The sequence below is a fragment of the Carassius auratus genome, chromosome 35, assembly GCF_003368295.1.
Source record: "Carassius auratus strain Wakin chromosome 35, ASM336829v1, whole genome shotgun sequence".
NCBI lineage: Eukaryota > Metazoa > Chordata > Actinopteri > Cypriniformes > Cyprinidae > Carassius > Carassius auratus.
In genome coordinates, this window is record NC_039277.1 from 6,707,600 (window position 1) to 6,955,484 (window position 247,885).

At 37.7% G+C, this 247,885-nt stretch overlaps 8 protein-coding genes and 1 long non-coding RNA gene across 19 annotated transcripts; 6 read left to right on the forward strand and 3 right to left on the reverse strand.

Moving 5' to 3' along the window:
- The first annotated feature begins 22,783 nt into the window (after positions 1 to 22,783).
- Positions 22,784 to 93,371, forward strand: nlgn2b (neuroligin 2b). 2 transcript variants are annotated; one of them, XM_026219567.1, is made up of 10 exons: positions 22,784 to 23,551; positions 25,201 to 25,361; positions 46,429 to 47,144; positions 61,418 to 61,471; positions 71,130 to 71,279; positions 83,664 to 83,849; positions 88,664 to 88,929; positions 89,042 to 89,195; positions 89,341 to 89,707; positions 89,805 to 93,371. In XM_026219567.1, the coding sequence occupies exons 3-10, from the start codon at positions 46,658 to 46,660 to the stop codon at positions 90,724 to 90,726; spliced, it is 2,586 nt and encodes an 861-aa protein (XP_026075352.1). In that variant the 5' UTR covers positions 22,784 to 23,551; positions 25,201 to 25,361; positions 46,429 to 46,657; the 3' UTR covers positions 90,727 to 93,371. The 2 variants fall into 2 exon arrangements, with proteins under 2 accessions (XP_026075352.1, XP_026075351.1); XM_026219566.1 differs by lacking the exon at positions 25,201 to 25,361 and having other exon boundaries at positions 22,784 to 23,277; positions 23,396 to 23,551.
- Positions 93,372 to 99,539: 6,168 nt separating this feature from the next.
- LOC113054816 (endonuclease domain-containing 1 protein-like) lies at positions 99,540 to 100,883 on the reverse strand. The gene is made up of 2 exons (XM_026220618.1): positions 100,541 to 100,883; positions 99,540 to 100,328 (listed from the first exon to the last, which is right to left on the reverse strand). Exons 1-2 carry the CDS (start codon positions 100,844 to 100,846, stop codon positions 99,720 to 99,722), a joined length of 915 nt encoding a protein of 304 aa, XP_026076403.1. The 5' UTR covers positions 100,847 to 100,883; the 3' UTR covers positions 99,540 to 99,719.
- A 2,597-nt stretch (positions 100,884 to 103,480) lies between these two features.
- LOC113054817 (endonuclease domain-containing 1 protein-like) lies at positions 103,481 to 105,036 on the reverse strand. Its single transcript, XM_026220620.1, has 2 exons — positions 104,730 to 105,036; positions 103,481 to 104,299 (listed from the first exon to the last, which is right to left on the reverse strand). Exons 1-2 carry the CDS (start codon positions 105,009 to 105,011, stop codon positions 103,700 to 103,702), a joined length of 882 nt encoding a protein of 293 aa, XP_026076405.1. The 5' UTR covers positions 105,012 to 105,036; the 3' UTR covers positions 103,481 to 103,699.
- Positions 105,037 to 105,751: 715 nt separating this feature from the next.
- LOC113054202 (GRB10-interacting GYF protein 1-like) lies at positions 105,752 to 126,287 on the forward strand. 6 transcript variants are annotated; one of them, XM_026219569.1, is made up of 26 exons: positions 105,752 to 106,019; positions 106,116 to 106,211; positions 112,479 to 112,960; positions 113,065 to 113,129; positions 115,129 to 115,258; positions 115,416 to 115,511; positions 116,014 to 116,128; positions 116,516 to 116,618; positions 116,781 to 117,273; positions 117,376 to 117,481; positions 118,668 to 118,826; positions 118,933 to 119,060; positions 119,144 to 119,378; positions 119,466 to 119,632; positions 119,991 to 120,082; positions 120,165 to 120,265; positions 120,352 to 120,425; positions 120,988 to 121,122; positions 121,209 to 121,412; positions 121,529 to 121,710; positions 121,798 to 121,955; positions 122,050 to 122,213; positions 122,304 to 122,348; positions 122,480 to 122,591; positions 122,933 to 125,425; positions 125,507 to 126,287. In XM_026219569.1, the coding sequence occupies exons 4-25, from the start codon at positions 113,095 to 113,097 to the stop codon at positions 122,980 to 122,982; spliced, it is 3,084 nt and encodes a 1,027-aa protein (XP_026075354.1). In that variant the 5' UTR covers positions 105,752 to 106,019; positions 106,116 to 106,211; positions 112,479 to 112,960; positions 113,065 to 113,094; the 3' UTR covers positions 122,983 to 125,425; positions 125,507 to 126,287. The 6 variants fall into 6 exon arrangements, with proteins under 6 accessions (XP_026075354.1, XP_026075356.1, XP_026075353.1 ...); XM_026219571.1 differs by lacking the exon at positions 106,116 to 106,211 and having other exon boundaries at positions 116,781 to 116,974; positions 117,056 to 117,273; XM_026219568.1 differs by lacking the exon at positions 106,116 to 106,211.
- Positions 126,288 to 127,140: 853 nt separating this feature from the next.
- efnb3a (ephrin-B3a) lies at positions 127,141 to 159,986 on the forward strand. Of its 2 annotated transcripts, none has more exons than XM_026219574.1 (6): positions 127,141 to 127,328; positions 127,998 to 128,175; positions 140,389 to 140,684; positions 155,858 to 155,950; positions 156,153 to 156,215; positions 157,204 to 159,986. In XM_026219574.1, the coding sequence occupies exons 1-6, from the start codon at positions 127,241 to 127,243 to the stop codon at positions 157,632 to 157,634; spliced, it is 1,149 nt and encodes a 382-aa protein (XP_026075359.1). In that variant the 5' UTR covers positions 127,141 to 127,240; the 3' UTR covers positions 157,635 to 159,986. The 2 variants fall into 2 exon arrangements, with proteins under 2 accessions (XP_026075359.1, XP_026075360.1); XM_026219575.1 differs by having other exon boundaries at positions 127,194 to 127,328; positions 128,020 to 128,175.
- Positions 159,987 to 196,789: 36,803 nt separating this feature from the next.
- LOC113054818 (uncharacterized) lies at positions 196,790 to 200,086 on the forward strand. The gene is made up of 3 exons (XR_003277442.1): positions 196,790 to 196,905; positions 198,974 to 199,151; positions 199,913 to 200,086. It is a non-coding gene; the product is annotated as an uncharacterized LOC113054818 (long non-coding RNA).
- A 6,370-nt stretch (positions 200,087 to 206,456) lies between these two features.
- Positions 206,457 to 228,692, forward strand: LOC113054205 (lysine-specific demethylase 6B-like). 4 transcript variants are annotated; one of them, XM_026219576.1, is made up of 21 exons: positions 206,457 to 206,637; positions 216,574 to 216,656; positions 216,775 to 216,898; positions 216,996 to 217,076; positions 217,465 to 217,660; positions 217,764 to 217,976; positions 218,170 to 218,298; positions 218,982 to 219,311; positions 219,596 to 222,060; positions 222,247 to 222,373; positions 222,577 to 222,682; positions 222,998 to 223,203; positions 223,521 to 223,627; positions 223,755 to 223,823; positions 223,939 to 224,087; positions 224,880 to 224,994; positions 225,089 to 225,276; positions 225,378 to 225,519; positions 225,606 to 225,732; positions 225,848 to 226,018; positions 226,928 to 228,692. In XM_026219576.1, the coding sequence occupies exons 3-21, from the start codon at positions 216,780 to 216,782 to the stop codon at positions 226,949 to 226,951; spliced, it is 5,064 nt and encodes a 1,687-aa protein (XP_026075361.1). In that variant the 5' UTR covers positions 206,457 to 206,637; positions 216,574 to 216,656; positions 216,775 to 216,779; the 3' UTR covers positions 226,952 to 228,692. The 4 variants fall into 4 exon arrangements, 1 of the variants encoding a protein (XP_026075361.1); XR_003277357.1 differs by lacking the exons at positions 206,457 to 206,637; positions 223,939 to 224,087; positions 224,880 to 224,994; ... (3 more) ...; positions 225,848 to 226,018; positions 226,928 to 228,692 and adding an exon at positions 210,847 to 211,090 and having other exon boundaries at positions 222,998 to 223,627; positions 223,755 to 223,774; XR_003277359.1 differs by lacking the exons at positions 206,457 to 206,637; positions 223,939 to 224,087; positions 224,880 to 224,994; ... (3 more) ...; positions 225,848 to 226,018; positions 226,928 to 228,692 and adding an exon at positions 210,847 to 211,086 and having other exon boundaries at positions 222,998 to 223,627; positions 223,755 to 223,774.
- Positions 228,693 to 229,987: 1,295 nt separating this feature from the next.
- On the forward strand, positions 229,988 to 234,612 carry LOC113054206 (transmembrane protein 88-like). The gene is made up of 3 exons (XM_026219577.1): positions 229,988 to 230,327; positions 232,131 to 232,540; positions 233,522 to 234,612. The coding sequence occupies exons 2-3, from the start codon at positions 232,160 to 232,162 to the stop codon at positions 233,801 to 233,803; spliced, it is 663 nt and encodes a 220-aa protein (XP_026075362.1). The 5' UTR covers positions 229,988 to 230,327; positions 232,131 to 232,159; the 3' UTR covers positions 233,804 to 234,612.
- A 5,464-nt stretch (positions 234,613 to 240,076) lies between these two features.
- pcolcea (procollagen C-endopeptidase enhancer a) lies at positions 240,077 to 247,204 on the reverse strand. Its single transcript, XM_026219578.1, has 9 exons — positions 247,050 to 247,204; positions 244,189 to 244,297; positions 243,841 to 244,099; positions 243,520 to 243,644; positions 242,561 to 242,697; positions 242,098 to 242,438; positions 241,923 to 242,003; positions 240,618 to 240,788; positions 240,077 to 240,500 (listed from the first exon to the last, which is right to left on the reverse strand). The coding sequence occupies exons 1-9, from the start codon at positions 247,160 to 247,162 to the stop codon at positions 240,370 to 240,372; spliced, it is 1,467 nt and encodes a 488-aa protein (XP_026075363.1). The 5' UTR covers positions 247,163 to 247,204; the 3' UTR covers positions 240,077 to 240,369.
- Between the last annotated feature and the right edge of the window lie 681 nt (positions 247,205 to 247,885).

Here is a 247,885-nt window from a genome sequence, read left to right on the forward strand (position 1 = left end):
CCTGTTTTGGGGCCCAATAACTGCCAATTGCAGCCCTAACTGAATCTAATCCATGTCCATGTTTTTTAATAGTTACTGTCATTTTGTATTTGTGCCGTTATTGATTGAAGGCAACTTTCAGACAATAACTGCAGGGAACAACTAGTAAATGTAGTAAATGTCTGGTATTCTAAGTGGATGAAATTTAAAAGAATAAAGTAAAAAGAAAAATAGTTATAAAAGATCTCAGCCCTTTGCCTTCTTTAGCGTGTATGATGTCTCTGTTATCAGGGTGAATCTATAGAGAGGAGTCTTTTAGCCCCTTCAAACAGCCTCAGCAAAATACTGATGGAGATAGAAGAGAGGAAGAGCCAGTTAAGTCCCGTGGGTGGAGATGTGTGTGTGTGTGTTTTGAATGTCAGTGTTTGTTTGGTGAGAGCGAAATGGGGAGAAGATGGTGTGATAACACAGTGCCGTGTTGTAACTCAACACTTCTGTGATGTTTAGTTTCTAAGGTACCCAAATGCAGCACATCTGAGGCAGACAGACAGATCAAGAGATACCATACAGCTCTGAGACAAAACAGAGAGCAAGAAACAAAGTGAAATGTGAGATAGAAATGTTATGTCTCTCAAACTGCTAGCTCATGGGCCACTTTTAGACAGTGAGAGGTTCATATGGCCTGAAGTCACTACAAAATCTAAATCAGTTAGCAAACTACGATGAATCAGTCCTCAGAGAGAAAATTATTTGTGTTATGAACAAATCAGATCTCTTAGACTATATTCCATGTGTCATACTGGTTTGGCTCAACAATGCTTGGATTAAAAGGAAAGAATATGTGAAAAATTTGCACTTTATTCACTTTAATATCTTATAAATTAAGTGTTTAATTTGTATGCTCATTCTATTTATTTATTTGTGCGGTTTACACAATGTTTCAGTTTTTCAGGTTTGTAGGTGTCCAGGTACAGAACCTGATTAATCAAATGTAAATGTATTCAGACACCTTCAACATTTATCACATTATCACAGTTTACTGGCTATAGTTTAGAAAATGCTAAAAAAAAAAAAAAAAAAAAAAAAAAAAACCTTACAAGAATTTAAACTGTCAGAATAAATTAATCTTGACATTTTTGGAAAATTTTGATAAAAAGGTATAAAATAAATTATAATCAACCAAAAATTCAGACAACTGTTAGTATGACAATATTTACTCAACTATATAATTTTCCCAGGTAATTTGAGCTTGCAATGCTTGACTTAAAAAGTATAGAGTTTTAGAGACCTTTAGTCATCACAACAAATCACAATTGTAACCGCAAGTGAAAGTTTTGCAGCATCTCCCTCGTAATGTTGTCCCATAATTCAGCATCAGTATTGAAGTGTCTTTGTAAAATATCTGTATACTTTGTCATCAGAGAGCATCAGATGACAAAACAGACACTTGCTATATTGGCCATTATGACACAGCTGTTACTTTTATGATTATTGCTCATGTGTAGAATTGGTTCAATCAAATGCCCGATAAATCAGTTTTCTTCCTCAGCAGAAAGCTTTAGGTCATTTTTCTACTCTAACTTTTCAGTTTGCTCAGAATCTGCTATGATGGTTACATGGTTGTTTAAATGATAATATAACGACTAAAAAAGAAAACCAGTGTACATTTCTGTGATTGGGATTTAAAATACATGGGTGGATATTTCTTTGTGACACATTGCACTAGATGTCTAAATAAAAACAAACAAAGCAAGCTGTTCTGTTGCTTCACATATGACCCAGACAGTCTCTTTCTGACTGGTGGTTCTTGGCCAGAGTAAGTGGCAAGGTGAACCTATTCGCTTAATTGATTCTAGCAAACAAAAACATTCATTCTTTGTAGTGTCTGTCACTTGTAAATCTCTACAGATTGATTGCACATTGTGCCATCAGCATTCATTTAAGTGATTTCTTAGCACTTTAATAAGCCATAACGAGTCACTGGTATTGATGGGTACATATTTGGTAACCAGGTTCTCCTTGAAATCCTTGTGTTCTGGTAATGCATGACACTAGCAATGCCATGGTCACGGTTTAGATTCTCAGGGAACACTTGTATTGATCAAATGTATACCTTGAATGCACTATAAGTCACTTTGGCTAAAAACCTCTGCCAAATGCTTGAATGTACATTAAGTTAAATCTAGACAGGCAGTTATAGAAATGTGTTTCTTAGTTCCCCCTCCCACTAGAACACTTAGCTAGGGATAAAAAAAAAGGTGAGAGAACATTAACATTAACATTTAAAAGCATTAACAACATGCACACTCAAGCATGACACAAGCTGGATTGAAGAGGGTGAAAGTGGTGGGAAAGCCAGACTATTGCGAGTCTGGTCAGCATTACTGAGGGAGATTCATCTTCACAATAGCGCAACGTGTCAGATCATTCGTGGGAGTGCGGATGTAATTTGTTGCGATTGTGCAGCGCCTTAGCTGTAATATGGGTTTAGACGAGAAGTTCACATCTGTCTAATCGAGTACAAGCATGACTAAATGCCACTTGTAAACACCGCCATGGTGCTAAGCTATTAATAGATTTAAAACTATCCGACGTTTGCTGAATGTCAACTACTTCAAATTTATGCTTTTTTTTTTTGTTGTTTAATTAAAACATTTAAAGGGCATTATGTAAAGGCAGCCTGGCATGATGCAAATCCATTTTTCAGAAGCAAATGATGTCATAGTTATACAAGGGCTATACAGAAAGACAGACAGCTGTAATGAAAACAGTAATGGACAAAGCATTATGATAGAGAGAGACAAATAGTGTGAAAATTACTCTGTACAAAACTGTGACAGAAATTAAAGCCTTTATTGTTACACTCTCATCATTATGTTTGAATAACGATTCATCTTTTAAGTTCTGATGCTGGAAAGTGAAGGGTTTTGAAATCTTAATGGGTTTGGAAAACTATCTGCATTTGTGTGTAGTTTTTTATCACTTATAAATGCTTGTTTAATTGTCTTATTGGATATTATTGTTTGCACATACAGTGTTGTGCAATATTTTCTTCTTCTTCTTCTTTTTATATTCTTACTGATTTTGCATGACATTCTTTTTTTATCTAGGGAATAAAGTCATAATGTCTTGTGTCATAAAGTTTCAGTAATTTCTCACTCTCTCTCTGCTGGAGTGTCTTTTAGCCTCAAGGTTAGCTGATAGAAGTAGCTGGTTCCTTGGACACTGAATTCTTTGTTTTGTGTGTGCTATAAAGTGGTTTTATTTCAAGTATTATGTGCTCTGGAGCATCTCTGAAAGCACTTTAGGGTGGCTTTTATATTTCTTGTAATAAAGTAGCTTTGCATCATCACTCTGTTTGACTTAAATACATCAGAAATACAACTTTTTCCCCACAAGAAGAGATGGGAAGTTAAAATAAGAGCCAAAATTGGGGAAAGGACTTGTATGCCCAGTGATGTGTATACACAGATAGCTCAGCCCTGAATCCCTAGAGAAAGGTTAGACAACCTGATATTCATTTATTCTCTCCGGCATTCGTTTATTGGCTCTCTTTCTTTGATTCTGCAGTCTCTCTCTCAATCTCCATTTCTGTCTATCTATCTCACAGCTTTTTTTTTTTACTCTGACTCAGGCATGAATGATTCAAAATGACTGGGCAAATTCACCTGACATCTCAATTATAACTTATGTTTTTCCTTTGATGTCTTTTCTCCTTATCCACTTCTCTTTCTTTCTCTGCCGATGTTTCTTCTGGGGTTATTCAGTCATCAATGTTCCCTGACCCCATAATATCATTACAAGCTACCTCAGTGGTCTGTGAGTCAGTACATGATGAGCAGTGCTTCACTTTCTCATCTATTTAATTTCTGACAGCTTCAGCGTCTGGTCTCTTCTCCCCAATCGTCCCACGCATCTCTGGACGCCCACACCAGCACTCTGCAGACACTTGATGCCTGAAAACAAAAGTTTGACAATAATGTGAAACTTCAATGCTTTTAAATATTTTATTATACACTCCTTTTTTATTTTAAGGTTCTTGAGGTTAGACAAAAGGAAAAAAAGTCAGTTACTGGTAATTAGCATTTGTGCTGTGTAAGAGTTTTGCATAAGACAGTTGCTACAGTGCCTGAGAAAATGTCGTATTAATGGTTCTGTGGAAGCTTCTCTGAAAATGAAAAACCATTACAAGCTGCTAATGCAACACAGCTATTTAAGGAAGCGATATAATTTCAATATAAAAAAATATATCTTACAGATTATGTAAATTACCTTCAGAGGAGTTTTATCTGGCACAAAAACAATGAGAATCTCAGTGTACTCAAAATGATGACACAGTTGTAAAAGCTGTATTTAATTGCAAAAACGATGCATATTGTAAATGTAACCCAAGAACTGTGGTACTTCTTTTTGTTTCTTTATTTTTAGCTGCAATTTTGTTTGTAGCACCTACTTGGAGTTTTAATTTGAGATATATGTTTTTAAATCAGTTTCTCCTTATGCTTCTTTTATGATATTGTAGATCCAAGATGCAGCAAATGCAAGATGTCAAAATTGGAAATTTGAGTGATGGATAATATCATTTAACAAATATTGGTTGATGGTAGCATCACTTTCATTTACATTTCCAACCCTGTACTGTATTTTTAAAGTTGCAAATAAAACAGAGAACTGGACTACTGCACTTTTGACAAGTAAATATTTATGTCTTTCTACAAAATGTCATGTTTTAATAAAATCTGTGGTAACACTTTACTTAAAGCCTTTATGTATAGTGCATTATAAGAGTATAATGCATTATACATTTTCATAATGGGAATTGCAATACATTATATCTTGTTGTAAGAAATTATAACCAAGTTTAAGATTCATAGTGTAACAATGAGTGTTAGAATGAACTGTTATTAACTTGTTAATTTACAGTTATTAATGATATTGTACAATGCATTGTAAGGTGCATTACAAGGACTACCTAATGCATTAAAACTACTTTTATAATGCATTGTACATAAAGGCTTTAAGTAAAGTGTTACCAAATCTGTTACTTGTGATTTATTTATTATATTTATTTTAAATGTTCAGTTGTCATATTAATGGCTACATTTGTGAGCATATCATGGACAAAACAGTAAACCACCAGGTTTAAATTGGTTCAAACTAAACCCAATGACTTGCATGCAGAGACTAACAGATGCTGCCCAGCATCAGATGGTGCCTGGATTATGAGTCTCTCAAGTGTTGTCATGCACAATTTACCTTTGATCCTGGATCCAGAGGTGAAATTGATTCCAAACAGACTAACAGACAGTTTGCAGTCATTGTGTGAGAGTGAGTGCTGATTTAAGCTGTCTATTAAACTGTTTGGAGAAAGCCCTGCATTTCAAAAACAATATCCCTCCCATCGCCTTGTTAGCAGGAGTATTACATAACCTGCCATAAACGTAATGTGAATAGAGTGTCCAAGGGAGTCACAAAACAGGAACAGCGAGTATCCTGCAAGGTCGCCATGACAGTACAGAGCCGGTGCGGAAACAGCTGCCAAGACCCTGGAATTTAATACTGCCTTTTACTCTGCAAGCGTAAAAGGCTATTAAATGATTTAGAGTTTGAGAAATTCATCTTATGTTGCACAACATTTGACAGCTGCCTCATCTTTTTGTCTTGCGAGCTCATATTTCCATTTTAGGAGTCAATTTCATCAAACACTTACTTGCAACTTGTATGGCAATCAGGGTATTATACATAATAAGGTCCAGAGCTTATGATTGTTACACAACAAATTACTGTATATGTGGCGAAAGAAATATGCCAATTGTCTGTCAAAAGATCACTCAGGATTACAGAACAAGGGCAGAATGTCCATTTTCAACTGGAGTTGCTCTTTAAGGCAAGATGCTTTCCTTAATTGTGCTCCTTGCCCTTCATGTGTTGTGCCTGATATCTGATCACCTCTCCCATCCATTAGTAAACACCCAGCCCCCTCTGCCACACTCTATTAAAGAAAAAAACACCCTCATACATACCAGGAAAGCTATTACCGAATAGATGTACCAGCAGGGCCTGTGAATATAGATTCTAATACAAGATATTCCGATTCGATTTAAAAAATGCAAATAAGCCGCCAGATGCTTAGAGCTCCACAAGAATGCGTGGGTGAGAGATAGCTGCCACGTTGCAGTTACAGAGAGAGAGAGAGAGAGAGAGAGAGAGCTTTTCTCAAGGGCTTTTACAGGATGATTCTCCATCCTCTTCCTGTCTCAGTCACTTCCTGTTACCTGCGTATGAAGCCCTTACAGACATGACGAGGTGATTCAGGCTGTCAACCCGGCCACACTCTCCTGTCTCATCTGCTTACAACCAGCCAAGTGTGTATAAATCATTACATCACTTAAAATCTCAAGCCAGACATGGACATGTGCTGAGGACACAATTCTGTCTATGTCCTCAGAGCCCCCTCCCATTTGGCCTATGTGTGTATGAGACATGTCAGACTTTCATATTTTTGGTTAATGAATATTTGAAACCTTTGAGCCAGCTTCAGTTTGGATCCAGCCTTTGCGAAGATTTCAGGAGACACCAACAATAGCAAATACTTCAGATGACGGCAGCTCTATAAAGATCTATATTACTGCCATATAGATATTTATTACCTTGACAGACTGATCTCTAGCTGATAACAGAATAATCCTCAGTTGTAATGTTGATACAAACATTTTCTGTAAGCTGCTTTGAAACAATATGTGTTGTGAAAAGCCCTACAAATAAACTTGAACTGATTTTTTAAATAATAGTTTATATAATATTGCATTGCTGTTATTTGCAAGACATGGAATATGGTGCATTATGCATTATGGTGTTCTCTGCAACTTTCTCATCCAACTTTCTACTTTGTAAGTACAGCAGAAGAAGACAGAATATTCTTCAAAATTTATCTTTTAGTGAGTAAGTGATAGTAGATTTTGGCTGAAATGTACATTTTGTACAATGCTTGCTTGGGTAGGAATAATGCTTCCAAGTTCCATGGGATTTTGGAAATACTTTAAAGATTAATTTTGGTTTAAGAAGAGATTTTCTGCCATTCAAATCCAGAATACTTGTTGCATTTTGTATTTTTTAATTTCCACATTCAGCTACTTTTGCAGTTGTTGGGGAAATATTTTCCACTTCCTTCCAAATAATCTCACACAGCGTACTTTAAAGCCTATATAAAAGCTCTGCTGCCCACATTTGTCTGCACCCAGTTGCACAGCTATTTAAGTTGGCAAATGGCAAATGGACTCTCCAAGGGGAACACATCATGCCAAACTCAGTGTTTAGAGCCACAGAGGAGAGACCACTGAAGTGATGGGAAATAGATTTTATGTCTTCTGCCTCTGATGGAATTGGGAATTCTTCGTCTTATGCTTTAAAGCATTAAAGGGATAGTTCACCCAAAAATGAAAATAACCAAATTATTTACTCACCCTCAAGCGATTCAAGGTGTATGTGACTTTCTTTTTTCAGACGAATACAATCTTATATTATTATTATTTAAAAAAATGGCAGGGAATGGGGGTTGAGATTTTGAAGCCCCAAAAAAGTGCATCCATCCATTAAAAAAGTGTTCCAGGGGGTAAATAAAGGCTTTCTAAAGCTGAGTAATATCCATATTTAAAACGTAACATTTAAAACATTTCATAGAGCGTAATATAGCTTCCACTGCGTGTTGTACACATATTCACAAAAGAGTGGTGTTCAGCGGATGATGTAGGATGTAGGTGAGAATATGTCAGTGTCGCGAGAACCAAGTTTTGTTTATAGCAAAGAAAAAACAGTTTTCTATTAACTTATATTGAAATACTCTATATTTTTCTTTACAAATCATGATCGTTGTTTTGTTTTGCTCTCACCTCTGCGCTTCTGCGTTCATCACTTCTCACCAGAGCTTATGCTATGCTTCTACACCTAAATCTTACATCATCCGCTGGAGCACCACTCTCGTGAACGTGCGTACAACAGCTAGCAGAAGCTAGAGATTATGCTTTATAAACACTGCCATTAAACTTGCAAGAGCCGGGACGTTTTTTAATATAACTCCAGTTGTATTCTCTGAAAGTCAAAAACACCTAGGATGGCTTGAGGGTGAGTAAATCATGGGGTAGTTTTCATTTTTAGGTGAATTATCCCTTTTAGGGAAAGTAAAAAAAAGAGAAAAGATGGTTGAGGGACAAGTGGCATCTTAAAGAGAGCAAGTGGAAGAATGGAAAAAAGAAAGAGAGAGGAATTTCCTGACGAATCATAATCCAGTTTTCATCCGATGATGCAGAAGCAATTTCACTTCAAAGCTTTAGAGGGCTGGCCAATTACTGCATATCCCTAAGTATCCTTTGGATGTGAGAGAAATATATAATTTAAGACATTTTAATTAACATCTCTCATCTGCTTATAACGAAGGCAAGGAGAATAAATGCCAGGCACTTCTGGCCAGCTTTAAGACACAGTATATCTCATCTCATACGCACAAGTGCTCCTTCATATTTTAGGCAAATTACAGAGTGTCTGATGTCTCTGAATTCAAGCTAAAACTTTTCAGGAAAACGATTATAAGGCCTAAATGATGAATGTTGTAAAACAGAAAACCAGATGGAAAGAAAGCAGGGATTGTTGTAACAACACTGGTTTGTCTAAATATGAATTTAAAAAAAAAAAAAGAGGAGAGAAAGAGAGGGGCAAATTAGGGTGTATAGAAAACAAGAAAAAAGTGAAAGATGGATTGTTTAGAAGCAAAAGGGGGAACACTGGCTGGCTCGGTGAAAAACACCTTGATAAACAGGCTGTGAACACCCCCACCCCCCAGCAAGGTGTCCTCCTAACTCCAGCTGAGAGAACCTGAGTCATACTTACACACCGCTGCAGAAGGTGCACAGAGATAAAACTGCACAGCATAGGGTTTTGCCTTGCTGTAGAAAACCCACTACATTTTTTCGATTTAAATTAGTTTTTTTTTTTTTTTTTACATTTTTCTCAGTTCGTTGTGTAACAGACCAAAGACTGAATGGAGACTGGTTGAGTGAAATGTTCGAGGAAAGAGCTTTGCTGGAGGACTGGTGCTTTTATTTAGAGCATTAGGCTGGGCATCTGGGCATCATATACTGGGTCACAGTAAACATGCACCTGTTTTTGCTGCACCAAAGAGGCAAAAATAAATTTTAAAGGTGCATATTTTAAAAGAAAAATCTGTACAAGCTACAGTGCAAATTGTTATTGATTTATAGTGGAATTATCAATGTGTTTATATAATTCTCTTGAGTGGATCAAATTAGTTTTTACATTTACTGAAACAGTGTGAAAGCCTACACTGTTGTGGAAGGTTGTTTTCTTCATACAATGGAAGTCAAAAGTGGCCAGTGTTGTTTTGGACCCTATTGACTTTCAATGTGTGAAAACAGTTGAAGCGTCCATCAAAGTATCACCTCCATTGAATTATAAGGTTCTATCTTGCAAAACGTTAATTGAAGCAATAGTTTTCAAGAAACAGAGTTTACTTATAATTTGTTTTAAAACATAAAATTAGTGTTTACACAATGTGTCTATTGAAAGGTAAATGTTATGTTTTCTATGACATTTCATATTTTAGGATGAATAACTTATTTCTGTTAAGCAAAGAGGTTAAGCATAATAGGCATTGCTCAATATTTTGTCCAGTGCAGATGTTGATTTTAGGTAGGAATATGGTGGGTAATTAAACACATTATAGCAGGAACCGTTTAAGTAGCTACGGTAATACATCTGACCAGGACTTTATACCACATAGCGTGGGACAGGTAAAATGGCTTTCTCTATAGAGATCAGTATGGCCGAGATAACATGCTTACATTTATTGTTGTGATTAAGACCCCATCAATTAAATAGCTGACTTTTTGATGTTCAAGTCTTAATATTGTAACATTTAAGACATTTTAAGACATTAAAATGCAAGAAAACACACAACAATTTTAAAACCACATTTTGATTACTATTCAATGTAAGTTGCACCTGATCGCTCATCTTGTTTGCATTCGAAGTGCTGATTGGCTCACAGATAGAACCAAGTTAGAGTTCGACTTTGTAGATATAACCTTTTTGTTTTGTACATAAAGAGTCCTTAAATGTATTTTAAAAATTTCAAGGTGACGATATAGTGTTTTGAAAAAGAAAGAACTAAATAACAGGATTGGAACAACATGAGGGTGTGTAGATGTTGACAGAATGTTTGACAGAATTTTTGTAGGAACTATTCCAGTCTGATTGTTTAGAAATGTAATTAAACACCTCACTTCAACAAGCTGCATGATTTGAGATACCATTTATTGGAGTTATGCACCAAGTTTAATATTACAAACCCCTAACCTTAAGTGTGAGCAATAGTATTGGTACTTTTCCTTTGGATAAATATTTTGCCTTAAGTGAAAGTGAAAAATGACATGACATTCAGCCAAGTATGGTGACCCATATTCAGAATTTATGCTCTGCATTTAACCCATTCGAAGTGCACACACACAGAGCAGTGAGCACACACCCGGAGCAGTGGGCAGCCATTTATGCTGCGGCGCCCGGGGAGCAGTTGGGGGTTCAATGCCTTGCTCAAGGACACCTAAGTCGTTGTATTGAAGGTGGAGAGAGAACTGTACATGCACTCCCCCCACCCACAATTCCTGCCGGCCCAGGACTCGAACTCACAACCTTTCGATTGGGAGTCCAACTCTCTAACCATTAGGCCACGACTTCCCTAGAAATCTTGGCCAGTATGGGGACTTAGCAGTTTATAGAAAGTGACAGAGAAACTTATCTTGCATTACATCTGTACATCTTGAGAGAAACTCACATATATTAAGTGAGCGTCTGAGGGACTATATGTTTTGACTGTTTATTCCATCCTGTCTCTGAGGATTGATGGCCGTTCTGAATCCTCTTTGGACATTTTTATCACTCTGCTCCAAATATGTGGGGGCCATTTTAACCATGAGGTATGGTGTGACTGTAACGAGAGAGAGAGCTGGAAGCAATTCCTCACACTGGAGACTAGGAGCACCAAAGACGGCACAGTGGTTGCAGTGAGCAACGTTTTTGAGTTGTTAATTCTTGTTAAGTTGAATTTATTTAGCTTTTAAACTAGGGAAATCTAAAGCTATAAAAAAATAATTATTGTAACAAAGTAGTTTGTAAGTAGCATTAAAACAAACTGACTTAAATTGAAGCAGTATTATATGCTACACTGATGTGTAGTGGTGTCTTGGGACTATGGTGACACATGTTTTGACAGCATGGTAACTGAAACATTGGCTGGTTACATAACCAGGACAGGCTGGTGGATCTGTGATGTCACTGGGGACCACTCCCATCACATTCCAGGAAACCCTGTGTATTTAATCTGATAATCCTCAGAAGATTGGTGCCATGTGTGGGTGTGTGTGGGTGTGTGTGTGTGTGTGTGTGGGATTGGAGCCTGTTTGTCATAGCCAACTTGTCAACATATTTTCTATATCCTGGCAGTTCTCTCATCTTTTTAATGTTAAATCTTCCTCAGCTGGCTGTATTAATCCACTCATGGATCATCACTTAATAAACACTTGGCCCACACCTATTTTTCTTATTTAGCATTTTCAAATATTTCCATTGTATTCTGTCCACTCAAAAATGTAAGTTGTCATAACTTAGTCACCCTCATACCATTCAAAAACTGTATGACTTTATTATTCCATGGAACATAAAAGAAAAGACGTTTTGAAGAATGTTGGCATCCAAACAGCAGACTTCTATTATATTTTTGTTAGGGCTGTCAAATTTGATCGCAATTAATCACAGCCAAAATAAAAGTTTGTGCTTACATGATATGTGTGTGTGTACTGTGTATATTTATATGTAAATACACACACATGTATATTTTAAAGAAATATTTACATGTATATAAATATGAAGAGGGATTCTCAATGACTGAGTTCACATGCACAAGAATATTTAGATTAGATTAGATCAGATCGAAATTAGTCACATTTAACTATGCACATGTCATGCACATTGTGTAAAAACAACTAAAAGAATGACCTAATACATGATACGTTTCCATAAGAGAATAGCAGTAAAAAAAAAAAAAAAAAAAATATATGATAGCAGAGGGAGTGTTAGGGGCGATGGAAGAATGGAATACGGGAGGTGCTGAATGGTGAGCATTTCGCCCTCAGGTGGAGTGAGCAGGGCCTGGTTTGTGCTGATTGTGTGAAATAGCATACCACATCCACAATATATTCGAGAGAGAGAGGGAGGGAGGGAAGGTATGGGATGCAAAAGCCAGTCCAGACCAGATCAAAGCTTCCAGAGCCAGCAGGACCAGAGCGCAGACACACAGTCTCAGCCATGTCCTTAAGGAGAGCAACTCCATCCCCCATCTCTCTCACACACTCTCTCACTCTCCACTTCCTTACACTCCCTTCTCACAGCCTCACTCCTGATAGTTTTACTCAAAGCGTGACTATCTGCCACAAACAGAGCTTCCAATGGATTAGGACAGAGAGAGACCGAATAAGAGAGAAAGTAAATGTGGGGTACATGTGCAGGGCCTAGGAAATGCAGCATGCTACTACTGCCCTCTGGTGACTCTTGTTACAGCATCACAGCTGAATAACACCTGCATAAATCAATGAGATGGACAACTCAATGCGTCTTTCACTTGATTTAGATGATTCTTTTTTAATGATTCATCAGTAACTCCATAATCATTGGGACTCTTGGAGCAGACAGATTCTCTGATGGGTTCTGAATCGGTTGATTTGGCAGGTGTGACAGGCATCTGGTGTATTATCGAAGGAGATGGCACTGATGTGTGGTAATTTGAAAGTCTGTGATTTCTCAAGTGAGTTCCTACAGCGTTCGTATTCCCTCACTTTATGCTGCTGCCACTGAGGTGGGAGAGAATGACAAGCCTCTGGGACACCAATCACGAAATGAGGGGAAATGGCGGCACTGCAAGCTGGAATTGGTGTAAATCTGGAAGTGTGTGTTACCAACTGTCATAACAAAGTTGCACCTGAATGTAAAGGAGATTTGCTGAAAGGAGTTTTCTCTAATCAAAACAAAGGTGTTATTTAATTGGTGAATGAAATTATGTTGTGAAACTGCGATACATTTCACATTCAGTCTCTCCTGACCAGAGCCTGAGGCTCCTAATTAAAAACTTTCTAAAAAGACATTCTGTCTCCTGACAGCCCATTAGAAAGAGTCTGCTGTCTGTCACATGCACTCCCTAACTTCACAACAAATGAACTCCCAGTGTTTTCCCAGTAAACCCTCATAAATTAAGACAGCTGTTTTAGTGTGCTTGTCAGTAACTAAAATTATTGTTTCATTAATAGACTGCAGTATCCTCGTTTTCCTGTAATGTTTTGAGTGTGGTTCTTTGTTTAAATCTGATGTTAATCACTTTGCTTGACCCCAGAAGTTCATTTAATCTGTCACATACTATGACATGCAGTTAAGGGGTATTTGAGAGCATTATGAGCATTAGTTATTTCTAACCATACAAAAACATGGCATCATCCATTTAGGTCAAATAATTCAAACATACTAAGGAAAATGAATATAATGTAAATTATCAAAGGTTAGAGTACAGATTTACAATAAGGGAATTTACTTTAATACTTTTTTGTTTTATATTTCAGGAGTACCCATTAAAGGTGACACCGTAAGCTGTCTGTCCTCTCAGTCCTCCACATGACTGAGCTGTATTAGATCTTTGTCTGCACTACATCTCCTTTGCTCACCAAAATGAGGATGTTCAGTGAGGATTCATTCATGGATTCAGCCTTTGGAAAAGTTAAGGCATACTGTCATATCAACAGAAACAACCTGCAACACTACTCACTGTCAGGCTTCCCCATACATTACTGCATTGCAGGTAACACTGTATCAGAGTTGTTTAGATTTATTGTCACATTAAGACATTGCTGATAACACCAAAGTATCAAAATTCTATTATATTAACATGTTTACATTATCTATATTTGTTAAAAAAAAAAAAAAAAAAAATGTATATATATATATATATATATATATATATATATATATATATATATATATATATATATATATATATATATATATATACGTGTCATGCTATTTAAAGGAGTATAATCCAAAAACAGTCTTTTAATTATAAATCCACAAGGAATACACACAGGAGAATTGCAGGAGCAAACTTATCACATACAATGCTAAAGAAAAAGTAGCCAGCAGCGACTGAACCCTTTCAGTAGGTATTTTTATCAATTTTGAAAAATAATAATAATAATAATAATGTAAAGTACTATTTTGAGGAATTTACTGATTATAGGTAAATTCAGCAGTCCACATCATCCACAGAAATGACTCACCGTTCATCCAGAAATCATTTGTATCACGCAGAGCAGAGGTTGTGTTCTGTTCTGTCTCATCTGTAATCTTTCTGACTAAACCAATAAAAATTATTTGAATTTAAAGCATGCATGCATGTAGTTATATATTACATTATCCCTTAATTAGTCAAGTTTATTTTAAAAGGATTTGCTTATTTGATAACCATCTACACTTGACCCACTCGTTTTCTTTTTAATTATAATGAAAAGAAAAACTTTACCCTATAACACTAGCTTCATCTCTTTTCTACCTAAAACTTAAGCTAATATCTTGCCTTCCTCACGCTTATCTCTCAATGTCACCTGATTTTTTTTGGAAATTGAGAAATTATTCAGTTTATATTCGTAGTACAAAAATCATATACGTTGCATAATCAAGCACATCAGTCAAAATGAGTACAATATATGAATACAGTGTATGAATTGGGAGAAACTGGGGCTTAGCTAGAGTCACTTCTTGGATATGACATGAAAATACATGAGAATACTCACCCTCAAAGTGTTGACGTAACTCCAAACTTCTCCTTCTTACTGTTTAAAAAGCGGGTGTAGAATATCAACAATGTCTTCCCAGTTAACACCAACAGCAAAAACAACTTCTGGCATTGCACCGGATGTAACTGAGCTGGCTGAGGCAAAAGGAGGAAGGATTATGTATAAAGCCCAATGGCATTACCGGACTAAGCCGAGGTTTTAATTTTAGGTAATCTGAATGAGACAGTTATTATTGTATTGATCAGAACTTTTCATATTATACTACTATAACAGAATCTTTTCAGAATCTTTATATTTTTTGAGTTGTGAATAAAATTTTAGAGCTGATGAGTTAAGTGCCAATTCCAGCAGCATGTTGTAGCTGGTCAAGAGCAACTTGTTGTTAAAGAGTGTTTCCGTGCCATTACATTGTATTTTTGCCATTTCATTGTTTATGGCATTGATAGCCTTTTCATAACCAGTTTGTGTGATCAAGGCATCTTCAGGGATGTCTAGAGGGATATCTTCTTATTCAGAATCAGAACTTCCATACCATTAAAAGGACCATCTAGAAAGAAAAGAGAAAATCTAAACCCTACTGGGTTTCTCAGCTTAGATTTAAATCCTTTAACAAGATCTTATCTGATTACGTTCTTGGTTATGGAAAGTGTTTGATCATGCATGTGTGTATATGTGTGTGTGTGTGTGTGTGTATGTGTATGCATTAGGATTCATAATGCATTCATGTTTTGATTCTGGGATGAGTGTGCAGCGTACATGATTAATTTTTATGATGGGAAACAAGACAAGACCTGATTTTTATGATGGGAAACAAAACAAGACCTGATAATATAGTTTATAAAGTCAGCACCATGTTTTTTGTGCCAATGCATGACCTAGTCGTCCGGTTATGGGAAAATAAGAAAGAAATAAAATACGGAATAGGAAATGAGGTCCTCCTTTTTCTCCCCTTTGAGAAGAAAGCCCCACCATTCGCAGGAAAAGATCCTGAGAGGCTTACAACCATCAATCAAGTGATATTGAGAGAAGAAAAGGAATTAGACACACAGAGAGGGAAATGACGACTGACGACTGTAGAGAGGAAAAAAAGGTGTGTATGTGTGTGGGAGGGAAATATCTAAGTGGAGCTCTCGACCTGCAAAACAGCACCACCATGCTGAACAAATGCTGCGGAGTTTAAAGGAATAGTTATTTCTATATGCATTCACATTCCTAATAGTGGGACCCTATTTGATAAACTTTCTAATGTGGAACAGCACAAAATAAGTTATTTAGCAGATTGTTCATGCTGCTCTTTTTCATACCATGAAACTTTAAATAAAATGCATAAATCGTACGGACATTTTCAAGCAGCTTTAATGTAGAGTTTTACAGCCCCTGGACACCATCCACGTTCACTTTATGGAAAATTGCAGGGTTGAACAACATGATGGTGAGTAGCAATAATAATAATGTTATTTTTCAGTGTTCTTTTCATTTAAATGTATACAGCGCTTGTTTGTTGTTTGACTCACTCTCCTCTAATAAACCACATAGCTTTGGAGAACACACACAAACCCCCACTGTGACCCCTACGGTGTGATGTGGAGCAAGACCTTCAATTGGTTTAAAAAAAATTATTACTTTTGTTATTATGCTAGTATTTTTTGCCATTTTTCTGCTCCTCTTAAGTCTGTTTGACCTTTTTTTTTCTTGGGTATGAAATCATAAACTCTTTGAACATATAAGATGACAATGCTTTTCTCTTTTCTGTCACCCTATCTGGTGTCACCTTCAATCTCATAAAGAGCTCTGGGTTCATAATTGGAATTCTCGAGGGCTTTAGATGATGTGTGCATGTATGATAAGCAGTCATTGACAGATAGATAAACCGTGAAGAAATACAGGATCTCTGTCTTTGTTTGTATCTTGTGTAAACAAGCAGTAGGCCTGTCTATGGTGGTTTAAGCAGCTAACGGATGCTTGTGTGGGTGTAGAATTGATTCTAAATGGTAAAACCATTTGGTATGACAATGGTGTCTGTTTTATGATAATGATGAGTAATCCTAAATCAATTAAACTATGTTCTACCCTCTGGCCATAAGATTATTTAAAGACAAGTGATAAACTGGCAAACAAGAAGAGAGGAGTTTTGCATCAGCCTGGGGTTTATTTTGCATTAAAGACCAGCCGTCAACATTATTTTGCTTCTTGCTTCATGCTGAATAAATAAAGACATGGACATTACTAAGAAAAAGTAGTCCTTAAATGTCGCAAACAATTAGCCTAGGAATAAAGCAAATGCTTGTTACAGTATTAATTCACAGTAGATATATATTGTACTTTTTGAATGCATGCGTTTGATAATATACTTAACTACTATGTAGCTTAGCTACTCTTTTAAATGTTCTCTCCTTTTGCTCTTCTATTCTTGTATCTTGACAGTTTGTTGTTTTTCAGATGTTTTAATTTCATTGCTTTAACTTGGACTCCTGGGGCCAGTTGCCTAAACTTAGCCTCTACGTTAAGACAGTGTCTTAAGAACCAATTTGACCAGCAGTTAATCAAGGAGTAATCAGTCTAACATTTTGGATCCAGCTTAGACTAATCTACGTTTTTATGTAACCAAATGTAAAAAATGTTGACCAGTTTAAAGAACAAATTTAGATAACTAACTTTTAAGACTTTTCTAAACCTTATATGCAACTAGTCCCTGAGCATCTATCAAAGGTTTTAAGGTGCCTTTTGGCTTTTAATAAGTTAATGTTCCATTTTTCTTTCCATTTTAGTAGTCATAGCAACCCCTTTGAGTCACAAGATGGCGTCATTGAGTTATTCTACTCTTTCACATGCAGTAATGTGAAAGAGGGACATGAAAGATGTGATAATAGTTGATCCATTCTGTACACATTGTTTATATTAATAATTTATAACTCACAGTTTTTTATTATTATTATTATTATTATTATTACTTATGTTCTACATAACAAATAAAGTCATAACATCATTCAATTTTAAACTAAACTAAAAGTTCATGTTTTAGTGAACTATCCCAACAACAATAATAAAAGTGACTATTTATCTGACTCTGATGTTGGTCATAATGTTTTTCTTTTCTATTCAAAGGGTTAGTTCGCCCAATTTGCAAAATGATGTCATTAATAACTTACCCTTATGTTGTTTCAAACCCGTAAGACCTCGATTTAGTCAGAGAGCTCTCAGTCCCTCCATTGAAGCTGTGTGTACGGTATACTGTCCATGTCAAGGTAAGTAAAACATCATCAAAGTAGTCCATGTGACATCAGAGGGTCAGTTAGAATTTTTTGAAGCATCGAAAATACATTTTGGTTCAAAAATAGCAAAAACTATGACTTTATTCAGCATTGTCTTCTCTTCCGTGTCTGTTGTGAGAGAGTTCAAAAAAAGCAGTTTGTGATATCTGGTTTGCGAACGAATCATTCGATGTTTTGAAACAGTTCACCAAATCGAACTGAATCGTTTTAAACTGTTCGCGTCTCCAATACGCATTAATCCACAAATGACTCAAGCTGTTAACTTTTTTAATGTGGCTGACCTCTGAGTTCAAACAAAACAATATCCTGGAGTAATTCATGTACTCAAACAGTACACTGACTGAACTGATGTGAATAGAGAACTGAAGATATCCCAGTTTTCCAAACAAAACTGCCTTGTTTATGAACTGTCTTACAACAGACACAGAAGAGAAGACAATGCTGAATAAAGTCGTAGTTTTTGCTATTTTTGAACCAAAATGTATTTTCGATGCTTCAAAAAATTCTAACTAACCCCCTGATGTCACATGGACTACTTTGATGAGTTTTTCTTACCTTTCTGGACATGTACAGTATAATGTACACATAGTTTCAATGGAGGGACTGAGAGCTCTCGGACTAAATCTAAAATATCTTAAACTGTGTTCCGAAGATAAATGGAGGTCTTACTGGTTGGGAACGACATGAGGGTGAGTTATTAATGACATAGTTTTAATTTTTGGGTGAACTATCCCTTTAAGACTTGAGCCCATCTATTACACTAATTTACACTGATGTGGTGGTCTGGACAATAAAAATCACATTTTCTTCTTCTTCTTTTTAAGAGTATATAGTTAGATTCCTGACAATTGTATTGACTAGCAACACGTCAGTAAAATATGATGATATATTAACAAGAGGGCCATACATTTACGTTTTAGTTTTGTTGCCCAAAACTCTGTGTGGACTAGCTGGTGATAGTCTATTTCATATAAATATATATATATATATTTTAATATTCTATCAGTTGTGTGTATTGGAACTATTTTTTATGTGGGGGCGGGGGATAAAATGAACAGATTATAATTTGTTGATCTGGGTATTTATCATACAGTTCCACACCAGAGGCTATATATCGATGAAAAATATTTTTTTCTGTGTGTGTTTGCGTGTTTGTGTGTCATGTTGGATCTCACAAAGGACATAATAATGCAAGTATAATTTATGAAGAATAAATTATATTTCCCCTCTAGGCTATGGTAAAGTGGATTTTGACTCCAGTTGTTGTTCTGTCATTTCACTACACTGGCAAAAAAAATTTTTGTATAATTATTATTATTATTATTATTATTATTATTATTATTATCATTCATTCTAACTATATAGCCTATATCTAAATGGTATTACATTATTATGGTATACCAAAATATTTTGTGATACCAACTTAACTAAATTTCCCTCACACACCTGGCATTTGATCGAGATCTTACCATTAATTAACAATTAGCAACAGTGCCTCTGTCACGTCACAGTGAGCTCATGATGCAAGATGAAGAGAGGACACTTTGACGCTTGTTCTGACGTCATGTCGAGAGGCGCATTCAGGTGGTACATGTGACATCATGTTCTAATCAAGTTGATTAATTAATTAGAGCTGGATGAGAGTACTGAAAGCAGCAGCACTGAATGTAAATTCCGTACATACAAAGCGTCAGTATGTGAAAACGTGAATATAAGGGACGCTACAGCCACCGGAGGTAGTGCTAAGAATTGCAATCAATCTGCAGTAGCTGTTAAATGTGTGTGCCTGTGGCAAGCCTTGTTAACATTTATTCCTTAACACTAACTATCTTATTTCGTTAATAGTAATTATTGTCTAATTACTAGTAGAATACTTTTGAGTAATATAATGTTTAATGTTTGATGATCACATTATTTTACATATGCACCTGTTTACATACGTGATTGCTTTTTCTGCTTCTTCACTGTGTTTTGATCCAGATGTTCATACTCTTTCTGAAGATTTGTAAAAGCGCCTCCTACTGTATAACAGCGAAAACACGTAAAGCCAAAAAAAAAAAATCCATTAATGTCAGCAAAAGAGTCAATTTTACCACTAATGACCTTTACTATATTTTACCAAAAACTGAATACCCAAGACCTGTCCCTCATAAAGTTTTTAACTGGGAAAAATGCAATTCTCAATATGAGTGCTGTATAAAAAGAGCAAGGCCCGGTTCCCCAAAATGTTGTTATCGCTAAGTAGTTCTTAACCTATTCCTTAACCTCTCTCTTAACCTTATGGCACGATTCCCGACACGTTCGTATGCTAAGTTTATCTTCTTTAAGTCATCCTTTCGTAAGGTTGGTCCAGACCATTCGTAAGCTCTCTCTTAGCGTTTTTTGAGCTCAAGACGCTACTGTACAGCAGTCTTTAGAAATCAGCGCAGCGAAGTACAAGTCAAACTATGGTATGTTGACAATGTTGTGGCTCAACAATGATTTTATGTTATTTTTTAAGACTCATAATAAATTATGTTCTCAATGGATACAGGCCTGTTTATGAAGTTGACTTTATGTGGTATCAGAACTAATATGGTGGTAATAAGCCTAGGCTTTTTCGTAATATAATTAAAGCAAATTGACAATAAATTTTTTGATAATTAAAATCTGACAAACAATTTGGCTCTAAATGGCTAAGATCTATAAATGGGTAAGCATGGTGGTGTCCGACCAAGTATGGCAGCGATCCAACGTGTCATTGTATTGAATCAAAGACGGAGCCGGACGTGGAGCCGTTTAGTCCATATAAAATTTTTTATTCGGCAAAACTTAAGCCCTTTTGACATTTTTCCTGACGTGGCTACATTAAAAAAAATGCGCCTCCCAAGACAGCTCATTATGGAGCTGCTGGACCTTCTCAGACCTGCGCTTGCCAGGCAAACGCGGCGGAATTTTGCTTTAAGCCCTGAAGCCCAGCGCTACTTTTTTCTTTCTTTTTTTTTTTTTTTTTTTTTTTTGCTACAGAGAGATTCATTGAGGTCGTGGGAGAGGGCTACGGCCTAATCAAGACCTCTGTGTAGATGTGCGTCCACACTGTCACCAACGCCCTTCTGCGCCATGCCGGGGATTGCATCCTGGTGGATAGCACATATCCCTATCGCCAATCCATCAGTGATTGATCAGGCGTACATATCGTGAAAGGGATACGCGGCCATAAACGTGCAGGTTATAGTGGACCATAGGGGTGTGATATCTGACCTCATGGGAAGGTCCAGCAAAAATTCAACTTCCTCTGACGAGAGGCTTGGTGCCCTTTTTTACGTTGCTTCCCCAGCATATTTTGTATCTAACTCTCTCTCTCTCTCTCTGTTCATTGTAGATAGGTTGGTTTTTATTAAAAACATAAACCAATTGCAATCAATACCGCATTAAACATAAGTGACTGCAGCTGCTTGCCAATCAATTCTGATTGTATAGTACCTTGCCATTAATATAAAAGTGTATTATATAATTTTTATAAGTCGTTAAACCCATGTCAAGAAGCGGCACAAGTGGCACAACGGTATAAGGAGGGTGGATGATTAGCGAGGGATACCCAGTTCGTCTAACTGTCACAACATATCGTGTGAACATATTACTGACCATTTGATAATTAAATTTATAGTCTATATTCTACTGATAACTTAAAATATGTTAAAATAAATGTTACTATAATAATTTGAGGAATATTTCATTTGCATAGAACGTGTTGTCTTTCTTAACACTGTATTGCACCATCGCGTGAAGTGGAAAATCGATTCATGAGCAATCGATGCCAACTAATTCAGCACCCTCACTTTGGACAGCGCTCTTGTAACGTCGGACGTAAGAGGCAGCGTGCTAAGAAGCTTCCTAAGGGACACTTCGGGGAACACACTTAGGAACATAAACAACTTTGGTAAGATATATCTTTCGAGGTCTTCTTAGCATGCTAAGAGTGAGCGTTATTGGGAAACCGGGCCCAAATCTTTAATCTGTAAAGTCAACGTGTCACTGCAGCTGCCATTAGAAGTCCCAGTTGCTATAAAAACAGTCAGCGTTCTGAGTCGTGTGCTAAGGACTGCACATGCCAACTGGCTGGTCTAGCCTGAAAAAAATAAAATAAAATGAAATAAAATAAAATAAAATAAAAACTTTTTTTCACTATTTGAGCTAAACAAAAAAACACCATATCACAGTTGGTGTCTGATTTCATTGCCGTTTCCAAATATGAACAGTTTTGAAGAATTAGAGCAGATGTGACCTGGCTAGCTTTTACATTCAATGCAAGAAGAATTTTTTTCTAGTAATAGTTTCCATTTATAATGCTCCTTAATGGGTAGCAGATAAATAAGCGGAATAAGTAGGCTACCAGTGAATGACAAAATGTATATAAGTGAGAACTGATATTTGAACCATATATAATGACAGGAATTTGGATTTTTTTAAAAAGGGTATTGGCTACTTTTTATTGTTGGGATGGTGTCTGGTACTATCCAAAAGTTACTAGTGAAACTGAAAAATGTATAAGACTTATAATTACTTGGAAACTATTGCAGTTTAGTTTTGAAAAATAAATGTGTAAACGACTTGCCATTGCGCGTTCGTGTATGTGTGTGTGAGAGAGAGAGGGAGGGAGAGAGAAAGAGAGAGAGAGAGGCGGACATCGGGATTCTGGACCCCTGAATCTTGACAGCTGTGCGTGAAGTGCGGAATGGATATCTGAGAGGCATGCACATCTTCATTGTTCACGAGTGGGAATTATAATTATTATTATCGCTATTTTTAGATAGCGGTGAGAGAAACGGAGAAGAATCTTAATTGTTTTAACACTTGTGCACAGAAGAAGAGAACTCGTTTATGAGTGGGACAGACTGATAGCAGATGAGAAGTCGTGCCACCGGATGGTTTTTATTATTTTGTGTTTTATGATGCACGAACGGACTCGGAAATGGGTCGCCATGACGACAGAGCGAGTTAGCCGCTAATGCGTTATACGCATTTGTTTCTGTTATTGTTTTATTTTATCATTCCCCTGCCTCCTTTATAGTGATAAAATGTGTTGTAACCTCGCCGCCAGAAGACACGGGTGTTGTCAGCTAAAAAGAAAGAGGAGGTGTTAAGAGGTGTTAATTTCCCTTTCTTTTGTCCATTTCTTAATTTCCATATCATCTTTCCTTTTTATGTCTTCTTTCTTATTTCCGTTTTTCTTTTATTGTTTTGGGGATGCCGACTGATGCGAAGAAGGTAAATTGATGTGCAAGAGCCTGCGACACATTCATGACGAATTACCTCTGAAAAAAATAAATACCGACGGCATAAACACCGGCTTCACCACTGAAGTACGAATAATCACCGGGAAAGAACCGGAGACGCATCGACTTCAACCCTTTCATCGCGGTAAGCGGGTTTCTGATGTCTGTTATTATAATAAAGACATGTATATTCGTACGACGTGCGCGAGTAGGCTAATAACTGTATTGTCTCTGTATCGGTTTGGCGCACCGTTCACGAATGAGATGTCTAATTAGAAGTGCTCAACGTGCGCTTTGGTCAGGCAATATACCGACTGCCATGACCCGTTGATGTAAAAATAGAGGTTTTACGGTTGACACACTTGGTTAATATCCTCATATGCTACTATTTTATTCTGGCATATCTCGTTTGCCTCAAAGAAAAACGACTCGTTCATCAAATCTAGATCAAATGATCTCGACGCGACGTTGTCGCGTGGCCTTTCCCGGCCATTTGCGCTTCTAATTGCATCCATCTCCCGTCACTCTGTCAACGTGAGGACTGATTTATTTTTGCACTGGATAGAAAATGGTAATGCGCCCTGAATGACGGCAAACATCCGCAACCCACGGGCTTCCCATCGCCTGTTAAATGTTTAATGGCATTTACGTAAGTGTGAGATGGGATGAGCACATACAACCCAACTGCACACCCATGACGCCCATGCACACATAGGTATCAAGGTTTATAGGAAGCCGTGGATCTCACAGAGGGGCACATTTATATGCTGTGGTTGTTGGCCAGTGCTCTTTCAATGGCAGAATTCAGCACAGACAAGGAGTCCTCTGTTCTGTTGAAGGCTGATGTGCCCGTTCCCAACCTAAGTGCTGGTTGATCGCTCTAATGTCTGATATGACCTGATGTTGATCATTTAGTGCTACTAAATCTGTCCTTGTAAGATGTAGCAGAGGTGAGGTACCTCAACATGCTGCTCAAAGCTTTCCATTCTTCACTGGAGTTCTGCTGCAGTCCCTCACGGATTAAGGAAAAACTAGTAGTTGATTTCAGAGCATGTGTCTGTGTGGAGCATTTGGCCTTTAGCCTTCATGTGTGCTACTCTGCACATCCATCATACTGTCTTATATGATATAAAAATGCAAAAAAAAAAAACAAAAGAAGAAAAGAAAACCGCCTTGGCGACCTACTCAAAAGAGGACAAAAATCTATAAAATGATATTTGTATCAAGTATTTGTATGAATCAAATCTTTAGAGTTTGTTTTTCTGCCATTTGTGGAATTCAAAATGCTGTTGATTTGACAGATAAAAATAAGCGATGAAATATTGTTTTGGATCGTTTAGGCCTAGAAAAAGAAAGGGATGTTAATAAGGATTGAAAGAAACGGAAAGAAAAAAGTTTTAAAGCGCTTCCTACCAGGAGACAGACGTAAGTGATGATTTAGGTTCAAAATAACTAATTCTATAGTTCAATGGAGTAGTTGTTATAAAATGTTACATTTCATTTGGTGGCCATTGTGTTTAATGGAATACAAAGAAAAGGCCAATAAGTCACAACAAAACACTTTTTAAAGACTAATGGAGCTCCTGTTATAATTATGTCATAAAATACCAATAATCATAATTTGTTAGAAAACTTTGCTTTAACAAATTTTTTGCTTGGTCTTGCATTGTTTGATCTATGGCAACACTAAAAGTGCACCATCAACCTTCTAAACACTCATTCATCTTTCTGCTGTGTTCAACTGAATGCTCACATCAAACTTGATTTTTAATGAGTCTTACAATATGTTGATAGATGGATGAAGCACAGCCGGAATGCCCTGAAGTCAGGAAAAATGGCCTTCGTTATTATAAGCGGAACAACACAGAGTGCTGTATACCATGGGCTGGAGTGTTTATGATGTCAGAGGGATGGAGAATTGCTTGTGACTAAGGTTGGCCCAGGCCTCAGAACAGGTAAATAATGAAGAAAAGTGCAGTGGTAGCTTGATGTAACCCCCTTCATGTGGCCCTCTGTGCAGCCTGTGGTTTGTGTGTGTACGCCGTCTTGGGAAGCACTCACATGGACTGCAGCCTTATTAAACTTTAAAATTCTCTGTGCACTGGGCAAAACTGAAAGAGATGGGTTTTAGACTTGTCCCCTTTAAAATAGAGTTTGTGAATAAATCAGAAACATCCATATGTTTGTTGTTACTGTCTGGGGCATGATGGACAGCTGTAATTTTGAGAACAGAAGAGACGGTTTGATTCAGAGTACTTTACTCATTCACTTATGCAAAAGAGGGATGATTATATTAATAATTCATCATGACAGTAACAGTAACTTTCTTTCAGTCCAAGGAATACTCAAGGTCAGAGCATCTCTTTTTTTCTTCTTTTTTTTTTCATTGACACATGCACATTATTTGTCAGATACTTTTCTGTGTCCATGCAGAATTTATTGGAAAGCTTTCATCTCCCACAAAATCCCGACCTCTGTCTAGTCTTGTAAGCGCAATGTCAGTGAGGCTGCAAAATGCTGCTTTTTATTCAACATTATTATCTCTTTGTCCTAGGATGCAGCATTTGAGCATACAATTGTCCAGATAAGCATATCCGAATGTTTATGCCTTGCAAAAGCGAGCATTATAAACCATCACTCTCTTTGAAGTGTCACGCCACCCTTCTTTTACATCTTTCAAAGTGGCCGTGAACCGTGAGTTGGTATCAGTTGATTTTCTGCCACAAAATGTTTAATCGCTGTACATGCTTTCTGAACTCCACTTTGTTGTAGTACAGTTGTGGCGGTTGCATTTTGTGGCCTGATGTGCTCAGACATCTGTGTGCCATTATCTCTGTCCAGCATGTGCAGCATGATCCACTCACTGTAGACAGTATCGCCACAAGCAACGAATCATCGGCTGAACCTGACATCCTCTTCCCGTCTGGATCTATATTTCATCCTCAATATATGGTGCCCATGTCCCAACAGAGTCCTGCCGCTGTCCTGAGCTGTGAATGCACTAATAAAGCAGTAATTTCCCCTTGTACCTTTACCTGGAGGTGTGTACCTGCACCTAGCTCCTTTCAGAAGAGTGCTGAGTCAAGTTTTCTACTTGTCCTATGTGACGGATGCAGAGACATTTTGTTAGAGAAGTTCTAGACTGACTTTACAGCTCTCAAATAATTCCTGTCCTTCAGAAGTCTGGAATCCACAGATAGACTCATCTGTGGTCTATCTTGGATACCAATGAAAAGGCCGGAGTGTCCACTCATCTTGAGTTTTGCTCAGGTCTGAAAGAACCTGTAATCTGCCAGGAAGATATTTTTAAGGATGGTGCTGAGCTTTAAAGTTGCATAGAACATGGGGCTCCCTCGCTCTTTAGTGTGCAGCCTGAATCTGAAAGAAACTGTGAGGGAAATGAACAAAAAGGACAGGAGTAAATGGAGAAAGACACAAGTGAAGTCAGTGGATCACCCTGTGGATTTCAAGGAGTTACTTTTTTCTCTCTCTCTTTGGTGGGAAACTGGATTCATGTCGCTTGGAAAAAAGATCCTACTGCCCTTCTGAAAACTGAATTTAATTATATATTTTTTTTGGAAATCCAAATCAAAGCTGGGGCTACATTGCAGCTTTAGAGGATGATGGAGGTTCATTAGTCCTGGAAAAACAAGAAAACAAACATGCCAGTGACAGGAAACTGACGAATGGACAATCCTTTTCCTTCCAGTATTCCTTGATTTAGTCCAAATTCGCTCTGTTAAGATCTCAGGAAAGCTTCTGTGCACTTTAAGAGTGCAGCCTTCCTTCATTATCTTACCCTAATGGCATAAATCCAGCATTACGAATTAATTACAGAATGTAAAATGTGTCGTATTTCAGGCACAGTAAGTTGCCCTGAAGGTGAGCGTCTGGCTTTGTTGCAGTGTTTTTAAAGTGGAAAATGCACCAAAAATTAGGTTGAATAGTTGGAGTTTGTCAAGGATGTATGTTTGATAACTCATCAGGCGGTACAAGTAGACTCGAGAACGGTGACAATCTCAAACTGATATTGACATTCTGTAGGTCCATTTCAAGCCAATTATGGATGAGGTGATGATTGTAAAATTGCATATTGATCTGGGGTTTTAGTGTGGACCTCCTGCCCTTGAGTGTTGAACATAGTCGAGTGCTGCCCGGTATAATCACATCAGGAAACCTCCCCAAGATTCTTCCTCACGCTTCCTCTCTTCATTCTGAATGTTGATTGTCTCAGTCTCTCTGCAAAACAATCCATCCCCCTTCACCCAGTGTCTTCAACAGATGAAAGTTCCTAGACCTTGTCCAACAGGCTTTGAGAGATTGAAGAGATTTTTGATGGTTGGGACCTACAAGGAAGGCAAACTCTTATATGGACACAAATATGGAAATAAGATCCTCCATTTATAGGTTCAAGACTCTTTTTTGCATTAATACTTCCATGAAAAACCTTTAAAAATCCAAGGAACCTTTACATTGTACAGACAATTCTTTATAGTGGAAAAAAAGTTCTTATATTATTAAAATGTTCTTCACATTAATAAAATGGTTCTTTTAAGAAATGGTTCCTTTAAGAACCCTTGTTTTTTGAGAGTGTAGATTCTATGACATGTTAGGGAGGTAATGGATGCCAAAATGTAAAAAATTGGCTTTTTTAAGAGTCCCCTTGTCTTCCATATTTCACTATTAAAGATAATACTACATGCAGCTGTCGCCTCGCAGTGAGGATTAAAAGCTTGTAAAAAATTAAGTCCAGTATTCGTTCAATAGTTTTGTAATGTGTTTTGTGTTGCTGGCAATATGTTGGTAAACAACTCTTGCACATTTCAATTTATCCTACAGATGGAATGAATGCAAGCTGCTCTGGCAACAATTTTTTTTTTTTTTTTTTTTGGAGAAAGCAACATTAATGACAGGTGCATTGGATGATGTGCGAAAATATAATAGAATTTCATTTCCAGACAAACTTGAACAACTAATTCTGATCATGTGTTTTATCATGCAGCTTGCGTTAATGTCTCCTGTGTTAATGTTAAAATGAAGAATAGCGGCATTATGAATCGGAATTAATAATGAATACTAACTATTGATTGTCTTGCTGGTTGAGTCATTCATACTCAGAATGCATCTAGTGCTCATCAACAACTCATACATTGATATTCAAGTCTAGCAGAGGTTTTTCAAAAAGCTTTTTCTTTTTTTTATATGTTAAAAATGCAGTGCAATATTATTTATGCATTCTCTAAGATTATATTATACAATAAAATGATTAGTTTAAACTGATTAGAGAAATGTAATCTACAAGAGAGCTCTCGAACACGCTCTGTTGTTGATGCTGAGTAATTTGAAATTTAACTGCATTACTTCTAGTTTGACCTTTAAGTCGGGCTGTAGAACTAATGGCTCCATAAATTTGTATTCAGTAAAGTGTTAATGTGCCTTGTAGGATTTGGTTTTATTTTTAACAGGCCACTGAAATTCCATCATTCAGTCATGTGCAAGAATCATTAAAATGACCACTGCATAATGTGAGAAAGGTTAAGTGACAAGAGAGAAGAATTGCTACACATGCAGCAGTGTTTTACGTCTCATGCCAGTGCATCTAAATGTTGCGGAAATTATTCGCTGTATACAAGTAAAGCAGAATGTTTGATGGCAGAAACAAGAAAAAAAAAAAAAAAACATTCCGTAACTGCTCTCAAAGCTGGCCAGCCTGGCCAGTAGATGTTTCAGCACCTCTTCCTCGTGGACAGCGACAGATTTAGAGCGGGCATGTTTATGGGCCAGTTCCAGAAATTAAATGACGCTGCCTAGTTTCTCTTGCTGCCAAAGTTGTGTTTGATTGCTGAACAACAAGGAAGTCATCACTTAGAGGACAGCATTATAGTTTTTTTCTGTTCACCTTTGAAGTTCATGAATTGCCTTAGCTTAAAATGTGAAATATTTATTGGCGTAAAAATTGTTGTTTTTGGCTCTTTGTTTTGATAATGAAGAATAAGTCTAGACAGACTCTTGGCTTTTCAATACTTAATATAAGTATTATGTCTCTTTTTTTTCATAACATGACCAGAATTCGCTTTTTACCAAAGTAGGTTTTTTTCCCCCATCCTTCTTCACAGTCTCTCACAAATTATTTTTAAAAGGAAATGACAGAATAGCTGAAGTCCCAAAAGGCTGATAGGATATCACCATGTTAGAAGAGGGATCACCCATGTACTTCAATCAGTCTCATAGCTACTGATATTAAACCAGGCGTACAGCATGCCTGACTGACAGCCCTGTCTCTGAGGGAAACAAATCGGGCTGGGCCAGCCTTCCGACCCCAATCAATATGCCAGGCCAGCTGGGACCAGTGCCACCAATCACTCTGTCTGGAGAGGGACAGAGACAGACAGGACCCCCGAGAACTTTACTCGTGCTGTTTTTAGCAGTAACTGTGTTGAAAGACAACATGGCTGAGAAAATGTCCAAACATCCCCTAAGGACAGGAGTGTGATGATAAAGGCGGAAAGGTACACCGCTACAGTTAACTGAGTGATGCTCAAGTACAGTGAGGTGAATTTCTCTTTGCTTTTTAAATAAAGCTCTATTGTACAGCCATGAACTAAAAGCCTAGCGCAACAGAAAAGACATGTTCTATATTGCATGTCAGATTTTTTCCTCCTTAAGCTTAAAAACCCAATGTTACTGTTAAAGTGTTCATCTCTCTGCCTCTGGCCTGCTACTTGTAGTGAGCGGTGATTTATAAAGCCATGGAGAGGCCAACGTCCCCCCTCCAGTGTGGAGCGTCAATGCGTAATTACTTTGGAAGATGGATGTGGCCCATCCAGGCTGTCCTGGACCCTGAGTTAAATCACAACCCCCCCACCCCCCACCCCTTCTTCAGGGTTCACATACACTCATAGGAATGGCTGACATCTCAACAATGAGTGTGGCTCTGTTTCACCTGTTCCTATTGGTTCTCTCTCATACATTTTCTCCTCATGCGCCTTACATCCATCTAACAAGCCCAGATGCCAGAGATCGGGTTCATTTCCCCTCTGAGGGTGAAAGTGAGAGGCAGAGAGAATCGAAAGAAATGAGAAGTAGGTGCATAAGAGTCTGTGGAACTGATGCGTATAATTTTGGACAAATTTAGCATTTCCCAGTTGACTGCGACAATCGCAGATACGCAAACAGTCAATTAGTGATTCTAAAGTACAAATTCTCTTACCAGAAAGTAATCTACAGTATATATGTGTGAGTGTGTGTATTCATATACTGTAAGATACTTCAGAGAATATTGTGCAATTGCTGTGATAGCATGGTATTAATTTATTTACTACATTCATATTTCATGGATTTTATAAAGTACTATATGACTAGCATTTTTTTATGCAAAGTTCCCCCAAATGATGTTGTTTCTTTTGCAGGGGAACCCTTCCAAAAATATAATGGCAGACAAATATTTATTAAACCAAACCAATCCCAACCCAAACTAAAATAAATGTGTTAAATATGACTGCTTTAAACTTTTCACATATCTTTTTGAAATATATATACAACAGTTCTGTCTGGCCCTCAAATCGTATTGGCTGATAAAAAAAAAGTGTTAAATGAGAGTGATAACAGAACTCTAACCATTTCACCATTTGTATCACTCCGCTTTCTGTATTTCACAGCGAGTGTCATGGTGAATGGCCAAATCCACTATAATTTTTTAAATAATACTGTTTTTGTGTCACAGATTGTACTTGTACAGTTTTTAGGCACATATGTACTTATTTTCACTTCAAATATGTGGTTTGTTAATAAAGATTGTTTTTGGAGATGTGAGCTCCTCATGAACCCATCCAAAGAGACATCTCTGATGTCTCAATAGTGGTTAAACATGAGATATAATTTGTTGTGGTTAAACGTAAAGGGCAGTCTTTGGTCTCATTAATCTATTATGTGTTCTAGGACATAGTTTTGGCTGAGGGCAACTTCTGAGTAACTTCAATGATGTAAATCAGAGCGCTGCCTTTGTTTTTGTTTTTGACTGAATTGGCCAGCATCTTTAATGATGGCTGTTGTTGTTGTTTATTAAATGTTATTCAATAAATACTATTTTATATAAATAATAGTAGTGTTTAGTATTGGGAAACAGTGTGTTTGTTTGTGATGGTGTTTTTAGTTATAATGTTCCATCATCAGTTGGCGACAAGACACAATGTTTTTCTTCCAGTCAGCTGTACAGACTTTTATATTGAAAGAGACTAAAACAGGGATTTTTTACTTTCAACAGCACCTTGTAAGATGTAACCAACAAATGCTCTTAGCAGCGCTGTCATCGGAAAATCACCCTTAACAGATGAAAGGAAAGTACGACAAAGACATGTCAGTGCACATTCAAACTAATGTTTTATTGTGAATATGAGATTGAGCTAAAGAATGAATGCTGCATCAGATGCAGGTGATCATGCTCGCTCAGTCCATCTCTCTCATAATACTCTAATGCACTTTTAATACAGTACGTTTTTAATGAAGCAACGCAATGTTCCTTCATTATTAGTTCTAAAGTGATGTTTTTGAATTAGTAGCGGAGCTCAGCTGTTTTTTCCCCTTGTCTTGGCCACTTGAGAGTGCATGCGCGTGACAGAAAGTTAGTGCACAAGACTGACAAAGGTCTTAAAAACGTCAAAGCGCAGTATCGCTCCGGAGTGGTATTTGAGGCTTAGTGTATATACCGTCATGCATCATGTTCTGAAAATAAATAGCAAAGTATTGAAAATAAAAATAAAGCTCAGTAAACACTCGCATTTTTACAACGCTATAAGTGTGTCCTGTCAGGTAATGAAAAGTTGTACACACACTTGAGGTATTCATGTTCACTTGAACACTTGGACCAAATACAGGAAATATGTCATATAATTAGTCAACTGGTCAAGTGCAAAGACCGCTGCTGTGTCCAAATACCCACACTTGCTGTCTTGGCCATTTGAGAGCATGTGTGCAACAGGAAGTAAGTATGCAAGACTATCCCAGGTCTTAAAAACGCCAAAGCGCAGTGCCCTTAACGCACACTAAATCCACAGTCGAATATCGCTCTTGAGTGGAATCCTGAGTGGTACAAGACTAAGTGTATCCCATCATACATCATGTTCTGGAAATAAACCATGAGACTTTTTGCCGAGATCTCGCGAGAGGTCACAAAAAATCTGTCCAATATGCTTGTTCGAGATGCATTGGCCCTGCGCAGACCGATCGGCATTGAGCAAGAGCAGACGACTCTTTGTATGTTATATCTTGATTTCATACGCCGAGATTGCGGGTGCTTCTCAATATCCCTCCTCGTTTCCTTGTTCCTCTATCCTCCATTCTCCATCCTACTCAACTGAGCTCAGCCATCTTGAAGGACATCTCAGTTCTCTGATTTCATTTCCGTTGTTGTTTGTTATGTTTTTACACACTTGTGTATACTGTTTTATAAACGCATTATCACACAAGTAGATGTGAGACATGGTTGTATATCAGCACGCTATGATTACCTATGGCACTCAGCCTGCGAACCACAGCCGTGCCAATAGACAGCCATATCTCACGTCTACTTGTGATACATAATATATCATGTATGTTTAAAACGCCAATTTAAATATATGTATTTGATTAAATATAATTTAGTTTCTCCTTTATTTAAAGTATATACTTAAAAACAATTAAATATATAAGCATATATTATTAGTATTACTAAATATTACTTATTTTAATACCATCTGGGATTAACAATTTTTTTTAACATAACTGTTTATTATTCTATTCCCACTAGGGCTATCAATTGAAAAACAAATATCATTAATGCTTATTTCAGAAAAAAAAAAAAAAGAATAATCAAATGTTAATGTTTTACACTCTAAAATAATTATCTAATAATTATAATTTTTGGGAGGTCCCAAAAACCCTTATGAAAGGTCTCCAACAAATAAATAATAAAATAAAATAAAAATGATAATAATTAGTGTTGCATTTTTATGATTTGGCATATGTTTCTATCCACAACTTTTACATTTTATCAGAATCTGTGTACCTGAGAATCAAACCCAGCACCTTTGGCCTGACAGCACTATGTTCTACGAGTTTAGCTTCAGAAACATCATACAAAAACACCATGGAACATATTGGTACACATACAGTACACCTCTTTAACTGCACCATACTCTTCCATTTTTAAACCTGCATATAAGCACTGTAATAATTTATACGGAAGCGTGCACAGATGCATGCATGTGCCACTGGGGAAATGGTCTTTTTAGCCAAAGCTCTGTCTTCTTCCTCCCTCTGAGCTCCTCAGTTAGGGCCAGTTAGCTTGGCTAGTGCTGAAGATTTAATCCCTCCCTCAGAATGCTGTGGGTACCTCTAAACAGAAGAGAGTGGCCTCAGGAGACTGCAGCCTGGCTCTCCTCTCCTGTCTCACTCGCTTTCATGTGTGGGTTAACTTGCTGAGGTGGGAGGATCGGTGAGGGGTGCTGGCGAGGGCTGGAGCTGCTTTTTAAGCCATGGATATGTGTGGGGTCTGCTGGGGAATTTGGCATGACTGTCTGCATATAGTTTGGCAGGTTTAGACTGTTCGGGGGCCGGATTTAATGATGCCAGAGAGAGAATTCGATGCAAAAGACAGAATAAGTAGAAAATCTGTGTTTCTTGGTGCATAGACAGCCAACTCTGATGCAACCAGCATCCACCAAAAGTAAATAAATAAATACTTTACTTGAAGCCTGAATGTATAATGTGGGATAAATCTAATACCTATGGACCTTATTCAAGGTAGACACCATTTAATCATATGAAAATTAAAATAAAGCTAAGCAAGGATAGATATACAGAATTTTCAGTTGGTTGTGTTGTTGTCACCACAAAAGGTAAAAATACTTTTTTAAAACTATGAAATAACTTCAGAAACCATGAGTTATGAAAAGTAGTATGAAAGTATGAAAAGTGACCTTAAGACAACTTGTCAACAAAGCTATATATAGTTCATAGCTTCGCTTTCACTCATTATGAAATAAAAAGAAATTAAACATTGCCTTCATACTTTCTATAGGCCTATTCACACCAAGGTCATTTATATATATATATAGCTGTACAAAACAGCTAATTTTGCTGCTTGATATTGCAAATTGGTGTGCCTAGTTTGTAGTTTTACATGTCGTTATTGTATACATTATTTGACTACAGTGGATAATGAACTGGACGTCTTGCCTATATGCTTACTTCTGCATTTAAGAATAAAGCAGATAATTCATAAATTATAGATTTAATATTATAAGTAAATATAATAAATACAATATATAAATCATAAACTATATACAAATAATTGTATAATTTATAATATAATATAGCTTTTATTTTATTGTATTTTATTGTTGCAAAATATCTAATATATTATATGTAAATAATTGTATAAGTTATTATATAAAACATATAATATAGCTTTTATTTTATTGTATTTAATTGTTACAACATTACCTGAAAACCACGAAAGCAGATCCAATCTCTCTCTCTCCGTCTCTCTCTCTCACACACACACACACACACACACACACACACACACACACACACACCTACACAAACACTCACACACAACCCACACAACAAAACTGGACAGTTTGTCCTCATGTGGTGTGTTAAAAGGTGGGATTGAAACAAATTGGTGTAAAAGGACTTAATAAACTAAAATGCAGTGCTGTGAATAAGCCGTGAGTCACGGCAGTCAGCTGTAGGGTAGGCGTTACAGACCAGACTCTAATGGAAAACCTACAGTTTATTAACTTAACGTCCTCACTGAACTCTTTTAGCACATTATGGAAAACTTAGGTGACATTAAATTAGGAAATTAACAAATGAACTAGTAGATATTTATCCGTGTGTTTTCCTCTAAATAAAAGGATTCTGGTTTCCATGGTGGTGTATTGATTGTCTGACCAAACAGAGGTTGATACGCGCGTGTGTGTGTGTGTTTATCTTTTTGTTTTTCACACCTATCTGTCTTCCTGCTGGGTCATGTCCTGAGTCTCCTTCAGTCATTCATCAATAGCTTCTCCTCCTGCTTCGTTAAAGCCTTCTTTAATGACTTTTATTTGATTATTCATGAGTTTGTTTAGTTCATTGTTTTTTATCATGCTGTGACCTGGGGGGTGCATTTTGGGAAATAAAACCAGAGAGATTTTGCATAGAATGGAAAACTAGCATACTGATAAAATCACAGTATACTCAAAATATTGTATTTAGAGTAGTTATATTCATATTATTATATATACTGTTCACACAATGTACAATCATTTTTTCAAAAATAGTGTAACAACCCCAAACCTTGTGAAATAACACTTAGTTATTAGACTATTGTTCATGTTTTTACCAAAATAGTGTAATAAGATTATATATACTAAATTATATTAAGCATTGCCTATACTCTGCAGTATTATGTAGTTATATACTGCAGAAATAGTATGAGCAGTATGGGAGTATGCAGTTTTGAACACAGCCTTATCCATCTTTGTTTATCTTCTTTGTGGCTCTCTTGTTATTTGGGGTGTAGGGAAACAGTTTAGTGTTATCACAGTTAAGCTGGACTCAGCTAGACCTTTATAAATAGCTCGGTCTCGCATGCACAAAAATACTCGCACGCATAGTTTTTAGCAGGGTGAACAGAGGGAATTGTGGGATAAAGCTCTGAATTTGCAGAATAGCAGTGTCTCAGAGTAATTATGGGGTCACCCTGAAATTAACACAGAAACATGAACTCCCATTCTAAAATGATTGTTCTCACGGACAGCTTAACTTCCAGCTCCAGTGGTGCTGTCAAGAACAGATCGGCTAAGAATAGATTTAGCCGCAAATCATTCCAGAATTCCCTCAGTCTGGGTATTACAGTTTGGAGTGGATTAACTAAGAATAGATTAATAAAGAATATCGTTTAAAAAAGTCGAATTACCCCATAGTAGATATTACTGTAAGCCAGCGTCTGGGAAGCTACTTTGAAACTAGCTTGCCAAGCTGCATGCTGCTCATAATATAAAGGAGTTAAACTACAGTCAAACTGCCTCTTTGGAAAAAGGAGATACACTACAATACAAGCTGCTAATAAACAGTAGCTAACTACTGGCCAATATATTTTTAAGCATGTAACTTATCATTTCTAACTAAATCAGAGCCATATTGAGGGGTTTTGAATAAATAAAAATTATAATTGAGTTGGAAAAAAAATGATGTATTGCAGCATTTAGCTAAGTATTCTGCTTCAATAAAATCAATGACTTTTTAAAGGATTTTTTTATTTATTTATTTTTACATGTTGTCCAGAATGGGAGAGGGCATTTATAAGGGCATGCTTGTTTATTGCTTCAGCTCACTTGGCAGTAAAGCTGAAGTAAAGCCGCAAGACAATCTACTGTGAAAACTTAGGCTACAGTAGATGGGGAACCGATTATTGCACCCCCCCCCCCCCCATAATATTTTGTCAGAAGTTGAAGAGATATGTGGAGAAATTCCTTGAGTTCTCCAACTAGGTGAGCTGGCACAACGCTGCTCTTTTTGCATATTTTTTAGTTGGGGTTGGGCGATGAAATGATTCGTTACGATCACCCCACGCTATTTCCCCCGATCGAGCTGGTTGACATCTTTTATTCAAACAGTTCCAATTTCCAAGTCTAAGAAGTTAAGGAGCATTTAAATTCTTCTCATTTAGTCCCCATCTGAAACACGTGTCTCACCAGCTTACCCATGACAGGAACTCCCACATACCTCACCAATGGCTCCGACCACCTGTCCAACCCAAGGTACCCCCAAGTTCTCCGAAGCTGCTCCCTGGTCCTCAGCCCAGAGCCTCTGGCTGCTCTGAAGTCAAGCCCGCTGGCTGTTCTCAGTCAAGGCTGCTGGCCGCTGCACTCTCAAGCCTGCCGGCCGCTCTGAAGTCAAGCCCACTGACTATTCCACTGTCAAGTCAACTATCTGCTTGAATAACATTTTGTACCTTTTTTCATACGGTTGCCCACTTTCAAACCAAAAAGCTTTCTGTTGGTCATTGCAGATTCAAATTAAAATCCTATCACCAACTTGAACAGTTTGTGAAATCAGTTTGGGGAACTTTTTCACCCTCCTGTGAAACTCCTGTGGATTCTCATTGAAATTTGCCGAACAGCGGTAAATGCGGCCACACTTTTTTGTTGACAGCTGAGCTACTGCTAAGTCAGCAGCAGTGATACTTTTAAGGCTAATTCAGACTTTACCAACACTGGCATTGGTTTGTGATTATTTGGGTGATGTTCAGTTGCCGTTTGTCAGGTCGTGATCTGAAAAGTGACACACTGTCATTTGGTGATTTGTCGGCATCTGCCCGTGCGGGGTGAATTAACCTTTAGTTAACTTCTCGCCAATATTGCTGTTAGCAGTGTCATTTGTATGTGCATTCAGTTTACTTGAGATCTGTGCTGGATTATGTTTGGACATATGTTTTTCTCAACACATGAGTTATTTTTACCATGTTGACATGACAGCTAACGTTGCACAAATAACCCCAAGTGTCTTCTAGTGTGTTCTATGCTTAGTTAACCGCCGACATACCCTGGTGGGCCGGCTGAGTCTGACAGCCTGGCCAGAAGTCATGTCTACAGCGCCAGTGGGGGGATGTCAGGGTCTCGTGGTGGCCCATTTGTTCAAATGCCACCGTTCCGATGTGCCTTTTCACACTTGGCTCTGACCATTCGTCTGGCTGAACGTACCCCCGCGTCTGTCCAGAGGGCCGTTCCTCCATCAAACAACCCTCCTCTCTGCTGTGACAGCAGGACAGAAGGTGCTGTGGGCACTCGCTGCTGACACAAAGTTAGACAAGGCTGTGGGCACCGTGTGCACAGATGGACCTGGCCAAGCTCAGCGCCGTTCACGCTGAGATTCCCAGCACAGATGAGTTAATGCCAGATATCACATTCATGCTAGAGGAATGGCTCATTATTAAAAAAAAAATGTTCCGGAACAATCCATATGTGTTTGAGATCGCATGCATGGTCATTGCTGCACTTAAGGGCATTTAGACCCCCGCTTCGCCAGACGGGAGCAGGCCGCGTTATTGGCTACTAATATACAGGCCATGAGAGCCTCATGTCTTTATTAGAAACTTCATCTCAGTCCTTTAGTACTCTTGCTCAAGGCATCTCATTATTCACTTTGAATGACTGTGATGTTTACCTCAGTGTTCGAGGTGGGTGATGTATTCGGGGTGAAAAATAGGCTCTAACAGTAGTGACAATAACTGTGAAATTAAGTGTTAATCATATTATAATAACCCAGCAATGGTTGACATCCAACATATATGGTATTTGCATCTTAACACTGGTTGTCACCAATCATTAACGGGAAGAAAGAAGATGATGCAGTTTGTAGCTACTGTGCTTTTGTACAATTAAACTCATATTTTTAATGTGATTTATTGGCCCAAAAAGAGAAAACACTAACTAGTTTTCCTTCAAATTCCTTTAAATATCACACTATTATTGTTATCATGAATTGTTTTCTTTTTGTATTGAAATTCTGTTATCAGCTCTTGTTAGAAACATGATTTAACATTTGATAAAAACTGTTGACAGTCAAAGTTGACATGAAATACTATTAGGAAGTTGATGTTTTAGTCATTGTTTCTCATTTGTGAAATGATTATGGATGTTCACAATAATTCTAAGATTATTATAACGAAGTATTCTTAATTGGCTGTCACACATTGCAGGACCATTTAAATTGAACTTGTGAGAGCAAAAAAGATTGATATAAATGACACGTTATAAGTCAGCTACCTGTAATTTATTCAAAGAAAACTTTTTTTTATTATTTAACTTCTTGTAAACCACAGCTTGGAGAGTTCAAGGTATGCCTTGACTGCTGGCTCAAATGAAAATAATAATTTCTTTCAACCATTTCATGGAAATGAACCAGACTTCACAATGATACCCCGCTTTCTGTTCTAATAAGCGACCCTGAACTGAAAGATATTTAATAATTCCCATTCACTTGTTTAGTTTATGATGAATGTATTTGATAAGATGTACCGACTGACTGATTTATGACATAATCGTTAATGGAGCCTTGCACTATTAAGGAATCTACATCTAGCTAAAAATCACTTTCCAAATTCACTCCATGTCACTAATTAGCACTTGACTGTCCCCCTGCAGTTGTCAGAATCGTGCTGTTCCCTCCAGGGTATTGTTTGGTTTAGGTGGTGCCAGATCCTCGGCAGGAGATTGTAGATGATGTACAGCCGCAGCTGATGGCTCAGAGCAGGTGGTCACACCTGGAGGTGATAGGAACCACCTTAGACTGATGCAGAAGTTTGAAGACATTACAGGATCATGTAGTGAGTCAGTGCTAAATTGTGAAGACTGAGACAGCGGTTGTTATCTGTTTTTGGATGACCTAGTAGAACTCGGAGTAGTTTTGATTGTACAGCTGGTAAATGGATCATGTTTAGAAAAGGGACTGAAAAGATAAAAGGCGGTTTAAATTGGGAATGTTTATTATATTATAGAAAGCACATAATGTAAATAGTTTTTGACATTTTATGAAGAAACCATGAGTAGTGCCTGGCTGAGGTAAAGTGATCTAATTTATTTGCCAGTGGTGAATGTTTTTATGTTGAATGGTGAAGTTATGTCTATTTTTTATTTTAGATTTGTTGACTCAGTAATTCATTTAGACTTGTTGCTTTAAAAAATTTAAAGATGTTGCTAGTGATTGTTTAATTTATTGTATTTATTTTTATTAATTAATGTAAATTTTATTAATTCATTGACTATTGTAAAAGCACATTTTTACATCACTATTTATCATAAACTATAGGCCAAATGATTGCAACCATTCAGTTGGAATTCATAGTTTGAAAAAAAAAAAGCATCTGTATATTTCATAGAATTAATTCAGATGTATCCACTGGTAATTGAGATTTATCTCCTTGACTTGTTATTATGCTATTAATAAAGTAAATTGTAAAAAAAACATACATATGTAAAATATGTGATTTAGTATTTCACTTTAATGACATCTTAAAAAAAAATAAATAATAATAATAATATTAGTGTCAGAGACGGTCGGATCCATATGCAGTAGTTTATTAAAGAGAATGTTCAGACAGGCAGAAGCATGGCAGAGGCAGGTAACAGCATAAGGTATGTCAAGGGATATCCAGAATCAATAACAATAACAAGCAGAGGTCGGGGCAGGCAGCAGAGGATCACAGTCGGTATTAACAATCCAAAGTCAAACACTGAAGGAAGGAACAAACAGTAGGAAAACGCTCGGAAAAGCCAGACAGAACTAAACAAGACTTTGCACTTACTGAGAGTCCAAACACAGTTTATATAGGGGAGTGGTAATAGGGAACACCTGGTGCTTACTAAGCACAGGATTATGGGAAATGGAGTTGGGAATGGAAATATAAAAAAAAAAAAAAAAAAAAAAAGTAAAAAAAAAAAAAAAAAATATATATATATATATATATATATATATATATATATATATATATATATATATATATTCTTAATGGAAATCATCCCACATCTTACATTTATAGTAATGTTAGCCTCAGCAAGGAGAAGTTTCATGCTGAAGTTTAATACCTGGCAAACAGCACTAAAAGAGCATTATGATGTCATGAGAGAAGAATTATTTTGGAGAGAGATGGATGAATCTTTATATCTAATTTCCTTGGATTAGTGACTTTGCCCTTCGAGCCAGTTCAGGGTCACTTTCATATCGACTGAGCAAATGCTAAAATTCTGCTTGCAATTCAAATCATCTGTACGTGCCCTCGCAGGTTTTTATCGAACTCACCTCAAGAGTTGCATTAATCTCCTGAATCTGCTGAACTAAAATGGATCTGAGCCCAAACCCTCTGCTGAACGCATCAAGCATGAGGACTCGAGCAGAACGGGAAGCGTTTGTCAGAGTCACTTACCATAGTGGACGGATAATGAGTGATGTGTTACTGAAGCACACAAACACACATTCCTCTTGATTAGGGTCCCTCTGCATGCCGTTTTAGCAGTTAGTGCTTTATTGGCAGGTCCAGTAGAACTACATTCCCTCCAAACACACAGAAAATTCCTAGCAGGCATCCGTCAACGAGAAGCAGAAGAGGGGCGTACGTTGTTTTACTCACAGACTTACTGCTGCCCCTGAGGGCCTAACCTAGCCCACACGCAGCTAATCTACAAGGGCTTCGCGTGGGCTTCTTACACTTCAGCTAGGCCATTTTACACTCACAAACACACATTCACAAGAAATTGTATGTGAGTGATTTATGAACTGGCCATATCCAGTTTTATCAATAAAGCTTTACCTCAGAGAAACAGTGTTTGTGTGACTGTGTATTCTGGGTGACCGAATGCATGTGGCCCCCACAGTATTAAGAAGTTCCCTGGTGTCCTAACTGGAAATGAAATATGTGCGTGTCCTCACCAATTGATTGAATATTTTAGTTTATGGCTCAACTGCAGGCTTCTCATTTGGAGAATTTTGCTCTGAATATCATTTGCAGTAATCGAAAAAATATTTAGCACCACTCTTTGACTGGATCATTGTCATGATAAGGGATAACCGGAAATATAATATAATATAATATAATATAATATAATATAATATAATATAATATAATATAATATAATATAATATAATATAATATAATATAATATAATATAATATAATATAATATAATATAATATAATATAATATAATATAATATAATATAGACACTATGTGGAGTCAATTGTATTTTTATTATTTATTTTATTGTATGCGTTATTTCATTTTATTTATATATATATATATTTTATTGTATTAAAAATTCCAGTAAAACTATAATATCTCCAGTAATAAGTTAACTTTTTTTAAAGTTAAAAATTTCCTTTTAGTAAATAAAAGCTGCATGATAAAAGTATACCAGCAGCAATAATAAAAGAATTATATTTTTTTTAAGTATATCAAAACGTCACACTGCTGTCACTTTCTGATGTGTCATGTCAATTGACCGTTTGCACAATTTGACATGCCATTTAATATCTGTAGGGCGCATTTTGTCCTGTCAGAGATCTTGATCACATGACTGGGAGACATTTTCCCTAGCTTACTGAGTATATAATAACAAGGACCTGATCTTGATGAGCTCGGAAACCTTTTACCTGGGGAGCTGAGAGAGCATGCTGTCTTTTCTTGCTGTCTTCAAATGCTCTTGATTTATTACCACACGCTGGCTGTGATGTAACAGCACCTCAGCAGGTTATACGCATGTTTCTGTGGCTGTGTATTTGAAGGTGGGGGGGGGGGGGTCAAATAAAAACTACATATTTATGCAGTTCAATTGCAGCCCCACCAGGCGAGGGTGAATCTTTGGCCTTAATTGTGTCTCATAAATATTGATATGTAAAGATATTCACAAATCTACGCACAAGCAAAAACAAGATTGTCATAATGCTACAAGTTCCTCACATGTACATTTCAAAGGTGATCTCTTCTGGTGTTTGGTTAGGTTTCTTGTGCAGTGAAGTATCAAAATATCATAATTTTGTGTGTTTCACAGAAGAAATACAGGTCATAATGGATAGTGTTGACATTTGGGTGAGTAAATGATGACAGAATTTTCATTCTTGTTTGACTAGCTCTTTAACCAAAGGTTGTTCTAGGGGAACTGGATTGGAAGTCTCTCATTTTCAGAGAGTTTTGAGTTGATATTAGTGACAGCAGATGTTTATATTGCAAAAAAAGATGAACAGAATGTAATTATATGAATGTAATTAATGAGTGATGATTAACAATAGGAGTGGACTGGAGACAGTGAATCGCCTAATGAAACAGTTGGATGCTACACTCAACAGCTAAGAACCAACAGTACAGCAACTTGGTGGCATCTTAATAATTGTACATTTCTTGGAGTCGGTTAAGTGACTATAACAGTACATACTGCTTACATAAATGCATGTACTTCTTACTGAAGTGTTATTCAGCGACTTTGGGGTTGTTGATAATGTCAGATGTCTGCAGTTATCCACAACTTTCTTGAAGTAGAGCTTAAAACAACATGTCTCAAGTGTCTCTGGTCCTAAATCTGTAGGTATTAGATGCTATTACTCTATTTTGTCATTGAACATGTTTAATCTTACCTTTAGTGCAGGAAAATTTGGTTTTGAGCTCTGGGTTTTGACACATGAAGTCTGGTGTTGTGTCAAGTCCAGTGTTTCACTCATCTTCCTCTTCCTTCACCTTTTCCTTAGTCAGATTCTCATGCAGTTGGTATTTTTCCACTCCAAGTGTTTTGTGTCCAGGTTTGGTGCTTTTTGGATGATTAGCTGTGCTTTGGTTGCCATGGAGATGCCGAGTTCTTGAAGACCAGCATACGCTGGATGGTTCTTTCTTGGCTCTTGACTCTTGATTTCTTTGTAGAATCTTCCAGCACCTGCGAGGATGCTGCCCAGATGTTTCTGTAAGATTGGTTCTGTTTTGCCTGTGCAAACATACATGTTTTTCCTCAGCTGTTCGGATTGGCTGTGTGTTCTTTGCGGCTGTGCACACATTTACTTTAGCATACATTTACTTCTCTATAAAGTCTCCAGGCTTTGATCAGCAGAATGGAGCAGTTTGCTCAGGGCCTGTTAGGAGACGTTTACTTCATTCTCGATTTTGTCTATGTAGATCCTGGGACAACGGTTGTCACTTTAAAGCAGTTCTACAGCCCTCATAGTGTACAAATTACACTCACAACTCCCACACACATTGGCATTCTGCTGTTGAGAAGTCAGCCTACATCTTTTCAAAGTTTTTTTGACTTGTGTCTGTTGGCAGTCAAACATTGACTTAAACTCCATCTGACAGTCTTTTTGAAAAACTTGCAGCTATCTGAATTTTTGCAGAATTCAGAAACCACTTGGGTTGTGCTTAAACCATTTATGATATTTACCTGGTAAAATAGCACTGTTTAAGATGTTTAATACTCTTTTTACCATATTTAAAAGCATACCATATATTTTCCCCTGCAGCGCTTCTACATGGGCCTTTTACTTTTTAACGAACCTAAATGCGTAAACATATCTTATGCTTCGCCTGCTATCTCACTGCAGTCACATACTGCATGTAGTTTGTATCATATTGTGGTTTTAGATACTCTTTATAACATCTTTGTTATTGTTAACTGAATCTAAAATGTTTCAAATTCATATTTATTAATTTGTTAAAGGGATATTTTACCCAAAAAAATAATATTCTGTCATTAATTACTCACCCTAATGTCGTCCAGAACACAAATTAAGATATTTTAGATGAAATCCAAGAGCTTTCTGACCCTGCATAGACAGCAAGGGATCTACCACCTTGATAGGCCCAGAAAGGTAGTAAGGACAGCGTTAAAATTGTCCATGTAACATCAGACTTTATACAACAATTCTTCTCTTTCTTGTCAGCGTCCACCGCCATTCATGAGAGAACCATGATGCAAGCATGTGGTGCTGCTTATATAGAACACGCATGTGCTGTGCCTTGTTTACGAGCAGAGGAATGCACACATATGCATCATGATACTCTCGTGAATGGCAACAGAGACTGACAAGGAAGATAATTGTTGAATAAAGTCTGAATGACAGTAAGTAATTTATTAGAGAATTAAAATTTTTGGGTGAACTTTCCCTTTAATATAAAAGTGAAGTGACATACAGCCAAGTATGGTGACCCATACTCAGAATTTGTGCTCTGCATTTAACCCATCCAGAGTGCACACACACAGCAGTGAAAACACATCCAGAGCAGTTGGCAGCCATTTATGCTGCTGCACGGGGTTCAGTGCCTTGCTGAAGGTCTCCTAAGTCGTGGTCTTGCCGGCCCAAGACTCAAACCCTCTACCCTAGGGTTAAGAGTAAAACTCTCTAACCACTAGGCCACTACTTCCCACAATATAAATATTAGATGGAAAACAAAACCTTACAAACTTGAATGAAAATCAAAAATATTTCCAAGGCAGCTGTCTGAAATAAGCAAGCTGAAGTACTAAATGACTAAAACTGAAATAAAAATAAATTGAAGCTACATAGCTTTAATTGCTAAATGCTTGGTATTGGATGACTCTAGTGTGCACATATTTCATGCACGGATACATGCAATCCACTGTAGATTAGTCATTCTGGAAGCTGTTTCCAGGACCAATTGTGTATGACATCATCGTTCTTGAATCACTGATTCCTGTTACCCTGTATGACTCCAGAATTAAGTGTCTTATTATGGAACGATTTTAAATTGGTCTGTCTCTGTATACCCAGTCCCAATTCATAATGTCTTTTTGTGCCAAAATGGCTGTAAACGCTTGCCCTCACATTCCTTATAGATCATTATGTCGTGTGGTTAATTCCCAGCTGTAGATGTATGTCTTTAGCTTAGCAGAGGGTGGGGGGAGGTGATTGTGTCATAGACTGTCAGCGGCAGACAGTTATTACGCCCAATGCCCCCATCTACTCTTGCGAGATTGAAACTAGCACGGTTAAGTCAAGTGGAACGGAGGGGAGGCAGGAACCAAGAATCTACAGCATCGGCATGTCGAGGGGGGGACTTAAAATGAACACACTTGGTGCTGTCATCTCCTCCGAGGGAGTCAATTAAGCCGCACACTCAGTATTTCACAACCCCCAGTACCCAAGCATGAATGTGTGTCGCTGTGGCGCACCTCTTGATGATGTGACAACACACACTGGAGAGAACGACCCATGGTCCAGATACGCATCTGTAATTATGCGCCTTAGAGTATTTTTCAAAAGAGATCTTTCAACAAAGATATTAAACACACTTTAAGAGAAATATTATATACAGTGGAACAAATGATATTTAATAATATTCATGCTTCACATGTTTATAGTTGATATGATTTTTAAACCTCAGGCAATTCTGTAATTACCTTTTATTGTGTTCGATAGAGTTGGTATGCATGTTTTACTGTCAGCAGTTAATGATATCTGTCTTTCTGCCTCTCTCTCTCTCTCTCTCTCTCTGTAGGGAACTAATGAGCAAATCACAATAGAAGCGCATGGTGCACTAACATCAGGATGAAGTTCTTCGCTGCACAGTGTCAGCAGGCCTCTTCTGTGCTCCACTGAGGATACGCACACCCTTGCTTCCGCAAAGCACTTAACGTCGGCATCACTGGGGTGCCCTGAAACTCTTTGTTCTTGCCTATTTCATATCTGTCACCCATCTCTGGGGCACCACTCACCCCAGCTGAAGCATGTCATCAGTGGGCATGGAACGATCCCGGCGGGAGGCCGCTCGCTCCTGCAGGCGCCGCATATCTGATACTTGCCTGGTGTGGCTTTTGGGCTTGGCACTGCGCTTGGCGCTGTCTTCCTGCCAGCGGGCAGACCTCACCGCCGCCAAGCACCCTATGGTCACCACAGGCTATGGGAAGCTTCGGGGTGTACGCAAGGAGCTGAACAATGAGATTCTGGGTCCGGTCGAGCAGTACTTGGGCGTCCCTTATGCCACCCCGCCAGTAGGCGAGAGGCGCTTCCAGCCCCCGGAGGCACCAGGCTCCTGGCAGGAGATCCGTAACGCTACCCAGTTCGCACCAGTGTGCCCGCAGAACATCCACGGGGTGCTGCCAGAGATCATGCTTCCCGTATGGTTCACCGACAACCTGGATGCTGCTGCGGCTTATGTACAAAACCAGAGCGAGGACTGCCTTTACCTCAACGTCTATGTTCCCACAGAGGACGGTAAGTTTCGCAAGCCCACATTTATGTTTCATTCATGTTCATTCTCACTTTAAACATATCTTTACCCACTCAAAAGACATAGCAAGTTCATCCTCCTCAACCCAGTTCTGTTGATTGGGGGACTAATCACCTGCATTCATCTTGAGGGATTCTGTCTTTTTCCAGACCTTACTGTAGTAATGTGGGGTACAGAGATATTATGGATCATAAAACGAAAAGATTCAAACTAATTTACAGCCATCACACTTCCAAATAAGACAGTTGCTTCATAACCCATTCCCACGGATAACCTTGGGATCTTTCTCTTTTTGCTCTCCTATAAAAGAAGCTAATCTGGCAAAACTGCAGTTGCCAGATCTAAAGAGAGCAAGAACTCCTGTGCGCTCAAGACATATTTAACATGCCCCAGTCAGTGATTGTTACTGAAACTGCATGGGCAACAATCTGAGCATGTGCTAAAGTCTCTGATAAATGGGTCTCACTGCAGTTTGTAAATGGTTTGTGCAGATACTGCTGGGTAATGTCTCACTGTGCCAACTCTCAAAATGGGTTGTCACAGTCATGGGAGTGTGGCAGGGAATGTGTGTTTGTTTGAGAGATGAAAGCTCTTCAATGATGAAACCAAATGCACAAGAGGCATTCTAATGCTAATAGCACTTTTGCGTTTTAGCAACTCTGTGTACTCTATGAGTGTGTTGATGTGCCTGTCCATTAAAGTGAGTCAGTAAATCAGACTTCCTTAATTTGTAGATATGCATTCACTAAGTGCTGTAGATTGCAGTTGGATGATGCATCCGTTGCAAGAGCGATTCTAGGAATTCGGTCTTCAAGCAGCTCAAAAGATGTGGCTCAGAGAAATACTTTTTTTTTAATCTTGCTCTAGCTTTTTTTAAATAAAATAGGTTGACATGTTACACTTTGTTTTGATAGTCCACTTTAGACATTCTTTCTATTTTATTCTATTCTAAAAAAAAACACATAGCTATGTGTTCTGTGTTAGGCTAACTGAGACTTGTCATGGCACTTGTATACTGTCGTTGTCCTCTCGTTGGTCTGATTGCTTCTGTTGTTCTCATTTGTAAGTGGCTTTGGATAAATTGCTGTTAAATGATTAAATGTAAATGTAAGTAACTTTGCTACTACATGTGAACTAACTCTCATAAGAGCATTAGACGACTTTTAGGTTAGGGTTAGTCTTAGGCTTAACAGAATAAGTGGTTAATAGACAAATATATTGATATGTAGTTTCAAAGTTACTTTTCATGGACCATCAAAATAAAGTATTAGCAGATATTAAACAGACAGTCTACTGATACTCTGATGACTAATACATGTAGTTGATACATAGTTGCAAAGTTACTTAGAAAAAGTATAGAATTTCTAAAGTGGACTATCAAAAGTAAATCTAAATCAAGACCACGACAAGCTCATTTGCATTTTTTTTTTCACCTGGACAGAGAGCATATAGAATAAAAATGGAACATGTCATTATTGTTCAATTCTCAGCATAATTGAGTGCTACATTATACTCATTTAAGTATGAATCAATCAATCAATCACCTTTATTTATATAGTGCTTTAAACAAAATACATTGCGTCAAAGCACTGAACAACATTCATTTGGAAAACAGTGTCTCAATAATGCAATAATGAATAACATAGTTGATTTTTGAAGCCTCCTTTTGCTCTCCATTTAATCTTGTTGCTGTCTAGAAAAAAATTAAGACATTAAAATATCTCATTTGTGCTTTTTCTTTCCTACCAGCTTGCTTTGCAGTTTTTCAGCTGTAGGTCAACATGTGAATATTAAAAATAAGAATGAATGAGATATTTACAGTAATTAGTGATTAATCTGAATGTAAGATAATGTTCACATATTAAACTTGGAAACATCTAAAAGTTGTTATTTACACACAAGTTAAAAGAATCAGCTTTTGCGAATGGAGATCGTTTTTTTCCCCCTAATAAGTTAAATAGTGAATTGCATGTATAAGGGAATCTGTGATTGTATTGACATAGTTGCAGTATTTTTTTAAGTGGGTCTGCAAAGTGCATGAAAAAAAATGACCTAATTGAAAGTGTTTAAATTCTTTAGATGACTTCAATGGCACTTTTGCAATGTTTGGATTGGTCTACAAACACAAAAAAAAAAAAAAAAAAAACAGCCAAACCCTCTTGTTAACAGCAACCCCTGAAAAAAGAAATCCTCCACAGTAAGTGATTAATGCATCTGACAGTGTTGTGGAGGTGTACACGCTCTCCACACTCATCGCTTCCAATGTTTATGTGTGCCAAGCACCGCTGCGTTGCTAGTGAGTCTTATCAGAAAATCGTCCAGCACACACTCGCTGACAGGGATTCCTCACTGCACCGAGAATCATTCACAGGTTTGGAAGGAATTTAATGGATCTGGACTTGGTGCTTTCACTCCATTTCAGTTTAAGATTTGGTGACTTTTGGACAAGTTGGTGGAGATGTGAGTTTAGTTTACAGCCAAAGGGTTAGAAGCAACTGTAATTATCTCATCTATCTCTCCTTCTTGCTCGTTCACTCTCTCTTTCTCAGGCGTTTCCAAGCTTTTTGAAGAACCCACAAATATGATGATCCTTTTGCTGAGGATCTCTTTCTTTAAACCCATTTATGCTGAGTGTTAAACATTTGTACAGTAGGCCTATGCATGATATTATAGACAAAAATTGTTGCCTTTTATTTAGCGTTCTGCTAAAAAAATATTGTGTTTACTACAATCTATTATTGTTTTTGAGAAAATATTCACTCGGCATACATTTTAATTCAGATTTTTTTTTGAATTATTATTCTGATTCTGAGCTGGCAATATGCATTGCATATACAGACAGATATATAATCATACATTTCAAATGACAAGCATCTTCTCACCTCTTATCTTATCTTGAATTAGAACATAAAAGTGATCCCTCTCTCTATGAATTTGAAATTGAATTTATTAAACATTAGCCACAATTAGTTTAGTCAGTTTATGTGATTAATGCTTAATTGGAAATGCTAATTCTATGCTACATCCAGTTTAACAGCCAATATTGTTTTATTTTTCTTTCAATGCTTGTAAGGCTGGATTATATTGATATTCCTAAACATTTTGGGAGGAATTCTCGCACAGTTTATCGTGTCTGCTAAAAGTGCTGTTTATTTGCTTATTCTGTTTACTTTGTTTAGCACCAGATGAGGCAAATGTTTGGTTTGTCAGTCTATTTTTATCCCTCGCTTCCCATTTCTGCATTTTAAGCTCAGATCACTTAATGTATAGACTTAATACAAATTTGTTCAAAGAATTTAAAGTATCTTGCATGCATGTGCATCATTTCAGTGTGTTTTAAGTAATTTTATTAAAAGCTTTCATCTGCACATTGATAAAATGTTCAGAAATCTAACCAATAGCATGCATCATTGCTTACTGGTTTCTTTCTTAAATATATTTGGATATTGAATTGCATTTGGCCTTTTTTTTCATTATGTATGTTGATGCTAATGTGCAGCCAGCAGAAAACAAGAATGAGGGTCATGACAAAGCCAAAGTTTAAGGAGCTTGCAATGTGGCATTTCATTTACACAGAACCAAAGCATAAACCTAAATTCACCTAAATATGCAACACTATTCATTCTCTACCGTACAACCGCTGGTGTTTCCTTCAGGCATGTGGCATTTGATTCTGAAAAAACGTGACGTACGACTGTGCTTCAGAAGCAGAGGTGGGGGCCGTCTCTCGGTAACATCAGGGGAAATTTGATTTCACCCAGACATGTTTCGTCAAGTAGATTGAAGCGTAACGCTCACTTCTTTTCATTCAAGGCTGCGCTCCAAATAAAAAATCCCCTTTAATACAATCAATACGGTACTCAGCTAAACAAAATGATGGAAACAGTTCAATAGTCAGTTGAAGCTTGGCAGCATTATATAAATGTAGATTCGCTTAGAGGCTCTGCAGGTTGAGAGAATGTTGCATTTGGGATGTAGGGTCGTTGGTGAAGGTAAATAAATAAATTACCTGATGGTCAACACTGCAGAAGAACTATGGTGTCATTAGCTTTTGATTTAAGAACAAACCTTAAACAAATGCTGCTATTTCTGCCATCCCAGCAGCCCTTGATCGGGTGAAAATTGGATCAGGATTCTTCTGCAGGGAACTAGAGATGGAGAGAAAGAAACAGAGAGGCAGCAAAGGAGAGTGTGTGTATATAAGATGCATACGCTCCTATTATCTTCTCATTCTCATTTAATTGGCACAAACATATAAGATTTGCTCTTTTGTTTGTTTGAAAGGACAGATTTCTGTCGCTGTGGGTCTCTGCTAAGGCTGTGCGTGATAGAGATGCTGAATTATGGCCCACGCTGATCAATATTTAATCAATGATGCTCGTGATTGATGACCCGGCCATGACACACAAGCATACACGTACTGACCATGCTCCCCACACCCTCATCACCATTCTAATGCAGATTTTTCAATGAACATATTCACAATGTACAAAATATCTTGAAGTGATGTCCCAGTAAATGTTAGAATCACACAGCAATTTCATGGAGACTGCATTTCTGGTATAAAGACAGGGAATCTGTTGTATCTACAGTTAGTGATCGGGTTTCAATTTAAAAAACAATCCAGGAAAGACGAAAACAAATTAGATATATTTGAAGGTGCATTCAGTAATTTATGTACACTGTCATATAAGTATGCAAGTGAAAGCTAAAATTATTTGCATTTTTATTTATTTTTTTAATCATGGGGGTTAAAAAAATTTAAGCATACATATTAGCTGGACCAGCCTGAAAAAAAAAGTTGTTTTTAAGCGTTTAAAGCTAAATAGGCTATATTTATTAAAATATAGTTGTCAGATTTTATTGTTGGTTATTGAAACATAATCTTGCCAAACAGTTATGCAGATTTTGGTCTATCTACATTGTACAGCTACTAGAGAATAGCTGCCTGGGGCTGTTATCTAGATGGCCAACGAGTGAACTGACTTTGCCTAAAGGATTTTAAGAGAAATATCTGAAACAAAGTTTATGCATAACAGAGTGCAAATCTGGATCAGCTTCTGAAAAAAAAAAAGTGAATGTTTGAATGTTATGATAGCTGTGGATCGGCTTAATTCACCTCTGGATGAACTATAAACTCATGCTGTTCACCAACAAACACAGTTTCACAACCATGCAGCTGTTCAGTAAAGCAGAACGCACAACTAAACACATTTGAATCCAGAAAACCGCATTCATGCAGCTTCTAAGTGAGTGTGTGTGTTCGTACAATGTGACAGGATCAGATGTGTTTGTATTTGTCTAGTCAGTGGAATGTTTTGAACCCAAGCCCAGGGCAGATCAGATATCAGTTATATTGATGTGTTTGGCCGTGTTGTGTGTGGTGGTTTAAGAGCTGTGACACTATCCACCTCCCCACAGTGCACAACAGCTGGCAAAACTCTATGATATACTGTACACATCTGCATCACAGCACAAACGCCCGTATAAAACCATTCGCAGACATGCATATGTGCCTAAAGTCATTTAGGCACAATCATATCATGTAGGGTGACATGCACACACACAGAGTAAACAGTCATTTTTTTTACTGTAACAAGGGTTGTAACCAATACTGTGTGGATCATGACAATCCCCTTCAAGCAAATTTCCCATTATTCTGTGTCCCTCTCTCTTTCTCTCTCTCCCATATTTTTCTTCCCCCCCCCCCCTAAGTACAGCACAGTTCAGATGCATACGAAAATTTGTCCTGCTGTTTTCCCTATCGGATCACTCCAAACAACTGCGGGCAATTGAGTGAGAATTAATTGTGGCCACTGATAGCAGTACTTGTTTGCACACTCTGTTTGTTATTGCACTGCCCGAGTCATAAACAAGTTGCGCAAATCAGGTAACATTGCATATGTGTAACAAAATCTGTGCTGAATGCTGAATGCATGATGCAATTGATACATTTGAGGGTAAATTTTGAGCTCTAGAAAGTGGAGGATGAAATGCTCGGTTTACAAAGTGGCTGCTTACTGCTCCAAGTTTATATATATATATAAATATATATATATATATATATATATATATATATATATATATATATATACCACACTTGGTATATATGCTTGTTTTTTTTGTTTTTTTTTTTCAATTTACAAATGTCATTACTGTCACTTTTTGTTTATTTGATGTATCCTTAACCCAAACATTTGGTTGGTAGTGAATCACAGTTTTCACAAAAATATTAAGCACAAAAAACTTTTCAACATTGATAATAATAAGAAATATTTCTTGAGCACCAAATCAGCATGGCTGCATTTATACACAGTATATTTATTGTTTAAAAGCAGCATTATTTTAAAGGGACAATAAGTAACTTTTTAGGTATTTTATTATCTAAAATCTATATTTTTATTCATAAATATGCCCTCAATGGTGTACAAATACCTATGCCAATGTTTAAACTAATCCTTGTAAATGAATAATTTATTATCTTTATATACATGGGACGGGTAGGTCGACGGAGGCTTCCATGTAGTTCCGCCATCTTGCAAAACTATAATAGCAGAGAGGGACAAAAAGTACTAAGCCAACGCGTTTCCACAGCGCGTTTTCGGTCAGAGCCAGAAACGCAGGTGCAGAGCAGTGAGAGGCGCTTGAAACTGCACCGGCAAGTTTAAAAGTCTGGATTGCATTCTTATTATGGACCATACATATGCCGCACCACAGGAGAAGAAAACATCGTCGCCAAAACAGTCAAAAATAGAACGTAAAAGGAAACGTGACCGTAGATTACAGAAAACAAGAGTTAATGTCGGGGAAGCTTTTTCTAGGTGGAAAGAGCTAATGCTTGATAAAGATTTCAAAAGAGACGCTGAAGTGGCCAGTTTTCTTCTCGACAGGTAAGTCAGTGTTACAGTCTATATTATAATATTTTTTTTATATCTAACAATGCATATAATTCAGAAAATATAACGAATAAATTAGACATAACTACTAATTACAATATTTCATGTTTTCCACAGTCAGTAATTCATACTGTAACATTCGTTTGTTAGTTGTCATGTTGCAGTTTGTTTGAAATAACACACCTGTTCACCTGAAGGAAAACTCGACGAAGTGCTATTAGAAGACATCCTGTCAAAGCTTTTTGGTACATATCGCCTACCGTAGATGCAACGCGCATTTGAAAAAGCGAGGCGCTGGAGAGCAAAATTAGTTTGAATGCAAAATACAATTTCACCACTAGATGGGAGTAATTCCTACTCAGTGTCCCTTTAAAATATATTTAAATTATTAATACTGTAATTGGAATGCAAAAAAATTTAAAAAAATAAAAATAGAAGAATCCTGTTTGTCTGGTTTATTTTGAATCCACATCCGTAAGTATGAGCAATAGTGGTTGTGACGTTTGCCGTAACAACATGGCAGACCTTCTTTTACAGTGAAAGGTCTATTAGAGCCAACAGCTCTACACAGATGCACACACATCTTTTATCTCCAGCTGTGCTCTGTGTGGGAAGGCAGCTGTGTTCTCGTCTCGCCAACTGTGTTAGTCCCTGCCACAGTTCTGCCTCTGCCAAACACCCAGAATCCTCCATTTTTATTACTGGTTCGACGAGCGCTTACCGTCCATATGCTTTATTAAAAGCTATATTTCAGAGCACAGCGTGATGCAGCAGATGCAGACAGCTCACCGGAGAGAAAGAGTGAACAAGAGATACATAGAGCACGACAGGAGAGAGATAGAAAGAGAAGAATGACACTTGTTTGAGTGGGAGCAGCTGGGAGATCGCTATAGCAGTAACTGAAGGTTTATGTCATGGAGACATAGACATTCGTCTTCTGACTTGCCCACAGGCAGTGAACGGCAAAGAAACACGGCTCCGTGCACTCATACGCTCACACGTGCTCGATGACCTCATTTACAAGGAGCTCTTGGAGACGAATACACCGGTGATTCGTCTCTTTCCTGATATTTCACTGAAAAACTGGCCATTACATCATGCCACTTGAGGCTGCGCTCACCTCATTACTGGGTGACTTTTAAAAACAACATGAAATGGTATCTGCACCCCATTTCGCTCCTGTAATGTCACATTTTTGAGTGTAACAGAATGTTTAGCGGGAATGGTGATGTAAGGTGGGGCTTGATTGTATCCATCAGGATTTTATTGAATGCGGAAAAGTGGGCTATCCCTGATAGCACACATACATAAAGGAGACTTCTATTTGACAGTACCTCTATAGTTTTCTGTCAGATGTTAAATAGACATTTAGAAAATGTCTTCTATATGGTTATGATTTAAAAATGTGTGTAAAACTAACATCTTAAAGATTTTTGCACACAGCAAATGTTTTCCAGATCTGTGTGTTATCTGGGATCATATTAAAGCTAATATTATTTTCCATACTCACATGATTTTGTTTATATCCAAGAGTGTCTATTGTAATACATGGTGAAATCTTACAGATAGAATTTCCATTCAGAAGATTGGGGTCATACTATATTTTTGATGCCTTAAAGACAAAGAGACTTCTTTCCAATAAAATAAATAAATACAAATTAAATTGGCGGCGTCCAAAATTTTGGAACAGTAATGTAGGTTTGGAATGTGTCATCTTTGCTATGAGTGCAGTTTTGCACAGGTTTTTTGAGCCAATCAATAGACTTTTCACTAGAGTCCATCCTGAGCTGTCATTGAAGGCAGCAGACTGGGGAAAATGCAATTGTGTTTCATGCTTTTAAGATCCTCCAAAAAAAAAAGCACTGGTAAACCATCTAGTGTGATATTGTACTAAAGTAAGTACCTAAACTACCATTGTTTTTGGGATTATAAGCTTTGTGACCAACAAAAGTTAATGAAACATACACATTTTGTTAATCATGATTTTCTAGATTACCCATAAAATCAAGTTTAAGATCCAAGATTATCCACAAGATTCAGAAGTAAAAAGCTTAAGTTAGGCTATAAACAAACTACACCACAGTCACATGACTTCAACGTCAATATCAATACGTTTTTGACAACTCTTTATGTAAAATCTACAAGTTAGAAATCTGAGTTTGAATAGTTAGCAAAAATATGAGTGTATAAACACAAAGAAGCTGTAAATCCAGACTAGTGAGTAAATGAGTTTTCCTTTTCGGCATGATGATTTCTAATGTCCCTGACAACCTCCGCAGTCCCACAATTTGTGCTCAACTAGTTTGGGGGAAAAATAACGCAATTAGCATGTCACGCATCAATTTCATTTTGAAAATGTCCAGACAAATTACTTCCTGGAGGCTTGATGTGTCACGCCTGGTTAGGAAACCGTTAGTTACCACAGATACACTGTTCTATCCAGCCACTAGAGCAACGAGACATTTCACTGGTCATGTGGTTTGTAATTCTGTAGTGTCATGTATGCCCCACCCACATCAAAATCTCATTGGTCAAATTTTACTACACATAGCTGAATATTAAATATCAAACGTGTTCTGATTGACCAAGATTAGTAGACGAAATACAGCCGATGGAAACTGGACATGTCTTATTAGGTTAGGACACAGTGTTAGAGTTAATGCAAACAGAACAAAAACTGCTGTGGCTGTTGTATAATGGCTCATCTAGAGTCTTTAATGGAGGAGAGATATATATTGAGCACATGACATCGGCCCTTCAAGGCAGATTGCTTTCATGTACTGTTTTTCTAGGTCTGCTCCCCTTGCAGACAGTGAGAGTGAGACGGAAAGAAAAAAAGGAGAAAGAGAGACAGAGAGAATATACTGAAGACATCTCTACACTGCAAGCCTGTCAGGGAGGACAAACCTGCTGGTTACACTGGGATGGTGTTCTGCCAGGTTTCCTGTCATGCACTCCTGTCAAAAAATACCAAATACACACTCGCTCACAAAAACTTTTTTCACAAAAAAGAAAGTGTTTACTGCACAAACTGTTTAATGGCTCAACATGCACGTTTGAAACCCGCTGCTATCTCTCAGACTGGGAGTTATGCCATATTCACAGATCCTGGTTTTTCCTTTTCGACTGTCACCACACCAGGCGCACACCAACCCACGTACCACCCAAGACTCATCCCAAAGAAAATGATCCCTCCTCCATTTAAAGTCTTTATTCTCATGCTTTCCGCTCCACTTCAACACCGACAGCATCTCTTGTGTCTTCTTTTACTTAGAGGGGAATTCTGGGCCTTCATTTTAAAGCTGGTGCATCGTCTTCAAAGGCCAGCAGGATAAGGTTTCTGGGAAAAGCCTGAGCCCTAATGGAGGCTGTAGACCATTTAGTCGGAAACAGTAACCAGTAAAATAGTGAAAGCTTGATCTCCAAATGCTTTAGGCGCCGATAAAGTGCCGATGTTACTGAGACTTAATTACAACACGCACACTCGTTCCATACTCCCATCAACCTGTTTCCTGCTCTCCAGCCTTTACTGGAAGAACTGACCTGAGATGGTCAATTGAACTGAAAATCACATCAGCATTGATCGAGTCTCAATGCTTAAGTGCAACTCAGGGGAAGATTCAGCTCAGAGTAACATGCGAGAAGATGCACACACTCAACACCCAGTTTTATTCTTTCCAAATGATTTCCCAGAATTTATGATCTGGTATTTAACTGGTGTATCAGAAGGTAGTGTCTCTACCAATAGTGATTAATACCTTGATTAATTTGACTTTGACCTGATCTCAAGTCACACTTCTTGAAGACACCAACAGCTACAGATTGATCAATTTGTAAGCTTGCACAGTTCTGGGAAGATTCCACTTCAACAGCATGCACAAATAAGGTAGGAGTAATTATTTATATTGTGTAAAACTAATATATTAATTTCAAAACTATATTTATACTGTCATTTTTCTCAGATAACGTGTTCTCAGAAGATTGTTGCAATGTTTTATCCATTTTTGTATTGTTTTACATATCCAATTAAATATTTTCCTTAACTAAACACAGTTTTATGTGTTTTTGGTATCCTGCAGGAATTATGATAAGGCTATGAGGAAGAAGTTTTCATAGTTTCGCTTTGGAAAAGCCCAGCTGAAACACTCAATCGGCCAAAGAGAGACAACAGTAAGTTTAGAAATGGACAAGATGTAGTTTCTTAAATAGGCTATTAGCCTGTAAACATTATTGTCATCATTACTGTTGTTTTGCAGTTGTTGGAGACAAGGTCAACCTAGACAAACACAGAAAGAGCACTGTGGAGGACAGAAATGGTGGAGCTCAATGTAAGATGAGGAAGATGTTGTTGATGTGGATGCACACAAGATCTACAGTGACAAATATAGTCTGTCGGGACACTTCATTTCATGTGTTATTTACTGCATTTGTTCGAAGTCTTTCGTTGAAGGTAGATGTATTTTGAAATGTTGTTTTCTGTTGTAATGGTTTTATGACTGTTTTTATGTTTTGGATTCTATTTACTATTTTCCCTAATAAAGACAAACAGTCAATCTGCCCACCTGGTCAGCAACCAATCACATCATTCACCTGTTTATGGGAATGGATGTAATCTAAATGTAATTAATAAAGATAAGACTTTTGAGGAAAGTCTGTTTGCTCAGTAGCCCAATGTCTGGTTTGGGGTTGGGTTTAGTTTCAGATCAACCAATCCAGTTTAACATGAATGACCAAAGGAGGGCACAGTGCCACAAAGATGTGAACATCCCCTTCATCTAGGGGATTACTTGGCATGGAAGAACACCTCAATAACATACATCCAAATTTGTCTAGCAGTATATGGACCCATGGTATTTTATTGACATAATTATTTATGTGGTGAAATGCTGTGTAATAAGTGGTATAACTGCCCCTTAAATGTCCATCTAGTTTGAACTTCCCCTATTCTAGTCCTGAATATATAGTGTTCCCTGTGTTCAGTCTAGCGTCCGGGTTCCTGTGTTTAGTTGTTTCTGTTCTACAATAAATTCCATGTTGAAGCATTCTCCAGTGTCTCTTTGTTCTTCGTTACTCCCCCCGATAAGTGTGACAGTCGGGGTTATTCTATGATCACAATTGGTTGGATGTACATTACCCATTACCGCTTACCAAACAACCTCGCAGTTCACAATAGGTCTGTCTTTAAAGGTTTATAAGTTACTGTTAAAAATCTATTAATCAAATTAATCAGATTATTACTACTGGAAACCAATTGTTGTACAATTTATTTAATTTATATTAATATATATATATTAGTACAGACCAAAAGTTTGGACACATCTTCTCATTCAAAGAGTTTTCTTTATTTTCATGACTAGGAAAATTGTAGATTCAAACTGAAGGCATCAAAACTATGAATTAACACATGTGGAATTATATATGGAAATTTAGACCTGTAGCTTTTTTTTTGTTTTTTGTTTTTTGAACTAGAGTTTCTGTGTTGGGCTGGTCTGGATACTCAAGCAGACTACATCCGGAAGCAGTGTCAAATCCCCACACTACAGAATTTTAGCTCAAACAAACTGCTCATTTTAAATAGTCTTTTTTCTTTTCAAACTATATAGTATTAAACCTTGCAGGAAAAGAAACCTACTACTTTTACATTTCTCTGCAATATTAATAATATTTTGAATATGTATATGCGGTTTTAAAAAAAAAAGGGAAAAAAATCAGGTGAATAGCATTTTAAGTGACTTCTAAGTATAAAGTTGTGTGTATATAAGTAAATTATGTGTGTTGGACAGACAGGTTGAGAATTATACACACAGCAATGACAAATGTGGTTTGTGTGTGTGTGTGGTCTGTTGGTGTGGAGAGCCTGTTTAGCAGATAAACGGTAAATAAATGGAGATGATTTCTATCTTGTCCCTTACAGGCCCACCGCCAGTACTGAGGGAGGGGGTACGGGGTCATGCTGATAATACTCATTAATGGCTGTCGCCACACAAACATTTAGCATTTAACCTGAGTTAGCGACAGATGCTAATGTGTCTTGCTGCACCAGATCCTCTCAGCTCCAGTCCTGAAGGAGCCAGTGACAGAACGCTACTGTTGCTAAAGCAGCTGATCTATTTCATTGGGGTGAATGAGACCAGAAATGAGAAGAAACTTACAGTTTAATAACTTCCATCATAAAGATATTTACATCAGACCTGACTTTCAATACAGTATCATACAGCACCCGAATGTCAATACTTTAGCTACATGCTAATTATAGTAAAAAAAAATATGGCATAGTTACAACAGTTATTCTTTCAATAAAGTTTTATATAAAAATACTGTGTTGCTAGGGTATGATTATAATATCATGTACGGTACCAGGCTTTTAATAAGGTACTTCAGAACACTATGATAATACCAATAGTAATCATCTACAGTACAGTATAGTATGGTATTTTTATAATAGCATTTTTGACATTGTGAATTAACTTTTATTTTTAGTTTATTTTTCTTTTTTGCTATATATATATATATATATATATATATAATATGGTTACCATGGTCACTTTTGTTGGTTAAAAATAGATTGAAAGTACTATGCTGTCATAGTACTAAGTATTATGCTAAGTTTCTTCTCATTTTTAACATTTTGAAAGTATTCCACTTTTTTATTTTTGTTCGTTGCTCTGCAGTGTGAAAAAAAGACAGTAAACCCTTTTGACTTCAAATTCTACTTTGCACAAGATGCTTATACTGTTTGGAAATTTGAACGGATAAAATATTCATTTATAGATATAAATGTATGTCCTTGGCAGATGCTGTCTTGAGAGCATTACACAACAGGTTTGTTTGTTTATTTGTTTGTTTGTAAGACAGGAAAAGAGAGATCACAGTTTCAGCAGTCTCATCCTGTGAGGGGGAGTTACTGTCCCACAGGACATTAAGACGGAGGACTCCTGAGGGCCATTGCACTAAACGCAGCTTTGCTACAGTGCTTCCACATGTCTCATCACTTTCTCTCTCTGGGCATAAAGAAAGATGGCTGAACATTTGTCAATGAATGCCTGACATATAGAGAATGAGTGAGTGTGGAAGGGAAAACTGAGGAAGAAAAGAGACATCGTAGCTGGTAGTAGGGAAGTTAGAAAGTGTCACCACCATCAGTTTCTCTCTCTTTCTATTTCTATGAGTTTATTGTCTGTTTTGCTCTGCTGCTTTGGCTGCTGTTTTGGATTCTTCTTTTAAATTGGGACACATGATCTCTTGCTAGTCATTTTTCTTGTTTTGCTGATTTGGAATTTTTTGATCTTTTTGTTTAAGCGCAGTAAAACCTTTTTGAATTTTGTCTTTTCTCTTTCCCCCCCTTTTTGTCTTAACCCCAGGTCCACTCACAAAAAAACACGATGAGTCTTCGATGAACAGACCGAGGGACGAAGGTATTTTTCTTGCATGTTTTTCCCTTTTTGTCTTGTTTTTCACTCTTTTTATTGGGGGGGGGGGGGTACATTTGATCATACATATGCTCAAGCATATATTACAATAATCAATAATCTCCCGTCAGTGGTTATTAGGATTTCATTACATGTTTTGGGTCCTTTTTGATGAATGGCAAAGGATTAGCTAGAAATCAATATACTACAAATCCCATCAGCCCCCTGTGATTTAGTGCAATTTCATTGGCTGACATGCATCCAGCTGAGAATGCAGTAAAGTAGCTAATGCAGTAAGTCTGTAAAAGACAACAGGCTGGATTTATTGCTTTTGGGAGCAGAGAAAGTTTTTGTATTCTGAATATTCAAATAGTATTTAAAACTAAATAATAATAAAGGCACAATATGTAAGATTTTTTTTATTAAAATATCCAAAAAGCACTAGAATAGTGTTATGTATTTAGCTGACTTGTGTTCTTACATTACCCCAAATTTTTCAAAGGATGTTTGAATCCAGAGAAATAAGCCATTTTAACTAGTGACACGGACCGTGACACCGTTTGTCTTTGTGCCGCCTGGCAATGACATCATAACCCCCTCGAAACATATGGAAATACCAAAGAAGCTTTAATATGTTGTGCATTTTAATAGAGCGGTGACGACTGCACAGAGTAACATTATAACAGAACTTTGAAACGTATTTAGGATGAAACTATGATACTTGGTCTTTAAATATTTTGAAAATTACATATTGTGCCTTTAATATTATATCTTAACATTGACAAAATTATATACATAAAAAATTTCTAAATAATTGCACTGATCTTATTTGGCAGATTTTGATAATTTTGCGCTTGTTGTGTATATGTGTGTTTATAACATAATCTGTGTGTGTGTGGATGTTCTTGCAAAGGTTGATTGGTTGTAAATCACTCTATGTAACACTCTTTCATGGTTTCCACAAAATGTGTGTTTCTGTGTGGTGTTCAGGAGAAGAAATTGTGGTTGCCAGAAATTCACAGATTTACAGTGACAGCATTTGATGCCTGTATATTTTGTAGTTGATGACAGTAGACTATATATATATATATATATATATATATATATATATATATATATATATATATATATATATATATATATATATGATGAGTTCACACAAATGATGATGATGGGTTCATAAAAGAAATGGCCTTAACATGAACCACAAACATGTATAAAAGGTATGCATTTTTTAATTATCTAAACACAACATGTAAATAGGTACTAAAAGAAATGATAAGGAATATGACTCTTTTAGTAGCTCAAAGCATCACACAGGGACTTGTTCTTTACAAGTGGGTAGAACATTATACTTTCTGTAATTTACCATAAAAGTATATGTCTTGCCTTCTTCAAGTTCAACCAAAAAACATTTACTCACTGGCATGATATGCCAAACCTATATGAATTACTTCAATCAAAATAAATAAGTCGGTAAATTAATTAATACTTTGTGTTAGAAATAGACCAACATGTTATGCATTGAAAATCTGCCTAAACCCTAGTCTCAGGTAGTCAGACCTGAAGGCTAAAGGCAGCCTCCAGCTTTCAATGGCATCATAATGAATTTGTCTCCAGGCAGATCATTGAAGATCGTGACACACAAATCTCCTGGAAATCCTGTAGAATTCAACCAATCAGATGATGACTTCAAAACTCTCAAAGTGTTTACTGTTTTGATTGTCTTATGCCCCTGACACTCAGGCAACTATCTCAACCAAGGCATATCTCCTTTCTCACTTCATTACTGAAGCAACAACATTCATTTCACAAGCAAATGAGTCTTTTGACTCTTTCAAATGAATCAGTTGATTCAGTTCACAAAGCCATTCTGAATAAATTGTTCATGAATAAATTGAATAAACTGAATAAATCCACTAAATAAGAACAAGATTTGCATTCCATGGAAGAAAGAAATGTGAAACAACACAATGAATTTATAAATCCATGGACATATGGATAGGTAGTTATTTCTATCATTTATATATATATTTTTTTTATTTATTTTTTTTACATAATTTGAACAGTCGATTAATCCATGTAAATGTACAATATATATATATATATATATATATATATATATATATATATATATATATATATATATATATATATATATATATATATAAAGTTCCTTCTAAAAAAAATGTGCAGATTGTGAGAAGGTTCATTATTTTCCATAGTGTAATGATAACAATTAAACTTTCATATATTTTAGATTCATTGCACACCAACTGAAATATTTCAGGTCTTTTATTGTTTTAATACTGATGATTTTGGCATACAGCTCATGAAAACCCAAAATTCCTATCTCAAAAAATTAGAATATTATGAAAAGGTTCTCTAAACGAGCTATTAACCTTATCATCTGAATCAACTAATTAACTCTAAACACCTGCAAAAGATTCCTGAGGCTTTTAAAAACTCCCAGCCTGGTTCATTACTCAAAACCGCTGTTCCCAGAGTGCTGTATCAAGGCACCTCAGTGGGAAGTCTGTGGGAAGGAAAAAGTGTGGCAAAAAACGCTGCACAACGAGAAGAGGTGACCGGATCCTGAGGAAGATTGTGGAGAATGACCGATTCCAGACCTTAGGGGACCTGCGGTAGCAGTGGACTGAGTCTGGAGTAGAAACATCCAGAGCCACCATGCACAGGTGTGTGCAGGAAATGGGCTACAGAGAAGCAGCACTGGACTGTTGCTCAGTGGTCCAAAGTACTTTTGTCGGATGAAAGCAAATTTTGCATGTCATTCAGAAATAAATGTGCCAGAGTCTGGAGGAAGACTGGGGATAAGGAAATGCCAAAATGCCTGAAGTCCAGTGTCAAGTACCCACAGTCAGTGATGGTCTGGGGTGCCATGTCAGCTGCTGGTGTTGGTCCACTGTGTTTTATCAAGGGAAGGGTCAATGCATCTGGCTATCAGGAGATTTTGGAGCACTTCATGCTTCCATCTGCTGAAAAGCTTTATGGAGATGAAGATTTCATTTTTCAGCACGACCTGGCACCTGCTCACATTGCCAAAACCACTGGTAAATGGTTTACTGACCATGGTATTACTGTGCTCAATTGTCCTGCCAGCTCTCCTGACCTGAACCCCATAGAGAATCTGTGGGATATTGTGAAGAGAAACTTGAGAGACACAAGACCCAACACTCTGTATGAGCTTAAGGCCGCTATCGAAGCATCCTCGGCCTCCATAACACCTCAGCAGTGCCACAGGCTGATTGCCTCCATGCCACGCCACATAGAAGCAGTCATTTCTGCAAAAGGATTCCCGACCAAGTATTGAGTGCATAACGGAACATAATTATTTGAAGGTTGACTTTTTTTGTATTAAAAACACTTTTCTTTTATTGGTCGGATGAAATATGCAATTTTTTTTTAGATAGGAATTTTGGGTTTTCATGAACTGTATGCCAAAATCATCAGTATTAAAACAATAAAAGACCTGAAATATGTCAGTTGGTGTGCAATGAATGAAAATAATGAACTTTTTCAAAATATGCAAATTTTTTGAGAAGGACCTGCATATTAAGGTAATAGACAATGGAACAATTAGCAGGCGTTTATCGTTACTCCATGCTTATGCTCTTTCCATTTGAAATGACTTTCACTCTTTATAGCACATATGTCTGTGCATGTGCAGGGCTTGTGTTCACAGTTCTCAGAATCCGGGCGTCTCTAATTGCAGAGGTTTAAATAGAGACACTGCCAGCTAATCCAATTTTGCGTCTCTGAACACGGGAGAGAAGAGGAGAGGAAACACGCAGCAGTGATGGAGGAAAGGAGGAGAGCAAAAGAGAAGAGGAGAGGGGGTACGCTCAGATCACCAATTTGAGAGCACAGAGGGGGAAAGATTGCTAAAAAAAAAATCTCATGATAAAGACTAGTATATGATGAAACGAGATTCATAGAGATTTGAAAGCGAGAGAAGATGTGTGGGCGGCAGACAGAAACAAGATGGGAGGGATGGTTGTGGCTCAAAAAGGTAGCGTATTTGCTCACGACATACAAGAGCCAGTGGCTCACGGGGATCCGTCGAGTCCCATTCACGTTCACCTGTTTCTCTGCTTTACTTTCCTGTAAATAACACTGAGAAAAGCCCTGACGGAAAAGAACAAAAAGCTGGAGAGGTGTAGAAAGTCCCATAATGAGAGCAGAGAGGCAGAGAGTTGAGGAGAGGGGGAGAGAGTAAAAGGAAAAGCAGGAGATCAAGGGAAAGAGGGAGGGGGAGGTGCGGCATAGGAGAGGAAGAGAGAGAGATGCAGGCATGGAGGAGGAGAGACAGAATAGCGTTCTTGTATTTTGAGGATGTTTTGATGCGGACAGGATACTAAGGCCTCTGTTGAAAGGATCTGGGCGTTGTGCTTGCTCTCTCACTCTCTCTCTCTCGCTCTCGCTCTCTCTCTCTCTCGCTTTATTTCAAACTCTTTCCATCCCATATTGAGGCTAATGCATTGCATATGGTCTCTCTCTCTCTTCCTGTGTCTCCCCATTATTCCCTCACTTATACACATGCACACGCACACACACACACACACAAGATTATTCTCATGGATTCGTAAGCTGGGTTGTCCCAGATAAGATGTTTGTGGATTCTGTGTGCTTCTCTTCGATGCATCACACACAAAAAATATCCCAATACCGCAGCAGGGAAAAGAAAAAGTCTGCTTGGAGAAATCTGTTTTTACAATATTTGATTCTACACTTGTTCAGTATTATTGACAAACCCAAGCATAATCTACTCATGCTTATGTACTTCCAAAGTTTCTTGCTTGCTTGGAACGCAAAAGAAGATGTTTCGCCGAATGTACGAGCTGCTCCATGCAGTGAAATTGAGAAGTTGCCAAAGCTCAGGCTCTATAAAAGCAGTCCAAATGACTCATCTGCACTATTCCAAGTCTTCTGAAGTCATACGTAAACAATGAAATGTTTCTATGAAATGTAAATTATTCCTGTGATTCAAAACTGAATTTTCAGCAGGCATTACTACAGTCTTCCGTGTTATATGACCCTTTAGAATTCATTTGAATAAGCTTATTTGTTGCTCAAGAAACATTTCTGATCATTATCAATGTTAGCATTTATTTAGAGTAGGAATTTGTAGAGAAGAAATTAGTATTATAAATGTATTAACTGTCACTCCAAGATTAATAAATAAAAGTAAACTTTTCTTTTAAAACATTCTCTGAACATTTTTGAATGTTATTGCACATACAGTATAAGATTACTATACCTTAAATCCCCGCTAGCTCTCCATTTAATTGCAATGATGCCTTGGAGAAACAAGTGTGAATTGTGATTTGTCTTTCCTACGGGTATCATGGTGTTGCTTCACGATGACACAAAAAGCAGTTCCATCCTGAAAAAGAGGTCCCATCATCTGATTGGCTGTGAACAGCACACTTGATCCACCCAGTCCTATCTGATTGGCTGAATCGGAGGTGTCATTGCTTCAACGCCAACATCTACCAAGTAACTCTTACACCGTTCAGCTGCGTCGAGGGTGTGAAACAACACGTATCAAAGATAAATCTAACAGTCTAATATTAGTCTTGTGTGAAAGAGACATTCTGTTAAAACTGGGATAATTGAACTTTATTTATATATTTCCATTGGTCTCAGCACACAAAAGTGAACCCAGAAATGTGTTCATACGAGTGCCCGTACTTGTGCACGAGTGTGCAAAGCATGTTCACGCGTGATTGCACATAGGTTTTGTGTGACGTGTGTGTTTGTTTGTATGAAGAGATATCTCTGTCTACAAGAAGAGGTGTTTGTGTGCATGCAAAGATTAAGATGAAAAAGTGTGTTTGAGGGTGCAGTCGCTGTAATGCGTTTTTAACCCGAGATTCAGGTGGTGATGCAGGCAGGCGTGCAAATACGTGCGTAGAATTTGTTTCCGTGGCAACAGGCATGAGTGAGTCAGTGCTGGTGAGCTTCTATTAGACAGAGAGAGAGAGATGAGGCAGTTTCCATAGCGACTCAGCATCACAGCTGCCTGTGTGTGTGTGATTTTGTGTGTCCGTGAAAGGACCTTGGTCTGTGTAACTTTTATTTTATTCTTTTTTTGTGTGCCATTTCCTTTTCACATCTCGATCTCTTCCTGTCTCTCTCTCTCTCTCTCTCTCTCTCTTTATCTGTCTCCCCCTTGCTTTTATGATATCCCCCATCTCTCTCACCCACTCGCTTTCTTTCTCTCAGACCCCCTCCTTCTCTCTCGGGGTAAACAGATGTCGTGGAAGTTATTTATGTTTCTGCATGGTCTGGTTTTCATATGAATTATCTACAGCGCTTGCACACCACAGAAGCACTGGCTAACTGGACATCTCTGAATGCCCTCGCACTCACACACATTCATACACACACAAGCATCTCTGAGAGCATATGTATATATGCTTGAGCATGTGCAACTCAAAAACAAGGGAACATCCTTTACCATTAACCAGTACATATAGATGTGAATCTAAAACAGACAGAATATACTATACATATCTGGAGACTTGCAATGGGGGAATTCAGATGTGGTCGAAGGACAGAGAAGGTACCAAACGATTTAGTGCGAAAGGTAGGGACTCTACCATTGCAGCACCTAGAGGGGAATCCAATATGTTAGATGATGGAAGAGGGTCAAAAGACCAATCTGACCTATTGGAGCTTTTGTATTCCAAGTACACTGAGAGGAGAAAGAGAGAAACACACACACTGTATACTAACTGATACAGAGATACAGAAGCAACAGTGTTTTGGAAGAGAAACAGACAGATTGTGCCAGCAGTGTGCAGAAATGATGAGCAAATGCAAGGCAGGCGAAATGACAAATGATCCCAGAGTGCGAGGAGACGATTGAGCATGTGGTCAGGAATCGTGTGCTAACATGCTATTCTACTTCTGCGGTATGACCTACTAAATTTGCCATTATATGCCATATGCAACAGCACTTACAGAACTCACAAAGTAGAGTATCCCATAATGCAGTGCGCTCAACCTGACCTTCTATTTTAAGAGTGACTAGTGAACTGGAAGCAATATCAACCACTGTTTTTTAGCTTCTCTTCCTTGAGTCATTATTTGATCTGACCATCAAATGGTAACACACTATTAATACTTTTCCACAATCTTTTTTTTTTTTTAGAAAAATAGTAGGCAGTATACAGTGTGAACACTGTGTAGAATATAATAAACAGTAAGCTGTTGTTCTAATCCTAACATATCTTCTAACTAAAAAACTGGGGCATCAGCACTCTAAACAAGGATCAAATGTGTTCATATACCTTATTATTTTACAAATTACAGCAAATAGACAATTCCTGCATTAATCTATATCTCTACTGTACATTTGTGATGTTAAATACAATACCATTAAATTATGGGTTGGTAAGATTAGAAAAAAAATTAGAAAGAAATGAATACTTAATATATTAATACGAATATAAGAAAATATGTTTCTAATAATTTATTTAAATCTCAAATAAATTCTGTTACTGTGAACTTTGTATTCATTAATAGATTTTCACAAAGATATTACGCAGCACAACCGGTTTCAACAAAATATGAAATAATAATAGGCAATAATAATATAATAGGATTATAATCAGAAATGTTTCTTGAGAACCGAATCAGCTTGTTAGAATGAGAGTAATGGCTGATTACATATTAAATTACATATTAAAAAGTATAAAACAATAAAATCATTATTTAAAATTATAATATTATTCCACAATTCTACTGTTTTTGCTGTAATTTTGATTAAGTATATGCTGCCTTGGTGCGCATTACAGACTTTTAAAAACATGCCAAAATCTTACTGAGCCCAAACCTTTGAACTGCAGTATATATGAACTATATATTTCTTAATTTTTAATTTAACATGCATGGTTTAAAAATAACAATCTTTTTTTATGTAATCAAGAGCTCTTAAAGGGATACTCCACCCTGAACATTTTGTCATTAATCACCTTACCCCCAAGTCGTTCCAAACCTGTAAAAGCTTTATTCGTCTTCAGAACACAATTTAAGATATTTTGGATGAAAAGCAGGAGGGTCGTGACTGTCCCATAGACTGCCAAGTAAACTGCTTAAAGGGGGGTGGTGAAATGCTATTTCATGCATACTGAGTTTTTTACACTGTTAAAGAGTTGGATTCCCATGCTAAACATGGACAAAGTTTCAAAAATTAAGTTGTACGTTTGAAGGAGTATTTCTGTTCCAAAAATACTCCTTCCGGTTTGTCACAAGTTTCGGAAAGTTTTTTTCGAGTATGGCTCTGTTTGACGTTAGATGGAGGGGAATTTCCTTTTATGGGTCCTAAGGGCACTTCTCCCGGAAGAGCGTGCGCTCCAGTATAGCAGAGCAATGAGAGGCTGAGCACAGACAATCACTGATCAGAGGGAGAGCGTCGCGAAATGTCACAAAAGGAGTGTGTTTTTGGTTGCCAGGGCAAGACAACCCTGCACAGATTACCAAAGAAAAAACAGCATTAAGGGACCAGTGGATGGAGTTTATTTTTACAGAGCATCAACGGAGTTGTGCAAGTGTTCCCTGCATTTCGAAAATGCTTGTTTTACAAACAAGGCCCAGTTTGACAACGGATTTGCGTATCGTTTATTTCTTAAGGATGATGCAATCCCAACGAAAAAGGGTCACGGTCGTGTGTTGGAACCGCAGGCGGTGAGTAAAACTGCTTAAAATATCTCTGCCTCCTTGTTAGTGCGTCCGCCTCCCATCGGAGACCCGGGTTCGAGCCCCGCTCGGAGCGAGTCGTTGCTGCTGCTGCTCTCGTTCAGTTTCAGCCTCGGGATCTGATTCTGGATCATAAATAAACGGCTGAATCTGACTGTTAGCCATGGTTTGTTTTGGATGATGTTTTTTTTCTCAAGGTATTGTCAGCTTCCAAACACTCTCAACGCAAAAGCCTACTGGCGCTCGTGATTCTTTAGCTCCGCCCACACGCCACGCCTCCAGTCGGTCGTGTTTTCCGGGAAAAATCGGTACAGACTATCTTTCTCTTATGAATATAATAAAACTAAAGAGTTTTTGGAGTTATGAAGGATGCAGTACTACTCAAGATTAACAGGATATTGAATGAAAACGAGCATTTCACCCTTGTCAGCTGCGCCACAAAGGTGTGTGTTTCCACATGTATTCATGTTTTTGTATTGAAAGAAAACAGTGCATCCTTGTGGCATGGCTGACACAGAAAGGTTTAGGCAGTTTGAGTGATGTGGAGAGACAAAGAAGAGACTGTTGACAAAGGAATTGTTGAATAAAGTCATTAGTCGTTATTTTTGTTTTTTCTAAGCTTACAAACAGTATTCTCGTTGCTTCATAATGTTATGGTTGAACCACTGATGGCACAGTCATAAGCCTCCTGGTTTTCATCCAAAATATCTTAAATTGTGTTCTGAAGATCAACAAAGCTTTCACAGGTTTGGAACGACATGGGGGTAAGTAATTAATCAAAAGATTTACATTTTTGGGTGGAGTATCCCTTTAAGTGCATAATATCAGGCTTTCACAGTTTACTCACTAAGCAGGTCTTTACTGTTTATTTTACTGTTTTTATATAACATATGTTAACATTGAGCTTAATCATTTTTATGCACGTTTATGTTTTACACAGATATAAGAGATCGTCGGAAGAAGCCTGTGATGTTGTTTATCCATGGTGGTTCATACATGGAGGGAACGGGAAACATGTTTGATGCAAGTGTTCTTGCTGCCTATGGAAACGTGATTGTCGTCACTATGAACTACAGGTTGGGCGTTCTGGGTGAGTATAACATTATAGCAAGTCTTTTAATGCCCCATTTGTGTGTATAATTGTCTCCACGTACCATAAGAGCTAAACATTGTTGTCTTATGATAGTTTAAATTGTATTTATGACATTTAACACCAAGACTTCAGTCATCGATTACTCACCCCATGTTCTGAACTTATATGTGGTCTTCCTTTGGCACATGAAAGAAGATAGTTTTCAGTATGGTCTGGTTGTCTTTTTTGAATGACAAAATGGACTGTCAAGCTCCGAAATAAAATAAAAAGCATCATAAAAGTGTCAAAGTTTGCTGAAAATCCCCCCCCCTCCCTCCACCATAATGAACGTCAAATCTCACTCATACTTTTAAACATGGCACGTCAATTAATGTTGCACCATATTTGGCATAAGTGAAGTCGAATGTCATTGATTCTCATGCCAAAGCTGCTGCAACATGTCTTGACATGCCATTTTTGAATGTAAGTGCAAATTAGATTTTGAGTGATATTGTGTGAAAAATTCCATAAAATTTCAGGTGTGAATGTTTGTGCAGTATTTACAGTATTTAACACAGGGCTTGAATTTTGGTGCGGAATTGCAGGGATTGCTCATAATTCTAGTGATTTTCTTAATATGATAAATAATAACCAAATATGATTGTATATGTATATATACCTTCATATTTGAATATTAAGTTGATTTAAAGAACAATACAGTAAATCAAAATTGGTGTATTGAGTTTTAGAAGGAGCATTATTCTCATTTAGTTCCTGAATTATTAAACTGGTTTTTCATCTATAAAGCTGATTTATTGTTTAGAGAACATAAAGGAAAAGGTTGTGATGAAAAGAAAGGGAGGAAGTTGTAGTGGTTGTACAACTGTATAGAGCTAAAAATCTATTTTGTGAATTATATGAAGCCATCAGAGAGATTTTAGAAGAATATTGATTTTATTCTCTCCATTTATTTTTTATTTTTATTCTTTATTAGCATCTAGATATGGTGCTCTACTCTACGTCAACTTTAACACATTAAATGGCCTCATCCGGAATAGAAGAATTACAGTAATTTAATCAGGAAGAAGAAACAGCAGAAACTCTAGAAGTGGAGTACTGCTCTTTGTCAATTTAAAGATACTGAAAGGTGATTTTAGGATATAAGAATTACAATAACCCAATCGGGGAGAAGTGAAAAACTATATTGCACTTTAAGTGGCACTAAACTGTAAAAAAAGACCCAATTATGACTGAATTCCCTAGCTGGTAGTAACAACATTAAAGTACACTTAAGTTTCGAGTTTGGTTTAGGTGTCATATCAAAGATTCATAAGGAATGTTTCATGCATAGTGTGAAAGAACTGTATTTGGGTTGTTTCTGCACTGAGAAGGGTTTGCCTGCCTTTTTCCATGAATGCATAATGAATGCAAAAGGCCAGGCTAAGTTTACCTTCAAGAATTACAGATTGAATATAAATCTAAACAGACTAAGAATGTAAATGAAACAGAGTGAAGTAGTTTTGGCCTGTGTGTGTTCTCAAGTGTTTATTTCATACACTGATCAAACGCATCTTGTATTAGCTATTCTCATTCAGCCTGTGTACGAATAGAGAAGATTCAGTGTAGAATAGTGTCTAGAATATTCTGAGATGTAAGAGAAAAAAGCATTGTGATGAAGTGTTTATGTATTAACTTGAGTTAAAAATATTATTTTATCAGAAGTCCCATTATTTCAGCCATATAATATAATATAATATTTATGGCAAATAACTGCAATAAGGTAAATTTAAATAACTGAAATAAAACTGTTTCAGATCAGTGCATTGATTCACACAGTTTAAGCTTATATAAAGCGAATCAAAATTACTAATGCTGATTTTCTTGTCATGACACAAGGAATGGTCCTCTAACTAAATGGTCATTAGGCAATAGTGAACCAATAAAAATGCATTTAATCATTGTAATATACACTGTTACTTAATCTATAGCCCTTAAAAATGTAATCCAGAATTTTAGTCTGTGTAAAAACATTTAGTATAGAAGTTTGTCAAAAAAAAAAAAATTATAATAAAATGAAAAATAAGTGTCAATAAAAAAGGTTGACATTGTGCCACAGAGTACACACTGCACATTTTGGCAAGTGGTCAGCAGATATCCATGCATACAAAAAAAAAAAATGTGCATACACTGAGTATGTGGTATAGTCAATATTGTACAAAAACACAAATACATCTGCACTGCCCTGAAAGGTTGCACAAAAGATGATTTTTAGCAGGTATTTGGATGAATAAGAGTAACCTTTCAGTGTATTATCTGTCTCTCTCCCTTTCTCTCTATTCTGCTTTAAACAGGTTTTTCTATAGCAGGGAAGAGGATTATGTGTTTGTGTCTTGCCATTCCAGCCCCATTGGATGATTGGACTGGATGAAGCATTTTCAAAAATAAATAAATTGCACAAAGGAAGCAAAAAAAGAAGATACAGAGCAGTGTCTCACATCATAAGAGCAGGTTTAGCACAAAATTGGACCCTATCCATCTCCCATGTGCACAGAGACCAGCCAGAACTGTATGAGCTATATGCACCTTTACACAGCAAAAGAGAGATAAAATTAAAGAGAGCCAGAGAAAGGGGGAGAGGTGGAGAGAGAGACAGAACAAGTGAAAGAATAGAGACAGAGGGGAGATGTGAACATGCTAAAAATAACCGTCAGAAGCGCCTTTTTCAATCTGCAGTGAAGCAAAGAATTCATTCAAACCAATGCTAATGCTGCTCACACACACATAAACACAGTGTTGGTTTCAGTATCCTGTGTGTTTCTGAAGCTTCATACACATGTGCGTTTATCTGAAATTCCTTACACACGCTCTGAGGAGGGGATGGCAGAAGGCCACAGTGAGCTGTGAGTGCTCGTGCACATGTGCGCTGTGTACTGCGGCAGGCTATCTGCATTAGCATTAGCGCTCCACCAACGTGGAAGTTCTCTCCAGATCTGAGGCGGCCTTACCTTCCATCTCTGCCCAGCTGCCCCTCAGAGCTGCTGATTTGTGTACCACAGCCATCTGCTCAGACTAATTAACTAATTAACTAATTAATGAACTCTGGGGAAGAGAGAATGTGCTGTCAATGGGCCTTGTGGGTTAGTGCTATTTTCTTATACGGGCCTAAGCTTTTCCTGCATTTTGCTGTTCGCATTACCCCCTCACCTCGCTTGCTTTCTCTTTCTCTGCATCTACCAGCCCTTCATCAAATCTGTCCTATTTGAAGAAACAGATTACCCTAATTAGGTTCCTAATTCCACACAAGTATTTATTTCAGCAGTTTTTACACTTTCACCACCAGCTAGAGCAGAATCCCTCAATTATGATTCACGCTCTGCAGCGCACCTCTTGAGGATGTTTGATTTGAGATATTTGTGTTTTTGAAACACAAATGCATTTCAGTTTTCGATGTGGACGCTAATCGCGTAATTATAAATTCAAAGAGAAACCATGTATGTTTGTGGTGTTGGTATCTGAGAAGTGGAGAAGGTGATTTTGCACATGTAACTGACAAATCTGAATAAAGTGGACACATTCTCATGTTTTTATACCCTCTGCAGACAATCAATGTCAAGATTTAGCATGATTAACTTGACCTGTTTATTTCTATTTCAGAGTAAACGATTATAGAGACAAAAGAAGTGGTTCGTCGATTGGCAGGAGTTGATACATGGTCTCATGACAATTTCTAACAATTTTAAATTTTACATTATATGAATTTATACTATTCTATCTACTCTACTCGGTTAGACTTACTGATAAAGTAAGCTCAAAGCTCCACCATTAAGTGAAATTTGTACAAAGAAAACGTATTGTTGGAAAAAAAAGTAAGCTTGAAGTTCCACTTTTTTCAATTTTTATCACAGGATAAAGCAAGGAAAGATTTTTTTTTTTTTTTTTAGCTTCTATGCTGTAATAAATTATAGCATATGTCAATAAGCACTGCATTATTCATATACTTTATTTTTTTTATTATCTGGGGAAGTCAGACACATATGAACCATATACTGACACAATCATGTGTATTGTCTTCACATTTCATCAGGAAAAAACATTTGCAGCGATATCTGGACACTTTTGCCCATATTAGGGATTTCCTGGCATAAGTTATAACTTCTATGCGTCACCCTCCTGCTTCAAGTATAAATGAAACAAACACTGAAGCACAGTGTTTAGCTCTCCATAATGTTTACATTGCATTGTTTTGGTCAAGTGAGGTTGGGAGCTAATGGTCAAGAGATGAAGTTGTAATCCGATGGCTAATATTATCAAAAGCCAAAGCTCATTAGTTTTAGCTAATCACTAAATTCTGTTTGAGGTACAAATGTCCTCTCGTCGCCTAATTTTGTTTTCAGCAGTACGTTCTCTGGTTAAACCGGCGGTTAGTTGTCTGTAGCCTGTTGTAAGGTGCAACCGTGCACAACACAGAATATTGTTTTTATGTTTGTGGGATATTGATGTAGGCTAACAGCGGAGCCCTGTGAAGCACAGCTGATTAACTATTTTACCATACTTCACCAAACATTATGCTTGTTTTAGATACAAATAGTGTAGTGACAGAAACACGCATTCTTGTGAGGAATGGAAAGGACAAATGGGGCTCTGAGGTTTAGATGTTTTGTGCACACAGAAGCATTTGTGGAGGAATGACACTGACTACTGCTTGAGAAGAGAAAAAATTATTGATAAAATTATCTATCTAACTATCTTTTCCCCTGCACCGCCCTCTCACCTCCTCTTCTACTTTGGTATGCTACTCTCTCTCTCTCTCTCTCTCTCCGATCTGTCTTTCACTGGAATGATGCATATTCACGAGTCCATCTCCAAACTGCGGCTCTCAGCACCAAAGTCTGCAGGAGATTCAGCTCAGCGCTCAGCTTGCAGTGAAACTTAGCAAGAGAATCAGAGCAGTGCACAGGGTTAAAACATTTGACTGATAATTTTGCTAAATTGTAATATGATATACCGTTACACATATGGACGCAACCGACTGTTTAGGATAATCACTGCATTTTTGCAACGTTCAACATTGTGTCTGCACACTTCTAAAATGCATCCCTCTGAAAGAAGAAGTGGCTGGTTACCAGGCAACAGCAAACAGCTCAACAGAAGGAGGTTAATACGAAGACAGTCAAACCCACGGACCCTCAGCAGCCAATTCCTGAACACTGTTTTCAGATTGATTGGCCATTTATCCAATGGCTGTGCTAGTCATCCCACAGACCACACTAGGGGTTCCTATTACAATTTTGGTTATCTTAGTTATAATCTTGCTTGCTTGCAACAAAAACATCAGAAATGTTACAAATCTTTTAAATAAGTTAGATTAGAAATGGAAGGTTAAGTTTAGTAGGTTGCATTGTAGGATACAGTACCAAGTTAAGTAGGTCAGCTGGGTATCCCGTGCCTAAGGAAATTGGCATGCTGCACACAGTATGAATACTCAAACAAGGATTTAGCACCTTACAATTCATACTCACCTAATATGAGACTATTATAAAAAGACCTCACGTCCACACTTCCCCCATTAATTTGCACTATAGTTGTATTTGTAATGCACTCGGTGACTTCACTCATCTTTAGGGACTCGCCTGTGGTGGCCTGATCCAGCAGTTTGATGAATACGTAATCTGTCTTTTTTTCTACGGGTTGCCCTTGACTCGTGAGGGTGGTGCTTATGATGTGAGTTAGCACACAATCAGTTACCTGCCCTATTAATGTCATTTAGACAATACTGCTATGTTCACACCACAAATGTTGAAATTTATTTATTTATTTTTTTTCCCAGATTTAGTTTTTCTTGGTGAGCATGACCAGCAAAAATCACCTGTATTGATTTTTGTTTTGTTATGTGTTTTAATGTGGCAATAAAACAGAAATGTATTTGATGTTTTACAGTGTAACTTAAGTATAAACAGTCAGGGTGGAATTCATGCAATTCTTATGGCAGTCTAACAGTCTAACTCATCATAATTGTGCACTTGATTTGGTGTGAACGCTGCACTACTGTTCAGTAGTTTGGGGTTGGTAATACGTAATATTGCACAACCGTTTTGAGGTATTTTTGAGGTGTATTTCTGAAGTATCATGTGAGACTGAAGACTTTAGTAATGTCTGCTAAAAAAGGAAAAAAATGACATTTCAACTTATAGTAAAGTAGAAAGTAATTAATAAAATTTTGAGGCTGGGCAAGTTACGCAGTTACGCAGAAAATAATGCAACATGCTCGTAATCACAACTTCATGAATGGGAAATAGGAATTTTCTGTTAGCACAGTGGAGTGCACCATTTTGTTAGCGGTTATTTTTCTTTGAGTCGTATGGTATGCAGTAACCCATGTCCCTCTCACAATATATTGCTGTACACATCTATCACTTTTGCTGCTCAGAAATATTCATGCAGTCATGCAGCACATATCAGAAGACCTGCACTCCGGCACGGTTAGCGCTCTCACTCACTGATCTATATATAACTGAACCGCACTCTTGCCCACCTCTTCCGACCGAGCCAGGGACTGCTAAACGGGAAGATCACACTAGTTAAACGAACCAGGCTTTGGGGGTTAAAATTGCATAGTGTGAGCACACCCTAATTATTCTCCCGCATCCTCCAAACACACAATTCTCTTACCGCACATCAAGTGTTGTCCCGCGCCACACTCTGCAGCGATGGGTCCTGTGATCGTGCAGGTCTCTAATAGGTGCATGTTATAATGTTATGATCGAGACTCTGGACTCTGAGAATAACTTGTTTTTCTATAACAAACTATAAAAAATAAAAAATAAAATTCAATATTTTCTTTAATGTCCTGGCAGTGGAAAATAGCTTGTTTTAATATTTAATTTAATTACATTAATGTTATAAGTTAAGATTTCATATAAATATTTTAACTGCTACTATGTAAAAGGAATGCTGAATGTAAAGCACAATATTTGTTTAAATTGTTTGCAAACCAAATCAGACCATGGACCACAAAACCAGTCGAAATTGAGATTTATACATAAGCTTTCTATTGATGTATGGTTTATTAGGATCAGGCAATATTTGGCCGAGATACAACTATTTGGAAATCTGGAATCTGAGGGTGCAAAAACATTCTTAATACTGAGAAAATCGCCTTTAAAGTTGTCCAAATGAATTCTTAGCAATGCATATTACAAATCAAAAATTAAGTTTTGATATATACAGTATACAGTAGGAAATTTACAAAATAGCTTAATGGAACATGATCTTAATGTCCTAATGATTTTTGGCATTAAAGAAAAATTTATAATTTTGACCCATACAATGTATTTTTGGCTATTGCTAAAAAAATACCTGTGCTACTTATGTTTTGTGGTCCAAGGTTACAAATGTTATTGCACTTTTGTTCATATAGCAGAACAATACACTACTTTTGAATGCATTATTAGTTTTGTGTGTAACACTGAGATTAATTGCGATTAATCGCAGACCATCATGTGATTAACCACGATTTAAAAAATTCGAACCGTCGCCCAGCACTAATTAAATTATAATACTATTTTTTTTTTATAAAAAAAAAATTACATATAAAAAAAATATTTAAGCTTTGGTGAACACAGTGACTTCTTTCAAAAAACATTAAGCCTGTGATTCATTAATTGTTTAAATCAGAAAATGTAAATAAAAAATCTTAATCTGTGTTATTTTGTATTATTTGTGTACTATTATAGTATTTATTAATATTTTGAATATTTTCTTTTTTTATTTCTATTACAAAATTGTTTTATTATTATTTTAATCACTTTAGTACTGTTTTCACAAGTGTGTATTTTCAAAACTCTTTAACAATCAGTTCATTCAAGAGCAAACAATGCAATATGTATGTTTCAAATCACCTTTGTTGCTGAAATAATTACAGTGATACATGCAATAATTTAACACTTACATTACCAAACTTGCATAACTCAAAGCATTTATCCATGTTGTTATCAAAATGTGCGATGAAGGTCTGACACGGCCAAAAGGTTTTAAGCGAGAACAGAGTTTAACTGTCAATGCAGTAAATGTCCTCACTGTGCCATATGACTAAAACTATACTTCAGCTGAACTTTTCAGATGAAAGGTGAGTTATAGTATAGTGTGCAGTCTATACGATGGTAATGGTTCTATATAAAGTATCACATGGCATAATGTAATGAAGCTTGCTGTATTTGATGTCATCTGTCTCCCTTCTTCTGATACATCTCAGTTTCTCTCCCTTGTATCCTGCTATATGTTCACAAATTTCAAAGCACACAGTTTTACAAATGAGGATATCATCAAATGGTTGTTGTTGGTTGGTTTGGACATATGGTAAAGTAGGCACACACACACATAAGCCCCTTTCACACTGCACGTCGGACCCGCAATATTCCCGTAACATTGCCTGGTCGCCTTCTGTGTGAAAGCAACCACGTCCCGGAATTGATTACCGAATCGAACCCGGGTCGGGGACATAGTAACATTGCGGTAATCGATCCGGAACGAGCGCTGTGTGAACAAAAGCCAGATCTAATTCGGTATCGAAGTGATGACGCGCGTTATCGCGCGACTTTTTTACCGGCTGTTTTGAAGGAAGATCAACATTCGCGACGAAAACATAAGTGCAAACTGTAATGAAGCAGAGATCAGTTAGTTCCTCACTTTCCGCGCTGACACTGAGATCGTTTGCTTGCTTCAGTTTAAGTATAACGTGCCAAGCTTTGTCGACTCGTACATTACACGTCACGCGCTGATGTCACGTGTCGTTACGGGATCTTCAAGGGTTGTGTGTGAAAGCACGCACATATACCGGGTCATCGCTGGCAGTGTGAAAGTGCCAAATCTAGCGACCAGGAAACAATTACAGGAACACTTTACCCCTTTATTTGCCGGAATGGCAGTGTGAAAGGGGCTATACACACACAAACACACAAACTGGATTTCCTATCATTATGGTGATATTCCCTAGGCGTGGTGGGTTTTTTACTGTACAAACTGTATATTCTATCCCTACACCTAAAACTACCCTTACAAAAATTTACAAAAAGGATTTAAAAGTTTGTCATCTTAGGGTTTCCCTGATCCACACACACACACACACTTTCAAAACAGTGGATAACATTTAAGATAAATCACTTATAGTGTCAAAATAATTCATTACATTTGATTATCCGTAAATTGCAAGCAAGTTCTTTAAAAAATGTATTTGTAGAATCTATATCTATAAATATCTATAGATTCACCAAATGATTCACTGGTTAACCATAACGATGGGTTAGATGTAATAATGGACTGATGTATTAAACTGAATGAGAAGACATGCAAATGAAAAGTTTGATAGTAAGACCCCCCTGCCTCCACTTTCTCCTTATCTACACCCCCTCCAGAAGCCTGTGGTCAGTAAACGAATGGCAGCTCATGATCCCATCGCAGAGAGGCACAAAATCCCGTCCGAATCCATCACAATCTTCAAGAAACAACAGAAAACTCATCTCTTCCGTGAGCATCTAACTGCCTCCAATAATAATAATAATAATAAAAGAAAGAAAGAAAATCCTATGCCTTCACTCTTTCTGTTCTCTTATTTTCCTCCTGTCCTAGCTTTTTAATATTTTGTACAGTATTCCTCAACTGTAAGTCGCTTTGGATAAAAGCTTGTGCCAAATGAATAAATGTAAGAGCTTTATGAAAGACAGTTACTGTGAATGAGACATTTAGAAAGACGAAACACTTATTTTATGTAGTGAAAAGGATACTTTGTGAGTACTTATACAATTGAAAATATACTGGAATGTTTGAAAAAAGTGCACTTTGTTGATCTGTTGTGATATTAGTATTAAGAGTTTTGAAAAATTAACAATTGCTTGTCAAAATAGTACCAAAGCTAAAAAAAAAAAAAAAACTGTATAATAATAATAATACCAGCCGCAACACTGATCTTAATGGTTTACACATAAATAATGATTCCATTTCTAATCATATATTTTAATACTATGAATAAAATGTTTTGAACATAGAGTAAAAAAATAAATAAATTACAAACCCCCAAACCTTTTATGGCAGTTTAAGTGATATTTCAAGGAAAGATGCAAAAATATAGACTATATTTATTTCAAATTGAAGCTAATCACTGCTAATGTTTTATTTGGTCATGGAAACGATTGCACGGTTAATGATAATGATGCCTTCGGTAGTGAATACACGCTACTATTTTGCACTGCATGTTAATGTATGTAGCAGATGCAGCAGTATCCTTTAAAACAAAGTCATTATCGGCCTCTGGGAGTTTTAGACGTCAAAAGCTTTTTTTAACATCTGTAACGAGCATTTTCAAAGAGCTCTATTTCTGTGTTTCCCTCCATCTATGACACACAAGTAGAGCATTTTACATGTAGAGGTGCCGAGTGTGTGATCTGTTTTCCTATTGTGTGTTGTTTTGTAATATGATGTGCCATATGTTGTCGCTTGTCATCTTCCTCACAGGCCTGACTCCAGAAAACAACATGGCAGTTTGTCTTTTTCCCTACTCATCCCTCTTAGTTTCTTTGACATGCTTCTCTTTCTCTAAAACACACACGCACACGCAGTCACACTCACTGCGTCTTTTATTGGGTCTGAGGGCACATAGCTTTTAAGTACGGGTCTATTTTTATCTCTTTTTGCCCTCTTGTGTCTTTTCCCCATTTCTTTAATATTCCAGAGGAAGCCTATCTTTCACAGTCTGAAGAGTGGGTTCTTAGACATGTGAAATATGTTTGAAATTCCCCTTTTTCTCGCCACATTTTCATGTTTTCAGAGCATCACCGGTTCAGTTAGAATAGTAAAGTAGACAGTCTTACATAAACTCTTTAGTTCTCATTTACACCGTGACTCCAGAGCCTCACACAACCCATTTTAATGAGCAATATCATGCATCATTCGTAGATCTCCATAATGGTATATGGGCCTAATGTTTTGAAGCACATATATGGATGTGGTCACTTAAGCTCTTTCTACCAAGAGAATAACAGTCCAAATGTCTAAACTAGCTAATCGGCTAGACTCGTCATAAAGATGGGCTTGACAAGATGATAATAAGCTCGTCTCACCAGCAGTGATAACAGTTAATGCATCAAACCCACCCCAGCACCCCTGAGGTTCACAGCTTTGATCGTTGCAGAAGAGATTGTGTTCCGCCAAAACTACTGTAATTGAAGACACTTATGTTTTTGAGCGATTATATGTAGATTTATGAACTAGGGATGGAATGATTTGAATCAACTTGATTCATTCGTTCACTTGTTCAGTCACTGTTCCTGTAAGCTGTGATTTTTAGCACTGAACCACTCGCGTAAAAGATTTGTTTAAAACAAAAAGTACTACTTACTGTAAAATGTGCCGTATACACGAAATAATATAAACATGCTCAGTTTTACAAATAAATGTACTTCAATCCTATGAGAAAAAAAAGTATTTTAAATACTGACATTATAATTATCTTCTGCTAAAGCTTTTATGCTTTTTTTATGCGATTTTTAATCGGTTTTGATTTGTTCATTCATTTGTTCAGTCACCGTTACTGTAGGCATCAACTCGAGTAACTGAATGATTTATTGAATGATCGGCCACTGAATGATTTACTTTTTCATGTCTAACATGCAGTATACAATGTATAATATCTTTATTATACATTATATTATAATATTTTTCAGTATGCATTGTTAAACATGATACATTTTACAATCAATTTACCCATCTTATTAAAAAAAGAAGTGTTTTAAATATTGACATTCAAATAATATGCTCTGCTAAAGATTTCATACTGTAATTGAAGACATATTTTATGTTTTGAGCAATTTTAAAAGAATTTATGACTAAGCGATTAAATGAATCTTTAGAATCGGTTCTGTTTTGTTCATTCATTTCTTCAGTCACCCTTCCTGTCCATGAGTGACTCAGAGTCATGTTCGTGTAGACATAAGAATTTAGTCATTGAATTATTCACTTTCACAGATTTTTTCAAAAATTCTAATGTACTATTGTTTACTGTTTAGCATTGATAAAAATGCTAACACACTAAAATCCAGTGAGAAAAAAAGTATTCAATCATGACATTCAAGTGTTGTATAAGTCATATACTGTAAGTCAGCCTATATAATTCATGACCATGTCAAGTATATTGTTAACATTAATAGTTCAAATGGAAGTCCCAAATGAACATGACTAATTAATGCACCAGTCCTCTGCCTTACTTCATTCTTTCAGTTTACCAATGCACTTTGCTCTTCTTTGCCTCCGAGTGCTTGATCTTGGTCAAAATGTATTGATCATGGTCTTTTATGCCTTTGGTCCACATTGTCTGTTATCTTATCTCCAGTCTAACTTTCTCACTCTCCATAGGTTTTCTGAGCACTGGAGATCTGTCTGCGAAGGGGAATTATGGGCTACTGGACCAGATTCAGGCTCTGCGATGGCTCAACGAGAACATCGGACACTTCGGGGGAGACCCAGAGAGAATCACCATATTTGGCTCCGGGGCTGGAGCCTCATGCGTCAACCTTCTCATCCTGTCCCATCATTCTGAAGGTTTGAAACTCTGTTACCATGATCTTAAAAAAATCCCATCATTTAAAGCAGGGGTCTCCAAACTAATGCAGATTTTAGCTCCAAGCCTAATTAAACACACCTGAACTTGCTAATTAAGGCATGCTGGAAACTTTGATGTGTGTTGGGGCAATTTGGAGCTAAACTCTGCAGGACACCGGCCCTCCTGGACCAAATTTGGAGAGCCATGATTTTAACAAAGGTCACCAAAAAAATAACATTTATTAATTGTTTGAGAAAGAATACTAGATAGTTTTTTTAATACAATTTAAAATATATTTTAATTTCACTTTTGATTACATGATACATTACTTGTAATAGGCTCATATTTAACTGTATTTTTACACAAGCATTTCCACAATGTATTATTTGAAGTGCATCACAAATCATTTATCTATTTATTTACTTGTTCATGTGCCTAAACTCAAACAAGCTCAACCTACCACGTGATGTGTGAAAACGAACCTCATTGGATTTGTGGAAGCTCAGGCGCGTTTGCTTAACACGTGTTAAGCCCAAGACAAGCATGTCTGAGTTTCCGCTTACCAGTTCTGCTCTGCGTATGTATGTGCATCGATGGATGTGAATAAAAGTCTCAATTAAAGCTGTTAAGTCATATAGAGTGATCATGTCTCTTCAGAGGACTTGGAAGAAACCAATTGATTCATATGGATTATTTTTGCGATGTTTTTGTCTGTGATGAACTTTTTCAAAAACATGAGCATTTTTGGTGTCTTTCAGCAGAAGGACATAAATCTGTCCGATTTCATTAAAATATCTCAGTTTTGGTTTCAAAGATGAATGAAAGTCTTTGGACTTTGGAAAAGGGTTTGGAACAACATGAAGGTGAGTACTTGAATACAGAATTTAGAACTGAACTGTTAAATTAAATTAAGAACATTTATTGTTATATATTATTTTTCCCTAGCTTCTTAAAGCATCTATGTGTGTAGATTCAGAACTTCGGTATTGTGTGATTTAATTCCAGTAACTACATTGGATTTTTACCAATCAGACCCAAGCTTTTCAAATTGCTTTTGCAGGTAATAGTCCAGTAACAAAGCCCTATTGTGTTGAGATAGTAACATGTTTTTATCTGAAATCATCCTAATTTTGCTTTATTTTATTTTCCTGGCTAGAAAACCAAGCCAGCTCTTGCCTCCCACAAACAACTTAATAGGTGTTTAAAAAGTGTGTCTGCTTAGTCGAAGCAGACACAGAAAGATAAAGATATTGCCTACAAAAATAAAGCTAACCAACTTTAAGCTTACTTTTGAGTTTTTCCTAGGTGGATGGAGCTAGTGTACATTTTCAAATGTTAGCTAACACGTGGATTGCTAATGTTAACTGCTGTAACACGAAACCTTGACGAAACGAAAGCTATGAAAATGTCCAATGTATTGGCATAAATAATTATTTTTCATTATAACAAGTACACCATTAACATACTTTTTTATTATTATTTTTTTATTTTTTTATTTTTTTATGTTTTTCATCAATAATTTGGCCTGATTGTAATAAAATAAATGTTCTTTGAAAAGTTTAAAAACACCACATTATCACTTTTTTTCTTGTTTGATTGTGTGGACAGAGCTTAAACTGTATGAAGGGCTGAGAAGGTTTTGATTATATTACCCATCAGGTACACTGTGCTGTCATTGTTAAAAATAAAACACTAATTACTAATCATCATTTTCTTCAGTATTTCATTGTGAAATATTAGTTCATTTATTGTTTCAGATCAGCTTCTGTTCAATAGAAGACACATTTAAATCAGATCAGAGAGACAAGCAAAGAGAGTGGTAAGTATGTTTTAATCTCATATCAATTAATCTCAAAGGTTAATTATTGCTGCCATATTTCTTAATAAAGTGACTAATAGGATTCTGGGAGTTATGCTTGGATTCAGCACTTCTGTTGTAGAGATGTTGGGTCTCTTTTAACCTCTAACCTATTCTAACCTCAGAGTATTGTGTTGTGACGACCAACAGAAGATAAAAACATGCTCATGTCAAGCTTGATGAGGATTTAGTCCAAGCTATCAAGGGTTAATAATTAATAATTTTTCCTTTCACAGACCCTGTGATGAAGAACATTTTAAAGACCATAGTATCTGAATTACATGCCCCGAGATACAGAAAATGCAACACGTCATACTCAAAGAAAAGTGACTCTCCACTTGAAGATGAAGATGGTGACATTTCTATTTTCTGTTTCTTTGTTATGTTCTGCCATTTGCAGAATTAATTTGTAAAAAAAAAAAAAAACATTATTCACTTCTCCACTTTACTGTTTTTTGGTAACGTCTTTGTGTGTGTGTGTGTGTGTGTGTGTGTGTGTGTGTGTGTGTGTGTGTGTGTGTGTGTGTGTGTGTGTGTGTGTGTGTGTGTGTGTGTGTGTGTGTGCTTGTGTGTGTGTGCGTGTGTGTGTGCAGAAAATTTAATTATGCATTGTTATTCAATGAAAGAGTATTCATAGTGTACTTTCAAGTAATATAGGGATAAAATAAAATTTCTGCAAATTGAAGTATTTCTGTTATACCATCTCACTGGTCTTTATTTATTTATTATAATTTATTATAATTTACTATAATTATTTTGACTATTTGTCAAGAGTTTATATATGCTGCTGTCCTTTTTAAATGTACTCAATGGATTTATTGGTGTAATGTACACAAGATATTTTGTTGTAAAAGTATATTAAAGTTTTCTAGATATGAAAGTGTGTGTACGTGCTCGTCGTTAATTTAATGAGTGTTGTACTTTTTAATATACCATATAAGATTGCTGAAAAATAGCTTTATAACAAATTAATAGTGTACTAGGAATGCAAATGTTCTTGAAGTACATTAAAGTGAAGCTTAAAATATATAACTGTACCTCAAGAAGTATACAATTATTTTAAATAAAGTGAAGAAGTATAATTAAGTTACACTAAAGATACTTGAAATTGTTCAATTTTAACACAACTAAACAGCTTGATAAAGTTGATATGAAGCATATCTTAAAGTATCTTAGTCGTTCCAAAAAAACATTTATTATGCACTCAGTATACTATCATAAAAATATAATAAGTTTTAAATATAAATATAATAATAAATATAATAACTTAATAATAAGTTACTCAATATTAGTACAACTAAGAATATTTTTTATTTACCTGGGTTGTCATTTACCAATTTACTGAACCTCATGCCATTCCAAACCTGGAAGACTTTTATTTTTGGATATTTGGAATTGTTTTGAAGTCTATAAGCATATTTGTGCTTTATATTTTTACAACATACAGTACGATTCTATGTTCTAATTTTTTTTTATATTGATACACTGTGCGGCTGTCTGAAAGTGGGACTGATTTTTGGCAATGCCTTGCAGTATGTGTGTGAGTTTGTGTATGTGCAAGACTGATTTACACCGCTATCTCGAGATCACACGTGCGTCTACATCTGATGCCAGTTTATAATGAGTGCTGTGTGATAAAAATGGAGAGATGTGAGACAAATTCATAATGAGCAGCGTGTAAAACTATGTGTGTTGCAGAAGTGTTGGTCTGCAGCTGAGCTGATTCTTAATTGATTTCATAGGGAACTGAAGCTGAGGGGTCTTGTAATAGTGTGTGTGTATGTGTGTGTGTGACTGGGGATGGGGGAAACATTTTAATAATTAATAATAGAATCTGCAGATGAAAAGCGTGAGACACTTTACATAACGGTGCAGCAGGGTTCTGAAAGCCAAGATGGTTTCCTAATGCTTACCCAGAGCCTTTCCGAACGCTGAGCTCACTTTGTCACTTTTACTCAAGTAATGAATCAGAGTTTCTACCTGCCTTATTACAACACATATTAAAAGAAACTCATGTTCATGCTGTTATTGGTTTTTCTTTGTTGAAGACAGCATGACCTTTCTATTGTACAGAATTCCACCATGTTAGCTTAGCAACTTGTTTCTCTGACTATTAAAACTAGTTTCAGAACTATAATAGTATGTGTGTAGCACTGTTTCATATACTGTATACATATACATATACAGGTCCAAAAGTCTGAGATGACATTGACAATCTTGGTCTGAGTTTACATGACACACTGGTTAATTGAATATTTTTAAAGATTGAATACACATCGCACCTTACTTCTCTTTTCTAGCCAGCACACAAGGCCAATCATAGTCTGCCATTTTGGCATTCCTATAGCTCATCCAGCAGAGAGCGGCACTAGCAATGCCAAGGTCATGGGTCTGATTCCCAGGGAATGCATGAATGGATCAAATTGTTTTTAACAAATTGCAAATGACAAATGCAAAAATGTACAGTTGAAATTATTCTGGTGCATTTGTCTTTAGAAGCCAAGATTCTATTCTCCTCTGATCTGAAGTTAAAATTCAATTGTGTTATTTTCTGAAATTAAGAGTCTATTCATTTATGAACTTTTTTTTTCTGAAGTAAAGATTATGTTCTGAAGAATGTGTTATGAATTTATTTGAAGTTATTGGTGTTTTTTTACTTAAGCTTCTGTTCTGTTCTGCTCTGTTCTTAAATCTCTTCTGTTCTGAAGTTTAAAAATGTGTTCTATTCTATTCTGAAGTCAATATTCTGTACTAAAGTTAAGAAATCAAACGGGAAAGCATTTATTGTAGTGGAAATAAGTACCATTGGCCTTCCCTTTGTGGTGATAAAAGATATTCAGTGGATTTATCTGGCTCATGGTCATGGGTTACATTCTATACACGTTGACTCACTTACATTAAAGCCTGCTCTTTGACTCTTCTTAGTCATTGTCTTGTAACTGGCCTTGTTTTCAGGTTTGTTCCAGAGGGCCATTGCTCAGAGTGGCTCCGCCATATCGAGCTGGTCAGTGAACTACCGGCCCCTGATGTACACCAAGATCCTGGCCAAGAAGGTGGGCTGCAGCTACAGCAACACTGCAGATCTGGTGGACTGTCTGCGAAGGAAGAGCTTCAGGGAGCTGGTGGATCAGGATATCCAACCTGCCCGCTACCACATTGCATTCGGACCAGTGGTGGACGGTGATGTGGTACCCGATGATCCTGAGATCCTCATGCAGCAGGTGTGAATTTAGACACTGCAGCGTCCCAGAGTTTAGAGTGCTTCACAGTCTAATCATGACAGTTAATTAGTGAAAGTGAGTACAATGGGTGACATTTGTGTAATGACCTCAGGGGGAGTTCCTGAACTACGACATCTTGTTGGGGGTGAACCAGGGTGAAGGGCTGAAATTTGTAGATGACAGTGAGGGTGAGGATGGTATTTCAGCTGCTTCCTTTGACTACACCATATCAAATTTTGTGGACAACCTCTATGGATACCCAGATGGTGAGTTCTGATACACCCATACATACTCACAACATAGACATTGACCGTTGTTTGCACTGCCAATTCTGCCACTCAGTCTACAGCGCTGTCTTTCAACAACCAACATCAATCTTTTTCTCTCTTGGTGTCTCTGTCCCTTTTTTAGGTAAAGACATACTGCGGGAGACCATAAAGTTCATGTACACAGATTGGGCTGACCGCGATAACAGTGACATGCGGCGTAAAACACTACTTGCACTTTTTACTGACCACCAGTGGGTGGCACCAGCAGTGGCCACAGCTAAGCTGCATGCTGAGTTCCAGTCCCCTGTTTATTTTTATACCTTCCACCACCACTGCCAGACGGAAGCACGACCCGAGTGGGCAGACGCAGCACATGGTGACGAGATCCCGTATGTGTTTGGTGTTCCCATGGTGGGTGCCACAGATCTATTTCCCTGCAACTTTTCCAAGAACGATGTCATGCTCAGTGCTGTGGTGATGACATACTGGACTAACTTCGCCAAGACGGGGTGAGAGTTTGATTTGTCCGAATTTGTTCACCCAAAGAGACCAGCATACAAATACAATGTCTTTTTACTTCTCACTCTGTTTCAATATTTTTTCCAGTGATCCGAACGTTCCAGTACCGCAGGATACCAAGTTCATCCATACTAAGCCCAATCGCTTCGAGGAAGTAATCTGGACCAAATTTAGCTCTAAAGACAAGCAGTACCTCCATATCGGGTTGAAGCCTCGCATCCGGGATAATTACCGTGCCAACAAAGTTGCCTTCTGGCTTGAGTTGGTTCCTCACCTCCACACCCTTCATGAGGAGATCATCAGCTCCATAACCACGCGACTGCCACCCGGCATCCCGCACCGGCCCGGTCGGAAGGGTACAGTCCAGAGCCCCGGCACACGCTCTACTCGCCACCCCACGGTCTCAACCTACCCACCCGACCCGGACCTCGAAGGTTCTGAACACCCTCCTGAACGATTCCCATTCCCGAGCGACACAAGGGACTATTCGACGGAGCTGAGCGTGACAGTAGCAGTGGGTGCGTCGCTGCTCTTCCTCAACGTGCTGGCGTTTGTCGCGTTGTACTATAAACGCGACAAGCGGCATGAGCTGCTGCAGCGCCGCCATCGCCGCCTCTCACCTCAACGTGGGACAGGGCCAGGCATTGGCATTGTGGGGGCTCCACCCCATAACGACCTGGCATTGAGCCAAGAGGAGGAGCTAATGTCCTTGCAGATGAAGCAGCAAAGGGTGGAACTTGACCATGGCACGCCTCTTCCACAGCGTGGCCTCCATGGCGACCTCGAGCCTCTAAGACCACCTGTGTGCCCACCGGACTACACTCTGGCGCTACGGCGGGCACCTGAGGACGTGCCCCTTATGACAACTAACACCCTTTCTATGATCCCCAGCACCATCACTGGCATGCAGTCCCTCCATGCCTTCAACACTTACCCCCCTGCACCTGCACCAAGTGCTGGGCACAGCAACAACGCCCTGCCCCACCAGCACTCTACCACACGAGTATAGTAACCCCTCTAAGGGGAGCAGGCCCCCAAACACATAGGAACACAGACCTCCGGTACTAAGAGTGGTGCTCTACACGAATACTGTCCAACACACCACTCCTGTCCTTTTAAAGCCCACTCCCAGCACACTCTCTTTCTCTCTCGTTCTTTCTTGTTATACTCTTCCTGCTCCTCTCATTCTTGGAGAAGGTTTTGGGTAGAGAAGTGTTGGCCATTTTCCCTGCTCAATACAGCAGCTATCCCCTCCCATTTAGTTTTTCCTCTACTTTTCCCCCTTAAGTTCCATTGCCACCTTTCCCTTTTTCTTTCTTTTCTTCTCCCCAACAGTCTTTTGCTCTGCTGTAGCTGTTTCTAGTCCCCAAAAAGAACAGTTTTTCTTACTTTGGACTGTTTTATAAATCAAGAAAATATAAGTGTAAAATATGTATTATTGATAACCTTATAAGGCTATGAATGAAAAAAGATTCTACTATCTAATTTTTACCAGCATTCTTGTGCCAAGTACTGTGATCATTGTCCATTCAGACACAGTCTAGTGGACAGACGTGGAGAGAATCACCTGAACTGGATTTATTGAAGGATTTTGCAGAATTGAGGGGGAAAAAAAGGTGCCAAATTTGTTCCTTTCCTTTGGTCTCTCTCTAATTTTTGCGCTTTGTTTTGCACTGTCACTGTTAAATTGCCTATGGAGAGAAATTAACACCACTACAAAAATCTATATAAAAAGATTAATTAAATTTATTAATTAAATTTAATAGATTAATTCAATTTATATCTTGATTGCACTTTGGGAAAATTGCATGATTTATTTTTTAAGAAGAAAATGGACATTCGGGATTCAAGACTTTGTCTTTTTATTGTCTTTTTCTGCAACAGTTTTCTCTCTCTTGCTCTCTCTCTTCTCTCTCTCTCTCTCTCTCTCTCTCTCTCACTTTCTTTTCTTTTTTTTTACATCAGCTGTATTTTGTGCACTTCATTTGGAGATTCTTTTCCCTCTGTAGATACATGGTCATACCCAGAAATGAAACTGATTCTTGATGATAATAAAGAGGATAAATAGTTCCCTTTTTTTTTCCATTTATAATTACGGAAGCTGTACGACAAAACTCATCTCCTGAAGAAGGACTGATCAGATCCACGATCCCCTCCTCTCTTTTTTATCCCTTTTCTCCCTCCACTCAAATAGTCCTGAGTAGTAACCCACGCATTATGCCACATTGAGTTGAGGAACGTTCACTGTGTCGCTCTCTCTTCTCATTTCTCCATAAAGACTCAAACTCTGTACGTCCAGAGTGACGGGATCAAAACCTTCGCCCGTTCCCGCACAGCTGGAGTCTCTCCATCTCTCTCTTTTATCCAGAGCCCAAGAGAGCTCATGACATGTCCAGAACATTCTTCCCCCTCACTGACACTGACCTTTGGGTGATAATCTCAGTTTGAGCTCACTTGTCACCAGGTGGACATCTTGTTATATGCCCTGTCACAAGTCCCTGTAGGACCTTCTGATTCAACCTTGCAAAGTTTTTTTTTTTTCCGAAATCTCTCTTTCAGGGTGCCAAGAATGATCTGGCCGAGAGGAAGCTGGAGATGGGCAATTTGCTTTCATGTGTGCGCATGTAAGTGTGAGTGTATGAGGAACAGCACAAATGTGGCCTCTATATGAGCTCTGGATACTGACTCTGGTAGCTTTGTGCATCAGGTTTGAGCCATGGTGGCAGTCAGAAACTAAACACAGCCTGAAGAGGCGTACTGCATTACAGCGGAAGAGGCATCACCCCTCATGCCACTTAAATATACATTTCCGATCCATAATGCAAGCAACTGTGCATACTGATCTCATCTCCATCCATTTTTTCTGTTCTCTCGTCGTCTTGTTTTTGGAGTTTCTTGTCGGTGGGTGGATGGAATACACACAAGACCACTTTATATGTCATGTCATGATGAAAAACAAAAGATGCAAAACTGTACATTTTTATAAGTGTATGAGGTGACATGGTCTTTGTAAATATTTTGTTTATTGTTGGGTTCACGGCCGATCATATCCACTGTATAAACAGGTGCAAGCTCATTCATCCAATCATATCCCTCCAGCCACGATTCTGAAGACCCCTTATTTGATTTTCATTTAAAGGTTTACAGATACTAAAGCTTATTTTCAACAAAAGACATCAAATCGTAATGAATGTTGAGGGAAGCGGAAACGAACTGAATTCCACATTAGAGAATATATTGAGTCAAGAATGAGCGTACTTGATGAGAGTAATTGCATTTGGAATTCAAATTTGCTGCGAGACCCGACAATGCGGTGGACAATAGAGTCACTGGCTGCATGCACTGGCTGATTCGGTTTCGTTTGAAAAACAGAGGGTGGAACCGATCAGGGCCTAATCAGAATATTTTGTTGCAGAGAGTTAAATGAGAACGTTTATTTGGAGAAGCTCGTTTTATTTCCTTGTATGAGGCTGTAGGATGTAAATCGCTTGAGTCAGCCCTATTTTTTTTTTTTCGGAGAGGCCTGCTGTTTGAGTCATTCTCCTGGGTGTTCTCCGTTACGCTTCAGTGGACTAAATGACACTGTGGGGTGTTTGTTTTCTCCTACCTGGTTGTAAGTTCTTAGAAATTTAATGTTACCTAAACCATTGGAGATTTGTTGAAGCGGGGGTGGGATTCCGCAGAGTTCTGGCTTATCTCTTTATTGTGAATTCGAGCTGCATATATTTCAGAGTAGAGAATTTAAACAGTTCATATTTTTCTACTTAATAAACAGAGAGAGATGAATCTACCGGCAGCCGACGGACATAAAAAGCACACTCTCACCAGGCATGGTGATACTTTTTGTCTGGGTTGCCTATGTATTATAGAGGATTTAACGAAGAAGAAGAAAAATACTGAGAAACAATTGTTGAGGATCAATGTTTGGTCGCCAAAAAAAAAAAAAAAAAAAGACTTGCACCTGTTGAGTTTCATTTTGTTGAATTTCGGCAACATACAAAAGGCTTAAGATGAGGGGACTGTATGACCACAATGGGTCTAAAGAATGAAATTCATATTTCTATTTCCTATACAGGCTACTACACACTGTATGTTGTGTATCTGAACTGGACAACATTAAAAGAGATTAAACATACCGACAGTCCTGTCTCCTTATTTGCATGTTATTGTCCTAAATTGTCTACCTGGGGGAAAAAACACTGTTTTATTCTCTTATCCAATGTATGTATATTTACAGTTTTATTTAATCTTCTTGCTTTGACCTCTAGATGGAAGCACACATCACAATACAGCAGTCACACAGCATTGTGTCCACTTAGCAAACCTTGCTGAACCCTCAAAAAAAGAGTCTTGCCGTTAAATGTACACATCTCAGAAAGGACATGTCCAGTATGCGTACACACAAGGGACACTGCCTACAAAAAATGAACAAATAACAGCACGATTCATGGATTTGTAGAAAATTGAACATACAAATATAAACAAATAAAAATGTGTGAGGTGTATTGTAGTCCAGTTGGCTGGATACAGTCAGACAAGCTGTTCGCCACACTGATATAAGCTTGTGAGTTCACTTGTGGGCTCTGAAATGTTTCTGCAGGTTCTTCTGCCTTGTTCACCTTGTTGCGTAAGTAAAGGTGTCAAGACTGTTTTGCTACACTCTTCAAGTAATGCATACTATCGAAACATGACTACAGGTTTGTGTGTATCTGTGACTACTGTAAACGGTTCCTGAGCTCGCATCAGCTGTTTTGCCATTGGCAGACGGATGCAGCTGAAAGCAGGAGTCTGACTTTCCCACACAGGAAACTGCTCTGCACCTGCAGAAGTTCTGAGAGAGAGGAGACCTCCTGCATCTGTGTGCTGGCAGGACCTGAATCATCTGGAAGAACTGTGGACCTGGCCTGCTGTGGAAACAGAACGGACTCATTAGGGAAAATGTCTAATCTCAAAAAAATTCTAAAATGGATAGATTGCAGCTCTCAAATCCGATTGGTTCGCCTCGTAAAAAAAATCACAACACATAAAACAAACTAAGACTGTTTGTACTGCTGAAATCAACTACTTGTAACAGCTTTGGCTACTAAGCTAGTTCCTCTTCCATTTCAAGTGTACTTTGTATTGTACTCTAGTATTATATTTTAACCACGATTCCTTATGTATCAAGTAAACCATGGGGTAATTATTCATTTTTGGGTGAACTTTGTACTAAGTTGTATTACTTATTTGCATAATGGTGGGTTTAAGTATCGAATGTGTATATAAATATGTTTACATCATTTTTTTTTTATATTAAACACATAAATAATTTGACATTCTGTGTGAAATACATACAGATCTCACCATGATGATTTAAGAACCTCAAGCTTCTTGTACAAAGTGGTCCAAAACCCTCAGGTCACAGATGGGTTGGAGGGGAAAGACCTTGTCTCCACCCAGCCACACAAACACTATCAACACTGACACCAAACAGACAAACAAACACTATCGCAAATACTTTTACAATTTCAAGTGAACCTCTGATGTCACATGGGCTATTTTAACGAATGTTTCAGTTGAGTTGCAGGGTCAGAAAGATGACTGAAGGTCTTATGGGTTTGAAACGAGATGAGGGTGAGTAATTAATGACAGAATTTTCATTTTGGGTGAACTGTCCCTTTAATTATGTCTTATGAGTGAATCGAATATTTCACTCAATCCGTTTACTAAAAACCACAAATCATTTGCACAGGTCTCTAATATTCTTGCTGCTTTTCACAGCTGCTGAGCATGACTTGAAGAACACAGATAAACTATACATTTTCACAATCTTATGTCTATTCTATTGATGTTTCATCAGTCAAACCATCTTTATCTGCATTTTATTCAGCTGCAGCGATAACTGGATGCCTATGTCCATATGAGGGATTTCCTGAAATGTCATTAGTTACTATTACTTCTGTGAGTCTCACTTGTGGATTTTCTCAAGTATAAATGAAACAGACATTGCGTGTGCACTCACTAATTCTCACAACACCCTGATTTACATAAACTATTTTCTCTAAAGAAATCAGAAGTACACATCCATATGTTTTTCTCCAGTGTAGATGTCACATGTGTTGGTTTGTAAATCAAAGCATGTGAAAGAGATATCAAAATAGTTATTTTAATTATCCACATGAGAAAGGACACAACCAAACAATCCAAATCTTGAATCATTAATAGCAGACAAAACCAAAATGAAGAACACAGATTTTTAAATATTGGAAATGTAATCAGTGGGAAACAGAAACAGGTGTGGGACTAATTCATTAACTAAACAAGAAAATGAACATGACCAAATAAGGAAACTCACAAAGAACAGAAATCAATAACTGTAACATTTTGCCCCCTCCCGGAACGGTGCATCCCCGCACCGACAGAAATAATCCAGCCGAGGGAGGGTGGGGGTTTAGGAGGCGGGCGTGAGGCAGGCAATAGAGAGGGAGCATAGACCATAGTGCCAGGGTGGAGTGGATAGAGGGAGGAGCCCAGAGCAGGAGGAGCCAGATTGAGCTCCAGAGGCCAGCCAGGATGGTGGCCCACAGTGGAGTTGACGGCTGCCCAGCTGGATGATGAGTATGAGGCAAAAAGAGCAGGAGAGACAGAAGAGAAAGCAGACAATAGGGGGACAATAGGGCGCAGAGATTGGAAGGAGCAGAGAACCAGGGCACAGAAAACTCAGTGAAGGGATGAAGCATGAATCAAAGAAGAACACAGTCAATGCTGACCAGAGGCTGTTCTAGACCCTTTTCATCACTCCATCTCCCACCGCAACTTTACCCTTTAAAACAATTGTATTTTGCTGACAGATTATATGTGGTCCTACAAATGTTAATTTAAATTGAGTAACTTATTTAAAACTTCAGTCAGTCAGAACATATTCTCCAAAAAAGTACTCAAGAAGATTAGAACTTATTAAAGTGTTCTCATCCCATGAGTGTCATACAGCAAATACAGCTAACAAGCAGAGAGGCACTGACAGAGAGACAAGAGGGGATGATGATGAGGAGAGGAGTCAAACTCGTTTTTTAATATTCCAGTAAAGTTCCTTAAATGCATTCTGTGTGGTCTTTAAGCTTGTGAACTGCGTGTGTGTTTTGACTGAAAAAGGTGGTGCATGATTTTGTTAAGCAATTTGACAATGTTGTAGAAAATATTTGCAAATGCAAAAAAAAAAAAAAAATGTCCTCTTTTGGAAAAAGCTGGTGCACATTTCCTCATTTTATTTCTTTTGTCACACACACACACACATCAATTATGTTGAAAAGTCAGTGCTGTCTTTGCTGTTTGGCTGTCACTGTGTCGCTCAATATACATTCAGAGTTTCTGTGTACAATCCCGTGATGACAGTGATCTCACTTTTGAGGGTTAATTTCTTTATTGTACAAGGAGCACTTATTATCTGGCAACTTGTACATTTAAAAAGGCTAAACAAATAAATAAGGCCTTAGCTTAAAAAGTTGTAATGTTGTATTTTTCTAATGTGTGTACCTATTGAAACTATTATCATACAGTACTATAGAGTATTTCTCTTAACTGTAAGAATGTCACGATTAGGTAAGAGGGGTTTTTTTGACAGCACCATCATCTAGTGTACAAATACTGAATTACAGCCAGTCATGGTTTTGGTCACAACTTTAGAAATAGTTTACCTTACTCAGGCATAGATTATGGCCTGGGCCTCTTGTAGCACCTTGTAGCAGCTTTAATGTTGTGTAGTTGGATCCCGTGAACATTTTAAGACTGGGTAAAGTCCCTGCCTGGGACATTGTGATTAATAAGATAACAGGCATCTGACTTATAAATGTGGTCTGCTGATCTGGGATCAGGGGACTTTGGTCGTTTACTTTCAGTCACATCTGCCAAGTCTTCCATAACAGTTAAAGTCTCCATCTCCATCTTGAAAAGAAACCAGCAGCAAATAATGAATCCCTTGAGTTCATTTACCATTACTAGCACTATGAATAAACACAATATTACAACTGCCAATAATGATATTAACTAAAGACAATTTACAGAAAGGAAAACAAGCGAAAAGAAGAATATGAGTTAAGAGAAAGAGTTAAAGCTTGCTCGGCCTTATTCGCTTGAGGGTATTTGCTTATCCTTCCTCATTTGTGTCCCTCGGAGATTAGATTATGTCCATAAAAAGTGAAAGGAATGTCCCACAAGCTGACTAATCTCACGCATTTTACTGGTTTGCAGTGGTCAGTCATTGAAGACTCGTCCTGTGTGACCTGTGAATTATTTGTGCACTTTCATAAAGTCTGTATTTCCTAATGGATCAGGGGTCACCAAGCTCAATCCTGGACGACCGGTTTGCTACAGAGTTTAGCTCCAACCCTAAATCATTTTATCAAGCTCTTATTAGGAATACTTGAAACTTCCAAGCAGGTGTGTTGATGCAAGCTGAGAGCGAAACTGCAGAACACTGGCCCTCCAGGACTGACCTCCAGGTGACCCCTGCCTTAAAGTGTAGGGATCTGTATTTGTGTTGCTTTAAAGAATAGAGAGGTGTAGAATATATCAGCATTATGTGGTAGATGCTCTTGTTTGGCCATCCCAGTAAGTGTGTTTTTTTTTTTTTTTTTTTTTTTTTGTGGGTTTCAAGGCCCATTTGCACACAACTCTGTTATATGTTATATATAAAATTTACCATGCCAATTATTTTCCCACTCCATCCTTATAATGTTGAGCAATAATCACAAAATGATAAAACCTATTAAACTCAACATTGATAAAAGAGACGGAGACATTTTCACCCAGTGTTTTTGAATATCTTGTTTAAAGGTCTTGTAATAAAATGTTCTTTAAATTCATTACCCTTTCTCTCCCCGTGTTTCTCACAATGTTATAATGATTTGATACAGTGCCAGTTACTGGAAATGATGCCTGATATTAATCATAGATAACAGTGATAAAGCAATCCATATTTTGCTGTAATGTTGAAAATCAACCAGACATTTCTCCTTGGGTATTTTATTGGTTTATATCAGTCATGTTTATTGAAACACCAAAATGAAAATCCCAAATAAATAAAGTAGTTTGGAAAAGGATGAACAGTCAGGGTTTTTGTTTTTGTTTTTATTTTTCACATACCATTTTATACCACACAAAATCAGCCTTTTACACTTTAAAAAACACAACCTAAAACCTAAGGTGGTGTCAATGAGTAACTTAACATGTATGTGAACTGAGGCAGTTTGTCATACACTATGCATATATAAGATGATTAATTTTAAGATAAAAGCAATAAAAGTGTTGTAGGCAGAGAGCTGACAGGAAATAGTTTATACAACCATTGATTTACACCTTGAAGTGACAAATTTCCCTTTATTATCTTCAATATATGGCTATTGAATTAAATAGCTTTATATAAGTCTATATTCTGTACATTACCATTCAAAGTTTGGGGCCAGTAAGATTTATTATTTTATTTTATTTATTTTAACTTATGCTCAAGAAAGCTGCATGTATTTAATCAAAAATTAAATAACTGTAAATAACTATTTCCTATTTTAGTGTATTTTAAAATGTAATTTATTCCTGTGATGGTAAAGCTGAATTTTCAGCAGGCATTCAGTGTCACATGATCCTTCAGAAATCTTTATGATATGCTGATTTGCTGCTCAGGAATCATGTGTTATTATTATCAATGATGAAAACAGTTGCTGCTTGTTGCCGATAGTCTTTTTTTTTTTTCACAAAAGTTTACAAGTTTACAAAATACAAAAGAACAGCATTTATTTTAAATGTAATTTTTAGGAACAAAGTTCTATTAATAAAAATAAATAAAATAAAATAAACTTACCTATCCCAAATATTTAAACAGTAGTGTATAACATTGCAAACCACTATATTTAACATTAACTCCACAAAATTTCTAAATAATTGTACAGTAATTTACAGAGAATCTGCAGGAAAGAAGAAAGCAAGAAAAAAGAAACCACAACCAAAGCTGTAAGCTGAAGGTAAGTCAGATCATTTGGTATAATGAAGGTAGGAAGGAAGAGGTGAAGGTGAGTTGCAGTTATCATAGAACAGCTGGAAGTTCTTGTCCACAGACATTTTGTTTGTCAGGTAGATCTCCAGATCCTGCACTGTGAGCTCTTGGACTCTGTTTCCATCCTTTGCATTCTTAGCCAGGGCAGCTTGGGTCGGAAAGCGGATGCGCTCATTGTGTGGTGCGTTTCTGTCGTAGTCAGTGCAGCAGTAGGCAGACCACACTTCTTCAGGGATGCCAACACGGTCCTGGTTGTTGCGTCGGATCATGTTTCCAGTAGTGGTTACCCCAGTTACAACATAGGCTGTTCCCCGGCAGAAATTGTTGAGGCGCAGACGGATGCGCTCTTCGTGTTCCCGCCATGGTCCGATGTTGAACTCACGTATTTCTGGCACGACGTTGGTGAGCGTATAGGTAGCTGCTCGGTCCTGGGGGTCTGACTGGTGCTGGTCTGGATTCAGATGGCCTCTTTCATATAAAACCACATCGGAATAGTCATCCAAAATTGCCTGGCTGTCCTCAAACTTCATGTGTAAGTATCCGGTGGGGAACGGCAGCATGTTCCCATTCCCATCGAGCTCTGCAAGCTGAGAAGAAGGTCAACACTTCAGTGCAATTGTACCAAAGAAAGCCAGTCCTCAAACTCTCAGATAAAAGATACAAAGGCTGTCGCTGGGGTTTCAGAGGGTACAACTTTGTACATTATTTACCTCCAAGGATTCATATTAGTACCTTTTGAAAGGTACCATCCCAGGGACAGTTTTTGTACTTTTTATTCTTAAAGTGAATAGTTTCATACCTGAGGTTCATACATCCAGGGATAGTCCACACGCCGATCGCCCTCTGTTTTCTTGAAGGTGTATGCTGAGTAAACCGGGATACGGTTTTTGGAGTCGTACAGGGTCACATATCTGGGTTTGTCAGCATAGCGCTGGCAGATCTTCTTGAGTCTGCTATCTCTGAAGCCTCGTGGTGGAGTGCCCATATACAGCGAGTCCTTGCATCTCTCAACATGGTTGAAGTCTTCGACCACGGTTGCAGTTCCCAAATGTTCAGAGAGCCATGTTGTGAAGGCAAGGACCAGAAGGATGACAGAGGGATGCATTTTAGTCAAAGGAGCTTCTCGACAGTCTTACTTGAGTGCTTCTTTGATAGAATGAATGAGTGAGAAGAATTCAAAGCTAGTTACTTTGAATAGTATTGATTAGATAAGCAAAACAGAACCGGTGAGAGTTTGCCTAAAAGAGAAGTGCATGTCATCCAGGTGAACTTGTACAGCTGGGGCTTTACATGGATCTAGGATACAACATTTGAACATTCTGACACTTTTTCACATTGCTATTTTCTTTCTAGATCATTTATGCAGATTCTTTAAGTCCTGCAAGTTGAAAGTGGGGCCTCCATGTATTGCATTTGTTGGCCCAGGTCAACCTATAGAGGTTCAGTCACGGTTGAGATTTAAGGAATTTGTAGGCCAGGTCAACACCTTGAACTCTCTGTCATGTTCCTCAAAACATCCCTGGACTATTTTTGCAGTGTGGCATGGTATATTATCCTGCTGTAAGAGGCCAATGCCATCAGGGAACACCAATGCCAATAGGGGTGGTCTGCAATAATCTTTAGGGAGGTGGTATGTGACGAAGTAAAATTCCCATGATGCCAGGATCCAAGGTTTTCCAGCAGAACATTGCCCAGAGCATAACACTGCCTCCCGAAGCTTGCCATCTTCCCATAGTGAATCTGCTGTCATCTCTTCCCCAGGTGAATGATGCACATGCACCCAGCCATCCATTAGATCTAAATTAAAACATTATTCATCAGACCAGGCAACATTCTTCCATTACTCTGTGGTCCACTTTTGATTCTCTCATGCCTATTTGTAGGCACTTTTGAGGTTAATCATGGGCACTTTGACCAGTCAGTGGTTTATTGTGATGCACTATTTGTACAGAAACCTTTCTATCGGGCCAACATTAAGCTTTTCAGCAATTTGAGCAATTGTATTGGACAAGATGGACTGGCCTTCACTTCCAAAAAGCATCAATGAGCCCTGGCTACCTAAGTCCCTGACTCTGGTGTACCAGTGCACCACTTATGGTAGGTACTAAGTATTGCATACTGGGAATAGTTATTGTGTTTGTGTGTGTGTGTGTGTGTGTGTGTGTGTGTGTGTGTGTGTGTGTGTGTGTGTGTAAATCACACAAATAATAGTAATCCTCTCCTTTTAACCAGCAGCTTTCTCTGGAAGGAATAATCAATAAAAGGAGGTAGAGGCATGATGGTTCAGGAAAATGCTGTGCAGAAACCTCATCACATATTCCCAGAACAAACTATTCTTTCTATCTTTTTCCAGTATATGCAGGTCCTATAGATATGGATGTCTTTTCTGTGGAGCTAATCAACTTTATGGGTGCCTTGTATAACTGTCTTATAAAATGTAAATCAGGCTATTCTATACTCTCCATGTATCTCTCTATTCTATACTCTCTGAGTGTGAAGGGGTGATGACAGAAAAAGGAATACAGAGATAAACCTGTCTTTATGGAGCCTGTGTCCTGTGCAAACAAGGGATTAGGAAGGAATGGGGCTCCGTTCTCCACCTTTTTATGCCACTTTTATTTGGTTATCTGATACTACATGAGCTATCTCACATTCATAAAATTGTTAATCGTATTTGCACACATAAAAGCAACTTTTGTCTGTGAAAAGAATCAATAGAGAGTGTGCATATTGAATTGATCAAGCAGTAGGAGTCTGATATCAGCTTTATTGTGAAAATATTTTTTTTCAAGAACACCTACAGCTAATATGTTGTTGAGTCATGTTTTTCATGTTTTTATATTGATAATTGACAGACTGCAGGCAAACAGAGACGATTAAGCGGTCAGTTTTTATTTTAGAAGAGTTACAGCATTCAGATTAATTGCAGTAAACATGCTTACAAAGTGAGAAAAGATTTAGTTGTTGCAGTTTTATAAAGAAGTTAATGGACATAATAAAACCATCTAAGGCCCCAGATGATTATAGTCAGTAAATCTCTCTCATTTCATCACTCTTTAAAGTCCTCTCATATATATATATATATATATATATATATATATATATATATACTTAATTAGAAGATCTAAAAGATATTAGAAAATATTTCTGAAACTAAAATTGGATCTTCATTCTACTATTCAAAGCTAAAGGAAATGGATTCAGATTTTTACTGTTCAAATAAAAACAAAGGAAAAGAAAAAGGATGAAAAGTAAATAGTATTATATGTTTTTTGCCCATAATCATACACAAAAATGCATTTTAGGGAATATTCTTCAGGGTCTGATTATCATGTTCTTCAACTGATTTCTAGGTTTTTTAAGCACAGACACTACTAATCAAAAGTCTGGGGTCCGTTATTCATTTATTTAGTTAGTTAGTTTTTAATGTGTATTTTATTCCGCAAGGATGCATTAAATTGATCAAAAGTGACAGAAAAGACATTAATAATGTGTTTTCAACACTGATAATAATAAGAAATGTTTCTTAAGTGGCAAATCAGCCTATTCTAAAGGATCATGTGACACTGAAGACAGCTAATGAAAATTCAGCTTTGCTATCACTGGACAAATTCAGTTTTATAATATATTAAAAATAGAAATCAGATATTTTCAGTTGTAATAATATTTCACAGTATTGCTGTTTTATCTTTCATCAAATGAATGCAGCCTTGGTGAACAATGATAGACCTCTTTCAAAAATCTCACTGACCCCAAACTTTTTGAACGGAAGTGTAGATGCAAAAAAATTGTTTTGTAAAGAACTAAACAATGTTTTCAGTGGAATCTAAAATGGCCTTTTCTGTGTCATTAGGTTATAAAATAAAGAGTGTATGCCAGAATATTCATTCTACAGAACACAATTCTGATCAGTGAAAGATATTATTTTATGAGTTTTAGAGAAACAGGATGAAGACGTCTAAGTCTTGACTGACATTATGGCATCATTAGGCTCACAGTTCCCAAAGAAAATCTGAAACCTCTTGTCCACAAAGGTGTTCTTCCTCAAAAAATCTTCCAGTTGCTGCACAGACATCTCTATGACCTCTGCTCCTTCTTTCTCGTTGAGCCCATGAGCTGCAAAGACAGGGAATTTGGATCGCTCGTCGAACGGGGCATTGTGATCGTAATCTACGCAGCAGTATGCCGACCACAGGTAGGTGGGAACGGCCACTCGGTCGATGTTGTTTCTACGGATCATCTTACCAGATGTGGTGACCCCCGTGACTATGTAGGCCTTACCGCGGCAGTAGTTGTTGAGTCGACGGCGGATGATGTGCTCGTGTTGTTTCCAGTAGCCCACGTTGAACTCGCGGATCTGTGGGACCACATTGGTGAGGGTGTACGTGGCTGCCTTGTCATCGGGGTGAGCCTGGTGCTCGTCGGGGTTCAGATGGCCTCGTTCGAAATCAACAATGTTTGAGTAGTCTTCCAAGATGGCCTGGGCTTCTGCAAAACTTTCGTGGACATCATTGGAAGGAAATGGCTGCATCTCACCAGAGTCTGTTTCTGTGGAGAGCTACAGAGAGTACAGAATATTTATGTAAAAGCAACAACAGATTTTTAAGATATTTTAAACAGTAGGTACATATACCTTATGGAAAATATAGCTATGCAATCAGCCTAAATTAGTTTGATGGTTTAGTTTGTAAAGAAAATCAGCTTCCCTGCTGGTAAATGGCTTGTTGGCTGGTCTTAGTTGGTTTAAATTGGTCTCACAGCATGGCCAAGCTGGTGTTCAACTGGTTTCTGACCAGCTGGAAAGTGCCCGAAGCATGTTTAAAACCAGCCAACAGACCAAAATAATAGACCAGACCTTTTTTTTCCAGCAGGTTGAGTAGAAAATAATTGCTCAAAATCTAAACTTAGTTTTTTCATGCATCAAATCTACAAAGCTATTGATACAGTGATTAAAACTACTCATTCTGAGTTATATGAGAACTGGTTACCTGAGGCTCGAACATCCAAGGAACATCAACCTTCTTGACGCCGTCGGAGCGTTTGAAAGTGTAGGCAGAATACACCGGGATGTGATCCACCACATCATACAGAGTGACATACCGGGGCTTGCCATTATAACGCTGGCAGATCTTTTTCAGCGAGCGGTTCTCCAGACCCCGCGGGGGTGTGCCCATATACATGAATTCACGGCATTCAGGGGAAAAATCTCTCTGCACTTCTGAGCGCACAGTGACGAGCAGAAAGCAGAAAAACACAGTCCAGAGATCCATTTTATTGAAATGAAACAGCTCTCCTTCAAAATCTCCTTTGAATAACTCCTTAGAAAGTCTCCCGTGGTGCTATTTTTTCATACAATGATAGTCAAATAAGTGCTCACCACTCATCTGACGCACCACTCCTGCAGTTACACTGTCACTGCTGACTGGAAGATCCTGTACTGTAACTAAAGAAGTGGGTGTACTTATGTTAAAATTAACAATGTTCAATTTTATTTTAGATTTTTAAAATTCAAACCCAACTATAAACTCTTTTCACCCTTTTTCTTCACAACATATGATTTAATTATTCTTACTTTTCCCCCTTGCTCCCTTAGTATTAATATGTATATTGTTGTAATGTTTTGTTGATCTTAAATCATTAAGAATGAAAGAAAAGAATATATATATATATATATATATATATATATATATATATATATATATATATATATATATATATATATATATATATATATATATATATATATATGTCTTTTTTCAAAATAAATACATAAATTCATTTATTATTACTGTATCCCCATTGTTTTTGCTCTGTAATGCTAGAGAGAGAGAAATTTAGAAAATAAAATAAACACAACAAAAACCGTTGGAGTTTAACATATGTTCTTTAAGATGCTAGCAGTGGATGGCGGTAATGCGCTGTTTTAGTTTTGGAGCCGGCTTCAAACTAACAGAAGAAGAAGAGCCTCGCGGTTTATTGGCTGGATTTCTCATGTGGTTCATGTCCAACAGCCATTTTTGTAAAACACAAACAAGACGACCGAGCGAGACAGAAAAGCTCATTGCGACTGCTGCAGATACAGGTGGAAAAATACACAAAGAATTCGGCATCGAACTCAGACAAGACAAGTGTTGAAAACAGAGACACACCAGTAGTTCAGACCATCGGTTCCCGATAAGCACAAACGTGCAGAACGAGTGAGTTCTTTAAAGGAGATCCAACTCTGGAGAAAACAGTGGCTGGCTAGTTTAGCCTAGCTGGCCAGCAGGCTCGCAGAGGTGTGTGCTGATCATTTTAAACTTTTTAATGGGAAGTGCGTTTTGTGCATTGGTTGGTAACATCATTTAGTGTTAATTGCACGTTTGTGTCATTAGCGTTAATCGTGATAAGTCCGATGGCTGAAGGGCTTGTAGTGGAGCAGTGAAGGCCTGCAGCGAGGCGAGAGGGCGCAGCGCCAGCGGATTTGAGAGGTTACTGCTGCGTTTCCTGCTCTTGGTCTCCTTAAAACGTCTCAGACTTGCTTCGTTGTTTAGAATTAGATTACTTTTAACATTCATTAGGAAACGTCTCTCAGTTTCAGTCTTGTTTCATGTTTGTGTTGCACAAAAGCGCGGCGAGATTTATGTTACTCTTGAGCTGAACTGCTGCTTGTGGAGTTATGAAAGTTCTCACAGAAGGGTTTTACTTCAGTGCATCTTTATTGAGATATGAACTGTAACTTGAACTAGCCATAAACTTCCCCTTTTGGCTATAGCAAAGTGTCAACCAATTTAATCCCACCAGCAAAATGTGTAACTATTGGCGAGGTTGATGTGTCTAATCGCCTTTGTTGATGTTTTTTCATAAAGGTATCAGTTATAAAGAAAGGGCAGAATAAGTTGATTTCGTGTACATGTTTACGTTTTGTGTTAATGGTCACATAACCAGAGCTGTTTAGTTGCCCCTCTTAAAGGTGTCCTTGTCAAAACCATAATTAAAGTATATATAATACAGATAAAACTACTGTATTTTGTTCATTTAATATTTGATGGGTCTACTACTAAAATATCAAGAACGTTTAACTAAGTAATTTTTGGCACACAATCTAAAAAAAAATGTATTGTAACATTTATAGGAAATATATTTATGATTATCACCACAATTGCTTGTAAGTTAAATATTAAATCGATACTTTATTGTTTGCAACTAGGTTGTTTTGAGAAACTAAGCAGTTTCGGACTCTCTGTTGTTTATATGTGCTCACTAAGCTGGGAACAAATCTGGGATTCAGTATATTCATTATAAGTAGTTAAAATACAACAGGTTTAACTCAGATTTGAAAATGTATGTTATAAGTAGAGATCGACTTCTTCTATAGCCGATGCCAATGGCCGATATATGCCGCCAATTTTTAGGGCCGATTTCTTGAAGTTTTCCCCTTTATTTGCATGCTAAAATGTCACACCAATAATAAGTGGATGCACAACATTTCTAAACATATAATTTATTGAGCACTGACTTGAACCATCTCTCCAATTTTAATTTTGTTCACTGCACGGTACTAAAATAAAAAAAGTATCCAAAGTTAACCAAACAAATCAAGTAAACTGAAAAGTATACAAAATAAAATATATATAAAATAAATAAATAAATGTTCCTGTAGCTCAATTGGTAGAGCATTGCCATATCAATGTTGGGGGTTCGATTCCCCGGGAACACATGATAGGTAAGAATTGATCGTCTGAATGCACTGTAAGTCGCTTTGGATAAAAGCGTCTGCTTAATGCATAAATTTAATTTAAATAATAGTGCTGCAAACACACTAGCAACCAGCAACATTTGTGTTTGGTATAAATGACACAGAACATCTAAAGTGCATTCTAATTTCAAACTTAGATCACAGTCTGTTCATTATTAAGATAAAGTACAGTCAACCAAACATATAAAAGGTTACACTGGTCAGTTTAAATAGACCGTAGTATATCGGTCCACTCTGCTGTTATGCCAAGGATGTTTTTGCTCATATGTAGAGGATCATCTTTTCTGCCTAGTTTACATTAAAAAAAATAAATAAATAAAAAAGATTATAGTTTAACATTCAGATAAATTGTGAATATGGAAACATTTGGATATGTGCAGAACGAGACGTGAGCATTAACCTCCAACCGCGGACTTGGCTCACTGGTTCAGGTGGAGCAGCATTTATTACACAGAGCCGTAATTCACGGGCAAGCTACACAAAATCGTCAATTAATTGCCTGTGATTTTGAAATCGATTTTGTGTAGATTCAAAATAAAATAGTCAACTAAACATTTAAAAGGTTACACTGGTCAGTTTAAATAGACCGTAGTATACCGGTCCACTCTGCTGTTCCAAGGACGTTTTTGCTCCTATGAAGAGGATCATCTTTTCGGTCTATGTGCGAATGTGTAAGTAGTTTACATTATAAATAAAAGTTTAAAATTCAAATACACTGTGAATATGGAAACGTTTGGATTTGTGCAGAATGAGACATGAGCAGTAATCTCCAAATATCTAGCCAAACCTGCAATCGCTCGTCCTCATATGCACGCGCGCACTGTCATGATCTAATCCACTGTATGCCGGATTTTTAAAAACAAATAGGTTAGGCCTACCGGAACGCAAAAAATCTAAATCGTACATTTTCCGGAACAGAATCCAGCAGGATCAAAGTAATGTGAGCACCAGTGTGTTTTGTTGCAGCAGCGCCGATGAAAGCAGTTCACTTACTGCGCAGTCACACACGTGCCATTGTTACGTTTGAGATAATTTTATTTTTAATGTTCTTACGGACTTGTATATTCTCACTGGAGCTTTCACTACACCTACATCTCACGTCATCCGCTGGAACACTGCTCTCTCGTGAACACAAGTACAACAGTTAGTGGAAGCTAGAGATAATGATTTATATAGTTTTAAATGTTTATTTTTGTCTTATACAATGCATAGATTTACTTCAGAGGGCCTTTATTAACCCTCAGGGCTGTCTGGAGCACTTTATATGAGGGATGGATGCACTTTATTTTGCTTCAAGATCTACCCCCATTCACTGGCATTATAAAGCTTGGAAGAGTCATGATGTTTTTTTAACCTGTTAACTGTCACTCACGTTTTTGAAGATAGACTTGAATGTGCATGATACAAACCTAAATTTTTATAATTCATGACTGAAAACATTTTGTAACATGATTTTGATGTGCCATTTACATGGTAATGCAATGTCTGATTTTAAAATGGGTTTTAAAGGATGAATTTTGAGATTTTATGTTTTCAAGTGATATATAACTTCTGATGATTTCTAAAATGTGATAGAGAAAAAGGCAACGAGGAAGTCAAAGCTCCTTTTGTAATGTAGATTTCTGAGGGTGCACTCTTGTCATAAATTGATCTATTACTTTTCCTACATCATTTTTAACAAAAAATATTGGTATAATATATATTTGGGAGTCTTAGACCTTTCCAACGATATATAGTTTGTCAAGATTAGATTAAATTTGATTGTAGTATAGTATAGTCAACGTAGGCGTCCGTATACGGGACGGGGTGACATTTAACAGGTTAATAAAACTCTGATTGTATTCGTCTGAAAGAAGAAAGACATCTACACATTTGTTGGCTTGAGGGTGATTAAATCGTCAAAAAAAACTGTATGAAAATGAAAAATGTAATTGAAAACTGTTTTATGATGTACAGCTTCATACTAGGGATGTCAACGATTAATCGATGATCGATTAATTGTCGATAAGAGATGCAATCGATTAAGGCTATCGATGGTCGGTTAACCGATTCAATGTTGGGCTGCGTGCGGCTCATGCGCACTCAACACGTGCGAGCGGCTGTGAGTGACGGTGACGATATATAAAAGCATCATCATTCATTCACAATGTACAAATTAAGCTTTTAATGTGATTTAAACTTTAAAATACATTCAAATAGAAACAACATAAAAGTTCTTCAACATTAAATGCAATAGAAATGTAGTTACTAATCATTTCATCAGATAACTGTTTTATATCGTGCGCTTTGAATGGGCTGCGGGACACAGTGACAGGACAGGTAGTCTATTCATTCCTACAACTTGTTAATTCATTTCTACGAATTATTAATGTGGCAATTGTCCATGTTTCATTAATTTTGTTCCCTAAATAACCCATGATTTAAGTGAAATAAGGGAACAAATTAATAAATCGAACGAATTCTTAATTCATGAAATCTTTAATTTCCCTTCCCATGTTTACCACAGTAAGAGATGCGAAAACAGTTATTAAAAGCGAAAGATAATAAAATAAACCTGGGAAATTAGAGGGTTAGACTATGAAGATTTAGGAAAAGAAACGATGCCTAAATATACTGAATTTGTGGAAATTCGTGACCAACCGGCAAACCAGAACAAAGCTGCGTAAATGAAGACTATGGGGTCCAAAAGCATGGTCACGATCTAACATTTTCCAGTTAACCTATTATTCCTCTAATAAACAAAGCTTTTATACCACACTTGTCATAATCAGATCTTATCATTTCTAAATAAATAATTGCTGGATTCAAAACAGCGATTAATAGGCGCTGTGACCGACACATTCCTGGAGCATTCACTGCTGTCACTAAACGACGACGCCGAGCATTGTTCACAAGTTTCTGCATGGACCTGACTAGGGCACAGGTTCTAAGCCCTGGGACAAAATGGGATGCTTTAAAGAAAATTTATAGCCTACTAAGTAATAGGCCCAACATAAAAATAAATTTTTTTTTTTTTTTTAAATAGGCTATGCGAAATATATCCGACTTAAATAGGCTAATTAAGATTAACGGATTTAAAACAGAAGTGTGGGCGCTCCATAAGTTCACAAAAAAAAAAAAAGGATGACAACGCATTCTGTTTGTTTGCTTTATTTTACAAGAGCACAAATCTTCTGTTTTTATTGTGAGTGTGCACAAATGAAAGTAAACACTTTTGCGGAAAATATATATATTTTTTAATGTCTCAGCTGTTTCGATCGCCCCGGAGCCTGCTGCACACGTATATTCTAGCGATTCAAACTTACATCGCAGTCTGTTCATTATCAAAATAAAATGTCAACTAAACATTAAAAGGTTACACTGGTCAGTTTAAATAGACCGTAGTATACCGGTCCACTCTGCTGTTATGCCAAGGACGTTTTTGCTCAAATGAAGAGGATCATCTTTTCCGTCTATATGCGAATGCGTGTTAAGTACAAGCCTAGTTTACATTATAAATAATAGTTTAACATTCAAATACATTGCGAATATGGAAACATTTCGATTTGTGCCGAATGAGACATGAGCAATAACCTCCAAATAAATCTAGCCAAAGCCGCGCTCGCTCATCCTCGTCTGCACGCATGCACTGTCACGATCTAATGCGCTGTATGCCGGATTTTTAAAAATCTGACATTTTCTAGGACAGAATCCAGCAGGATCAAATTAATGTGAGCAACTGTGTTTTGGTGCAGCAGCGCCGATGTAGTTCACTCAATGTGCAGCGCAGTCACACACGCTCCACATTTCGGATAATTTTATACAATAATGTCAGTTGAAAACATTGCAATTGTGCTTTAAAATACAACAACGAGCACCACAAAACCATTTAAAGAGGCGCGTTCAGCGTTCTCCGTGCGGGATTGGAAACTGTCAACAAAGTAAAATGACCTCAAAAGTATGGCGCAATCTCTTCATTTTATCAAATGATCATAATCGCATCTATTCATTTTATAATCCTGCTACTAGCATTTTATTCAGACTAAAACCTCTTTAATTCAAGTGAGAAAGCGTTTTGTGTGTGTGTGTGGCTTTTGCACATCCTGTCATACCGCTGACTGGGTGCCTGCAATAGACACATTTTGCAGTATTATGGTTAACGATTAATTGATCGTTAATTTAAACGACGATCGATCATGGAAATAATCGAAATTTGACATCCCTACTTCATACTATGAGAAATTCCATGTAAACTACCTAAAAATGTTTTTATAATTTAATAGGGATGCACCAAAATTAAAATGGCTGAAGCTGAATAAAATGAAAAACACTGGGCCGTAGGCTAAATACCGAACAGGATTATTTTTATTTTTCATTTTGCCCATTTCTTTCACCATTGCATACATTATATATCCAATATTTACTTAACATTGAACTATTTTTACATTCTAACAGACATTATACCAATAAAACACAATTTAACTTAAAATTAATACGTTATTAAAATAATATTTTTTGGCCAATTTTTGAGACCCTCTTCTTTAATAAGGCATGAATTTTTTTTTTATATATATATATAAATGCAGCCTTGCTGAGTAGAAGAGTCTTCTTTTAAAACATAAGAAAATATTAAAGATCCCAGTCTGAACGCTTTGTGAATGCTATAATAAATAAAAACCAGTCTCTTTCTGCCTGCACTTGTAATGTTTTTTGCATCTTTCTCTGACACTTTTAAATGCTTCCACACTGCCGACATGTTTGTTGCATTAGTGCACACCTCTATTTAATCATGTCATGTCATTGTTCAGTACAATTTATTCAGTCTTTTTGCTTATTTGCTGAACAAATAAAGAGGAAGAGCTTTTGTTGCTATTTTTGGCTGACTAATTTCGGTTGCTGAACATTCGGTGCATCCCTTTAATATAATATTTCTGCCTAGTTAAGGATGCATGTATTTATTTTTTGCACTTTAAGCAATCAGTGTTGCTCAGTATTTTTTTTTCTTTTTCTTTTTCTGCAGGTGTGAGAGGTTGGGAGCTGGATGCTTGCCTATGAAACAATAACTCACAAAAATCCAGAATAAAAGTAAAAGAGATCAAGAATAGAGAGAAGAATTTCCCAGCAATATTTACGGTATTACAAACTGCCCTGAAATTTTACAAACAGCAGTTGCTGTTATTTATGCTGCCACAAATTCTTAATCATAGTGTGTTTTTTGTCCCTTATATTTCTCTCTAAAGTGTTTTCAAATTGCTGAATTTTTTTTTCTTTAAAGATTTTCTTTAAAGTTACTGGCACACTGTTGTGCCGTCTTTCTTATATCTGGCTAGATATTCATCAGCCGTTATCTCTGTGAAACTGGCAGCTATTATAATATTCATACAGAGTTTAGAATTACTAAGTCCACCTCAGCATACAGAACCACTGTACTGGTTCTGACAGAACCACCTCATTCCTGTCCGCGTTCATACTGGTCCTTTACAGTCCTGTTCTTTGGACAAGGTAAGCAAGACATACTTGACGTATCATGTTAATATCATATTATGATACATGAGACTCAAAAACCTCAATCAGTGTTTTTGTTTTGTTTTCCCTTTGGTTAACAGAAACCCCTGAGCCCTCTGGACATATAGAATATGACTGCTGAGACCCTTACCTTCGGTCCAGAATGGTAATATACGTATTTCAGATAGTATTACTTAAAATTAATGTTATTTCTGGCAGATGTGCATTTATGTCCAGGAGATGTGGAGCAATGATCCAAAATCATTTTAATTTTCTGACGCAGCTCTTATCTAATGAAACCGTTTTAGTTACCATCTCTGTGATTGTTTACCATCCTTCCTCTACCATCCTTTACTTGCCAAAACCAATTTTTACTTGCATTTGGCACCAGCCGAATATTTAGGATTTTGACCCTAAAAAAAAAAAACTTGTTGGAGGAACACACTTTTTTCCTCCTTTCTCTGTGAGGTCGCCCTCACATTGGGAGTTTTGAGGAGAATCGTATATGTGTGTTTCGACGTAGGTCGGATGTCCAGATATTGTATATTTATCTAATTTGATTTCTAACTAATGCAGCACCACTAAAAACAAAACTAAAACATGAGTGAGGAACTCAAAGGCTTGCGTTTATATGCAAGTCTTAATGCACAAAATATACAATATTTTGGCCCATCTGTTTACATTCACTTCAGACTCTACTGGTATCCAATATCTGTGTTTACATTGATTCCCGTCCAAAAGGATTGTCTGCAGTGATCGCTTTACAATACACACGGTAGACCCTCATGTTTTAAATGACTGTGCTATTAAAATTACTTATAATTCTTCTTACTTATAATATATGTGCGTGCTTTCACACACAACCCTTGAAGATCCCGTAACGACACGTGACATCAGTGCGTGACGTGTAATGTACGAGTCGACAACGCTTGGCACGTTATACTTTAACTGAAGCAAGCAAACGATCTCGGTGTCAGCGTGGAAAGTGAGGAACTAACTGATCTCTGCTTCATTACAGTTTGCACTTATGTTTTCGTCGCGAATGTTGATCTTCCTTCAAAACAGCCGGTAAAAGAGTCGCGCGATAACGCGCGTCATCACTTCGATACGGAATTAGATCTGGCTTTTTTTCACACAGCGCTCTTACTGGGTCGAACCCCGCAATGCTACTAGGTCCCCGACCCGGGTTCAATTCGGTAATCAATTCCGGGAAGTGGTTGCTTTTACACAGAAGGCGACCCGGCAATGTTCCGGAAATATTGCGGGTCCAATGTGCAGTGTGAAAGGGGCTCTAGTGAGTGAGAGAGAGAGAAGAAACGTAATGAATGCATGCACCCACGTGCGAGAGAGCAAGTGATTATGAAACATCGCGAACAGGCTTGTCGGTTTAATTACAAAAACTGTTATCACCTCATTGCTCAGAAATAGAAAGTATCTTTTAGCTGTTGTATTTGAAAAATTCACTTGGCATGGGTTGAAAACCAGCTCCTGAATGTGCAATGTCTTACCTATAAAAAGTTTCCATCTCAATAAAATGCGAGTGCATACAGCACACCGGCCTTAAAACGCCATTAAAAATCTTTGAGCAAACGGGTCACCCTCACATTGGATGGATAGTTGTTAGGAGAATTGGATATGTGTGTCTAGACCTAGGTTGCATGTCCAGATATCGTATGTTTATCTGTTTAAAATCCACATTTGGAAGTGGCTCAGATCGGATGCAGAAAAGTCGGATCTCATGCGGCTTTTTGTGTTTACACGTTAATTACACAAATTCCGATCTGTGTCAAATGTGAGTAAAAAAATCTGATTTTTTTGTGCCTGTGTAAATGCAACCACAGTTGCAGGTTTTTTGACCTGATAAATACTTTTAAAATATAATAATAATATAACGAAATCTACTTTTTCCCTTATTATTTGGTGTGCAGTAAATTTATGAACTGCCACATTCATGTTTTTTTCTCTGACCTACTTCCCGATAAGTGTCACCAGGAGGGAGGAAACAGATGTTTCCCCTTTTCTGTGTGATTTTTATTTATTTTTAATCTATAAATAAGAGATCAAACTCCTATCTTTTTCTGCATATACACAGTCTTGAATCCAGAGTGATTCATTGTTTTTAAATGGGTGATGGAAATAATTACGACACTGTCTGCTTTCTTCAGGCTCCGTGCACTATCCAGAGGGGGGAGTGTGACGTCCCCTCCCCCTTCCCCTGCAATGCCAAAGTCCAAGTTGGCCGACTACCGCTATGGCCGCGAGGAGATGTTAGCACTTTATGTCAAAGATAACAAGGTGAGGAACTCCTGCAGTAAAGTCACATAAATGAAACTGAACAAGCCTCCTGTATACATCAAGAACCTTATTATTATTGTAGTAGTTCAAGTGTTAATATAAAAATGTATAATTATTTACCAATTACATATTTAAGAGATTTTGTTTGTGCATTTAGATCCCCGAGGACATGCAGGATAAGGAGTTTGCTGCTATCCTGCAGGAAGAGCCTCAGCAGCCGTTGGCCTTGGTGCCCCTGACTGAGGAGGAGCAGGTGAGTCCACTCTTCTCTGGCTTCACTAAAGGCCCGTGCACACCAAGAACGATAACTATAAAGATAACGATAAAGATAACGATATAAGCGTCCTCACCATCGAACGATATTGTCTGTGTATTCTAAGCGGTGTATTCTCAAGCTCATTACAGCAGGATTGATTCTGATTGGTTGGCAATGTTTTTATCGTTCATCAGAAAAGAAAAAAAAATAGTTCTGAAAGTGATTCCAACGATATCGTTTCTCTTTGCCTTTATCGTTATAGTTGTGGTGTGGACTCCGCTATTCTGTAATATTGAGAATGATTTTTAGAACTATATCTTTATCGTTATCTTTATAGTTACCGTGCTTGGTGTGAACGGGCCTTAATGCATAGTGTAGTGGTCACAAGGCAAATTTAATCTGTTTCTTTAGACAATAACAGTAATATTGTTTTCTTTTTTGGGAGGGGGTTGTATGCACGTAAGTCAACTTTTTTGCTTAATTTTCTCTCGCTTTTCAGAGAAACTTCTCCATGTCTGTGAACAGTGTGGCTGTGCTAAGGCTTATGGGTAAAGGAGGTGGAGCTGTACCAACAGGTGTAGCTAGAGGGCGAGGAAGCACTCGAGGCGGTCGAGGTGGGTTGTGATCTACGGTGTTGCAGAGGTGACATTTTTTTGGACCAACCCATTTGTTGATGCTAGTGCAGAAATAACATTTTAACTTTAATGAATAATTTCAGTGTGGGCATGAGTACTGAATAAATGATTTGTTCTGTGTGTGTCATGTTATGGTGAAAATCGTCCTTCCAGTTACATGCGTTTCTTCATCTTTTGTAAATCGTTAAAAAAATCATGATTACATTGTTATGCACTTCATTTGGTTGAATCGCAAGAATTATCCACGTCACATTTTAGTTGTTCTCAAGAAATTTAGTACAATATTAAATGCACGTTATTGATATCGTTAATGGAAGAATATTTAAAAAAGGCGTTTTAATCATCTTTTTGTTTATTTGTCTGCAGGGAGAGGCAGAGGAGAGGGTGGATTCTACCAAAGAAGTGTGGATGAAGAAGTCGGTTTTGGCCGAGGACGAGAGATGCACCGCAGTCAGAGCTGGGATGACAGGTTAGGCTTTAGTCCTTTGTAAATTAAGTGTTGTATATGATGTTTATAACTTGCATTTTTGTTATGTAAATTTGTCAAAACATTGGTACAGAATGAACGGCAGAATAGATTTGAGATGTTTAAATGTTCTGTTAAGCTGATCATTATTATTTGCTGTTTCAGAGGTGAGCGGCGCTTTGAAAAGCCATTGAGGCGTGATGGTGGGCGTGGTGGTTTTGAGGAGGGAGGAGCAGTAGGAAGGAAGGACTATGCACGCTCAGACAGTGAAAACTGGCGTACACTCAGAGAGGGGCAGGAGGATGATGATGGCGCAGAACCTGGGGGAAGCTGGAGGATTGCTGGAGGTCGTCGTGATGGTACTTTCACTTCTGTGTTCTTTATTTTTTTTCCATTATTTTATTTATTCAAATTTTTTAACTGGCCTTTTCTTCATCTAGATGGAGGTCCTCGTTCAGCAGGATGGCGGGATCACAGCAGTGGGGATGGCCGTCGTAGGAAATTTGACTTTGACTTCCGAGATGGAGAGGGTGGACGTAGAAGGGCTGGAAGTGAGGGAGGAGAGGACGAACGAGATGGCCTGCCTGAGTGGTGCACCGATGAAGAAGAAGGGGAAATGGGAACCTTTGATTCTTCTGGAGCCTTCATGTGCATCAAGGTTTGCTTCTTCAAAAAAAAATGTCATTTGTCTGCTAAGTAACTTACTGTTAAGTAAGTAAAAGAAAGAAATTGATTAAATCATGTTTGTGTGACCCTTTAGAAAAGCTCCAGAGATGCAATCCCTGAAGACCAGGAACTGGAATTTGAAGCTCTGGAGGAGGAAGAGGAGGGTGGTCAGGAGAAGCTGGACAGCCTTGATGATAAATGTAAGAAACCGGGTTCGTACAAGGTGCATGAAGTACTTGAATTTGACTCTTTGAAATGTAAGTCCTGTTTAACGCTTGAAAACTGCCATATTTTTGAGAAGGTACTTAATACTTGTTATTTATTTTCCTCAATAAAACTGTTTACGCAAAATTAATGATGCAGCTGATATAAACACTGAAGTTTTTTGCCTGGCTTTTAGCAGTGCACGAGATCTCGCGATATTACTTCGAGGTGAAAAGTGGTCTTGCGATATTAGTTAGTTGTGATATTAGTAAGTTAGTAAAGTTATGTTTGAGGTGAAACCTTTGATAGTAGTTGCATTATATTGTTCAGTTTATTATTCCATGTGCTGTTAGTTGGGTTTCATTTTGCAACGCATATGAAGTCTGACTTGTTTTGTCTTACACGGTTATCATTTACAAGCGTGGTGCTCATCTTCTTCTCAGTCCACAAACTCTTCCTCTGCTGCAAGTTTCTGTTGCTTAACATTCTTCTGGGAAAACAGTGCATGTTATTTCACTAGATTTGTTACGCAAATCATGTATAAACTTATGCCAACATAGGAGAATTCCTCAACGTATTTCTAAGTATTCTATTTATTGTACATCCCGATTTCAGAATATAAGTTCAAACCCTTGCTCAGAGTTTGCAGGTGGCCAAATATTAAAATATACATGGAAATGACATCTGAAGCATCGTCAGGCCGTTGGCGCCCTCTACAGGTGTTTGTTATAATACATAATACATTTAAGTTGGTTATGTTTATATTTTATGTAGACATATTACATTATGTGGGACACATTGGGGCAGTTTGTGGCCTAAGGGACTTGTAACCCAAAGGTCACAGTTTGGGGTATCAGTGTTGGCAGGAGCTGTAGGTGGAGGAGTAATAACAATATTGTTTGATAAGTGAGATCTCTGATTTTAGTCCTTGAAAACCAAAAAAGTTGTACTTAAAGTCTTTAAGTCCTGGAATTTCATTTTGCAGTTTAAGTATGAACCCTGAAGAAAATCATCTGATTTGACGACGTATCCGGCACATTTAGCAGGAAGTGACTGTTGCCTTTTGTTCTGCATCATGTCACCTGCTCTGAGCAGGATAGAACATTAAACCATTAATGTCTTCTGTTTCTCACATGAAAGTGTTGTTGCTGTTTTCTAAACTCGCTCTCTTCTTTTTTTCAGCGGAAGCATGTGAGGTACTAACTGTGTGTGATGGAGATAGAAACTCATTATCTCCTCATGCTGTGTCTGCTCCTGCCCCTGTGCACCCTGTTGCAGAGGAAGAGACTCCCAAACCCATAGTCACTCCTCCCTCAAAACTGTCACCCCAACCAGATGAAGGTACTCTATCTCTTGCTTCCTCTATTTTTGTGATTTCCCCTACCTTTTTTTCCGAGAATATGCAATACAAAACAACACTGGGCTAAGACCAGGTTTGTTCCTACAGATGCAGCTCCAGCAGGTAGCACCACACCACAGACGCAGAGCTACTCTCCTCCCTCAACCACTGGCACTGATCTTCCAACCGTAGGGGGAGACACAGAGGAGGAAGATGGCATGAAGCACCTTCAGCAGGTCAGTGTGTGTGTTTGCTTATTTTTTAGCTTTACATTCTTCTAATACAAGCTCAAACTAAAAAGTAAATCTGTCTTTTAAAGGAGGCTGAGAAGATGGTGGCGTCCCTGCAAGACACGTCCCTTGAAGAGGAATGTTTCACTCAAGCGCTTCACGAGAGCCACATCACTACGGCACACACTCATACACACCCGAATGCACACACACACTCTCACTCAACCTCACACACTCTCCCGCACTCCAGCGCCAGCGCTCTGCCCCTGTCCCACGAATCAGCAATGAAGTGGTTCTACAAAGACCCTCAAGGGGAGATTCAAGGTAATTCTCACTCCGTTAATCTCGGAGGGGTTTTATTTGTTCATTGCACCATAACATGGTGGGCTTTATTGGTTGTCTCTCTTTCAGGTCCATTCACTACAGTGGAGATGTGTGAGTGGTTTCAGGCAGGGTATTTCACCATGAACCTACTGGTCAAACGTGGCTGTGATGAGGGATTTCAGCCCCTGGGTGAAGTCATTAAGATGTGGGGGCGTGTGCCTTTCTCTCCCGGCCCCTCCCCTCCTCCACTTCTGGTGAGGAAATATCCAGAATTGGGTTTGATGATGCTTTGTGCCATGTATTAGTATTAAGCCACTCAGGGCTTTGTGTTACAATGATTTTAACTATGATCTTATACCCCAACCATGGTAAAAATCAAGCACAGCCTTGAGTTGCTTGTTGCTTTAGTAAAATATTCAAGTAGTTCATTTTACAGGTCATGTTACAGGCAACCCAAATTCAATTCCCTTTAAGACCTTTTCTCTTACCCATATTCTCCTGTTCTACTTGGTCATTTCCTGACTGTTCTCTTCTATTCAAATTCAAAAATAAAGTTTAAAGTATTCAAGTTGGATGGAAGTACACCTTTTTTATCTGTTTTTGTTTCTTTAGGGGAACATGGACCAGGAGCTGTTGAAGAAACAGTTCGAACAAGCTGCCACTGCAGCCCTTTACCAACAACTTCAGATGAGATTTCAGAACCGGTATCACCAACTTATATAGTATATACATGGTTCTTGCTTTGGTATGTGTTTTGGATTTGTGAGTGATGTGTTTGGGTCTCAGGTGTGGGGAGACTGGGATGATGCCTGCGATGAACAGGTCCATGTCAGTGCCAGACACCGGGCCCATGTGGGACATGCCTACCTCAGTCTCTCAGCAGTCAGGTAATACCAGCTGCATTGATGCTTGGTAATAGCCACTTCACTTTATCAAGTGCTATTTTTACACCACTGTTTTTTCTGTTTTGTAGGCAGTGAGACCAGTCTGTGGGACTTAACCATGAGTAACTCCACTCAGGGTCCAACTCTTGAACATTTGCAGAAAGTACGTGACTTACGTAATCTTGAAAGTGCCGTTCAACATACGCTCTAGTAAAACAGTACATTGGTCTCGTCTTGAACAAGGGTTCATTGATGACTAAAACCTAAAGTACTTAGTTTTTTATGTGAATGTTTAGGAAATGTGTACAGTTGAGTGCATAGCCTGGATCTTGTCTTGTGTGTGTGCTATTACTCTCCAAGTTATGACCAATTTAAAAGAAAACGTAGAGTTACGGGTGTTTCACACAAGTGTTCATTATCGTTGGCATTTATTGCCGTCTCAAGAGATTTGTTTTTAAACTGCGATTCAGGGAATGAGGTACAAAATAAGGTTATAAAAATTAACCTGCATGCTTACAGTACATATGTACCATGATTATGAAGAATTTTACGTAACACACATGTACTGTATACGTAAAAACCAAAGTATATTTGTGGCCCTTCAGCATGACTATGATGTCACTAATTAATCACTCTTCTAGTTGATCTAACAATGTCATGTTGAATGTGTAAACTTCACCCATATCGCTCTTTCTGTAATCGAGTGTGTGCTGGCCATGTGTTAGCTCCAGCAGGAGAGGCGTGAAGCTGAACTCAGGGTCAAGCGTGAAGAAGAAGAGAGGAAACGGAGGGAGGAAAAGCGCCGGCAGCAGGAGGAACAGAAGAGGAGAGAGGAGGAGGAGCTTTATAGACGAAAACAGGTGAGCGCACTCTCACACTAGGACACGACTGTTGCAGACTTCGATGTTCATGATGTGTAACACGTTTGAATGTTGGTGTTTTACAGCAGTGCCGTCAGCAGCAGGAATTGATCATGAAGTTTCTGCAGCAGAGCCAGCAGCAGCAGAGCATGCCAGGGGGCGCAGGATGGAGCGGAAGCCAGACAGGAGCTTTGTCTCTGGGCAAAGCTACCGGAAAGAGCATGGGACTCCTGGAGCTGGAGGCTGAGAGACTTCACAAACAGCAGCAGAGAGCTCAGCAGCAGCAAAGGGTAAATACATCTTGACATCCACATGAGCAGTGAATTGGCAAATAGCTTGTGTTTCAAGAGGTCTTCCTCGAATGGGTTGCTGTTATTTTAGTTCATTATAGCATTGTTTCGTTCAGCATGGAGGTTTGACAATGGGCCAGTGGAGTGATGGGCCATCTGGGATGTGGTCAGGAGCTGGCATGGAAGGGAAGGTCGGAGGCGGCAACCCTGCAATGGGCATGTGGGATGAGCCCATGAAGAACCAGGCCAGCCATCGCAACATTGGCTTGAAGAACAGCCGCAGCAGTCCCTCTCTCAGGTACAAAAATTTGCATTCCTTTGCATTTAAACCAATGTTAGTTTTTTTTACACCCAATGTACACCGCAAATGTGTCTGTGTTCTCAGCGAGCAGTACCTGCTGAATCGCCGTAAGCGTACTGATGATGAGGATAGACTTCTGAAGCTTCTTCAGGGGATGAAACCTCAGGACGGTTTCACCACTTGGTGTGAACAGATGCTCCACGCTCTCAACGCCTCTGCAAATAACTCCTCTTCACTGGATGGTAACTGTCACGTCTGCCGTTTGCTACTTTTTCTGCTTTTTATCTCCAAAAAGAGCTGAAATTAAATTTATCATGCTTATATTTTTCTCTGTAGTGCCCACCATTGTGGCATATCTGAAGGAGGTGGAGTCTCCATATGAAGTTCATGATTTTATCCGCATTTATCTGGGCGATACCATTGAAGCCAAAGAGTTTGCCAAGCAGTTCCTGGAGCGCCGTGCCAAACAGAAAGCAAACCACCAGAGACAACAGCAACAGGTGTGTGAATGACAATTTGTCTTGTTTCACGTTTGGTTTTTTTTTTTTTGGCACACTGGGTGAGTCTTAATGTACTGAAACTTTCCACAGCTGTCCAAGGAAGTCTCTGGATTGAACATGAACTTCCCCCTGCAGGTAGATGCATATGCTTTTACTGGATTCTTAAAAAAAAAGAAAAAAAAAAGACATGTCATAATATTTTCAATAGTTTTAATATTTATATATTAGTCCATTGTTTGAAGTCTTCCTGGTTTTTCTCCTTGCAGTCAATGTTCCAGGCAGCTCACATGGGTAAGGGCGGCAGTTTGTATGACACTCAGGGAGGAAAAGCGAAGAAAAAGCCTAGCATGATGCTCCATTCTGACCCCAGTATCCTCGGTTAGCGTGCACGCTCGCATAAACACTCTCAAACTCCTGCTGGGTTACATTCAGCTTCACCCATCAGCATGCATACATTATTGAGAATAACCCTTGAACTACTGTTGTTTTAATCTGAGTTCTGGCTCCTTGTCAAATTCTTGTCAGGGTCCTAGTGATTTCTTCATCTAGCAAAGAGGATCTATTTACTGAAAGGCATTTTCTGCCCTGCTTCAAGGGAAAAGAAGTACAAGCAATGTTTATGAATAAGTCATCAGTATACTCCCAGGTGGGAAATGTTTTTGTAAAAAGTCCCCCCTCAGCCCTCTCAACCTCTGTTCTCCTGATTCCTATCTCCGCAGGCTACTCATTCCTGGGGGGAGGTGAGCTGGAGCAGGTGGAGGATTACTGACCCAGCCCGTCTACTTGAGTTTACCTGAGGCCTTAAACCTGGAGCAAATCAGCAGAGGAATGTGCACTGCTCAATTAGGGAAGGGGCGGGCAATATTTGTCCTTACCCTCTCTCTCTTTCTCCCTCTTTCTCTCACTCTGCACTGTGAGAGGAGCAGAAGGAGGTTATTGGTAGGTTCAGTGTAAAGAGGAGATCCTCTTCTGCCTCCCTTCAGTAAAGCACCTTACCGAAACATTGCACTTTAATGTTTTCATATTTGAAATGGAGTTGTCTTTCTTTCTTTTTTTTACAATGCAAAACTGTGTGAATATATTGTTGCATATATTATGTGTAGAATATTTGTATGAATATACATACGAGAAGTAGGAATGGTGCGGTTTCTGCCGTATCAGACGTGGGGGTTGACAAACGTTGGGGAGATGCAAGTTGAGCATTTCTCCTAAAAGACAAACACTGTTGTATTTTTATGTTCAAGGTAAAGCTATAAAAATATGAATTTTGAAAACTTGAAGATTTGCACTTGTTTAACAAAAAAAAAGACAAAAAAAAGTTAGCATAGGTTGAGTTTTTTTGTGAGCGTGTGTGTAAGCATGAGAGAGATGAAGTCTGCACAAATTTTATTGCTTTCTGAAGTGTATAAAACAAATGCCATGCTTTTATTTTGTTCAACACAATTTTGTACTTCATTGCGCATGTGTGCTAAAGTGTGTGTGCATGAACGGACAGAAGTAGTTTGTGCTTTTTTTGTAAATAGGCTCTTAAAGAGACTGATAGGACAGTCAAGCATTGCGCTTTTACCCTCCAGTGTTTCAAAGCATGACTGAGGTGCTGTTTGGCCCATTTGGCTCTGTTCTAAGAGGGCAATCGGGGTCTCTGGGTTTGAGTTTAATGTATGAATGTAGCTCCCCTGTTGTTTGTACACCAACTACTTGCATTACAACTCTTCCCCTTTCATTCATTCTCAGTCCACGATGTGAATTGTTGCCTTCTGTCCAGAAAGTGGGTGTGTGTGTGGTTGCTGTTGGTTGGTGTTTTGAGACAGTCACAAGGGCACTGTGATTTTGTGTGTCGATTGTGTTACTTTCTATTTTTGTTGCTGTTGACAAAGGATGAATGATTTATTTTTTTATTGTTCTATACAAAGTATTTTAACTTTGAGTTGGAGCACTTTCTAGGCTGCTACCTTGTATTTTCTGAATAATGTTTTTTTTTTTTTGTTAGCGTTTTTTTTTATTTCATTTGCCTCTTGAGGATGTTTTATTATGAATGAATGTATTCCAAAACAAACCATGTATAACAGTAGTACATCTAACAAGAAGGCTTGAGTGTCCCGGGGTGAAATGGGACACACCTAACCAATCGGAATATGCCCGTTGTCTGAGGTCAGATTCTGGGATGCACATGGCTTGTACCAAGCTGATGGTCTCTGGCTGCTTGTGCTCTTCCAGAACTTTCTCACAGCACCCAGAGATTCCGTTTGTCTCCAGACGTCTTGATGGAACTGTTGTTTTGAAGTCTTGTTACTTGTGCTCTTGACACAGGGCAATTGAGAGCCAAGGATCTGCTGTGTGTAGCAGTTTTTTTATTTTTTTATTTTTTTTTTTGGATAAGAGAATCTATTCCCCCTCCAATACATGACTTTTGGGGTTGAAATACGTGATGTTTTACATCAGAAATGTTTAATCACCTGAATCCTCTGAATAGGAAGAGAATGAGGAACGGAACGGAGGAGATTCCGGTACTTGATCTTTAGAAAAGAAAAAAAAAAATCCTTCTTTAAGCATAGTCTGACTGGATTATATTTTTGTAAAAAAAAAAAAAAGAAAAGAAAAAAGACGATGACTGAAAACAAGCATGGAGAAGTGGATATCAGCACTAATTCAAACGCCATCCCGGAGTCAGAAAAGGAGTGGCTACCAGCTGCATTTAGTGCTACACAAAGAGAGTGACTGAGGGATAATGTGCGGATCCATTTCATCCTCGCACCAAAGGGATGGAGTTTTCTGCATCCTTTGAGCTGCGGTCCCCACTGCTCTCTGCAACACTATCAAATGAAGGAAAATCCTACAGCATTTGAGAAAAAATGTTTGAATGTTTTGATTTAAAAAAAAAAAAAGAAAAGAAAAAAAAAAACCTTTATGCCTTTTTAGAAGATTTATTTGTGGAGAAAGCGCAGATTCTAACATCTATCAATCATATTTCTTCAAAGACTTCCTTCCCTGCTAAGGGTTAAGGAGTCTAGATGTGATGAATGTTTGGAGAGGAGATGGACTGATGCAGACTCTCCTCATTTCTTCGCGCGCTTCACTTGAACTAAATCTCAAGGACACAGACTTGTCATGATTGCCTGTCAATACAGTGAAAAAAATGAGAGTATTACAGCAATTGTTGACATTATGGAGTTCATGGATGCTTGTGAAACATCTGAGCTGCAGTGAAGCAGGTAAGATGCGACATGCCAAAATTGAAATTTATAATTTTATTCACATTGAGGTTTTAATTCCAGCTGGGTTTTGTTTTTCAGTTTTGTTCAGGATGGACGTAACCTAGATCTCCCTGCTGGGACCATCACACCCACCAATACGCGTCTTCTGGTGTTGTCGAACTGGATTAAGCAAGAGGCCACAACTGTTCCTCTGCTTGCTTTCTCTCTTCATCTGTCTTTTGACCGGACAGCGTAGAATGGGACCCACAGACAGACTGGGTGTGTGCATGCATGTGGAGAGACTATGTGTCTGTACAGACACTTGTACATTCTTCCATCTCGCTCATGTGCGAGGTGGGGACTGGATGCCCTGTATATAATGTAAATGATTTTGGTCCTTGTTTGTTGGATTCTGTCTGTCATAGTTCGTCATTTTGGATGTTTCACATGCCTTAACTGTACAAAATAGAACTGCCCTGGTCGACATTAATGTAACGCTCATTAGAAAAAACAGCACAGGCTATATCTACATCACCCAGTCATCTAAAGGAATCTGAGCCTGGCTGAGGATGTTTCCCCATACTTGTACTTTATTCATCATACAAGACTGTGGGATGTTTCCAGTGTTTTCTATGTATTGTTGGTATGTTAATGTTCAAGTGAATAACTGCAATTATTGACATGTACAGATAAAGGTTAATGAACATTGGTATATGCTAAAATCTGAAAAAGAAGTTAAAAAGAGCTAGTTTGCCTTCTATCAGTTTGGCATTTTTTTTTTTCTTTTAGTGGGTACGTTAAGAATATGGGGGTTAGTTTTGCTTTGAGAAGATCAAAATATGTTAAACTGAAAATAAAATAAAAACAATTAAATGCTTAACTTGTTTTCTCTCGTTGTTACAATTATTGTTGGCTTTGAGATTTTGTCTTAAATGCTGTCAGATTTGACTCCTGCTTTGCGGCTGGTTTCCACTATGAGGCAGTACAATCACACTTCTGCTTCAGCTCCTCGGAGAGAGTACAGTAAGTGATATTAGAAAAGATTTGCTTGATATTCAGTCTCAGCGTTTGTAACAAGTTCCAGATTCATCTCAAGTCCTTCACCTAAACCTAATTCCACCATATGGTTCCAGAAGGAACCTAGCATCACTTTTTTGTACTGTTGACACTTTTTAGATTAGACACAGGGCATAAGGTTTAAAAACACGTCCTGATGTGCCTCGGATAAAGTTGAGGCGCTATTCTTGGACGTCGACTCGAGCCCTTCCGTCCTCACAGTTTATAACATTATAGTTAATTTGGTTTGTTCGCCGACAAGCAGCATGAACCTTAACGTTAGATTCAACAGCATTGAAAAATACTTCAGCTTTTCTCAAGAATAATTTCAAACTATCCTTACCAACAGTCACCAACACGCGCGTTCACCAGATGTTGCCATGTCCTCTTAATTTAATCCGGAGAAAATAACTTTTTATGATTTCATATTTAAATTAGTACATTAAAATGGACAATAATTTCAATTAATTTGAATCTAGACTGTATTTAATATTTGTGTTTCTGTGTTGATCAATGCAATTATGGAGTATACCTTCCCCATAACTTATAAACGACTACTAAACCTTTAGAATTGGAAAAACAGGGCTCGTCTATTTCGGTTAGGCTTATTTTCTCAGACCAAGTTGCTTGTTTCTCCTGAGATCTGGCAACAATGCTGCCGGCGCGCGAGTCAAAGCGCGAGACTTCGCTTGAGAAATCGGACAGAGCGAGCGGCACGCGTCATATCCATGGACTACAGGAATATCTCGTTTCTTGTGTCCATCGGTTCTGCGTTTAATGCTGCATACCTTTACCTATTACTGCCACTTACCGCCTTCCAATGCCCTAAAAGGGTTTTGTTTCTTGTCGGACTGTAATTCATTGGGTAAGTAAGAGCTGGTGGACACCCTCGCTGTTGATTTAAGGACTGGGACATCGTATTTACGTCAATATTTTGGATATTAGATGAGCGAAAAGTTATGGACCTATCATTTTGGACAGTAATATTGTCAGAGGCGTGTTCTTCAGCTGCGTGAAAGAAAGTACGACACAACTTAAACACTTTTTTCCGCAGAAAGACAGATTTATTTATTTTTTGTACCGGGTGGAAATTCGTTTTCGTAACGGGAGTAAAAATACAACTCTGAGTGCTTGAATGAAATGCTCATACTGCGGTTGATGGAGGAACATTTCTAAGAAATTCCCCGCAGTGGATCTGGCGCCCCGTTTCAGTATGCGTGCACTTCAAAACATTTAATTTCACCCCCATGCACACTAGTGATATTGTGTGAAAATCATCCCAAATCAAATTCATACATTGGCCAGATGGCTTTGCCTTCTCAAATTTGACCAAAATTGGGACTTTCGGTTGAGGTCATTGACTCCTTTGAATGTAACAAAGGAGGTTGATGTTTCTGAATCTGCTTTCTTTTAAAAACATTCAGAGATTTGTTCTCGGAGTCTTTCAGATGTGGATGTTGCGGTCACACCATCTCCTCAAGTGCAGAGGGATCTAGTGAAGTTCAGCCCTCCACCAGTCTTTTGTCTCTGTTAGGTCCCATTCATTTGTCTCTTAGGAGGAACATGGGAGTCCAGACAAGGGGAGCCTGGGTGGCTATGGCGTTCTCGGACTGGGTCAGTGGATTTGGATTTCTCCTTATCTTCCTGATGGAAAGTTTAGCAGTGGATGCGACCAACATGGAGCCAGTCTACTGGAACACTTTGAACAGAAGGTACGTTGGTGGTTGATATAAAACTCATGCACCCAGATACAAGTTTTTCAAGTTCAGTCTTCTAAAGACTCTGGCTTTAAAGGTCAAATGCCTCCAATTACAGATGTCTATTTACAATAAATTTTAATATTTGTCAATTTCCTAGAATTAAAATAGAATGTTGCACCATAGAAAGATGATTCTGATTAAACTTTAATTTAACATTTAAGAAAACTTTTAAGTCAAGTTCATTTGTAAACCAATTACGGGGTCCCAGAAAACCTAAAAATATTATTCAAAAGTGTGATTTCTATTGTCAATATAAATTTTTGTACACTGAGAGAAAAAAGAAAAATTGGTGTAGAAACAATTTTCACTCAGAAATTGTTAGTAAGCTTCACAATTAATTACAGAGAAACTGCAGTTCGCACAAATTAAGCATGAAATTTTGAAGTTAAATTATTATTATTATTTTTTGTGTCATTGTGACTTATGTTCTGAAGTTTTTTTTTGTCTAGATGTTTTTGCAAATGTAATTTCTGTAAAATGATTATAACAAATCATTATATTGGCTAGCCATTATCCAGCTTTGAAAAGTAATTGAAAAATCATGGAAATAGGTCAGAAAGTGTGGGAACCATGTACATATAAACCTAACCTCATTTGGGACAGGGGTGACTTTGGCCTGGGACACAGTCTAGTTAACGGCTTGGACAGACACACTCAACTGAAAGAGACAGGGGGGCATTTTCCGGCTGGCTGCCTCCTGATTATGGGTCGCATGCATGCCCTCCCTAGATAAGGCATTCGTTCTTCAACCACAGTGACACAATCTGCAAATCTACGCAAAGGTCCTTTGATTTTTGTCTGTGCTGAGGATGCTTTCTGGACAGGAGGAAAGGAGAAGTCATGTTAAGACCTTGGGTGAGAGACCGCATCAAGGATTCTTTCAACCCTGGGAAGGAGAAGAATAAATAAGTGGAAGAAAAATTACTGGTTAGGAAACTAGGCAATTGGTTTGTTAAATAAAAAATAAAATAAGAAACTGCCTCTGAGAACTTCAGAGCTTCACACTGACAGACGGATGGTAGAGAAATATAATTAGAGAAGACAAATAGATCTGAGGCGGAAAAGATAAACATGGTTGGCTAAAAGAGAGAAGAACATAAAGATTAAACGGATGCTGAGCCAGAGTTTCAACTTATGAAGTAGAGAGAAGGAATTGCAGGGTTTGTGCAGATAAAGTCATTCATCCATGTGAAATAAATGTTCCTCTGATATCTGAAAAGGTCAGTGTGTTTACTCACACCCCGACAGCCACATCCCTCTCAGGTCATCTCGCTCTCCTCTGACATTATGTTTTCCATAAGGAATTGACTGGATCGTGACTTAAAAAATGGAGAACTTTACAAAATGCATGTTTGTGGAAACAAGACTTTTAAACGGGGTACAGGAACCCCCAGATGGCTGCACTGGTGTGCTATAGGTTTTTGTTGTTGTTGTTGTTGTTGTTCTAGGGCTGTTTAAGTTAATGTGTTGACTTTTATATTAATTAAATACATTTATCATACAAAAATAAAAAATCTGAAATTCAAAATGCTTGTCTCCAGGTTTATACATTTAACATTACTTGGCTAGTAAAAAAAAGTAAAATATATATATATATATAAATAAAAAAGATACATTAAGCTTAATACTAAGAAAATATTTTAAAGATAATATATTTATAATTTGCTTTGGGTTTCATTACAGTACAGTATTTACAGTTTTTCTCAAACTGTATAACTGGGTCTTTGTACATAAAAATAGAAAGCTACTTTTATATTTTAAGAGGGGAATAGCATCATATTTTGGGGTCTTTGTGATCAAAAAGTTTAAAACTCTGGCCTAAGTGATACCAGAAGAAAAAGAAGAAAAGCAACTTACTACTTCTATTAAAGATTACAAAGACAGGTTTTGTAATAAAGTGTATTGATGCATAATTTACACTAGAACCAGAAACATTTTTTAAAATGTAAATGGGTACAGTTTTGATTTCATGTTGTTGACTCTAACCTGACAACTCTCAAAGGTCTTGTTAAATCATGTAGTACCCTGATGTCTGGAGAAAACCATTAGTATCTCCATAGTACCTGTGCCGAGAGAAAAACTGACGTTAAAACGGGTCAGACAGGTTATGGGATGGAGGGATGCGTGGGAGGAGAAGAGCGGATTTCAGCCCCTCAATGAGCGTGATCAATGTTGAGCACAGACTGTCTCTATGCATTGCTCCGGGGGAAGTTGTTGAACAACTCTGCCTCAAATGAACACTAAAAATTGAATCCTTCATGGCTCCCTCAATATTTAATGAATCAGCTGCTAATTGGAAACAGATAAAAGCTTTCTCAACTGGGTTAAGCGTTTCGAATTCAAACATTTAAAGGGCAGGAAAAGATACTTTGGAAAACTAACAGGAAGAGCACAGAGCCTACATCAGATCTTCAGACTTTTGACTGTTCTACTGTAGTTGCAGTAGGTTTTTTCTAGCGAATCTGTGATTGATTGGTTCTCCTTTGCTGAAAGATCTTGTATAGAGCCTTTCTAGGGACCAAGAGCAGGGTGAGATTAAACATTGTTAGTGAAAAGAATGGATTTAGAATTTGTAAACGTGTTTCACGGTGCAAGTCCCTCCCACATTTCCTAGCCATTTGTGTGTGAGAGAGAGTTTTTATTTTATTCTTTTTTGAAGAGATATGACCTCATGGAAAATGTTACATTGTTAAAAGAGAGATTGTGATTGTGGCATTAAATGGACTGAAAATGGAATTGTACCACTTGACCTCAGTTTTCAGGGGTATGAGAGTGGGAGGATAGTCCTCTACACAACACCCCTCCATCAGTTCATCATATGGACTGCTCCATCATCAGACAGGCAATAAAGCCATCTGTGAAGGGATTACTGCCTCTATACACACTTTCTCTTTCCAGGGTTAATGTCTTTCTCCCTTTCTGTTACATTCCCTTCACCTATTCATCTAATTCTTTTTCTCATCTCATTCATTACAGTGCCTCATTCTTTTTTGTCACTGCTCTCTCTCTCTCTCTCTCTCTCTCTTTCCCAGAGGATAATTGCTCAGAGGTTGCTCTCTCATAGCTCATAGTATCAACTTTATATCAGAGATGTCTTCTAATGTATTTTTTTTATTTCTTTATTTTTTTGGAAATACAAATTAGATAATTATTGACGTACAGTAAGGAGATCAGTCAGATACTTTGAAATGTCTCAGTTCTGAAACTTCCAAACTTGTGTGTAGGCAAATCTGACAGTGTGGTCTCATTAATAATCATAGTTATTTGCAGGTAAAGTGCAGTTCTAGCAAATTTCCATAGACCCTAACATATATATTATTAACATATTGACAGCATGTAAACCCAAAGCATTTTACAGACATGCAAATATTTATGAAATCTTTAGATTAATCAAATATTGATTTTTGTTGAATTTAAAGATTGATTTTTGAATGGTTAAATACAGTATGGGCAATCTCATTTCATTTATTTAATGTAATACTTTGTTTGACATTCACTGTTCTTCGTGCCATTTTCATCTTCAATCAAAGGATACCATCACTTTACCCAAACTTAAACTTTAAAATGGTAAAATGAATGTAAATTTTCATCACTGAATAATAGGGATGCACGATATTGGATTTTGGCCGATATTCGATATGCCGATATTTTCAAAATAATTTTGGCCGATGCCGATACCGATATCGATATATATACAAATATATACTGATATATTTAAACTTTAATTTTACTGAAGAGAAATCCATGTATCTCTTCTGTACTGATTCTACCATAAATGTATTATTTTACAAATGTAGACTGACATTCACATCTGAAAAACAGGTCAATTATTTCACTTGGAGAATATCGGTTTGGCTCATCGGCAGAAATATTCATATCGGCCGATACCGATAATGGTCATTTTGAGCTTTTATCGGCCGATACCGATATTGTGCCGATATTATCGTGCATCCCTACTGAATAATTTAAATTGGATTCAGTTTGTCAAGGGAAAAATGTCTAATAGTGAAAATGTATCTTTAATAATGGTCAAGTGTAACTATACAAATTAATTGATCAAATAAATCTAATTTAATGTGTTTATAAAGATTTTACATTTCTAAATGTATGCATATGCAAATTTTCCATTTCAGTGCATATCAAAACATAAATCTGTAAATGTTATGTATAAATCCTTACTATTATGTTGATATGTGATCAGGCTGAATCAAGATTTTTAAGCAGAATTCTCCATTTACTTTTTTATTTAATTATTTAATTTCAGTGTTCATTTCTCTTTCGAAATAATTTTTTTAATTTCTTTCCTATGGTTCTTGTGTTCCCATAAAGGCATTCAGTTTATACCAGCAACCCTTGAAACATAGTTTGACTTTTTTAGCGTTCAGTTTCTGTTGATTATTTGGACCTGCCATCTTCGTGATGAAAACCTACTTCTCTTGTTTCACTTGTATTTAATTTTTGGTTTCAAAGGTGCGTCTCTGGCATGCCTTCAAAGCCCTGGCGTGATACTATGCTGTGTGTGGAAAGCATAATTACAGTTTTAAGATTACTCCGATGATGGTTCTGAACCGAGGTGGGAGGATTTGGCATTACAGTGAATGACAGAGACGAGCATTGCGCTATACATCAACTGTTAACATTAGCACCCCTTGTAAACCCAACGTTTATGATGACGACAGTGATTGTTTCTTTAGCTTTTGTTCACTTTTGCTGCATGTCATCTATTGAGGCTATACAGGATTAGGGTTTTGATGTCATCCAATTTATTGGAAAAGCTCCTGTTCTCCTCTTTCTTTCTTTCTTTCCTTCTTTTTTCTTCCTTAGCCATTTCTTGTTTCCCATCCTCATGAAGGTTGGACAGGCATTTGTTTCTGAGGGAACAATGTAGGTAATTGGCAGGCCTTATAAGTGAATCATGAACAATAGATTGTCAAGAAACACAATGAAGGAAAGTAAACAGACAGCGATGAGAACATGCATTTGTTATTATAGACTAGATGAATTGGTTATCCTGTTTTTAACTCACTGATGTCTCATTCGGATGCAGTTCTATGGAATGGATATGAATGCCGTAAAATGTGTCAAACGGTGGACCCACACACATCCAGTCTGCTGCTGCAAAGATGTGTGTATACTAAACAGACCCCCTAATATTTTATCCACAAACATTAAAAATAATCAGAATTGGTTAATTCCCCCATGGCTCGGTTCAAACATGAAAACGGAGAGTTGAGAGAAATCGAGAAAACACAAGTGAGTTGGGAGTTATCCTTTCTCCCTGTGCCCTTCCCTCTCTCTCTCTTCCAAACAAAGGGAAAGTTATTTTTAGTGACGTTCATTTTTAATCATCTGAGTGTTTGGAGCTTGATGAGTCTTTCATGTTGGGCTGAGGAGTCAGCGGCCTCTGGCCCCATCAGCTCCCTGGAGCTACTCGATCTGACCCCAACAGAAGACCACCTAGTAGACACGTTTTGTGAAGTACACAATATGTCTCTGGCCAAGACATTATTTGGCAATAAACTGGGAAAATTACATAATTATTTTCAGTATTGCACCATTTTGCTGTAATGTACCCATAAGGCCTAGCAAGTCTCAAGCGCTAGAGAAAAGTTTTGTTTTCAAACAAAAGGACCAATTCTTTATCAACATATTTAACATGTGCATATGAGGGGTTTCATGTACATTACTGTTCAAACGTTTGGAATTAATAGTTTTTTTTTGGTGGGGGGGGGGTGTTATCTGGTGTTTTTTTTAGGAGGGGAATGGTCCTTTTTCCAACTTTTTTTTTTTTTTTTACATGTTGATTTTATGACTTTCATGGACTTTCATATATATTTGTCATGTAAAAAAGTTAGGACACCCTATTGAATTCCATGGTTTTCTGTATCAGATTCAGGACATAATAAAATATTGTCCAGTCCATGGCAGGTCTTAAATTTAGGAAAATATGACATATCACACCATGTCATCATTTATTTAACAAAAAATAGATCCACTTTTAGCATCAATCATTTTCTGTATGATTTTATCTGTCTCTCACATCATTCTGGAGGAACTTTGGCTCGCTCTCCTTTACAACATTGCTCAGGTTTATTGAAGTTTTGGGCATTTGTTTATGCACAGCTCTCACCACTTTCAGTCAGGAAGAGCTCTGGATTTTGACTGGACTGCTGCAACCCCTTGATTCTTTTCTTGCCAGCCGCTCTGTTGTAGATTTGCTGGTGTGCTTGGGATCATTGTCCTGTTGCATGACCCAATTTTTGCCCAACTTTAGTTGTTGGATGGATGGCCTTTCATTTGACTCTACAAGACAAGACCCAAATCATCAGCCCACCACCAGCAACTTTTTCACACATGGCTTAACCATCTTGGCTTTATTTTTGTTAAATAAACAATGACAGGGTGCAATATGTCATGTGTTGTTGTTTGTGTGATGTTTGATGATGAGAAATGTTATTGAGCACCAAAAGATTCCTGACCCCAAACTTTTGAACAGTAATGTACAGTGTACTATCAGTTGTGTGGACATTTCCATCAGTGTGATGCAGAACTACCTAAACTGTAGTTGTTGTTTTAGTATGTTTTTTTTTTTTTTTTTTTTTTTTTCAGATTACTGTCATTGTGATCATATTTTATATATTATCACCCCCAGAATTTCCCTAATTTTAGACTTTTGTGTATGCAAATATGTGAGTCACTGTGCACTTGTGGCATGTGGTTCTCAGCCGTGTGTTAGGTGGGTTTCAGTCCGTCAGAGTTCGGGAATGTGTAAGTTATCTCCAGCCCTTAGCTAATTAAATAGCACTGATAAGAACATGAAACAACACTCTCTGAGCCCTTAAGATAATCTGGGTGCACTCAGCAGGTCTTGATGACCATGAACGCCACAGACACACACACATTTAAATGACGACATACTTTTTATGATTTTTAATCAAAGCATAATATTAGTCACTGCAGTCAAGATCCACATGGAATCAGATGTCCACATGGTCACTCTATCATTCATAAGATTATACAAAAGTTGCCACCAGTTGCGTATTCTTTAATTAATCTTTTAACTCGTTTATGCTTCATCAACCTTAAAGAGTGTAACACTCTTAGTTCTGCTCAACACATTTACCATGTTTAAATGCATTCACATTTGCACAATGTTCCCTCAAAATCAACGCAGTACACATTTTCATTCTAGACTTGGTACATAATAATCAAGACCCTTAAAAAATAAAAAAAAATAAAAGAATGTAATTATAATAGCTTACTTTATTATTTACTGCATTGCTTAAGTTTTACTTTTAAGGAAATTCAGGGTTTGTAACTTTAGGGGTTTTACACACACACACACACACACACACACACACACACAGGTTCTTAGAAAACCAGGAGACAGGAAATATCCCTAGTTTTGTGCAATTACTAATTATAATAATTAGTTATTATAATAAAAAGTGTAATTATAAAAACTGTAAAAAGAGGTCATTTTCCACATTGCTGCAGTGAGGTGAAGGGTAATTTGTGGTTTAAGTTTGTTTGAGTTTCAAACTCCATCAGCCTTTTATTGCTTTAGTGTGATATGAGGAAACTTAAATACCCAAGATTCTGCAGTGGTGAATAATAATAATGAATATGAACCTTGTGAATTCTGATCCTGTTCTGTGACATTTACATTTAAAGTGCTTAATCACTGATTTGTGGGGGTTTAGGTTGCAGAGCTATATTTCCCATGTTAGAATGCTTTTTTCTGCTTGTCTTAATTTTCCATGTAAATGAAGACAAACGTCGGCATTTTCATGCATATTTTATACATAAAAAAGATTCATGGAGCTCTCATGTAGGCATTTTTCACTTTTGATTGTATTTTAACTTAAGTGCAAAACGAGTTTTGATTTGTCTCAAATTTATACAAAAAATCACCTTTTACATGAATAAATATGTTTGCAAAATCCATCCAACACCAAACAGAGAGGAAATTTAGCATTGTCATTGTCACTGATAACCACTGCGAAGAACACAAAATATTTGCGCTTTCTCTTGAACCGCTAACAGACAAAGACTGTCAGTTCTTTCAGCAAGCAAAGCTGGGCTTTTTTTCCTGTGGAGGGAAGAGAAATGCATTCAGCCCGTCAACTGGTTATCACATCAGAGAAATTTTGACATGTTCAAAAGCCTTTGAAAAATCAGTGTAGTGTAGTCAGAAACAGATGCAGCATGTTACGTTTGCTTCTATCTGTAAATTGTATTATGCTGAGATTTGATTCTTGTCCTTTGTTATCCTGGGGTGGTCTTAATGGTCGCCGTGCTTCGTACCATATGTCTCAGCAGGGGTCTGACAGCTCTTTGATAGAAATGTCTTCCGTTTGGACTGAAGGAAAACAGTTGGGATCTACAGGGTGGCAGGATTTGAGGTTAACATATCCATTTGCTTGAGCTTCAAGAAAACACAAGATGAAATGCGCCGTTGTCCTCTGTTGTGAAATTAAAGGGGCCATTACACTTTGACTACATATAGTGCACCAAAAACAGTCATAGTTTATGGTATTTTCTGCACTCTCTCTGACTCTTTTAACACTGACAGCAGTTTTCAGCAGCCAGAAATTATTCATTTACAATGAGACTCGGAGATCTCGGAAAAAAAGCGTGTCAAGTAAAAAGTACTTGAGATCCCTGAATTTGAATGCAAGAACCTGTCCCGTGTGAACCGCTCCTTCAAGCTTGAATTTTTATGGATATGATTAATATTTTATTAAATCACACTAACTTGTTAAATTGACTGCCGTTGTTTATTTGTACATGCAAGTGGCTATGTGCTCATGGTTGTCAAACTTAATAAAGTGTCAGTTTCAGAATTATAGATTTTTTCAGCTTAGAATGTCTTTATAGCTCATTGAACTATATTTTGAATTTTTTTTATTTTTGCAATAGCAAGGATAATTATTTTCCATGTTGTGTCCTACTAAAATATGCTAAAATAATACACAAATAAACCATTCTGCAGTATATAATACTTATTTGTGATGCACAACATGTTGTTACCATGACGGTTAGTCAATATTAGAGATTTTTAATTTATTCATTTTCAGTTGGTAATGTTATTTTTCTTGTACTTTTTTCCTTTTTTACATTTAGATTACTGTAGTCATCATCTAATGTTCACTTAAAGTTAATATTTAAAAGCACAAATAATTTAATCTTTAAATCCTTTTAGAAGTTTTAGCAACTCTCAGAATTGAAATGCATTTTCATTCTGTACGACATAATGTTGTGATGTCTAAATTCACTTGAAGAATTTTTAGATTTCTTCATTTTTAATTCAAACAAAATAGTATAAAACTTTATCATCAACCATTTATCGTTTTTTTTTTTTATATATATATATAATTTTTTTTTATCATTGCTTACAGAGAATGTCCTATAGTCTGCTTTTGGCAAACAACATAATACATTTTCTAAAAGATTATGCATGAATTTGGAATTATGATTTTCATCTCCTTTTCATTTTGTCGTATAGTCTTGCTGAAAACAAACTTTGTACAGCCCAGAGTGAGCTCATGGGAAGCTGTAGTGTTGGTGTGAGTGAAGTGGAGGTTTGTTGATGAGTGAAAGCGGTAAAACAGAGTCTGCGTTCAAAGCTTCCGACGGCCTTAGAAACTCAAGGGTGGCCCAAAGTCACTCCAGCGCTGCGGTACAAGTGTAAAGGAGCCCTGGGATTCAAGCCCGCCGATGAGAAGCATCAGACCAGCACAGAAACCCGCAATGCCTCTGCATGTAATCAGGTTGACCACCCCTAACCTTTATCTAAACAGTGTGGGGTGAGTTCACCCCAATCACAACATGGTTTGACCAGTAAAGAGTGATTGCCTTCCTGTGTCTTAGATCAGGCACAATTAGGTAAATATATCAGAGACAAAAGAGTTAAAAATACAGACAGTCTGATGAACCCAGTTCAGAAAGTGTGTGTGTGTGTGTGTGTGTGTGTGTGTGTGTGTGTGTGTGTGTGTGTGTGTGTGTGTGGTCATCATAATTCACATCCTCTGGTAAATAGCTTGGTTCGATGAGCAGCACAATGTAAATAACAAAGGCTTCATGTGTGTTTTTCACCAAACAGAAATGAGTGAGTTTTAGTTTGATAAATTAAAGCATCTGATTATCAGAATATGATATTTGCTCAGTCGGATCCCACAGTAGCTGAAGTCTAAGATCAGATCACATTGACTTTTGTTGCATTTTGGTCACGTGTGTTTGTTGCAGTGGACAGCTGACTGAGGCCTAAACTCAGTGTGTTAATGGATATGTGTTGATCCTCAGATCAGGTGCTTTGGCTCAAGTTATTTTTTTTTTTTTTTTGTCAGTCTGTGCAAAGGTGTGTTACAAACTGCGGTGTGGTTAATTGGAGCTTTGCTTGGATTTCTTGGCCTGATGGAAATGTCAAGCACTGTACACTTAGCATGAGGAGAGGGGAGTCTGCAAAATACTTTTATCTGCAGTGGGGTTATTTGTGAGATAAATTTTCGACTTCAGAACAAGACTCTGAATAGAGCTTAAATGTCAGTCTGCTAAATGCCAGAATTTTCTTTCCACAAAAGGATGGAGGTATAGGATATTGGCCTTGGTCTGACTGAAAATGTGCAATAAAATACTGAATAATTGTTTATGTTTTGTTTATGAAAGTGTTCATATATTTGGAAATGCTCTCGTCACATACACACTTTTTTGTTTTTCTGTCAAGGTCTCCGTTTTCCACTGAAAGACTCTTTCTATTAAATGCAAGTTTTATTTTTTTATTATATTATCCCTCAAAGAAACCTTACTGCGTTTTATTAGTTTTTCCATCTTATTTAGTATTTTTCAAAGGAACCATTCACCCAAAAATTAGCATTGTGTTTCAGATCCATTTGACGGGACATTTTTGTGTGCGGAAACTAAAGTATATTATGTGATATTAAAAAATAAATAATGAGGACTGAGGTTGTCAAACTCCACAATAACAAAAATAACATTAACATTCTCCATTACTTTCTTTGGTAGGTTCATGAAATAAATAGCATCGTTCTTTTGAGTTATTTTCAAATGAATCCGGTTGGTTCAGGTTAACCAAACAGGGTCTGTTTTTTTATTGAGTTGATCAGCAGGTCATTGGCAAGAACCATATTTGAGATTCATAAGAATTTGTTAAGAATTGCACTTAGTGTAGGAACATTCTTACAAATGTAACTTCCTTAAGAAGATTTTCCTGAATCCAGTCCCTGGTCTGAATGAATAATACACAAATGAAAATGATCGAGTTGTCAAGTTCAACTTTATTGACTCAGTGATCCGGACACAGCAGTTAACATCTTGCTGAAGGGGTGAATAATGACTTTAAAATTTAATTCAGTTTCTCACATAAAGCAGTTGTATGACCTCAAACGACTTTGAATTGAGTGCACAGGTTGTATGGATTAGTTGTAAGATAATTTTATGTGTCCTTTTTTTTAAAAACTTGATAGTCTCCATCCATCATAATTCAAGTCAAGTAGGCTATTATTGGCATTTTTAACCATATTCAGTACAGTATGCAGTGAAACGAAGCAACATTCCTCCAGGACCACGGTGCAATGAAGAACAACATAAATGGAAAAAATCTATATATACTGTATAACACAAGATGGACAAAAATATCAATTAACATAAAAAAACAAATCAGTGCAGAGAAACAAAGCACTAAAACCCTACGTAAAAATGCCTGTGTTTGAGCATAGAAAAATTCCAAAGCAAAGAGCGACCATTGCAATAAAAAAAAAAAAAAAAAATCTTCCTTTGTTTTACACAGAGGAAAGTCATACAGGTTTACCGTTGACTTGTCTCCCACAGTCTAAGCAATTTCAAGTTTTATTATTGTTGGCCAAACGTGATCCCCACATATGATCATTTTCATCACATTGGCAAGTGAAACCACACATATGCCCTCTCACACACACCCCTGAACCAAAGGGCATGGATGTTTACATTTTGACTATAAAAATGTATGAACGAAAAGGGCAGTTTCAGCATCAAACAGGCCTTGAGTTTTTATATGCACGGACATGCAAGCAAATAACAAACTGTCAATCTCAGTCTCCACAGAAATGATCATTACTCATTTGTCTGTCACTCACTCTTCATATCTCTCTTCCTCTAATTCTGCAGGTTTGGAGATGAGAGGGGCTACATACTCTACCCTCAAATAGGGGATCGTTTGGACCTTGTATGTCCTGCCACGAGTCCATCTGGGCCGAACTCTCCCCCTGAGTATGAGTATTATAAACTCTACCTGGTGTCCTCACGAGAGCAGGCCGACAGGTGTGAGGTGATGGGCGCCCCGAACCTGTTGCTCACCTGCGACAAACCCAACAGCGATATGAGGTTTACCATCAAGTTCCAGGAGTATTCGCCCAACCTGTGGGGTCATGAATTCAAGAACTTACGAGACTATTACATCATAGGTAAGTGTGTGTTAACCAGTACTGCGATGCCAAAAAACCAGGAGTATAGGACCACAGCACTTATTTGGTGAATCAATTTCATGTTTTGGGTCCCTCAAGCTATGCAAAAGTTAGCGTTTTATTTCTTGGTGCTCAAGTTGATAACACAGGTTCAAGCCCAGTCATGTTTCATAATCTTAATTTTCACTTTCTTGTTTTTAAACCATCAGCCCCCACAAGTTTAATCCATCCCACATATAGGGTTATCTTCTGACCTCCTTAAATGTTAGGAATAATTTATCCACTCATCCTACCCACAAATCAATTTTTCATAAAAAAGATATTATGAGCATGTAATAAGAATTTGTTCCCACAGCCTAATTTGTTTCTTTCATTTTAGTAAAATCATGGTCATGTTCTACTAATTTGTTCCCTCATTTTAGTTCAGTCGTTACCATGATTTAACAAAATTAAAACAGGGTGACTACTTACTACAAAGTACTCAGAAGTTAACAAAAACAAAGGAAATCAATTGTAAAACGTAGCCACAATGTCACTAAAATGAGGGAACAGATGAATAAAAAGTGACCACGGATTAATAAGTCATGGGAACGAATGTCTTTCTAGCACAAGCCATCATTTAATATGTATCTGAGAGCCCTTAATCATAATATTAAATATTAAAAATACAGTTTAAGGCCTACAAATTAAGATTTCAAATAAAGTGATAATTTTTGCTTTGAATGGACAAACATTTTTAGGGAATATTTGCTAATTAGCCAAATTGCAATAGTACCACGTGTCAGCTGCAGGGTTTCTGTCCTGTCAAATTTACCTCATAGTTGCTCCAACCAATAGATGAATCCATCGATAAAACCCAGAATATGTGTGTGTGTTACTGTTTGTTCCCTAGGGAAATCACTTTTAATTAACCTAAGCTGGCAGTTGTTAATTTCTAAAATATGCCTGTAATGAGAAAGAGAAGGACAGAGCGTTGGGTGCTGTGCGGTTTTGCACACACTTGTGATTATGTGGATCTTAATTGGCTGTAATGGGCCTGTGAGACTCGAGGGCATTTAAGAGCAGCAAGACACAACGTCCCGACCAATGGCAAACACACACACACACACACACACTGTGCGTTTCCCTTCCCAAATATCCACGTATGGTGTCTGCGCTGTTACTGATGTACAACTGTTTATGTGTTTTACTATAGGATAAAAGCACAGCTTATTATTGTAGGTTTTTGTGGTTTCGTCCTTTTGTGTGAGGCTGCGAGTGATGCTTTTAGCTGGTGCTTGTTTCCCCTGTGATGTGCACCGTTTGAAGCCGAGATCTTCTCCCTGCTGAGTGTGTATCAGAGTGTATCAAATGCTCCGAGCTCTTTTGTCAAAACTTTGATCACTGGGCGCTAACTGAGTTCCCAGGGGAGCACTTTACCCTAAAAAGCATTCAACAAACCCGCTGCATTAGAATCCCTCTCCAAAACCTCCTCTTTACCATCACGTTTTCAAAGCACAATCTCACGTAGTCAATAATTCACAATAGTGGTGTGAGCGCTTGTTTCATTGCAATCGCTGAGTTAAAGTAAAAGTGTAAAACCGTGGACTTACACATGTTTGGCTTTGTTTGCCCGTCCTACAACGACTCGTTGATATTTCGACTTTGGAGCATCAGAGTGTGCATGTGTGAGTGTGTGTTTGTCACACTGGATTAGACTTGTGGTAAGGGGCTGTTAATTATTGAAAAGGTCTTGTTGGTTTATTTATCAAGGTTAAACTGAAATATTAGAGATGAACCTTACTCCCACCCTAACCTGTGTGTGCGCCCTATACCTTGATACTGCAAATGAGTACAATGCAGCAAAATGAGAACGCTTCTGTTATAATCATTAAAAGTACATAGTCTGCAGGTAAGCAGCATCATTTAGATTTAATACATATACATAGATTTAAGATTCAGATTCAAAATGTTATTTATATTTAAGATTTAGAGTATTTTAGATTTGTACTCCCATTTAAGGTTAAGATTGCATTTAACTTTAACACATGATTTTGATTTAATATTCAAGTTTACAATTTGAATTCAGATTTTTACATTTAAGATTCAGATTACATTAGGTTTAAAGCACAATTTTACATTTAAATGTATGACTTTAAGACAGTTTTAATGGTTAAGATTCAAATAAATTTTAGATTTAATCAAGATTTTGATTTAAGATTCAGATTTAAAATGTGAATGCATTCGATACGTTATTTTTATTTTATTTTTAGATTTAGTCTTTTTAAGATTTGTACTTGCATTCAAGATGTAGATTTAATATTTTGCTTAGCAATATATAATTTTTTCTCACCACTTGGATGCATTTGAATATTTAACATTGTTTTCTGATATTTATTTAAGGATAAAATTACAGTAAGGTAATAATTTTAATATAAAATATACTGTTAAAAACATACAAACAGACAGTTGGGGGGGGGGTATTTTTGTTGATAAAATTGGTCCGTTTTTGTTGTTAACACTGGTAAAAACCTTTTTGCAATACACAACATTTATCACCCCATACTCACTTCCCAGCTCGTCCACACACTTCAATGCAGCGCTTACATTTACGTATTTTTAGCGGCAACATTTAGCATAGCTTGCTGCACAGTTTGAAGCCTTGTCAAAATTCAAATCATACTTTTTAATTTCACACAGATGCTGCTGCTCTCCGCGTTTTTAAGTTCAGTGTTTGTGTGCATGTTTGTGTGTGTCTGCCATGCTGAGCCAGGGTGTTTGCTGTCTGATGGCTATGAGTAGTGACAGGTCCCTCCCAAACTAGGTCAGCAATCAGAGCCCCGTGCCACACTACGGTCGGGATGTTGAACGTGTGTGTGTGTGTTTGTGTGTGTGTGTGTGTGTGTCACAGCACAGGGTCTGCGTTTATCCCTGTGAATGTGTCCGTTTGAATTTCCAGCTCTATTTCAATTTCTGCATGTGTCAGTTTGTTCTGTAGAGTGTGTGTTTGTGTGTTTGTGTGTGCGTGCTTATATTCTCCTGATAAAGATCATGCTGTAGGTCTCAGGTTAATGGGATATAGATGGTTTAACACAGTGATTCATTAACCTTCTGGCATCTGCAGCTGCAGTTAAAGTCATTAAGTACACAAAAACACACCTAAATAGAAAAACACAAACAAACCCACACCTGGTCTTGTGTAAATGTAGAACTATTCAAAGTGAGTCTCACAAACATATGATCTTCATAAAACCCTTGAAATAAAAACCTGTGGTCGGTGTGTTTATTTCATCACATGAAGATTTAATTTGATTGTACGTTACAAAATTTTCCACACAAGCTAACTATAATGCTCACAGTGACATCAGACATAGCACACATGCATGTGCGCGCACACACACACACACACACACACACACAGCAGGGGTGAATAAAGGCTCTTTTGATGGATGGACGTGTGAGCAGAGGGAGGGAGATTACGGTGTGAGGGATTGTGGGAATTCTCCTCACCAGCTGTTCACTAGAGACAGGGAGAGAGAAGATGAAGGGATTGAGGAATGGATGGCGAGAATGGAGTGAGGGAGAGAGAATGGAGAAATCAGATGGTTATGTAGGTGAAGGCTCTGAGGAGTAGAAATGGAAATAATATTGAATATAAACACACACACACTGGCTACACTCACACAGCAGCACAATATACAGTTGTTAGCTTTGTTTTAAAGTTACTGTTCAGAAGTTTGGGGTTGGTAAGATTTTTGTTTTTGCTTAAACTGTTTTTTTTTTTTTTTTGAATACAATTTAGATTGTAATTTATTCCAGGGCCACAAAGCTGGGCCAGTCTTCAGTGCCGCACAATCCTTCAGAAATCAGTTTTGCTTTTCAAGAAACATTACTTATTATTATCAATGTTGAAAACAGTTGTGCTGCTTAATATTTTTGTGGAAACCATTATTCCCTTTAAAAAAAAAAAAGTTCAAAAGAACAGCATTTATTTAAGTCTTTTGTAATATTGTAAATGTCTTAACTGTCACTTATGCATGCTTTTACTTCATTTACTTCATTCATTATAGTTATATGCAATGTTTAAGTCTATCATGAGTGAAGAAAAGCGAGCAGAAAAGCTTGATTTGGGTTATTAGTTCTTACAGAGAGTATTTGATCTGCATGTTTTGTGTACCGGTTAATTTAAAATCACACGTTTAGGACATAAATACAGTTTTGAATCCAAAGCACTGTCTGTATGAAAGCAGCCATTCAGTTACACTGCAAAGTAGTACGTCTTAGTCTTCAAAGTAAAAATATCAAACAATTTAAAAAATAATAAATGAAAACAAGACAAATTTACTTCAGAAGCAGCACTGCATACGATATTAAGACTTGTTTTCATAGAAAATGTTCTGCACTGGCAGATGTTTTTATACTTCTGTTACTGTACATTCCATGCAGCATGAAAGTCTGAAACTACTACTTAAAAATAATGAATGGAACAACACTCGAGAAGGATCATTTCCATAATGCAGTACATATTTTTTGTGGTCTAAGCACAAGGTGAGAGTCAATGACTTTATTAGCATCATTATAAGCATTTCAACCTTATCAGGACTGTTTCTTGCTGTGGGCTCCCGTGATTCACAGGGCCCTGTGTGTGTTGTCAGTTTCTATTTCCACATCCCATCCATTCCATCCCTCCCAGACCATTGACACACTTCTGAGAGGTGCTATTAGTCAACCTATTAAGATAATTACCTCAGAGGAAACGAGACAGAGAAAGAGACAGCCCTCCTCCAACATACAGCGCCTTTGTATTCGTATTCATGGATCCAGTCCATTTGAATTTCCTCTTTATTGACCAGAAAATGATATTGACAATGATAGAGCGCCTGAGCCAATGCTCTAAAAATCTCTATAAATGTAGTACACATGATGTATGCACTATATTCCAAGTCTGAAGCCATATGCTTGCAAGGTTTAAGAAGACTCGCCATATAATGCACAAGTTGCATGGACCATTGCTATTTTAAACCAATTCTCATCTTGGTTGAATTACCAACCACATAAAACCATGTCTAGGTCTATGGATATCATACCCGATCTCACGGCAATTTGTACATTTTTCACAAGGTGGCTTATTCGTACGAATTCGTACGACCATACTCGTACAAGTTCATACGATTGTTGCCAAATCGTACGTATTTTACGAGTTTCACAATTCGTATGAATTTGTACGAATGACCTACACCTAACCCTGCCCCTAAACCTAACCGTCACTGGGGTTTAGACAAATCGTATAAAATCGTACGAGTGAGGTCATACAAATTCGTACGAAAAGCCTCTTCATAAAATATATCCGAATTGGCCGTGAGATAGTGTTGGGATATCCTAGTAGTCATTGTTCATTCAGTTAACAAGAAGTACAAGCAATATCAAACTAACCAGACAGCTTGTTCTTCAAAACTCTCCAAAGGAGAGCTGCGAAAGGCCACAGAATTCAATAGCAGAGATTAGAATATAAAGTCAGTCATACCAAGAGCTCTGGCCTACAAGAGGTGGTGGTACGAAAGAAGCCATTACTCAGAAAGGAACCATGTTAGAGCAAAAAGGCATAATGCAGACCTAGAAAAGGTATTGTGCTCCAATGAGAGCTTTTGAAGAGAATTCAAAGGTGCCGAGCTCACACTGCCCAAACTTTAAAACGCCATACCTGCAGTGAAGTATGCTTGTGTAGCATCATGCTGTGGGCCATTTTTGACCAGCAGGCATCTCGGGTAAAATGGAGTGAAGACTGCATTGTGCCAAAATACAGGGAAACACAGCAAGTGAACCCGAGCCAGTGCTGAATAACTCAAGCTTTGAGATCTGTGTCTCGATGTAATTTAAAGATAACATAACAAACATAAACAATACATTGATATGAGAAGGTGGAGTATGTATGCCGATAAAGACATCTCCATTGTTTCGACTTAGTGTCTAATCTTAGTGAGTGCCTAAAAACAGAATAAATGATCAGCCTTTTTTTGCAGGTTTTCCTCTGGTTTACAATAATTTCCAGACATCAGCCATATTTAGAGGAAATATCAACCTTGAAAAAAGGTTTTTGCCAATAGGGATGATGCTTTCATTAATTATTAATACGCTTTCAGAACCGTGTTTGCTGACAGCTGGAGATAAATAAGGACTGCTGCTGTCTAAAATATGCATATTTCATGACGTTAATGTATAGCACTTTAGTCCGCATCAAGCTGTGGGCAGATCCGTGGAGATCTGCGATGTCTACTGCGGTGCCTCATCAGCACAGAGTTCATAGAGTTTCTCTTTCTCCGTCTACCATCTCCATCCTATTTAACTGTTCCCCCCCCGCCCCCACCTCCACGCTGCTGGCTGCGGGCTGACTCAGATGTCAGAGCGCGTTATTTCAGTAGGCTGATTCTCAATAATGTGTCTTTATCTGGGCTCTTTGTGGTACAGGGTTTTGGTGGTGGGGCCGCACTGGGATTTGGATGAGGGGGGAGGCATCGCCGAGCAATAATGAGTTCTCGTTTTGTTAATGCCTCTCCACACCTCTTCAAACATGCATCATATACTCGCCTCCAACATGGGGACAAATGTTTCACACTGCTGAATATGCAGTTTGAGTCTGATGCGTAGGATTTGTCGGAAAGTGTGAGGTTATGTGTGTATAAGCGCAGTATTCGTGTAAGACAGGTAGCGTGTGCGGGTTCGTTTTTTGATTGACAGGTGTGCTCACGCTTTAAAAGCTGTTAAAAAGTGCGACAGTAGATCGGTTTTCTGCCTTCCTCGTCTCTCCAGCTCCTCCAAGCGTTATTGACATGAACATGACCTAGAAAAACCTTTACCATCTCACTCTTGTTTCACTCAGATTGTCATTCGCGCTCTTGCTCCACTTCTGTGTACCTGAGTGAAACCGGTCAAGAACGTGGCCAGGTCTTGTCCGGCCACCCCAAAAATAAAAAGAAAGAAATAATAATTGTTGTTTTTGATTAAAAAGAAATAAGAATTAAAAATTAATTAATTCTACATTCAAGACCATTAAACGTTTTGCCCTTTAATTTCATTTCCAGGACAATAAATGAATCATTTTGTATAAAAACTTCAGACCAAGTACAAGAACAAGTATCTTTATTTATTCGTAAAATTAACTATTTATTTTTCTATATGTAATATTTGTAATTATTATTATTTAAATATACAAATTATGTTTAATATTAGCAGAAATTAATATTAACATACAAGATATACATGTTTAATTATTTCTTGTGTTGTTTAACGGGATTAATCCTTCTATAGAAAAAAGTTAAGATTAAAACATCTGAATGCATTATGGTGATGAGTATTTGTTAATCATATAAATTTTCAATTTTTCTTTTTATTGTTAAGGTGAAATATGACCTGGACATGCTTCACCCACCACTCTCTCTGTCGCTCTCTCTCTTCTTTTCTCTTATATAAAACTCTTAAATTAGACTCTCACCTTTCGCATCCCCTTGTCCTTCACTCCTCAGAGCTGTTCTATCTTTTACTCATCTCTATTATCTGTGCCCATTTAGATCATTCATTCTTAATGTTGCCGCATGAAAATGTCCATTAAATGAAGCCCCGTAAGTTCAAAACACAGAATGTTTGATTCGTTCCTCTATTTATTTAACCAAGTTTCGAGACCCTTTGCAGAATCTCTGCCACATGAGTATCTCTCGTCTGAGTGGCAGGGAACAGCAGGCCTGGACAGTGCGGTTAACTAGAAGGGAGTTATGTCTTGTTTCATTAGTTGTGGCTGGATTTATTACTCAGGCTGTGAGTTTATGACCTTGTTAAAGAAATACTTTGGTATTTTGTTGTTGTGACCGTAGAAGAGTCTGAGTTATGTCCCTGTCACCATTCAGTTCTGTGCACTGCAGGAGTCTGGACATTTCTGCACTGAGCTGCTGGACGGGTCAGTCATTAAAACAGGAGAACCCTGTGTGTGTGTGTGTGGAGAGAGGATGTCAGACAGTATTAGCTGTAAATACCTGTCAATTGCTCACCAAAGATGACATTTAAGATAACTGCTGTGGGATTTTAGCCCTGTTTCCATAGGGACTGGACTCACTGTGTGTCAAGACAAGCCAGAATGACGGACGTCACCACAATGTCATTAGTACCAGTAGCGATCCTTGGCATTTTCTTTTAGCCTTGACTTGGATGCATTATTAAACAAATCACAGCGGAAGGAAACTGCTACTGGTCATAATTAAACACCCCTAAAATTGCTTGACAAGTGCAGTTTGTTTGTTTTTCTTTTTGACATGTCCTATTCAAACAGGAAGTTGGGGTGGGACATATCGAAGGTTTTTTTTTTTTTTCTCAAATAATATCTTTAGGTTACAAAATGAGTGTGTGTGTGTGTGTGTGTGTGTGTGTGTGTGTGTGTGTGTATATATATATATATATATATATATAATACGGTACAGACCAAAAGTTTGGAAACATTACTATTTTTAATGTTTTTGAAAGAAGTTTCTTCTGCTCAGAAAGCTTACATTTATTTGATCAAAATTACAGGAAAAAAATTTTATATTGTGAAATATTATGACAATATAAAATAATTGTTTTTACATTTATTATACTTTAAATTATCATTAATTTCTGTGATGCAAAGCTGAATTTTTAGGATCATTATCACATGATCCTTTAGAAATCATTATAATATGATGATTCATAATCAAAGTTGGAAACAGTTCTGCTGCTTAATATTTTTCAGAACATGGATACTTTTTTAAGGATACTTTGATGAATAAAAAGAAAAAAAAAAAGAAAAAAAAGAAGCTATGTTTTTAAAAATAAATATTTTGTAATAACAATATACACTACTGGTCGGTAATTTTGGATCAGTAATTTTTTTTTTCTTTCTTTTTTTTATTTATAAAATCAATACTTTTATTCAGCAAGGATGTGTTAAATTGATAAAAAGTTATAGTAAAGAAAATATATTATTAAAATTCTTTTCTTTTTAACCTTTTATTCATCAAATATATTAGACAACAGAACTGTTTCCAACACTCATAATAAATCAGAATATTAGAATGATTTCTAAATGATCATGTGATAGGCTGGATGTTACATGTGACACTGAAGGCTGGAGTAATGATGCTGAAAATTCAGCTTTGCATCACAGGAATAAATTATTTTGTTAAGTATATTCAAATAGAAAACTATTATTTTAAGTTGTAATAATATTTCACAATATTACTGTTTTTTTCTGTATTTTTGATCAAATAAATGCAGGCTTGATGAGCAGAAGAAACTTCTTTCAAAAACATGAAAAATAGTAATGTTTCCAAACTCTTGGTCTGTACTGCTGTTTGTTTGTGTGTGTGTTTGTGTGTATCAGTATCATTTGATAAAAGCAATTTTGCACTACTGGCTGATTATGACAAAGCAACAAAACAAAAAAAACTGAAACTGTGATAAATTAATATATCTACTGTATGTAGAACTTTGATTAAGAAATCTTTAAAGACTTATCTTCTTAAAGCTTACAGTAACTGAGTATTTTTATACTGTTTTTTATTGTGTGTTTATTTTATTATGCATGTTGTTGAGCTATGGGTTACGAAACTCCTGCTTTTTGTTGGTACCCATGCCCATAATTGTAGCACTTTGGGTCAAGAAAAGCACATGATAAATAAAATTAATTATTATTATTATTATTTTTATTATTATTATTACTATTATTATTGTGTGTGTGTGTCCAACTTGTTTGTTTAATTTTAAATTATTAATATTATGAATATGAATTCCATTCAGTTCAATTCGTGGTAATGAGTGTGTGACCAATCAGCAAAAGGTTCACTTAAAGGTAGTTCACCCAAAATGAAAATTATCATAATTTACTTCACCCTTATGTTTATCCAAACCTCTATGACTTTATTTCTTCTGTGGAACAACAAGAAAATGTTTTGAAAAAATATTTTCAGTTTTTTCCCCCATACAATTAAAGTAGGGTTCAGTGTTGTTTTGGACTTTCATTGTACAAAAAACAGTAGAAAATTCTTCAGAACATCAACTTTTGTGTTCCGCAGAAGAATGAAAGGTTTGGAATGACATTAGGGTGAATAAATGATGACAGAATCTTGATTTTGTGGGAACTATCCTTTTAAGCCATTCATCCAATCAGTGCACAGCTCAATGAAGCAATAGAACAGCTGTTCCTCATAAATGCGCTCACTTAGTGCATCACATCTGCGTAGAGGCAGATGAAAGAGACTTGTTTAACCACAATCCACCGCATGGCAGGACTTTATGTGTTACAGATCACAGCAGCAGGCCCGAGACCAGAACATCTGAAATCTATTGCATTCCCACAGTCAAAAGGTGATGTTTAAGGTCCAGTAAGGTTTTGACCTCTGAAAAAGAGTGTATGTTCCCTTCTTCCAACTTCAGGACATGCTATAGAAAAGCTGTTTGGAAAACAAGCAGAAAGTAATAATCCTACAATGTGTAGTGTGACTTACACTTAAAAAACAATGTGATGTGGAAAAATTGCTACAGTAGTAAATTTGATTTGATTCCTTTTAAATTTGAAATCATTCTTCAATTCCAAAGCGTTGGGAATTAAGACTCAGTTTCTCAAACTGAAATAGATTCCATTAAAGGGAATCAATTCCTCTTTAATAGTGATACGTCTGATTTGATTCCACAAACCAGTTTTTTCAGGGCCCCCAAATCTCTAAACATGCCCTTGTTTACACCATTATGCCGCAATCATGTATGTATTTCTAACAACTGTGTCATGGCTCTGGACTACATGAAGAGATAACAGAAGATGTTAATAACCAATGAATACTAAGGAAGTTTAAAAGGAGGTAAGCCTACATAACATGTAGTCAAAAAATCGATTAATTCCAGAACCAGGAATTCCTATAAACCCTAAAAACTGAAATAGTATATTCATGTTTAACATACTCCATTAGCTTTTGTTTTATTTACAACTTCAAAAAACAGTATACCTATCTTTCAGCAAATCAGGTTGCCAGGTTTACATATAACCTAATTAATATTCATAAGGCATACTTATGCATACTTTTCAGATCATTTCCTTTGTCCCTATGTCACACTGAGCTACATTTAAAGTGATTTCCGGAGGTGTCCTTGAACAGTCCTGCTCTGGCATGGGTTTGTCGGAGATCAGTTCTGTCATTGAAAGGGCTCTTCTCTATGTTGAAATGAGTTCTCAGATGGTCTCTCACATTAACTGCGGTTTGTCTCATATTGCGTACTGCCCCCTTTAGGCCTGCCCCGGCACAGCTGCAGGATAATGAGGTCATGGAGGCCCTCTTGCCAGCAGGAACTTGAGCTTACTTAGGGAAAATTACTCTGGGTTTGTGCAGCCCAAACAGATTGTGCTAATTCCTACTGGGCTGAAAAGGTTGACTTGGCCACTGGCCTTATTTGTCGGGGGTTAAAACCATCTTTTCGAGCTGTTGTTGCTCCCATCACTGGTCGTCATGGGTCAATCCCCTTTTTCTCAGGGGGCAGGGGAATTTTGGGAGAGGGGTGGAGTGGGTCAGTATGAGGGTCATTTCAAAATGTTCTTGTGCCAGTTTTTTTCCCCTTCATTTCAGTTCCAGACATGCTTTTCTGTATATCACCACAGATCATCGTCTCAATTACGGAAGTCATCCGTTGTTCTCTCTCATCAGTGATTTTTCGTCTGCTCTGGAGAATATGTAGACTGTAAAGTCTACACTGCAGTGTGTGTAATGTCTGCTCTTCATCTTCCTATTAAACCCACGGCCTCTTGTCTACCACAACCATCAGAAGAACCTTCCAGACTAGTGTTTTATTTCTATGCCCACTCACTTTTCCTCTCACCCTCTTCCTCTTTCTTCTCACGGCTCTTTCTAGGAATGTCAGTCTTTCACATTCGGTCAGTCTCCAAGTCAAAAGATTCAGTGTTTTTATAGCAGAGTTTTACTCCCACTTTCAAATGCTCACAATCTTTTTTTTTTTTTTTGTTTGAAATAAATCGCTGCTTAAATTAATTAAATATAAATAAATAATTAATTTAATATAAAAATACACATAAAAATCATCTAGATAAACTAGTCAACCTCAATTGCGACCATTGTTAGCTATTCCTAATATGTAACAATCATGAAGTAAAGACTATGCCAAATCATTTTCATTTTAAATATAGTTACTTCTGGTTTATTTATTTTTTCTTATATGTAATTTCTAGATTATTACTTGACCTGAGTACTGTGATAGAGTACTGATAGAAAAAAAAGTTTATGTTCTATTGCTCGTTATTTGTTATTTTATTTTTCTCAAATAATTTCTAGAGAAAATGTATCCGTGTTTAATTGATTAATACTTAAAGCTAAATGGCATCATTTTTTTTAAATTTGGTAACAATTATATATTTATTTTGCTTTCTAAATAAAGTATTTTGTCCATTAGCATATTCGTTTTTGATGTGGTATCAAAACTGGCATCAAGAATCATGAAATTTCGCCTACTGACATTTTGATTTTATGGCAACCCTAGGTAACTCTCTGTTCCTCTCTCTGCTGATCAAGTTCAGCTTTTACACCTTTACCCAACATCTCTGCATCCCTAGAGGGAGAATGGAGAGAGCGAGGGAGGTGAGGAACACAATGAGAGCCATTAGGTGATGAATCATTTTTTTTTCTACACCTCCAGTGTGTTGGCTAATGACTGCCGTGAGCACTAAAAAGGTCATGTTTTTGGATTCAGTCCATGAGTGTGTGTTTGTGTGCATTTCTGTATGTGTTTACATGTGAGGGGGTGAATCTTTTATATGCTGTGTGTTTTCTCTTAAGATTATTCTTTATTTAAGTCAGTTTTGGGTATATAAGGAATATTTGGCTTCTTGGTAAGAGGCTCTTTGGATGAAAGCCAGGGGTTTTCATTGTTCTTGATTTTAACATGAATTTGTTGTAATGTTTTTGACCTGTTTCAGGCAAATTGTGAAGTTTTGAAATTCATAACTTTTAAAGAAGTTTTCTGGGTTTAATTCAAGTTGAGCTCCATGGACAGCACCTGTGTCATACTGTGGATTGCCACAGAAAATAATTGGGTTTACAGTGGTGCAGTTATAATGGAGGTCCGTGGGGCAAGGCATTCTACCATAATAGATTAAAGTAAAAAAAAACAATTAAAAAACATTCCTTCAAACGTATAGCCCAAGATAAATCTGTGGCAACATCAATGCATAAAAGTGCTTTGAACATAAACTACAAATACATTAGGCAACTTCAGCTTCAATCACTGGTATCAAGCTTCACCTAAAATGAAACCGTAGCAGAAAAGCTATTGAATGTTTGCTGGCACCTATGTCGCCATGTGCTCCTCGGTCGGCTGCCGTAATCTTTTCCTAAGAACATAATAATCAAGAGAGATTTTGGATGGGAAAAGTCTTTGTACACGAGCGCCCGTGGTTTCCAGAGCGCTGCAGATTAGCTACGGCGTGTCATTCAGAGGTTCAGGAAAATATGAAATGGATCAAATACAAAGTGTTTTTGCAATCAAGAATTCAGTATCACCCTTATGAGCTGCCTTTATATTTGGAAAGGAAAATAAGTTTGAAGATGAAGCTCTTTGTACCGTGGGGATGGAGCTCGAACATTGATTGAATGCAGTATTCAGTGCCTGGATGCGGAGTTATTCAGACTTACATGGATAAAGTACCAAGTTTTTCAGAGAGGCGCCTCACCTATGAAATATTCAGTAATGGGAAGGCTGGGAGATGCAATGACTGTGTGTTTCAGAGACTCTGTTTGTACGTTGAGGGATGATTGTATACATGGTTAAAAGGCAACATAGTTGCGGTCGAGTCTCTGTTATTCCTGAGAGACAGTTTCCTATACAGAGAGCAGCCTGGAGACGGGCAAGTACTAAATAGGCAAGAAGCAATGCTGGAAACCCACCAAGCATGTTGGCATGAAAGAACACGTCCTGTGTGGACCACCACCTCAGTCACAATCGCATACTCAAAGAAATATGTTCATTGAAATAAAACAAACATATTGACTTTTAGCGATTGTCTATTCAGTGATTTGCAAAGGAAATGTCTTTACAATTTAAAAACCTTCATTTGGAGGATTTCCTCTGCATTATATTTTTAAATGGATTTGATGAATAATCAGTAGTTAAGTCTGTTAATACTTTTAATTAATTGACAGTAATGTTTACACATATTCTGTTTTGTTTAGTTTTTTTTCTGGCGTGCAACAAAAGTGATAATGACTAAATAAAATTCCTATCAATTTGTTACTTACTGACATCAACTTTAATTAAAAAGTAATCAACTTGTAGAAAAAGGGCATGACATTTATTATATGAAGTCATTTTTTTCAACGAACGGTCAGTGAATGCAGTGCTGAGAAAATTGATGGAGTTTATTTATTTTTTCACATGCTGTAGAAGTGAATCTAATAATGTTACTTCTTAGGTTTCACAATTTTAAGGAATGATACATTTGTAATGAGGAAAAACCGTGTGGTATCAGGTTTGTGTGTGAAACGTGGAGCCCAGCTAATTTTGTTTTTAGAATTTAGAAGTTTTAAAATTACTTTTTAGGAAGAATTATGGACTCAATTTCTAGCAGAATGGTGTGTTCAAAGTATTTTACCACAAGCAAATTTTCTATAACAATTATGATACATTGATGATAGTAATCCAGTTTGAAAAGCTACTATGAAACTCTGTGTATTGTTTAAAGCATTGTACGAATAAACCTGACTTGACCTACTACAATGAGTCAAATATTAATTCAATAGATTCTATCAAAACCTATAGTTGAGAGGGGAATACAGAAATGTGATTAACTTTTAAAACATGCTATATTTCATTAACAATATGTTAGATTGACAAGCATGTCTTATAGTCTTATTATGACAACAAAGACATGGATTTGTGCTTCTGATGATTTATTTAAAATATCTATGGGAAACAAACATGCTATGTATTCATAAAAAGTGCCAGTTAGCCAGTTATGCTCGCTTTTCCTTTACATGAACAAGTGGCTGCACATTTCTGTGAAGTAATGGGGAATCATAAAACCAGTGTTTTATTGCTAAGTCACAGGGTTCCAGCCAGCCGTCTCTGCACAATAGCAGAAATGTTGAAAGAACCTTGACATTAATAATATATATTTTTTAACCTCTTTCCCAAAGCTACCTCTGACGGCACAAAAGAAGGAATCGACAGCATGAGAGGAGGCGTCTGTGTGACGCGAGGGATGAAGCTTGTTCTCAAAGTGGGACAGAGTGAGTATCATCATTACCTCCAAAAACACATTAATGAATGAGCCTAAGCACTGAGGGAGAGTCAAAATTCAATAAATGTTGTGTCAATACAAGCTCACTCCTGTCCACAATTGAAGCAATTGAATCCTGCATCAAAATGTGCCCAGTGTTTTTCATCATGTAATCTTTTTTATTTATTTATTTATTTATTTTGCTTTTGTAGCTGCATATGGCCTTCCCCCAAAGCCCAAACCTGATCCAGGCCGACCAAGCAACAGAATCCCAGGTAACAACCAGAAATAACCCGGCACACATTCACATTCACTTATGAGTTTAACCCTGGGTTAAAATCTGTTGTTTAACCCTGGATTAAGGCAACCTTTAATCCTCCGTTAAGCAACATTTCACTGTAGCAGTTTTGAAAAGATGTTAGTTGTGCACCTGGATTGTGAAACATGCACTCAATTAATATTGAAGGACTTTGTACAGTTGCAAAATTTTTCACAATGTTTAGGTTTAGTGTCTTGAGGGATAAGTGATGCCTAATGCTTCTTTGCATTGTCCGTTTAATTTTTGTCTTTATTTTTATAGTGATGGAATATGGAATATGTAAACATAAAATAAGTTGAAGTAAAATGATTTAAACAAAACAAATTTAATAATGAATATCTCCACATCTCTACTGAAATAAATGTAAAGCTAAATAGAAATACTTAAAAAAATTGAAATACTTAAAAACTAATTATGATTAAATTATTCAAAATTATTATGATTAAAAAATAATGAAAGCTTATTCAAAATAAAGACTTACTTTAATAGTATACAAATAATAACTAACTAAAATAACACTGAAATGGAATGTTAACCCAGGCTTAGAAAGATGCCAAGTAAACAATTTTAATGATGAAAATCCCATGGGGTCTGCTTTCAACTGCATTTACATATTAACCTTGATTCCACATGCATATGTATCTGTTGTCATGTTAATGCACTGTCTAGCGTTCTTTGAATTGATTTCATTTCTTGGAGGCTTAGACTGCACTGGTTGATCTCCATAAAGTAAACATTTTCGGAACCAGCATTGCTGAAGCCAAACATGAGGCATATTTAAACTCAAGCTGGTTGAAATCAAAGCTAGTTGTGGATTAAATCGAATCTAATCTGAATACTCTCAGGATGTTTGTCATAGAAGATAAACGCAAAAAGCAAGTGAGCTTCAGAAGTCCTGCACGTGGATGTCGAGTCGTTGATTTATCAGCTCTTTTCTGTTTCAGATACAGAAAGTGGCTCTAAAGCGGGTGATGGGAGTGAGGCCGGTGAGAGGGGAGACAGCGGGGCTGTGTCTGTCTCTAACATTGCCTTAATCACCGCCGGTGCCGGGGGAGCCTTCATCCTCCTGATCGCCGTAGTGATCGCTGTTGTGTGTTACCGCCGACGGAAAGCCAAGCACTCCGAATCTCACCACCCAGCCCTTACGCTCTCTTCTCTTACCCCAAAGAGAGGCAGCTCCTGCGGGGCAGCTACAGGAGTCGGCGGGGGCAACAATAATGGCTCAGAGCCCAGTGATATCATCATTCCCCTGCGGACCTCTGACTCGGCTTACTGCCCCCATTACGAAAAAGTCAGTGGTGATTACGGACACCCCGTCTACATCGTTCAAGAGATGCCCCCTCAGAGTCCAGCCAATATTTACTACAAAGTATGAGATCAGTGGACACGCAGACAGCCCATCCTGAATTTATGGTACCTCACACACATGCGCTGTGTCCAAGTGACTCTATATGTAAGAGCCTATTCGCGGTACTAGAACTTGGACCTGAAGTTGAGTTCTAGAAAAGTGGTAAATCCCGATTTTATGTCATAGCAGCGTGTTTGCGTTTATTTACACGTGTGTGTCTCTGTGCACGGATCATGGATTTCACATGCACTCAGGTGCAGGTGAATTTACATCATCCGCTTGTTGAAGATCCGTTCTGATGGTTGAAACGGAGTTATTGTGCTTATCCTCAAAACCAAACAGTAGAGAGTGATTCATACAAAGAATACCTGTATAAATAATATAAGTACCTCTTACATTTTTACACTGGGGGGAAATTCACTCAGAAAGTGCACTGGCTGATTGCGTCTGTTTATTTGCACATTGTTTTAGTGGTCCATTCACTAAAGGATATCCGGTATCAAAAGATCTAAACACCGCCTCTACGCCACAATTCCCCACCTTGCTAAATTGCAGATTAGCACAATCTGGCATACTTTACTGGGACTGTACCAAATCGCTAAGATCCAGACAACTGAATGATTCTTTAAAATGCCAAAAACAGTTTAGACTCCATTGTGCGTCTAGATAGGTTTCCATTTAAATGTTTTTTCATCATTTGATGAATTAACGTGTCATTATCACTAGAAACTTTACACAGACTTCTTTTTTTAAATATTAGCACATTGCTAATTGCTGGTGTTTTTTTTTTTTTTTTTTGAAGACAGATGGTGAAGACACCAAATTTAATGTTCCCTGCATTTTGGAACAATCAAAATGTTTTGGTGTAGTTGGCAGAATCACGCTGTTTTGGCTTAGTTGGATCTGTTGTTTTATGCATTCTAAAATAAGGCTAATTTGCATGGAAAGGAGGCATGTTTGCGCTGAAACTGAAAAAAATGCTTTAAAAATTCACTGAAATTTTTGTTTATTCTATTCCATTGCATTCATCTGGATTGTGGCTAGTGAATAAGATGCCGAGTGTACTTGGTTCAAAAGTAATGCAACTGTTTAGTGAATCCACCCCTCTTTATTTAGTTTTTCATCTGATTGTAAATGTTTGTCTTTTCTGAACTCGGACCTCCATCTGATTTATTTATTGAGAATCAAAGAAACAGTTTTTCATTCTTTCCACTTCATCAGCTTCCTATCGCAACTCCTTAGCGCCCAGTTGTTTGTTTTTTATTTTTTATAAACATTTTTATGTGAGCCGCAGAAATGTGAGGAAGGGGTAGACAGATGTTCGACTATTTCAGATGGAGACTGTTCCGAGGTTTCCAAGAGGTTGGAGGTCAAAGTTGCGCAGCGTGGGAGTCCTTTACTCAAGATGATCTGAGGGGTCCTTGCTCTCTGCCTGGCCTTCTGAAGTATTGTGTACTTCATGATAAACTGCTCATTTACCCTAGACACACAATACCAAACTTCTATATACTTAATACGCACATCCACATTACTGCAGTTTGTGTTTTCATGTGTTAACCCCCGCAGATGGACTTCAGCTGTGTGTTTGAATGTGTTTCAAAGAGTTGTGGTTCAAGATGAAGACTAAGAGAGCTAATGCAACTGTGCATCTAAATTAACTCAGTTACAAACTCTCCACGTCCTCTTTAGTGTTACACATATCCATTGCTTGGTTACAATCTCGTCTCGACTCTAATTATCACGTTTCGGGTGATGTCTCCAAACCATCTCTGACATTATCTCCCCTGTGCCAGCTTGAGGCTTCAGGTCCACAGTTCAGAGTTATTTCACTGGATGAGACATGACATCATCACGAGAGACAGTACCTTACCAGCTGGAGAGACCCAAGCTTTCTGGATCAGACTTCTCTCTTCAAGTCTCTGTTGATTTAAGGATTTCTTGCCGTCATTACCATAAACGACTAACTACCAGAAATGGCACCTTTATAATTTTGTTATGGGATTTTTAAAATGTTTTTATTCTTCCTGTTTTATTGCTTTCAACAGTGTTAATTTGATTGTAGATTGAGCAAATGAGAATATTTTAAATGAAGGAAAAACAAACGTTTTATCCAACCTGCCCTGCTTGTGTCTGTGGTAATCCTCGATGGTGACTAGCATTGGGAACTGTAAGAAATTTAACAGTTGTCGTTCTGATTCCCTTTAACTGTCCCATTGACTATTCCTTTAGTACATCTGAAGAAAGATATTTGCATTTTTTGCATTTGCTGTCCTTAACAGTCTGTTGCCAAATGATGGACTTTTGACAGAATTTTTAATGGTGACAAATTCAATCCAATAATTAGTCCTATGTATTAAATAAAAAACTTAATGTCAAAAATGTGGTAAGATTTTCTATTTTCATATTTTCATTAATTTTTATAAGAACCAATTACAAAAAAAAAAAGTGTATCTTTATCTGAACATTGTCAATTAACATTGAGTAAGGAACTACACTGAGTTAAGTCACACAGACCTTAAGACCGAAATAACAAAAATAAGAACTTTTAGGGTAGTAATTTGTTCAGGAATCAGACTACATTGGTCATCCTGTATGTGTGTGAATTGTGAATCACAATAAAGAGATAAAGATATTGAGTTTTATTTAAGACACTTATTAGCAAGTAATTGGATATCTATGAGCAGAACTTTATTCCGCTTAGTTTTTAGTTATTTCTGCAAAATAACATGTACTTGTTACTAATGAATGGACAGAAGATGGGTTTTTTTGTTGTTGTTGTTGTTTTCGCAAAGTCTGCATATATTTTCTGGATTTCTTTCTGATTATTATTCTATTAACAATGGCTACGTCATCTATCGCATACTGTACTTTCATGAGTTGCTATATATTTTAAGTAATTACTTCACAATCACAAAAAAAAAGTGTGTTTTATAGGAAGAATGTGTGTGGTGCTGCATGAATGTAATCTGGACATACTACGTCTGTAATGTTTACAATTTCACGTGACCTACCAGCCTCATGGAATAGTAAATTGTCCATCGTATGTACACTTAAGAATCTTGCTGGTAGTAGTAGGTCATCCAGGTCCTTTTCCCTGCTGTTTCATGATTACTGTGAATTTTGACATACTTATTTTGTTCCATACTTTTTTTCAACTACTATATAATAGGGAAGTTTGCCATTGCGAATGCAGCCAGAGACTGTTGTGTCATTAAAGGTATAATTTGTAAGATATCTGCAGTAAAATATCCAAAAACCACTAGGCTAGTGTTATATATTTTGTCCAGCTGATCACTAACAATATCTCTAATGTTTTCAACTGCTTGTAAATCATGAGAAAATTCCCATTCTAAACAGTGACACGGGGCAGTGCAGTCGCCTGTCAGTGACGTTAGTAACCCTTTGTTACCGCCTTTACTGACGTAGAAACCACGTGACAACAGCTTCGCAACAAACTTCCACTAGAAAGAGATGCCGATCTCGCTTGTATTTTACTTGACAGGTAAGTTGTTTTGATTCGTATCTTTAAAGAAAACGTATGCTATTATAATGATCAACAAGATTAGTATTATGGGGCATACATACCAAACGCGGGACATCACGTCTCTAGACCCGCGCGAGGATGCGTCTGATCCATAGTCTGATCGCATCTTTGCATTGACTTTGTATGTAATCTATTCGCGCAAATCGTTGAACTCGTGTTAAATCCATGATTTATCTTTCCGTCTGATTGATGGCCGTAAGCGGTTGGGTAGAAGACAACAAATCCTTCTTGGCGTCATCAAACCATGCGATTGTTATTGTTTTGGTAGTGTGCCCTCCATTGTCCTTTAACTTGTACCTTTAATTGAATGAGTTTTTATATTGTGGTATTCAAGAAGGATTCCCTTCCAAACTACTACCCCTGCAGGACTGGAAGAACCATTGTCAGGCTTATTCATACTTTATTTGTTATAGTTTTTTGTTTTGTTTTGTTTTGTTTTATCAATGTATCATTTATCCTTTGCACCCGCATTATTTGTTATACTCTGCCAATTTTAATCCTAAAAGATTTAAAGCACTTTTCTGTCAATACCTTCCAAAAAAATTCCAATAGCGATCACAAAATAAAACCAAACCCTGTTTTACATTTTACATAGTCATTCAATACTGGCTATGACACTTTCATTTGTCAGCTATCATAATTTGAGATGCCTTTCCCTGAAGTATGGTAAAGACTTCTAACTTTTCTAACTTACTCAAAAGCATTTCTATAATCAATCCTGTTTACAAGAGGATGTTTTCACTGTTTTAAAAGTCCAGTTGTACTGGACAGGACTTGAAGTTTGGATTATGTTGAGACGTTATGGGGGCAAAAAAAACATTGATACAATGTTAAATAAATGTTAATATGTTTAAGAAGATGTTGAGATTAGATATCGGGAATAACTGTTCGTTGCTCCTATTGCTTTACTCTCGATTTTCTCTCTCTTTTCAGCCAAGACACTCTATCAAATAAAGACTACATTCCATGCAGGGAAACTCACTGAAAAAAAGATGAGCTGGTTTATCATGGCTATCATTCACCTTTTCTAACAGTGGTTCTCAAACCTCCAAGAGGGCGTTTTTACCACTACTTGCTGTTTTCGACAGTTCTTTGTTAGGTTACACTCTTTCCTCATTCCTTCATGCTCACTTGATCTCATAATATCTTCCCACAGTTCACCTCTATTGTTACTCTGTTTGTCCAATGACTTGATATGGTTCGCTGCTGGCTTGTAATAATTGCTTGATGACATCACTGGCATTTTAATGGCACAATCACTCCCTTCCCCTCCCGGTTTCACTCTGTCTTCCTACTTGGTTCATCTCTCTATATCAGTGTTTGATGTGTTGCCCCCATCAAGTCTGGGCACTAAATCAAATGGGCGCTTTAACAAGCGCTAGAAAAACCCCTCACTACCAAAACCCCCCATGACCATTCACAGTATAGTCGTAAGAACCGATGGCTGCTGCATTTGACCGCCTGTTTGTTCTTGAAACAGACTCTGGCAGACTGTGATAGAGTTGTTTTTCAGTCCAATAATATCCAAGCCAGCAGGCCACTGACAGGCTGTCAGAGACGAAGCTGTTGAGACAGAAGTGCAAGCACATGTGGAGACACACACACTTTGATTCAAGATATTGTTACATGTTATCAGTTTCATAATCATTCATTTTCTTTCGGTTCATTCACCAGGAGATTAAACAGATCCCTTCAATTCAACTATTCATTCAGAATTTATACCCTCTCCTCTGACAGACGCTACTCCCCAAAACCGTGGCGTTATTAAAGCGGTTCCAGCACATTATGACATTATAGGCAAATTCAAATGCAGAACATTTTTCCCATACTCCTCTGAGGCAGTGCGTGTGATTGACAGGTCGTATCATACGGTGTGTACTCCACTTACTCTGAAACCCACCTTCGCTCTGCCAGTGGGCCGCCTGAAGGGAGAGGGTCCATCTGGGCCTCATAGATAGCGAAACTGTGTGTGCCTGTGTTTGTTTTCGTTCAGCTGTTTGTGTGTGCTTCGAGTCCGCCAGTGAATTGGAGGGGTTGGCTAGAGGCGAGGAGTTAGCACTGAATCTTTCCGTTTGTGTGTATGGTTTGCACCCTTCAAATTCTTCTGTTTATTGACATGTACATGTGCTGGAGCTGGTCTTACATTAATCACCAACTTAAATGTTACACACTAGGCTCCCTTTCAGAATTTGCATAACTGTCAACGCACACACTGTTGTAAAGTTTTATATCCTGACACATACCAGGATTATCTCTGCTTTTTTAAACCACATGAACAGATTTCACACCATCTGTGTACCATCAGTGAATTAGATACACACATAGAGTATACTTGCAAACCTAGCACACACACTTAGTATTGTTCATAATATGACAAAAGAGGGTTATTTTGCGACATACACACACAAAACTCTACTTCCTACATAGGCAATAATCTAACAGTTATTCTTATGTTGTTATTCTAATATTACAATATTCATAAGCATGGAAATACAAACAATTTTTTTCTGCTGACTTCTTGTAGTGCATTTCTAGGATCACCTTCATGGCAAAACTACATTCCTGTCAGCAGTGCAACATTGGTGCTTTAAAAATACTGTCTCCATAGATGGTTCACTAGGTTTTGGAGCAGAGCAATAAAATGTAATCTTCATTATCGTCCTACACAACTGCAAATACACTCACACACATCATCCCTTTGGTGACAGAATGAGATTTGTGATCTTGTCAGGATTATCCATGCTCTGGTTTCTAGGTCAGCATTCCATCAGAACAGCCATCCTCCCTAAGAGACACAGGTCACACACACACACACACACACACATACAACCATAAAGATTAGCATCTTCCTCTAGAGACACGCTTTGTGCAGAGACCACAACAGCTTTTAATTATCTTACTTTCTCCCACACACTTATTTCAACAAGTACACACTGTCTTTCACACAAGTGCCCTCATGATTGTGTCCTCACAAACAATACAGACAATAAACCGCACCAGACTGCTTCCGGAAGTAAAAATCCCATTTAAAGTCTCCATAGAGAAACTGATTTAGCGTAAAAACTTTTCAAGACAGACCTACAGTGAGCACAGAGAGATTGTTAGACAATTTTATGCTTCTGCTCATATGCTTATATAGTTTTAAGGGCTGTTTAAAACTCAGGTCACTCACTTCTCTGCTGGAATAAAAAAAAAGTAGGCAAAAATTACCCAGATGAGCTTCCTACTTCCAGTTGATATTTTACTATGCTATACGGCCATGGATGAGGATCTGTGAATGACACAATGCCACATAACTGATGCTGGTTGGTCACATGACAATGAGTATAGTATACCCCCCCACCCCACTTTAAACTTCTTTGGATGAAACAATGAATCTTGACGGTAGTATATTTTTTTTCGAGGCTTTTTAAATGTTCAAAATAAATGAGAATATACTGAGACAGTACATTCAGCACCAGGCCGCTATATACTGTATACATTCTATACTGTCAGCTTCACAATCAACTTCTGCTGATGCTGTTTTTGTAGACATTTCTGTAGAACCCTCAGCTCATTTAGACAAAGAATACAGTCCCCAAAGCACATGTTTTCCTCAAACTCTCTCTCTCTATTTCCCACTTTCTCTGCCGAGCTGGATTTAAGATGTGAATGAACTTCACCCAGTCCATCTCTTTCCTTTTTAACTCGTTATTGTGCTTGGCGTGGCCTTTGACCCAGGCACTGTGTGGAATGCGTGTGAGGGGTTTAGAGCAGCGAGGAGGCGGTGCAGGTCAGGGAATAGGGGTTGCTTTTTGTTATTTCTCCTCACAAAACAAAACCTGGTGGCCCTCAGACAAAAAGATACAGGGAAGGCTGTGCACAGAACCAATGAACCATGGCCATGTCTGTGTGTGTGTGTGTGTGACAGTGAGAGAGAACATTTGTTTTTGAAAGGGGGAGTTTCTGGCAGAAAAAGCAGGGATTTATGAAGGTAATAGTTGTGCATGTTAAGATTTGGGGAAGTGTAGAGAGGCTTTTGGAGGTGAAGAAACTGTTAATGACCAATGAACTTGCATAACTCTCTCCTCACACACATAAAAGCACAGACTTGTACTTCCTTAGTGTCTCACACCCTGAGTTTTCTTAGTAAAATAGTAAAATAAACTTAGGATTATAAAATTTCACTGAATGCAGCTGAAGTTGAAGAGTGGGTTAGGTTTTAAGTGTAGCAAAATATCACACAAAGATGTCATTTCATACATTTTTGACAGCCATAGCATGTCCCAACATGAACATTCTGTCTAACTTCTCATCATATGTTCAGAGAAACAAAGAATCTGTTGGGTTTGGCACATCATGATAATAGAAGTTAGATTTTAGTGTGAACTTCTCATTTAAAGGTTGGAAGGTCTGTAATGTGACACAAACAGCAGCAGCACCCTAGCAGATACCCTGCACATGCACACTTCCCCACCCCAGCAGAAGATGTGGGGTGTAACTCGACCCTCTAGACATACATTGCATACAGAAACTCACATATTTGCTGACTCTTGAATCTGAGCTGTACAAAGGAACCCTATCTGTCATTGACTGACTTTACAGCTTCAAACACACTCACCCTCTCTCACTTTCCCTATTTTCTTTCTCTCATTCTCTCTAAAAGGTCAGTGTTTCCCATAAGCACAGAGTTCCAATCATGCCCCGTGTGTCTTCATGTATTATTGGTCCAGAGGGCTGAAATGTCTCTCTGGAGTCCCCTATCTCTGTGTTGTCTCCTGTGTCTCTGTTTCCCCTGTCTTTCTGCAGTCCGCTGTCTCCCCGTCATGCTCGGTCTGTTTTTCACAGCCTTGTTCGAAGTGCCTCTCTGCAGTGTGTTCATCACCTCCACACACATAGTGCAGCTATTCTTATTTCTTATTTAAGATATGAGAGGTGCTATACTGTAAAGCACACATTGTCACATTTGAACTCATGAACTGATGTCTAAAAAAATTATTATTTTTAGAAGTTCTACTACTGTAAAACCTTTTACATAATAACCTCTATCATGACTGCCCAATGCATGACTCCCCTTATGAAAAAAAAGTTTAGTCAAGTCGGCTAGAAGTATACTTTTAAACTAATAAGAAGTAAACTTAAGTATATTTTTTATGGTTTTCTCATGAAATTGGCTTTATGTACTTCTTAGAATTACACTTAAATTACATTTAAGTATACTTGAATTATACTTAAAAATATACATAAAATTAATGCATTCTTGAAATAGTTTAGTTTACAGATTAGAAAAGTTTACAGATTAAACTTTAGTTTACAGATTAAAAAAGGGAAAAAGCAGTGCGGCACGTAACAGCCTCTATACGCTGAGTTTCAGTTCATTTTTGTGACTTGCTTAATTTGTTCACAAAAAGGGAACTCAAATGGCAGATAGCGACATCCTGTTTGTTTTCTTTATTTTACAAAAGCACAGTGTTTTGTTTTCATTTTGAGTGTACACAATTAAAAGCAGATCTTTATACAGTGATGCATTATTAATTAAGACAATAAGTGTTTAAAGTTGATTCTGCTGGTATAAGGAAACAGTTGAAGTGATCGCGTATGCGCACGTACACACACACACACACACAAAAAACACATGAGTTCCAGCATTGCTAACTTGACAGCGTTGGTACTTTATCAAAATAATATTCAGTGAACCAAACATTAGCATGCACGACTCTGTGTCACCATTGGAACGACACTGAAGTACAAAGCCTATAATTTACATAATTAATAGTTTAGCATTCAGATATATTAAATCACCAATATGGAAATATTATGGAATATTTGGATTTGTACTGAATGACAGAGGTAGGATACACGAGCACAAAACGCCATTTTACAAACAGTTGCTCACGCAACCCTTTTAAAGTATACTCCGTCTGTGAGAGATACATTCAGAATCAGCACATGGTCACTGTCTAGTGAGCTTTGTTTTCAATTGCGCAACTTATGACATTCATTGTTTTTCTGCTGGCAGACAGTTATCAAATAGCATTGCGTTGATGCAGGTGCCTCCTTCTGTACTGGGGATGAATTGCCTGTATTAATTATAAGGTCTCATGCACCACACTGAGATGTCCGTACCATGACGGTTTGGTACGAATACATGTATCATTCCACCCCTATTAAATATATATGGGCTATACTTGTGCTGCAGGAATCCATGTTTTCATTGTTATATGGTAGGGGGTGCTATTACACACCTCCTATACAGAATTTCCAAAACACAAGCGAAGAAGAAACCGAAATAATAGATGCTTCCACATGTACGTTTAATGATCATCAAACATAAAAACAGCATCAAAACTGTATAACGTTATGGAATAAAATGTTGATCCAGGAAGAGGTAATGACTGGCAAACTTTGGTGTGTTGGTCGACTCCATCTACATTTTGATTATCATTCTGAATCAAATTCATAGTCTTTTTTTTTTCAGATTTTGTTCAAAATGTTTCCTTTCTTTTTTTGTTATGAAACTTACCCACATTCAAGTGTTTATAAAAAAAAGGAAACTAGCATGGCGTGAAGCCAGAATAAAATGTTTTTGTTTATAAGCAAATACCCTGTTCTTTCTTTTGATTTGTATGTTCAAATATTCATATAACAAAATATATACAAATTAATACCTAAATAGGGACAAAGTAGCAAACTTAACGTATTATTTAAAGTTCACTTAAAGAAAATGTATTAGTATACTTACGAGTATACAAGTATATATCTCAGTAGTTTAATTAGAATACACTTCAGAGTGTACTAGAAATGCTACAAGTATTAACCCTTGTGTTATGTTGCGGGTCAATTTGACCCGTTTCGATTTTCTAGTTGTTGGAAATACTGGTTAACCTATGTTTTTTTCTTGATATTATGTGACTTTTTATCATTTATCATCATGAACATGCATGCAAAGTTTCAACATGCTGGTGTTTTTTGACATATACAAACAAAATTACTGTTACTATCGTGATGTTCACGGGTCAATTTGACCCGCATATTTTAACGCTCTAAAAAATTTGGATTTTCACACTTATTTCAATACAGAAAAAATATTTTGTCAGCCACAGATAGTAAGTACTATAGATAGTGATTTTTGAAGAATTGTATTGAATCCAATTAGGGTCAATTTGACCCACTCCATGAAGGGTGTACACAGAAATCGAATAGTGCACAAGGGTTAAATTAGTGGACTATCAGTATAAGTTCACTTTTAGTATAGTTGCAGTACAAACTAAAAACATATGTAATTTAGTTGTGTACTCAAAGTTTACTACTGTTATACTTAAAGTATACTTTTATATACTAGAAAGTGGGCCAATTTATTCCCAAGGAGTATTGAAATAGTAGAAATAGTAGTAGTATACTTACAAGTATACTACTACACTGATATTTGTATACTTACTTTACTACATAAAGTATATTTAAAAATATACTTGAACTTTACTTAAGTATACTTAATAAAATAAACTTGAAGTATACTTCATTTGGTAAGGGTGAGTAGCTACATCTGACGTGTTAATATTTATTATTATTATTTTTTTCTTTCAAACATTTGGTTTTCTGTGAACTTTTTGGTTATGAATTCTTCTGATTTTATCGGCAAGTTAAATTATCCACTAGCTGACAAACGTAAACGAGGTTTTGTGAAAACTGACTTGTTGTTCTTGGAAGCATTAGTTAGAAAACCACAGTATGCCATCTTCTAAAAGAGTTACATTAGTTTTTAGCTGTCATATAATATTTGAAACATTATTTATATCATGTATTATTTCAAATAGAATATATGTAGTTTATGAAAATGTATAAAACCATTTTTCTTTTAAATTTAAAATAGTGGCACTGATAAATCAAAAATAATATAAAACCTACAACGTGTGTAAAAAATTTAAAAAAAAAAAACTTTATTTATGAATCATTTCAAGGCCATTTTGAGGCTTTATCAAAGCAGTTATTCTTTAAAGACCTTTAAAGTATCATCGCATGTGGGATATAAATTAAGGTTTTATTTGTAATCTTTTTAAATTAATCCATTTTCAATAAATGATGTGAGCTGGAATTCTGTGCTGCTGTTCTTTGAGCAGAAGTGTTATGTCAGGTAAGCTGTGTTCCCCACTGAATCCGGTTTGCTGTTGCTGCTTCAGTAGTTTGTCCAAACGCATTTGTATCTATGGACTTGCGTGAGTGTTGCGCGTGTGTGTGTGTGTGTGTGTGTGTGTGTGTGTGTGTGTGTGTGTGTGTGCGCGTTGGGCTAATAATTCCTGTTCATGGATCTGTTTGCAGTGTGTGTGTTCATGTGTTTGTGAATTTGTCTATGTACATCACTCTCTTGTCTCGCGCTCTCATTAGCAGTGTGTATTTTATTTTGAAGATGAGGTAAACACATTGTGTGTGTTTGATTTCAGCTCTTTCCACATTAAGAACGCAGGGGCAATGGAGGGCCAGATGAAGGGACCAGGGAATTTGAAGAGTGTTAAGGTAAATATTTACACAACAGACAATCAGCAGAACATGGATCCCGAGAAAGTTTACTTGTGCGAGAGGTCTTGTGTGTTTGTGTATGTTTATGCCAGCTTGGTGTATGGGATTGTTAATGTGTGTTTGTGTGAGATTGTGTGTGGCATGGATGCTTTGTTTCATCTTTGTATCCAATGCGCACCAGATGCCATTTGTATTTACAGAAGTGTTTCTCTGTGAGTGAGTGTGTGTGTGAGTGTGGTAGTTTTGGTTTGGAACTTTGCCCTACATTTAATTCTAACCCAGTTCAGTCAGCTGGAGTGTGTTTCTCTCCCCCGGCACATCAGCAGAATTTGCCAAATTTACCCAACTTCTCTCAGCTCCCTCTAAACTGTGTCAGTTGAAGGGCAGACATGCCTTCACAAACACACAATCACACACACACACTCCAGGGTCACAATGATTCTACAGACTTGTGTGTTTCATCCATCCATTCTATCTATCTAGTTTTTTAAAGTGACTAAATGTAGAATGGACACATTAAAATGATAAAATGAAGAATCATATGACAGAAGTATAAATAAGGAGAAAGACTGATGGAGAAAAAGTACAGTTGAACAGCTGGAGATTTGTATCAAATACTAAATGTGCATGTCTGGATTCTATGACAACCAGTCACCTGGCAACGAGATAGACAAAAGCTAGGTTACCCTGGAGACCAAATGTGTCTGTCTGTCTGTCTCTCCAAAGAGAACATTGGTCAGTTGTGGTAGTGTGTGTGTGCTCATCAGGACCATTAAGGGAAGAGAAAGACGAGAACAGTTACAGAATCGTTTTCAGTCAATGTTTGAGTCCCTGCGAAGCAAACAGCTCTTTATTTCCAGTCTGCATTCCTCAGTTGTCTCATCATACCAGAGTCTCAGGCTAAACTGTAACTCATTCACTAAAGCGCTGTACGAGCCATGATTTGTCATAAACAAATCAAATCTACATCCGTGTTCCACTTCATTTTAGGGTGTTTCAAGACAATAAATCAGATATTTTTTTCCACTGTCAGCTTTGTTCTCGTCTTTAGAATAAACAAAACCATTGGGCTCAAATTTATGTGCTGACCAGGTGAATAAAACAATCGATAAATCACTTTTCATTCATAAAACATGATTGTCCTATTTATGAGAAACTTTGTTTTGTGTTGATATGATTCACTTAATATGATAAGATAAATAACAAAAGCCCAAACAAACTGAATTTTGTTTTATTTTTAGTGGCATTTTCCCTTGATCTCCTGTTGATTTGGCTCTGCCACACTCAGTTAAACCTCGGTGTATTTCCTGACCTCAAAAGGCATTCAGAAAGAGTTCTCATGTTCTACTGAGACATGATCTCTCTTAAACTATCAACAGCATGTCGGCCTTTCATTTCCATAAGAAGCTGCTCATCCACACAATTCTAAGTTTATTAGAGATTATCTTACCAAGAAGACCAGCTAAACAAAGATTTGGTGAGTTCACAGCTAGAAGCCATTTAAATTTGACCAGAGTGGTATTTGGAGATGTTGTGATGACGGATGAGATCATGAAGAGCAGAGGGTTAGTTTCAGAGGATACGGTAAGAAAGCAAACAAGACACTTTGGCGCAGGTCCTTCACTGATTTTCCTCACTTCAGTCCTTGAGACAAAGTCCCATGTGTCTTCAGATGGTACAACAAAGTCTGTTAGCTATTAAATGGAAATATAAAATTACATTTTTACATCATCCTTGAAAATCAATGTCTATAGTATGTTCTATGAAAACATACTGGCTCATGTAGCTCCTACGGCTCTGAATGTCCTTCTGTATAAACGCAATGTTAGATACTAGTTGCTGATGTTTATTTTTAACAATGTCTCTACACATTACAACATATTACAATTAAATATTGGACACAATCTTTGGAAATGCTAAATAAATAACATGCTACCCAGTTTAGGGACTGAAAAGTCTTGTTGTGTAGCACCTGCAGCTCTGCATATGCTTCTGAATGATCCCAATAATAACCAGTGGCAAGATTTCAGTCTGTGTGACACATTTCAGTGTGGATTGTTTTGTGAACCTGTCATAATATGATGAAGGATTTGCAATTGTTATTGAAAGAAAGGGCAGTGCAAACTTAGCGCTATGCTATTGACATGTTAGGAGAGGATTTGAATAGAGTCTTAAAGGCACAGCTAACGAAATTGATTGTGTAAGTGGGTCAAATGCTAAAATATGACTTGACTAGCATTATAAGTGGCCTTTATTCAAAATCTACAATTATGTAATGTGCTATTTAATATAACAGTTGACCCTAAAGACTACATGCACTTGCTTTAAATCAGTCTTTCAGTCAGTCATGCAAGCTTGTTTATTATTGGCTCTCACATCACATGTGAATTTCAATTGCCTAACTTGAAAGATTAAAGCATATTTAATAACTTTGAGTTCACAATAGACTCTGAACTACTAAATGCTATTCAAATCATTCATCATGCGTCTCCATTTTTATATGAAATCCATGATTCTCCATTCTCTGTGAAGAGTCTGACTGTCCGTTTAACTCTCTTTGTTCTTGAAACATTATTATTTAAAAAAACACTTGAAAGTCAGAAATATGTTAGCAGTATTAAAAAAAAAAAGCCTTAAGAAACTTCAGGAGATTAGATGTGCTTTAGTCAGAGCAGTAGGAGCTTAAAAATGTCAGCATGAGTGACAGTTTATGTGAAGTGAAGCTTTTGTAAAGACATAATGGCTTTAGATCCAGGACTAGTCTTCCAGCCTGGTGTTTATCTGGTTTAGTTGCTCTGCCAACTGGTCTTCCAGTCAAAACAGACCAGCTTAACCCACTTGGCCAGACTAGGAAAGCCACCTCAGGCTGGTTTAAGCTATTTTTTTTTTCTTTTCTGCAAGGCTCTGTAGCTGAAGAGTTTGCATCTGTTTCTGTAACTGTGCTACCAGCTGTCAGTTTTGCTCGGCCCTTGTTGTAAAACTCCGACACATTCATGTCTGTGTCTTTACTAATGTCACTCCTGTCAGAACGGTGATAAAACTGACTGGGACAAACTCATTCTGTGTACTCTGCTGCAACAGCTAGCAACTCTCTCACCCCTGAACTCTTCAAGTCAAACAGAGAATGGCGTATAAAAGAGAAACAAATGGCAAATTGCTATTTAATTATTTCTCTGCCTTTATCTGGCTGTATTAAGTCATTATTTACCTCAGAGGAAAAGGCTTGAGATTTCTCACGGATGGAGGGAGGTGGGGAGGCGTGAGAAGGTGGCGCGAACAATAGGGAGAAAAAAAAATATTTCATTTAGTGCAAGCTTTTAGAGAGTCGCCTTTCATTTATTTGTGGTGACTTTCTCCGGGCCAATTAAAGTGGCACCCGGGAAAAATGTAGCAAGAGAGATGAATGTCAATATTTGCTCTGCCGTACGTCACACACGTACAACAGCGCACACACTCGCACATCAGACAGTAATTCCCTGGCAGAATGATCAGGTCAATAAACTACAAAACCTGCTGGGCCTGCTTAAATACACACAATCACACACACACCCACAAAACTAGACCCATGAGAGGAACTTACAGATTCCGTAGAAGATGTGTTTTTGCTGTAAAAACTGGATTGCAGCAAATGTGAAACTTTTGAAGTCGTGTGCTATATGTGTTTCAAATCTGGCAGTCGTGAGCTGTTTTTTCGCCATCGATTCCAACCCCATAGCGCTTGCTTTCTTCTGTAGAACAAAAAAGAAATGTTAGGCAGAATGTTCATGCTGCTCCATTCAATGAATAAAGGTGTACACTGTCAAACAACAAAATCGGCCTCTCCAGCAGTTATCATTTATTTATCAAGATGTATTTTGTTTTGATGTTTGCTATAAAAAATGCAATGGTTTATAACAAAAACAACAATAAAAAAGTCAGACAAATAAGTGAAGACACTAGTGTGGAGTCTTGCTTCACTGCTCAGTTATCTCATCTGCCGGAATAAAACACTTATTCAAGCGAATCTCCTCGACACACATCGCTGCGCACAAAAGCACTTTCACCTTTAGCACACGGCAGGAGGCACAGTTTCTCGAACACAACTCTATTTATTTATGTCTGTAAAGGAGCCCAGGGCAGCTCCCGCAGTGATTGTGTTTTTAATTAGTTTGCAGTAAACTATTAAGACGGCACAAAACCCCAAATCCTAATCGGAAGGAACAGAAGCTTAAACTACCCTTGGTCCATTTGTGCTTATAATGTACACCTTTGGAGAGGCTTGTTGTGGAAATATGGAGAACTTCTGATTCTCTATCTGTCTTTAATTAATGTGTGTGTGTGTGTGTGTGTGTGTGTGTGTGTGTGTATGTGTTATTTTTCTCATTCAGGTTTCTTGGTGGAGTTTTTACTGGAAGCAGCAGTAGGACAAAAAAAAAGGTTTTGTGTTAAGAGACGTCATATTTACTTCATGTTTGACACGATTAATTAACCTTTGGGTTTGACAGATATCAGAGCGTACAACACGTGAACAAGCTCATCACACCAAGTCTTGGTTTGGCTGCAGAAATGTATTTTTTTCTCCAGGGTCTGTTGGTGGGATGGAAACATTAAGATCATTTTCATGCGGATTCATCACTTAGATTGGATTAAGGATTTGTCAGCTTGTCATCTTGTCAATGTTAGGTAGGCTTGATGCAAGACAGATTGCTTGGGTTGAACTGCAGTGAAAACCCGGTGACACCGCTGTCGCCTCCCCCCCTCTGAGAGCAGACAAAACTGGCATTGTGATGATTGTTTGTTCTGGCAATTTATGCCATTTAAAATCACAATGACAATGTGTCAAGCCGTCGTTATACAAGAAAATGCTTGTTGAATCAGTTTCCAAATTCAGTGCTTAGATACGGCTGAATAGAACTAAACAGAAACATTGTTTGATCACAACGGTGCACCTGTCTGCTTCGCAAACCTGTCTACCTGCCTGTCTGCCAGCATCAATAGGTCCAGCTGCAGTTGATTGTGTACACAGACCTTGTCAAAGTGAACAAATGTTGTGTTCCAAAAGAAACCGGGTGAGTGGAAGAACAGTATGAGGGAACAGAAAGGAAAAGTAGGCAATTAAAATAGCTCTGACTAATGTTGTATGGATGCAATCTCAGTTTTTATACAAAATCATCATGGTATATTAATAAGACATGTTAACTCTATCAGTTCACAAATCTCTCTATGGTGGTGGTTGTTGAAAATTTGGGGTGTCTCCATTGTCTCAAGTCACAAACAAATTTACTTCAACTTTTTCAGTGGCATTTTCCCTTGATCCCCTGTTAATTTGGCCCTTCTGCACTGCACAGTGTATCTCCTGACCTCAGAAGGCATTCAGAAAGAGTAGTTCTCATGTTCTCCTGAGACATGATCAACTTTGTGTACTTCTGAGTGTGAATGTGTTAGCAGTTCTTGTGAAAAAAAAGTTTTTTTAATTGTATTGGATATGCTCTTGTAGTGTACTTCAAACCTTAAAAGTGTATTTAAAAAATCCTGTATGTGTAGATAATGCAATAAAATGTTACTAGAGTGTAAATTTTGTTTTAATAACATCCTGTTGTGCTTTACAGAAGTACACTTGACCAACATACTATAAGCATACTATGTACTTGATTACTGAAGTGTGTTGTTTAATATTAGTTTTTTAAGATTTTTTTGCACTAAATTGCAACTTTTTATATCATTGCAATGATAAACTTACAATTCAATATATTTCAACAATCTTAAATATAATGCTTATATAATATATAATAGGTGTGTAATTACTGATATATGTAAAAAAAAAAATGGCATATTGTTTTAATAGAAATAACATTATAGTATATTTTAGTTCACCATAAACACGTGTCATTACATTACTGACTATAATATATAATGACTATAATTCATTTTCATTTAATTGCAATTGACATGCAATTAACTGTCCAATATTACTGCATATTCAAGTATATTCCATAATAAGTATGTTTTTTAACCTTAGCCTATGATAGAGTGTGCTTCTTTTTCACAAGACATGGCCACAATGAAAAAAAGCGTGATTTGACATGAATTAAAATATATGATAACATTGTTGCCAGACCGTATGTAATGTACTGAAGTGTAGTCTTGACCAACAGTTTTGAGCATTTCAGGAAGCTTTACTTTTATGCCTACTTCCTAAGTTTTTCAAGATGGCAGCTAAGTGAAATGACTAGGACTTTCTGGTAATAGTAGAACACATGTAAATACACCTTTCTCTCTCCTCAGGCTAGTGTAAGTGTTATTTTCTCATTCGTCAGTCTCTGTACTTTTATATGACAGGAATTTAGACACCCTGTTACAACAGTGTCATCTCACTTTAATGATCAACATAGAAACACAATCAATTAACACCAACTCACATAAACTTACAAACATCTACCAGACTGAATTGTGAAGTAAAGTGTGTTGAATGTGTGTTTGGAGGACATAAGGTGATGTTTGAGAACTGTATGGACCGCGAGCACTTCATGAAAGCTATGAACATTTCATCTTCTAGAACAGAGCGAGAGAGAAGAAGGGAGCGAGACAGAGAATGTGAGAGTGAGATATGTCATACCTGATCCAGGGCTTGGAGTGGGAAAGATGCAGAGGCTGGTGGTTCTTGAAGATGAAGAGATTGTTCTCTGCTTTCTCCAGATGAGCTGCTCCTCATCTCTCTCTCAGTCTCTCGCTCTATGTATGTGGAAACGTCGAGATGAAAGGCAGCTGAAGTGTTTGAAAAATGGACTTTGAAATAGAAAAGGGCTCTGACTGGGCTCTGTAAGAGATGAGAGAGTGGATAAGAAAAGAAAAGGATGCAAAATGAGAAACAGATGAGTAATGCAGGAGATGACTGGCCAACACCAGACGTCCATTAGAAATGGGCCATTGCATAGACTACTAAACATACGCGGAGGTGGGTATCATTTTCCATTTAAAATTATTTTTATTTTTTGGGGGTGTACAGTACAGCCCTGGTTCATCCTGAAAAGCACATCTTTGTTTTTTGGAATTATTTCAAATATTTGTGGTAGTGTTGTTTTAGTATTATTTATATACCATTCTAGTATTTCAATAAAAAAATAACTTTTCTTTTATTAGTTTCAGTAATTTTGTGGAGGATATATAATACAATCAATTTAGTTGTGTTGATATGATTTGGAAAGGCACACACCTCTCAATAAAAGGTCTAACAGCTGAAAATGCATATCAGAGCAAAAAACCAAGCCCTGAGGTCAAAGAACTGTCTGTAGAGCTCTGAGACAGGATTGCATCAAGCCACACATATGGGGAAGAGTTCAGAAAAATTTCTGCTGCATTGAAGGTTCACAGAAGCATGTAGTCCCCATTACTCTTAATGGTAGCATTTTGGGAAAAACTAGGCTTCTTCCTAGAGATGGCCAAACTGAGCAATTGATGGAGAAGGGCTTTGGTTAGTGTGGTGACCAAGAACCTGATGGTCACTCTAGTTGAGCTCTATGATCATATGTGCAGATTGGAGAAACCTAAAGAAAGACAAGCATCGCTGCAACACTCCACCAATCTGGTCTTCAATCAATCCACAATCCTCTCTTCAGTGAAGACACATGAAAAGACACATTTGGAATTTGCAAGTCTTTGGATCAAAGCATCTAAAGGACCTGTGAGGCTGTTTTTCAGCGGTAGAGACTGAGGGACTCATCAGAGTAGAAGAAAAGCTCACTGCACCAAAATATAGAGATAGCCTTAATGGAAACCTAGGCTAGAGCATTCAGAAGCTCAGACTGGCAGAAGGTTCACCTTCCAACAGGACAATGGCCCTAAGCACACAGCAAGAGTGGCTTATAGACATCTCTGTGAATGTCCTTGAGTGGCCCATCCACGGCCTGAGCTTAAACCCAATCAACATTTCTGGAGAAAAGTGAAAATGTGCATCTGCCTCCATCCAACCTGACAGAGCTTGAGAGGTGAAGAGATGCACAGAAGACTGACAGATAATTTCCAAATGCTGATGTACAAAGCTTGTCGCATCATACCAAAAAGACTTGAGACTGTAAAGGTGCTTCAACTAAGTACTGAGTTAAGGGTATGAATACTTATGCCACGTTCTTATTTCAGTTTTTGAAGTTGTCACAAACCTGTTTTTTTTTTTTTTTTTTTGCTTCGTCATTAAGGTGTATGGAGTGTAGAATGACTGAAAAGTTATTTAAAGCAGTTGAGAAAAAAGGCTTTGACATAAAAAAATTTTTTTTTAAATGTAGTATGAAAACATTTTATAGGCACTGTATGCTTAAATGTATGTATTTCACTTAGGAAACATAAATAATTTGTACATTATATTATTGTATTTTACTTTTTATAACAGTAAAAGTGAGAAAATAAGGGTTAAATTATACTTAACATTTTATATTTTAATAATTTATAATTTTAAGACTTTACAATCCCCACTATATATGATACAGTAGTTATGTAATATACCAGAAGGAAATAAAATAAAACTGTTTAAGCATTACATAATGTTTAAGCCATTGTTGTTGTCATGACAATCACAATGTAATAACTTGCTCTTCCTCTGAAATGACTTTTCCATGCAGGTTATTGGATAATGTGAACCAATAGCCAGATAGCAATTTAGACATTGTTTAGCTTTAGCAAACTCACATTCATCCAGTCACATCCTAATAAATAAATAAAAATACCATCCTATTTATTTTATTGTTGTTATCCCTTAATGGGCAGGCATGTTGACTTTAAACAGTTCAGTCTCACTTAATTGAGGAAAAGAAGAAAAATAAATATATATATATAAACAGTGTTGCAGAGCAATGTTATAAAATATGAGTAAATATGAACAAATTTCAAAAACACGTTCTGTGTAATGTTCATTGCACACCAAACAGTTTTTGCAAGGTCTCAGGAGAACATGATAATACTGCGGTGTCCTTTCTCAGAGCATTGAGTGCAGTACACACCTGTTTCTCCAGTCACCTTCAGAAAAAACAGAGAAACACCACCACAACACGTCTCAGGACAGAACAGAAAATCAGCTATGGAAATCAGCTGGAAAGCTTCATCAATTTTCAACAGTGAACTCGTGTCAGTCCTGTAAACAGCAGTCAAATAAAAGAATCAGGATGGCCAGACAAACGCTTCTGAGCTTCTACTCTTTCACTCCATTTCTGTCCCTCTTTAAGAAATTCCACTTCAGTTTGCAGTGTGTATTCTTTGCTAATGCCCAAATATCCGGTTGGCTCAAAGGCATGCGTGTTTAAGTCATAACTAACAGAATGTTAGCAAGGCTATGTCAAGAGGCTACGAGGCCAAAGCCCTGTGATTTAAATAACAATTAAAGTAAATAACTCAGATATCGCATACTTTAGAAATGTATTTGCGGATGAAAGGGCAGCAATTCTTCTTGTGGCCACCTCACCTGACCAAGACAACAGACAGTCCATCTCTAGAAAACTGTCTCATAGTTCTTCCTAAAACTTAAGTGTGGTGTAGTTTTCTAGGTAAATATTTTATGTATTTTTATGTTATTTTAGGAAAATCTTCTATGCTATCTAGACAGGTAAATCTCTCACAATTTCTCACAAAGTTATATTACACCCCAAAATCAAAAGAATATATTTCCTGCTCAATGTGTGTGTGTGTGTGTGTGTGTGTGTGTGTGTGTGTGTGTAATGATAATGATAATTATTATTTAGTGCAAGTATTATAATTAATTTAACATGAATTTTAATTTAAAAACGATATATTTTCAAATTATATTCAAATTTCTGCTACAATGAAAATCTGTGACAAAAAAAGCCTTACCATGAAGTCTTAAAGGTCTTGAAAACGATCTGCGTTTTCTTTTTTATAAACTACTTTGAAAACATAATTTGCTGTTGTTTTGTTTGTGATTTTGGGGTGATATAAAACGGCCATTTCTTCCTGAGATTAATCCAGACAGAAAATACATTTGGCCAACTAAATGTTGGCATGCGTCCTCAGGCAGTGTTGATATTGAAATAGACTTCAAAAACGCTCGTAGACAAACGTGCAGCTCTCATATCTGCCGACCAATGTGGTGCTTTATTGTTTTGGTTGAATTATGCTTCCTTTTGGAGTGCTCTCTTATGAACATTTTGATTATTTTAGAGAGACCGTGCAATGGACGGATGGTTATTTTTGTCTCTTGGATGCAGGACTGCACAGTTACTGCTCTAAAGGTACTTCATGAAAAGAGAAGGTTGTAAAGTCAAGCAGGGACTCCCCACTCACTGACAGTTCTCACCACACAACTGTGACCTCCCTCCACACGGGGTTGATTTGTGGTCAGCTGGAGCACTCGGTCTTTATGTGTCTGTCCAGAGACTAGGGTGTGTGTTCAAGGTCAGATGGAGTTCAAGCATCCAGACCGCTCTGGTTTTCACAAGCATCTGCTGCTGTTCTTGGCAGCGATACTGCAGCAGTTCTGAAGCCACTTTTGTCTCCAGTTCTGATCAGCCGTTCTGTGCCTGATATCTGCTTTTTCATTTCCTCCCTCTCTTTCCTCACATCTCAAGTGGAGATGCATACATTTGTCTGCGGTCGTCTCTTGACACCAAACTTCATCATTATTAATCTTTTGTATCTCTAAACCAAACACGGAGGATTCTGCAAACACGTGTCTGCAGTCTCTTCTTGGATTATTAATTGGCAATATGTAAACATGTCACGGTATGTTTGAGCCGTGTATCTCCTTTGGCTCGCTAAGGTTTATCCTGCAGTTGCACGGCATCGTGGGTAAATTCATTTGCATGATGATTGAAGTACTTCATCTGGATTGATACCCGGAACCCTCTCAGGTTTTTTTTCCATGTCAAGATTCATTCGGGGAACAGATGCATTTGTGTTTACTCAAAACTGACAACAAACAGATAGCACATACGTTCGGAAAAGCATACTATATACTATTTTTGAAGAAAACTATTTGCAGTATGCATGCTATTTGCAATTTTCTATATGACTGAAAAAAAAATGGTTGTGTATTTTTAAAACATACATTTCGGATATTTCCGTTTCCTTCATTCCAGTACATTCAAGCCGCATGGCTTGAAAATAGCTATTGACAGCGATGAAGATTTTACTTTAATAGTAATGTAAACAGTCAATGTTTAAGCAATCATTCTGTATTTCCTAATATCACACAGCCATGCTGCTATTTTGAAATGCAGTAAAAATTTGGTACAGTACTGTTCAAAAACAGTTTTGTAGTGTAATGCATGCTGTTTCATGAACATTTTAAATAGTTAGCACACTTTGTTTCTGTTTCCAAAATAAGACACATGTGTAAAGTCATATTGACCAAACTAAATAGTCCTACCATACCAAGGTAATTGTATTATAACATAAAAAATTATTATTTCCTTCTAGCTGTGCTGATGTTTCATCATTGTATTCACTATAAATGCTCTAATATCATAAAGGTGAATCTCACAAAAGCATGTCCAGGTCACATATGCCATAAATCAAAAAGACAATACTGTTGCACTTAATATTTTACAAATAGTAAGCAGTATATACTATACACTGTGCAGTAAGCAGAACACACAACATTGAATCTAGGAGTAGCTGGGGAACGGATTAGAGATTAGACACAACATGCATCTAATTCAAGAGAGAAACTGTGAGAGAAAGAAAATGCGATTTCAATGTGGTCAGTCATTGGTTCATTGGAAAATCAGACACGGTCATCTCCTGATTCTAATCACCACCTTAATGAATCAAAGTCCGTTTGATGTGCATCTGCACTGCTAATGCTGCTGGAGCCTGCGGTTCTGGTGTGTGTGTGTGTGTGAGGTGGTGGGATTGTTCACTGTTCTTCAGTAACCTTTGTGTGACCTCTCCGTCTGTCGCTGTCCCTTCTCTATGCTCCTCTCCTCCTCTGCTCCTCCTATCTAATTACACATCTACTGTACAGTTGTCACGTAGTTCACCCATCTGATGACCTGAATAAAAGCAATTAAATACAGAGCACTCACTCCCATTCCCTCCCTGCTGCGCTCTCGTCTTTCTTTCAGTGCCCTCCTTCTCTGTTTTTACTAAAATGTTAATAACCTAAACTTGGAGTGAAAACAGGGCTAATGATGTCAGAAATGCCATTACCTGTTCTTACCCCTGACATTTTATGTTTACGTATGAAATATGCCGCAGTGGGAAACGAATGCATGTGATATTGTTAATGTACAATATAGGCCTATATATATATATATATATATATATATATATATATATATATATATATATATATATATATATATATATATATATATATATATATATATATATATATATATTTGTTGTATATATTACTTTGCTTTAGTAATGTATATATTACTTTGCTTTAATAATATATATATTACTAAAGCAAAGACATGTTGTGTTCAGAGTGAATGATTTTCACTTGGGGGGTATGTTTTATTTAAAGGTCCCGTTCTTCGTGATCCCATGTTTTAAACTTTAGTGTATAAATAATATCTGTAAAATTCTAAAGCTCAAAGTTCAATGCCAAGCGAGATATTTTATTTAACAGAATTCTCCTACAAAGAACGACCCATTTGGACTACATCCCTCTAGTTCCTTTAGTAATGACCAGAGGTGTCAAGTAACGAAGTACAAATACTTCGTTACTGTACTTAAGTAGAAATTTGGGGTATCTATACTTTACTTGAGTAATTATTTTTCAGCCGACTTTTTACTTCTACTCCTTACATTTTCACGCAAGTATCTGTACTTTCTACTCCTTACATTTTAAAAAATAGCTTCGTTACTGCTATTTCATTTCGGATTGTTATCGTTCAGAGAGAGAGAAAGAAAAAAAACCTATCCAGATAAATCGCGCCATCAGGATGGAGTGAATTTGATTGTGGTTGGATGAGAAGTATACACATATACCATTCCGACACCCTATTGGTCCATACGCGATCCATCACACCTGCACATGACACAAATCACATCACACTCCAGCAAGGGCATAGCCAGTTTTGGATTCGTTTATCAAACAATATATTTCTTAAAAGTAGGTTGGAACCGGTATCCGATCGCCTCAGAGTCAGTCCGCTTAAATTTCAAATGAAACCGGCGTCAGTCCGGTCTCCTCCCGTCTTTCAGCGCGCTCTTCAATCCGCGGACCGCGGTGGAGCAGCGCGAGCTCAAACAGAGACAGAGGACACAAGGTGTGTGTTTACCGATAGATTGTTAGAATATCTGTATCTGTGAAGTTCTTTGTCATAAATACAGTTTACAAAAGGTCACGATCAGTCGGTTTCTCATCTACTGTAAAGTTTCGCTTGTCACCGCTAATCACGAAACAGCTGTTTCCTCCAGCGACAATCTAGCCCTTAACACTATGAACGAACACATACTTTAATTACACTTATTTAAATATACTTCATTTAATCATACGTACTTTATACATACACTGCTGTGCAAAAGTCTTAGGCAGTATTTTCACTTAAAAGAATGGTGTTCGGCCAGTTATTTATATATTTTGCTGTAGTGTCAGTATAAAATATCAGTTTACATTTCCAAACATTCATTTTGCCATTGTCAAACTCCTTGTGCATTCAAAATCGCACTAGATTATTATTAAAATTAATGGCAAACTACTGTCCTACAGACACATTGCCGCAAAAGATATAAATAACTGGCTTAAAACCCTTTTTTGGGGTGAAAACACTATTCTTTCTTTTCTATAAGACTTTTGCACAGTACTGTATTTTAAAAACGAGATTGTTGCTACTTTATAAAGAATGAGCATACAGTCATTCACAGAACTGATTTAAGACAGTGACAGACAGCACTCATCTTAACTAAATATCAGAGTGAGTGACAGAGATACAGTAGAAACATTATGTGTACTTTTGTATTAAATAATGACCCAGATTGTGAAATACATTTATTAGCCTTAGATTAAGGGAAGCACAACTTGGGAAATGAGAGCATCCAAGCTGAAAGCTATGGATTTATTTTAAATATTTGTAATGTTCTTTAATGTTATCCATAGTTTTTTTTGTAGTTCTTTTTTTTTTTTTTGTATCGGTTCAGGCACGTTGAGGTGCCAGTACCATTTTAAAAGTATCGAAAAGGCACTGGACCCTACTTAAAAGTTATTATTTATTTCTCACTACTGGCTCATTTGCCAAATGGGTGCTTTCTCTTCGTCCTCCACAAATTAAGCTACTGTAGGTAGTTGGGTAGTGAGACGTTTTAATAAATTATCGTTTGCGATTGATGACGCAAATGACAATGTTGTGATATCTAGGCTATAGAGCATCACAGTCCCACCCACAGCTGGTGCCGGAACTAAAAATTCAATGCAATTTCTGCATTGACATTTGGGGTATAAGCCATAAAAACGTAACCATACATGGTAGACTTAAAACCAGCTATGGCTGTACTAAGCGACAGTATATGCTCATATAAACGTAAAAAGATCATGGGGCACTAACCTTGTTTTGATATAAATGCCTTTTATTCGCGATGTCTTGGCTAAGTACTTCATTACCCACAATCCTGAACAATCCCACAATCCCACAGTGATGTATCTGATTGGTGGAGCTTGTGTAACCGTCTGGTTAAACCCCTCGAAGGTCTGTGAAGACTGAAGATCATTAATAAAAAAATAAAATAAAATAAAAACCTGTGTTGCGTTTTGCACGGTAGACTTATCAGTGCAATCATGATCTCCTTGGCTGCCATTGACAGTTTTGCAGGGAGGTTGGTAACTTTAGTTAGCATTATCGTCCACTTTAGCTAGGCTACTGTAGCCTCCATATGAAATGAGTCATATCAAGCATTTTATAATGCCACTGTGAAAACAATATTTAGCCTAGACATACCTTTTTGTGCATTTACTGAACATTTGTGTAATGGCAACGACAAGTGTTGACAACTGAGCGGTGATTGCAGTCAGGTATAAAGCACTGCACCATGTTGCTGACGTTATCGTTAACCACTTTCACACACGCACACAATATAAAATACACGATGATAAAATAAAAATCAATACACAATACATATATAAAACACTATTTATTTACACGATTAATACTGAAAGAACTGCTATTACTGCACATTCACTATATAAAATAAAATTCACTGGAGGAAAAAGTTCACGTGAGCGGCCGTCATCAGATTTGGATGTCGCTCAAAAGGCTCGTTGCCTCGTTCGCAGTTGTGGCTTCAGTCGAATTCAATGGGGCGCGGTGGTTTATGGGATGAGTAGTTCCTGCGCTCGAAATGAAAATATGTACACAGTCTTGTACCTTTGACTTTTTTTGGATTTTGTCTTAATTTTTTCACTTGAAATAATATGTTATATGCTTATGAGTTCAGCCGTAGCTGGTTATCCTCACACATGCTCTAAAACTCTTTAGATACGGATTTTTCCGAAAGTGAATGGGAGAAATGAATGGGAAATTTACTTCCGGCACCAGAGCTCTCTCGGGCTGTGGGTGGGACTGTGAAGCTCTATATCAACTTTGTAACTCATTACCCCCCGAACACTGGACATAGCAGACATATGTACCGAATACAAGAAGCTATCAATCAAGAAGGTATCAGGATTATGAGTTATTTTTCATTTTTAGTTTTTGATTAATCACTTAGATTAATCATTCATTTTGACAGCACTATAATGTTTATTGTAAATAGTCAACCACACAAGAGTAATTGTTTCTTAGCCTGCACCAATGTTCTTGTCCATTGCCCTCACAGAGTCCTGCAGCTAAGCTTGGATGTACATTTACATTCCATTCAAGGTTATTGATGACATGCCTCTGAAGTTTGACTTTTTCCACCATAACAATACTTATTGGCAACTAGTCATCATATCTCTAGCTCTTTAATGTATTTGCATTGTACTAAAATGAGTTCATTTTCAATGGGCATATATGTGGCTGAAACAGGTAGCCTAGTGCATCCCAAATTTTTCAAAATGAACATTTTAATATAACATTATAGTCATTATGGCCTTTAGAAAAATGTTTTTTTGAGGAGGTGGGGTAGTGCACAATAGGCCCTTGTGGCACGGCCCAAGCTTTTGTTCTTAATGGCATTTTTTTTCCTTACATTACTTTTACTTTTATACTTTAAGTAGTTTTTTAAACCAGTACTTTTACACTTTTACTTGAGTAAAAAGCTTGAGTTGATACTTCAACTTCTACAAAAGTCTTTTTAAACCCTAGTATCTATACTTCTACTTGAGTAATGAATGCCAATACTTTTGACACCACTGGTAATGACGTCACTAAAACAGTTTTTTTTTTCTAACCTCCACCCACATGAATACACAAAAAGGGGCCGTGGCCTTGTTGCGCTCCGACGGAGAAGAGGAAGAGTTGCGTTTGTGTTTGTCGCCATGTCATGGAAACGCTGTTATTTTCATTATTTTCATAGATTAACAACTTTATTCTTTATTAACAAACCACATATCTAAACAAGTCTAAACAAGTATGTTCGCCTAAAAAAAAACTCTTAAAACTACATTCCATGACACAAAAGTAGTGGATTTGGCATAATATATGTGTATAGTTGTGTCGTGACAGTATGGTCATTTTTGATAACATTGTGCATCATTTCCATGAAAATATTCTCATTATTCTTTAAAGTGATAAATGAAAAGACTATCATGAATACGTCACAATTTGCTGTATTTAAGAATGTGAGAATGTGGAAATGAGACGGAAGGAGAACAAATACTATGAAGGACATCTTGTGTGTTCCTCTCTCCAGTATGCCATTCCTTCGGTCTTGTCTTGAAGTGCAGCAGATGGTTCATTTTTCATGGATATCAGGTCACATGTGCAACATCCCTGCTCTAATAGTCTCTTCTTCCAAAATGACTATTGTACACCCATTATGACTAAAGTTGCAGCAGTTAAAGCTGCAGTTGGCATATTAAAGGGGCACCTGCTCGCCCTCCGAGCGCCTCAGTGGGGGGACACTGAGCTGCCCTCTGACTGCTCTGGGCCCGTATGGCAGCAGAGACACAAGGACTTGACCTTCTGCTGAACAATGAGAGAAATTCGTTAGTAAAAAAAAAAAAAAGACCTGAGAAATAATTATATCAGCTCTCATGGCCAGCCAAAGTGAAAATTGAAAAGATGGATGAGTTTGTCTCCTGACAAATCCTGTAGAGCAAAAGGAAAACGAGAGAGAAGCCAAGTTCACATAATAGAGAAGATCTAAAATGATTTTCTCATTCGCTATTCACCCTGATATTTGTGTTTGCAGCGATTTAATTCAATCCAGAAAGAACAAGGCAACTTTTCCAAATATAACTGTCTAATAAACATATTTCCCTCTCGTCCTCTGTTTACCTGTGACAGTCAAGATTAATTAAAATGCTACATGACTGAAAGAGAATGTTGTCACACACAGCCATTATGAGGGTGTTATATCCATCCCACAGCTGGCTTCTGAACGGGAGAAGGCCGTGAAAACATCCTGCTGTAAATGCATTTGACTGAACGCGCTGGATCGATGTAATCTCTGCAGTGTTGGAAAATCCTGTAATTGATGAAGTTACACGTTGTGAGGTTGGGTGGTGGAGCTCAGGCGTTTTTAATCAGCTAACCGTCTCAATCAATGGTCTCAGCTGCCGCATGATTTCTGAAATCACTTTCTGTCCATCCTGCACTGTCATGGAAGGGCTCTTCAGCAGCACTTGTTGTTTTATTGCCTGGTTTGAGACCGTAAAAACACTCACAAATGTACTGTGTTGTGTTAGTCCGTAGAGTGTTCGATAGAGCTCCCCAACAACTGGATAAAATGTATCTTTATTTATTTATTTGCAACTGCATTGGAGAGATTTGGAACACTGTAGCTCCAGAGACTCAAAATGCATCATTTGGTATGTCCTAGTGAACTTGAATCTCACTAGGGGTGGTGAAAAAAATCGATTATTGATTAATCGCGAGTATGTTATGGACCAGTATGAATCGATTATTAAATTTTCAAAAATCGATTTTTTTTTTTTGCATTATTTTACTTTGTAAAAAAAAATTATACCGGGAGTTGAACGTCACGAACGCGCCCAGTTCCAGTTAGCAAGCAGCCAGAACAGGTGTGTAAAATGGAAAAACCAGGAGCGAGCAACCAACCGAACCACCCAGCTCCATTTGGGCTCAAAGCAAGCGTGTGGATTTATTTTGGTTTTCATGGCAGGAGCTCTAACCCTCTTGGCGCCATGGTCGAGTTTACTCGACAAGATGCGGCACTGAATAAAACGGCCGATTTTGTCAAATAGGGTGTCAAATTTCACGCGACCTCCCCTGCACCAGATAGCAGACATGTAATACTTAATCTCTGACTCAACAAAAACGTAATGCTCCTTAACAAAATATTCGAGAGCGCATTGAATCAGTGCGAAAAAAAAGCGGAGCTACTGTGAGAGTGAGCCATTTTATCTGACCAATGTTGTCAACGTCAGCGAGTATTGGCATTAGATTATTATTATTATCATTATTATTTTTATTATTATCTAATGGCATCAATAAGGCTTCAATAAACCCGCAATGAAGTGTTGGGACTTCTATTCGCGGACACTGATTCTGAAGGGGAATATCTGTATCCAGAAGATGACGGTGATATTGAAAGTGAAAGTACACCAAGCACAAACGGTGAATCCGTTGCCCAATGTAAATGGTCCTTTGCCAAATGTCAGAGGTGTGAACAATGTTTGCAGGGGTCGGAGTGTTCATTGCGAAATTAGCAGGCGTGTTAGTGTTGCGGGGACGAAGCGGGAGATTTTTTCCGCGCTAGACATGTATATTTGTCTTCTGACCGCACCTCTCCGCAATCGCGGTGACAGTATTGTAGTGGAAACTTTGTCTAATGCCACTGGGTATGTCAGACGAGGTCGAAGTATTCATAGGACAGTGGGGAGTCGCAATGACACTGACAGTAGTCCGAGCTGTGCACACTCGGCGCGTGCGCGAGGCAGATCTGGCCGGGCTGCTCATAGCAGAAGCAGAGGCGATGTGAAACGGGGCATAGATTTTGAACTAAAAAGGTCTTGTCTACTCGTGTTTGTGTGTCATATGAATAATATATATGTGCCCCATACATGGAATCAGAGTGCCTGCTGCATGTAGTAAACTGAAAATCCCAACCGCTACATGCATTCGGTTTGTTTCTACCATTTATTAGTAATGATTTACACAGTTTGTTTACTACTTACTGTTGTGAAATGGAAAATCAATAATCGTTAATCGAGAATCGTTAATAATCGAAAATCGACTGTAATCGAATCGGGACTTCAATAATCGTAATCGAATCGAATCGGGAAATCGGACAGATTAACCACCCCTAAATCCCACAGGGTTGCAAAACCTGACAAGGCAAGGTTACCATCTCTGATGTTCTGGAAGCAAGATTTCTGACTTGCCAGCCGACCTCCACTTGATAATTGGATAACATGTCTTGGCAAAAACAGCACGTCCATGTGTGGCGAATTGAGTGAGATTCAGAAATTGAATTGGGGTGAATTGGCTGTAATAGATGAGCTAGTGTCATGTGTCTGAGGCGTGTCATTCTTTTTCTCATTGGCTTTAGACTGGGTCTAAAAATAAACGTACAACAAATAAACTGCAAACACTGCGGCTCTATGGTGGAAACGTTTTTCCAACATGTTCTGGATTAACCAATAGCCTGAGTTTGGAGTGGGGCTACTTTTTGGGGTGTGGGGCTGTAATGGTATTTGGAAACCTGTTTGGAAATAATCATTAGTGGTTCTCATTAGTCATATCTATGGAATAGGTTACCATAGAAAAGATAATGGACTCCTTTCACAGACTCTGAAGATTCATATCCACAGTTATTAAAATTATAATTCTTATATGATTTTTATGTTCATATACGTGTTAATAAATTGCAGAAAACTAGTTGACCCTGTTGTGGAAGTGTTTCTGAGGGAGTGGCAGCAAGTTCAACATCTTCTCTCTCTCTACATTTTTTATCCTCTATTGTAAGGTCAGCAAATAAGAATGCAAAATTTATATTTTTTATAATATAGACGTTTACCTAACTATGATGACGTCCACTTCTGAGATCCCGGAAATAATTTTTTTATTAATTATTTTAGTTGAGCTTCAGTTATTTACATCAGTTTTTCTTTTTATTTCAGCTGACAAAATGTTCATTTAGTTGTCATTAATGACAATACTGACCCTAGCATTGTTGAGGCAAGCTTTGCATTGTCAAGACACTCACACTTTCCTCAGAAAACAGTACAACTCTAGTTATTTTGGTGTTGCTAGGAGTGCAGAAATGATAAAAAGTGGAACAGCAGTCTAAATTGTCCAGTACAAATCAGACTTCAGCAACTCAACACTTTCTTGATGTTTGAGCTTCGGGTCCTAATAGCCCGTATGCTCCTCAGAGCTGAGGACACATGTGATGGTCGAAGCGAACCGCTTCTTCCTCTCACACATGAACAACTGTGAGGGTGTGTTGAGAAAGGTGACCCAAATTCTTCTGGTGTGATAGAATTAGCTTGTAAACAGAAATTTTCTCTAATTATGTGATTATCTCTGAGTCTAGAGGTAGGAATTCTGAAAGAGTGCAATTTAAAAGAAACCGTTTTATGAACGTCTGCTATAACCTATAATTATGTGTTTAGATAAGCATTTATAAAGTGCCTTCATTTCTTTTCAAGTCCCTTTCTTTATTTGATTGTTTCATCATTGCTCGGCCGTGCTGTACTAAGCAGAGATTAAATCAACATTTTCGCTAAATTAAATTTACATTAGAAAAACAAAAGAAAGTAAAAAGCCAATTGTTTGGACCTTCCCAAACTTAATTTGATGACAGGCGCTGTCTTGCTCTAAACTACAAACTCATCCTTGTTTAACTATGCAGATAAGCCTCACTCATCTTTCAGGTGCCCTACATATCTATTCATTTTCTGGTCCATTCCTCTATCATTCATATTTTATTCTGCTGAACGAGATAGATGATGCAGCTGTTGACCTTTTTTTTATCGACCGTTTTATAGACACTGAAGGTCTCTGCTTCTATGTCAGTTTTCTCTTTATTTGTACCTGTATATCTCCATATTTTCCCTTCTCTTTCTCTCCTAATACTTAATCACTTCAAAATTTTCCTACACTATAAAAACTGGTAGTTGTCAGCTTAATCAATTTCTACTTGACCTGTCTTTAAAAATGTGTTTTTCTTGGTTATATTATATTACATAATATTTATTTATACAATTGTGCTGTCACCCTAATGATTGCAAAATGCCACATTTTTTAAATAAATTAATTTAATTCAGTTTTTTTTTTTTATGCAAATGCATATTATATTATATTATATTATATTATATTATATTATATTATATTATATTATATTATATTATATTATATTATATTATATTATATTATATTATTACACAATTTGACAGGTATTAAGAGCAATTGAAATCCGAATGTTGCAATTTTTCAGAAATTTCAGTTATTATAGCTTATTTGTTTTATTTTGGGAGAAGATATAATTTGCTACAATTTGCTAAAGTGATACAAAAGTCATTAAACTAGCGCAGTTATATGTTCAGTTATTACTGATCAATATTCTTTATGAACACTTTGCTCTTTTTACATTTCAGTATTTATAAACCTGTCCCCATCAGAAACCTTTCAGTATTTGGAACGTTTATAAAGCCAGCTGATCCCAACGATGGAGGTGATTCCACGGGACATTTGGTCCACAAAATGTAAGCAAACCCTGACCCCATATACGCTAGGACAGATTAGCACAGTCATTTTTGCCTTTCAAGCAGGGTGGGTCAACAGGTGCTTCGGCTGCCATATCTAAGCAAACAGAGCGAGCAACAAATCTCTCAAGAGACGACAGCTCAAGAAGATCTCAGATGACATGCCACAAGAAATCAACCTCAGAAGTCACGTATACTTCGGTATTCAGACTGTATCATCGTACACTTTAACACAACATCAAAATGTTCATATTAACGCCTCAAAATAATCGCACACGTAGTCTCTTTATGAACAAGCACATGTGCTAATCTGATACAAAACACGAAAGGATCCTGCAGCTGCTAGGCAGAGAAAGCTTCTGTCTCCGTGACTCACGTCTGCCTCCAAAATATCCCAGAGATTCCTGCGAATTCAGTTCTGAGGTGAAAATCGATACTAGTGCTGTCTGTGTGTATAAATCTCCCTCCTCCCTCTCCTCATCTCTTCATCCATCCACTGTTTTCTGTTTATCTCTGTGTTTGTTTGCTACATCTCAGCATGTCTGCCTGTGAGATCCTTCCAAGACGACCATCGTCTCAGACAACACTGCTAGTCCATCCCGTCCTCCTCTTTTCAGCAAGAGGGTTTCAATTTGCTGAGCTTTCAATAATACGGATCTGTCAGACTCCTTGAAGACAGCATTTCCAAAGCAACGGCCACACACACACACACACACACGCAGGGATCTGTCAGACATTCCCCGTGTGTAACAGGTCCTTTCTGAAATCTTCAGGCCTGTATTTAAGAGGGATTAAATAAGTCAGTCAGATCCAAATGGCTCCTCTCTGTGTGGAATGTAGACACTGAGCACCTCAAATAGTTGTAGAAAGAGTTTGGCTCACAATCGCATGCAGGGACGAGTTCTGCTCAAACTGCTGAGCCAGACACCAGCAGGACACACTAAAAGGGCGATACGCTTTTGGAGGGACAGAGAAATTGGCTGAGGGACTGCGCCGTGCGACATGCTGTGGTTATTTGGCCTCTAATGAGGAGTGATGGTTGACATACCGCCTTCTGCTTCCCTCAAGAGCGTGCTTTAAAAACACAGCTCTCAAGGTTGGAGACTCAGGGTGGCAGGTTGCAGATGACCTGTATGATGCACAAAGTTTAATGTCTAATTTTTACGTATCTGTCAGTGGAATTGCTAGTTATCATCATTCATCTTTGTGCTTACTCCAGCTGTGGGGCCATCATTATTATGGCATAAAGACAGGTAGAATCACCAGGCCCAGACAGAATCTGAATCTGATCTGAATCTGAAATTTTTCAGGCAATTGGCTTCATAATGAATATGGATCCAAGAAGAAATTTAGTTTAACATGAAAACTCTCGTTTAAGATGTAAGTTATATACCCTTTGCTTTCATGCTTGTTTTCTATTTTAAAAGCATTTATTTCAAATTTACACATTAAAAAAAACATGTAACCATTAAGTAATAATATATTATAATATTATCATATCATATCAGACATTTTTTATTTTATAAAAAAAAAATATATTGCTTCTCTACTTATTTTTCAAAATAATATTATTATGCAAACTACTTATGGCAATTTAATTTGTACATCTTTTTTACTATCTTTTTTTTTAATATAGAATAAATCTCAAACTGATTTGATTTTAGTAGTTTTGAATTTAGCCCTTTAAAGCCTGAGGTCAAAAAGTAAAATCAATAAGATCTTTATAAATTACATAAAATACATATGAATAGCAGTTGTCACTCTTTATCTCCCAATAATATGTCTTAAGGTAGATTATATTTAAATGTTTTATTATCAAATATATTGTGGGTGTTAAAGTTAAGATGCAATGCAATACAACAATTGAATGAATGACAATTTAACAGGACTTTTCTTTAAAAAATAAACATTATAATAATAATAATCAAGATAATCTAGTAGTTTCACTCCAATAAATGTCCATCTTGAAATATTACTAACAATAAAAAAAGTTATTGCATTTACTTTATAAAAACCATTAAAGAATTGAAAGATAAAAAACATGTATCACAACCAAAACTATACTGAAAGGACTTTTTCTTACAAAAATCAATCAAACTATCAATAAACTATCAATCAGACAGTATTAGGTTGTGTACAACAGGTTTTTCAGAAAAGTTTTGACCACGCTGATAATTAAGAGGCCTTAAAAATGTATTCATAGTGTTAACTTAATAGATCTGAAAAATAACTTTCGTGTCATTGACCCATTTTTGTGGCAAAATCTGTGGAATGGATTTAAACATATAATGACTTAAATATAGCTGAGAGTTTCCTACTGCACTCTTATTAGTAGGTCAAAGCATTGCTGAATTAATTTAAAATATTTCATAATCGCATACAGTGGGAAGCACCAGATCTGCATTATTTTATGATTGATAGGTTCTCAAATTCTGTATGAATTAAATCTGTGAGTTCTCTGTGTGTCTAGCGACCAATGTCCAATAATGTTGCGGCAGAAGCTGCTCGAAACAAGTGATACACTATTGCCACATCTTGCCACATATTCCCCTCAACATCATGACCCTCAGATGTCAGTAAGATGTCTTGTTTGGTTCACATCTAGTCAGGCTCAGAAACTTTCTGTCAGCATGTTGCAAAACAAGGAAAGAGTTTGACCTCAGCCAGCTGTGCCCAAAAAGCTGATGTGAGCCATATGACCAGCAGCAGAGAAAAGCAAAGCTGATGTGCTTTCATAACAGCTTCATAATGAACAAACATATGGTGCTCCTGTCAAACATTTAGAAACAGAACCTGTTCTGTTTTTTCATGTTCTATCATGCGACACAGACTCCGATATTTTCAGACATTCATTGTGACAGCCTTATTGTATTTATAGAGGCTAAGAGTGTTTACTGAGATTTTAATAAGGGTGAGAAATTAGGCTTTTAATAACAAATTGTGACAAAGAAGTTCATTCAAAATGAATTCAAAAGTGAAATTCTAAATGATGCATCATAAATCTAATGATATATGATATGATATTAAAGACTGAAGTCAAATTAATTAAACTACACATATGTATTAACTACTAAAAATGATAAAAACACACAAAATTACTGAAACTTTAATATTTATGTATATTAAAGTAAATATAAAATTAAAAACTGAATATTAATAAAATACTATATAGTAACCCCGATATGATATGAAACATCACATATGACAACTCGTCACATTATGGCCTGAATTTATGACTTTCTTGATATATTTCCTTAAACTGAAAGTTTGAGAGAGATTTATCTCAAGTCCCATTTCCCTTTTTTAATTCTGATATCATTAGTGGGTGGGGCATTCTCATTCTAGAGATCATCTGATTGGATAAAAATGTTTATCGTTCAGAATGAGTCACCAATATTTTAAAATGCATATAAGTGCAAAATGTGACTCAGAAAGTATTGGAACATAAAATAGCTTATATAATACAGTGGCTCTTAAGTAATAAAGTCTTTCTGTAATAAAGTCATTATAAAATACATAATGCACAGTAATACATTTGCAATAAAGCCATAATGAAACATTAATGCAGGGCTATGGATGATGTCCAGTGAAATAAACGTATCCTCACTAGTCTGTTCTTATTTTCAGTCTATAACTGACTTCAGATTTGATTGATGGATGGCATTACACCGGGTCTAAGTGAACTATAATAATCATGTGTTTCCTGTTGACGCCAGTAATTTGGGATTTAGGGCCGAGCCATAAACACAAAATGTTCTGTTGTCCCCTCTGTATGCTTTGAAACAATCAAAACACATTTCTGTTTTATTTTAATGTACATTAGTCTGAAGTTGATGAGCTGAAAATATAGCTCAATATTTTGATGCGAGTCTGCATTTGGAACATGTTGAAATAAACAAATAAGCAATTTGCAACCCCAGCAGGGTCAGAGCGATCTGAAATGTGTTCATTTTACAATTGTATTTGTATAAGTGGAATCAGCTTTCAGTGGAATTAAATGGAAGACAGTGATAGACTACAACCAGCAAAGAGTCATAGCACCCCCTAGTGACTGATGTTCATTGACCGTTTTTAAATTGAATTTATGGATTCTTTATGTGTAAATAATACTTCCCATTTAGCCTATAGATTTGAATGGTGTAGCTAGCAGATAGAAGAGCAGGGCATTAAATCAAGTGTGTGAATCATTACTAGGGATGTTGTGTGAGTTTATGTTTGTGTATATGTGTGTTCGATTGCTCTCGTTGGTTCTGAAGGTCAAGAGCTTGAATGTCTTTTGAAGAGGTTCTTTCTCATTTTGTGAAGCACTTGTACTTTTCTTCTTCACTCTCTTCATGTTATACCATGACAACAGCGTCTCAACAAGCAATGAGGATTGGCCTGCAACAGCTTGATTGTAGCACCCATAAACACTGCACTAAATACTGTATTACTTGTCAAATTAACATAAAAAATTGTCATTAAGTAGTACCACTTAGATTTGATCCTCTTGTATATAATATATTCTGTATTTTATTGTATTTTTATATTTTAAATATATTTTAATTTGATGCTATTATTTTATTTTAAACTTAAGAAACAAAGAGACATTAGTTTTATATTCAATGTTTATTAATAAATTAATTATAATTCATGCATTTTTTTATTTATACATACATTTCTCCAAATCTGCACTGATGAAGAAACAACTTCGTATACATCTTGGATGACCTGAGGATAAATATATTTTCAGCAAATTTTTTATTTTTGGGTGCACTGTTCCTTTAAGCCAATAAATACAGAAAATGTTCTAGCTGTAAATGAAAGTTTTATTCCCCCTGAGACCCAGGCATAGACCTTCGATACTGATACTGTTTTGTAATCATCACTGAAATCGGACTAATTTTCAAATTGTTTGTCGTAAAAATATATTACAGAAAAACGGGGGGTTCGGTTTTAGCAATAAATAAGTAGTAGAGTGAATTCAGGTAAATTGGGACTTTTTTTTCTATTGAGAAAACTGGACCTCTTATCCTGAACTAACCCTAAATAAATTCCATAAAACATTAATCCTGCTGGGAACCATAAAAATAGTATTGTGATTTTTTTTATGTCATTACATTGGTTGGAGCATAAGAAACAAAATGAGAAAAAATAAAAAATAAAATTGATATTTTATTAATATATTATTATATGCCCTTTGTGGAGGACACCAGGGCTGGCTTCAGACCCAACAAAACTCTTTTAAAACGGAAACGGTGGTGCATTGAACACTCTGTTCTGATGGCACTAGAGTTGCAACTACGGCAGCTGAGAAGGCCATTCTTTGTGTTCCTTTTGAATTTTCAGATCCTAATGAAATCAGTATAAATACATGTTTAATCCTGAAAAAAAAAATTTTCATTGTTACAGACACTGCCCTTGCCATCCAGAATAAAAGAGAACATCCCAATCGAGTGAAGGGACTTGTGGATACTGTGGTTCCTAATTACTGTGATCCAACATTTGCCTCGCATTTCAGGATGAAAAGACAAGCATTTCAGGTGAAGGAAAATCCACTTCTTACCTCCGAGACTATGTTATGATCTACAGTATATTACCTTATTATTTTATTGTGAGTATTAGGCTTAGTATTATTGCTGATCACTGTTGTTGTGCTATGTTATTGTAATATTTACCATTACATAATCAAAGTTTATGAAAGTGTCACTTTGCAATACAATAGCAAAATATATAAATATGTATAGCATTTTTATGTTTCATTAATCGGTGTCTAGCAGACCTTTCTATGGAAAGGATATGGACCAGAAGACATTGAAATTACTAAATGATATTTAGACAGACTTAAAGAAGTTCCAGGTCCATACTTGTGCTCTTATTATTTCAGTCATCTTGTCTTTAATGTAAATAAATGTGCAAACAATATACTTGCTCTTGTGAATTTATTTTGATGTTAATTACATTGTGCAGCTGTCTCTTTAATACTGTGTAGTTTATAAACATGTTGCTGCTGATTTGGCTGACATTTTTGACACAATCACCAAACAAGAGAAAAACCTATCTCAAACCCTGTTGCACACCGTTTCCAGGAAACATGTCGTTCAAACCGGAAACTGTAGCAAATCATTGTGCACCGGTGTGAGCTTGAACTTGCCCCAGGACTAAATCACTCAGAAATAAATTAAAAAAGACAAGAAAAAGAAAAGACATTAAAAGGAAAATTATAGGCTAAAACAAAGCTTTCTTTTTAGGTTTTTAGTTTTTAGGTTTCAGTCTATTTTTAACAAAACTTTGTACGAAGATGATTCTCAACTATGTTAGGAAAGATATAACAGAATGATTTGATATTCTATTTTACTTTATGAAATATGTGCTTGAAATTTTCATAAGTTGGTGTTCTCATAGCTACATTGCATCTAATGTCCATGTAAATGTGTTCTTGGGGCAAAAACAATTATGGGAAAAGGGAGTGTTATAATGGGAGCAATGAGTTTGGAACATTTTCATAACAATATCTCATATTTCATAGGAATATTGATCTATAATTTATTTCCCTATTGACCCCAAACGCCCTCTACAGAAGATGTATGGAAAAGACGCCCCGTTTCATAACAAAAAATCATATTCAGATTTGAAACAGGGCGTTGAAGTGCACAAACAAACTTAATATAATCTATTTAAATAAATAAAATAAAAATAAAAACAAAAACAAACTGTACTATGTAGTGCACGAGCTCGTGAAGAACCTAAGTGACACTCCAGCGCGAGGGAAGAATCGCACTTACGTCACTGACTCAACCACTCATCCAACGTAACGCGTCTGCGAGTCAAAGCAGCTCCTCTAGTCTCGGCTCATCAGTAGTTAAAGGGTTTTCGAAAAATAAAAATTATGTAATTAATGAACATAAATCTAAAATATCTTAAACTGTGTTCCAAAGATGAACGGAGGTCTTACGGGTTTGGAACGACATGAGTTATTAATGACATAATTTTCATTTTTGGGCTCTATGGAGCATTCCTTTAAATTCCTTAAAGGAATTTAAACTGCCCAATTCTTCCTCATTAGCTCATTCACGCGAAAAGATGCAGGTAAAGTGATGAATATATTTAAATATATCTGGGTTTCAAACTAATATTTTAAGTTAATTAGTAGATATTATAGATATGTCCTGCTTTACAGTTACACTCACTAAAAACTGTTTTAAAGATGTCAGTTACTTGTGCGTCTCTTTTCCACTAGATGGCACTATTTGAAAGCAGGAATGTCTAAGATATTCAAGGTTGTTTATTTTTTGTCAACGTTCTTTCAATATTTATTTGTGTATTTATTTACACAAATTCTAATATCGTTTGTTAATTTGTTGAATTATTTAGACTTACTTTATGTTGTATCTATCTAGAATTAGCGTTAGCAACTATGTTTTAATAATCTAACATACCTCACAACATCTGGTCACCTTTACAGAAACAAAACACTATGAAACTTATTCTCTCTCTCTCTCTCTCTCTCTCTCTCTCTCTCTCTCTCTCTCTCTCTCTCACACACACACACACACACACACACACACACACACACACACACACTTTCTTTCTTTCTTGTCAACTGCACAGCTGTCCAGCAGCTGGGATTTCTCCTTCATCCCTGCAGTGGGATGGAAAATGATGTCACCGATGCTGATGCTTCTGCAGCTAGCAGAAAAGTGCCATTGGTACCGATTTGTGAAGAGCTTCTTCCTGATTGAGCTCAGGAAGATGAACAGCTGGGAGAACCAATCATCATGGAGAAGAGGTGGGTCTTTTAAGTGATAAAAAAGGGAAGTGATGTGTGGCCAAGTATGGTTACCCATACTAGGAATTTGTGCTCTGCATTTAACCCATCCAAGTGTACACACACACACTTGGTCCAACTCTCTATCCATTAGGCCACAACTGACTTTTAACTTCCCCCTGACCAATAATCATGGGTTCATCAGGGTTAAAATATGATGGCACTGACTGAGCATCATATTTCATTTGTGTATCTGTTCCAAAGCACAGCTGGTTAACATATATGGATTTTCATCTAGTTTTTATATAATTTTAGATTTATGATGTGGTTTAGATTTAGATGTATTAATGGTTAGAATCATTTAATGCATTTCATGTAACTAAAATATGGGTTATTTTTGCATTGTCCATCCAAATAAAAGCAAATCTCTAATAAAAGGTAATATACTGCTACTATTATATCTAGAGACCAGAATTACCTGTAACACCCTAAAAATCATCCACAATAGCCTAGCAGCTCCCTGTAATATAGTGGCTTCAACCTTTGTACAAAATCTAGTTGGAATTATAATTCAGAGCCACAGATATGATGCATACCACACCGCCACTCAAAACTAGATGCATCTTTTATGGATCTGTAGCACCAGAGGAATTCTAATAAGCTATTTCATGCATCACTGTTCACAGTGTGAGTCTGTCTTCTGTATGTCCTTATGCTACTGCGAACACATGAACAGTATTGATTTATGACATCTTCTGGTTTCTCTCTTTGCATGGAGTCAGCGGTCACATGTGGATCATGGATGTTAGAACTCCATGTCTGACTGACTGAAGTATGTAGTTCTGTTACCATGGTGAGCATGGAATCCAGCTCAGCCAGACAGAGCATCTGATTGGCTGGCATGCCGACATTGGTATATCATGCAGCCGACTGACTCGCCCAATGGAGACCGTGCAGCGCTGGAGCTGTTGCTATGGGAAGTCAGACAGGAATCTGTCTCATTTCTTATGGTCTGTGTGTTTTTTATGATCTGTGTGCACCGTCTCTCTGTGTTTATCAAATTTTGGTTTGCACACACCCTGAACACTGTCTTCTCTCCTTATTTGATAGGACGGCGACAGGACAGATGGGGTACGTGGGTGCTATGCACAGAAAGTCACGTAGGCAAGACCCCCTCCTCCTTTCACCCGCTGCCTCACTGCTTCATAGCTCAGTCTAAGTGCCTCAGTCTCAGTCAGAAGCTGTGGGTCTACTAAGCTGTCAAGCCGCCTTTATTTATATAGCACTTTTAACAATACATATTGTCAAAGCAGCTTTACAGTATCAAAATAGGAAAATAGTGTGTCAATGGCAGTTCATCATTGAATTCAGTGATGTCATTGTCCAGCTCAGATCAGTTTTAATAGTATATGTGCAATCAAGTAGATGATATCGCTGGAAATGAAGTGCCCCCAACTAAGCAAGCCAGAGGTGACAGCAGCAAGGAACCAAAACTCCTTTGGTGACAGAATGGAGAAAAAACCTTGTAAGAAACCAAGCTCAGTTGGTGGGGCCAGTTCTCCAGCAGGCTGATCCATGCTGCAGCAAAGTTAAAGGGTCTTCTGGTTCTGTGGTTTTGTCCCGATGGCCATCTAGGAGACAAGGTCTTCCCCGGGGATCTGTCTCTGGGGCTCCACTGGTTGTCCTTGACTCCACTAAAATTCAGTTCTGCAGAGGTCGTCTCTAGGTGCTGATCCACCATCTTGGCTGGATATGGATCGGATCTGGTGGCTACGGTGACCTCGGAATAAGAAAGAGGCTAATATTAGAGTAGATGCCATTCTTCTTACAATGTAACAAGAACTCTGTGTGTTATTGGAAGTGTTCCCGGTTCCAGTTGATCTAATTAATGCAGCCTAGCAATCCTTCAAAGGGACACTCCACTATTTTTGCTTTTAGCTTAGCGTAGATCATTGAATCTGATTAGACTGTAAGCACCTCGTTCAAAAATGACCATAGAGTTTCTTTAAGCTTTAGTATGTCAAAGAGCAAAGCTAAGACTAGGCATCTGAAGGGTGAATCCAGCCCACGTTTCAGATTGTGTGTTCCTCCTTGCTCAACAAAGCTAAACATTACTCATTTCGCTGAGGCAGAGTGGCGCCGGTATTCGTTGGGTTCGCAGATCAATCTGATGGAGGGAATGGAGACGGGCACATCCTTATCTCCTACCTTACCCATCAGATCTGCCCAATTCCTGGGTTCTTCCCCCCGAGCATCGGGCTTGACGCTCTGCCTTTCTTTCTCCGAGGAGATTGACACGGAGGGCGTCGGCAAGCTTGTAGTTGCACAAACATATAGTTGTATAAGCAAAAGTATACAATAAACAGTGTTATGCCTAACATTATACGGGCAGCGTTAATGAGCAGCTATTTAATCTCCAAGGGGATTAATATTGTTTGTCTAAACTTGACTAAGCTATTCACGCGCTGTCGAGGCAACGCTTGTATTTTCATTACCCGACCACTGGTTGTTTAAAGTGACGTGACATTCAGCCAAGTATGGTGACCCATACTCAGAATTCGTGCTCTGCATTTAACCCATCCGAAGTGCACACACACAGAGCAGTGAACACACACACACACACACTGTGAACACACACCCGGAGCAGTGGGCAGCCATTTATGCTGTGGCGCCCGGGGAGCAGTTGGGGGTTCGATGCCTTGCTCAAGGGCACCTAAGTCGTGGTATTGAAGGTGGAGAGAAACTGTACATGCACTCCCCCCACCCACAATTCCTGCCGGCCCGACTCGAATTCACAACCCGAATTCACAACCCTTCGATTGGGAGTCCGACTCTCTAACCATTAGGCCACGACTTCCCTCCATTTAATAAGGAGTTAGTTCTATCACTTCAATGTGTACTTTATCACAATCCAGACCGTGTTTACTTGTCTGATTGTTGGATTGCATTAAATTCTGTGTTCCCCACTTCGGGACCAGAGGGGGAAGCAACGCTCTGTGCCAGCGACTTCCCAGCCTAATCAGAGTCGTACTTCAGGCTGGGAGGTCCACGGCCAAGAAGTCATTACGCATTTCGGTCAAGACTACAGAGGGCAGCCCCTACTGGGGTAGAGCAGTGTCCACCTCATTACACGGTGCCCATCTCACCTCAGTGCCCTCGGGAGGTGGGTCTGCCAACCCTGCCAGAGTTTCAGGGCGCAGCGGCTTCCAGCGAGCAATGCTCTCAGTTATTTCAGTTATTTTCTAGAGACTGATTCCCTTAACACATTAGTTAGTAGCGTGGAAACTACTGCCAAATGTATATCAATGGGTCCTGCGCACAATAGAAAGAGGCTATCATCGGCCATCCACCGCCAACATTCAATGGGGTTACACCGACAGTAATAGGCCCCCAGCAGGCTCTGGTGATGGAACAAGAAGTGAATACCCTATTAAGGAAGGTGGCCATCGAGGTGGTCCCTCCTCTAGAAAGGGAGTCCGGGTTTTACAGCCGGTATTTCATAGTTCCAAAGAAGGATGGGGGGTTGAGTCCGATCTTAGACTTACATCATCTAAACCTCTCAGTAAGGTCACTGAAGTTCAAAATGCTCACTGTCAAACAGGTTGTAGCTCAAATCAGATCAGAGGACTGGTTTGTCACAATAGATCTCAAAGACACATACTTCCATATATCCATCCTTCCACAACACAGGAAGCTTCTGAGTTTCGCTTTCAGGGACAAAGCCCACCAATATTGAGTACTTCCCTTCGGCCTTGCACTCTCACCCCGCACGTTCATGAAATGTGTAGATGCAACTCTGGTTCCCCTTCCATATGCAGGGCATCCGCATTCTGAATTATATCGACGATTGGTTGATTTAGCTCAATCAGAGCAGATGGCAGTTTGACATCGAGATGTCGTTCTTGCACATATGGGGGAGCTGGGTTTGAGACTGAATGCCAAGAAGAGTGTACTTTCTCCGGTTCAGAGAACCACCTATCTAGGCGCAGTGTGGGATTCGACCACGATGCAGGCACGTATGTCTCCTGCTCGGATCGAATCAACCCCTACCTCAGTCAAGAGAGTCAGAGAAGGCCAGTCATTCACTGTCAAACATTTTCAGAGACTGTTAGGGCTTATGGCAGCTGTGTCCAACGTGATACCTTTTGGCATCCTGCACATGAGACCCCTACAGTGGTGGCTCAAGACCAAGGGATTTTCCCCGAGGGGGAATCCATTACAAACTACCAAGGTCATGCGTGCCTTTGTGCCCTAGACATGTGGAAGAAACCTTGGTTATTGAATCAGGGGCTGGTGCTTGGAGCTCTTGGTCACCGTGTAACGCTAGCGACAGACGCGTCCCTCACCGGTTGGGGTGCGATCATGAGTGGCCACCCTGCACGCGGTCTGTGGAGTGGTCGCCATCTGACATGGCATACCAGTTGTCTAGAGATGCTAGCTGTGCATCGAGCATTGAAATATTTCCTCCCAGACCAGAGAGATCACCATGTGTTGGTGCGCACCAACAACACATTGGCGATCTCTTATATCAGTCACCAGAGAGATCTACATTCGCGCCCCTTGTACAAGCTGGCACACCAGATCCTTCTGTGGTCCCAGGAGTTTGTATATTCCTGGGAGATTGACTGTGGGAGCAGACCTACTGTTGAGACAGGGGCCGAGGCCCGTGGGGCTTCACCCCAAGGTGGTTAAGTAGATATGGAGAGTTTTTGGACCTCTTTGCGACTCAAGAGATATCGCAATGTCCCCTCTGTTTCTCTCTAAGTTCATCCAGCTCCTCTGGGACTGGATGCTATGGTACAGACCAGGCTGAGGCTTCATCTGTACGCCTTTCCCCCTATCCCTCTGCTCCCGGGAGTTCTGACGAGAGTACGCCGGGACGGGTCCGTCTTCTATTAGTAGCCCCATTCTGGCCGGACGCAGTATGGCTCGAAAATCTGATCTCTGTACCTTGACGGCTCACCAAGTGAGATTCCGATCAGGACAGATCTACTCTCTCAGGTGCAGGGCAAAATAATTCACCCTCGCCCGGAGTTGTGGAAGTTGTGGGTGTGGCCCCTGAGGGGGCACAACTCATAGCTTCCGGTCTCTCAACCAAGGTTGTTGAGACCCCCCCCCCCCCTCCAATCCAGAGCTCCCTCTATGAGGAAGCTGTACGCCCTCTGGTTGAAACTCTTCTCCTCATGGTGTAGAGACCGCCAGCTTGACCCTGTTAACTGTACAGTTCGGGAGTTTCTACAAGCTAGGCTCTCTGCGGGGTTAACTCACTCCACCTTAAAGGGGTACGTGGCAGCCATAGCTGCTTACCATGTCCCTTTCAACGATCAGTCAGTGGGTAGACACCCCCTAGTTACACGTTTCCTCCATGGTACACTGAGGCTGAGACCTCCAGTACGGTCCCGTATTCCCCCGTGGGACTTGGATGTGGTGTTAGAGGCTCTTTGTAAGGCTCCATTTGAGCCAATACAAGATATCTCAGATAGACATCTGACCCTTAAGACTGCCCTGTTACTGGCTATTACTTCTCTAAAGAGAGTTGGAGATCTTCAGGCACCCTCGGTGCCCCCTACCAACTTAGGCTTTGCCCCTGATATGGCCAAGGCATTCTTATACCCTCGAGCGGGTTATGTTCCTAAAGTTCCCTCTGTTATTCCACAACCTATAGTACTGCAGGCCTTCTGCCCTCCTCCCTTTTGGGAGCTAGTCCAGGAGAAGCTAAATTGTATGTGTCCAGTTCGAGCACGTCCACAGAGCTGCCCTGTGGAGGAAATCTGATATTTGCCCTCTATATTTGCCAGATTTTACAACGCCCTCTATATTTGCCAGATTTTACAATCTTGATATGTGAGCCGCTCCAGGCTCTTCTGTCCTCTTTCCTTAGCTGTACTCTTTAGATACACACTAGGCAGGGGATTGGTAGTCTGGCAGCGTTGGCACATCGTTCCCCAAAGCGCTTGACGCAGCTCGAGTTCCTGAAGAGGAACGTCTCTAGATTACGAATGTAACCCTAGTTCCTCGAAGGAACGAGACGCTGCATCGCAGAGCCATACTCCTGGCATCCCTGCCGGCACTTGCTTCCCTACTCGAAGCTGAAGTCAGCTGCATAGCAGGTGCCTTTATAGCTTCCTGGTCGCTACGTCACCCCACCCGTGACGTCACGCCCTTGCATTGAACAGATTGCACACAATAATCAGAGTTGATCTTGCCAAAGGCGTTTCCCCAAAGCGCTTGATGCAGCATCTCGTTCCTTCGAGGAACTAGGGTTACATTCGTAACCTAGAGATGTTTTACTAGTAATAATTCAATTCAACAATTAAATTCTAATTGGTAACAATGCCAGATTAGAGAGCTTTCTGAATTATTTTGACTAGTAACAACTGAATTAGAGATCTCTTTAATTCCATTACAGAGCTCAGCAATTACAGATATCTTAAATGTGTGTTTTTTTACTAGTAAAAACTGAATCATAGAGCTCGGTATTTGCATTTTTACCATAAGAATTAAACTAGAAAGCTCTCTAATTGGAACTGTTACTAGTAAAAATGCAATTACGATGAGTAATGCTGGGAATATTTTAAGATAAAATGGCCTGCTATAATTAGTCCCTATCATCTCCTATCACCTCTAATGATTCGAGATTAGTAATTTTTTTCATATCAGGTCATGTCAGGTTCTTATTTATAATTCTGATGGCATAGACTTAATTAAAAACTTGCAGGTGAGCTTTCTTGATTTGAGTTTAGTAAGCAAACACCTACAACACCCAAACAACCGCATAGCAACACCCTGATGTTGTTATATTTATCAATATAATCTAGCTAAACTCAGAATTGTTCATATGTTATCAGTGCTGCAACTTTTAATCCATTCAAACCTCTGTAGCAACTGTAGCAACCACATCTGTTGCTACACTGAGAGACAGTTACATCAAAATACCATTACAGACCATAATTATCCCATGAAGAATTTCACAGTTTCATATTTCTTCAGTCAAAACAGATTTAATTGAGCATATATATATTTTTATGGTTTTGAAACATACCCAGTTCTTTCAGAAAATGGAGTCTTTTGCCACCCTACAGTGAGGTTTAAAAATAGCACACATAGTGTGTTGGCCTGGTTCCAAAACACACACATACAGGCAGACACACTCTCTCTCTCCCACTTTTTGTCCCCACCTACAAAGCTCATATTCGCTGGTATCCCTTGACTGACACGGGCTGCTCTTTTCTGATTGGCTGAAGTGAGATGATTGACAACTGAGCAGAGTACAGGAACAGCAAGCAGTGGCTCCGCCCCCAGGCTGTGCACGTGGATGAATCTGCTGTGAGAATCAGAGAGAGGAGAGGAGAGGGGAAAGAGGGAGGAGAGAATTGGGGAACATAGGCGACAGGATTGACTTGGGAAGGAGAGAAAGAGGAAAGGTTTGGATTTGCTTTGAAGGACATAAAGGGAGGAAAAAAGGGAGAAAGTGAGGAGAAAAAGAAGAGGTGAAAGAAAAAAGGAGGTAAGACAAAGATTTGAAAGTAAAGAGCATCTCTTTATTCTGAACATCTCATAATAGTTAGAGGTACATGCAAGGGATTTTATGTGCAAATTAGCATGGGCATGTGTTTCATATACCTAAATGTTGTGTATGTGTGCATTAGGTGCACACTGATCAGCACTAAAGCAGTCATTCATTATTCTCACAGCAGTGTGTGTGTTTGTGTGGGTGTGTGTGTGTGTGAAAGCATTACAGATGCATTGCCTCACATCATCGCCGGCAACCATAGTTACCAGTATCGCTTACACTGTCTCTCTGGTTTCATGTGATTAAATAAATGCCACCATGAGCTTACAATCCCCACGGCATGCTAGTTTTCATATTGTAAGAATACTGTCATGCAAATAAATGTTTCTTCGAAAGGCACTGGTATTTAGAAAATGGCATAATGTCAACTCATAGAGGAAATATGTTTCTGAAAATTATTGTGTTTACTTAAAATCAATCCACTGTATACTGTAAATGTTTCCAGGGGGGAAAAAATAACATTTGAAGGCTATTGTTTGCACAGCCCTGCAGGGGGCTTAATGGCACACATGCCGTGGTTATCTCCACATACTGACCTACATTCACTGGAGCTTTACCACAAGCAACCGTGAGCTGCTAAAATATCCTTCTAAAAATAGATGCTTAATCCGAGTCATTTGCTCGAGCTGTAATGAATGAAACCATGATGTCTGTTAAATCTGCTGTGCTTTGTAACCTTGTAGACTAAAATGAACCTTCCTGAACTGAAACCCAGAACAGGGTTCAAACACAGAAATAGGAATTCTGTAACTGTAGAATTAATCGTTTGTGAGGACAGCTTAGATATTTGCGATAGCTGTGTTTTTATAGACCGAGTTTGTATGTGCTTGTTTTTTTTTGTAATTGTTTTTCCTCACATAGTTACTAAGTGTCTGCTGAAACCTTAGAAAGAAGAAATTTACTAAGTTACTCGAAGATTGTTGTCTAGTGTTAACTCTAAGCTAAAACACCCTAAATATGTAATTATAGCACTCTGGAATTGAACCACCCTTTTAAATTTCTCATGCATAGTGAGCACCTTTTACAGCTCGGCAGTAAATTGAAACATTATGCTTGGTTCTGGTTTGGACCACGGTGGTCCAGCTGTGTGAGTCGCAGTGGTGGTGGTTATTATGGTTTAGGAATGAAGGAAACTTGGTTTTGGAAACATCCTAACATCTTAAAGTTTTGCCAATTCAAGCACTTCCCAACCTCATATGGGAATCTGTGGTTCTGAGGAAACTGACATTACTGGACCACCATCGTTTTGGAGCTCGTCAGCTTGCTGTGTACAGTAGTTCTACCTGTGTTGTATCTGCTTCACACATCATATCTGCCTGGACTGGTTTACTGTCAGGCTGCCAAGTAACTCTAAGTTCTTTCAGCTGATCTTCACTTTCTAACAGCAGATCTCGAATTTCTGAACTTTTTTGTCTGCATGCAAATGCCTCTGATTTCATAGGTCTGATATCAAGCTTCTTGACAATTGATTTCCAACGTCTTATCTGAAACTTCAGATTTACACACTATGATTTCAACATTGTCAAAGTCAAATTGTGAACATAACAGGACAAGGTGAAATCCAATTCCAATTTTAACAAATTATTCAAACTGGCAATTTAGAGAGAGGAAAAAAAGGTAAATTATAAGAACTTGGCTAGAAACAAATGAAATTCTGTAAGGTACTCAATTGCAGAAAACGCTTGTCCAACCCACTGCAAGATTACAGTTCCTTAACATGTATTTATACTTGTACTAAAGGAGTTTCCCTTAAATGTCTGTGCCATTAAACTGGATTTTATAAAAAAAATATTAAAATACCTCTTAAACTAACTTACTCAGCAAGAGTCTCTTAAAGGGGTGGTTTACTGTTTTTTTCTAGGCTTGATTGTGTTTATGGGGTGCAGTCTAACATGTTTTTGTTGTTGTTGTTTTTTCATAATTTTTCACATAATTTACATTTATTCCACACTGATCTGTCCCTTTTCTGACAAACACCTCCATTTATTTCCTGTTGTTATGAAGCCCCTCCCTCCGAAATAAGTGATGGTCTGATGCTGTGTTCAAACCAAACGTGAATAGAGCGTCAAATTCACGTCTACCGCATCTAGTTTGCCGCTTGAACATTTTGAATGCATTTGAAATCCGCTTCTTGTGGGAGGGGCAAGTGCTAGCGGTTGTCTGTTTGCAAGATGGCTGATGTGGATCGAGCACTCGGGTCTTTTCCACTTTTTCCTGCACACGTCCACTGAATAAATGTATTATCTTGTTTGCGAAAAGTAGCTGTATGCTATATTAGGGGGAAAATAGTTGGAAAAAACAGTGGGAAGGCCGCGGGTCGATAAACATGTACGTGACTCAAAAGTAAAATGTGTATTTACAACACATTCTTCCAAGCGAGGTCCTTTTTATTCTTGAAATATGAACTTGTGTCATAAAGCTCCGGTTGACTGCTCACTGACAACATCAGTCATTCCTCCATGTTGAATGAGTGACTCCTGAATAGGCTCCTGATTGGTTAACGTGGCACAAATTGACGCCAAAGTTAAAATTTTTCAACTCGGGCGACAGATGCGATTTTGCGTCAAACACATAAATGCACAAAAGCACCATTCGCGGCAGACGGTCAATTCGCGTAATTCGCGAAAAAACGAGGTGAATTCGCGTCTTCCGTGCCGCGCTAAATGCCTCATTCGCGCTGCGAAACCTCCAGACACACGTAAACGCACCTTTGCATTGACTTAACATTGAAATCATTCGTGCCAGATGCTCTATTCGCGTTTGGTGTGAACACAGCATAAGTTTGGTAAGTTGGCTCAGTGTGTTGCGTTTTGCTAAACCGCCTCTAGCACAGCTGAACAACCCACCCCTCTCATGCTCAGAATGTGCTTCGATTGTATTGTAATTGATGACGTCCTCTATATTGCTCATCAATTTGAGCCCGATTGAGACGGCTCAGCTCTTTATGGTATGTGTGTTTGTGGTTGTCTCATACTTTTAGATACGCTTTTGTTTGTAAATGATACTGCTTCTGTTAGCTTTTAAATTATGGTTTTATTCTGATTAAAGCTTTAATACAGCACAGCAACATTGGTTTTGAAACTTGTGAGTCCATTAGAATCATTAGAAGACAGAATTGCGATTCATATATGCACATTTTTTACGTGCACCCCTAGTTTTCTCTTCCTCTTCTCTAAAGCAGCACAGCATTGCCTCGCCCCTTTGTTGTGTGTTCCCAAGGGAGGGGTTTATGTGTGATGTAACGTACCTGGGAAGAAGCTTGTTGTAGTCCATTACCATCCATTTTTGTAGGCATTAAACTGGCAGAATTTTAAAAGACAATATTTTCGTTTGCATTGAACTATCAGCTCTGCAACTCTGCAGATATTGTTTATGCTCAATCATCAACATTACAAACTAATGTTAAAAAAGTGAAATCGCAATCAACCACCCCTTTAAAACATCTTAGCCATATCAGCTTAACTAAAAAAGAAGACTGACTGTAGAGGTGCCTTGTAGCAATAATGAGAATTCCTCAAGGAATGTTAAAATTTGTGATGCATTCTGAATTGAGTTCTGGAGCATTAAGGAATTCACAGTAGGTCTTTGGGCATACAATTATCAAGATTACCATGTATTATGATTAGAACACATTTCTTTACACTCGTCAATAATAGTAAGAATCTTTTGATACCAGTCAGATGACTGTAATTTTTTCCAGGTGGACAAAATCTTATTTACTCTTCAAGGTTTGTATGCTTCCTCATATATTAAGTCTGTGAACAAATAAGAAAATAAATCCGACAATGCGGTCCAGACAGGTAAATCTTTATAAGCCACCATGCAAATTTCTCAATTGCACTTAATCTCCCTCAGAACTCTCATGCATTCCATGTTTGCATGTGTTTTTCTTCTCAGGTGAAATCCTTGTTTTGAGCTCAGAACATCTTCTGTAGCGGATGTGCGGTGAAAAGAGTTTATGATTGGTTTCCTTGGAAACACATACTGTACTCTTTAGGTGTGAAGAGAGAGAGAGAGAAAATGAGAATAGAGTGAAGGAGAGAGAGGTGGGGGAGGTGCTGTAAAGGGAAAAGGAAAAAAAAGGAAGAGAAATGAAAGCAGACTGGCTGGTAGAAGGGGGTCGGGCTATCATCTCTCAACACCACTCTCTCTACCTCTTTCGCTGTCTCTCCCCCGATTTCTCTCTCTCTTTCTGCTTTCTCATACCATTCCTTCCCTTTCTTTGTCTAATGAAGGAGAAGGCAGAAGAAGAGGGTGCAAATGTGAGAGAAACAAGAGAGTGTGTTGAGAGAGAGAGAGGTAAGAAAGGACAAGACAGTATGGATCAGGCACACTCGCCTTTTTGACAATAGAAGCTCACTTCCTGTCTCTCGGTGGCATTTCGTAAGTAAGTCCTATCACTGTTTTTGTCTGTCTGTCTGTGTGTGTGTGTGTGTGTGTGTGTGTGAGAGAGAGAGAGAGAGAGAGAGAGAGAGAGAGAGAGGGGCAGAGTGTGTACACAGTTTGTCAGAGTTGTCATCCGGTACCTTTAAAGGTAAAGGGTGAAACATTTAAAGGTACACTGCGTCCGAGCAGAGGGCAAACAGGAAGCAGTGCCTTTCTCTTCCTCACTGACCTGCAAGGTAAGAACGCTTGTGTGTCCCAGGATAGAAACACTCATCTCTCCTCTCCATGCCTAAAAACCAGCCCCTCTGGCTCATTATTTCTTTTTTTCCTTTTTTATTACTGTTTCTTTTCCTTTGCTTTGTGCAGTAATATGACTTTGAATGTTTTGCAATGAATCATGTGCAAGTATCTACAACTCAAAGTGAATTAAGGAGTTAGCTGCAGAGGAGATCCTTCGGCACATAATGCAGTTGTGTATATGTGTGTGTGTGTGTGTGTGTGTGTGTGTGTGTGTGTGAGATATAATAGCAAGCCGGTCTCTGCTGAATACTATTGTACAGGAAGTAAGGGTTATTATAGCTGGCGATCTTGATCTCAGCCATTATGGCTCAACACAGATCTAATAAAAGACACCGCCTTGGTGTGTGTGTGTGTGTGTGTGTGTGTGTTTGTCTGCAGTGAGCTTTCTCAGACAACCTCCCCACGCACAGTATCATCCATAACTTTGTACAAGAGAGATTTCCTGTTTGTTTTCTGCCAAAGGACACCCACATGCATGCATTATGTTACCCTACTGCGGGGTCCAATGGTCACCTGTCTTCCCTGTGCGGCCAATTCATTAGCAGCACTTGCAAATGAAGATGAAATGATAAGACAGAAGAGAAACAGAGACAGACGCATTGGCATATCCCCAACAGAATTGAAAATAGCTGAATGACTAATTTAAATATCTGCTTAACATTGGGATTTCCTGCAACCTTCACCTGTGTTACAGAGAGTTTATGTTTCTCTTCGCATTTAAAGAGAAAATTCAGCCATAATTCACTGAAACTGGAATTGTTTTCAGTTCTCTGTGGAACACAAAAGAGTATATTTTGAAGAATCACATTGTTCTTTTCCAAATATTGAAAGCTTTCCTTTGACAAGGGGAGTTCTGAAAGTGACAAAAAAAAGGGTCATAAAAGTACTGTAAGTTGTAAATTTGGCTAATACGTCTTCTGAAAGCATAGAGTATGGTGAAGTGAATGCAATTTCAGTTCATCCTCAATGAAAATACCACTCTTGATCTCTCAAATCTCATTTGCACTTGTGTGCAAGCATTGAGCCAGAATTGTTGTCAGTTACACCAAAATCCATTAATCCATCAAGGGTGAATGATATTTGAGTTCTACAACAGTGAATAATGACTTCTTACCAAATCACAGAAGTGATTAATTTGCCTTCAGGAGACTTGTAATATAGTGCAAAAGCCGTATGGAACACTTTCATGATCTTACTCAAACATAATTTGCACTCGTGCATATTCAAACTTAGTGCATTTCATTGCAACCAATTTTCATTTTTGGGTCCACTGTTCCTTTATCAGGCAGAAGTAGAAAGTGTGTGCATGCATATGTGTGAGTGTGTTTCAAAAGAAGACTTCTATGAGAGTTTGTATGTCTTTATTTTCTCACAGGCTTACCTTACATCAAAGGTATTTTCTATCAAAATAGTCCCTAGATGCCCTATGTTTAATGACCTAAAACTAGCAAAAGCATCCAGCCTGTTACAACACACACTGTTGATCTGATATAAACCTCATATGTGAGAGTGAGTCTCTGTCTCTGTTTATTTAAAGTAATATGAGATATGTGTACATGTCAATATCTGCCTCTCAGTTTGGATATCAACTCATAAACCCACTGACTGTGACCCCAACAGCTGCAATAGCACATACATTTTTCAACGACTTGTAAGCGTCAATGGCACCACAACTTAAGAGTGAAAGCTGGATGTGAGAACAAGACACCGAGACAGAAATCCTGTGAGAATTACTCTCTCAGAAAATGTGGTTGATTTTTTGACAGCGTAGTAGAGAATCATGTTCTCTACATCGGTTACACCGATGGTCCCACATCAGCATCTGTTTTACAATACCGTTTTCTCCACAGCAAAGTCCAGCTTGACGTGAAATACAACAATAAAAGACGTCTTACTGATTCTGGGTTTGAAACTGGTTGTCGTTCTGTGTCTGAAACTGAAACTGATTAACAAAACCTCAAATTCTCACATGATATGTGCCATTTTAGTTTGTTGTCTATGTTTGTGTCTGTAACACCATTTGCTTTCGATAACGTGAGACTGCACATCTAATTTAGTTGATTAAACAGGAAACCCCAGATAGTTTGGCCTAGCTGCTTTTGTTTACGTCTGCAGTGTGCGTGGGTTTTTTCACTGAACATTGAGTCTGAATTTCTCTCATATATCAGCCAGTAACACAATCTAGCTGGCCCCGACAGCAGTGGCGCCCCTATCTTGCACTTCCCACTCTTCCTCTCACTTTCCAGCTGTTTGATTCCTGCTGTGGTTCCCCTCTGATCTCATGAGATATCTGTCTCCGATGGACAGTCACCGTAGACGCTGTTATCGACTGGTTTCCTGGCTTTACTGTTGAGTTTTGTGAAGAGTTCTCGTCAGTGAAATCAATGTGGATTCAAGACTGTGGCTTTCTATGGAGTATCAAACTCTATTTGGGGGTTTTAAATAAGTCATATCATCCAATTTCCTGGAACTTTGTAAGTTAAACAGGTCCAAAAACCAACCATTCAAAAGTTAATTTGTAACATTTCCGCCTGATTTTCACAGTTCATGTAGCAAATTCAGTATCTGTATGTTTAGTATACATCACAATGTAATGCAGGCTGTTATTAAGAAACATGGAAGCGCTAACTAAATTACATTTCACAGCATACCTGCTATTACTCATTTCATATGCAAAAAGTCAGTTTACATATGAGGCTTAAGGGCAGGCACAACAGCAAAAATTGCCTGTTTAATTCAGACAGAGTACATATATTAAAATTATGAGTGTTTTGAGTGCAAAAAACCTTGATTAACATTTTACCAATGCCTCAGAGGAAAAAAAAAATATATATATATATGATATGACCCCTGTAGAACTATGATACAAATCAGAATTACTGTGGTTGCCAATATGGACTCGATTAAATTAAGGAGAGCAAGAAATGGGAGAAAATAAAACTCAAGACGTACAGTGCTGGACAGCCTTTGGCCCATTATTTTGTAATGTAATTCCTTCTTAATTGAAGTGCATGTGTTTGAAACTGGAGAGACTCATAAAAAGCTTATAGTAAGAGGAAGATGCGCGAGTGGAAGCTCTTCGGGTGATTCTCCAACTGTCAGTCTGCATCACACCTCATTTGTATGTGATGCAAAGAAGCTGTATTCATCCATCAGATGTGAGACTCTAAGCTCATGCATCCCAATGAGACCTGATAACAACCACAATCACAACTGAACCACTTGAATAAAAGTATGTAGGGAAGACGTTTCAGACATATTTGTAAAACTTATTTTCCAGCAGTGTGTTTATGTGAGGTCATGACCACAACTGCACGACAGCGTCACATTTTTACAGGAAGTTAGAACCACTTCCTTTCCAACGGAACAATTTGCTGGGTTTCTATGGCTACCTACTTTAGCAAAATGTCATAAAAACATTGGTATACACAACCCACTTGTGCATGTCAGTCTTGCATTATTGTGTTTTGTATCCTCACTGGTGAAATACGCTGTGAGAGTCTGGTTTGGACTGAACAGGTGCGATGTACTTGGATAGGTTTGTGTAATCTGATATAACTCAACCTGTTAGACAGAGCATTGTTGGTCTGCTTTAAAATTTGATTACAATGGGACAGTCGCTCACATGAACGTTGGCAAAAAAAAAGGAATTTTCACAGAGGTGTTTTTCAAAGGTCAGAAGATTTAGCTCTAGTTAAGATTGAGCTAAAAAAATTCATGAAGATAGAATAGGTCTTTGAAGAGTTTGATAAGAAGTGTTTGGATTTATATTGAAATCATTTTCTTATTTAGCTACTGTTTCCAATCGTAGTTTAAAGTCACGATGAAACAGAAGTACCGGCAGATATTTTTTTCCTTATTGTGACGTACATTAAAGTGAAACAAATTATCAGGAGAAAAAAAAAAGGGTGGAGACTTCCGTCCAGTTCATTGGTTGTTGAGTGGATGGAGTAAGATCTGAATAGAATGATGATTGTAAGAAAGGAATGGGGTTTAAGTGGACTAAATGATTGGAGAAGTTCAGCATATACATCGACAGATACATCTGATCACATGACTTCCTCATGATGCAGTCATGTGACGTTTTTGATATACATCTTGGAATGTATTCAGTAAATGTGTTTCCATCGTAGTTTGTGTGAATGTTTTCTTACCAAGGGAAGAAATGACCTCAAGTGAGCATATATGTTTTTTGAGAGAGAGAAAGAAACAGACAAATGCTTACCATGTATTATACATCTAGCAAATGTGTCCAAGTTCAAGCTTGTGTGTTCAACTGAGTATGTTTTAATTGTGCTATTATGAGATGCAGAAAAGAGGTGAAACACCCATTAACAAACAAAGGCCCTGCAGTTGCTCTGTCCTGATCTGAACCAGAATGCACAACTGGGGTTTTACAGTATGAAAGCTGAGCTATTAATGGACTAAGAAGAACACAAATGCCCTCCTTTAACCTCGCACACTTGTTACGCTTCTTCCGATGATAAAGGACAGTTGGTGTGGGTGGGTTGGAGCGTGGGGGGCAGAGGAATGGGGCGAACAGGAGCCTGTGGATTGCTGCAGATGCTTCAGGTTGAACTTGTTCCAGCGTTTCACGTTTGATCTGTTGCCTCGATCAAATGTAGAGGAAGTGTCAGTCAGGTGCTAGAAAATCTTCAAAGGTGTTTTAGATGTGTGGGCGACATGAAGATCACAATGAGATTTATTTATTTGACAGTTAAGGTTGTTGTGTTGTGCAGCACATTATACATGGTAGCCACAAATATGCTATAGTGTATAGATGCTTATGACTACCATGGAGCCATGTTGTCTTTTCTCTCAGAAAACTGATATTAACCATCATTCACAAGAGCACATCCTGAAGATTTCCTTTCTGCTGTCCCCTCCTTCGCTTTCCATCTGTCTTTACGTCTCTAACTTCCTGTGTACTGTACGATAACACACATTACTGTTGATATTGCTTATACTAAAGTTATGTCAGGTCCCTAACCCTAAGTTTAATAATTGAACCAGTAACTGGTCCTGCATCGTTATATCGTTGAATGATATAAGAGTTCAAATGGGTGAAAAATCCACACTAATAATATTCTTCTAAACAAGGCATTACTGTTATCATGTGATATTATGAATTGATGCTTCCAGTATTATTCATCCTTGGTATTTATTTTTCTCTCTTTCATTCAGAAAAGCCCAAATTGACAGCGAGATTAGGTGTAGTGATCTCTGTTGAGATCTGCAGTGGAGGGTTTCTCAGACTCATCAGTGCGGTGAGTATTCAAAGGACACTTTCTTCTCTCCAGAACAAGGTGCATCATGAGTGAACAGCTGCAGTTATTTACTTGTGTGTGTGTGTGTGTGTGTGTGTGTGTGTTTGTCTCACCTCAGGCTGAATGTATCACATAGCAGAGCAGTATTCTGGACGTAACTCGTGGGACTCCTTCCCCTCTTCTGGGCCGAGTCGAGCACCATGGGCCCCAGGCAGCAACCGGCACTGGTCCCCTCCATCCAGGTCATCTATCCTCCACTCGCATTTGCATCCATTAATTGAACACTGTTTTATTGTGTATATATGACAGTTTTGAAATCATCAGTTCTTCTCTTTTCAGGTGCAGTGGAGGGAACTATCAATCCCCATCCCAAAACTACATAGCAGGACGAAGCTACCCAAATAAGGCATATAACAACAGGTCAGTCATTCTTTTGTGCTCTAATAGTTCTGACTTTTTGGCTAAATCCCAATTTGCTTCCTATACATGTACTATACTGATAATAGTCAAAAAAGTCACTCCTTTATTGCAACTGCAGCACTTGTCCCCTTATTTAATGTGTATTTTTGACACATACAATTTATTGAAATTTATTGAATCAATGTGCCACTTTTTATACCTCTACTTATGTTACTCTTTATGTTGTTATTATGTTACTAGCGTATCATTCAGGTGTTTAATGTAAGTTTCAATGTGCTGTGATTGGACACGCACAGTCTTACTTAGATAATATGCAACTTTGTCATGCTAACACATTGGTAACACTGTGTGACATTCATACATAGCATTCCTCTTTATTTACAAACAGACCTCCGGGGTTCAGCAGGGACAGGCCCCACATGCACCCCAGAGACAGAGGCATTGGAAAGGAGCAGAGGGTCCCTAGGGGCTGCGGTCCAACACAGAGCCATCATCACAATCAAGGACGCTCCACCCTAAACTACAGCTCAGGGTGTGGAGGACACCTCTCTAGCAGCAACAATCACAGCAGCCAGCCACACAGGGTGAGGACGTACACATTTATAGAGCTACAGTGCTATCAAAGATGAGCAAAACACAAAAGAACTCTTCATTTCCTGACTGACTTGATGCTATTTCCTGTTTCAGTATGGGGGTCCGCATCAGCAGCAGCGTTCCACTGGGTGTGCCCCACAGACCCAAGGAGAGAAATGGACACAGTCGACTCAGTCCAGGACTTTACAAGGGCCCTCTCTCAAACGTCCAGCACCTCCTCCCAATATCTCACCACCACTCCGGAACCCATCCCCTTCACGAGACGACTGTCCCACCAAGAGGAACAAGAGCATAAGCTCTCATCAGGTCAGTCATGTTATTTTTCTTGTTAAAATTAATGTGCAAAGACAGCACTATTTACATTTACAGTTAGTTTTTGGGTATAAAGTGATATGTCAGTCTAACAGTTTTGGTTATAAAGAGGCAGTAAGCACCATCTGCTGGTCAGAATGAGAACATCCTTCAGTGATAATACATGAGCCTTTGATAAATTCTGCAGAATTTCCACCCAAGAGAAAAATATTTAATCAACCGTCCACCTCCATCACATCCACCTCGGCCATGGAGCCCAGCATACAAAAGCTCAATGCCCTGGAGCCTGTCTGAGAAGAGTCCCTCTCATTTTCAGGTAGACCTGTGATCTCAGCTGTAGTTTTTGTACAACTGATTTTCTATATATCCCTGAAAGACAGCAGCAGTTTAAAGGCATAGTTCACCCAAAAACAAAAATTAGCCCATGATTTACTCACCATCAGGGCATCTTAGGCGTATCTGACATTCATCTTTCAGATGAATCCAATCAGAGTTTTTAAAAATTGTCCTGGCTCTTCCAAGCTTTATAATGACAGTGAATGGTGCCTCTGTTTTTGAAGCCGAAAAAAAGTGCATCCATCCATCATAAAACTACTCCACATGGCTCCGGGGGTTTTAATAAATGCATTCTGAAGCGAAATGATGCATTAGTGTAAAAAAATGTAGATTTTTACAAATGTATAAACAGTAATCTCCAGTTTCCAGTCATATGAGGGCATTATTCATTGTCATTATACAGCTTGGAAGAGCCTGTAAAATTTTTTAAATATAACTGCGATTGCGAGGAATGTCAGATATGCCTAGGATGCGGTGGGGGTGAGTAAATCATGGCAAATTTTCATTTTTGGGTGAACTATCCCTTTAAGGAAGGTTTATAACTCTATACACTTTATAACTTCAATACACATTAACAAGTCTAATCACATACTTCTTTTCTTTATATTTACAATTATATACTTTGTGCTGCTCATGTTCATCCTTATTTCACTTATTTAAAAGGAGTCCAGTCATACAGTCATGAGAGATCACAGACCGAACAGTGCCCCAAGCCAGGGCCTCCATAGCAAGAAACCCACCAAACAGGGGCAACCCCATCATCCGGTCCGAGATCATCTAGGCCCCCATCCCCGTGGGGCCAAAGGGGGCTGGGATTGCCCATCACCAGCAAACCTCACCAGTGTGCCTTACAGTCAGCATCACCAGCTCCCTCCACCACAGAGGCACACCGGCCCCTTCAGCAGCCCAGCCACCTCAGTACCTCAGCCCAGATTCAACACAGCACAGCCTGCCTGGAAAACACAGAGCCGCTCGGGAAAACATGGCAGCAGTGTGAGTAAATAAAGGAAGAATTTTCATTTCTGGGTCAACTATAAAGAACTCGTCTCAGCCTCAGACAACACACCCACAGACTGTATAAGTGGGAGTTCTTGGCCAGAAAAAGCTCCAAGACTTAATATCAGTAGTCAGAATTCTGACAATGCAAGGCTATCAATTAAATGTCAAGTCCATAAAAGCCAAAACGATTACATATTAAAAAGTAATTCAAATATATTGAGCTACTCTTATGTATTAGTATAGATTTGTGAATTGTTTGGTCATTTGTGTCTTTACAGGAGATTGGGCGTACCACCTCTGGCCTGGAGTCTAAAGAGTCTGTGAGTGGGGACAGAAAACGGCCAAGCACATCTAAACACATTAACCGCCAACGGAGTCCCTTTCAGCCATACAGCAATGCAGAGGGTAGAGTCACAGATTGTTCAGAATGGAGGACTCCAGAGAAATACAATCAGAGAGACTCAGACTCCCCTTCTGAACACAGCATTCAAACCTCAGACAGAGGTATGAGGGCACAGAAGTCAGAAATGAAGAAGAGCAGGCACTCTAAACATCAGACTGGATTTAAATCCACCCAAGAGAGCTCCCTCAGCAAGCTGGACACTGAACTCTTAAAACATATTAATGCCAAGAGGAGGCACAAGGAGCAATTAAGGAGGAAGGATAAAAAGAAGGAAGGAGAGCTGTTAGACACAAGAGAACGGATGGAGAAAAAAATGGAGGACAGGAAAAAGAAAAAGATGAGGGATGGAAGAAAGGGGCATGATAAGAAGAACATACATCAAAATGGCCGAAAGTTGGGACAGATAACTAGAAGAGCAAAGGAGGAGAGGAAAAAGGGAATGCATGAAGACAGGAAGAGTGAGATGCCAACTTCGAAATCATCATCTCCCAATTTAGGAACATTGTATACCAGTGATTCTGAACCTCTCCTGGATGACCTACTGTCTGAGCCGCTTCATCTCAATAACAGAGAGGAAGAGTTCTCTAGACACACCTCAGGGTTCATCCCACCTTCCACATCTCCTCCTGTCAGTAATAACCATTGTTCTCCATGCCAGTCAACCCACAGAGCCAATTCTAAAGCCTTAGAGGTTGATGACCAATCAGAATTTTCTGAGCCTGACCATGTAGACACTAGTGATGAAGACTGTGTAGAGGCCCATGATGTTGGCAGCTCCAAACGTATTCTTCCCAATAAGCAGAAGGTTTGTGAAAAAGAACACATCAACAAGGAGGGTGTCTTAGGGTTGCATAGTGCCCCAGACCTCTTACCGGCTCACTGCACCTATAGTGAAGAACTCCTAAAGCTGGACCCACCAACAAGCCCACCTGTTCTGAGCTGGCAGGGCTCTCCGGTGTCAGACTTAGGTGATGATGATGATGAGGAAGGGAAAGAGGGAGAAATGGTACGAGTACTGAGGAGGCCAGTACTACAACCTAGTCCAACACACTCATCTCCATTCAGAGACCCAGTGGAGATCAACACTGGAGTTGACTATTGCCACAGTGACCTGGCCAAACTGTACGGCCTTCCTGAGTGTTCTAAAGCAATGGACACTGAGGAAGAGGATGAAGAAAAGAGAGAAGGAGAGCAGAGAGATAGTAGTCCTGATGCAGCAAGCAGCTCTGAGCCCAACAAACCACACTTGCATCAAATGGACGCATTCAAATCAGCAACCTCAGCGATGGGCAGCCATAGGTACACTTACAGGGGTGGGCCATTTGGTCGGCCACCCCCTGGTGCCCTGGTTGGGGTGAAATACTCATCATCTCTGTCCTTGGGTCCTGAGATCCGCCCTCCAGACCAGCATAGTCCACCTGCCACATCTCCAACCACAGAAATCCCAGATAAGGTCTCACCACCCCTGATCCAGCCTGCGGAAAAAGACAAAGAGAGTAAAACCGAGGAAGAAAGAATGGAAAACAGTGCAAAGGAAGAAGAAAAGAAGGAAACTGAAGTGCAGAAGATGGATGAACAAGTGGAGATCAAAGTAGCTAAAGACCCAGCCTGCACTTCACTGGAGGATAAGGAACCTCTAATGTCTCCCGCCACCCTGCAGGCCAAACTAGTACAAAGCTGCGAGCTTCTGCTCAATCAAAACTCCAGCCCTGTGTCAAAGGCAATGAAAGTCAGCGGGCCCACATCTATTGAGAGAGAAAAGGAACAAGACAGGGCCAGACAGAAAGAACAAGTGAAGTCTCCAAGAAAAGCTGGTAGGAACGTAAAAGGAGAAGATAACCAAAAGACCAATGGTGGAGAGAATAAAAAGGAAACAGTGAAGGACGGGACAGAGAGAAAGGATTCATCCTTTGAAGGTTTAAATGAGCACTTGGTGGAAATCAAGAACAAACAGGTTGTCCCAGAAAACCAAATTATTTACTTGAAAGAATCTAAAGAAGTCGAGAGAGAAAAAGAGACCGACGTTAAAAAAGAGGCCATGAAAGAAGACACACTAAAGGCTGATACATCTGCTACGGCATCATCTACATCTGCTCCAACCAACACACAAACCTCTCTTACTGTGACACCCTCCAGCAGACCTCTGCTGCTGGAACGGGTCAATCTCCTTAATCTGCAGGAGTTGTCTAAAATTCCCTTGAAAGAACTGAGGATCCGTTTGGTCAAGATTGAGAGCGAAGGTCGGCAGACTTTCATCGTCTCAGAGATCGAGCAGAAGACCATGCCACTCAATACCATCAACATAAAAAATAACGCAACTGAGGTCATACGCGCCTGCAAGTAAGTTACAAATGTGCTAAAAGAACCACTTAGAAACCACATGGCACCACCCTAGCACCTATTAATAAAACTCTAAACTTATTATTATGACTTTGATCGGGAATATGAACCATGTCGCTTCGTTCCGTTTTTTTTCTGTTTTCTTTCTGTGCATTTACACATACACCCTTTCTGTTTCTGTGACAGAGGGGCAAATATCAACAGCAAGTTTCGGGAGTCATACCTGCTTCCAGCATTTTCAATGAAACCTGTCCTGTCCAACGACACTCCTATTCCCAGAAACAAACTGAACCCTCCAACACCGAGCATTTATGTGAGTTGAAGCCAATCAGTTCATAAGGTTTATTAAAGTACTGTAATGTATTATTATTTATTAATCATAAGCTCTGTCAGACATTAGTTTATATGGATACATTAGAGGTCTTTATTGTTGTTGTAACGATAAACAATAACCGTATAACTTGTCTGTTTGATGTCTGTTATTCTGATTCTGTATTTATGTTTTTGTCTCTTTAGCTTGAGAGTAAAAGAGATGCTTTTTCTCCGGTGCTGCTGCAATTCTGCACAGACCCTAAAAATGCTGTTACTGTCATCAGAGGGCTGGCTGGATCCCTCCGTCTCAGTGAGAAAATACAATATATATCACAAACACACACGCACTCCACAGGACAGCAATTGCGAGTACATTTTTGAATATTTGCTAGAATGTAATATGAGCAAAGATTGTACAAAGTAACAAATAGTCTAAGGTCAGCAACACTTTACAAGTGAATACCATATAACAGGCACATACAGGTATAAACATAGATATCCATTGCTTCAATGTGTGACATGACTAAACATTGTTTTCAAAAAGATCAGGATGGATAAAAGTCAAAAACATCGAAAAAAAGATGGTTTTCAAGTGTAGCCTATAACATTCTTGTCTTTCTGGTAGACCTGGGTCTGTTCTCCACTAAATCCCTGGTGGAGGCCAACTCCGAGCATGCAGTGGAGGTGAGGACTCAGGTGCAGCAGCCGGCAGATGAGAACTGGAACCATTCAGGATCCGCCCAGACCTGGCCATGCGAAAGCAGCAGATCTCACACCACCATCGCTAAATATGCACAGTACCAAGCATCCAGTTTCCAGGAGAGCTTACAGGTAGATATTGTTACCATGAGCGCCTCAGTGGGATCAGAAATCAACTCGATCTCACGCTTAACTGGAGTCAAAGTCATCTAAGTCTCAACGGGAAAACAGCACTGGTGACAGCATAACAGTCTGCCTCACCTAGTAAAGTCATATTAAGTGAAATGACAAATGATTACGTGAAATGTCCCTTTTCGTCCCTCTCAGGGCAAGGGTATTGCAGTTTGATGATGCTGAGGCTCCAGGCAATCGCCTGGAAGTTCTAGGTACAGAGGCACACACACACTCAAAATCAATTTTAAGAAAGTGACAGTTATCTCTATTTTTAGGAAGAGAAAGATAGTGAAGATGAGGATGAAGAAGACAAATCAGAGGAAGAAAATGTGAAAAAATCCAACCCCCAAGGAAATACTGGGACTTCTATCCCCACAACCAGGTAAAGTCAAAACTAACATTTAATGGTTAAACTATCATAAAACGAAATAGATTGCTATTATAAGAGCCAGGTTGAATTTTATTTTGTATTTTTTTAACGCTGTCTCTGAAAAAAATTGTTTTAACAGCCCAGAGCAGAAGGCCATTGGAAAAATCATCAAATTTGGAACCAACATTGACTTATCAGACCCAAAACGGTGAGAGATGTTCACTTTGACAGAATTTCATAAAATAATGTTGGGCAGGGAGACTATGGGGATTATGCGCAATATAATTATATTCTATAAAACGTCTGTACGTACTTGTCTTCAGGTGGAAGCTGCAGCTGCAGGAGCTGTTGAAGTTGCCTGCGTTCATGCGTGTGTCCTCCAGCGCGAACATGCTGAGTCACGTTGGCCACACTATTCTGGGCATGAACACAGTCCAACTTTATATGAAGGTCCCTGGCAGCCGCACACCAGGTAAGTGTACACACACACACACATACACACAAGGTACTTGTGCATTTGGGATTTCTCTCACCCTCACTAAGTTATTTCTGAAATAAGACATTACTGAATTTATTTACCAAGCTGTTATTTTTCTTTATTTTTTATTTTTTATTTTTTTGTCAGGTTTTACTAGCCTACCGTTCACAAGTTTGGTCTCCTTGAGAATAACAAAATCTTTTTACACTCTTTCAAATGCACACTAATATCATACAGTTGAATTTTATTTTTATTTTATTTTAAATATGCTGCATCATCATCATACAAAATTCCTCTTTTTTTTTTATATGGCCTGGATATATTTAAAATAAAGCAAAACAAAACATGGTCACAAACCTGAAGTCTTGACATCTTCTCAAGACATTTTTTTTAATTTGCCTTTATTTACTTACATTTGTTTAAAAAAGGCTTCATTTTTCATTATGATAAATAGAATTTATAATTATAATATTTTTGTAAAACAATACCTTCAGATGTTAATAATAAAAAATCTAAATATGTTTTTTTATTTATTAAAATAGACAAAATTAGATTTTGTGTTTTTATTTTTTGTGAAATATATTTCATTTAAATTTTTCTTGTTCAAAATAAAATTCGAATTAAGATATCATTATCAGATGATATTTTATTTTTATTTTAGCCGAAGCAAAACTTTATTTTTATTATATTGCATAGACTTTGTTAAATGAGACTTGAACGTGTTTAAAATAAAACAACAAAACAAAACTTCTGTAAAAACTGAAAGTCTGATTTTCCTCTCTCTAGGACATCAGGAAAATAATAACTTCTGTTCAGTGAACATCAATATTGGCCCTGGAGACTGTGAGTGGTTTGCCGTCCATGAACACTACTGGAAAGCCATCAGTGACTTATGCGAAAAGTACGTTTTGGATCACACACGGCAGTTATTTTTTATGGCTTAGCACAATGACAAATACGATTAAATATAAAGCAATATGTCTTGTGTGTGTTAGGCATGGTGTGGACTATCTGACAGGCTCGTGGTGGCCGGTTCTGGAGGATCTGTACTGTTCAAACATCCCAGTGTACCGCTTCATTCAGAGACCTGGTGACCTCGTGTGGATCAACGCTGGCACTGTGCACTGGGTCCAAGCCGTGGGCTGGTGCAACAACATTGCCTGGAACGTGGGCCCTTTAAATGGTGAGTCTATAGTGAGACGATAGGGGGCGCCATAAACATTCGCCAAACATATACTCCATATACTTTCGGCTCTTGCTGTATCATGCCCTTTGTCTTTCCAGCCTATCAATACCAGCTGGCTCTTGAACGTTTTGAGTGGAACGAGTTCAAGAAAGTCAAATCAATTGTCCCCATGATTCACGTGTCCTGGAACGTTGCCCGCACAATCAAGATCACAGACCCAAACACATTTAAGATGATCAAGTGAGTGCGGCGTTGCATTATTTGTGTCATTAAAACCTACATTCAATTGTTTTATAGTTCCACCTCCTTCTTGTCTTGTCTTTCAGACATTGTCTACTCCAATCCATCAAACATATTCAGATTTTGAGGGACCAGCTGGTGTCTGCAGGGAAGAAGATCTCCTATCAGAGCAGGGTGAAGGATGAGCCAGCATACTACTGTAACGAGTGCGACGTGAGGACCACCAGCACTCAATACATTGATGAAAAATAATATTCTGTCATAGGTCGTAGTATCTTGTTGATGTACGTGACTGTGTGTGTGTGTGTGTGTGTGTGTGTGTGAACAGGTGGAGGTGTTTAACCTCCTGTTTGTGACCAGTGAGAGCAGCAGTAGGAAGACGTACATGGTTCACTGTGAGGACTGCGCTCGGGAGCACAGCCCCAGTCTGAGCGGGGTGGTGGTGCTGGAGCAGTACCGCATCAATGAGCTCATGAACACATATGATAACTTTACCCTAGTAAGACAAACACTCTCATACACACTAATGAACTAATGTAACATGTGATAATATTTTATTGTACTTTTCTTTTTTTTTTCTTTTTTAAATCTTCATTTTCAGTATACTAGAATTTATAATTATTTTGTGAAATGTGACCAGAACATATATAAAAAAAATAAGAGTAAAATAAAATGTGCATGACTAATGTAAAATGAAATAAAATAAAATAAAAACATATAAAATTACATGATTATTTTATTTTGTTGTTTTTATTTTTTAAATAATCTTCATTTTCAGAATGCAAATAATTATTACAATATTTTTGTGGAAAGTGACATGGACATGTTTAAAGTAAAATATGTTAATTTATATATATATATAATTTTAAGTAGGCTTAATTTTCATTATGCTAAATTGAATTTGTAAAATGTGATCCTGATGTGTTTCAAAATAATACAGTTTACAATAAAAGAATACAATCTCAATAAACTAAACTAAATAAGTAAAGTGACATTTTTTAAATGAAGTATTTTTATTTTTTTTAAATAGACAATTTTCAGTATTCAAAATAGAATGCATAATATTTTTGTGAAATACAGGACATGTTTAAAAAAAATCACTATGTAATGATGTTTTTTAATTTGATTTTAATTGAAAAAAGAAGCTTCATTTTCAGTATGCAAAATAGAATTTGCAACATTTTTGTGAAATGTGAACTGTGTTTAAAATAAAATGTCAATATGTAATGCCATTTTTATAAAATAGGCTTCGTTTCCAGTATGCATTATATAATTAACAATAAGAAATGTTACCCGGATATACAGTACTTAAAAATAAAATAATCCATCAACGGCATCGTCATTGACCAAACAATTACATTGGAATTATTTTCACAGCAATAGTAATGCATGAGTTTTCTCTTCCTAGGCTCCAGTCCCGTGCAGTAGATGAACTTGATGTCTGAGACTACACAGCCATAACCAAATCTCCCACCCTTCTGCCTCAAATCAGTGGCACAAACTTTACGTTCTCCTTATTTTTACTTTTATTACCAAAACCACTACTGCAGGCTTGTGGAACAGCCAGTCAAATCGCTGTTTACTTCACATTGTTTACAATACTATCAGCAGATGTCTCTCCAGCGCAGTCGTCTTCCCCTCAACCAGCTACTGACGGGACATCTGATAGTTCTCATGCTCCTGGTTATAGAATGACTAGAGTGGTGCTACATCAATGGACTTTAACAATAAGGTGTAACTTGGCTATCAGGTCACTCATCTAACAATGGATAACTGCTGTGATTCCTTTTTAAAAAATTGTCAACTTGCCTAGCATGTGCATTAATTCAGGTACTGATGTAGTTTACTTTTTTATGCAAATGGAAGACGATTTCACCAGTCCAGTTATTCTGTGTCTCTGAATGAGTGGTGCTTTGATACAACATACAGTATATAACAGCAGGGGATTGATTTCCCTTGGAGCTGATGACCATTGCAGTGGCATTGCGTTCTGTTTTTCTGTTGTTTCGGTCATGTCACATTTACTACAAGTCTGACCTTTGTAAATGGTATTTGCATATTTGACTGGGTGCTATTTTTTTAAGTTGTCAAGGGTTTTCGGAAAGAAAAAAAAAAACTTTTTTAACAGTCTAGACTAACACCATTTGGGCCTTGTGGTATGCATTTAGACAAAAGCTGATTTCATTGTATTTGATTAAATAGATAATATAAAATTTTCTTAGAGCATTAAAATATCACGTGAGGTACAGTATATGTAACAGTTATTCCCCCAACCCCACAAAAAAAAAAAAAAAAAAAAAAAAAAAACGGGTTAAATCCAAAACTTATTTGATTGCATTTGTCTGGAAAACCTTGTGCGTGTTATGTGAAACTTTTTTGTACAACTCAAAAAAAAAAAAAAAAAAAGGAGAGGAAAAAAAACACATTCCTGCGAACTTGTGGCTTTTTGATGCATTTCTCAATCTGATTGACTCCTTTAATTAGATTTTCTTAAGTTTTGAATCATTATTGTTTGCTGGTTTTGCTTATTTTTATTTATTTACCTTTTGTATTTATTGACCGTTCTGTGATGCTTCTCTTTTCTGAGACATGCATATTTTGTCGATCTTTCTGTTGTGCTGATGTGGTGAGGCTTACGGGGGAACGTCTGATTCCAAATGGTGCTGATCCCCCTCCCTCCCTCCCTCCCTCCCTGGTCTCTCTCTGTCTGTATAAATGATCTGTAGGTTTGAAAACATGAATTTAATCTCACGAGTTGGTGCTTAGAACAGAGTCAGTACACTTTTCTGAACTGAATGTCTTTGTACTGTATATTTAACACATTCAATCTGTTTGCTTTACATGATATTGTGACACGTGTATGATTCCAGTCATCCTAGCTGTTATGATAATTATGACCCGTTCTAATTTGTATCGTTCTTGATGAATTGCAGATTATTGCGCGTTTTCAAATTTGCATTCCATTGATACCTCTCGGAGTTTGTTTTCAGGTCCGTTTTTTTTTTTTTTTTGGTTTGTTTATTCGTTTTACTGTACTAAAAAAGAAAAGATGAAATTAAAAAAAGAAAAGGAAAACATTAAGGAACTGAGCCAGACTTGTCTAAAACATTTTGTGAATTTTGTGTGTTATACCTGATATAATTCTAACTATAAAAATAAAACATTCTGATACATTTGCATGTGTTTGCGTGTTATTCTGGATTGTGTGTGTGTGTGTGTGTGTGTGGAAGTGGAAGCGGAGGCCTGCAGAGGTCATGGGACAGGAGGAATGTTTCGCTGACACCTCAGCGCGCTCTCTCCGGACTTTACTGCGGAAATCCTGGCTCCAAGGACAGGAAGACTGTCAGGATATATCTCGTTTTTCACCATCCCTCCACACTTAACTTGTGTATTTGACTAGCACCCTTTTTATCTCCCTACCGTGAATGAATGAATAAATAAATAAACAACTGTAAATGTATTAAGATATCCTGTTTTCACCCTTGTTAACTTATCCAGTCCACTCCGTCACAGTTCTCAACTGGTGGGTCGTGATCTGAAAATGTTTTTCTGTTCTGATAAAATCACAGAGCTGCGAACACAACTATGCTAAACGCAAATGGAAAATGAAGATATAATATAATAGCAAAAGCCTCCAGTATCTCACTCAAAAACAGCCAATCTACATCCCGTCTGCTGAAATCTCCGAAAAACATCCCCACACCCCCTGTGTCCTGACAGCTCGGACACATCCTGAGAGATATTAAACAGACATGGACTCCCCCTGCTGTAGCTGCAGCCGAACTAAAGGGAACCATCACACAAAGAGCCATGATTTAGAGAGTGATTCAGACATGCGTTTAAGACTTTAACTCTTATACACAGTATTTCACATACTGTTGTAACTCAGGAGAGAAAGCCTTCTTGATCTCTTTCTGTGCCACTTGGAGTTTTGGCCATCTCCTTTAAATTTCACAGTTTTTTTTATATCTTTGATCTTAATATATATTTTCCTTAGGACATCTGAGTATTTCTATAGTGATTGAGATTTTAGATCAGAGTCATGGTTCTTTTCTACCACTGCGATTAAAATACAGAGGTTGTGACCAGGGTTATGCAATGGGCCGATTCAGTCACAGTCAGGTTTGCTTTTATAAAATGTCAGTTTTGTATAAAGTGCATGTAAAGATCTATTCAATGGTCTCACATGCACAAAATAAAAATGTAATAGCATCAGAAAAAAACATACCGTCATAACATGCACAACATTTTAATTCAATGCTTTCTATTTTAATTCAATGTTACTTGCCGTTTCTTTGGAATAAATGAAACCAACTTACTATTTCTGAGTGAAAAAGGTAAATCCTACTCCAAATTTATTCAGTGCAATGTGCAAAACAGTGTGTAGCTATAAAGGGAGTCGAGGACATCCATCTTATTGGGCAAAAAAATCTCCTGGATAAGACTACGCCCCCCACTACCCAAAACCCCACAATCCTAAATGCCTCAGCTAATGCAGCGGGAGGCCAGAAAGAGAAGTGGGAGCGGAGAGATATTACGGAGTTACCAAGGCAGGACATCTTCGTCAAAGGAAGGAAAGAGAGGAGCAGGAAAGGAGGAAGAGAACAGGCTGAAACAGTTTTACCCAGAGCCAGCGGACATGAAACGTAGATGAATAAGACGTACATATATAACAGACTGAAATAATCATCTCAGCCAGTGTGGAGGATTCACTGGGGATAGGAAATTATATAACAAGAAAAGGACATTTCTCTGCAGTAAGAAAGGTGGTCTGTGAGAGAACGGACGACCAACTTTATTACTCTAACGTAAGTCTAGAAGATTTTAGTCTTTGGATTGTGTTTTTGACTTATATAAACAGCCCTGTTTCATGATGTAAATGTGTTTTAGGGTTTTACTTTATATCGTGCTGACCCTGAAAAATTACGTCAGTAATATTTGATTTTGGTGTAGATTTTTTAAATCATATTAGAATGATTTCTGAAAGATCGTATGACACTGAAAACAGGAGTAACCATGTTGAAAATTCAGCTTTGCTATCACAGGAACGTATTACATTTTAAAATATTATCAAATAGAAAACGGTTATTTCCAATTGTAAAAATATTTCACAATGCTGTATTTGTTATCAAATAAATGCAGTCTTGGTTAGAATTTAATATTTTAAAAATCCCAGTTATTCCAAACTTTTGACAAGCAGTGTATGAATTACATTTGTATGTATACATATTTAAATATGCTGATATGTGGCCTTTAAATCATTCAGGCTTTGAGTAAATTGTTTGATCAGTAAGAAACATTAAGACCTGGTACCTTGGATTCAGATTAAATATATTCTTAATCTAAAAATAGTTTTCAATACACCAGTGATAAACAGCTGTTTGAACTTGTCTCATCAGTTTGTGCTCAGTTCAGTTTCAGTTTTCTGCCATATACTGACTTTGGTTTCCTTAAGACTATGTGTATGTCCTGTCAAAACCCCCTTTATATTTTTTTAGATATGTTGTCTGATATTATGTATCTTGAATCAGAATGTAAGATATAGTCATGGTGGCATACTTGTATTCACTGGGCCCACTCCAAATAAACAAGATTAAGCAGAAGACTTACAGAAAGAATAAGCATGTGTTCAGAAGTCACAATCTAAAACATTTCGACTGACAGAGAACATGATGATCTGTGCTCTAACATCTGTCCTCAGTGCCATACTACTCAATGTGTATTACTGATCAAAGGCACTAAACTGCATAAATTAGAGGATAATTAATATTTTCCTGGCATTCACTCAAATTATTATTGTGAATCTGTAACAAGCTGTTAAAGGGCTATTTATGACTCTTTCTTTAGGATGTTGCTCTTTTGGGGTTCCGCTGTTTTATAGTATTCGTGGTCTGGTCAGCAGTCAGCGTTTCCTGATGAGCTGTTCCAGAGTTATTGTTTAGTATTTTTTTGGTCATCCTGGAGATCGGGGTGGGGTCAGCGTCTTCATTTCCTGATCTTCAGTGTTAGTTATCACCGTTTGCTTTCTCTACATTTTCCCAGACCTTTTTGTAGGTATACAGTCCACACTTTTGAGTTTCCAGCAACAGTTGTTTTTCTTTTAAATGAATATTCTTTTTTAAAGCAAGTTAAGCTCAGTCAACAGCATTTGTGCCACAACGCTGATGAACAAAACAATTATTTTTCACTTAAAAAAAAAAAAAAAGCTAAAGTTTGGGTTACAGTGAGGCACTTACAATTAAAGTGAACTGTGCTACATTCATAAACGTTGAACAGCCTTATAGTCCGAATGATACACTAGTTTTAAAGCAGGAATTTATGTCAGTGTTTTTACAAAATTAAGCTTCATTTTTACATCCTTCAAACAATGTGCCCCAAAAGTGTCTCAATCTTTTGCTTTATTCTAAGAACTTGTTTGATGGTAATCAACATAATTACACAAACATCTACTGTGTCCACTGAGCTTAAACTTATTCTGATCCTGGAATATTCCTTTACTAGTCATTTTATTGCTGATAGCATGACTTAAAAAGCTATTTATTGCTGTATTTTGGACAATTTACAGTTGCTAATTTATTAGTTTGATTATTTATTTATTTATTTATTTGCAGCCAAACACTAGACTTTCATACCTGAAAGCATGGTGAACGGCAGGATGAGTGTTTCCCGTAACGGTACCTTGGAGAAACCCGCGTCCCTGCAGACCTCCACGGACCGAGGAGAGCCCGACACACCTCACCCGCGCCTCCATCACACCGGCTCCATCTCCTCGAGTACTCCGGTAAACGTGTCCAGCTCATGTGTGGTGGTTCCTCCTCCGTACTCGATAGCAGGCAGTGCGGAGAACGAGTCTTCCCTGGAGCTGAGGGGCTCTCTGGACTGTTGGGCCTGCTCTGTTCTGGTCACAGCACAGAATCTGATCATCACCGCGCTCAATGCGGGTCTGGCGGCGCTGATCTTCGGCCTCATCCTCTTGCCTTCGCTCGTCATGGTCGTGTTTGGCTTCCTCTGCCACTCAACGGTGAGTGAGGTTTCTAATGAGTTACGAAACTTAAGTAAATAAATAAGACAACGTTAATTTAAAGTTAATATCCAGTCCAAAATGACCAAATTTACTTGACCGATTACCGTTCTAATTTTTTAAAGAAGTGCTGACCTAGTCTGCATTTATTTGATAAAAAAATAAAAATACTTGAACAACGGTAATATTGTGAAATATTATTAAAAATGTAAATAACTGTTGTCTATTTCAGTAGAATTTTTCAGTATCACGTGATCCTTCAAAAACCCATTCTAATATGCTACTTTGCCACTTCTTTTTTTTTAATTTGTGGAAACCACGATACATTTTTCAGCATTGTTTGATGAACAGGAAGTTCATATGAACTGCATTTTTTAATATATATATATATATATATATATATATATATATATATATATATATATATATATATATATATATATATATATATATATATATATATATATATATATATATTCTGTAACATTATGCATGTCTTTGTCTTTACTGTAAATTTTGATCAATTTAATGAGTCCTGACCCCAAATGACCCCAGCTTTGAAAGGTAGTATGATGCATTTGTTATTATCCAGCCCCAAATTTCATCTTTCTTCCTCCGAAAGAAATGAAGACAGCTCAGATTGCCCTAGTGTGATGACTAAACTTCTTAGAGTTCAGTCAAACTAACACAAAACACCTGGATGAGCAGAAGAAATCAACTCTGACACGTAATCCTCTCTTTATCATTTCACTGCGACAGTGATAAGTTAATCGTCTCTAACTGAGCTGTCAACTCCCACTTCTTCACCATATGTGGATGTTTTCATTCATTTTCTCATCGCTGGTCAATGTAATCATGCTCTTATCTGATCTGAGAATATACAGTATATATCAGGCACATATATCAGTCCCCTCCCTCCCTCTCTTGTGAAATCTTCCTAACTAAACCCTTTTCTTGCACTCCTCCCGGTATGTTCCAAAGGTTCAGCACCACGGTACTTCAGTCTACTGTTCAGATCTCTTGGACGATGGAGGCTGTGTGGCTTTACTGGTGGTGGGGTTCCTGCTGCTGGCTCCGCTCCTGGTTCTGGCTCTGGCCGCTTACTGCAGGATGGCACGCCACCTCCAGCTGGGCCTGTGCTTCATCCCCTACAGCCGTGCTGTCTACAAGAACCTGCCTGCATCACATCATCGAGGCCTGGGGGGCTGCTGTGGCCAGCAGGGAGCAGGAGAGAGCGAGGGAAAGGGTAGCGTGTGGGTTTGAGCACTAAAGAGTGCCAATATGTCAATAAAAGCAGTGCCATGTTCTTACTAGTTTTGTTAAACAGAATTTTTACAATTGTGGAATTAATTCATTGCCAGACTCTTTTTAGCCATGCTTTTGCAGTGATGTTTTTCAGTCCTTTTTAACTGGATCAACCTATAGAGCTAAGGGTAACACCATTTCATTTTTGACAGGAATGAAAACAAGGCTGTGAGGGATAGAAGTGCATTGCGTTCAGTGGATTTTTCAGCTGTCAAAACATATTTTCTAAAGAGACAAACGTTTTTAAAGTTGTGAAAATGACATGATCTATCTTCATTCAGTCTGTGGCATTGTAAATACTGTAAGGCTTAGGATGCACGGGGTAACTTTTTTGAGCAGTGTTGCCAGGCAATGTTGCTTGGTCACTTTCCCATTGAGAACAGGCAACATAAGTTTATCTGGATATTTTAGATCTGTCGTGGGCCCCGTGTCTCATGCGTTCAACCGTTGACAGCAACATTGCTCATATCATCAGCCTAAGTCTATCCCTCACAGCCTTGTTTTCATGTGTTAAATTCAATATGGCTCCTAGCCTAAAGTCTGTCATATGGTGAAAAAAGGTGGAACTATTTTTAAAAATGAAATAAAGATATTTTTATGCTGTTCCTTTGTAACATGTTTTTAGTATTTTAGTGATTTTTATGTACATTTAACATGAAGAATAACGATAAAGTATTTGTAAAAGAAAAAATTATTATTGCTGTACAAACACCTTTTACAACTTATAAAATAAATAAAACATTTTCACCACAAATGTATGAAATATCAACAGCGAGTAGTTTAATTTTTCATACAGCAGTGATATCTGTCAGATAGGCTACAGGCAAAAACATCCTTTATAGCAGCTTTAATTGCCATTAATGTGATTTATTCATTTATTGAGTGCAATTTATTAAGAAGGTCTGCTAAGACAACATCTGATGAGGGGGACAAAATGTACCAGGGGTAAAAAAAAAAAAAAAAAAAAAAAAGATTTATCCCAGTAAAAAATATAAATGTAAGCATTTTTTTTTTTTTTGTACATTTACATTTTTATAGATTTTTTTTTTAGATCTTTAAATGTTTATTTAATTTTTATAGTCCCACTAAAACATTTTTAAGTAGCCAGGCTATATCCATGGATTTAAAATGCATTTAAAATTATGAGACCATTTATTTGTCTTTTCCAAGTTTATATATTTAAATAAAAGATTTCTAAAATTACCCATATTTTACTATTGAGGTATGAATAAAAAATATAATTATGGCTACACATAATTATAGAAAAAAATAAAATATAAGAGCCTTGAGAAAAATGCTTCAGATAAAGATTTAATGTTGAATATACGTTCACACTTACATCAAATATATTATGATCACATGCCTCATGAGTTATGACGGTAAACATTTAAGAGGAATATTTTGACCTCTCCTTTAAACAGTAAGAAAGAGTGATTTCTTTTTAAAGTCTGTTGCGCCTTTTGACACTTGTGTTTTGCTGTAACTGGTTTCATCAAACCCGAAGTTTCAGTAGCCTAAAGAATCAAGTAAGCTTTCCAGTAAAAAGCGCATCATGAGGTTCATTTCCGTTAATCTCTAATCATGGGCCATTGGTTTTTGGGCCCCGACTATTGCTACTTCTGGCCATAATTTATTTTTAATTATATAGCCTACTTGTTGTATAGGCCTAGATAATATAGCCTAGATTACGTATGATTGAATGTTGTTTGCTTTGGTGTTGCCACCCGAAAAATAATGTTCTAGTTCCGTCCCTGAAATGTACTCAGCCACTTCTGAGGTCAGGAGCTTTTGTTGTGGCTTGCAGGATTAGTTATTTAAAGCCTCAGTCTGTGGAAATTTCCCATGGCGTTCCGCGCACGCTCTGTCAAAGCTTTAATACGCAACCGAGGTAACGGAACAGAGGGGCAGATCGAGCATCAGTAGCCTATCCGCCGGGAATGCGTCCTGATCACTGCCATAAGACGACCTCTATAGGGACCAGCACGAGCACACTCTCATGGAGCCAGAGTTTCAAACGCAGCAGATGCAACAGATCACTGGATAAGACACGCAGCGTTTCTTCGTTTCTCTACAGGTTTGAAACAAGTTGGTGAATAACATTTTAAAAATGGTCGTGTGTGTCGTAGGCAACGATTATGTTATAGCTTGGGCAAAACAACTTTTTAATATATATGCATCATGCATAAATGTTTAGTGAGCTTGACATAATAGCTACATAATACTCTTTTATGCCTATAATATTGTTAACGTGAATTTTTATAATATTTCCTGCTACTTGAACTATAAGTTATAAAGCAGTTCTACTCTGAATTTTAAGAGTTTAGAATTAAATTTTTGTGACTTGTTGGCTATAAACAATGTCTGTGTCAGATTGCTGATGCTGGGCTCATGTTTGTCTGGGTTCGCGCTCATTTGATCTGTGACGTGTTCGTGTGTGCAGCGCGCGCCAAGTCGCTCTATTCTGATTTTCTTAAATGAAGGATTAACCTCCCTTCGGTTGAGTTTTATGTAAGATACTTTTCATAGAATGACAAAGCTTCTTTCTCGCATCTATCGGCTAGGTTCGGTGCTCAATCAAGGGATCAGTGAGCACAGGGGTGACAGGGGTCAAGTTTGTTGATGTAAATGACCCCAAAATATTATCAGCTCCTTGCGAATTTGTAGCATTTGTATTTTGGTTTATAAAGCCCACCAATCAATAATTTGAGTTATATAAGTTATATAAGTTAAGATTGATAGTACAACATAAAGTAACTAAATTCAAAGTTTTTTTTATATTGCCACTGTACTAAAGCATGTTATTTTGACAATTCTAAACTATAGCACATTTAAATAAATAAATTGATAGATAAATAAATAAATAAAATTTATATAATATTTATTTATTCAATCATTCATTCAATTTATTCAAATTGTCCACAGCCTGCATTTCTGTAAACCCCTCTATTATATATATATATATATATATATATATATATATATATATATATATATATATATATATATATATATATATATATATATATATATATATATATATGCCATTTCAAAATATAACTTTACATTTTTAACAATTTTCTAATAGTATTCTTTATTTGTTTGCTTAACAGTGTCTGCTTAATAAGGAATGTAAATAACAAATAGAATATTGTAAACTTCTCAATTGTATAAAGAATATTGATTTGTTTGTTCATTAATATTTATTTAATTAAAAATATATATTAATTGAAATTTTCTTATTTTGAAAAATGTTCTATCTCTGGTTGGTAAGTTTAGCAGATGAATAAACCAGAAATACATTTGCAGCACATTTGAATGATTTATAGATGACAAATTAAATCATTGTCCCATCCTACTAAATACATGGGTGGTCCTGCTCATTATTTACTTAACAGAAGTGTTCTGTTATATAGCAGATCCCTTGTAAGTAAGATTCATAAACACTGACTTTGTGACTGATCATGGAGACAGAGCTGGTTGTTCTCGGGCTGTTGTCCCAGGCCTCTGAAGTGGGTCAGGGAACACAGCTATGTGTCCAGATCAAGTGATAGAGCACCGTAACAAGCCTCAGACACGACTGAGGATTAATCCTCTCAGGATGAATGAGCTCTTTGTTTCTTTGAGCCATTATTAGCAATCTCCCGCTTTCACCTATCAGCAAACGTTCCAGTCGGAGAAGTGAGATAAGCTTGAAACACACACACACACACACACACACACACACACACACACATACACACACACACACACACACACACACACACACGCACACACACACACACACACACACACACACACACACAATGGCACTAAAAGTCCACGTTAATCAATCAGTAGATCTTACACTTTATGTTCTCTCTCCAGTCTTCTAGATTGGGTAAGCCATGGGTAAGAAAGTCTTGCAGTGTTTTCCTTGGTACAAACGCTGTAAAGACCTGGGTAAAAGCAGGCTGTGCCCTCCTCCGCCTGGTAAGTCGCCTTGTTTACCAGATTTTGTCCTGATATGTTGCTAATTAAGTAATAAATCAAACCATTTTTCAGTACCCATCATCAAACATTTATTTCCTCTCTCTCTTTGCATTCACAGTGCCATCTGTTGAGGTGCAACCTTGCTTCTCTCCGACAGTCTCCTGGGGTTACGACGGAGAGGAAAGCGCCACACGCCCCGTCTATTTTTCCCATAAAGCACGAGTAGTTTATCGCCACCAGATGGAAGGAAATATTATTGACGCCACCTGCTGACCTTTGGGCTTCTTTCCCAGAATCCCTGGCCTTGTACCTGGCTGTAGACGTCCAGCGTAGAGGAGCGTTGTAGGAGCCTACTAGACTGTTCCATCATTTGTAATTAAACTAAATATTTACTATTTAGTAAAGATGTCAGTGTTTTCACTGGTTCACTGGTCTTGTTCTTACTGTGTTGAAATATAATATAATGTTTCAAGGGAGACAGAGTGTGCAGGCCACATGGAATGGAAAAACAGGAAGAGAGCTGGATTTTTTAAATACAAATATAATGGTTATGTGTTTTGTTGTGCAAATCTGATCCTGGATGTATGATTGCCTGTTGTTTTTCAGACGACAAACCACGGTTGGTTTTTTAGAGGTTTATGAATGCATTTCAGGCAAAAGAAAACATTTTGTACTTATCACTGGAATTATGATATAAAATGTATGTACATTTAGTAATTATCGTGATATCATTTTTTTCTTATTCTATGAATGTGTCAAAACAGTTTGAGTATTGAATAAAATTTAGTTTAAATACATAAACATTTTTATTTTTAATCTTTGTCTCATTTAAATGTGATGAAATGAAACAGGAAAAAAAATAAAAAAATAAATACATGATAATACAATATTTTGAAGTTGATTAATTAATTGTTTGTAATATTGCACCCCACTGTATATGAAAATGCAATATGAAGTTAAAACACTTCACTGTTGGTCTCATCCTTTATAATGTAATCTACAGATGTTGTGGATGTTTTGCCACTTTACAACTCTAAAATGTTCTAGCTTGGCTGGCTGTGTATTATTACTGTCATCCGACATTGTGGAATTTAATTTCACAGTGTAAACACAAACCCATTATCCAGACTTCAGATAAGAGATGGCAAAGTGGCCCATTGTCATCACAGAGGACAGACAGGAAATTCCCTGGTTACCAGACACAGCACAAGTATTAGCTTCATTGTGCCTTTGCAAGTCATTATCCGCTTTAAGTAGGCCTAAGTGACATTGATGGATGTCTCTAAAGCATCTAATATCGTGATGATATAGGCCTATAAGAGCTTATGTTTCTTATGATTGGATATTTACATGATGCATTTATAAAGCTGACATGTTACAGAGGTTTTTATTTTTTTAGGGAACTGCAGTAATGAATTGCTCTTTTTGAGCAGTGTCTGTAAAAACGTCAGCCACTAGATGACACTAAACCCATGATTTTAGTTTCAAACAGTCCCGGGCCCATAAGCAAAAAAGTAAGCTTGTACGCCAAGCAGCATGAGAATCAATCATCTTTTCCTCTTTTCTAGTTTCAGCATATAAAAATGAATGAATAAAAGAAGACATGTTGAAAGAACTTAGTGTACTCGATCAATCAGTGTTTGGAAAATCGTCAATAAAACCGCTTGTGAATAGTCATAATAACTTTACTCATTTTGACCTTATTCTAAAATATATTATGGCACTTCAAATCTGCCATATTTACTAAATTACTTAATGCAAACACACTCTTGGCACAGTGGCCCAAAATGTAAAAAGAAAAAACTACTCACTCATTTTAGTTGTAATTAATTTAATTTAATTAATCTACAATGTCTTTGGTGATTAATTTAAGGCTTTGTGTATTTTCAATGGAAAGAATAGCAACTGTCGATAGTCTATTGATAAAAGAGAATTAAAATGAAAGAAAGAAAATTAAATGGGTGCAATTTTAATTCAAGTATATTATTTATTTCAGTTAGATTTATCAAATTTGTATTTTAATATTAACATAAAAGTTAGTATTTATACAGTAATAATATATATTATTCAATTTTTTTATTTTTATCAATCGATTAATAAATGTAATAATTATCTCATATTTACATTATTCATTTATTTCATTTCAGCTTTAATTCAATAGCAGAAATGATTTAGAAGAATGGTTTAAAAATAAATCGTTTTGAAACTCAAAACCAGCTTTCAATGAAAGGAAAAGGCCAATCCCAATAAAACAAAACAGAATAAAGTTCAACGCAATAATGTGTTTTATAAATCCTGTATACATTACATCATCATAAATTACAAATATATTTTATGACATCTCAGTGTGTGTATATGTTAACTTGAATGAAAGATATCTTCACTTTAAAATTCTTCACCAAAATTCAGTTCTGAGTAGACAATTTTGAAATACACTATAGCTAATCAAAGCACTGGAAATTTTTGGGCTCCTGTCTAATCACTGTCCATTGCTTTCATCTAGTGTCTGAGCTCTGAAGGTTGATGGTGCTAACATGGCCCTGTGAGTGTTCAGATCAGCACGGCTGCTTGTTGATGTTGCTCAGTATCCTGTGGTGTGGGGCTTTGTACAGTGCAGTGAAACTACCAGGAATGAGAACACCACGGCCTTCCTCATCCACATTACCCATCAGGATATAGTTTTGACCTAATGAAGAGACAATAAATCAGTAACTGGCTGATTTGTGAGAAATTATTATGGAATAGTGAACAAGGAATCTGACACAGGTTTGTACTGTATTTCTGTGCATATGTAGCCATATACCTCTGCGCAGAAATGGACATCTCTTGCAGGGCATCGAAAGTTTGACAGACATTGTTTCTCCAGCTTGGGTGATGGTAAGACTACCAGCCTTGTAGGCCTTAATTAAAGACACTGTGGCCTGCATACTTCCATTAGGTCCAGGACTCAATGCTGTCAGCTTACCAGTGATAACTGAGAATGAGAGACAAAGAGAGGCATTGAAACAAACTGAAATAATTCACGCTTATAGTTCACCCCTTTAAAATGAGATTATAGCCTATTGTTATTCTGTATTATATTATATTACATTATGTTAAGTTACATTATATTATATACAGGTGCTGGTCATATAGTTAGAATATCATCATTCAAAAAGTGAAACTTGTATATTATATTCATTCATTACACACAGACTGATATATTTCAAATGTTTATTTCTTTTCATTTTGATGTTTATAACTGAAAACTAAGGAAAATCCCAAATTCAGTATCTCAGAAAATCAGAATATAACTTAAGACCAATACAAAGAAAGGATTTTTAGAAATCTTGGCCAACTAAAAAGTATAAAAATGAAAAGTATGAGCATGTACGCATTCTTGGGTCTGGCATATCGCATCCTTTCCTTCCCTTCGCCTCTCTATTAATGTGCTTGGACACAGACCTCTGTGATGAGCCAGCCTTTTTTGCAATGACCTTTTGTGTCTTGCCCTCCTTGTTCAAGGTGTCAATGATCGTCTTTTGGACAACTGTCAAGTCAGCAGTCTTCCCCATGATTGTGTAGCCCACAGAACTAGACCGAGAGACCATTTAAAGGCTTTGCAGGTGTTTTGAGTTAACTGGCTGACTATATGATTATCTTCAATATTGAATCATTTCACAATATTCTAATTTTCTGAGATACTGAATTTGGGATTTTCATTAGTTGTTAGTTATAAACATCACAATTAAAATAAAATAAACATTTTAAATATATCAGTCTGTGTGTAATGAATTGATATAATACACAAGTTTCAATTTTTGAATGGAATTGGTGAAATAAATCAACTTTTTCATGATATTCTAATTATATGACAGCACATGTCGATCAAAACAAACTGAAATAAAGTGAGTAAATAATGGCAGAATTTAAAAGATTTTTACACTCAGAAATTTGGGGTCAGTAAGTTAACATGAAAATACTATTTAAATCTTTCTACCAAGAAATGTATTATTTAATTAAATATGTAGTTGTTGTTTCTTTGTAATTAACTATAAAATATTTTGAAAATTAGTTTTTGAGTAAAAATTGCTTCTACATCAAATTGTCAGTGTGGGTAATTACTTACCAAATTCACTAGCACAGAAACTAGTCTTGAAGGTTCCATCTCTTTTACATGTTTCTGGGCACAGTGGGTTTGTGTCTGTGGCTGAAAAAGACATTCAACAATGTGTAACAAGTTATCATAAATCATAACCATAGATCATAACCAGCATCATGTGTTACTCGTATCTCTTCCTCACCTGGACTGGATACCCCTGGCTCTGGTTTCCTGAATGGGCGTCTCGCAGGTCTAAAGGGTCTTGCCGGTTTGGGTCGTGCCATTGGCTGTTCAGTGGTAGTGGTCGTAGTTATAGTTGTTGCTTCTGTTGTGAAGACCACAGGTTTCACCGGTTTGCCCGGGGTGACACGGGGTTTCGTGGCCGTGGATGACACTCTGGGTCCTGACACAACATCGCCACCTGTAGTCGGAGTACGGAGGCCACGTGGGATGCTAGTGTACGACGCCATGAATCCATCTGAAGTCACGCTAAGGTCAGAAACAAACTGCACCAACAGCACATTGCTATTGGTAATAATGTTCCTGCAGATGGCACACAAAAAAAAAACATACACTAATGCAACTGTAAAACATTGTTGGTTTAGTCTAAACATATGATATTAAATAATAAAATGGCAGTCAAAGACATGAATGTGACCACTGACTGAGGCGCAGTGTCTCCGCAGTATTTTCCGATGCGTCTTGAATCGTCTTTGTCTCCTCCGTTAAAGAACGCCACATAGTCGAAGCGGCAGTATGTGTCAGACTCCACATCAAACTTATCAAACTTCACCTCAATCACCTAAAACACAAAACTCCGAAATCTCAAATTTAATCCTTTTTTTTTTTCCGAAAGAAAAAAAAAGTGGAGGGTGGCACAAAGTTCAACATCAAAACATAAATATTCATATTATTTATATAAAATAATATAATATTGGAAAATATCCCAGATGAATTCAAAGAAAAGCCATTATTCCTGACAGTCTTGTTTCTTATTATTTATAGACTAGATAAATGTCATAAACATTTAGAAAATCAACAAGAAAGTGCATTCAGAATTCCATAAGGAACAAATCTGACCGGTTTTAAAAGTTGGCGTTTAAAATGAACATAATATTGTGATTTAGCTAAACATAGCCTACATCACAGGACAGACGTTCAATTTCAGCTCAACACTGCAGAATTAAACACTGGATATTTGTATATTACTGAATTTTAATTCATTAGTACATTTTATATTATAAACTATATATATATATATATATATATATATATATATATATATATATATATATATGTTTATTGTTGTCACCCAAATTAAGTTTGTTCAAAAACATTTGTTTTTGTATCAGAAAAATTGACAAGTGATATAAATAACTATAAATATATATATATAATATAAATATAAACTACTTTTTTATTCTGTGAATCAGCTGATATATAATATAATATATAGTAGAAAATATCCCTGATTCAAGCAAAGAAAAGCCATGTTTCCCAACAGGCTTGTTTCTTATCATTTAATGAACGGGCTGCAAAAAATGTCTGGCGTGCCACCACCTTGTTCAGTGTTGAAATATTAACTGAAAACGATCTGAACTGTAGGGTTATGTTTTTTCCTCACCATTTCCGGCTCCACTGTTATAAGCCAAGAACAGCTGATGCCAGCTGGATAATTTTTCTCCGGCCAATTGGGAGTTTTGATCGTGCCCTGAGACTTTGTGAGCTTCCCGCCACAAAACTGGTGCTCTGTAAGAAAGAAAAAATCATTTCAGAGAAAAGAAAGACGATCGTGGCTACATATATTCACTTTCTAATATCCATAAGCTCAAGAGAAGTCAAAACAAGAAGTTTCCAGAATCAAGTATTTTTTCTGTTCACACTGAAAATGCTCAATGAACCAGAGTCAATCACAACACGTTTGATGTTTAATAGTTGATTTCACCATCCACATGTGGCTTTCCTCCACTGAAGCTAGCCAGGAACCCTCTTCCTCCTGTTCCTGAATCTGATACCATCTCTACCATCATGGTGTTGGATGTGGAAATGAGAGCTCCAGGCCGGAACGTTCCACAGAAACGCCCGAGCTTCTGTACCATGTTAGAGTGTCCGTTATACACATCCACATAGTCGTAGCGGCAGAGATGATCAGCCTCCAGGTCAAACATCCTGAAGGACAGCATGATCACATTGCCTTCTGGAACCTAATAGAAAGAGACAGAGATACTTAAAGGCTTTTATTCCGGGATACGACATCCCGAGCGTGTGGAGTGTGAACTCAAAGTGAACTCACTGTGATGTACCAGGTACATTTGCTGTTGGGTTTATAGAACGATGGGAATCCTTCACTGCCCACAAAGCCTGAGTCTCCAACCAGATCACCGCCACAGTTAAACACAGGCCTGGGAGAGTGAGGAAGGATTTCTGGTGACTATGAGGAAATATGGAATGTGTTTATATTGCACAATAAACACAGCTTTTGAGAGGTGAGTCTAAAGCTTGATCAAGACATAGTTTGCAGGAGACATACTTTCACAAGTACAAACAGATGCACGGAACAACAACTCCAAAACTGAATTAAGGGGGGCACCTAGGCTGAGGACCAAAAACTATTAAAGATACATGTTTTACAATGTAAATTATTCACTGTATAAATAAAATGTCTGTGTTTAAAGATAAAAAAATGTATGTCATGTAGAGCATTCCAGTGGGTCGAAATGCTGTTAACCTAGATGAATGACAGAAACATTTACAAAATCATAAAGAAAGTACATTCAAAATTCTATAAATAACAAATTTGACCAGTTTTAAAAGTTGGAAGGCTTTTAAAATGACCGTAATAATATAATTTAGCTAAACAAAGGCTCAATCAAATTGCTATTTATAGGACAGACGTTCAGTTTCAACTCACCACTGCATTATTAAACTAAAGCAATAAGCCTTAAGAAGCTGTGGTTTATAATGAATCTAACAGCTAAGGGTCATTGTCCACTTCGTGTCAAGCCTAAAACCCCTTTAGCGGTTATAAATTCACTGTAAACCACGGTTTCACGGGGCTTATTGCTTTTATAAAATGGTTATTCCATATACATTGTTAAGGTTTCACAGAATAAAACAGAGCAAATAAAATCTAATGATATAAATAAAAACAGTATTCCACAGAGAAGTTAACAAAGTATGTTTGTAGTGTAATTATATTTTACAACAGCTTTGAATGTGGCTCAACCAATCAGAATCAAGGACCGGAACTATACATTTTATAAACTGGATTTTTGTGTATTACTTCATCGTAATAACTAAATATTCATTAGTACGTTTTATATTACTAAATTGTATCAATTATTAAAAAAATATATAATTTAGTGTAAATATTCAATGTTTAATGTTGTCACCCAAATTAAGATGTTAATGTGTTCATGTTTGTTTTAAAATGAACTGTGTATTGTGGATTGTATGTATGTATTGTTATGTTGTATTGTATGAGAGCCTTTTAACCAAAGAAAAACTTATATCATTGCTGATAGACAATAAAGATTCTCTGAACTCTATACTCTGAAGGTCCATAAAAGGTATGAAAAGTCATCATCAGAATACTCCATCTGCCATCAGACGTGCGTGTGCTCTCCTGTGTCCTCCGCACCACAAGGATGCGCTGTTTTATTTTAAATCAAAGCTAAATACATGTAGAAACAAGCGCGGATGACACAGAAGAGCACACGCAGCACGGTGATATGGATTGACACAAAGGAGGCCGTTGACAAAGGAATGATTCAATAAAGTCGTTATTTTTGTTTTCTTCGCTTACTAAAAGTGTTCCAGTCACTTCATTTAACCTAGATTGCACATCTGATGGCAAATAGAGTATTCTGATGATGTTTTTCATATCTTTTATGGACTTTGACACTGTTATTTACTTGACAATCTATGGGACGGCCTCAAGCTCCCAGGTTTTTATCAAAAATATCTTAAATTGTGTTCCGAAGATGAACGGAGCTTTTATGGGTTTAGAACGACATGGAGGTATGTGATTAAGGACCAAATCTTTACTTTGGGGTGGAGTAACCCTTTAAATAATGAGTCTGGCTGGCTACATTTTCAAAGCTGTTTCACAGAGGCAGACACTTAGACCTTCACCGGCAGTGTTTCTGAGATCACTGAGAACTCAAAACTCCTTTTGAATGTGCTGCAATGTTTTATTTTTTATAATATTCACAGAAGCCTACAGCAACATAAACATAAACTCTATGACATTGTAAAATTAAGCAGAGCTCTGTTGTGATGTAATGGTGCAGGGCCAGAAAACTTGCAGTCGCTCCCACAGACCCCATATGAGACAGAGACAGAGATTCTCTGCACTCAGAAATGGGGATGTTTACTGCATGCTATAATTTCAGGGACCTTTCAAATATTTATTGTGGTAATAAAAATGAGAGTAGATAAAACTGATTTGCCATAAATAGAAAATTAGAGCTTCTTACAAATGTCACAACCAATTAGAAATAAGTTATACATTAACATATTTTAGTTTTATAAATAAAAAAACACATTTATACACATTTAAAGTGACAGTACACCTAAAATCTTAAACTATGCAATTTATTTTTTTATTTTATTTACTTTTAGGCTACGTTGGGTGCTTTCATTTTAAGGAAAAGTGCAGCACAAACATTCTACAAAAAATTATCCGACAAAGACAGTGTCAAATGAACCGAAATTTCATTTTTGACTCAGCTATTTCTGCAACCACAACAGCCTAAATAGCATAAAACATTTTCCAGAATTTCTGCCCAAAAAGGATGTTTTCCAGAACACTCAGTCTAGACATTTTTTAACAAATGATTCATCTGTTTTCTTCAGTAAAAGCTATGACACTTTACAGGGTAAAGCAACCTGATTCACCCTCAAAACACACTAACCCAAAGTACTGCCAACAAAGTATCAGCCTATAATCAATATTCCAGAAAATACACTCTCCATGTGTTTAATTGGTCAAAAATTACATTAACTACCATACATAAACACTTAAAAAGATGTAAAAGTCCAAGCTAGAAAGTTTAAACAGCTTCTGCAGTAAAAACAGTTGAGGGTTTGTAAAAAGAGCTGTTTTGACTTGCATGCTTAGCTCATCCTCATTCACAGCCCTACCACACACACCTGGTGTCATTGGTGGTTTGACACAAGACCCCTCCAAAACTCAGAGACAGAAGAAGCCCCAAACTCCACACAGCAGTCAGACGCTCCATATTCCTCAGCACTGAGATCCACATACAGATGCAGCAACAGGACACATGACACAGAGAGGAGGCGGAGGTTTGGAGGCGGGATGCTGAGGAAAGAGTAGAGGGAGTGGGAAAGTGACGCTATGGGGGGACTAGCAAAGAGAGGCTTTAATCGGAGCCAGATGTTCACCTTGGATTGAATAACAGCCTCATTGACTTAGGCCAAAGGGAGAAATGCTGCATCAACAAAAGCAGGAAGGAGAAAGAAACAAATGCAACACAAACTCTGTGTGTGGGAGCCATTGGAAATGAAAGCCATTCTACTTGATTAGGTCTTTCAAGAGAAGCTCTCCGTGCTGCTCAGGTTGTCAGGTTTTAGGTGTGATCTGCAGCCTGCTCCATCTGCTATCGGGAAGAGCCTGAGGAAGTGCTGTATATTGTATTACCTCGACTAGTAAAATGCTAATAACAGCAGCTAGAGAATCACAAATGTCACTTGTTAGCTGTAAGTGTTATTATGGGGAGCATCTGATATTCTCATTCTGGAGAACTTTTGAAAGGACACAAATCAGTTTCCACCTCAAATTATATATATAAAAAAAAAAAAAGAAAAAAAAGAAAGGTAATTGCAACCTTGTATTTCATACATTTTATTTACTCAAAGGCAGCAACAATCTTATAGGACATAAAAATGAATTATGCACAATAAGGAAAGCAATGTGCATTAAGAAAATAAAAAGGGGGGATTTTGAACTTATTAGAATTTATTCA

Excerpts from the sequence above, each read along its gene's own strand:
- nlgn2b (XM_026219567.1), top strand. The coding sequence starts at position 46,658 with ATGTCATCAGTGGGCATGGAACGATCCCGGCGGGAGGCCGCTCGCTCC. Across the intron at positions 47,145-61,417 it reads CTATGTTCCCACAGAGGACG|GTCCACTCACAAAAAAACAC; the intron begins GTAAGTTTCGCA and ends TCTTAACCCCAG. Across the intron at positions 83,850-88,663 it reads CCTGTCCCATCATTCTGAAG|GTTTGTTCCAGAGGGCCATT; the intron begins GTTTGAAACTCT and ends CCTTGTTTTCAG.
- LOC113054816 (XM_026220618.1), bottom strand. The coding sequence starts at position 100,846 with ATGCATCCCTCTGTCATCCTTCTGGTCCTTGCCTTCACAACATGGCTC. Across the intron at positions 100,329-100,540 it reads CCTGGATGTATGAACCTCAG|CTTGCAGAGCTCGATGGGAA; the intron begins GTATGAAACTAT and ends CCTTCTTCTCAG.
- LOC113054817 (XM_026220620.1), bottom strand. The coding sequence starts at position 105,011 with ATGGATCTCTGGACTGTGTTTTTCTGCTTTCTGCTCGTCACTGTGCGC. Across the intron at positions 104,300-104,729 it reads CTTGGATGTTCGAGCCTCAG|CTCTCCACAGAAACAGACTC; the intron begins GTAACCAGTTCT and ends TACTCTCTGTAG.
- LOC113054202 (XM_026219569.1), top strand. The coding sequence starts at position 113,095 with ATGACTGCTGAGACCCTTACCTTCGGTCCAGAATG. Across the intron at positions 119,379-119,465 it reads CCCTCAAGGGGAGATTCAAG|GTCCATTCACTACAGTGGAG; the intron begins GTAATTCTCACT and ends TCTCTCTTTCAG. Across the intron at positions 121,956-122,049 it reads TAACTCCTCTTCACTGGATG|TGCCCACCATTGTGGCATAT; the intron begins GTAACTGTCACG and ends TTTTCTCTGTAG.
- efnb3a (XM_026219574.1), top strand. The coding sequence starts at position 127,241 with ATGCTGCATACCTTTACCTATTACTGCCACTTACCGCCTTCCAATGCC. Across the intron at positions 140,685-155,857 it reads ACGAGACTATTACATCATAG|CTACCTCTGACGGCACAAAA; the intron begins GTAAGTGTGTGT and ends TCTTTCCCAAAG. Across the intron at positions 156,216-157,203 it reads ACCAAGCAACAGAATCCCAG|ATACAGAAAGTGGCTCTAAA; the intron begins GTAACAACCAGA and ends TTTCTGTTTCAG.
- LOC113054205 (XM_026219576.1), top strand. The coding sequence starts at position 216,780 with ATGTATCACATAGCAGAGCAGTATTCTGGACGTAACTCGTGGGACTCC. Across the intron at positions 222,061-222,246 it reads GAGGTCATACGCGCCTGCAA|AGGGGCAAATATCAACAGCA; the intron begins GTAAGTTACAAA and ends TTTCTGTGACAG. Across the intron at positions 223,824-223,938 it reads GACTTATCAGACCCAAAACG|GTGGAAGCTGCAGCTGCAGG; the intron begins GTGAGAGATGTT and ends ACTTGTCTTCAG.
- LOC113054206 (XM_026219577.1), top strand. The coding sequence starts at position 232,160 with ATGGTGAACGGCAGGATGAGTGTTTCCCGTAACGGTACCTTGGAGAAA. Across the intron at positions 232,541-233,521 it reads GCTTCCTCTGCCACTCAACG|GTTCAGCACCACGGTACTTC; the intron begins GTGAGTGAGGTT and ends TATGTTCCAAAG.
- pcolcea (XM_026219578.1), bottom strand. The coding sequence starts at position 247,162 with ATGTGGATCTCAGTGCTGAGGAATATGGAGCGTCTGACTGCTGTGTGG. Across the intron at positions 244,298-247,049 it reads CAAACCACCAATGACACCAG|GCCTGTGTTTAACTGTGGCG; the intron begins GTGTGTGTGGTA and ends TCACTCTCCCAG. Across the intron at positions 242,698-243,519 it reads TAACAGTGGAGCCGGAAATG|GTGATTGAGGTGAAGTTTGA; the intron begins GTGAGGAAAAAA and ends TTTGTGTTTTAG.